The 288,358-nt window shown below is 40.3% G+C and overlaps 12 protein-coding genes, 1 long non-coding RNA gene and 1 other non-coding gene across 31 annotated transcripts in view; 7 read left to right on the top strand and 7 right to left on the bottom strand.

Annotated features, from left to right (window-relative positions):
• limk1a (LIM domain kinase 1a) overlaps positions 1–46,406 on the bottom strand; it is a 52,602-nt gene extending 6,196 nt beyond the window's left edge. Inside the window, exons 1-10 of one of the 2 annotated variants that reach the window (XM_074679677.1) lie at positions 46,127–46,406; positions 43,334–43,433; positions 21,355–21,493; positions 5,307–5,416; positions 3,999–4,214; positions 3,597–3,702; positions 3,233–3,444; positions 2,714–2,900; positions 2,377–2,463; positions 1–97 (exon numbers count right to left, since the gene is read on the bottom strand). The exon at positions 1–97 is cut by the window's left edge and continues 35 nt beyond it. In XM_074679677.1, coding sequence (XP_074535778.1) covers positions 1–97; positions 2,377–2,463; positions 2,714–2,900; positions 3,233–3,444; positions 3,597–3,702; positions 3,999–4,214; positions 5,307–5,416; positions 21,355–21,493; positions 43,334–43,433; positions 46,127–46,184 — 1,312 coding nt within the window. In that variant the 5' untranslated portion in view covers positions 46,185–46,406. Of the gene's footprint in view, positions 98–2,376; positions 2,464–2,713; positions 2,901–3,232; positions 3,445–3,596; positions 3,703–3,998; positions 4,215–5,306; positions 5,417–11,472; positions 11,662–21,354; positions 21,494–43,333; positions 43,434–46,126 lie in introns of those variants that run through there. The other variant, XM_074679678.1, reaches the window with a different exon arrangement.
• A 1,956-nt stretch (positions 46,407–48,362) lies between these two features.
• On the bottom strand, positions 48,363–96,628 carry elna (elastin a). Of its 11 annotated transcripts, none has more exons than XM_074680240.1 (51): positions 96,336–96,628; positions 85,586–85,654; positions 84,779–84,826; positions 83,562–83,675; positions 83,366–83,392; positions 70,583–70,663; positions 70,288–70,356; positions 69,313–69,336; positions 68,193–68,267; positions 67,970–68,044; positions 67,360–67,407; positions 67,183–67,245; positions 66,739–66,771; positions 66,563–66,637; positions 65,990–66,031; positions 65,813–65,899; positions 65,675–65,734; positions 65,363–65,560; positions 65,060–65,095; positions 64,653–64,916; positions 64,395–64,547; positions 64,102–64,290; positions 63,491–63,655; positions 63,076–63,168; positions 62,974–63,045; positions 62,790–62,864; positions 62,663–62,686; positions 62,387–62,470; positions 62,252–62,284; positions 60,950–61,135; positions 60,603–60,749; positions 60,310–60,441; positions 60,065–60,118; positions 59,679–59,780; positions 59,549–59,584; positions 59,088–59,140; positions 57,951–57,978; positions 57,842–57,856; positions 56,934–56,960; positions 56,781–56,795; positions 56,602–56,628; positions 56,400–56,447; positions 54,759–54,800; positions 54,527–54,652; positions 54,330–54,398; positions 53,749–53,808; positions 53,297–53,335; positions 52,754–52,816; positions 50,715–50,750; positions 49,925–50,005; positions 48,363–49,836 (listed from the first exon to the last, which is right to left on the bottom strand). In XM_074680240.1, the coding sequence occupies exons 1-51, from the start codon at positions 96,409–96,411 to the stop codon at positions 49,790–49,792; spliced, it is 3,885 nt and encodes a 1,294-aa protein (XP_074536341.1). In that variant the 5' UTR covers positions 96,412–96,628; the 3' UTR covers positions 48,363–49,789. The 11 variants fall into 11 exon arrangements, 7 of the variants coding, with proteins under 7 accessions (XP_074536341.1, XP_074536342.1, XP_074536339.1 ...); XM_074680241.1 differs by having other exon boundaries at positions 62,974–63,168; positions 64,653–64,823; positions 64,860–64,916; XM_074680238.1 differs by having other exon boundaries at positions 62,974–63,168.
• Positions 96,629–138,417: 41,789 nt separating this feature from the next.
• Positions 138,418–146,998, top strand: nipsnap2 (nipsnap homolog 2). Its single transcript, XM_074680246.1, has 10 exons — positions 138,418–138,570; positions 139,237–139,376; positions 139,467–139,512; positions 139,897–139,991; positions 140,394–140,464; positions 140,591–140,731; positions 143,632–143,663; positions 144,947–145,041; positions 145,850–145,933; positions 146,121–146,998. The coding sequence occupies exons 1-10, from the start codon at positions 138,479–138,481 to the stop codon at positions 146,183–146,185; spliced, it is 861 nt and encodes a 286-aa protein (XP_074536347.1). The 5' UTR covers positions 138,418–138,478; the 3' UTR covers positions 146,186–146,998.
• Positions 146,999–147,131: 133 nt separating this feature from the next.
• psph (phosphoserine phosphatase) lies at positions 147,132–149,876 on the bottom strand. 2 transcript variants are annotated; one of them, XM_074680247.1, is made up of 6 exons: positions 149,766–149,876; positions 148,824–148,967; positions 148,540–148,674; positions 148,081–148,226; positions 147,825–147,973; positions 147,132–147,689 (listed from the first exon to the last, which is right to left on the bottom strand). In XM_074680247.1, exons 1-6 carry the CDS (start codon positions 149,807–149,809, stop codon positions 147,579–147,581), a joined length of 729 nt encoding a protein of 242 aa, XP_074536348.1. In that variant the 5' UTR covers positions 149,810–149,876; the 3' UTR covers positions 147,132–147,578. The 2 variants fall into 2 exon arrangements, with proteins under 2 accessions (XP_074536348.1, XP_074536349.1); XM_074680248.1 differs by lacking the exon at positions 149,766–149,876 and adding an exon at positions 149,616–149,759.
• A 1,756-nt stretch (positions 149,877–151,632) lies between these two features.
• LOC141798272 (uncharacterized) lies at positions 151,633–153,326 on the top strand. Its single transcript, XR_012599137.1, has 3 exons — positions 151,633–151,985; positions 152,703–152,770; positions 153,044–153,326. It is a non-coding gene; the product is annotated as an uncharacterized LOC141798272 (long non-coding RNA).
• On the top strand, positions 152,828–152,964 carry LOC141798509 (small nucleolar RNA SNORA15). The gene has a single exon (XR_012599179.1). It is a non-coding gene; the product is annotated as a small nucleolar RNA SNORA15 (small nucleolar RNA).
• A 116-nt stretch (positions 153,327–153,442) lies between the features above and the next one.
• Positions 153,443–163,964, bottom strand: phkg1a (phosphorylase kinase, gamma 1a (muscle)). Its single transcript, XM_074680137.1, has 10 exons — positions 163,764–163,964; positions 162,331–162,491; positions 160,299–160,477; positions 160,133–160,187; positions 159,971–160,036; positions 159,715–159,878; positions 155,830–155,920; positions 155,553–155,706; positions 154,777–154,902; positions 153,443–154,396 (listed from the first exon to the last, which is right to left on the bottom strand). Exons 2-10 carry the CDS (start codon positions 162,411–162,413, stop codon positions 154,130–154,132), a joined length of 1,185 nt encoding a protein of 394 aa, XP_074536238.1. The 5' UTR covers positions 162,414–162,491; positions 163,764–163,964; the 3' UTR covers positions 153,443–154,129.
• Positions 163,965–164,261: 297 nt separating this feature from the next.
• chchd2 (coiled-coil-helix-coiled-coil-helix domain containing 2) lies at positions 164,262–167,016 on the bottom strand. The gene is made up of 4 exons (XM_074680138.1): positions 166,820–167,016; positions 165,758–166,016; positions 165,027–165,201; positions 164,262–164,626 (listed from the first exon to the last, which is right to left on the bottom strand). Exons 1-4 carry the CDS (start codon positions 166,867–166,869, stop codon positions 164,616–164,618), a joined length of 495 nt encoding a protein of 164 aa, XP_074536239.1. The 5' UTR covers positions 166,870–167,016; the 3' UTR covers positions 164,262–164,615.
• Positions 167,017–169,295: 2,279 nt separating this feature from the next.
• On the bottom strand, positions 169,296–172,992 carry LOC141797950 (protein FAM98B). 2 transcript variants are annotated; one of them, XM_074679662.1, is made up of 8 exons: positions 172,796–172,992; positions 172,451–172,557; positions 171,810–171,935; positions 171,453–171,712; positions 171,261–171,341; positions 171,056–171,172; positions 169,799–169,945; positions 169,296–169,700 (listed from the first exon to the last, which is right to left on the bottom strand). In XM_074679662.1, exons 1-8 carry the CDS (start codon positions 172,837–172,839, stop codon positions 169,533–169,535), a joined length of 1,050 nt encoding a protein of 349 aa, XP_074535763.1. In that variant the 5' UTR covers positions 172,840–172,992; the 3' UTR covers positions 169,296–169,532. The 2 variants fall into 2 exon arrangements, with proteins under 2 accessions (XP_074535763.1, XP_074535764.1); XM_074679663.1 differs by having other exon boundaries at positions 169,799–169,942.
• Positions 172,993–178,271: 5,279 nt separating this feature from the next.
• Positions 178,272–196,672, top strand: LOC141798004 (BICD family-like cargo adapter 1). Its single transcript, XM_074679760.1, has 10 exons — positions 178,272–178,719; positions 180,418–180,633; positions 187,965–188,084; positions 188,738–188,884; positions 189,483–189,665; positions 192,879–193,043; positions 193,791–193,868; positions 194,319–194,431; positions 194,652–194,772; positions 195,967–196,672. Exons 1-10 carry the CDS (start codon positions 178,474–178,476, stop codon positions 196,204–196,206), a joined length of 1,629 nt encoding a protein of 542 aa, XP_074535861.1. The 5' UTR covers positions 178,272–178,473; the 3' UTR covers positions 196,207–196,672.
• A 1,337-nt stretch (positions 196,673–198,009) lies between these two features.
• ube4a (ubiquitination factor E4A (UFD2 homolog, yeast)) lies at positions 198,010–210,764 on the top strand. The gene is made up of 20 exons (XM_074679955.1): positions 198,010–198,123; positions 199,077–199,243; positions 199,448–199,624; positions 202,439–202,551; positions 202,634–202,786; positions 202,934–203,093; positions 203,243–203,445; positions 203,646–203,837; positions 203,951–204,284; positions 204,393–204,519; positions 204,652–204,959; positions 205,596–205,728; positions 206,385–206,575; positions 206,664–206,764; positions 207,384–207,497; positions 207,737–207,911; positions 207,997–208,177; positions 208,281–208,428; positions 208,542–208,699; positions 208,816–210,764. The coding sequence occupies exons 2-20, from the start codon at positions 199,117–199,119 to the stop codon at positions 208,949–208,951; spliced, it is 3,231 nt and encodes a 1,076-aa protein (XP_074536056.1). The 5' UTR covers positions 198,010–198,123; positions 199,077–199,116; the 3' UTR covers positions 208,952–210,764.
• A 1,569-nt stretch (positions 210,765–212,333) lies between these two features.
• On the top strand, positions 212,334–254,926 carry kmt2a (lysine (K)-specific methyltransferase 2A). Of its 5 annotated transcripts, none has more exons than XM_074680422.1 (34): positions 212,334–212,611; positions 226,234–226,306; positions 226,430–229,791; positions 230,550–230,727; positions 231,381–231,609; positions 231,716–232,419; positions 232,764–232,837; positions 232,951–233,187; positions 233,277–233,423; positions 234,271–234,369; positions 236,033–236,153; positions 236,243–236,356; positions 236,605–236,789; positions 236,928–237,104; positions 237,550–237,660; positions 238,068–238,141; positions 239,957–240,171; positions 240,259–240,353; positions 240,436–240,573; positions 240,661–240,819; positions 240,914–241,025; positions 241,128–241,206; positions 241,369–241,526; positions 241,654–241,800; positions 241,908–244,545; positions 244,632–247,265; positions 247,656–247,724; positions 247,807–248,033; positions 248,899–248,973; positions 249,132–249,306; positions 249,432–249,539; positions 249,620–249,700; positions 249,818–249,947; positions 250,232–254,926. In XM_074680422.1, exons 1-34 carry the CDS (start codon positions 212,366–212,368, stop codon positions 250,505–250,507), a joined length of 13,647 nt encoding a protein of 4,548 aa, XP_074536523.1. In that variant the 5' UTR covers positions 212,334–212,365; the 3' UTR covers positions 250,508–254,926. The 5 variants fall into 5 exon arrangements, with proteins under 5 accessions (XP_074536523.1, XP_074536522.1, XP_074536521.1 ...); XM_074680421.1 differs by having other exon boundaries at positions 247,653–247,724; XM_074680420.1 differs by having other exon boundaries at positions 226,424–229,791; positions 234,274–234,369; positions 247,653–247,724.
• Positions 254,927–258,240: 3,314 nt separating this feature from the next.
• Positions 258,241–263,524, top strand: c1qtnf5 (C1q and TNF related 5). Its single transcript, XM_074679893.1, has 3 exons — positions 258,241–258,445; positions 262,327–262,571; positions 262,650–263,524. Exons 2-3 carry the CDS (start codon positions 262,340–262,342, stop codon positions 263,168–263,170), a joined length of 753 nt encoding a protein of 250 aa, XP_074535994.1. The 5' UTR covers positions 258,241–258,445; positions 262,327–262,339; the 3' UTR covers positions 263,171–263,524.
• An 8,838-nt stretch (positions 263,525–272,362) lies between these two features.
• On the bottom strand, positions 272,363–275,844 carry rnf26 (ring finger protein 26). Its single transcript, XM_074678652.1, has one exon. It carries the CDS (start codon positions 275,347–275,349, stop codon positions 274,000–274,002), a length of 1,350 nt encoding a protein of 449 aa, XP_074534753.1. The 5' UTR covers positions 275,350–275,844; the 3' UTR covers positions 272,363–273,999.
• Between the last annotated feature and the right edge of the window lie 12,514 nt (positions 275,845–288,358).

Raw genomic sequence — 288,358 nt, 5'->3', positions numbered from 1 at the left:
TAATGTACTCTGCGATAAAGTTGAGTCTCTTGTCCTTGTAGAGGACGCCGATGAACTTGAGCACGTTGGGATGATCAAGACAGCGCATAACCTTTACCTGTGGATGTGATAAAAGTTACATTTAATAGCTGCTGTGAGTCCAAGCTGCTTTTCGCACTTGTCGTCTATCCATCATTGGAGAGATGCATTTCTATTCTCATTTCATTGTTAGCCAATATTATTTGACCGGCAGTTGTTTTATTTTGATTTATTTTACAAATGCCACCAGAGTGTAGTTCAGCCTTTGGATAGAGGTTGTTTATTTATTCAAGACTCAAAGTTTCTTTGTTAGCACACAAGAAGGTAAACTGGTTGTGCAGTCAGGGTATTAGCATCCCATAAGTTCAAACTATAAGAAACATTGATAAAAGGCAGGGGTGGCCAACTAGTCATATACCAAGAGCCACTAAAATTGCAGTGGTACAACAAAGAGCCACATCACACACGTAGTCTTACAAACGCACTTCCTCTCATACATAAATGAAATGACATAAAATGAAAATCAAGACATTTCCAATTTGAAAAGCAAGATTTAGTGGGTTTGTAATGGTGTTTAAATTTGTACTTGGAGCCTTGTCAAAGACAAATTTCTTTTTTTAACTGCAGAAGAGACAAAGTAGAGATCTATAGGTCTATCTACCTACCTATCTATCTATCTATCTATCTATCTATCTATCTATCTATCTATCTATCTATCTATCTATCTATCTATCTATCTATCTATCTATCAGCGATTGAGAGAACCACATGCAGAGAAGAGAAACTGAAACTTAAGTGACCTGCACACCACTACCCATTACAATATATTTATATATATCTTTATGAATGGATCGAAGAGCCGCACACCAGAAGGCAAAGAGCCACATGCGGCTCACGAGCTGCAAGTTGGCCACCCCTGATATAAGGCAAAGCATTTGTGTTGGTTCACTAAAATAGGCCATGTTGCATGCAGTTCTGAGACATTCCAGGGGGTGGCAGTAGAGGGCAACTTGACATGCATCCATTTTTCAGGTTAAGTTTTAGCAGATTTATAAGTATTTCCTAAATTTACAAATAAACTGCTACATGTATTTGTTTGGTATTGACAGGAGTTTTATACAAATTAGCTTTTATTCTATACACAGACACAGTCTTTAAAGCTTAAGTTGAGCCTGCTGGCTGCATACAGTAGGTTTGAATAAACAGACAGAAAGAGAGGGGTCCCAATCTTAACATCAAGTTAAAAACCTAAAAACAACAAGCTAATGTATGATGAAAGTTTTCTTCTGTTAAGAGCCCTGTTAGCTTCAGTTTACTGGTTTTGTTTCCATTATGTTGAGACAAAGCAAACTAGAGAAAGTGGTTCAAGAGGTTACAAGTAGCTCTTCCACCGTAAGACACCTTATGAAATACTTCCCCCTCAAGATCCAGCTGTACAGGAGGAGGAGACTGCTCCCTGTTACGCACACATAAATCTGAAGTATTACCCCTCAAATGAAATATGTGTGAAACATTTTTTTCCAAGCTTCACTGGAGAGGCTGCGAGCTTTCAAATGAGCTCACACGAGAGTCAGTAATGTTAGACTCGAGCTGCCGACAAACAAACAAACAGCAGGCAGCAATATTCAGACTCATTGTGGCTCGGAGGGAAGGAGGTGGTTTTAGAAGCTCCTTCTTCTCCATACTGGTCCATACTTTAATTACAAAGCAAAGACTCTGTGTGCTGTTGTAACCTCATATACACCCAACACTGATTAGCTTGGCAGAGCAGGAACAGTTTTCCAGGATTTTAAACATACCAGTTAAAAAAGACGATTGAGTCAAACTCAGGTCAATGTAATGGCAACAATTACGCTGCTCTACACCAAAACTTGTCTGTATTCATCTGGTTCCCAGATTAAGGTAAGAGGGAGAGGAAGACTTGTGTACGTTGGTGAGGTCAAACAAAGCCATCCATCATTTTTTTTAAAGAAAAACTTTTTGAACTTCCTCTTTTGGCTTCATTCAGCGCTTTTTAGCATTTTCTCATTCAGACCAGAGAACTCATCCTTTTTATTCAGTCACCATGCCCTACATAACAAACAAGAGGGATCTAATTATAACTCTGAGCAAAAAGAAACATTTACTTTCACTTCCTCTGCACATATTTCTTCAACGGTTTCTCAGTGCTCTCTTTTTTGTGCAGACATTTCTGCTAGCAAAAGATCTTTAGTAATGTCTAAAAATGTATGGATGTATTCAAGGAAATCATTTAAGAGTTATTTTTATTTATAGTGTGAGGCGAGTTCTGAAAACAACAATCAGTGAATCTTTAACTCCTAAATAATGAAATGTCCATAATTGTTTTTCTGAACCCACCTCTTTCAGGAATGTTCTTTGAGTCTCATCATCAAAGCGAATCAACTCTTTCATCACCATCACCTCCCCCGTCTCCCTGTGGGTGACCTGGAACAAAACACACAAGTTTGTGAAGCTTTCATCCCACAGTCTGTGTGTCAGTATAAGAAACACATTTCAAAACTCCAGTAGGAGTAATAACTATAAATATTTCATCTTTTGTCTCTCCACAGATCCTCTACTTGACTCAGCACTGCCACCTTCAGGGCAGTTTCAGTATGACTATGTATGGATCAATGTACTGCACACACACACGTAATAACTATGCTGGTATCAACACATGCAGAATGTGTCTGACCTTGATGGCCTGCCCGAAGCAGCCCTTCCCCAGCACCTCCCCGTGGATGAGGTCAGAGGGCCGGAAGATGCGGTGCGTCCGGTTGGAGACGACTCGGAGCGACTCTGATCGATTGATGTCCTTCCTCTGGGAGACGGGGGATGCTGCAGTGCTGGAGCCTGGTGACTTATCGATGCTGTAGCTCCGCCTGGAAGAAGACAGGAAGAGAAAGCAGAGGAGGAAAAGGGAAAGGAAAAACGGGATGAGGAGGACACAGTGAGGGAAGGGATTAATATTTAAACACTGTTTGCTCCAACATGAAAAAAATCATTGATGTTCATCAAAGGCCTAAAGACCTTATACACAAAACTGAGTTATTCTGGTTCTACCTGGGTTAAAAAATGAAATAAAAAGGCTGCAATGTTCAGCATAAAATTTTTAATGTAAGCATTTATGAGAAAACAGAGTATTGAAGAGCCTCTTTTTGGTGCATTTCTACACTTAGATATTCTGTCATGCATGAACATGTTATTGTCTTACGTGATGATTCGGGATTTCAGGTTGCTGATGTCAGGAATGGGAGGCTGGGTGATTGGGAGGATGGGGCTGGGACCTTCAGACAGAGGAGTGGACAGAGGGCCGTCCACCTGCTCTTCTGTGGATGAGGAGCCTCCCTCCTGCCCCTGACTGTGAGGGTCATGCTCAATGGTGAGCTGCAGCAGCCGGCTGGTCTCCTGGATCAGCAGGTCAATCTTGACAAGTACAAAGAGATGCGTATTGTTGGCAGTTTGATACTGAAGCTTTATGACACAACTTCTTTCTCCCTCTGAGAACTCTGTCAGTGAGATTTTCTTTTTCAGTGAAGTCAAATATTTCAGCTGCAGTGTGAGGGCGTGGTGGATACCTCATCCAGAGGGACATTGTGAATGGGCGTCCCGTTGATCTCAAGGATCCTGTCTCCAACATGAATAGAGTTTTTCACATCTGGACTAATGCAGTCTGCATCCACCCTGAGTACAATAGAAGAATAAGCAAATGCATTGATGAAGAAAACCTTTGTGCACACAATGAAACATTTTTCATTTGGACACAGACTTTAGATCTGATATGGTTTCTGCTCATTTTAATAGCAGTGACTCAGATTCCTGCTCATTTCCTTTTCCTTCCTCTCTATTGTAGGTTTTAAATGGATCTCATCCATCAAACTCTCCATTTTTAATCCACTCTCCTCCATCCTTTGTCCTCCATCATGTTGACCTCTTTAGACTCAGTGTTCTTGCTACCTTAAACAACAACAAAGACTCACTGTGAGACTCTGACGGTGCGTCCATGTTCAGGACTGAAGCCGTTGGTTGGGCTCAGAGGTTGGTCGATGGCCACAGAGAAACCTCGCCCCCTGCGCCCGTTGTTTCCCTCGGCGGTGGCCGGGATGGACACGAGTGTAACAGTGTGAGGGATCCGTGAGCATGGCGAGTCAGGCAGGGACACAGGGGTGACGATAGTCTGGTAGTAACAGTGACCGCTGCAGCCAGAAAAAAAGAAAAAAATGAATGGAAGAAGAAGGGCAGTTGTTAAAAAAGTGAGGCGAGTGAATCAGATATTTTAGGCTCTTAAACTGTCCAAACTATCACAAGGGAGACATCAAGCTCTGATTGCAACAGCATCACATGTTGTTGATGAGCTTGGTTTGAGGAAACACTGAACTGTCATTGTTTAGCGAACACGAGGCTGCTTCCTAAGTTTAAGACAATTTTTCCAAAAACATGAATACTGTGAACATGAGGAAAACTCTCTAAAGAAATAACTTAAAACAAACACATCAGGCTTTAAACATTCCCAAACAACTTCTAGTTTACAGTGCACACTTTCAACTGAAGCAAACCAATCTGGTAAACCTAACTTACTTTAATGATGTGAGACAATTTCCATATCAGCTTCAGCTTCCACTCAGAGGAAAGGACAAAGACTGATCTGTCTCTACGCTTTGTTTCACGTTCACTAATGTTTGAAGCCTGAGGCTTGTGATGGTCACACTCATGACCCTGGAGCCACACAAGTCAGGAACAACCTGAACATGACCCCTAGGCCATTAAAACATTAATTCCCAACAGTTTTCTCTGTTAACCTCTAAAAACAACCTCACACTGGATAATGTCTTTATCTGCTGGACAATTAACTTTTCAAGGCACCAAAGTGTTACAAAGTGTTTTAAACACTGGGTCTGCGCACGAGGAGTAAACTCTTGTTTCTGTGTTTTAACAGGGATGTTTTAGGCAACGCCACAGTTTGTCATAACGTCGACAACAAGTCCTTTGAAGCTTAAAGTAAGAGGCATAATTTTCATACTTTGTCAGTCATCTGCAGCATTAGCCTCTTTTCCTTTTTTGTAGCTCTGGTTAAACTTCAAAGAGGTTTCAGCTGGATTAGCTCTCTGCAGGAGAGGGGATTAAGAAAACTAACCAAAAGAATAAAAGTTTGGTAAATTAGAAGGGAATGTAGCACACTACAGGCTGCACAGGCTTTGATGTTCCAGTATTAACACATTAGAGTGGTTTCTGACTGACTATGACATTTGGGTGTCAAACTTCTCTTAAAGTGTTACACTTAAACTCACCAGTACAGTTTGGATCTCTCCACCAGAGCGTATGTGTCTCCATCACCAATGAACGCCCTGCAGTTCAGACAGGTGAAGCATTCTGGGTGATATTTCTGCTCTCCTGCGACCTGTCAGAGAAAAAAAAAGGACAGATTTGAAATGACATTCTGCTTCTTTCATGTGAAAACTCAATGTACTACAATGTCAAAGAGGGTGATCCACACTGACTCCAGGCTACAACAGCGTGTTTGATGTGACTGGGACAACAGGCAACATGATGCTGTGCTGACTGGTCACAAAAGTAGGGCGAGGTCTGGCAACTGAGGGTGAAAATAAAACTGGTAGATTGAATTTGCTGCAGCCAGATGCTCCTGCAGAGCTCAGGGTGGTTTACAAACAAGAGAGGGGAATTGAATTAAGGCCAAAAAGACAGAGCGGGTAACAAACAGATTCATCATCAGGCAGATCTGAGGATGATACAGCAAGAGGAGGTTTACAGCTATGGGCGTTCTTCAGACCAAACACAGTGAAAGTGGTCAAATAAATCACTTCTACTGTTGTTTTTTTAACATCCCACATAAAAACCTCGCTTCACAAGACCCTGATCGACTGACAAATCAATAAAGAAGCCTGCACTTTCACATATCAACATCGACCCCTTTTAACTCCTTCAGGTAAATCTGCACCCTTCCATGTTAATGACCCACCCACTCTCACACCTAATGACCTTCAGTGCTTAACATGGAAACTCATGTTTAATCATAGGAGCCCAGTCCACCAGCGCTTTCAGCTCTCCAGAGGCCTGAGGTGCTTGTGGTTTTGTTTTGTGCTGTGAGTGGCAGAATTTTTTTGTGGGAGTGGGCCCCCTGTCAGCTCCCCGCAACTGCAGTGATCTGCAATGCTAATGAAGTCTAACAGGAGTTGAAGAGGCATGCATTGATATATGCTGAACAAAGAAAAATCAATTTAAGGCCAACACAAAAGAGGGAATTTGAGGAATTTATATTGAGCAGTCTGGTTACTTAAAGAGAAAAAAGACATTTGCACCACTTGTTTTAAAACAGGCACGTAAGAACAATGATGCATTATTCAGACAACACTTTTGCATCGTTTAAGTGTAATTTGTTTTTATCTGCAAAACCGGTTTATGTACTCCAAATTACAGAGGGGCAGACTGTGAGCTCATGAACACAGCGTTTAAAGTAACAGAAAAATGAAAGCAGAAATTAAAATCACCCAAAGGAGAAGGAGCTCCCTCTAATCGTGCATTAACTGAAACAAAACCCAGAAATCTGAGACTAAAAGGAAGAAAACCTGAGGATCAAAGAATCAATAAAATCATTATGTGCGGCCATATGTCTGCAGCCCCACCCTTCTGGGAGAACAGCAGTGAAACCACAAACACACAAACAGATAAACACAGGCTGTGAGCCCCCCAGGCCACCGTACAAGAGTATTAATTAACTTCTTTTAAATGTATTAATCTAAGCAGATCCTTTAAGCCTGATCGAAAAACACACCATCACTTGGCTTTGATTCAGGGTGTGCCAGGACATCCTGACTTGATTTTATCATTCTAGTTTCTTGTGTTTTTGGAGCTTTAAAAGCACATAAGTGGCCTGGAAAAGACTCAGCTGCAAATAAATGATTTTTCTCCTCCTCCTTTCTCTTTCTCACTGTTTTTGTAGTTATGTGTTATGTAGACAACACTCAAGAGGCAGAAAGAGACAGAGAGAGGAGAAAACACAGATGTAATAATGGCCTTGGTAATGGACAAGAGAGCAGGCAGCCGTAGGCCTTATTGACCAGCTTAATGTCTTTATTTCTCCTCCATGCAGACTCATAAAGAAGGCATAAACAACACTGTAGCACATCCCTGGTGAGTGTAAACAACACATAAGAAAAAACTAAAGTATAACAAACAGTGGATGAGTGAAAGGAATCTGAGGACTTACAGTAAGACGACTGTGGGACGAAGAGATAACGCTGAAATGATTTGCAGTGATTTTATTATAGTTACTAGATTTGAAGAGAGCCGTGTGTTTGTCTCTTTGATGGTGTGTGACTGCGTATGTGTGTCAATTAGGTGCCATTCCACAAATGGGAAGGACAGGAAGAAAGGACAGCTGGACATGAAAAGAGTGTGTGACTGCATGCCCCGACACTTTGAATGCCATTTGCTTGCCATGGAGGCATGATGCACACACACACACACACACACACACACACACACACACACACACACACACACACACACACACACCCTCTCTTAAACCACATTTGCCAGGCAGCAGCTGCTATCCCCACATTAAGTTCATACTTCCTCTCCAAAATTCTCGGTACAAAGACAGTTTCAGAGCAACTGAAAAATCAAAATAAGAGCTGGCTCTCTCACAGAGACTTGTGACTGCTTAACCAACATTGATCAAAAGGCAGATTCAAGAAACATCACATGAACAGACACACACACTCACACACACCAGCAGTTCCACTTTATACCCTCACTAATCAGAGATCAGTGTGTGCCTCAAGACTCTGAGGGTGTATTTCATTATTTGTGAATTAGCTCATCCTGCTCACGAGTGCGTGACTACAAGTTAGCCGCTCATGTAGCCTCGTGGCATCAACAAGGGACAACAAAACAAACCCTGGCACATGTCTGCCTTTAGATAGGCTGCAGGAGAAACCAGGTCAATAGGCAGCACAAAGCTCATGGTTTCCTTAAATGTCAGGAACAGTGTGATGCGACCCCCCACAACAGGGTATTGTAAAGAAATCTAGACATACTGGAGAGAACTGTTAGGTTTCTGTTGCTCACTATTTATTTAAAATAACAGAAAGAGACATCTTTGTTAGTCGGGAAAAGTGTCACTAAGGAAAAGGAGAACTGTATCATTAACTATGCTATAGAGCAGCATGGGTTATTTGAAGTTAATCCCTTGGTTTATGTGTCAAATTGGTTGTAAATTGAATTTATTTTAACCTTCTTTACCAAATGTCTCAGCTAATCAAGACTTGGTTAATTAGTAAATTTATGGTAACAGAATCACTGTCGCATCAAAACATGTTTTAATATCTGCCAAAGAGTACCGTACTTACAGCCAGCAGTATGTGACCTGTGTTAAACTGACTGTTAGCACTTAACACTGGCACATATGTCATTTTAATGTAACTGCATGTAGTAGTTACCGAGCTAGCATACACACTGTTTGTGATGACAGGGAAAGTAAGCTAACGTTAGCGGGTTGTCTTTCTGTTGTATTACAGGCAAAGCATTTTATCATCTGTGGGGTTCATTTTCCTTGTTTTAACATAAGTCTCACACCCAATATATGTAAATCAGAATTCTATACCTGTAACTATTTTTATTCGTCCCCTTTAATGCGCGTCTGCAAGCCAACATTCATTTCGTTTAAGTTAGCTGCTTAGCAACTGGCAGTCGGAAAGTGGTGTTATTACATTTAAACTCTACACACTGAAAAGTCTTAAATGTTTGACCCGTTTTCATTTAGTGATTAGAATAAACACTTACAAGAGGCAATCCAATTTTATCCAAGCAAATTTTAATCAAAGGCTTATAAATCTGTAATTATGTTCTTTAATCATCTGTGGGTGTAAGGTTATAAGAGTAACGCCTGGATGCTACATATTGTCATTCCCCATCTTAACAAGCTTAAAGGATTTGACCCACTGGGCCTGGGGTGTCAGCTCCCTTCAGCTTTATTTGCTTTTAATGATTTATATGTGCCACATTAGGTTGGCTGTGGAATGTGAACGGAGTCTTTTTGGCTGTTTGGAGGAATTTACAACGCTCTACTGCTCTCTAAACAACTAAAAGGCATGTTGGTAGTAAGTCACGCACGTTTGACGACTCTTTAGGGCCAAACTGTGGGTTAGCCCCACTTGTTGACACTTACTAAGATGAAGTCTGGTAAAACACCTCCTGGGGTATCCCAACTAGTTTGCAGAGTTTGCATGTTAAAGAGTGAAACTTAAAATGACTGGACGAGGAAACTAAAGATATGAGTAATAAAACAGTCAGCCGTTTTGTTTAAAAAAAGAATATACAGAACTTCTCTTGCTTCTTTTTCATTTCTCCTGTTTTAACCAGTCACTTGGTCTCTTGTTTTCACCCATAACATTTGGTATCAACACATTTCAGATTTTCTCCACAAAACACTTTTTTTTTTCTCTACTATTTATTGTGTCATTTACCTTCCCGCTGTTTTAAATTATTCTTATTAACGTTTTTTTAATTGATTGTGTTTTTATTGATCTTGATTTCATGCCTGTACAGCACTTTGGCCAACTGCAGTTGTTTTAAAATGTGCTATAGAAATAAAGTTTGACTTGACTTGACTTTCCAAACTGCTAAGTTGGAATGAGTGTGAATTTGTGAAAGATAAAGAGCATAAGGAGTGAGAATTTTCATAAAATCATGACTTGTGAGTGTTAAAATCTCTTTCCAGACTGATGCATGAGTGTATCTGTGTGCTCTTTTGTGTCCAGTACAGCCATGTCAAAGCTTAAAAACCAAACATTATCATGAGTGATGTTAAATGATTAAAAGTTTAAATAAGAGAAAGGGAAATATGAGTTTAAAGGAAAGTGAAGTTTATATTTGATAATGATCTGAACCTAGGGCGTGCATTAGTTTGAGTTTAAGGTTTATGTAGAGCTCCACAATGAACCACATTTTCTTCTTTTGGTAGGATGTGCATCCACAAAAAATGCCTAATTGTTTAAATGATTTTTGACACACATTCAATGCATTAAACACTCAAACATTTGCTTGATGAGTTGGAGTTTTCCATCAAACCACTTGGCCAACACTTTTCAAATAACACAGGAAACTCGTGCTTCTGGTTAGACACTGTTCTGAGAAAAGCTGATACTTCTGCTAGTTGAAAGAATGTATTTATAGGATTACATATTGAGAATTTTCTTACTGTGCAGGTCTAGTCTGTCTACACCACATAAACACAGCAGGACCTGATCAGAAACCTTTGCATGCCCTCTGGTCTCATTACATCTACGAGCTCCACAGAATCCCACTTCAGAGCCGCTGACTTCACTCGTCTCTGGCTAAATGAGGAACCATGATCTCATCACAACACTGCTCAAGGTGCTTTTGAAAGACCTCAACAAATTATTGCAGATCTGGCTCTGCTTAGCCTCACGTTTGAGGTAATGAACTTCACCCCCTTCATTATCTGAACTCAAAAACACAGACCACATGTGACCTCGCTCCAAGAATCAACAGTGGGACGAGGTTTTAAGAATGACCTCATGAGGCTATTTGGAAGAAAAAGCAAAAACAGCACGTGCATTAGGTACCTGATACTCTCCCTTAGAGAAAACTACAACTGGGTCAGCTCACAAATATGTGTCAAAGGGAATTCCTCAATATCAAAGGCATGATAAAACACAATATGGTTTCAATGTCTCCTGATGCTGCAATCAAGGCTGCATGAGAAATAAATCCAAAGGACGACATGATACTGATTTTCTGCAGACCTCCTACTGTAGACATCATTCAGGCAAACACAATTAGCCAGAAAGCCTGAGAGAGAAAACAGTGAGCCACATTGATGCTCTTTGAATGGAAACCCCCTTTAGCTCTAACCAGTACAGTACCACAGTATGTACACAGGCGTCAGCTTTAGAAATGAACTGAATGTATTCATCTTCTTCCTTCCTCTTTGCTCATCTGTGCTGTGACTTGCATGAAGGTGGTAAATAAAAATAACACAGTTGCACTGACACAGTTATTGGGCTTGACAACTGTTGTCCATCTCTGAATGTGCGCACTCACACAGTTTCAAACACGACTTTTATCCCAGAGAATAATGGTCTCTATAAATAGGACACGTGCCATGGCTCATCAGTTTTTCATGACATGAAAAAAAAGAAAAACTGGAGCGCCGCGAGGAGAAAGAGGAACAGATTGGCCCGGCAAGCTCTGACCCAGTTTGAAATGACACACAAAATATGGCAGATTTCTGAATCATCGCTCAGACTCAGATTTCAAAATTAAGACATGAAAACAGAAAGTGTTCCTGCAGAGACGTACAGCAAACCATCTTCCTATGACACTGTCTGCTCCCCTGGCCCCTTGCAGCTCTTACTCTACTGTACATCACCCCTCAGAGTCCCAGTAACCTCCCATCATCAGCAGCCTCACCTTCTTCTCCTTCTTCCACAGCCTGAGACAGCAGAAGCTCCAGAAAAACAGGTCTCCCACCATGTCAGCGAGAGCCAGCGTCTCTCCTCGCTCTTCTAGTGCATTCTACCGAGGCAGCCAATTCCTCTGCTGTCACAACAAAACACTGGCAGCGGCCAAGCCGGCCGGAGAAACAGAGCCACAGGAGGAGGAGGAGGGAGGAGAGAGAGCAGCCCACGCCTCTGCAGCTGAGCTCATCTCTGAATCAGTGTCACTCCCCCCGGCTCTCCCTCCCTCCTCCCTCCCTGCCTTCCTCCTCCTCTCTCTTGCTTTTGCTATGACCTCATCGTTTCCTGTTTGGCCCTGCCTACTCTTGCACACGCGCCATCCAGCAGCTTTAACTACACGCACTCACGCCTCCCCACCCCCACCCCGTGTCTTCAGTAAATTCCACACACCTCCTCCTTTGCTCCCATGCTGCTTCTATTCCTGCAAATCACATTTCGAAACCAGTGAAAGAGACTTATGGGACATTACAAACACAACCAGTGTTCCTAGACTGATTAGTTTCTTTTCCTGAATGTCATCCAGTTGTTGTTTTGAAGCAACACAAAGCTCTGATGACAATGTTTCAAGCTAAAAAAAAGTTAAAGCTTAATTTCAAGTTAAAAGTGCAACTTATTCATTATCACCGTTATATTAAACCTACTAATCAACTATGAAGTTAATGAAATGTCTGAAAAGGAGATTCCCTGTAGTGCCTTCAAATTTCACATTTCAATCACGTACCAATTCAAAACCAACTCAAAACATCAAACTGGTGCGAAGCAGTGAAAATCTGATGTGACATTTATTGACGGTTGTAAACATAAAGGAATTTCACTGTCTTATTGTAACTTCTCCTTTTGTAAACCCCATGGGTACTTCCCTTATTTATTTCAGCCCCTGAAAATAAACAGAAAGCTTGAATTTCCATTCTTAACAGAGCGACAGAGTCTGCAGAAAAGGTTCAAGGCTGGGCGTTGAATAAATCTTTGCTTGTGTATCCTCTGACACTGTTATGCATCAACTTTTCTCACCTTGTCCTTCCTCTCCACACTCTCTCCTCTCAGGTTTATCTTTGCTGTTGCGTCATCCACTCTCCCTCCGGCCTTGACTGTGTCCTGTCCTTCTTATCTCACTGCTACCTAAAGTATGTTCAGCATGCCAAGTGTGGACCCCTCCCACACTGCGTGCCAGTGCTGGAGGGCCGTCTGACTGGGCTGATATTAATAGATGGTTAGATAGAGTGAGACGTCTGGTGGAGAAAACCTGATTAAGTTTCTGTGGGAGTGACGCTGCAGCAGGAAAAAACTCTTATCCAGCAGCATCCAGGGCAAAGGTCAATGAGCAAAAACAAAGCTTGAATAACCACATTGTGTACTTCACTTAAAGCTTCAGTAATAATCAGATAATCTACATCCTTACTTATTGGCATGTGTATACGGTTTAAGCTTTGATTCAATTATTGAGAAATGCTATTCGCAGGTTTCCCAACAACTGACCTCTGATACCAGGACAAAAAGTCTCAAAAAACATTTTTTCCTTCTGTTTCTTTTGTGTTCATTGTTATCTGCATCAGGAACATGAAGTGCTTCCATTATTTCTGAGAAAGCTTTTGTGAGGTCTAACACGGCAGCCACCTCCACTGCAGTTCACCCAGTGTCCACTTGAAGCTGGCCCCCAAAAACATGGAATCTCCCTTTAAGCCCAGCTGGTGGCACACTGTCTTCTCTGAAACAAAGCTTGAATGCCCTTTGAATCAAAGAGCCACATGCCAATCACAGAGAGGACGAATTGCTGGATGCCTTCCATAGTTGCTCTTGTTTACTGTTTTGCGTTTTTCTTCTTCGCTGGATTTATTAGCGGGGTACACTGTGTCGCGCTGCTATGGCGTCACACTACATGTGGCTGTCGGCATCCAGCTTATACGCTGCCTACCCAGAGGGGGCACGGCTGGCTGTGGAAACGCAAACAAGACCAAGCTTAACCGAGACAAGCCGTACCAAACCGTACTGATCTGAACCGGACTGCTTGGTTGAAACAGGGCTTTAGTATGCTTGAAGTAAAAAAATAAATGGAGATCAGATTTTCTTTGTAACACCACTGGGTTGAAACGCGCATTACTACACACAGCTTAGCACATGTTTTAGCCTTTAGCTCGTGCTCTATCAGTCTTCCATTCAGCTTTCTTCTGCTTTTCTGTTCTTTTTCTGTCTGACAGTTGGGCTCTACTGTCCACTTTTACAGCAAAATTAATCACAGAAATTCTTTTCAGAAGAGAAAAACACAGATCTCACAGCTAAACGGTGTGGTGTTGTTATAGAGACTTTTACGTGCCGTACCTCAATCCAGTCTTGTCTAACTTGATCAGGAAGCTAAGATAATAATCTATTTTAGTGCTGATAATCTCATTTCAAATTGTGGATTATGATCCGGCATATATCTAGTCAGGGGGCACCAATTACAATTTTCTGGCTGATCACCGATCTTTAAAAAGCCTGACCTGCCAATACTGATTTGGGACGATACTGATTTTTATTTTTCATTTTTTATAACTGACAGCACATACCTTCACTCCTTTATTGAAAATCATTGAACACTACCTGTGAAACAATAAAATCTTTTTGTTTTAACTTAAACAACCAATAAAGAGTTCTGAGTTTTAGGTCTCCAAGAGCAAAAAGCAACAATGGTTGGCTGTCAGACCTTCCCAGAGGTATATAAGATCAGTTTTATATGTAAGGATGGGCTGATCACCAATCCCCAAAAATTAAGAAAATCGGCACCGATCGATCGGCTGGCAGGTGAGACTTCTTCAAGGTTACTTAGAAACTCCTCACAGCCCTTTAATGTAATTTCGCATGATTGGGGATGCTGCAAATCTGAATGACGACGTTTATGTGTGTAACTGTTGGCCAGGTTGTTGGGCGACTCCACCCCTTTATCTGCTTTTTTGGAAATTAGTCACATTTTCAACATGATTACCACCATCCTCAGGTTTTTGGTGATGTGACCAGAATAACGTCTACATTTTGCACAGTGCATGGCTTAACCATAGCTCATGGGTTAAGAATAGAGACAGTAATCAGGAAAATGAGAATAATCTGTACTTGGGTCTTAAGCTGGGACTCATTTAGCCTCTCTCATTGTGTTATTAATGATGACTGCTTAAAATAGAGTCCAGAAATACATTTTTGTAGAGCAAGAATTTTTCCTACAGCAGTTGATACCTCTGCAGAAAGAGCACTGCCTCTGTTTCAGCCAAAATTAGACTGCTAAGAGGAAATAAGAGTGTATGAAGAGCTAAGATGAGAATCATAACAAAAACAAACATCTCTAAAATGCTCTGCAGACTTGGATGATGATTATACAGAATACAGCTGCTTTATTGTACCATAGTTGTCAGTTGTGTTTAGAGTGACCCCATATGGACTAACCTTTAAGCTTCAAACTATGTTTCAGTAGAAGTGGTGAAAGTGTATTTTTGATAAAGTGTGATTAAGTCTTGTTAAACCTGCTTGCAGTCAGACTGAAAGTGAAACCTAGCAACCCACAGTGGTGTTACTGGGGGGATTTTAGCCCACAGAGGCTGCTGCTTTCGTCACAGTGCCCGCAGTGGAAAGAGGAAACGTCTGCCAAGAGTTTATAACATTTAATTGTAGCTTTAATTTTTTAGTGTTGATATTGACTGCAGTACTGATTGAGCAAATAATCACAAGCAGGAGCAGTTCATCTCAAGGTGACATGATCAAGACAGTGAGTCTGACCTCAGGAGGTATTTCAACAAATAATTACAAGCAACTCTTTTCTCCTAAATATTACACAAAACAAGTTTCCACAAAGTGACACAGAGCTGTAGCAAGACCAGACTGACCGCTGTGTACAGCGTCGCCAGTGAGATCACCAGCAGATAATCCTGTTGCTAAGAAAACAACACCACAACTTGAACAGCAACACCATCTTAACAAAAACTATTTCCCAACATTTCTTTCAAACTTCTGTCTTCACTTAGAGGGGAAACTGCCCCCTCAACCACAGAATGACCTCGAACCAGAGGGGGGGATAAAGTTTACAGTGAATCTGGGACTTTCCACTGCTTCTAAAGATCAATCTCAAAAGATGGTGTATGTTAGTCATAGAATGTGTGATTTTTGTTCCTTAATGTCAAGGAACACGACCCTTCACAATTACCATAACAGAAATAGATGGCTGGTGAAAAATGGTATGGAGGCAGAAGTACAGCACATAACGTAATACTCAGATAGTGTGATCTAAGTTTCATAATTTTCCAAACATGAGATTAGAAAAAGTCCCACTGAGTCTTAAAGGAGCTTGTGATTTCAGGGAAATGGCCTGAATTTCACCTTCAAGTTCTCCTTCCCTGAAATACTGAAAAGAAATAAGAAACAAAGAAACTTCCCCAGTCTTAAGTGCCACACAGTAAAAAACGAATATAACAGATTCAAGATTCAGACACTGAGTGAAACCATTAAAAAATAAAGTCACTAATGTACCATCAGAAGTTTAGGGCTGTAAGGAAAAAAAACAGGAAATAAACATCTAAAAAGTAACAATAATAATTTTTCTGTAACCTCAAAACAACCTAAAACCTTTGGCCTCACTTCTAACATGTGCCCAGTGCTCAGGCTGACTATAAGGTGGTGTCCATCTATGACTAACATAATAAACATAAACATAATCTTTCTCAATCCACACAAGCTTCTGATTTCCACCAGTTTACTCAGACTCTTATAAATGTGAAAGTTCGTGAAACAGTAAGTACTTGAAACCCTCTTCTCAGCACTTTTTTCCCTTTACATGTCAAATTTTAGCATTTTGAGATGTTTGTCCTGCATCTTGCTCCCTCATACTGTGATTTGGCTTCTCCACCTCATCACAGATGAGGGCAGAAACTTGACTCGCCAAGCTCAAGAGATCTATTTGTGAGCCCTCATTATGAAAATTTCACAGATAAACAAATGCCAAAAGTTAGAAAGGTAGTTGGAGTCAGTATTTCCAAATTGACAATAGACTTAATAACACCTCTTCAGACCCCAGTTGGAGGTTGTCACCAAAACTACATCCATGTTAACACTGTCTGTGGAGCCAAGGTTGCTCTGAAAGATAAAACAATATAAGTGAGGAACTGAGAAACTAGAAGCGTCTCCCAAACTCTGCACATTTAACAGGCCCAGGTCGATGTCTGGCCACGCTCCCATCAGCTGGCTCTCTGCCCTGAGCTGTTTGCAGAAAGGACGACTGACTCAGAAGTGCATGTGAAGATTACTGCACATTCATCTGTGCTGGACGGACAGAGTGAAGGAGAGGTGGTCCAGGGGAAATTCAATTGCTTCACTTAACTCGGTATTCAGCACATAAATCTGCCAGAGTCAGGTGGTAAATAACTGTCTGACGTCCTCTGGCTGAATTATTACCTGCTTATTCAAGGCTGAAGCTGCTGACCAGAGCCTAAACTACAGATGCACCAACACACACCACCAGCATGCTTATACTGTACAACATCACATAGTTGTCAAAGACCTTACATGTACTAAGAACAATGCCCCCACCTACAGGGTGGTTGTGGTTATTAACAAATGATGAATGAGATTAATAATCACATTTTACAAACTGCAACATGAGAGGGTAGATAAATACAGTGGGTGTAAGAGATGTTCACAGGCTGATTATTGGCTGTGACATCAATGAAAACTTTAGGAGACTTTTGACCAGATGTTCTTGGATCTCTGTCATCAAAGGCCAGATGACGGTAGAAATCAACCAGAGTTTCTCACAAAGAGCGACCCTGTTGGTTGTTGACTTTCATCGGGATGCATCTTTTGCAAAAGGCTTCAGGCTGTTATCAAATATTTGAAAATATTTTGATATGTATGAATGAGGAACTAAACTTGGAGGCATGTCTGAGAAATTTGTATCTCAACAGCTGTTGTCTCGATATCCAGCAACACGCTTGGCCTACGGTCACCACCTCATGGCCTGCTTGCAAGAGTGTAGCCACTGTCTGCATAATGCTGGTAGATGGTTTTATCTGGACTACAAACTGAAACCAGAATACTACAGATAAAATCTGGTTCTCCTCTGAAACCCTCTCTATTTTTAGGGAGAGGTTAAAAAGAAACCAAAACTGAGAGATTATAAATTTATTCACTTGGGGGTTTAAAAAGAGCAGTGACTCTGCTGCTGATTTGATGTATGGCTCAACTTCTAATTGTTCTCCACAAACCTTGATGATCTGTTAAAACCCTCCTTGGTACCCTCAGTGAATATGCATAGGAGTTAAAGGTGACACTTGTGTAGGGTAACAGATGCTGGCTCCTCTTTAAGCTGCCTGTGCTGTATAAGGGGGTTTACTGCACTATTGGAGGATGGTGAAAGTATATAACACATGTTAAGCGTTGGACAATGGACACTGGATTTCAATGGCCGATGACAGTCAGGAAGCAGGTCTGTCAACATCTGCTAAAAAATATCGGCATCACATTTATTAGCCAGCAGTAAGTTTCAGATAGATTTTCATCAATTTGTGAAATGGCAAAGTACTTTAGGTTTTGCTATAGATTTCAAAACATGTCATCTAGTTACACCTGCAGCAATAAAAACTGTCTTATTCTGTCTATCATTACAGAGTTTATATTACCCACCACCCTGAAACTGTTCATGGCTTTCATTTAGGATGAAAAAAAAAAGTGTTGTAGAGATGATGGTGACAAATGAAATAAAGCAGGATGTAGAATATGGGGTGCAAAATAGATATTAGGGAAACAATTTACTCTGCCAAACAACAGCCGCATTGTCACTACTGGCTGCAGATATGAACTGTTCACTTTTTCAATCTGCTTTGTTAGTGCAGACATCAGCTGATGATTACAAAAACATTACATGGCACTACTTCAAATGTTAAGCATCTTGGTCCACTATTGACCAGCTTAAAGGTCCCATATTATGCAAAAATCACTTTATTAAATCTTTTAGTGAAATTTGTGGGTCTTTGGATTTCCTCCCAGCCCTCAAAATGTGGTGTTTAATGACAAAACCTGTATTTAGTAGTACTTGTAAATGTAAAATCCTGACTTAAAATGAGCTGTTCAGATTTTGGGGATTTGCCGACATCAGCAATTCCCTTTTTTGACCAAATAGGAGCAAGTCTGACCTGATTGGTCCACCGGAGCAGATACCCCGAACCCCCTCCCCGCAGATTTCTCTCCAGCAGTGGGGAGGAGAATGCTGAAGTTGAAGAGCCATCACTGCTCTGTTTTTGGCTGTAAACAGCCACATAATTCCATGCACAAGCTTCCCATCTGGAAAGAAGACAAGACTAAGTGGCTAGAGTTAATTTATCAGGGAAATGTGCCAGCTACACTCAGTAAAACTGTGCATGTGTGTGCTAGTCACTTCACGCCCGACTGCTTTTCCAACTTTGGACAGTACAACAGAGGGCTAGTGAACAGACTGGTCCTGAATCCAGGCGCATTACCAACCATCCGCAAACAAACCTGGGACCCTGGAAATGCGAGTATTTTAAATGCCGTGTGCTGTGGAGCAGATGTAAGAGCTTTTCCTCAGTGTTCCCCCTGTCTCTGTGTTAGCTCCAGGATGCTAACTTTAGCTGCGGTTAGCCTGTTTTTTTAGCCTGTAATGTTACGGTAAACGAGCTTAGCTGTTTTCTAAACATTGTGCACTCGGAGCTCTTGGTGCCTCTCTCAGTGACGTGGAAGAGCGGGGCGGTATCAGCGGTAGCTCATTTACATATGAAGGCCACACCCACTAAATCAGAGCGTTCTGAACAGAGGGGCTATGAGAGCCTGGAAACAATGCTGCTGTGCTTGATATATTGGCTTTTTGGACCAAAACATGTTACTACCATTTCATGAAGCCATCAATGATCCATATTAAACTGCAGAAAAGAAGCATAATATGGGACCTTTAACGCCCCAGGTTTCAGTACCTGCCCGTACCTGTCAAATCAAAGGAGCCGCTGATGAAAAACCTGGCTCCATAACAACTGAAAAACCTTAAACGCAAACCTCAAAGACTTGCTTGTTGCCAATATATTAAGCTTTTATTGGGTTTCCCTAGAGATCTATAAACTGTCAAACTAAGAGCTAATTAAAGTAAAAAATAGCCTTTTGGTGGGAGTAAAAGAAAGCTGGCTGTTATCTAAGAGCAAAAATCCCTTAAAATGCTCTCATAGCTTCTTCTTTGTGTCAGGCTGACCATAAGAACAACATTTCCAGCTGCAGGCTCTGACTCACATCTTTATCATGGAGTGTGGGGTGAATTTAGTGACTATTACAGCAGCTTTTCAGGGGAAATGCCATCAGTAATTTCAAAAATAGGTTGGTGATTTGCTGCTAATCCACACAAAGTGACTCTGACTTTGCAGTACTAAAGCTGCCGTCTCCTTCATTCTGGGCGCAGTATGGAGGGGGAGATGACCTTGGTTTTTCAGGGCTGCTAACTAGTACAAATGGACCAGCCATCCTTGCGATTAAAGCCATTTTGGCTGACTAGTCTCAAATTTGCTAAAGTGTACCTGCAAAGACAGTCAATCAGAGTTTCAGTGGCAGAGGAGTAATAAACCAGAGGAGGAGGAAGAAGAGGAGCGGCAGTGCAGCCATCTCTTCACCTAATTCACTTTACAGTCTCCTCCATGTTTCATTACTGAGATTGCACAGCAAAGGGCAAGCTGTCTGAAGGCTGTGTAAATGATAAAACACACACTCAAGCACACACACACACGCACACACACACTTAGAGATGCAGAGAAAGGCCAAGCCATGAATGATTTCTGTTCATCGCGGCCATGACACATGACCTGCCACAGGCTGATGCGTCCAGGAGGCAAATGTGTCAAAGAAGATTCTTTATGTGCAGCGATGAACTCAGCTTTTTATTTTGACCTGTTTTTCCCTGTTCGATGCTCACAAGCGGCCTGTGAATTATTGATTCAGTCTGGAGGTTTGGTTTTTTGGGTGGCTTTAGATGGACCCATCGCCTCAGCTATTCACAAGACATTTGGTACCAGCTTTTTTTTTTCGACGATTTTTAAACATTTTGTAATCTGCTGCTAATTGATCCTTCTAATGAATCAGTGTGTCCTGTGGATAAATTCCTCTAGCCCTCAGCCAAGGCAATGGCCTGAGATTCGTTTTTAAGCAGAATCCTGAAATTTGCACTTTTCTGCCTGATCAGCGCTAACACAGCCTCAGCTGCATCTTTTTAACCACCTCAGCAGAGTGGACTTCATTTGGAGCAGGGGGATTAACACGCAGGCGCAAAAAACAGACTACAGGCCTTCAACACTGCATCAAATCTCCATCTTTCTGAGCTACTGCTGGTCATGCACAACAGAGAAATGATGTCCTAAGACACATACAAACAACATGTTTCATTACAGTCATACAGTATTCATAAGTTTCTTCAAACCTTGAATGTGTGTGATTTAATCAGCATCCCACAAATAGAAACATAACTCTCTTTCGTAGCCTGTTTCATGTCTTCTGTATAATGCAGCAGCACTTATCAGCAGAGGCTCACTCTTTTGTGTCTCTGCTTTCACTGTCTTTGACCACATGAACCTGTCTGCACTCCTGTGTCAGGACAACAGCTCAAACTTTCACTGGTGGCATGTGAAACAATCAGACAGAGTCCTCAAGGTCAGTTACAGGTCTGGCACACGTCCTACATGCATTGTGTAGGTTGACACACCTACTGGTGAGGCTGTAATTGTATGTACTTGTGTGTGCATGCTGTGGGTGTCACATCCCCTCAATGCAACCTGAGCTTCATCAGCAAACAAAGACCTGGGGAGAGATGAGAGTCAGCGATGGATCCTCTTACCATGATGAGGCCTGTGGTGATCGGGTCGTTGCAGCCGTGGCACAGCTCCCCAAATTTGGCCCAGTAGTCCCTCTTACAGAAGAGCCGTCCATCTTTCTCATAATACCAGTTTGAAAGTGAGGCGCTGCACTCACAACACCTGACAGGAGAGAAAACACAAGAACCAGCTCCATTAACAATCATGTCACTTTACAACAACTTCTTTGTTTATCAAATTATTTATTTCTTACATTCAAATAGCAATGAACATGAAGTGGCACAGACATGTCCTGCTATGCTAACATGAAGTTAAAAACAATTCTCAACTGTTATCATTTGTAGTTCTTAGAGTAAATTTCTTTTATTTTGCTACTAGATAATAAAGTTACAGTTACGAGTGAGCAGAGCTTCGGGTACCATCAGTATGACATTAAATCAGCTGCTAAACAATCACCAGATCCTAAAAAATGCCCTTTAATTGAGGGTGTTATTGTATTGACAGAACATTATACTTTGTTATGATGTTCCACACTTTGTATACTGTACTTTAAACCTCCTAATTACACCCTTTTGGGCCCATAATTATAGTTTTTGCTTTAATGATACATCTTAAAGTAGAAACAACACTCAGCACACCAGCTGAGGTAAAAATAAACAGATGAGCTCACACAAAAACATGCAACTTAGACAAGCCTAAAAAAAACACACAGAAACATATAGACAAAGTAGCACTAACACAGCATACAGTACATTCTCGTTGATCTATGGATACTGTGTGAAAGAAATTCAACAACCAAAACCAGTTTGTCATTTAGTTGTAAATTCATGCAGACAGGTCTATTTGGTCAAAGAAATTCTGCATTTTTCAGAGAAAAATGGAGAATAAACAACGTGGAAAGCTGCACACCTTCTAAACAATCAAAGAAATTCATAACTGTTGGAGTACTGTTTGCAAAAAAGCAGTATTTATGTATCTCAACCAGTGGCTGCTGCTGGTCAGTCAAGGAGGGGAAGCTCATTTTACCCGGCCTACATCATAAATTTGTTTATTTATTTAAATGTAAATTCAACCCTCCGTTCCTTTTTAAGAAAATGATCTGTGACCCTGTCGTACCAACCAGGTGTTGCTCCAGTAGAGGGTTATACTTCAAGATCGCTGACTGGCTCATTTCACTGTCAATCAAAAAGGGATACGGTCTCAGACAGATCATCCAATCATCATGAAGAAGCCCAGCGTCCAGGCCAGCCCACTGCCTCATAGACCCCCAGAGACGCTGAGTGTCCGATGGGCGGGACAAAGCCCAGGGTTTATCCAATGATGGTCCAGTTTCCACATTGGAACAACCCACTCTACACTTCTCCACTGAAGTCAGAAGACGCTCAGCGTCCGACTGTGTTAAAGCGCTGAGACGCTGCTGGGATGAATGAGAAGGAGGTCGAGCCAGTTACCTGTGATATGTAGCTGATTCTTAACAAAAGAAGAAGGAATTCTAGCGCATATTTTGTCAATGAAATGTACACACAGCAGTCCATATCACCACTTTTTAGGGACATTTTAGAGGAAGCTGAGCTTCCCTTGCAGTCTTAGAGCAATCGCCACTGATCTCAAGTGCTAATCAGGACAGAACACTGACAATGATAGTAAGCTAAGCTAAATATCTTCCACTCACTGAGTCTGTAAGTTAGCCCAGCCTCACTTTTTTTCACTTTGTGCCTTTCTCAAAGTCAAACTGTGTTTTCAACATCTATTTTTTGTGTTTTACAATCACTTGTGTGTTTTTTTTTTTTTTTTTTTTTTACCTTTTTTTACCTTTTTTTAAACTGTTAATGCACTCTGATAGCTACTGAGCACTACATCAGACTGATTAGTCTGAGAAGAACTGTCTGGTCTGCCCATCTGTCACCAGTGTTCAATAGCAAAGCTGCTCTAAAAGTCCAGAGAGATGTCAGCCTGATAGACATCAGATCCTGGGAGCGTTAAAGAAGGATGACATATTCCCAGATGGACAGTGGGGGGGGGAGTGGTAAGATGATGATGTAGAGCTCATGAGGCAAAAGAAGGTGACAAACACACACACATCTTAAGCACCGTTACGAGCAAATAACTACATCAATTGACTCACAATCAGGAGTCGTAGTCAAAATAATAATAAAACATGGATGTAAATGTTGTTAAGTATCATGTAGCTCAGGTCCAATATGCTGAACACAACATGCAAAAAAATGCTTATCTCTGCATTTTTGTCATGATGTGTTTGCATGTCATGGTGGCTAAGTGGGCACATTTGCTCAGCATGTGGCCATAAACCAACATGTGTGCTAATCTCTGTGCTTATGTTAAAAGCATTTCTGTACGTGTGAGTTAGTGCTCTTGAGTTTGCGTGCTTACAGGCTCCGTTGTTTCTAATCTGTATAAATCTCTGTGTCTATGCCTAAGTGAGTGTCTCCAAACGGAGGCACTGTCCAGACAATCAGCAGTCTGGACTTGTCTATGATTAGAACAGCTTCAAACTAGGGCTGCTTACTTCAAACTGTATTTAATATTGTGTTTATCAAGGATAATCTGCTAATGGTTTGACTAACATTCACCATTTTTATTTCTTTCCTTGTAGTGACACCACCAAGTTTACAGTCGGCCTCTGATGTGAGAATTGTGGATCCCGTTGCATGCAACTGTTGTGCATAAATCCGTTTTAACAAACATATCTCTTGCTTTCCCTCAGCCAGATTCATACATACTTAGTCTGCACAGTTTTATGCTTTCCTTTACATTTGTCTTCACTTGGAAAGAGACAAATAGACACATCACTATTTAAAATGTTTGAGGCTGGTCAGTAAAGCACAGTAGTGAAGGACACGTTAATATATTCAACAGAAGAAACAACTCTCTATGACTTTGCCCAGGGGCTTGTACCTGCACATGCACACATGCAACCAAGTAGCACACACACATTCGCACAATTTATTTATCAGATGTACAGAGACACACACCCTCTTCCCCGGCATCTGCATGCAGAGCTTTGGTGCAGCTCAGCAGATTGTAGCAGAGCTGCTTCAGTATGCAGCACGTTTGGGGGAGACGGCGGGAGGTGGAGGGGGGAGACTTGGAAGTGGGTCAAGGCTTTCAGGAGACGTCCGCAGCGCTGAGCCAGGAGCGACTCAGCTGTCTTGGCTTCCTGATGCTCGATAACAGCCTTTCAGTGCACATGCACCCTGCAAACCCCCTACTGGGGCAAAGTCATACCCAGGGAGGGCACACACAGGTGCATATTCACACACGCAGAGGAAGGAGAGATCTTAACGCTCTAAGGTTCAGTTCCTTTAAAGTGAAAGCTCTCAGAGCAGGACAGGGAGTGGCAGCACAGAATTAAAGATATGGGTGAATACATTAGTGACTCCCTGATGGAAACATCAAATTTCTGCCTCCAGGATAAGAATTTATCTCAGAGGTGACAGAGACAGACGACAGAGCTCAGCTACAGCTCAATATTTTCCATGAATGTAAAAAAAGAAAAAGAAAACCTTTTGTAGCAATACAATTTGTATTTCCTTCTTCTGGTTGTATGTGCTGATGTGTGTTTGTGCTCACGCTTTGGCATTTTTGTGAGATGGTTTGTGTGTGCATCAGCATGGACTCTTAAGAGGATTATCGGTGTGAAAGACTCAGAGAGAGTCTTCGCTCCCTCTGCTATGATGCTCCAAAAATCTAGCTTAATGAAAAGCTTAGCAACCACCACCACATCAGTGTACAGTAACATAATGATGCTGACGAACTTATCGTTATTCCTGCTCTGGCAAAGCAACCAATAGCAATGTTTATGGTCAAAGCAAAGGAGTAAATCTGTGAGAGTTCAAACAATGTCACATGAGAAAAAAAGCTGTAAGGATTAACAATAGAGCAGCTAATACACAAATGGTTGTCATGGACGGGTTAGAGGGAGGAAGGCAGATTTGAGACGCCATGAAACCCATCTGGAAACCCTGGGGGTCAGGAAACAACCAATAACAGGGAAGATGAGAATGTGGGGTAGACTGGGGGTAAGTAAATCTGCAACTGTCTGTCCCCCCCATCCAGCTCAAATCCCTTATGGAAAACGCTAAAAGTGTCTGGGAGAGTAATAAATTCCTTTTCCAGGTCAAGAGGAGGCCGCCTTTTCCCCTACCTCTCACCTTCTGCTGTCTTTTAACGTTTGATTCCAGCAGGGTGCTGTCACAGTGATTTACTCTGTATGAGTTACCAGACAGGGTAGTTTCATACTCACTGAGGGGATGTTTAATCTTTTGGCTTATTTGGTCCAAACTGGGACCCTTTTAAGAGTCCAGAGAAATTGTAAATGTGAACAGTCTGAGATTTAAAAAAAAGGAGGAAAAGAGACAAAATTTTTACCAGTACACTCACAACTCTGAAAGGCTAGCAACATGGCTGTTTAACAGTGGAAGGGGAGGGTATTATACTTTTCCATATTTTAAACATGGCAGAAAAGTAACAATTCTGTATGTACTAAATAAAAAATGTAAGAAATGTTTCTGACTGCTAACAGAAATGCCTGAATTTGTCTGCAAACTGATTCTGAAAAATATTACAAATAGACATCTTCACAAGATCTTCACAAGCCCTGCTGGAATGATGAGGTTATCACATAAGGATCTCACATCTCCTGACACCTTCATCTCCCAACTTAGCAGCCATAAAACACCAAGATCTGCTAATGTTGAACCTCCAACAGACCTCCAGAGGAGGCGACAGGAGCTAAAATGAACTGGTTTTAGACGGGGGATGATGAAATAAGGGTGTCTAAAACACCAGTGTGACGACAACAACAGGTATTTTATTTAGCTGTAAATGATGATGACGAATCTATTTCAGGGGTACCAGAGAGACAATAGAAATCATTAAAAAGGCATTATACTCCTCTTTAATGTCTTTGCATACCTGTTAGCATGCTTATATTTGGCAATTCGTGTTTTATTTAAAAGTTGGTAGTGCTAACTAAAGATTGTACAAAAACTTTTGGCTGAGAATTATAACAGTCACAGTATTACAACTATGCATTCATGCAGCTTCACAGCTTGAAAGAGGGTTTTTTGAGATGTTTTGCTCTGGACCAAAGTAGTGGTCTATCCAACATCACTGTCCTTAGAGTCATGCCATGAGTGTGGCAAAAGACACAAACTTTCTTCCATTTCTCTGATCTAATTTGTTGGTCCTGTTGAACCATGTCAAAAACACTTAATAAAAAAAAATACTTTCATACATGTGAAATGTTACAAGGCATTAAAATGAAACATTCCTTTTCCACCAAGTTTGTTGTCAATCTTGAATTCTGAGTGTATGACTTTTGTGAATATATTGAACATAAAGGAAGAAAAAAAACATTTTAGTCAGATCGAGTATTTGACTTTTGGGGGCATAACCAAACATATATGTGCAAGTGTGTGTAGATGAAAAGATGTGTATTTAAACATGTATTTTAATATGCTGGAGTAATTGTCCATGTTGCTCTTTAGAACGTCTGTTATTAGTCATTTTCATTACTCTCAGGGAGTTCATTCATTGGACAGTTTTATGATGTAATATGTTGTTGAAAGACTAAGCTCACTAATCATCAGGCTGGCAGTCTGACCCAGGTCAATACCCAACATGATGAATCTGTCCCCTGCTGATATGAAAGAGCTGAAGCTGAATGAGAAAAACATCAGGTCTGACAGGATGAATGGAATTTCATCCTCATGGGATTGAACTTGGAAGAGGATGAAAATGTAAATATATTGAACTAGATATAATGAGTCACAGATGCTTAAACAAAGGGGAAAAGGATACAGTATCCACTGAGCACACAGAATAACAATAAGGAAAACATAATGCTGCATTATTTATTTCTATCTATCCATATATACGTGTGTGTGTGTGTGTGTGTGTGTGTGTGTGTGTGTGTTTGTGTGTGTGTGTGTGTGTGTGTGTGTGTGTGTGTGTGTGTGTGTGTGTGTAGTTTATGTTGTATGAATGCTAAAATTCAAAACATCTGATAAACTGAATAAGCTGCTGCTTTTTGTTAAATCAAATATCTTTGTGCTTTAGATTTTTGGTAAAATATTAAAGGGATTTTAATCTTGAGCCCCAGGCTACGGGTAAATGTGTTTTTATATATTTAAATATTTAATGCTTTTACACCTAAGGGATTATCATTTGAAAAAAAAAGTTATATCATTATGAGGAAAAAACAATATACTTGATACCAGCCAGCAATAGTTTACCTCCAAAATCAATAAGGCTGAGGTTGTGCTGGAACACACCCACACACACACACACACACACACACACACACACACACACACACACACACACACACACACACACACACACACACACACACACACACACACTGAGGGAAATGCTAGAATTGTTAATGGACAATTAATGATTAATGTGTGCTAAATGTTTCCATTAATTCAGCTGCTGATCTGACACACAAGGCTATGTGGTTTGACAACAGTGAGGTCTCAAATATGAGTCTGCCCTGCAGCTGTTCAGTAAAAATAAAAGCTAATGAATGTCAGTTTTGTTAAATTATTATGTTTGAATATTAATTTCATATTAAAAAAATTATTGAAAGCCAAATGGCCCCAACGTCAGGATTAAACTCAGTCTGATCACAGTTCCAGGGTGAACGACAGTTAACTGATAAATGCCAGTTTATGAAATTTATGTTTCTCATCAAAAATCTGGTACTGAGCAAGAAAAATTACTATGAATATGATTTTAGTTGTCTACTATAATGTTAAAATGAAATATGACATGATTTTAGACAAACTGACCCAAAAATAGGGAGAAAAAAAATGATATCTATGGCAAACTGACGTGCTCAGTACAACAAAATCCATATAATAAAGTTTAGAAATGAAATACTCTAAATATGCTTAGGGGTTATATTTAATAACAACTTTTCAATACCTGTCATGATATTGTGGTTACACCATTTGACAATTTAATGGGACTGTTTTTTCAATTGGTTAAAAATGGTAAAATGTCATATAAAATACTGTGACACCAACAGAAACACAAACTACACATTTAAACAAACATCTAACGTGTTGTACTAACAAGATTAAAGCTTGTTTTATACCAACATTTTATTAGTCACTGTCCTTCCAGCACAACTAATACATTAACTAGACAGAAAGAAGTAAATCCCCAAATTTTAAATCAACAAACTACAACTATTTATTTATAAAAGGAATCACCAAAAAAATGAATGAATCATCAATAATGATTATTATCTATACTTATTTATGCTCAGCTCCAGCAATTCTCTCAGACTACAGATTTGTTTTTTTAGACAGGACCTTGAATGCATCATGCTCAAAGAAAACAAACCCAGAAATTAATCAGACTCCCACTCAGACCTTGCTGACCACCCAACTCTTTGTGTGTGTGTGAGTGTGTGTGGGTGTGTGTTTGCAGACGTAGCCACAGGTCACCAAATGACGTGCAGGCTGACACAGCTACAGGAAGCAGGAGGAGACAAAAAGGAAGCTGCGTGTAAGTTTTGGTGGAGGTGTGAGCAGGTTCATGACCAGCTGACAGATGCAGAGCTAAAAGATTTACAAGGGGCCACACCTCTGAAACACATACACACAGACACACACACACAGGGACATGTGTGTGTGAATCTCCTTATTAATTATTAAATCTTCCATCATCTGCGTCAGGCTCTGACGGTCATCCATCTCCTTTCAATCTGCACCGACAGCAGAAAACGCTTATGAGTTCTTCTGATCGATAAACCAATACACGCTCTGCTCAGCCTGAAAGTGAAATCAGGACAAAAGAGACAATAAATGTCAGGAGTATTGAGCCTGAAACAAATGTGTCTACTGCAGGCCAAAAAAGTGCTCAGCTGGATCTGAATGGACTTGCAGGCTAAGCTAAAATCCTCACTGGCAAAAAGGAAAAAGCCTCTGGGAAAGAGAGCTGGGGGTTGTGGGTAAAAGGAATGTACAATCACACATACACAGACACACATGCGGGTGAAAGTCAAGCCAAGGAGATGGCAGACATGTCTGGGGGAGACCCCCTTTTTCCCCCTCAGAGGAGACACAAATAGAGGGAGATTCCTGGACTGGAGCCAAGATTTCCACTTCTAACATTTTCCAGAAACAAACAGGAATTCCCAAACGGAGTATCATACGTGTGTGACTAGAAAACAATCCGTCTATTAGTCTAATCTGACTGAAAGCATTAATCTGATCCGTTCAGTGCTCCCTCGTTGACACACTCTCACATTCAAGGACACATTTGTCCCATTCCCATGAGCCTCTTTTTTGTTTCCTCTCTTTTATCAACCCCCAACTTTCCCTCCCTCCTCCTTCTCCATGGCAACACAGGATGCCACAGCGATGATGTCATCCCCCCCCACACAGACACAGGGGCATTACCTCATCACCCTGTGTTAATCTTACTGATCTCTTTTTCTATCGGCTGGTTTCAACAGAAGCTCAGCAGCATTTACTCTGACATTAATTCTGTGAATAGATATTTTTTATACACTCTAACACAGCCGAGGAAAACAAGCTGCCCGTTTTAGACAGGGGCTGGAACAGCGCCCTCTGTAGCCTCAGCTGCAGAACAATTGAGTCGGACTGTGGGAGAGCGTCTCTTTATTTGTTGCCCGGTGGTCTTTTCAACGGGTAAACAGGGGCTCTGGCAGACTGTGAGTGAATGATGTGCAGCGCAGCAGTTTCCTTTGTGACTGTTAATCTGCTCTGAATGACTGACTGTCAGCTCAGTCAGTCTGGGGCCTTCTCACTTGTTCCACTGCTGAGAGGTGACAAAAAGGTTTCCAGCAAACTCTGGGAATCATGATGAGTGGTGTTCAGCAGGATTACAGGGGAGACCACAGACAATCATTTATCATCGGCACTCTTAACTAAACAGTTTAGAGTAAACTTTGTGAAAAGAGTTCAGACCGAAACAGAGTACACTGATGGACTATAACCACAACAGGAAGTAGTCCATGAGTCACTTCATGTCGTTGAGCTTCAGCCAAATTCAAGCCAAATAAAATTACATCACAAAAGGAATTCAGCAAACTGAGCATGAAGGTTTATACACATGCAGTAAACACCATTATTTTCACTATCAGAACAATCTAGACATAATGTTTGCGCTCCAGCATTTAGGGGTCAGACTGTTATACTCTTGATTTACTATGAGGGAGGCCTGTTAGAGCCTGAAATGTAACAACAACCCAAGATTTGATAAGAAAATGGAATAAAATACAAAATAAAATACATTCTGTGTAAAATGTAAGAACTAATTACAAGTTTTATTTTTCTATTTTTGATTTTTTTTTTAAATTTCATTTCAGGCTCAGCACTTGTGTTGCATTATCGACCGGTTATTACATTTCAGGCTTTACTACATTTTTACCTCTGCCAAGGAGGTTGTGTTTTTGGGAGAGTTTGTCTGTTTGCCTGTGAACAACATAACTCAAATATTAATGAACAGATCTTGGTGAAATTTTCAGAAAATGTTCAAAATGGGATAAGGAAGAAAGGATTCAATTTTGAAGGTGATCTGGATTGCCATCTGGATCCAGGACGTTTTTTAGGGATTCTTTATCATCGTAAGAGAAGGCCGTTTTCACCATATGTGCAAATAACTCCATGATAAATTGTCAGATTACTTTGCAAAACAATACAAGACAAGGTCACCATAATTTCTGACGGATGTAAAAGTACGATCCAGATCCTGGCAATACTCTAGATACTAAGATCTGGAATATGAAATATGTACTGGATCATCATCATTTTCAAAACTCTCTGGTAACAAATTATGGTACAAACCTGAAACTAACACCAAATTGTGGCAGACAGTCTGCTGAAAGGGAGTATAACATTAAAGTAGGACTAAAGTGTTGGTAACAATATGCTTGGTGGAGGTCTGCGCTCCCTGAGTCCTTTTCTTGTTTTTATTACATTTTGGGTTGTTGTTACATTTAGGGCTCTAATAAGGCCACCAATATTACTACAAACATTTGGATTTTATAAACACACACCCACAACAATGTTAAAACATGAAGCAACAGTCAGAATCCAGGAGGAAAGAAGATTATGAATGTGTGAATGTGTTTTAATAAAGGAGGTTAGGTCAGTGATGATCACAGGTCAGAGCTACTTCAGGGTTAACTGCCACTTCATACAAGAATCAAAATGTGGACGAACAATATACACATAGTTTTTGTGTGGATGAATTTGAACACAAGTTTGAATTATTTAAAATTTTCCTTCCATTAAGTGCAGACATGGCCTAGTGGTCTAGGCTACACTCCATGAGGTTCACCCTCTCTCAGGTGGCCTGGGTTCGAATCCAGCCTGTGGCTTTTTTACCTCATGTCTTGCCCTGTTTCTTACTCAAGTCACTGTCCTCCTGTTTTCAATTGAAGGCATAAAAAGCCCAAAACATAATTTAAAAAAAGTTTTCCTTCCATTAGTTATTCAGTATTTTAGCCGAAAGAAAGTACAGACAGTGTTAAAAGCACCTGGAAGCAAGCGCAGAGTGCATACGAATAAAGTTTAAGTGCAAATGTGACAGGACTCACAAAGAGAGGGTGTTAATCCCCCTTCACTTAATCACGTGCAGGGCTTAAGTCTTTCAGCTCCAAGATTCAATTTTCAAAGTGTGATTAAAGTGTTGTATGGAGAGCCAAAGGTTGGAGCCAGGAATAGGTGATTAATCAAAACACACTGACACACAGAACAGCTCCCTTTCCCCCTCTCTGCAAATGTTATCAGCAAGTTTGAACCTAGAGACGTGGCAGTGAGACAGAAAAGGAATTCCTGCAAGCCAGGAATTAAGAGTCCATGAAAAATCAGATATCAGATATTCAAGAGAATTTTGACACTAATTAATCAGAAAGTTTATGTGAGGGAGTGAAGGTGACTCTCTTTCTTACACAGTTTAACCTTTGTGTTGTCCTGGAGTCATTTTCACCCTAAATGAAATCCTCTGTCGTCAAGAAACAGGGTATTCCTGTTGGTAAACAAGATTTATTGATCCTAAATTTAAAAGAAGGGGAATAAAAAGGTAAGTACAAAAGATGTTAAGTCTGTATTTGTTTTACTTTTTTATGCACCCCTAGAGAATACATCCAGAGTTAAACTAAGTTCTGTGTTGTGTTTATGCATCTTAAATGGGTGGTGTTGCAGTTTGCAAAATGTGCAATGACTCCATCTGCAGTTCAATCTATGATAGAGAAAATGCTGTCTGTGATAATTTGATATGCACATTTCATTATGGATCAATATGTAAGCATGTGTAAAGCATAGAAATGTGTTTTCCTGAGATTAACAGGGGAAACTAATCAAACTTTGAGACAGACTTCTGGGTTTCCCCTCTGACAGCCTGGCTCTGCTTGATAACACGACTTTTTAGGTTTCACACACGCTATTACACTTTGAGTGATGCATACTATTCAAAACCACAATAAAATTTTGAAACAGTGGAAACATCTTTTTGGTGAAACCTAAAAATATCAACATCAGGACAGAGGTATAAATAGTCATAATAATGATAATGACGTACACGCCACTTAGCGTGCATCTCATGTAAGGAACCAGGACCTGACTCATTGTTCACAGCTCTGCTAAATTAGGGAAGTCCAACCAATCAGGAGACCTTTAGTCAGAAACACAGAAGTGTGACAGACACAGGACTGCTGTGTGGTGTGTTTTTAGGGAAATGAGACGACAGAATTCTCAGTGAATCCCCCAAAACACACACACAGAGTGACAGAGCTCAGAGTCGTTTAGATACTGTAGATTTGAATGAAGGCACCATGGGTAATATTTGTTTGAATGAACATGTAAACTGATATATCTGAGCAAACCAACAGACATGGAGAAGACATCTGTGCTCAAGGCAAAAAATTTTTATGCGTCTCATTTGATCGTTCAGCTAATATTTTATTAATGAATAAATAAATAAATAAATAAATAAATAAATAAATAAATAACAATGGGGGAAATTATTAAACTGTGATGTCCTCAATTAGCAAATTTGGACATTTCATAGAACAAACAGCTCATCAACTCAACAAGAAAATAGTTATAAAACTGATCTACTATTCAAGAGTTTGACTTTCTCATTATCACAACTTCAGTTCAGTTTGAGTGTATTGTATTAATACAGAGGCCTGGAAGAAAGTTTGGCTTGACAATTTTATAATTTTTAAAAGTTAAGTAGAATTAACAAAGAATAATAAATAAGTCTAAACTTCAGATAATGTTAATTATATTATAATAATAGAAAACACAATATGCAATAATGCACGACATTCTACGAGATTTTTCCTGGGCTCAAGCCCTAACACACATTTATAAAAACAAACCTCCATCTTCACAGGGTAAGAAGTTCTGTTTTAGTCTGAGAGTCCTGAGAAATTATCAGTTCAACAAATTTCCGTCCACCTAGTTTCACAGCTTCACTTACTTTCTGTGAGTCTTCCTGCAGAGTCGACTCTTTGCTGACATGTTTCTCTCGGGAGCTTCAGTCTTGTTTTGACAGTCAGGAGATAAACTCATGTCAGCAGCTCTGATGTTTGACTCTCACAGCTCCACCACAGTCTCTGTCACAATTATCAGAAACCCTCTCCCTCAGTGCTGTCTCTCCTTCCTCTATGGGTGCAGCTGCACACAGAGGGGTCACGCTTCCACATCAACTATTTCCTGCCACTGGCCCCACCTCCCTCGTGGCTCCTTAATTCTTTTTTTTTTTAACATCAGGAACACTCTGCCTGAAGCCTCTTTTGTAATATGAACTGAACTCTTCCTGCACCATCCAACGCATTCAAGATTCTGGTAACCCAAAATCAAATTATACTCTTATCCAATGGGTATGAGAGCACTCAGCACCTCTCAGCATATTTCATTTACATCTTCTTTACAGAGGCTCTGAGGGGCTTTGTTTTCTGACTGTGAGAGTGTAGAGCCATGCCGGTACCCTGCCAGAGTCAATACAGAATATATGAGAAAAGTTTAATATGAGCCTACGGCTAAAAAAATTACATACCAGTACTAACCAATTTAATACTTGAAAAAATATATTTACAAAAGTTAAAACTCTACAATTGGGTCAAATCTGTCTTTGGTGTTACCATCTCATCTAAACTTATAGATATTTCTCACTAGCCAGGTATACATGGACCCAAATATTCCACTTGCATTCAGTTTATTTGCTCAAATGGAAAGAATTTAACCATTGTATACTTCATTCCGAAAGAAAAGTGCCAATCTGAATGGACATTTTCACAGGGGTGGAATATTCCTTTCTCCAAACTGATTGAGGTATCATCCACTCAAACGGAAAGTTGTCAGGGTGCGTTCTTTCAGCGCATGCTCAGATATGACGTAAGATGCAACTAGAGATGTTCTTTGATAAGTCACATGATGTTAACGTTTTTCTGCACATGCCCCATTGACTATTCTGTTTCTGTTTGTTTGTTTTTATAGTGGCGCATGTAGACCAGAGATTGGAATATTCCTTTCCATGTATACTATTGTTTTTGGAAAAGTCATTAAGAAAGATTCCATTTGGAAAGACGAAAAACTCCTCATGTAACAGTGGCTAATGTCAGTCTTTTAATATGCAAATTTAAATTATCCACGTTTGTTCTGCCTGTAGCAACACCTGCTACCAGATGATTGATGGCTCTGATATTACAGATAAACCATTTTGTGAACTTTCTTTACACCTGTACGTGACATCTTTTAGAATTTACAACAGCTTTCATGAGGGGTGGGAGAAAAAAGCTGGTGTATCGTAGTATCAGGATTTTCTGTTCAAAAATCAAGACCATCATTTTTAGTCTTTGTTTATAAGCTGGATCATTCATTCATTATCCTGTTCAGAACTGCAGTTGGCTAGAACCTATCCCAGTTATCATTGGGCGATAGGCAGGGTACACCCTGGACTGGTCGCCAGTCAATCCCAGGGCTGACACATAGAGACAGGCAACCATTCACTCACACACTCCCACCTACGGACAATTTAGAGCTCTTAATTAACCTGGTGAGCATGTGTTAGACTGTGGGAGGAAGCTAGTGGACCAGGAGAGAACCCACGCATACACAGGGAGAACATGAAAACTCCACACAGAAAGGCCCATCGGCCAAGCTGGGAATCAAACCGGTGACCTTTTTGCTGTAAGGCTGCAGCACTAACCGCTGCGCCACCATGCAGCCCTTAAATTGGATCAGCACCCCAAAAATCGTACAAGAATTAAATCGGGAGAAAAGCATATCGTCCCAGCCCTAGCTTTCACATAATTCTGATACTTCCACAGGGAAGCGAAAGCCCTGAACAAAGCCACAAGCTGTAATGTTTACAAAATGAAATCCACCTGAACAAGCTAACACCAAAATACTGCTAAATGGCTAAATGGTGAAGTCGGAAGAATATGACATAAAATAATACTCCAGTGATATCACACAACAGAGCGATGTTGCACTGAATATTTGGAACGGCTGTAATTTGTTTAGTAGGTATGAGGCTGATCTCATACTGCTCTGAAGACGTGTCCTGTTCAGGATCAGTATCCCTTAAAGGACCCAGCCTAACCATTGTTACAAGTTTCACTTCTCATTGCTCTAATTAAGGAGTACATCGTCTCATTGAATTTGATCAAGAGTCATGTGCCGGCTGCTTTTACAGAAGTGGACGGCCTTTGAGATGCTGGTGTTATGTAGCACCTTTGTTATACTGGCAAATAATGTTGTGTTTTATGCAGTCATATTTTAGCAGCCTCTGTGGTTTTGAGGTGCCAGATTTATCAACAACACAAAAAAACAAATGTAGATTTCAGAGTGACATTACAGCAGCCAGGAAAGACTCACAGAGAAAAATCACAGCACTGTTTTACTCGATATCAGAACAAACTGTTTTATCTTTTCAATAGTCAATAAAGAATATTAAGCATAAATAGTGTTTTTTTCCACTTTGTTTAACTGGTTAGTTCTCTGTCCATCTCACAGCTACAACTCTTCTGAAAATCTCTCACCTACTTGTAAATAAAAAAACCCTCAGTTAGCATCAGTAGTAACTTCACTGTTTTCCTCCCTGTCTTATTCACTTCAGTGTCTAAGCTCCGCATTGAGATTTATTTTGTGACTCAGCTCAGTAAAGCATGAATCATCCGTCACGTCCTGTAGCTTCTGTCAGCCGGCAGAGTTCATCTGCAGGTAGAAACAGCTGAGTCACTGCAGCGCTGCACGGTGCCTGCTTTACTGCATCACAGTGACGAAGAGATACTCTGATTAATAAATGATCACCTCAAACATACGCACACGACTTTTAACCCTTCATGTTTTTGTACATTTTCTGGCACATTTATGAGAAACAGGTAGTGTTCCTGCAGACATGAGTGGGAGGGACAGCAGAGGGTCAGCCTGTCCTTGATACATTTCAGTCGTACATTAACAGTCTGAACTTGTATGATGTTTTGGTTGTAAGTATGAATGTGAATCACTGAATATATTTGTTAATTCACCAATAAACAAACACTGAAATGATTCAAAAGCTCATATTTCTCTCTGCAGGACAACAGTAAATGCCTTCTGGACGTAAGGAAAGAGGTTGTAGATGAAATGCTAACAAAGCACAAGTCTGTTTTCATCCTATGGGACGAATGCTGGGGCAGAGAGAGAGAAGCAGAAACAGTTTTTTCGGGGCAGGATGGTGCAGCACTGTGCTGCAGAGAGACTGCAGCACAGCAGGAGAAAAACAAATTCATGTTCATGGATGATTTTTTTTTTCATTCAGAGGATGTATCATTAAAAATGTAGTGACAGAACAGCTCATGCAAGCATAAATAAATTAATGTGCCACATCATCTAATGATTCAGGGTTCAATGGGAACATAATGACCAAAGATAACAGAACAAGAATGTAAAGGGTTAATTAAGTATACTCATAAATAACATACTAATGTTAATACAGGTGTTGAAGATCCTCTCTTCAGGATGCAATGAAAGGTCAAGACTGACTCCAGTCGTCTCATAATGCTGTTACACACCTTCTTACTTTGCCTGCTGTCTTTTCTCAAAAGTCAAGAGCTGCTTTAACTTAATCCCTCAAATCCACAGAGAAGGCACTGAAACCCACCAAAGAGCTCCCATATGAGAGCTCTCTCATTAAGAAGCTCCTCAAAAGTCTTCATACTGAGTCTGAGTATCGTTTTCTGAATCAGTGAAAAATAGGAAATCTAATAATGTTTTTTTTTAAGGTCCCATATTCTGCTCCTTGTCTGCAGTTCAATATGGATCATTAATGTCTTCATGAAATGGTAGTAACATGTTTTGGTCCAAATAGCCAATAAATCAAGCACAGCAGCATTGTTTCCAGGCTCTCATAGCCCCTCTGTTCAGAACGCTCTGATTTAGTGGGCGTGACCTTCATATGTAAATGAGCCACCGCTGATACCGCCCCACTCTCCTGCGTCACTAAGGGCTCCGAGTACAAGCTCCGAGTGCACAATGCTTAGAAAACAGAGAAGCTCGATTACTGTAACATTACAGGCTAAAACAACAGGCTAACCGCAGCTTAAGTTAGCATCCTGAAGCTAACACAGAGACAGGGGGGGACTGAGGAAAAGCTCCTACATCTGCTCCACAGCACACAGCATTTAAAAAAACTCACATTTCCAGGGTCCCAGGTTTGTTGGCGGATGGTTGGTAATGCGCCTGGATTCAGGACCAGTCTATTCACTAGCCCGTGAAGTGACTAGCACACACATGCACAGTTTTACTAAGTGTAGCTGGCACATTTCCCTGATAAATGAACTCTAGCCACTTAGTCTTGTCTTCTCCCGAGATGGGAGAGAATCTCTCCAGCAGCGGAGAGAGGAGTGGGCGGGGAGGGGGTTCGGGGGTATTTGCTCTGGTGGACCAATCAGGTCAGACTTGCTCTTGATTGGTCAAAAAAGGGAAACGCTGACATCGGCAAATCCCGGAAATTCCAAACAGCTCGTTTTAGGTCAGGATTTTACATTCACAAGCACTACTAAGTACAGGTTTTGTCATTAAATATCACATTTTGTGGGCTGGGAGGAAAGCCAAAGACCCACAAATTTCACTAAAAGATTGAATAAAGTGATTTTTGCATAATATGGGACCTCTAACACAAAAAACAGGTGTAAGTCCTTTGATGGAAATGGAAAGAAGAGAAGGAAAAATAAGGTTGGGGACATTTAATGAAAGATGTTACATGGATATAAAAACTTATGTTCCTTAAAAAAACAAAAGCCTTTGTTAACTATATCATTTATCAGTTATCTATACTCGACAAACACTGTCAACAGGGTGTAAATTTTAGTGTCTGTATTTGTTTTGTTGGGATCTTTAGTAGTTAAGCGTTGCAGATTGATCCTGTGATCTATGGGGTCACACATGTAAAAAGAAATGTTGGAACAGAAAACAATTACGTTCATTTTGTACAAACCAGGTGTTGGTCAATGATGGGTCTTAATCATGATGAAAGCTGCATTATTTAGCAACAACTTTTTTTTCTTCTACTAAGTGTTGCTTAGAACCACTGTGGTACATTTTACTTCTCTCCCCACTTTTAAGAAATTATCCTAGATGGCTACTTCAGGCCCTCATACTTATAAAAAGGTTCATAAGAAGTTCAAACAATTCACACAAATACTTGTGATGTGTGTTAAGGCAACGTAGCGCTGACTTTCATCTATACATACAAAGAAAATCAACACTCATTGATGAGTAAGAAAAGCATACTTCAAGAGTCTGCTCATAAAATTGCTCATTTAGCACTTGAAGGCTGAAATGATTCAGTAGCACAGCTGCCTTCTTCTTGTGATTTGCCGTACGTACAGTTGAACTTCTGAACAAAGAGTAGACTGAAAAGTAAAACTCTGTGAAAACAGAATTCAGGGAGAACACGGCTACATTTTCCCATGAAGGCCACAGTTTGTAGTTTCTATTTTGTGACCACCCGAGGGACCCTGTGCAGCCTTCAAATAACACTCGGGGCACTTTAATTCTACATTCCCCTCCTCTCTCTTATCATCCCCACTTCCTCTCCACTGCAGTAATACTCTGTCACAGCACAAAGGCCTGCAGCTGGGCATATTTTTGTTTGGATTATAAGCTCCAGACGCTCTAGTCAAATTTTCCACAAAAGTCTTGTCTTAAATCCTCCTCTTCTGTGACGATCCAGCTCTCCCTCAGGATTTGGATCTGGGTCAGAAAAAGATGCCCTCTCATTTTTAGTCACAGTGGAATATGCAGGGAAACATCAGGAGGATTTCTAAGAGGATGCAACGCTTTTTATGAGGCTTGTTTCAAAGCTTCATTCACTCACACAGTCTCAGTAGTCCTGTTAGTTCAATTTCTGTGATGTTTTTTGTGTTACTATGGTGGGGCCAAGAGCTGCAACTTATATCTGACACCATAAAGATGGATACAGCAATATTTACTGCACAGACACCATGCCTAATAAACTGTAAAACTGTAAAGTTCGCCATAAAATGCAAAGTGGTGCTTCCATTTTCAAAGTACACAAGGTTTAAACACACAGTTTGGCAATCTCTCTCTCACACACTCACAGAAGAGAAATGAAAAATACATAGACTTATTAAGAAAGACCCCCCACAGAGAAAATCCTTCATCTCCACTGAGGCAGCCACATGTAATTCCCTCGTCTCTGCACCCTGTCTTCACACACACCCACACACACCAACACACCACAATACTATTGTGGGCTTTACCCTGTGTCCAGATAGCCTCCTCGTGTTACCCGGACAGAGAAATCATTAATGACACACTGAGTGCTGAGTTTTTCCTCCACTCACCTACATCCACTCTGCAGAGCAGATCAGGTGAACAAAGTGAAAGTAGGAGTTACATGTATGATGTAGTTTGTCCAGTATTGCCTCACAAGAGTAATTTAAAAGGAAAGTGAATAGGAGAAAAAAATAAAACAAATCCATTTTAACTGTGGTAAAAATGTGGCATTGAATTTCTAAATCAAGTGGAAACCTCATGTGTTGAAAATAAAAGCCAAACTGGTCGTGCAGCTCTGCGGTTGTCTTACAAGAGCACTCATGTCAGTGCTACTTTCCTACAGTCGTGTTTTTATTCATCACACCTGTGAAGGGTTGACTTTGTTTTGACATCATCCTTTTTCATTTTGAAAAAGCCCAAGAGCTCTGTATAATCATGCATAGTCAGAGGTGTAGCTGGTTTAATTTACAGGTTGTTGTGTTGTAGGTTTTGCCCGGAGGCTTCATTCCACCTCTTTGTATTTTGCTAGTTAGCTTAGTTAGCTTATAAGTGGATCCAGCCATCTTTGACCACTGTAAAGTCTAAATCAACCCATGGTATTAACATTTAGACTAAATGTCATTTATGTGATTACCATGAAATCTGTAAAATGTAGCTTATTTGTCAGATTCAGCAGCTTCAACGCAAGAATTTTTGTTAAAGGAACTAAAGCTAGCTTACCAATTTATACCAATAGTATAAGTAGCTAGCATTTTTTGGCATTGTAACACCACCTCAAAAAACCTAAAGTTACAAAGACTTATGTTTTACCTGTGCCATTAATACCAAAGATAATGTTCGAACTGTTAGATGCTTTTAAAGTCGTCCCTGATTGAATTTCAAGCATCAACAGTAAATAGTACCAACACATACGTCCAATGTTGGCTGTGTTACACTCATAAATCAGCTCACATGATGTGGTCTAGGTCAGCTTTGGTCCAGTTTTGAAAACTAGTGATTAAAAATGAATCAATTAGGTTAAGTAAGTAGGAAGTAAATGAATCAGGCTCTGGAGCTTCATTCTCTAACTAACTAGCTAAGGCTGCATTAGCTGCTGTTAGCATACACATTCCAGAATCTTTAGCAGAACAGTCTGTACTCATGTTGCATTGTGGGTAATGTATGCAGTTTTTTCCCTTTACAAAAAAACAAGTGTAAAACAACTAAAACTAGGACATTACCATTTTATTTACATTTTTTCTGTTCAAGGTGAAAGGGAGCTACGCTAAAATGTAGGACAGATGTCAACCGCTAAAAAGGCAACATTGACAGACCAACGTCTCAGTCCCTGACAAGCAGCTGTTTGAGTCTCTGCTCGCCAGAAACAAGGTGAACTTGTGAGACACAGCAGGCGAAGGAGAAAGGAGAGCATGAGGAGGAGATATTACATAAGCTCATTCGAGCAAAAGCTGCAGCAACACCAACATTTGTGTGCTATTAATAACAAAGAGAACAACCTGGTAAAATCTGCCCTACTTTCAAAGTAAATAACTCATCCTGGCTCTTCTTAATGAGATCATCAGCCCTGATGAGAAATACCAGGTAATGTCTCAGCAGCAGTGTCATTGTGTTGTCTAAAAATAAACACTGAGAGGTACTAACACTGTAACACAACTTACGATGTTTATATGAAAACAGATTTAATTCACATGAAGTTAAGGAAGAGGTCATTGTGAAACCTATTTTATTTGATTCTGTGTCCATCTTAACTCTCTCTAAGAAATATTCTGAAAGAACTGACAGCATGGGACAAAAGCTGCAGCTGGAGGTCTCGGATTGCACTTTGGTGCTGAAAAATCGATGCCTATTAGTATTAAGTGCCAACCATCTGTGAGCATCTTAGTGAGCAGATATGTTTTGTGATAAGGCCTGAGGTGACTGTGTTGATCTGAAGTTCAAGTGAATGTTAATGACATCTCATTTTCCACCCAAAGAACAACAAGCAGCAGAAATCAGTGGATCAGTAAGAATATGATGAAAGCAATCTTGATAACATAGATTTAGATAAGCATTTTACAAGGCTTTGAAACAGAAATGGGATCATCTACACCTCTGTTAAGAAAGAATAATGCTTAGTGAGTTTTTTTGTCTACAAAAAATCAATCATGAAGGAAATAGACTAAAATATAAAAGGCTCTATAAATAATCACACAACACTTTTTCTTTTTTTCTATCTTGCAGATCTGCTGACAAGGTTTGTTTTTTTTTTAAATGATGTGAGAATCAAACTGAGATCTGATCAATTAAGAAGATTCATGCTCGATTCTCAGAATCACAATGCTGGTTGAAATTTTAAAAACCTGATTTCCTTCACACAGAGGACATGAGATCTCACTGCCCACACACAGCTTGCTGCAGCACAAAACACACAGAGTAAGAAAAGAGAAGGCCCTTTGTGCGCTGACTCTCAATATTCAAACATTCTGTAATGTTTTAGATCATACTGATTTAAACTTCTCAACATGTCAGCTCATGTAGCGGGAAACCTGCCTCTGACAGAAACACAGACCTGCCGACTGACTGCTGTGAAAATGTTGAGCGTGGTGTCAGCTGCAGGTTTGATACCAGAGCTGGAAACAACCAAGGCAACAGCTTACACTGGATATAAAGACAGAAAAGACTCTAAATACAGCTTCACTGAACTCTAGGGCAGTGTGGTGTTGAGTATTTGTATGTAGAAATCATCTTCAACATTATCCACACACATTTCCCTGGTTTCATGCCAGAGGGAAGCTTGTTTATGACATTTTAATGAGCGCCTGTTTCTGAGTGATGCACAGGTGGTCATAGCAACCAAAGAGTCAGGAAGCTGTCTGATAGTAATTGGAAGTTAAGTCTAACGTGAACAGGTGAAGATTTGTACTAATTCACTGCAATGCTTTAGCTGTCTCTGGCGCCAACACACAAACACACTCAATATTAGCCATGCTAGCAGGTAAGAAACTGGCCTAATATCACACAAGACAGAAACAGTGAAAGCAAAGCAGAAAATTTATAAAGAAAATAACTAAATCTGTAAATATTAAAATAGAGAATCATTATGTTAATTTGTGCTCGTGTATGACAACTGTGAAAAGTGGGAAAAGAGAATAAAAGCATGGTGCTATTTCTTTTACAGGCATAGATGTTTGAGTAACAACAATGAGCAGTAAGTTTGAGTTACCTGAAGCAGACGGTGTGCCAGTCTGTGTTGAGGGCCTGCAGGTACTGCTCATCATAGATCCTCTGTTTGCACCCTGCACAGATGGGCAAACTTCCTCCAGCTGCAAATAATACAACACACAAGGTCAAAGAAGGAACTGAGTACGAAACGTCAGTGTGCAGACAAATAATGTAATGAGACCATCACTCAGCAGGGCATTAATTGTTGCATTCATTCACAGACTATCTTTACTTTTAACAAGCATGACCCCCACTTAGAACTGTGAACTTTATTTAACTTTTATGCTTTACACTTAATTAATTGCATTTCAGCTCCAAACCAACACCACAAATATTAAAGTGACTGAATTCAAGGGTTATGCTTCTTACAGAAAACTTTTTCAAAGGGAAGTCGCTTCTTCAGCTTGAACTGTGCGATAAGAAAGTGTTTCTTGGAGATGATCCTTCCACTAATGAGGAAAATGTTCATTATTATGATTAGAGTTTTAGAAAGAAAAGCACATTTTCAGAGCTGGAGCAGCTAACCCTGAGATTTCCTGAGGCCAGAGCAGCAAACTGTGTTTGTGTTTCTGCCAATGGGAAACAGTTCCTTGGAAAGGATGAGGAGGCAGTCCATCATAGATGTCAAGCTACCTGAAGCATGTTTTTGTCAGTGCAGCTTATTTGGTTAAGAACATGTCAAACAGCCTTCATGTGAGAAGCAGCAGATGACAAGCCATGGATACAATGAGATGCAAAGTTAAAACAAATGTTCACATGGCTCCCCAGAAAACATGGTGATGCTTTGGCTGTTTGCAAATATGAGACTTAGAAAAGCAGGAATAAGGTGAATTGATTTGGTTGTACCTTTTATGTATGCTGATATTTTGATACAATGTGTAGTGTTATGAAAAAATAAGAAAAATAAGGCTGGACAACAATGAGCATGAGGGAAGAAAAAGTTGAAGACCGCTACAGCTTCTCCATTATCCTCTATAACCACCACTGCTGAAAAGAGATGGGTACCTTTCACATTTGAAATGATTTGGTACCAATACCCTGTACCTGGCGATCGGTATCAGTACTCAATAATACCAGTATTCGGTACTTGGTGTTTATGTGGTAATAAATTTCAAGTTTGTATAATAATAAAATCTCAAAGTTTTCCCAATTTAACAATTTTATTTTTTAATATATAAAATTGCAACGCTGTGCTCATGTCCAGAATGAACAGTTGTCCACTCCCCCACTCCCTCAAAGTCACAAGGATGTGTTTAGGTACGTAAACATGGTACCGTTAGATTTAATGTGAATTGGTACTCAGTACAACGGATGGAACTTTGGTCGGTACCTTTCACCAACTTTCACTTTTGGAATTTTAAAATATCCTTTAACGCCCCTGACTGCTTTAGATCCTGAATTTGTACTTCCCTTAAGGATGAGAGAACAGATCCATCTTTTAATCATTCAAACATCAATTTTGGCACACACGAGTAACAAAAAGTGTATGTTGCCATTTCCCTTTACTCAGATCAGTAGCAGAGCAGTGTAATCTGTTTTTCTTGGCTGATTCCTTCGAAGCATCTTTTTGAGTGTATCTCTACTTAAAAGCTTTGATGGGTTTAATGTGTGCTGAAACCACTCATTACTGTAATGCCCTGCTGGACTGTTGTAGTTTTATTGATCTGTTGGCAGGTTTGCTTTTAATGTTAATGTATAACTCTCTTCTCATTAACCTAAATATTTTAGTTTATCATTTTGCATTCATCTCTCTTACACATCTCTTTTTTTCTACCTCTGCAGTCTCACAGAAGGGCACACTGAGATGGGAAATACAAACAAACTGTGTGACTTGTACAGGTATCTCGGACCGGCTGCCCCACCCCTCTGAGCACATTTTCCAGGGAAATTTGCAGCTGCAGCTCTTCCTGTAGATTAGCTCAACTCACTGATATGCAAAGTGAGTCAGCAAACAGAAGGTCTATTGTCAAGTTCAGAGAGGCTGAGTGACAGCTTTGGTGTGCAGCATGGCTAAACACAAACACAGTATCTCACAACCTCCAAAAGAAACTGATTATTTCCTTGTTTTAAAGCCCAGAAATATTCCCTTTTTTAAACTCTTTTGCTATTTTCTAAGCTGAACTAACAAGATGAGAACTCCTTGTGAGTGGTTTGAGCTTATTACCATGCTTTGCATATTTGTTGACAATCTAAACTTTATAATCCAGTGCCCTGTAGGAGTCTCATGAGTGGTTTTCTATGAGAGCTCCTTCAATTAAGTAAGAATCAATAAAATTCACTAATTTTTCATTTACATCCAGCCTTGTTTTGACTACTTAAATACAACTTTGAAGTCCCTTCATCTTGGACCAGTTATAACTCTTAATTTGTACGAGTCACCTTTTCTTGTCCTCTTTCTATTTTATGTAAATAACAGTTTGATTTAATGGGAAATACATTTTGTTTTGGGGATTCTCTTGCAAATAAACACAGTGTATGACCTAAGGGCGCTCACCGCATCCATCAACATGACGGGTGTATCTTCCAGAGGAAACATGGCTTCAGTGGCAGCACAGTATGTTCATGCAGCTTGATGCTCGCTGTACACACACATGCTCCGATGCAACATTGATGTCTATCAGTGAGTGACATTTGCCGACGCCCAAAGAAGAAAAACTGACTAAATTAAAGTGTTTACGGGCAGTGTTAGGTGTGCATCCTCTGTTTTAGCTGCAGAGGACGCGCCGCTGTCCCTGCATCTCCCGCCCCTGAGCCGCATGCAGCCCGCGGCTCTTCCCCCCAGCAGCCCCTTTACCTTCCTCCTCTCCCATGCGTTCGTCCTTCCAGGTGCAGCAGAGCAGCATCAACCTCATTCACTCTCCGACACCGAGCTCCGGGACAGAGCCAGCCGCCTCTGGTCGATAGATAACCGGTGTGCGACCACCACCGCAGCCCGGCGGTCGTGTTGATGTGCGTCGGTCGCTCCCTGCGGCGGCACACGGAGCTGCTGCTTCCTCCTCCTGCTGCACGTTTCTGCGGCGCTTCATTCAAGACAGCCGCTGACCAATGGAGCTCCGGATCCGGGGAGAGGAAAACCCGGGCCGGCCAACCAGGAACACTCCCCCGTTAATAAATGCGTTTCTTCAGAAGCAGGGAGGAGGAGGAGGAGGGAAGAGAGTGCAGTAAAATCCAATTTGGGTTCAAGATAACAATCAAATATTTCAGCACTTGCTGTTTGACAGTTACTTTCCAGTTTTCCATTAAGATAGAAAATCGTTTGTTAGACTGCTAACTTACACCAATTAAGAGCTTTTGAGTAATATAAATGTGTGCGTTTTTTAATTGAACTGTGAGTTTGTTGATAACAAAGTTGGGTTAAAAAAAAAAAACTGTGGCAAGTGGAGGTGTCAGCCAAAGCACAGAGACTGAATATATCTCAAAGTGGAAGTCATAAAATAGTGGCACTGGAGTGTATTCACTAAATCAGATAGTACAGGAAGAATTCAATAAGCCTTAATTGATTAAAAAAAGAAGTTTATAGGCTACTTAAGAGGTTAAAAAATTAAAGTACTCTATCTGGAAGTGGATGAGCAAGAAAGAACAGATAGCAGCAGGGATATTTAAAAACACATTAAAGCAGGAAAGCTCAAAGCTACATAAAACCAGCTGGTGTAAATAAAAGATACAGACAAATACAACAATGTTTTTATGTAAAAAAAAAAAAAAAATGGATAAAAGCTGAAATCTGAAAAAAGAAGGCAAAATGTTGAATTCCAATTTCAAGACACATCCTGATTAGATTTCTGCTACCAGCAGATTTTTTTTGCTATTTTCTTTCAGGGGGATTGTTTGTGACGCCAGATTAAGTCATCATTAATATCTAAGAATTTGGTCCATTTAGTTTGAAGTTAAGAAACACTTAGAAAATAGATTTCATTTTACTAAACCCAGCTTAATATCTGAGGTGAAGCCTGCAGGTAAACAGAGTCAGATTGATGCCTTACAGGTTAAGTCCACATAACTACTGGTCATACATTGCTCCACTTTAGATCTTATAAGCCACTTTCTAGATCATAATTCAACCAAAATTATCTGTGTCTTTCATCTCAGTAGATAAGCCTTTTAGCATGATGACAGCAGCCATTTGTGACAGCCACAGCTAGGCGTGGGTTTTCTGACAGCCAAGAGAAGACAAATGACTGCCATCAATAAAACAATACGAGTGTCAGCCTGAGGGCGACAACATTTGATTGCACATCCCTAATAATAGTGGTTAAAATGTTGGTTGATTATGTGTTTTAAAAGGGATTAGCTATTCCAAGTGGGTGCGAGTATTAAAATGTTAACGTTAGATATGAAAGCTGTTGAAATGCCATTTCAGGAAAGGGATCAAAGCAAATACTGGTCAGAAGAAAACAGGAAAGAATGTCATTGTGTTTGTTGAAAACCTTTTTATGTGTTGCACCATTTTCTCAATAATCAGCATCAAGTTACTTCCTGGTAATGTGCAAGCTTATGTTCATTGCTTTGATGAAGATACTTGATCCAGCCAAAGTTTTAAGTTTATTTTTTTAGCTACATAGTGTTTATGACATGACATCATGGAGGTATTTATGAAATGAGGGGAAATTAATAAGACATAATGGAAGAAAAGTTTAAGCTATTTCTTCTTGATTGTGTCTCAGTAGATCTCTAGCACCATGAGCTCATTATTTCCAAATGGCACAGCCAGAATTAATAGTCACCAAAGGAAAAACGTCTGGCATTTTGCTGTCACCGCACTGCCAAATTCAACTCATAGTCTCTCAGATAGTAAAATCAATAAATCCTGGTTAAATTTGCTCAATGGGAGGCACAGTCAAGACTTGGCAGCTGTAGATCTAAGATCTGAGTCTGAGCCTGAGGTATTAATGTTCTGTGGTATGTGGCTTATAGGAAACTGATCTCTCAGGACACACAAGACCAGATGGTTTCCATCACCATGCAGGACGACCGGCAGCGGAGGAATGCACCTCACAGGATAAGATAAACAGAGAGAGGAGGACACACCATCTTTTAACACATTTTATTTTGTTATTTAAAGAAGAAAATAAAATGCCAGGATATCCGGGAACAAGTCACATCTGTGTCGTGGAAATATAAAAAGTGCAAAACCACACTGTTCCTCCTAACAACAGTTTTAAATAAAGATGAAGAGTATCCCACGGCACATAAGTTGAGCAAGGCTCAAACACAGTTCTTACACAGCACCGAGTGAAGAAACTGAGGCCAGCTTACATCAAATTAGTACAAAATACAGTACACATTACAGAAGTAAAGTTTGCAACAGCGCTCTTGAACCTTTGGTCAGTAAGCCTTTCTTAAAAGCAGCTCAAGTAAATAAAAACAGTTGGAGCTTATGCCTCATATATGCACACTCATTTAGAAAAAAGTCCTGTTTATAATGCAGATTTAAACAGATAATAATGCAGAAGCTTTTCTTTTTTGGTCACACATTCCTGATAACAGAGCTATGAGCCAAAGCTTGGTGCAAACAGGTACACAAGTTACATAGATGTAAATAACTACTACTGTAAAAAGAGCAAACAGAGGAAGCAGATGAAATCACTCCATCCTGGATGTCACAAAAGCAACACATAATCACACATTCATACCAACATAATATACATGCAAGAGTAGCATCTGAGTTATATTTTAATCCATGTGGGTCGAAATGGCAACATTGTCCTACTGGTGGTATTGAAAAATTATTTAACCCTTTGGTTGATTGTCTTCAGCATTGCTAAGCTCAGAGCACAAACTGCTCTTCATTCATCACAAGTTTGGAAACACTAGAAATGCTGAGGAAAGTGTAATGCATAGCAATGAGAACCAGCAAAGTTACAGAGAGCAGATGGGCTGGCCCGAGCCCCGCTTCCTGCTGCTTTGTACCCAGCAGGTCTAAAAATAGCAACAGAGAAGACAGGAAGCCAGAAATGAAGCTGGGATTGGCCACATTTTATCATTTTTTGGGCGAGCCTCGACCAACCCGAACCCCTCTGACAAGGTGAGACAGTGTGGTCTCTGACACCAGGGTGGGTCACACTGCTGCAGGATTCAAATCAGGAGGGGGTCATTCACTGGTCACATTGGCAGCTGATGGTTCAGACAGTCTTTAAACACAGCACAACTTCACACAGACATACGCACACACTCACACTGATGCACAGAAATAGCAAAACACACACACATATTCTTTGTTTTGTAAATCAACTGGTGCAGGAAAAGCTTCAGGTCTGAAGGCACTATTAATAACATACGTCACATTAGAACGTGTACAAAATTCTGGGTCGGTGGGTTTGGTAGAAAAACTTAAAATCAAGTAAGTAAAACAGCTTTACATGATTTCTAATGGGGTTTGTTGCATATAAAATGTACATTCTCAATCATGCAGTAGCACCATGGTTTCTTGAGGTCACTCTGGATCTCAAGAGATCCTCTACTTTCTCCTCCCACAGTATTTACCCAGGCACCCTGGAACGCCACCTGCAGAAATGTTTACAGTTCTGTTTTTGTCTTTTTTTTACACTGTGTAGAATTTCACACAAATGTCATTTCATGCACAGAATATCACCTCTGTAGGCCCCTCCACCACCTCCTCCTCCTCCCGCACCACCAAGGAAACCTTGCAGTGGACCGTACTTGGCTGCTTTGGCTGCAGAATAACAAAGAAAGCAAACAATATGATCTGTTGTTCCTTCCTCAGTACAGCTCTCTGTTGTAAAGCATGTAACGACTTGAGCTGCTCCAGTGGAGTTTTAGAGTAGACGTGGTGTTTGATAACTGCATCCTCCTAGCACGAGTACTGCACCGACAATCTCCAAGAGAAGCTGCTACACATTAAAAACTGAAGATTACTACAGTGCAATGGGGCGCACAGGTGCTGAAGATTACATGGATGAAACGGGTAGCTGGTAAGGAAAGCATCAGTCTATGCAAGAACACAGCTGCTAAAATAATCTGTGATATAAACTGGATTGAGAACAAGCTCAACCAACTGTACTTTCTTTTTTCTACATTTAGCGTATAGATACTAACCCTGAGAGTTTAAACCAGAACAATGTGACTATCTAAGAAACCACACGTGCCTTCCTTATGATAATCCAACCAGCAGTAATCTCTGATGTTCAGGAAAATGCAGATTATTGTATTCATGCTAGTTGCGCCCTGCCATCTGCACCAACAGGCACACGCAGTACCTACCCACGCACTGTTTTCAATCTCATTTGAGTAATCTGACATATTTGGATTATTTTGCGACCAGCACAGACACACATTTGAACACAGACTTTTGTGTAAAGCACAGAGTGAAACTGTCAGGATTACTTCTAAGAGAGGTACTTATCGAGTGATGTGTGTGCTACCTTGCTGAGGAGTTAATGGGGCTGGCACGTATCCACCTGAACAACATTAAGAGAAAGACAAAAGGAGAGATGAGATCATGATATGAGACAAAGAAAAGATTAGACTCTCTGGGTCTGTCACGCTGGACAGTCAGTGTGTCCTGGTCTGGATGGAATAAGGAATAGGTGCTCATGACAGAGTAGATCACACGGGGGGGCGCTGTGCTCTGGTGCTGAGTTGTGTGATCCTCAGAGCCCCAATCTTTTCCAGAAGCCAGACTTCAACACATAAATTTTTTTCATTTCTGGTAGGTTGGTAGCCTCAAAGGGTGAGTGTGTATTTTTAGTCATGTAAGCTGATGATATTTGAGTCAGGTGAGCTCACACACACACTGCACAATTCAAATTCATTCAAAGGTATTTTGCAAATGGGAGGAACAGCATTAAACAAATACCCTCCCACACTAACCAAATCAATTTCTCTGTAATTGGGTGCTGCTATGAATAGCACCTCATTATCATCATCCTCATCATTCACACAAACTCTGCTTCCCGTGTGAGCTAACAAGTAGGTTTTTTCAAAAGAAGAAGTCTCGTTATTTGATGTTAAATTTGAAAAGCCACAGATTGAACTTTGCATCGTGGGGCATCAAAATGTTCCCTTTCCCCAGTCAGCGAATAATCAGAATAGTTTTTGTATTTCTGAACTCATTTGATCACACTATAGGATATCCTGACTTTTCAAGTTTAAACGGAGATGCACAATTTGGAGTTAGAATGAACTTTTTTCATTATAAAGTTAACACAGAAACTCTCAAAGAGGAGGTAAGTGAAGCTGGTGTAGAATTGGGTTTAGATGATAGTGTCTGGCAATGAGGAAAGGAGAGAGGACGGACAGATGAGCAATTAAGCCTAAAATAAAACCATACTGATATGTGGTCTACTTGATTGGATGTGAAGTATATTATTTAGTAACTTAAGAAAGGTTGATGTTTCCTGCAGGTGTCCTCCCTCTTTCTGTATGCACTCAGCTTCAAAGAAGAAAGCAATACATCCTGTCCTTCAACTGCTCCAGTTACCTGTGTGTATGCAGCTGTGCATTAATCCGCCTCCTGATCCAGAAACAAGGATGAAAAGTTACAGAACTGTATGTGCCTCAAATCTTAGTTTAAGGAGGCTGCTTTACCTTGATTTGGGTTGTTATTGGAGTTATAGTCACAGAAAAAAACAGAAATAACGCAAAAATATGTTGAGCATCTTATTTTAAACTGTGACACATTACTGAGGCCAGTAGGGATGCACAGATCATTAATAAACCCAGTTATGGTAATAATAATAATAATAATAATAATAATAATAATAATAATAATAATAATAATAATAATAATAATAATAATAATAATAACCATTATGATATTAATGATAATAATAAAAATAAAAGATAATAAAAGTTATAATAACAATCTTAATCATAATAATTATTTCATATATATATATATATATATATATATATATATATATATATATATATATATATATATATATATATATATATATATATTTATATATATATAGATATATATAGATATATATAGATATATATAGATATATATAGATATAGATATATATATAGATATATATATAGATATAGATATATCTTTTTTAAATTATTATTATTATTATTAGTATTTACATTTATATACAGATTTATATGGCACTCAAATAATTAGACCTATGGCATTATAGCGTACACACACACACACACACACACACACACACACACACACACACACACACACACAAATCTACTCTTGGCTTCTCATGCCTCCATGTGCTTTAGATAAATGGCTCAATTCTCTTTCCCACCATCCTCTTCACTGACTCCCTTAGGGTCACAGTACAGACTACTGTTTTCCACGAACACGTGTTCTATTTGTGAATCGCATGTTCATCAATTTGTTTCTCAGTAATCAGATGGAAATATTTGACATAACTTTTCCAAAAGTTTTTTTTGTGTTAACTTTTTTTACACATAAACAGAAATGTTAAGGATGCAGTACCTTGACCTGGAAACACCTGTTGGGGGTAACCTCCTCCATAACCAGGTACCACTGAACCCACACCTGTAGAAAAACAAAAGCAGGCTTATCAAAAAAACAAAAAAACATGACAACTAAAATAAAACAACTTCATCAAAAAGCAACATTTTGGGCATTGCATACAGCATGTACAGTGAGCAGGACAACTTGACCTAGTTTCAAGGAGCCAATAATTATTCTCAGTTTTGTTGTAAAATCTGCACTCACTATTGAAGAGATTTGTTGGACCATCTGTGGAAGCATTTCACACAGACAATAATATCTCTGTACCCAATGGGAGAAGGATTAGAGCCGTGAGTTTTACTGGCTGGCCTGAGCGCTATCGGAGGGGCAGAGAGAGGAGGCTGCTCTGTCAGCTGTTATTGTGTGATTACACTCATCCCTCACAGACGGGCAGAGGAAGAACAAGGAAGACAACGTACACAATCAAAAACTACACAGCACAGAGGGATGGGACATGTGCCTCTGATAGAAAATATTGAACACACATTGAGAGGTCCTCACCTGGCTGATATACGCCACCACCTCCAAGATTGCCATAACCTGATGGAGTGAGAAGCAAACATCACAATAATGCACGTGTTGTTGCAATATTGTGTGATTCAATCATAGCTGTTTATGATCAGTGTTGTTTGTCTCTAGTGTGACATGCAGCCAGGAGGCCACAGTAACAACTCCCCCAGACGTCCTCTGGCAGAGTTTCTTCGTTTCAGGGCAGGACACTCTCTGGGGGTTTGTGTTATCTTCACACAGTCACACTTTGATGTTGTGCAAATAATTACAAACAGAAATCAGACATCATCTGGGAAATGTTGTGCTGCTGTCTTGCTTCATTTAGAAGCCCCATCGGGGTTATTGAATTCTGGAGGAACAGGGGTTTGTGTAATTCTTCTTGGCTTAGACAGACTGTCCTGTACTGTGTAACTTCACCAGTGCTTGTTCTCCCTTTGTTTTACCTGGCTTAGGTGGTTTGGCCCCACCACCTCCCAGTCCACCTGCAGAGGGATACAGCCCACCTGTCAGAGGAGACAAAGCACCGGCTAAGAAGTGGTAATGAAAAGTATTTTTACGATACATATATCTGTCGTGCACAGGATAACGACAGTGTAAATACAGACAAGACAACACCAGTTAATTTCATCACCCAAGTGTCCAACTGATGCCTCATTCCTGACCAACGACTCACTGATACTTATCAGCATGTCAGCAAACTTCCTTTACAGGAAGTGCAAAGTAATCGCATCTCCGCTAACTGTCACATTTAGCACTAGGCAGAACATTTAGGGAGTTTTCTAAGGCCACAGGAGCATTGTTTTCCCTTTTTTCTGTTAGTGCTGAACGCCTCTTCTCCTCATATACACAGTCTCATACCAATAAACATGAAGATATGTGTTATAGAACGGGACCAAGACAACTTACAGTTCGTGTCAGGGCTTTAAACGCTTTTTATCTTAGAAGAGGAACTAGACAGCCCTGATTTTGTTCTTGTGTCTCTATGCTAACACCAATGTCAAAGCTCTGAATGTTGAATTCTGACCCAGATAACCTCCTGCTGACAGTGGGATTCCAGCTCTTCCCACTCCTCCAGCTCCTCCAGCTCCTGGCACTGTGAAAAAAATTAACAAATGACAACTTAATAGAAAACTTGAAACAAAATGAATGACTGAAGAATGAGGACCACACCAAGGGTAACCTTGGATGTGGTTTGTTAAAGCAGTGCCTGGAATCTCGAACCTGGTGGTTTCAAAGGCTTCGCTGCAGGCGGAATTCCAACTCCAGGTCCAACTCCAGTTCCAACACCCCGACCAACACCTGGACCAACACCTGGACCAACACCAACTCCAGTGCCACCATAAGGAGCTACAGCACAGAAAACGACAGGATTAATAGTCCTCTCAGTTCAAGCCAAGTCTTCAAAGGTTTAAAAGTAAATGACTGTTGGATCTAATGTAACTAAATGTCCTACCATAGGGATATCCAGCTCCACCTGGGCCACCCACTCCAGTACCTGTGGAGAAAAAGACTGAAGCTGGGGCATCATGCTATAACAATGTGATATCCCTTTACAATCATCCCTCAGTCATTCTTTGATATCAGTATCACTTTTTAAGACCTAACTTCATATCTTAGCTTTTATCTAAAATTCATTGTTGTCGAATAGTCACTGTGTTTATTTTTTTTTGTGACTTTTTCACGAGTTGCTTCATACAAATTGACCTTAGAGGCATCAATCCACTCATTTGATTTAAAATACGTTAACCAAAAAATCTAAAAAAATCAAACTGAAAGACTATAAATAATTGATGAGTAGTTTCAAGGAAAAAAAAAAGATTTTTTTCTTTTTATTAGCTAATAGTTGTTTTACCTGGATCATAGGATTTTTTTTTTTTTAAAAAGTACCTTGTTATTTGATTATTATTATTATTTGATAAATGTTTTGTCAGCTTCCTACAGAGTTTATGATCCATAGTCACTCCTGGAAATTACATTTCAGCACCATTTAATTCAGAATGATCCCTGTTCCCACTAAAAACAATGTATTTAGTATTATCTTTGTGAAATACTGAAATACTACAAACATCAAAACATTTTTTTAACCCTATAAGCCCAGCATCAAATGTTTTCAATAGTTACTTCTAGTTCCCCTGAAAACAAAAACATTTTACATTAGCTGCAAACAGAACAAATACCAACTTATCTTAAACTCAACAAACATCATCTAACTATAAGATAAAGAGCTTGGGCCCCTAAATAACCTTTGTTGTACAACACAAATTGCTTTTCTATGACTTGGTTCAGTTTTCACAGCTGGCTTACCTTTATTTACCACTTATGAAATCCAATACGGAAATCCAATTACAGTGTCTGCCTTTCTTCCTCTGTAGCTATGTATATTTACATACTGGACTTACTGAATTAATAACACAAACAATCACAATGTGTTTAACATTTTATGTTTCTGTGTTACGGTTTCTTATGGTTACTTTTACTAACACCCAAATAAAATCTGTTTTCCCATAAAATTCAGAATCTTTCTGTTTTGTCTCATGTGGGTTTTCCTGTAACCAAACAAAATCCCCCTAAGGAACAAAAGGGTTTGTATTGATCGCTGACTGTATGCTTTAGACTTCATGAAATGCAATTAAATTCACCTTGGACTTGATTTGATATCTTTCCGAGGTAAGTTAGCGCAAAATGGCAAAACCTTGTACTGCTCATCTGTGATCAGTTGATGAAGGGTATTAATGGGGAGAAAAGGCCTGGTGCAGTTTTTTTTTTCATATTAATTGCATCTATGCATATTAACGGGTATTCACTGATTCTTTAACTGCCAGGACAGAAAGTGCACTGTGGAATGAAATCTGCCCTAAGTGTGAACATGTAGTCAGTAAGAAAAATATTGATATCATAAGATGTTAGAGGTAAGCATCATGTACCACTAACTACCACAACCACAGGGTTTTATAGTGCACCTCAGGAGTCTTTTAAAGCTCAAATTAGCAACATCATTTATGGATGTAAAGAATGCCATGATTTAGAGTGACATAGTTTTGCTGAATGTACCAAACGTCCTTGCCTTAAGACGTCAAAACTTTTTAATGTTTACCTGGTAAGAATGGTTTTGGTGCTTTCCCTCCTGTGCCAACACCAACACCTGAAACCAGAATTCTTTGGAATTAAACACACTTTAACTCCTTTATATTTATCTTTGTCTCCATCATGTGGCCAGATGTCTGTATTACACTGATTACAGTTCAAATAGTAAATGTAAACAATATCAATCTGTAAAAGTACGGCTGATGGTGTACCTCCTGGTTGTTGAACTCCTGTTGCAACTAAAAGAGAGAAGAAAGAATTAACTGACGATCTGAACTTTTTTATTGTGAGTTCTTTTATTAAAGGAGTAATTTGATTTCTGCATGTATACTGAGCAAATGGTGCTGACAGACATTTTTGTTTCCATTGACACAAAGGTTGTTGCACTTACCTGGCTGACCTTGTCCTATTGTACCAACAAAATACAGAGAGAGGTTACATTAAATCTGAGCACAACTTCTGTTAAATGAACATGAGACACTACACACAGTACAGCTAGTATAAATAATATGCACCAAAATATTTATGTGAAGACTGCTCTTACCAGTTGAAGGTACAACACCTGCTCCACCTGTGACAAAAACCCACAATGGACTTAAAGATTTGTTATAAGAATGAAACTAGTGTACTGATGCATGCTGTGTAAAATGGTTGAGTATTCTGTTTTGAATCCTTATATGAGTGGTTTAATGTATCTGTAAAGGTCATGGTACTTCCAAGCTTGATATGGTAAGGACAACTGGACTTGGTAGACCTCTTGATGTCTCACTTTTCATCAGAAACGTCTCTTGGGTCCTCAGCAGACCGGTGGACACAGATAGAAAATATAAGCCCCTGCGATGCAGATAAGTAGAGCTACAGACCTTCACGTCTGTTAAGTGAGGTTGTTAAAGTTTAACATGGATGACTTCCTTGCTGAGTCCTGGCCCGAGGAGCTGGCTCCTCCATGTTGGGCCATGTGTCTGTGGAGCAGATGCTTAGTTGTGCCAGTATTCAGTTCCCTGCAGTTTTTGTTGAACTGCTAATAAATACATTACTCTGTTTGTGCTGTGGTCTGACCTTAAGGGAAACTAGTTTTGGTTTCTTTATGTTGTAGGGCTCAAAGGCACAAAGTCAGGCTCAACAAGAAGAAAACAGCATCACATCAGGACCACACTTAAAACCTGCGGCTACCCTAACTGGACCTTGATGAAGACCTGAAAAAACCACAGCTCCAGCAGAGAGGAGAACAGCAAGAGACACAGTCTGATTATCCTGTGTTTATTAGATTATCTGAAAAATTCTCCTGATTTTTTCAGGTATTTTAGTAAAGGGTGATATTTTCTCGCTGTGTCCACCAGTTTGTTCAGAACTGAAGGGGCCTTTTGGAGGAGAGCAGAGATGTCTTGACCAACTCCACCAAGTCGTTACCCTTATCAGATCAAGCTTGGTGAGGATTTTCAACATACTTACCAACGCTGGTGCCAGCTGTGAAAAAAAGAAAATGTATCATCACTTTGAACTTTTTACATTATGAATTAAAACAGAAAAATGTTTGGATAATAAAATTTCTTTTTTTTACCACTCGGCTGAATGATCCCACCAGCAACTGTTGAAAAAGTCCAAAAATGGCTTCATAACAGGTTCAAACATACTTTAGAATTTTTTTTTATGTAATGGAAAAAAATGGCAAATATTTGACTCACCACCTGTTTCCACGGATTCACCACAAGAAGGTGCAAAGTTGCAAAAGAGAAGAAGAAGAAGAGAGGAATTAGTGAAACTGTCTCTTTAAATGTTGATTCATATTTTAGATCATTTTGATGAGGTTGATCAATGAATGTGATTTTCTTAATGAAATATAAGAAAAAGTAAAGAGGGTAAAGTCATGTTAGATACATGTCAAGAATAATGAGACTATTCAAGATGAATTTATCAAAAAATACTGACGGACATATTCTCCAGTAGTGGCTTTGTGTGCACTTTATTTACATATATAACCATTTCAGTCTACAAATCTAACACCATATAATCACCCTTTTTTCGATGCAAAAATATGAAATCAAATATTTAACTCTTTCTGTGTTATGAAAGATCCATGCTGTAGAACTAAAACTGTGGGATGTTTAAGGAAAGAGATGACGTTAAAGCATTTGTTTACAAAATCTACAAAAACAACAAACCATCAGTACCCCAGAGCAATGAAACGTTACCAGTGAGACGGTGATCCACAAGCATTTACCTGATTTTATCCAACAACCTTTTTTTTCTCCTACTATTTTGTGCATGAAAGTAATCCTTCAAGCTGAGTGGGCTGTTAGTAAAAAGGAAAAGGGTAAACAAGACAAGCAGAGCAGTGCAGAGACAGAGACAATCTACAACCACGGTCTGACAGGACGCTGTCAGACTGGGTGTTACGGGGACCAGGGTCTGGGTGGGGGAAATATTCAAATGTTTTTGTATCATTAATTCATTCATATGAACATCCATTCATCCATTCGTGCATGCAGAGTATCACCTAGTCAAATTACTAAACTGTGTTATTTTTTCATAGAGATATCCATTTTTAAAAAGAAAAATAAACAACCAAATATTGAGTTGATAGGCCAGTTTCTCCCTGGAGTAACGAGCTCATTTTCTTTTAACCACCTTTTTCTATATTATATAAAACCCTGAAATTCACTCAGTGCTGAAATGTTTCAAGCAAACAGCAAGTCTTACTGGGCTGTGGAACCTCGGGGGCCTTGCCTGTTGCAGAAATAGACGTGGGCGCTGGCAAAGACAACAGATTTCAGTTTCATCCATTGTACTTTAAACAGGCATTGAGTGGACAGAGTCAAAAGGTTGAAGCTGTTGATGTATACCTTGTTATAGCTGGGAGGCTGTAAGCTAGAGATGGTCAATAGCCAGGAGCACTCACAATACAAACAACACATGAGCTTTTTGGCCAGAAAACGGATCAAGAAAATGTGAAGGGCATAAAAGAAGACACAGTTTGGAGCAGTTATCCTTAGCTGGGCAGCGGTCTGTATAAGCGATCTGAATAAGAGTGGAAGCTCTGTTTCTACCTCTTCCTCCATCATGTTGTAAACAGCTGTTGTGTAAAGAGTGTGTTTTCTAAGAGCGTGTAATGTATAAATAAAATGTCCTGTAAAAATAAATTGTGGTGCATCACTGTACCTGGTCGGGCAGTTGCAGCAAAATCTGCACCTGCATCTGTAAAAGAAATAACATTTTAATAGCAACTCTCATACATGTCACAGAAAATTAAGCATTTTTCAAAGATTTTAGTGAGTAATGTAAGTTTCACCTGGCTTCACGGGAACACCTGTTCCCCCTGGTACAGCAGAACCATCTGGGGCACCACCTGGAGTGGCTCCTGGCACAGCAAGTGCTCCTCCAGTAACACCTCCTACCATAACACACAGAAACAATAAGGTCAGTAAATGAACTAATGCTACGGTTACAGCATGACACAATGAATATTGTGAAGGTCGCATTTTCTGCTGGAGGTCACAGAGGGTCATTCAGCAGATACAGGGATGCAGGTTACAGGAAAAAATGCAGGAGGATCTGACCCTACTTATTGTTTGACAGTGGACGTCACATTGATTCTAAAATTTAAAGCAGGATTGGAGCGAGGAAGTAAGTTTCGGTATTTGCACGTCTATCTTCATACTGATGCACATGCGGTACCTTGAGGTCCAACCCCTCCAGTTCCTGGTCCTACTCCGGCCCCACCTGTAACACCTGGAAATACATGAGCACAGTTGTAACATTACAAAAACTAAAAATAAAATATGAAAAGAAAAATTAGATGAATAAAAAAGTGCACTCATTGAAAGTACCTACTCAAAATGCACATCTCTTTTTATCAGTACTCTATAATAAATTATGCCCTGTTGTTGGCTGTGTGATATTTGTGTTCTTATTCTTCTCACCATATTTTGCAGCTTTCGCAGCAGCTTTTGCAGCAGCAGAGTACTGTCCACCTCCAGGGCCTACACCAGGATATACTCCTCCTCCTCCTAGTCCTCCACCTCCTAACCCAACTCCAGCTCCTCCTGAAACTCCTTTGAAGAGAAAAGAGCAGTTTGCGTTATTCCTGTGCCATCAATAAAATCCCAAAACCCAGACAAGGCAAAGTCAAAGACAAAAAAACACACAGTTTCTTCTCTGACATATGGCTGCCTATAAATGTTTGTTGTATTTGTATGCATAGTATGAGTTATACCATATTTGGCAGCTTTCGCAGCAGCTTTTGCAGCAGCAGAGTACTGTCCACCTCCCGTGCCTACACCAGGATATACTCCTCCACCTCCTAGTCCTCCACCTCCTATTCTTCCACCTCCTAACCCAACTCCAGCTCCTCCTGAAACTCCTAAGAATGACAACAGAGAAGGCTGCATTGTCAGCTCAAAGTAAATTTTACAGGATGAAAAGAAAGTACAGAAAACAAAGCCATGTGGGGATCGTTGGGACTACAAAAGTAAAAAAAAATATTTTGTCAAAACCGGGTGATGTAAAATGTAACAGCTATATGTGCTCTACATATGTTGTCTGAATACTGATTTATTTTACCATATTTAGCAGCTTTTGCAGCAGCAGAGTATTGTCCACCTCCAAGGCCTCCTGCTCCCCCCAGTCCTCCTGCTCCTCCAAGTCCTCCTGCTCCTCCAAGTCCTCCTGCTCCCCCAAGTCCTCCTGCTCCCCCAAGTCCTCCTGCTCCTCCCAGTCCTCCAGTTCCTAAACCTGCTCCAGCTCCTCCTAATCAAAAAAGAGTTTGTGCTTTTAGACACATTTTACTTACAATGTTCTAAAATTGTTTTATATTTTTTATTTTAAAATGCCTCCCTTTATGTGTTAGATATTTGTGATCCCATGCTTTGATTAACAAGGTAGACCCTCTTTATCAACCGAGAGCTTCTGTCCAGCAGTTAGCACTGTAATACCTTTAACAGAAACTTAATTACGAGTACACTGTTTCCTGTTTAAGCAGTCTCTACTACTTTCTATCATTTTGGAAACACTCTTAAGTCTATGAAAGTGCTTCAGATGACTGAAAATTTCAATTTAGAAAATAAAAACAAAATAAAATCAGAAAAACACTTTGAAGGTATAGTCTGCAGAATATTCCTAAAAAATAAAATGTCAACTTTTACATTTCACTTCTGGGCCCCTAAACATGTGTGTCAGTGTCTGTGTCTGCCTTGAACCCTCTCCGCTGCCTGTATGTTGATGTTTTGGTTGTATCGGGACATTTCTGGGTGTAGAGTAGGCGTGGTTACACCAGCCAATCACAGCGCACCCAGTGCTGAAGCAGCTTTGCATGTTGATTAGAGAGTGCAAAAGGCTGTTCTGAGCAGCTGCGGAAGTGGACGTAGTATGGACACAACCAAAGTGAAACGAAATGCCAAACAGATAAAACTTTATCCTCAGTGATGGTGAAGCTTGGCTCAACTTTCATTCACTTTGGACACTTGAAGAGCAGCACGGGACAAAGAGAGATTTGAGTTGAATTTCTGCTAACCAGGTATGTGCCAAATAACCACAGACTGTATGAAACATGGACGTAGTCTCTGCGAAACACCCGTCTGTTCCTGACACCGTGAAATGAACCCAATTTGTGGACACAGCCATATTTGGATGTTGCCCCTTGCAAATAACCTTGTAACCTGTTGCCAAGTCCAGTGCACAGCTCTTGAGTCTCTCCCATGTAGATGCTATGCTACAGGTGGTTGCTGGTCTAATGAGTGTGTTCACAGGCTGTGGGTGTGCGCTGCCTCTGGCACTGAGCCAAGGAGGAGGAGCCCAGTTTGAATGTTGTGTTTACTAATAAGTAACAAAATTCTTGCAGACCCTACCTTTTAGCAAATGTCTTACCATATTTAGGAGGTTTGCCACCAGCACCATAACCTGTCGGTAAGCATCATGTTTGTGAATGAGAATTTGATCAAGTTTAAATGAAGAAAAAAGGTGGTTACATAAAAAGTTTACATGTTTCAGTGAAACACCTACCACCAAAGCCACCAACACCTCCAGGAAGAACCTGCCCTGTTCCCAGTGGGACTCCAGCTCCTCCTAGGCCTGTTCCTGGTACTCCTTTTGAGAAGAGCAAACCATCACTTACTTTTCCACTGCCACAAATGAAATATTAGGACTGTCAAGTACTGTCGACTGATTTAACACTTAGATGTATGCTGTGCATAGATAAACATCAGTAATGTACAGAAGAAGATTTGTTTATGACATAATAACTGTTACTCTTCATTTAACAGAAAAGATCAGACTCACCTGGTTTAGCGCCAGCTGCCAAAGCTGTGATGTAACGTTCAAAGAAAAGGTTTGATTAAAAATAGGGGAAGAATATGACACTTCCTCTTTCGTTACAAATTGAAAAAAAATCTGGAGGTATATTTACATCCATATCCTGGTAATGATGGGACTCCAGGATATCCTCCTCCACCTCCTGGGACTACCCCGGCACCACCTGGACCTTTAGTTCATAAATCAGTCCAAAAATCAAGCATTTAAACACTGGTACTAATACAATGACATAGATTGATCTGTCATAGATTTTCTGTCAGAGTATTAATCCCGCTCACCGTATTTGGCGGCTTTAGCAGCAGCAGAGTATCCTCCACCCCCAAGTCCTCCTGTGCCTCCAAGTCCTGTGCCTCCAAGTCCTGTGCCTCCAAATCCTGTGCCTCCAAATCCTGTGCCTCCAAGTCCTGTCCCTCCAAGTCCTGTCCCTCCAAGTCCTGTCCCCCCAAGTCCAGTGCCTCCTGGTCTAGCTAATCCTGAATACACATTTCCACATGAAGACATTGGTTTATTACAAGTATCTTATTTTGGTTATACGAGTCTGAGTTTAAGTATGAGTAACAGTAGACTGCTATCACTTTTATCCTGAGCAGGTCTTAAAAGTGCTGTATTTTGTGTTATTAATCCCCATGGCTCCCACAGTAAACCTTTCGTTTACCCATTCACATCACAGATCATGTTTAGTTTCCGCTTCCTCCTAATTCTTTGGAAACTGCTCGTGAAAAGTGTTCACACAGCAAGTGAAATGAAGATCACAGGAAAGAACTCACAAATTGTAACAACATTAATTGTATTTACCATACTTGGCAGCTTTAGCAGCAGCAGAGTATCCTGCCCCTCCCAGTCCTCCTGCGCCTCCAAGTCCACCCACACCGCCAAGTCCCCCTACACCTCCTAGTCCCCCTGCGCCTCCTAATCCTCCAGCGCCCCCCAGTCCTCCAGCGCCTCCTAATCCCCCAACTCCTGCGAAAAAAAAATTGAGTGAAACAACACAAATCACATTGAGCTTTCCATTTTGCACCAAAATGTCTATAGTTTTTTCCTCTAAATAATAAATTCAGTGCACATTGTTGCTAAAAGAAGATGATTTTCCAATGTATATTTTGTTAACACAAAAAAACAAGCAAAATTAAGTGTGCAGAGATAGTTTTAAATTTGGTTAATTTGATAAAAAAAGTGGCCTCATAAAAACGAATCAGCACACCAGAATGTGGGGCATGTAAGATGTTAGAAAATGTTCTTGTACAGTGTCCTACTTTATGCTGATGTATTCATGTTTGATCATGTTTGCCAAAAAAAATCTAAGTGAGATTTTTACATGAGAGATTTATTTTAAGCAATGATTGAGTTTTAAAGTATTTTTTCGAGTTTTCAAGTCTGGATTAATCCTAACAAAAGTAATCTGATACCATATTTAGCAGCTTTGGCAGCAGCAGAATAACCCCCTCCTACACCTCCAGCTCCTAGTTGTCCTCCTGTGCCCCCCAGTCCTCCAGCTCCTAACGGTCCCCCCACGCCTCCCAGTCCTCCAGCTCCTAGTTGTCCTCCTGCGCCTCCCAGTCCTCCAGCTCCTAGTTGTCCTCCTGCGCCTCCTAGTCCTGCAGGACATACATCCAAGCGACAAACAGACAAAGCTTAATCATAGCCAATCATTTTTTAAAATTCAGATTGACCTTGACAAGCAAATTAATAGTTCCCATACCATATTTAGCAGCTTTAGCGGCAGCAGAGTAACCTCCTCCCACACCTCCAGCTCCTAACTGTCCTCCTGCACCTCCTAGTCCTCCAGCTCCTAGTTGGCCTCCTGCACCTCCTAGTCCTCCAGCGCCTAGTTGTCCTCCTGCACCGCCTAGTCCTGGAGGACATGTATACAAATGATGGAAAGACAGAACTTATTTATAGCCAGTAAGTTACCCCACAGCATTTTAATTATAAGGGCATGAAACTACAGACAACGTACCATATTTAGCAGCTTTTGCGGCTGGTAGACCACCACCAACCCTTTGAAATCCTGGTTGTGTTCCAGGTACCACACCTGGTACTACGCCTGGTACTACTCCTGGTATCACACCTGGTATCACGCCTGGTACTACTCCTGGTATCACACCTGGTACTACTCCTGGTACCACACCTGGTACTACTCCTGGTACTACTCCTGGTACCACACCTGGTACTACTCCTGGTACCACACCTGGTACTACTCCTGGTGCAACACCTGGTACTCCTGTAAAGAGGGCAGCAAATAGAACAATTTGAGAAAAAATAAGGAGGTACTGATGATTTTTTAAAAGTATTCATACAGATTAATGATTCATGTAAAATGTGATAAATGTGATGCATTAACAAAATTCAGCAACAAGTTCTAACCATATTTAGCTGCTTTTGACCCAGCTCCATATCCTGCTGTAAAATAATTGAAGAACAGGAATCAGAGGTTATTTTAGACATTAACATTTTAAAGACAAAACAGAGAGAAAGGTACTGTGAGGTATCTCTATCTCAAAGCGTGCCAATGAGGATGGGAGAATACAAATGACTTTGATTTTTAGCAACGTACTTAAATGACAGCGCATGGCATTTCCTTCTGTTTGCCGTCTCTTTTGTGAAATATTATACCTCCTGCCACCTGCCCTGGATACAGTCCACCAGTACCAGCAACACCACCATTACCTCCAACACCTCCAACACCTCCAACACCTCCAACGCCACCATTACCTCCAACACCTCCAACACCTCCAACACCTCCAACGCCACCAATGCCTCCAACGCCTCCAACGCCACCAACGCCTCCAACACCACCAACACCACCAACACCACCAACACCACCAACGCCTCCTTGGCCAAGAACACCTCCAGCTCCACCCAAACCTAGAGGAGAGCACAGGCTTTAAAAACAAATGCATTCTGTACACATGTTACACATCTTAACTCACGTTATTTTAAGTAGAAATCATTTCAATGGTCATTTCTGTGGTGTGATACCATATTTAGCAGCTTTAGCTTGAGCAGCCTGAGCCGGGGAGAGGCCCCCAGGTCCCACCCCTGTAGACAAAACAAAAAACATCAGTAACTGCATGTTCGATTCTATATCATTGAGTAGCCCAATTGTGAAAAACAAACCTGTTCCGATTGGATATCCAGGTTTTGACCCAGGACCACCTTGTCCTCCTGGAAGTCCAGCACCATAATTACCAAAGCCACCATAACCTGAATCATAATGAGACAAGTCATTAATGACCATTTGGCTTACACCAGCACTACAATAACACAAAAAATTTGAAAGCTGAAATTTGGTACCAAAAGGTAGTTTTCCACCACCAGGTTTTGCTCCATAGCCACCTAAAGGGAAAAGGAAAGATCAGATGATGTGAAAAACTCTGCATGTACTTAATCATTGTCAATTTTGTCATAACTTCAAAAACCTATTAGCAAGCCATAAACAAATAAAACACTTTACTCACACAAAATCCACACCAAATGTGATTGCTACAGCAAAACATGATGCTTTAGGTAAAGCTGAACGTGGTTGTCAAAACGCCATGCACTGAATTTAAACCAACAAACAAAAAGTAAATGCCTAATAGTTTCCATTAATATACATTTCCCTTCCATTTCAGTGATGTGGAGCTAAGATTTATAAGAATAATAATAAGAATAGGGGTCAATTTTGACAAAGTTTCGTGTCCACAGAGAGATCTCCCTTAAAATCCTGAAGGTTAAAGTCTTCGATAACTTAAGCAAGTGGAAAAAGTCTGTAAATACAAGAGATTTAAAAAAAACTAACACCAGCAAAGTGCAAAAATTTAAAATGAATATGACACATAAAAGTTTTTTTCTGCCTAAGATTGTGTCTGTAGATCCAGGTCAAACCTTGCACTTTGGGGGATGTGAGTGGGTATCCATGAAACACTCCTGGCTGCATGGGTCCACCAAAGCCCCGTCCACCTGCAAAAAAGAAAATAAAACTAAACCAGCTTATATCAGTTATATTAAAAAGTGCTGATGTTTTTGATTGTAACTCTAAAAAACATCATAAAGAATGTTACCTGGTCCTTGACCACCAGCTCCTCCCCCTCCAACTGCGAAGGAAATGGACACTTTAAATCCATCAGACACATCAGTGAAAAATCTACTACCCTAACCTAAACAGAAGACTCTGCTTGTGAATATCAAATAGTTTTAACAAAATCTGCATTACTTATTCATTAAAGATCCTCTTCCTACCTTTATCAAGCAGGTTAAAGGTGCATTCAAACTACTGGATTTATACCATTTTTCATTGGAAGCATGCAGTTTATCTGATGTGGTTTTTACTGTTTTATGTACTTACTTACTTATATGACATTGTATTTTTTGAGGTTTTCACGGTTCAGTTATATAAAAAAAAGAAGTCGATAGTAAATTAAAACAAGTTTGATTGAATGAGTCCAAGTGACATTTGATGAAGAAAAAAGAAACATCCAACACTTAAAAGTTTAAGTAACTCTCACTTGATTTGGGATTCAGGCCGCTGCCAGTGGCCACTCCAGGCAGGACACCACGTCCACCAAAACCTGCAGTAGGTACGGGCCATACAGAAACAAAATGTGTTATGGTAAGTCCACTTCAAATTCTTTTAAATATGACATGAATAAAAAAAATGCAGAATAATCTATGAAAGAGATAACCTTGTCCAGGGACCAGTCCACCTTGGTAGAGTCCAGGCACACCCACACCTGCCACAGCCAGGGAGAGATATCACTTTGTTTCTGCATCCACAGTCAAAACCCAGCAAGCATGCACGAGAAGGAATAATCTGCTCGTAAATCATCTTCGAAAAGGTTGACCAGAACAATATATATGTTTGCCTATCACATATCATTAAGACCGAAACCAACCACAAACAGAAAGACAGGATGCAGCAGTGTCAGGTGGGTGTCTGCTGGCGTGTTTGAAATTTTGCTGACTCATACTTTTATATCAGTGCATAGAGTGTACTTCATCAGTTATTCCAAGATAACAAAACGTGTTTATTTTAGTTGTTTTACTGTAAGCAGGATTTGTTTGTGTGTCTAAGGACACAAATCTCATAAGATTTATAATCCTACATGAGGAGTGCCAACATAAAAAACCTGGGCTTAAAGTTTCTTAAATATTAGGGTTTCGCCAATACTTAGCAGAGTGTTTAAAAGATTTCCAATTACTGAACCCACGCCACATGCAATGGAAAATGAATGTCTGGTGATCTGCATCCACTCTGCGTTCAGCCATGGGAATTGATTGTTGAGTCTACAAAACCTGGCACTTTGGCTGCTTTCTTTCCTGCTCCAGCACCAGCCCCTCCTGGAAGACCAGTCTGAGGAATAACAGGAGCTGAAAAAAAAAAACACTTAGCGTGACTGGACTCATCAGACAAATATACAGTGTGAAAACAGAAGCATCCTTCATTTCCAAATATCTGATCCAGGTAACTGCTAAATTAAAAAAGAATAATAAGAAGAAAGAAAAACATCTGCCTTGCCTCCTGCAGGTAGTACAGCTCCAGTTCCTGTTCCTCCAGGAACTCCACCAGCACCAAGCACAGTTCCTCCAGTCCCTGGATGTGAACACAGTGCACAGACATTTAGTTATAACAGAGGAAACATATAATAAGAAACAATCAGTTTCTGGTTTGATTTTACAGTTAAGTTCAAATTCAGAGCAACATGAGCAGCCAATGATTTAACGTCAGATTAACAAATACCTTGCAAAACAACTACTCTCCAGCTGTACACACTATGACCACTAGAGGGCTCTGTGATACTAACTATGCAGTCATGTGGCTGGTGCCAGACTTTACTCCATCTGCAGGGAGTGAGATTCCAGGACTGCCCATTGGTACTGAGGGTAAGTAATCCTGCCCTAACAATCTGTCATCACTCCATGATCTACAGTGATGCAGTCAACTTTTAATCTAATCAGGAGAGGCAGTCGGCATGCACAACATTTGCCTTGCCTCATCCAGTGCCTCATTTCTTTGGCCATCCCCTCGTGCAGGAAATGAGCTGTCAGGTTCACTTGTAAAGGGGCTTGGCAGCAGTATAAAACACATCGGTTTATTTGGTTAAACTCAACATACTTTAATCTTAAATCCCTCATTTTTTTGAGCAGACAGACGTTGCGCACTGCCCATAAGTATGTGGCCTGAGAGATTTGGTGAGGGAAAGTTTGGCAGGGATGTTTCGTTTTATCCGTACTGTTTAAAAGGAAGTAATTCTTTTTCTGAGTGTCATGAAAAGAATACAGGCAGATTCTGGGGACAGCAGTTCTGTTATTGCCAACCAATACTTAAGAGTAGGCTCTTTGCCACTGTAAAGTTCTCGCAATGACTGGCCCTTCTAAGTCTATGCTTAATTAGCCAGACACATTTAAAGCAAATCATGTGCGCATGAACAGAGCAGACTTTCAGATTATGTTGGAGCACAAACTTTCCAAAGTCTCTAGATACGGTGAAAAATGAATGTGTTTTTCTAACAGTCTCCAGAAATATAACACATTCATTTTATCTGACACATGAAAATCAAAGTTATGAAACGTGTCATGCCTGTATCATAGTTCATTGTCTATAGCAGTGTGCCACCGGGAAAAAAAGATAAGCTTACCTGGCAGCAGAGGACCTCCTGCACCTGTGGTTAGAACAACCATTACTTCATTTGAATCAGTTATAAAACAGATTGGTGTAAAACATATAACAGATTAAGACTTGAGGGACATACTGAGAATGACTGCAGAAACTTTTTATGACCCACTTAAATAGAGCATGAAGTCCTCTGAACATTAGCAAATGACTGAGTAAATAAAAGCCAACTGTTACAGTTCATTTGGATGACAATATTTTGTTTTGTTTATGCTTAAAATGATAATTTGCAGGTGCTAGATTCTTTTAGAACCGACTCAGCAGGATCATTTGACAAAAACAAGTGCCATGTTCCTCTAAATGGAAAATTATTGCCATTTCATTTCCAGGGACCTTTAACCACAGGGTTCTAGAGAGACAGACCTTACTTCCTGTAGTTTCAATACAAAACACATGAGAAAACCAAATCATTCCCCAAAAAAAAAGAAACTCAAAAAAAGCGAGTGGAACATGTTGATACTCTACCATTAAGTTTTATAAGTCCGCTTTCAATTACTATCATTGAGCCAGGTTTGACTTTATTATAGAGGAATGCTGGGTTTATTTTTGTTTTATGCAAGTACAAAGTGCTCAGCTGCACGTGATGGATTAATTAATCGTACATTTTCTTCAACAAAAAACGAAGAAATAATTCTGACATTTTTTACCATATTCTAATGTTATTCATGCCCACTAATTTTGTCCTCTTTTTGATACTCTATTCTTATTCCTCTTTACTACAATATCAGAGATCATCTGCAAACAAAAAAACTGCTACAAAGAGAGGGTTTTAACTTTGAGTGCAGTACTGCAAGAAAGATACATCACATTCAAAACAAAAATCTGCATATCAGATAAAACCAATCATTTAGTTTATGATCATTTCCTTTCAATAATAATGGCAATAAAAAAAAATCATATTATATTGCGATTGTGAGGCATTTTCTGAAATCTGCTGTACCTCTTTTTGCAGCTTTTTGTCCAACACCACCTGGGAAGAAGCCCCCTGCACCTCCTCCTCCATAACCACCTGAGGGAAATGAAGGTACACAGATGAGTGTGTGTGTTGGATTGTGTTATGCTAACATACTTAAACTGTTTTTGCTAGATATAAGACTATAAGAACAGTTTAAAAAATATGTTTTGGCCAGGTTTGAATGAAGGAATGAATAATTTTAGCGCATTTTCAGGTAAAATTTACTTTATCTGTATGTTTACAGAAACCACCAACTCCAGATCCATTTCAAGGTACTCACCTCCTCCGTAGCCACCTCCTCCGTAGCCACCTCCCCCATAACCACCTCTTCCAAGACCTCCAGCTCCTAGACTGCCATAGCCTTAATGTGGAAAAACAAACAGTCAGCCGTGTTGGGAGAGAGGTAAAAGTTGACCCTACAGTGAGTAAGAAACATGATCGATGACTTTCCTGTTATGTTGTATTCTTAACACTTGGGGGAGCCATCTATTCTTTGTGAAACCAAACCAATTCTTTGAGCTATAAAAGCTTTTGGCTTGAAATGATGCATGAATAAAGTCATAACCCAGCTTGGGTTCCTACTTGCTGACAGGAACAAAAACTTGTTGGGAGATGATAGGGAAAAGGAAAAACTATAGAAGGAGGGAAAGACATGGGAAAAAATGATCAGCAGCTGCTCATGAAACGAAAGGAACTAAAAGATTATTAAAATTTGAAGCGCTTAAAGGAAAGCAAAGCCCTAGTAACAGTAGGTGAAATAAAGTAACAAGTGCCAGAAGCACCCCAAAACTTGAAGATGAGACATTAAATCTAGGAACCACAAGTTGAACACAAGTATCTCTAGATAACTGCCAAAATGATTCATTCCAGTTTTTTGGGCGAACCTTTTGTTATACTAAAAGCAGAGTGCATGACTCTCAGGGTTTTATTTCTCAAAGTTGCATTAAAAGAAGCTATGAGCTCAGCATGCTCCCCATCAGACACAAACATGCAGGAGTAATGACTGTTTTTGGTACAAGGAGAAATCGGGTTCATTCCAGCGAGCCAGTCAGCTGAGGAGCTTGTTTTCATCAATACTTAGAAGCCAAAAAGTCTGGGGTGAGAGCAACTAAGCATGGGAAACAGGCTGAACATGGGGTGAGAGGGAGGCAGACAGATCATAGCAGGGGTGAAAGCTTGGGGGGCAGCAATCTGCGGGGTGCAGGTAATGATACTGACAAAGAGGAGGAGGAGGCGGAGGAATGTGCTGGGAGATACAGAGAGAAATATGGAAGTGTGGAGTTTCATGATCTAGTCAAAACAAATGTGGGCACTGGCCTTGCCAAGAGCTTGGCAAACAGAGCATGCAGTGCAAGCTTAGACGCTAGGCTAAGCACCCTTGTGATAATCCATCTTCTTCAAAGCTTTCAGCCCGATTGCTCAACCTTCCCAAGGCACACCTCGAAGTAATAACAACCGTAATCAATTCTTATATAAATCAGAGTGAACTGAGGTTTTCCCCTTCCCCAGCGTCACTTGCGCTGACACCCCTCATTTATCTCGTTTTTATAAGTGAGCTCCACATACCATAACAGTGTTAAGGAATTGACAGTAATGCAAGATAGCTAATGGACATTTGGAACCCTGTTGATTCGTAAAGCCCTGAAGATTTCTGGGTCTGGCGTGACATGTTTCTTAAAAACAGAACAGTCTGGTCCAGCCTCCTGATTACAGAATGCCTTTCTGACAGTGTTGGGTGTTTTGGTCTGTCAGAGTGAGTGTTGAAAGTACACAGCACAGATTAGGTCACTTGAAGGAATACATGAAGAGAACTAAGAAGAGTAACTGGGCTGTGGAGACGTTTATCTTGCTCATCCATCATCTGGCCCACCTGTGCTCACACATGCATGACTGAGTCTCACTTTTGGCAGTAGAGCTCAGGGCCGACCTGCACCTGCCACGTTGAGTTTAACAAGTGAGAAGATCCGAAGACAGGATGCAGACATACAGCTGTCAGTCTGAGAAGCTGCAGGGCCGTGTTTGACAAGAACTGCAGCAAGCAGCAGACACTAAGTTTGGACAAAGTGTGAAGGAAACGCATCCTTGCTCATTGAAATTCTGACATCACTGGACAGAGGAGAAGTAATAAGCCCTAAAGTAAAAGATACTACCCTTGAGGTTGTGTAAGTTCAGGGTCAAAGTTAGTCGGCATGTTAACAAAATCTGGATCTCTTTTCCGTTTTGGCATCCCACCACTGATTGTAGATTTTTGTGAGCAAAGATTTCAGTTCAACAGTTCTCTGTTTGTCCATATTTACTTAGTGTTGTCAGCTCACACAAGCAAGCTTTTGTTGGACTACCATTTTTACAAGACGTCAGCTATCACAAGTGGACCTGCCTAAGCTCACACATTATTGGAAGTCCACACCAATGTTGTTTGCTGTCACAAACCGCACACATGGAGAGCCTGAACCGTGACCCTGACATCAAATCACAGCTAGTCTTGGGTGCTGCTCCCAGTATTTAGCTGATTGTTGACAAGCCGGGGGATTTCTGTGCACTAATGTAGCAGCTCATTTCTTGCTGACCCTCAAGGCATAATGGGGAGCCCATGAGACCACTTGAGACCAACTGCCTCTGGAGCTTGGACAAATCAACTCCACAAAAGGTCAACGCTCTGAATTGCAGATGGAAGGGACAGAAACCCAATACTACACAGGAGGGAGGGCTGGAGGCCAGAGAAATTGGAAGGTAAGTGATACAGGCATGCAATGCATCAGAATTTCCTCCGTTTAAATTAACAAAAAAAAGTGTGAGGGGAACATGGTTTACTCGCCAGTTTCCATTAGGACTGACCTCCAGCTTTCACAGCTGTGCAGCGCAAGTGCAGCAGCAGGTAGTCTGGGTAAAATTTGTGATGGTGTGACACTGCATGATAGAGCATTACGACTGCAAGAGGAAACATAACTCAGATCTAGCCCTTCTGTGTCAAAGCAGTCTTGTTTTTACTGGGATGGAAATGCAATGCCTAACAGGTATGTTTCGGCCTCCTGCTGTACCCTGTCACGGCACATCATCCTGTTCCTTCTGGAGGCTGATGCTGGAGTGAAACTGGCCAGACAGCATGGCTAGTTTTTTCAGTCACCAGTCATGTTCTCAAACTTGGGTCAAGTTCAAGTGATGAATTGAAGCCAGTGGGAAAGAAATATCTGTTTTCAATCTCAAAGCTGAATCGTCTTGCTCATGCTCCATTGGGGTTAGGTAAGGTAATCCTCTATTTCGAGACCAGGGACATTAATCAAAACATTGTCTTCTGATCACAGTCTCTTTCTCTTACTGTTTCTCCCTGGTCCCGTGTCTTTTTCCCTTTCCTCTCCAAAAGGTGTCTAAGAGGTTGAGCTGACCAGACATGAGGTGTTAATAGCAGCAACCGGAGGAAGCCAAACGTGAGCAATGAAAGATGGATTTTCTCGCTCCTTTCCATCTCCCTTTTCCTCCTCCTTCACTCCTCTCCCTACTTTGTGATCCAGCTGGGCCCGCTGAAGGGTTTAATTTAAGAGAGCAAAGAATTCCATGGCAGAGATCCACAGCAACTGTCGGCAGACGCGCAGAGAGTAGACTTTGGAGCTGGAGCTTTGGAATGTCCAGGAATGTCTTGGGACTTGTTCCTCGCTGTTTTCTTTGTTTTTTAGGTAATTTTTAATCAAGCCTGTAATCTAAGAACAAATGTTTGTTTATTGAAAAGTGAGGAGGGTTGTTGACAAGTAATATTTCTTTCTAATGCAGCTGGAAACCGAGCCAGTGAGGAAAAATGTCAAGAGATCCGATTACACAAAATCAAAGAAAAAATACACACAGAGTAAAGATTAGTTTTAAGAATCAAAGAGGTGTGCCATGGCAACAAAAATATTGTAATTTTCTCAAATGTCATGGAAAATTTTCATAATAACTTCATCTTCAAAGCTCTTCAGAGGTCCTCAGAGAGTTAGCATTTTGTCTGATTGACAGGCAGAGTCTTTTCTTCGGCTGTGGTCCCATAAAAAATGTTCACCCTGAAAGCTAAGCTCATCATTATGTCCTTCATTGTCATGACACCAGATTTTATCAGTATCAAATTATCACACCGTTCCACTTCCAAGTTAGTGGATTGATTGCATTTTTACGAGGTGACGCAGGACATGGATGAAAGCACGAGGATGCACGGTGCTGTCATGATTCCAGATCGTGTGAGATAAGTGGACGCACTGAAGCCCCCCTCGCTGCTTCTCCTGTGACCTCCCCTGCTCCTTGTCACTTCCAGGTTGTCTTTGCTGTCAGTCAGGGGCACCGAACTGTGAAAGGCAGAACTGGTCCCATGTTGGACTAATTAAGCATTTACACAGTCACAGCACAAAACACAAACGTTTGTGTCTCTGGCTGGTGTGAACGAGCCAACTTTGGCGTCAAGCCTTTTATTGTTTTCGGTTTCCTTTTCCATGGAGTCATTGACACTATCAACGAGAGGTCCCAAAAGCCTCAGTCTAGATCTCTGCCAGATGACCCCAAGTGCACTTCTGCCAAGGCTCCTTCAGACAAACAGGGACAGGGACAGGGTCTACGGTTGCTTAACTCTCGAAAATCCTTTCTTTTTGGGCTGTACCCTGTTCAGAATCTGTGTAATACAACTGGACTTCTAAACTGTTGCGTGAGTGTAGTGAGACAATGTTGGTAGGGGTGGTCACTTCTGAATTTTATGGGGGACATTCGCATCATGCTGAAGAAGAGAACGTGTGCTGTTTTATTGTGCGGTCAGCCCTTGCACTGATGAAGCAACTTTGGCAAACTCCTGCTAACCCACGCACTTGGGCAGTGGAACACACATCATGAGACTTTAAGCAATTCTTACAAACCGTTCCAAATTAACTGTAACTGTAAAAGTCACCATTACATGTCATGTGGATTACAGGTAATGCCACTGTGCCAAACCGGGCTGCTCTGCCAAGTGACGTCTGTGACTGCCTGACCACACCAGCCAGAGTATTCTTTGGCCTCTCACCTACACACACACACACACACACTCACGCCTTACATCAAACACATCTGTGCCAAGACCAGTACTGTTGTCCCTTATTTCAAACTGTGCTAATTGGTACATCATGCCTTAAACCATGACCACTGAGTTTTTTGATGTCATTGTTTATGCTTCAGGCCTTACAGAGCAGAACATGCTATGCTATAAACTTACAAGTCAGGCAAACAGTTCTGTCTTTTCTCCAGTGCCTATGAGAGCTGAGAGCCTGTGCTATTCTACACTTTATCCACCTCTAGAGAAATATCACTGTTTCTCTGCCAGCACTGAGCCCCTGAATTTGTTCAAAGAGAGTCTCTAACCCAGGGCTCATACCGTAGCCTGTTTTAGCTTGGCACACAAAATCAAAGCATGCATTCTGGAGGTATGCAGACAACATAGAAACAAGCTGCTTGTACTAAAGTATGCTGTGATACACTGCGCACAAGTGCACTCACAGAGTCCCACTTTTAAAAGCTGATGGTAAGTAATAAGTACATTATGTGTCTAGATAAGCTAAGTAATGGAAATGATGCATAGGGCAAGAAAATTAGTCCACAAACACAGCTGGTGGCCATGGTATGTAAAGTTGGCCAAGTGTGTTTCCTTTCCCAGATGGTCCACATATGCATCTGCCATTCCACTGAATACTTTTCTGACAAGTCAGGGTTGAGAAAAAAGAGACTCATGTTCCTAAGGCCTGCTCGACCCAAAACATGCACGTTGGAACACTGACGTTAGACTCGCTGAGGTTCCAAGTTCCTCTGTCATTACAAAGGCTACGATCACTGAGCAGCCATGTGAAGCATTTCACCATGACATACATATGGGATGCTCTACAAAGGAAACAAGGGAGACAGATTAACTGCATCACTGACACAGGACAGCTGTTTACTAAATTGTACATTACATGTATGTGGAAGTATTGCTACACATCGGGATACCTATAAGTCCTTAAGCGCCAAAGCTGAAGTCATTTCAAAGCCATTCATCTTCGCAAGTCATTTAGTCCAGCACTGAGTCTGAATAAGTGTTGAGAAATCCAAAATCAAAAACATTTCACAGAGGTGAGATAATGCCAGTGACTAAAACCTTCGTGGGAATACAAGATTTACTGGAAAAAGAACATAAGAAGAATTTATTTGCTGAAACACATACACTTCTTCATGGACAATTGAAAATCAGTGTATTTTTCAAATTATTGATTAAACTTTGAGGCTCAAAGCAACAAAAAATTAAACTTTACTTGTCCTGCTTGAACTTAAGTCATAATTTCTGTGTAATAATATGAACCCTGTTTTAACTTCACAATACATGCACATGTTAGGACTGAACCTAAGCTGTAGGGACCAGCAGTGGGCACATACAACAGTTGCAGGTACTGAAATGTGACTGTCGTAAGCTAAACCTTTTCCCCTCTGCTCAAGTACAAAAATGGCATTGTCTTTGCTTACTGAGCCACACAGCCACAGAGTAGGCCCTCTAATCTAACGCTCCACTCCTACCAGTGATTGCAACAAGGTGGTTTAACTGGTGATCTATCTTTGTGGACTCTTGGAGAAATAAGAGCAAGAAAATTCTCCATTTCTACATAAACAGACTAGCCTGCCAGATGGACAAGTATGGTGGTCCATGCTCCAGAGCTTCTGGCAAACTAAACTTGGGAGAGGTTGGGAGAACATGGAATGGCTCATCAACGAACACTGCGAACAGGGGAAACAATTACACTAGTGGTAACTAGAGAAAACCCATGAAAACACAACACAAAACAAGCTGGTTTAAGGCCAGGAGGCTGGAAACTTCTCACCAGTCCTAAGTTTGACTGATTAGAAACAAATAGAGAGTAACTAACTGGCTGATCTTATCATTGTCCTGTAAAAATCAGTCTCATTTACGAGATGACTGTCACATTACAGTGAGTTGGGGTGAATTCCAATTCCTCCCTTAACCCTCATTCTCAACCCTCAATCTCAGTGACGCTGAAAACCAAGTGTTGAAGGCTATTTTGTGACTTACAAATGGGACACCCCTTAAATGCAGCTATGTCTTCAGACTGGGGGGGGGGCAGCACTCTGCCCAAGCTGCATTCAGTCTGCCAATTTAAAAAAATAGAGAAGAAGAAGAAGCTTCTTGTAGTCCCTGAAATGACATAGGGACAACATTGTTTATTATTTTTCATATTAGCAACGTTAACCCTGCTAGTTTCATCATGAGCCAGAAACAGCAATCACCGACGGGTCTGCGGGTTTTTTGTAGCTGACAGAGAGAAAAGACTGCTCGGTTTATCTCAGTAACATTAGCTAAATACAGTAGAATATACGTCAGTCCTCCATTGCTATACAGTGTGCAGGGCCCATTCATATTCTACGTGTATTCGTCCGTCGGCCCGTAATCCTTAGATGTGCTGTATTTTCATGCAAAATACAGACGAAATGTTTCATCCATCTCCACTACTGTAACTTGAGGTTATAAATGAAGCTGTGCACTGAAACCAGGACCACCAGTCCGGCTGGCAAACATTGTCAAATAAAATGAATGTCATGCAACAATGAGGTCAATAATCCGTGAAGAGGGCTTAAATAAGATGATTAAATGGTTTTCGTAATATATTTCTATTTCATATAGATGAAAATACTTAATTTGTAGCTCGTTCTTTTCGCTGCTTTGGACACCATGTTGGTTGTGGTGAAGCTGGTGAAAATACACAATGCATTCTGGGTAGCCCTTACTCCCAAGGGTGGTGCTAGAAAATCTCAATTTGAGGAGCCGTACAGCCCTCAAACTTGTCCCTTAACTTAACATTCTGAGAATCGGGACAGCACTGGCACTTTGCGGGATCACGCATTTTTGAGACTGAGGGTCAAGATTGAGGGTTCAGGGAGGAATTGGAATTCACCCTTGGTGACACCCTTCAAGAGAAATCGTGTGAAGCAGCAGGCCTCTCCGACGTAAAGGTATCATCAGTGTTGGTTGTGAGTACATCAGGTGGGCTGAGTTAACCAAGAGCAACGCTATGGCTCTGATATTAAAAGTCTCCTTGGCAAACATTTAAGGTTACAAAATATTGAAAGCTTGACACTGAGAGACCTGGTGTAAAAAAGGCAGAGGAGAGGATGAGAAAACATCAGTGAGCAATAAAAGAGGAAATTGCCACAGTTCGCATAGTCTAAACAAGTGTATTGTTCGTGAAGGACACAAGTTCAGTATTTTTGTGTCTGAGTGCTTTTCTCCAACTCATAATCACACACATATGAAGACTATGAACGTATTTACATACACTCTTTGGTCATGCACATTCACATGCAGATGCGTTTGCTCTCTGACAGCTCCGTGGACAGGTCTGAGCTCTTAATGAAAAGCATATGTTGTCCAGGAGACGAAATCTCCTCCAAACTCATCTTCTCTTGGCCAAACACTTTCATCCTCACCTCAATCTATCAGTCTCCTTTCTTTCAGCGAACTCTCCAAGCATGTGTTTTGCACGAAATGAATGTGCACAGAAAGGGATGTGTGTCTTAGGTGAATGCCTGTGATATGAACAGCATACAGAATGTTCAAGATGTATCTGTGCTTTCTGTTTGTGCTTTACTGTCTCTTCTGTCCACTTTATCCACTCATGCTTTTCATTTCATGTCCCTGAGTTATGAAGCAGACAAATACACCAGCTACTTCTCCAAATGATGACCCTGACGTGAACCGTCCTGATTTTAATATGAACCAGACAGGCTTGACGATGGACCAGGAGATAAGCTGTATGGATGGGCAGTGCGGTATTAGTTGCAGACAGATCCATGTGATATTAAGCTGGACTTTCAAATAACTCGGTGGGTGGTGAATTAATAATCTTCTTGGTAACTAGATATGAGCAATATTTCTAGAAACAGCCCCAAAGTGAGTCCAGCTCCAAATTAGAATTAAGTGTTAGCCACACCTCTGCTCTACTACATGTTGGCCTGCTGTCACAGAAGTCATTTGATCTGAGATGTCAGAACTGTGTCGTAACAAATCCCAGAGACATGTTGCTGCATTGACTGGTGTAATGGATCATTTTAAAATATATTTGTACTGAAGCTCCTCCAAGCACAGTTTTATCTTTAACATAATTGTTTGAACTACACACCCTATTTTTCATAACTTTTTGTAATCATTGTATTTATTAGGTGGCAGTGAAAACACCAAATTAAGATTCAATAAGAAGTGATGACATTATACAGACTGTTGCCAGTATATTAAATATTCTTAATGTGTGCAGTCTAACACAACAGCTCTGCAATCAATCAAACCTTAACAAGGGAGTGTTGTTGAGTTGTATTGCATCAGAGTGTAGGGCTGAGTGGGATATTATCACGCGTTTCACTCTTTACTTTGGCTGGATGGCGGTGGGTGGAATTCCATCACCAGCCAGTGATAGCAAGTGTATGAGTGGTCATGCACAGCAACATTATTGGTCAACTTGTTGAGTTGATCTTGGACTGAGAGCCTACCCAGTCGGCCTCTTTTTGAGAACTGACCTTTCTCAAATTCGGCTTGGTTTTAACACCAAACAAAGAAACCACTTGAAGATAGTAAGAAGTCTGACTATTTGTGAACAGCAGCTGTCGCTTAAATGAGCTGCTAATGCTAATTTCATGGAAGCCCCAGACAAGCAACTTAGTTACTTACTTTCACACACATCTCCAACACACTCAGTCACTACATTTACATACACACCACCACATTCTGGTTGAGGCAATATTCCAAAAAGTGCTTCTCAGAGTGCTAAGCTAGTGGAATATTCCTATTTACATGTTAATAAGGGTACTCTAAATAAACCGTAGTAGTAGTAGTAGTAGTAGTAGTAGTATGGCCATGACAAAACATTCATCCCCGCAGCGTCTCGGCACTTTAACACAGTCGGACGCTGAGCGTCTTCTGGCTTCAGCGGGGAAGCGTTGAGTGGGTTGTTCCACCGTGGAAACTGGACGGTCATTGGGGTCTATGAGGCAATGGGTTGGCCTGGACGCTCGGTTTCTGCATGATGATTGGATGATCTGTCTGAGGCCGAATCCCTTTTTGATTGACAGTGAAATGAGCCAGTCAGCGATCTTGAAGTATAACATCTTCTCAGTTGTTCTGGACTGATCCAGAGGCTTTATCGATCCCCAGCGAGTTTACCTTTTTTAAAAACGATGAGCGTTGAGAGAACACTGGTAAAATCCCTGGAAAAAACACCTGGTTGGTGCGACAGGGTCACAGATCATTTTCTTGAAAGGGAATGGAGGGTTGAATTTATGTTTAAATAAATAAACAAATTAATGATGTAGGCCGGAAAAAATAAGCTTCCTCTCCCAGACTGACCGGCAGCTGCCACTGCATCTAACGCATACTTTTTCAAGCACTATATTGAGATTTCCACCAAATAGTCCAAGATGCCTGCTTTTGCACTATACTGTGTATATATTCCTATCCCTTCTTCATCAAAGTAAGACTAGAACTCTCTTGTTCTCATTCATCTCCCCAACTGCAGCTTGTTGAACACTCTTGTAAAAAATACCACTGTTGCGGTGCTTTCACCCATCCATGTAATCTATAATATCTAACTCTTTAATTCTTTTTGAATGATTTTGTCTCCTTCTTGCCCCAAAACTGTAGGATCTTTTGCTTTCTCGCCAGGTTGAACATGAACAAAAGTAAAAAAAAAATCCTTGAAGTCCCTCACTTGGGAACATTTTCCAGCCAACACGTTCACATGATCCAATATTCGAGTTGATATAGGCAAATGCTAAGAGTCTTATTCTAGCAAAACTTGTTTTTCTTACAAATCGGGAAATGAGCTTAATTGGGTTACGTCAATTAGAATACGGAGTTTACATGCCTCCTACACTATCAGATTATTGTCATTACTCTGATCAATACAGGAATATGACGCACATGTAAATGTAATCAATGGCTAGTAACTGTCATTAACATACTCTGAACTGGTTCTTACATCATTTCTTATCATCAGCACAGGAAGATGACCTGCACACAACACATACTCCACATACCACCAGGACACATCTTTTCTCAACCCAAAAAAGCCCTTCAGTAATATTTCCAAACCACACCTAGCGTAAAAGCAGTTCTTGTTTACAGCCTTCACACTCTGTAAGAGTGGCGAGGCTGGCCTGCAAAAGCCAACTCTGGAATCACTCCACAAGGATTAAATCTGTCTTTGCTTGGGGCAACACGAGAAAGAAACCTTTTCCTACAGATGTTCATGAAGAGAAAGTTCCACCTTCGAGCTTTCAGTGTTTTGTCAAAGCTGGATGCTGACAGACTTCACAATTAGTGTAACATTTACAAGGTCTTGCATGAGCTACGCTGCAATTCACTGCAGTCACGCTACTCACAGAGCCAGCTGCTGTTCTCCATTACTGGCCAGACAAGGTGCATATCTGAGGAATGCAATGTCACTGCTTGGTTTCCATAAAGAATGAATGCTAGCTCTCCGAGTCAGTAAGCAAGAATCAACTTCATGTTCAACTTTAATGATGAGGGTTGTTTTTGTGCTTATGCTGGCGTTATAAATGGGTTCTGGTATATCTTGTGATAGCCTTGCGTGCTTTTGTACTTCAGATGTCAATTTCTATTATATTGAAAACTTAAGGTACGTTAAGGTTTCTTATCCAAATATTGATAGTTTCAGGCAATAATTTCTGATGGAATGTAAATTGCTAAAAGACGCCACTGTTGGACAGCAGCATTCAGAGATTACTCAATATAATTACAACCATGAAGCGGAACAAATTACAACCCCTCTGTGAATTAAAGTCGCTTCTTTCATTTCAAAAATTTGTAGAACCTCAGCTGACCCCTGGCTGTTTTCTCTCTTCAGAGTTGTACTTTTCCATCCTACAGAGACTAGCATGGCCTGGGATGGGGACATCCTTGACCCAAATTACTCTCATTTCAAAAACACAGGGAGCTGTTTTTAACATCATTTTCTTTCCTTTTTGTCAGTAATGGTTTATTTGTCATGTCCAACCAGTGAGGTACAAGGACAACCCGATTGCATGCAAAAGCTGGGGCCACAGTTCCCTGCTGATCCCAGCCAAAGTCAACTTCCATCAAATACTTGATATTAGGTCATTTTCACATAATGGCTCTCCTGCAACTCTTGTTTTGGAGGGTGGGGCTGTGGCGCTCCACAGGGACCCCTCTGTAACCTGCTCCATGTGTTATCAGGACTATAAGACGAGTGCTTGTTTCCTTATCTTTCTTAACACATAGAGGTAGGCTGAGATTTTATCAGCACTGCTTACAGAAATGAAATGATGGCTAAACATTGCTAAGTACCAACACAGCACAGCCTGTCATACAGCAAAAGAAAATATTTACTGTACAGTATCTGGGAGTAGGGCTGTGGTAAGTTCCAACACAGAGGTTTCCAGATATTGTAAGGCTCTAACATTACAATAACATTAATCAGTGCTCTGGCACCGTTGTCTGGCAGGCGTTGATGGCCGTTTTCACTCTGCCAATCATCACTCCTTCATACAGGAGAGGTGTAGGAGAGGTTGAATCTCTATAAGGTCCCACCCATCCAGAATGTCCCAGATACCAGCAGAGCCAGTGTAAACTAAAGCTGACGAAAACACAAGGCTGATAAGAAAAACTTTGTGACAGCCAATCAGAAGCCTGTTTCTCTCAAGCCATGGCTGTGATCCAGGTCAGGTCTCCCCTTCCTATAGGTTTATGTAATGCAGTCCATACGTTAATCTACTTTATCCTTCCAGGAACGCTGTATATTTCCTTCCATTCAGGCCAGATAGCATATGCTAATCAGAGAAATTTTCCATGTTGTAATCAAAGGAATTTTGTTTCCTTTTTGCTACAGTATTTGCAGCTGTAAATACGTATATACAAAGGTGAATAACATTAAGTATAACACTTTGATGTATTTTTCAAGTGGAGTTTAATATATTTTATATCCTATTGTAAAATATTCAATAAAACATCTCAATTTTACAAAATGGACCCAACCTTTCACAAAACTCTCCACACGATCGAACTTACCTGGTTTAGGAGGCTTTCCACCTTGTCCTGTTTGGTAAAAAGGCAAAAAATAAAACAAATTAGAAAGAATTTATTTAAGTGACTCAACAGTCCGTGTCATTTTGTCTTAATTGCAGAATCGAGAGCTAGTTTTTTTTTGTAAACGAGTCCTGTTTATTATTTATAATGAGATGAGAAAGTGTCTACAATTTCATACCTCCTCCTAGTCCACCTGGTCCCAATCCACCTGGTCCCAGTCCACCAATGCCCAAACCACCTGGTCCAACACCTCCTGGCAGCAAACCACGGCCACCCCCTCCATAGCCTCCCACTTTCAGAGTGAAACAGAGACCAAGTGTTACTGTGATCAAGAGTGTCATTAGCATTACTGTTGTCAACTTAAACATGTGCTTACAATGTTCACATCATGTCGTCATGTCTTTGTCATCACTGCCATTGTTAGGATCACTTCAATGTGGCCTGACAGCTGAGCTGAGAGAAATGAGTAATAGGCCACAAGTTTTCAGAGGTCAACCCTTGTAATGTTTTCCTACAAACTGATTCAACCACAGTGGTTGGCCAGCTTTCACATTGTTTATTGCCACAGCAATATCCCTAGGATATAATTATTCTTAGCTTGTAGTGGTTTGACAGGGAAGTCTGGCCATGTGTTTCCTTCAGATCTGACCAAACCAACACTGAGTGTTGACAAGGAATTAGTCTTGAGAGGAGCAATCTGTTTCTTTTTAATTTCGTTCAAATAAAGGCCACACTGCAAGATGCTACAAGCAAAACCTCAACACAGCACTCAGGTAGTGTACAACACACAACCAGCAGCATAAAACTTGCAGAGTTAAATCACAACTTAAAAACAGCTTCACGGTAAACTCTCCTTCTTTAATGGCTTCCCTTCTCCAGGCTAAAATAAAGGGTCAAACTTGTTTAGCAAATGGGAGTTGAAGCCATGCCAGGGTGCTGCCAGTGCTCTGTGATCAGCTTTTTAAGTAGACACTGTGTGTAACTGTTATAGACGTGTGAAATGACGCACACATGAGAAAACTTCTGTGGCTGTGTATTACACCAAGGAGATGCAGAAGGCACAAGATGAGACAATAAAAACCCTGAGAAAATAAATCTGCCTTCCTGATTCAAAGGTTGCATTTGGCCAGATATTCAACAAATATAAAAACATGGTGCTCTGCAGATTGTAAAAAAGCCAACAAAAGATTTGGATCAATATCAATCCATTATATTAAACTTAAAGTCATGTGTTGGGAAATTATGAAGCCAAACTTTTTTTAAAAAAAGTTACAAAGTTTTCTATACACAAGCTACTAAACAGTGCAGACCCAAACCAGGAAAAAACAGATGTGATTCTTGAATTAAATTTATATATGGTCAAAAAAACATGAACCTAGAGTCCATTGGACTTACCTGCAGCTTTAGCTGGTTTGTAGCCCGGGAGGACTCCTCCAGTAGACCCTGGTTAACCAATAAACATGCAGAGTTTAAGGTTAGGTTAACCCTACCCTAAGTCATGTATGGATAAGACATTTAAAACAAACTTAATCTAATTTTGATCTAAATTTTGCACAAGACAATATTAGATCACACATTGGCAACTGCTCCATTGGATGTTTTTGTGGTTCAAGCTAAAACACAAACAACTCAGATTATGTTTCTTAAAATTCTAGAGTAACAACTTCTACAAGACTTCAGCAGTCCTCTTGTGTTATTTTTTTGCTAATACAATGCAAAGATGATGTTGAACAGTGGTATATTTAAAGCACATAAGTTAACATGAATCTGTGCTTAGATAACAAATTGGAGTGCTTTGGGAAACAAATATTTTCAGTAATTGTAAAAAATTATTTCCAGTCACACATGCAACATGTAGGTTAATCTTAGACAATAAAATATTCAGCACTGGCATTCCATTAATGTTTCTGAGATTGTCATACTGAACAGTGGGCCTTATCATGTTATGTGAATGTGAGTGTGAAACAGAGGCTTCAATTCACCAAATGTAAAAGAAATCTGTGAGGACTTTTTACATCGATAGAAGCAGCAATGCTGTGTAAGCTGAAAGTAAACATCAGTTGAACATTTCAGAAGAAATTAGCTTTTTTTTACTTTTTCCTCCAAACAGTTTTTAGAAATTTCTTCCTGCTTTTAATTTGTGTGTTTGGGCCTTGTTCCGTTTCATGTCTAAACTTTTCGGAAGTCATTGTAGGATGTTACCTGGAAAGAATCCAGTCCCCGGTCCAGTTCCTCCTGGTCCAGTTGCAGCACCCGGCGGTACATACACACCTAGGTTACGAAACACAGATAAGACAAGTTAGTGTCAATGTGAGTTAATGAGTCTGTCAATCATTTGTTATTTTCATAGTACCATAGCACCACCTGATCAAACACTTGGTTTTGTTTTCTACAAAGTCAAATTAATCCACTGTGAACAAAGCACTTTGCACCAACACTCGACATCAGCTTAGAGTGGTCAAACATTTCTAAACCATCAATTCTTTGTTTTATTGCTATGCTAATAAAAGCATTTCTAAACAATGACCCCATTTATTAGATAAACATTCTCCTACACTTTCATCATCTGTGACCCAGACAGCAACACTGAAATCTGTCCTTGGCAAACAAATCCACCCAAGACCAAAGCAGTGATTGGTGCACAATGAAACGTGAACACAGCCACCCCAACAAGGGCCAGGGTGAGAGAAGGGAACTTCATGGGCTTGATTAGGAGAAAATTCCTTTTTATTTTTTTTTTAGTCCGATGAGGTAGTGCGGTCACAGGCCTTCCTCAGAAAGCTGCTGCAGCACTGTGGACATCCCTCAACCCCCACCTACATCCCCAAGCCTCATTTCTTGCTTGATTTCTGGCCTACACCCAGAGAAACTCCTGTGATGGTTGTTCTGAATCCCAGACATGGTGGCCTCATGTATGCAAGGAACAGCCACAGCAATAAAAGAAAGGGAGTATTAAAAAAAAATGCCTGCAGTTGTTTGGGGACGGCTAACAGCTGAATCCAACGGGACCACTGAGCTACAGCCCAAATTACAAAGTAATATTTTTGAGGGAAAAACCTGGTTTATATCGCTATAAACAGAGCACAGTGGAGAGAGTGGTGCTGCAGGATCACAATGATTATGTTTAATGGTTCTTACATGTTTTGTGAAGCCAATTTATTTAAACCACATGTCAAAGGCGTTCATGTGTTTATTAGGGAAAAGTGTGTGAACACTGTGCTTTCAGTTCCGTCGGCTAAGTGTGAGCATTAGGGGAAGAACGTTACGAGGTATTACTGTCTGATGTAGTTGAATCATTCTGACATCACTTCAGCTCATGCCAGAAAGTAAAACATATATGCCTTTTATTAAGTTCGCCAGCATATTGCTGTTTTACACTCACAAAGGTTTTGGCTTTTCAGCAACACGATACTATCAGGAGACACGTATTCACTGCCAATCAATAGAGGGAAGCATGGAAGCATAAAATTCAGAAAACCAGCTGTTGGTCGGGTTGTGAAGATATTTAGCAGACTTTTACAGGAAACCAGGCACAATCAATCATGGGATGACTGCCTTCTAAAGAACACCGGTAAAAGTGTAGGCCTTCCTCTCCTGTGGCAGGTCATAAACTATAAAAGTCAATATGGCTGATTCTGAAACTATTGGTGTAGTAGTGAGCAACATTGTCATTTTCTTAAAATGTGGTTGGGTGGAGTTTAGTCTTTGTCTGTTTTAAAGATTTCTCGTCAAAGACTGTTTCAACAGGGGTTTACAGAGTATGGTCATTTGAAATGTTCGTCATCTTCCCATAGTTTAGGCTCATTTTTCAGCAGCAATGTAAATGAAAACAGATACTGTGACAGCTATGCTTGGGCCAAATAAGGCCTCAGTGGGATTAATAAAATGGGAAAGGTTTTTTTGATCCCAGATGAGAAGGAGAAACCTTCACTGTAAAAATTAAAACTTTAAGTTGTTGGTCTAAAAATGATTTTTAGTGAAGAAAAACAAAATGTTGTGTTGTGTTGCAAACTACTTCAGAATCGTTATCTCGACTATCTATAATGAGTTTGAAGTGTAAAGTTGGTCTCATTTCTTAAGTTAAGTTGGCAGAACTTCAAGTTTTTAGTTTGAGGCCAGAACTAAATTCTTTGAGTATGCTCCAACAAAGAACGGGGACTCCAACTCAAATCTACAGGGGTCTTCATGTACATTTTTAATTTCCCACATGTTCCACCATCTCCCCTGCTCTCGTGAATAAAATGAATGAGGATAAAATGAATTCACTATAAAAGTGAATATTTCAATTTGTAATGAAACTCTGGCTTTACAGTTGATCGATTGATCATGACTTTAATTGGTTTGTGGTTTGTAACTCAGTAGGGTGGCTTTGGCTCAGTAAAAGTAATTGTTTCATGATCGGGAGGTCAGGGTTTGAATTATGCTCCTCCAGTATTTTTCTTAACAAAGGAAAAAAAAATCAAACAGTGTATAAAATTCAAAATTTAAGTAATATATTAAATGTAAATAATAAGTCATTTAAAAAAATATGTATCAGTTGGGTCAAATGCAAGATTTTTAGTTGGCTTCAAAACTCCAAAAAACGAAGAATAGTTGTTTACTGAAAACTAAAAAGAATTATTGATAATATCATGATAGGAAATTTTGGCCTGTGTTCTGTGGTTGATTATCAGTCAAAGCAATACCATGAGTAACATTTTGTCTTTTAGTGTGCTCCATCTTTTGCCCTAGTAACAGAAACCTTAAGTTCAAGCACCACACGTCGAGGTTAGAGTAATTGTTCTCGATTCTGCCCCTTCATTTCACAATCAAAAGGAGGATTTCCTGTCTCGGCACTGCATGTGAGGCAAGAGGGAGTGTGTGTCTGCTCCAGTTTTCCTCTTTCTTAGAATCTCATCAAGTTGCTGTACTACTTCCTCTAGAGTGCAACAGGTTCACTGAGACCATACACCCAAATAAGGCACACACTGACCTCTGCTGAATGACATGACCTGCCTCATTCAATTTGAACATTTCTGCATGATCGTATTAATTATCCTCCTCATCATCCTGTACTTATGTTTCTTGCAAAATCAGCCAGGTCATGGGAATGAGCTGGAATGTGTGTGAAGGACAAGATGTCTTGAAGAGCAGAGGGGATTAGATTACAGAGTTATCGTTGGTCAAAAAAGTGCCCCGAGCTTTTATAATATGACTGAGGTTCATAGCTAAAAACAAAAAAACCTGGGAAAGATGTTTTATAAACTGCATTACCATATAAGCAGTCTGATTTTTATACAACTAAATGACTCATATTGAATATGAGGATAAATGATGCAAATTCTATATGGTTGCAATCCAAGTTTAAAGGCAGTGGAATAGTTGAACTCTATTATTTAAAATTATGTCTAGCTTTGATCAGGTGTATCCAGCTTGAATGTAAGAGGCAAGAAAACAAAAACAAATGAATAACCGTGTATTACAAGCTTGAGCAGGTAATAAGCCTCCCTCATTAGGAACAATTAGAGTTTAACTTTACAGGCCTTTTTTACGATTGTGGTTTAGAAACCGGGGCTGCTCTGAGTGCATTAAGAGGGTGATGATGTGCATGCACTCACAGGAATCCTGACAGTGATTTGAATTTATCTTCACTCCCCCTAAGACTTGAATGTAGTCCAACTTTCAGACTCACAGTGGAAGGAGTGTCGGTGAGCCAGGAATGCAGCCAGTCATCAGCAAGAGGGAAATAAGTCAAGAGGATGTCTAAGGTAGAGTGTCCAGGAGTAGCATACTGATACTTCCTGTAATGTTTCAGTGTTAATCACAGTTTGTATCTACCTGGTGTTGAAACTATAGCATAAATTATTACCATCAAGATGTCTTAGTGGGTCTCACACGTATGTCTGGAATTTATGTAGGTGCTTTAAAATGTTGGTCAAAATGTAATACCTATCTGTTACCAGCTGGGATAAACTGGTATCAAATGGGCCGGTCAGGAATTTTGAGTGACTTCACTTTTTTTTTCCAACCCACCAGTGGTGTTGCTGGAGTTACAAATGAGACATAGTCCATAGGGCAGAATGATGCCCTTAGTCAAGGGAAGTTCAGATTTTAAGACTTCACTTGAGGGGAAAACACGGGCATGTGTAAAATAACTGAAGATAAATGAAATGACAAAACAGATCACACAGTTTGAGGTGAATTTGGGGATGACCACTGAAATGTGTATCTCATGTAGGCATATCTTGCGCCTACCAACACTGAGCTGGAGAAAGATGTAGAGGACTATTCGGAAAACAAACAGCCAAATGTCATAACTGCTCAAGTTTTAAAGATGTCAACCAGTGGAGGTTTCTGTAAAAATGCAGAAGTCTAGAGGATTTTTTTTCTTTCAAGCATGGAAAATCAAATATTGTCCTTGCATGACTCCATGACATTGAAAAATATAACAAGGCAGCACAAGTGCTGATAATTTCCTTGTCATTAGTCTTTTCAAAGCGAATTAAGTTTGATATAATGGAAACGTGATGAGCTGAACAATGTGTGATGGGCTCAAATGGGATTTTCTTTGTGTGTTGAAAGATGATTTGACTTGATATGAGATTTATTTTACCTCAAAATCCATCCTGCAACACCCAGTGAAATTTTGACAGGTTATGACCTCTTTATTTTATTGGGAGGTTTACAGGACCCCAAAATAATGACAAGTAGGAGTTTGGAAATATTGAGCCACAACTTGTTTTGTTATTGAATAAAACTTCAGCCAATGACTGTTTTTCCACAGCACTTCACATATTAATGACAGGTTTTACGATTGCTCTTGGTGACTTTTAAAAGTTTAGCTTCACTTCATTTACAACTAGCTGCTGAGTCATGTGACATTTCCACTACCCTTTGCAGAGGTACTTTTGAAAAATGGTCTTTTATAGAAAATAATTCAATGTCTTAAAGTTGGTAGGACACTGTTTGCAGCAAGTTGCTCAAAACAAACATGCACGTCCATAAATAGGACTCGCATGGGCAGCCTCTCAAAATGACTTATGAATAAGCAATCCTTACAGAAGACTAATAGGACCATTACCAAGTATGATCAAAACCCTGTGAGCCACATAGATTTAAATTCTGAGGACATGTGCTCACACTATTTTAACAACCTGCAGTTACACAATTTTACACCACTATTTCAATCACTTTCAATTAAATAAAAAGGCTTTTGGCAAATTATCAACTGTTGTCTTCTGACGTATCCAAAACCATTATCCCATAGGAGGAGGTTTGGTTCTCACTTTTTGGAAAGCTGTCCCCCTGAGCAACAGTGCAGTAAAGCAAACACTGTGGTTCCTGGCACTCTTACATCTCACATTATCAGACATGTGACAGCTGGCCTACTATCAGTCACCTCTTGCACCAGTTATTTTCCTCTGCAAGTCAGAGGGTGGAGGAAAGTGCGAGGATCAACAAAGAAGTTCAAATTTTGATGGGAGATCAATCTTACTCTGACTCCAACACTCACCCCAACCTGACTCCAACTCTCTTCTTCCCTCAGAAACAGGACATCAGTTTGGGGTTTGCCCCAGTAAACAAACTTTACTTAATTGTGGTTCCTCGAACTCACTCTGTCTTTGGTCAAAGAGCTTTTAGTGTTTTTGCTCCTTCATCTTGGTCTGAGCTACGAGGCCATCTGAAACTGTAAAATCATGTTAGCTAGGACTATTTAAAAACAAGGATCAAGGATCATCTGATGAGCCCGTGCACTTTTTTTTACTCCCAAATGCTGTTAATTTGTAAACTTGTTGTATTGTTGATTTATTGCTGTCTATTGTCTCTGTCTTGTCATCTGTGTGAAACTTTCTTATGCTGCTGTCTTGGCCAGGACTTCCTTGTAAAAGACAGTTTGCATCTCAATGGGATTATTCCTGGTAAATAAAGGTTAAATAAATAAAAAAATATATGATGAACCCCTTCTGATCTTGTCATCGTTCAATTTCTCCCTTTTGGTGTTAGGGTAAAGCCTTCTTTCTAAGGTCTGACAAGACATGATTACTGGAGTGTGAAAGTTTAAAGCCTTCAAAGTAACAATCATAGACTGTATAAAGAGTGGACAGTATGGCTCTGCCATTTATCATTGTCAGTTTTGAAGCCAAAATACCCCCGTCACAGGCGCAGCCATTAAGCCGTCGTGCAGCCAGAGTCTGCGCAGTAGAGACGATGAGGGATTCTGGGAGAATCTGAGTGGAGCTGGCTGACAAACATAATAATCATTTTTTTTCTGTCGAGAGTCTAATCACGTCTTGACTCTACCTCCCGACATGTTTTACAATCCCCCCCAAAAAATCACGAGAACGGCAGCTGTCAATCATCGTTAAACGTTACGTAAAACCTTGTCTTTTATCTTGTATAACTGCTGAGAACGAAACATTTCAGAAAAAAAGAGGACCTGAATACAAGACAGCCAAATGATATCTTCAAATCACCACAGCAATCGGATGTGAGAAACATTTCTACGAGGTGTATTAATGTTTTTAAAGATTGACCACAGCCCATCTGGAATGGCTGGAAAGCCGGAGTTTTTAACATATACTGCAGCCACCCACCAGGGGGAGAAGTTTTTGTGGAGACCTCATGAACCAAGCAAGCTGACGTCCATTTTTTTTTACAGTCTATGGTAACAAAAACAACAACAACAACAATAATAATACTTTTAAAGAATTTTGGAAAAGCTGTATCTCAATGTTTCTGACCTAAACATGATGAAAGATGAAGATTACCATTGACCACAGGAAATCACAAAAGCTGATAAAGTTCATATCCTGACTCGAGCCCAGCATTTGATTTATGTGCTAATCTCATATAATTTAACTGACACATTTACAGGTCCAAACCCTGTTAAGGGCTACTTGGACTGTTTTTTGCTTGCATAATCTGCTCAATATGATTGCATTTATGACAATTAATAAAAAAATGAGCTGGCTAATAAAAAGTTGACTGATTTGTTGTACAAGCTAAAATACGTATCCAAAGAGTAATTTCTGGCAGTCACAGTATGCACCCCATGTACAGAGTCTGCAGTCCTAGTCTCGTCAACTGTGAGTTCAACTCCCAGCCTCAAACCTTTGCTGCCTGACTCCTCCCTGCATTTCCTGTCTCCCTTCAGCTATCCCATCCATAAAGATAAAAAAAACACCAATAAGTAAATTAAAAGAAAATACTGTGTTTGCAAATCTGTAAACTTGTAACTCCATTATCCCTCAGAAATATTACAAATCATAAAATACAGAGCATGGCTGAGAGAAGAGACAGTAATGAATAGGATTAAGACATTTATCCAGGCAAGGATAAAAACAGTTCACACAGCCCAACAGGGAGAGCTTAAAATGTACGATGTAATGGGTGTGAGACATGTTCTCCAGTAGTTGTATTTCTACAACCAAATGAAAAACTTCTGCACAAATGCAGTTTTGTTTTGTTCAGACCCACAGACTGATGCCAAAGGCCTAAAGGTGCTGTATTACCCCCACTCTGTCTTACAAAGAAAGCACCCTGCATCCCAGTAAACAAAGAACAGACTACGATGTTTTCATTTCAGAGTAGTCTGATTACATAGACGTCATGTGTTTTCATCAGAATTTCACTCTGTTCGATTTCCTTCTATTTTTATTAAAACAATATTTTTATGCTTATGTTGTAATGTTGTTTGTAGACCAAAGGGAGCTTGGACATGAGCAGGCAGAAGGCAGTGGGATAAGATGAAAACATTCCTCACAGGAGCCATTTGAGATTGCTGGCCCAGTGAGAGCGCTCGGAGCAGACCTCACAGCCTGGTGAGGGCTGTTTGCAGAGTGGCTTGAATGAATCATCTGAGTTAATGTGCTCCTTTGTTGAATACTTGGCATAGGTTCCCTGCAGAAGAAACATCCCTGTGGGAGATGTTGGGACTGATATTCATCCACAAAAAGGATAAAAGCTTCACATTTTATCAACAGATGTTTTTTCTAGCATAGTTGAAGAGTCACTACATCATCAGGTTTACAAAAGGTAGACTGTATGAGATGTAACTCTCACATTTGGAGTGCAGTCTGTTGCAATGTGTGTCTATTAGCGGTCTATCCCACACGTCTGGTCTGAGTAGAGCTTTAATGCAGTGTGTGACCTCCTAGCCATGCAACATGCTTTGATGTAAATCTGCAAGCAGTGGATCTAATAAGCCATTCTCCTAACACTTTCCCAGGACATGTGCCAGAAAAAGACACAAATACATGACAAAAAAACAAAAAACAGGTCTTTCACAACAGCAACCTAAGTCAGCCGCTTGCAACCAAAGGACTTCTTCCCACATGAGTGCTGAATGAGGTCACTTTGCTGCAAATTACCCCAAACTTCTCTACATCAACAAATCAAAATGCTTTTGTAAGTCCGGCTTTAAAGAACTAGAAGTAACTGAACTAAACCGCACTGACTAAAGCCTTTGAGTTTACACAAGCCTCACTTTAAATGGGCTATTCCTTCGATTGCAGTGTAAGCCTGCTGAAGACTGGGGTGTTTCTGTGTCACATTAAACCAGTTTGCTGTGGTTGGCACTCAAGCTTTCCAGAGGACCGATCAGAGCCAGAGGTGTACACAACACATGCAAGCACTGAAGCCCAGAGCACCACTCGCTCAGGGGATTAAGACAATCAGTTTGGGTATCTACCAGCAATGCTGGGGTAATGCTGCAATTCATCACTTGTGTTTGTGACAGCCGTGCCATCCATTATACATCAGTTAATCCACAGACAACCAATTGTGGCTGGTTAATTCATTAAATCCTCTGAAGTCTCAGAGCTGAACCTGACTGGTGCCAAATTAGGCTAACTGGCTTCCTGGGGTGCCAATCAAAACATCACACGACTTCTTGAATTCTTTGGAGAGATTGAAGGAACATGGCAGCTACTTTTCCCTCTACATGTCCTGCTGCCTGCTCAGAAATGTGCTGTTAAGTCTGTCAGCTATAAATGCCTAACTTAGGCAAAACACAGCAGTTATTATTTAAAGGAAAGGATTAAATGAACCAAATAAGTGATTTGGGCATTTACAATGTATTATAAATAAGAGAAAGCAACCTTACAAGCCTACTTTTATGAGGGCAATAAGAGAACAAGCTTGATTAAATTCCTGGGTTTAGGAATCTGGTCAGAGAATTTTATCAATTTCTCAGTCTGGTTTTGATTAACTGATCAAGTGTAGCAATAAAAAACAGAGGCCTCTGAGCCCAGGATGCCTCCACTCAACTTCCAAACCTTCAACTCACTGTGACATATGTTGCTTGTTTGCAGAATGCGAAGAAAGTTAGCCTCCTTCACAAGAGGAGACACAATAAACACACCACAGTACCTACACAGGGTCATAAGTAGCACAACAGGAGGCTGATTTATTGGCTAACTCCCTCCCAGATGTTCCCTCTATCACTGTAACTCATTTACACGTGTCATTGCAAATCAGTTTTTGTACTCAAGGAGTGACATTTTCAAGTATGTGGAGGGAGGGTTTCAGTGCAAAGGGATTAATCACAGGTTTGGGTACTCATGTTACTCATAGATAACTGATCCTTCAACCCAGTTCAGGACTTTTTTTTCAAGCTGGAGAGCTTAGACACAGACGGAACCAGTTTGTGCACCACAGAGATGTTTGATATGGATGGATTCAACGTTCGCTTGAGATCAAAGTTGTGCAGCTAAGCCGATATTTGTTGGCTCCTTCACCTGCTATATATCTCTGCTTGAATGCACCCTTAAAAACCCCCAACTGAAGAGTGGCTGGCATGGGGAAGAAATGAGAACATGTGTTAAGAAACAGAAAAGAAGGGAAAATAAATTTTTACATGATACAACCGTGGACCTGCATAAACAAACTGGGTATACTTTGTTATTGTGATCAAACAGGAGTGGGCAAAAGGAGAATAAAACAGATGGGGGAAATTGGTCTTTATAAGGACAAAATATTTCTTTTTGGAAACCTACAACCCAAACACAATGCATCTGAAAAGACATTTGGAAAGTGGAAGATAAGAAACATAAACAGCTGTGACTTAAAGTAAATAATTACAACATGAAATCGACTTGACTCCAGCGTATCCAGCCCAAGATATTTAACATGTTTTCCAGGTGAGAGCGAAATTACTCAAAAGAATCTCGGCCAAAACACGGACAGAGATCAAATCACTGCAATGCAGGAAAGGCCAGTGCTGAATGAGAGTAAGAAGAAAGGCATGCACATGACCTCTCTGTCTTACTCTCTCTGTCTGAAACACATTCTTCTTGATTTCAAGGTGCACATGATGCTAACCCCTCTAATCAGTGTGTTGCTGCTCTGTCGAGTCAGTGCACTACAGTCCTCTTACTTCTGTACAGGATCCTATCATAGCTGTTAGAGGTCTAACACAAACTGCCTGTCCAAATGGAAGTTAATCAAAGGGGAATTTAAACAATATTGTTTTGATTTGTTGAAAGTTAGGCCAGCTGGGACCTTCTCTTCCTGACATGTTAGAGGAGGAAACTCTAGCCATTAAGACATGTGAAATGCATGAGCAGGTGTGGATGTGGTGGATGTGCAGATGCAGAGGATCAGCCAGACTAAACAGTCACTGAGTTCAGAGTGAGGAACTTTCATTATGAGTTTATATAAATCACCACAACAGTCTGCAACAGTTTAAAGAAATCGCTATTTGAGGGTTATATTTGCCATAGAAGACTATTTAAAGCATTAAAGATACCACTTTTAGTTTATCTAAGTCAACACTTGTGCAAATTCAAATAAACATATGGCTTACATATAATGGAAAAGACTGTCACCATAAATCAATGATGCTTTATTCTTAACAGGCATTAAAACAACTTGCAAGGTATTCGGTCTGAACTCTCCCAGGTATGCACCTGCTCAAAGGCTGCGGCTGATGCAGCAAAGCTCATGGCTCAGTTCACCTACAGCAAACACTTACCTCCTTGAAGAGAGGGCTGAATCAGTGCAAGAAGGAAGAGTCCCAAGAAGAGCAACAGAATGTTTCTGTTAGCCATCTCGCTCCAAAATGCACCACCCCTCTCCCGATCAGCTGGTTTTATTCTCTTCTAAATAATTACCCCGAGCAAGAAATCTTAAGTATGAAAGAAATGAGGAGAGGAAGGGAAAGGACAGGGACTATGAGTAATTAAGAGAGAGAAAGGACTCTGGTTCAATGGATCACTGTGCTTTTTTCCTCCTCTATGTCTGGTGTTGCTGTTTTTATTCTGGTCACTCCTGCCAACAGCACAGACGCTGCTTGCCAGCGAGGAAAAAGAGAGAGAGGGGAAGAGACACACACATGGAGTAAGTGAGAGAGAAGGAGAGAAAGGAGAGACAACCCTCCCTCCCTCTCATCCAGGAGGAATTGAGCTGTCTGCCAAGCATTTGCATGGATACTGAGTGGACTTATCTATACCAGTCAAAAGAGAGACTGAAGCACAATCCCAGATAATTACTTGTTCTTCATAGCTCTAATTTTCTGCTGGTTTGTTTTCAACACATACGTTTTTTTTTCTGGATCTTGTTCCAAAAAATCTTTGAGGGAGAGGGAAAATAACAGCACTATCAGCATGTGTCCACACTGTATCAGAGCAGGACGTTACAGAGTCACTGGCAGTATGAGGGAACTGGAAACAGCAGTGCACTGTGTCGGCTGGAAGGAGCCAGTCCAGTGATTCAGGAACAATACTTTTATTAAACTGAGGCCAAACTACATCTTTGTCGTTCATACATTCACGAGGACACCTGAACTAAAGCAAATGTTTGTGTCAGAAAAGTTCACTTTCATCCTCATTTCCCAAACATTGTAGAGAAAAATCACATTACAGCCTATTCTTTAACTTCTGACCGCTCAAAGACCCTCTGTCAGTTTGCACTCGAGTTCCATCAGGACACATCCTTAAAACACACCTCACCACTGACAGATCTACTGCTGTCCATCTGTTTGTTCTACCCTGGGACACATTTTTGGGATTTCAAGTAAAGAAGTTCAGCGGACTTATAACTGGCAAGAGCTGCAGCCAAAGTCATTACTCCCTCAGACACAAACCTGACAGACTGGGCTGTTGCATTCATGCTAATGGGGTCTGCTTTCCAAGACACACAGTATCCTTCATAGTAATGACGTTTACCATTAGTGTTATATTCCCTCAAGCTGATTTCCTTATAGTTGAGTCAGGCAACTCAACAAAAAAGGTGTCATAAGGAAAACATGTTTCTGCCTGAACTGTAAAGTAGAGTCATACAATTATAGATAATCCTGTAAACTTCACAATTTCTCATTCTTTATAGAAAAGAAAAGGACAGAACTTAAGGGTCATTGTAACAAGTACAACGAAATTGAAGTCACAGCAGCAATCAAGAAAACAAAAGTAAGAAAGTGTATAGAAAGTTCAAAAAGGACTGAGCTTCTTCTGTCATGCTTCATCTCTGTCTCCTGTATCCTGTCTGCTCACAGCAGGTGAAGCTCTTCCAATGTGGCGTTGGTGTCTGATGTTAGCTCATTTAGCCATGTCTGTGAATAACACGATGCTACTCTGCCTTCTGGTATTCCCTCTGTTGCTGGGTTAGCACAGCTAGCTTGTCCATCTTATTGGAGATAGATCTTATGTTCCCAATAACGATGGATGAAAGGACACACCTCACCTCCTTCTCCTCACCTTGTGGGAAGACATCAGGCCTTACACCAGTTAGCATTGACATGCTACAGGCTGCTAACAGCTGAGTTCACATGTAAACAATGCAGCCATGGTTACATGTAGGATCTCCAGACAAACACAGGAGAAAAAGTAGTAAAAATATCACTGAAGCCACAAAAAGTTTGGTGTCCGTGACCAACAAATGAGCCATACAAAGTAATGATCCACTCCAAATACAAAGATTATGAAAAAGAGACGAAAAAATTACAAGAAACAGACAAAGAAGAGAGAGCTGCTGCAAAGGGCAGCCATAGCCAACAGGGCGGCACCTAGCCTTGTAATGTAGAACAAATCTGCTCCTGTAGAAAATTACATTTGTCAGTTAATATTGAGAATCAAACATTTTACTTCGGGTACATCAAAATATGTCATTGACTCACTAAAGCGGGAAATCACTTTTTTTCTGCCACATTCTGAGGGACTACAGTAAATATAAAGGCAATCCTTATTACTGGACTGAATCTGAGGAGTTTCAAACTCAAGGGCCAAATCAATTGGACTGTGACCTGATTGTTTCAAACAAGCTTGGAAAAATGTCCATTGGTTTTTAGTAGAAATTGGTGGCAGGAACATGAGGTCACGCACATCACATCGCTGCATGTACAAAAATGAAGGGGTCCAGGAAGTCAAAACATGCGTAAGCCCCGTTTCCATTAAGCAGTCCGGTTTAGATCAGTGCAGTTTGGTGTGGGTTGACTCAGGCCCCGTTTACACGACGCCGAAAACGGTTGATTCCGCAAACATTTCGTTGCGTTTTGGCCTTCCGTTTAGACGAGACCACGTTGCGTTTTCAGTGAAAACGCAAACTTTTGAAAACGCTCCCCAGAGTGGAAAGATCTGAATCCACTCCTCCATCCAGCTTCGTGTAAACACAGAGCGGAGCGTCTCTGGGTGAAACGCTGACGTCACCGCATGCGCACTCGCAGTTTTAGGTGAAGGCTCCGCGCTCAGCCACATTTCCAGTTGAGCCAGTAGTTGGCGGTAATGCGCGTTATGGTTGGATTGCCGACCGTCTCACACAACAAAACGGCAGAAAAAGAAAGAACAGAAGAGGAGACTTCTCCTCCTGGAGTCGTATGAACCCGGATCGTTTTCACGCCGTCCTCATGTAAATGCGGGTGGCTTTTGAAAACGCAAAGGAAGAATCGTTGCGGGAGTCTCCGTGTAAACGGGGCCTCAGTTAAGCCTGGTCCAGTTTGCATTTTCCATGGCCAACTGTGCCCCCTCTTGGTAGGCAGCGTGTAAGCCAATAAGCAAAGAGCAACAAAGGAAGACATCCAGCAATTCACCAACTTAGGGATTTTCATGTGGCTCTTTGTTACAACGCGCAATCAAGTTGTGTTTCAGAGAAGGCTATGAGCAATACAGAAAAGAAATACAACTGCTATCACACAGTAAATGACGATTCTTTTGACCAATTAACGGTCTGTAGCTCCACCTTCTGGGATCAGATTGGTTTAGTCTGGCACCCCAACAGAAGGGTCCCAAAAAGTGGGATGGCTCGTCTTGGTTGTTTGGGAATCTGTCCCTGGACAAATCAGTGGAAACGCCACAAAATGAGTGCCGTACTAAAACGAACAAAACTGAACAACTTAGTGAAAACTGAGCTTTAAAGATGTTCAGATCCTAACCTCTTGCCGTAAGAATCATGCAAGGAAAAGCCTCAAAAATGTGTTTCTTATTCTAATACCAATAAAAATTTATCCACACAATTCAACATAAGAAAATAAATGTGGAGCATCCCACATTTAAGTATCATCATGTGGAACTTTCTAGAAATAAGCATTTATAAGATGGAACCCATAAAACTCCCAAGTGGCCAACTTGGATCTCTTCTCACACTGTTGGAACTGTTGTGATTTGATGACACTAATAAACTCAGCTCTTCTTTTTCCCAGGACATACCTGACATAGATAAATGGCCGGTGTAATCTAGCATGCAACTCAGCTTATAACTTCTTGAAGTATTCCTACATCATAAATGCTTGAATGATGATTCCAACCAGAAAAACATCTGTTCTTTCAACTCATCCGATGAAAAAAAGACACAATAAATGATTCCAAAATAATCTGTAATTGTCAATAACAAGGAAGCATTGAAGTGTTCTCAGAGCTGCTTGTAATTCCAGTAAATCATTAGTTTCATCCAGACATCAGAGGGACACTGACCTATTACATATCCTGCATGATACTTTTTTCCCCCCCGTGTTTGATTTAAGACCAAAAACCCCAGCTGAGGGGTCTGTTTGGGAAGCAGAAGTGTACTCTGGATGAGAGTCTTGTTTTCCTCCATGTATTTGCGAGTCTAAATTTCTATTTTAGCTCATGTCTGGTATTTCTGTGCTGGGCAGCACCTCATGCTGTTTTTGCCAAAAAGAAAAGAAAGCATTTTGTTGGTTCACCATGATGACTTAAGTCACAAGTTTAAAAAAACAAAACAAAACAAAACATGTTTAACGTTATTCATTTTTACCTAAGTGTGGTGTAATTAGTCCAACACCAACACAAAGGTGAACAGTTTTCAGCTGCAATGTTTGTTTTAGAATTCGGCCAGTAGATCAATGTAACAGACGTTTAACTGTGTATCAAGCAGCAAGTGGTCAGGCACTCACAACACAAAGGTTAACCTGTTGACTAGTCCAGTAACCGGCAACTTGTATCCACTGATTCTAAGTCAAAGTTCAAACAAGACAAATTTGGGGGCAGGCCTTGTCCTGGGTGGCTTTTGAAACCAGCAACAGCATGCAAGCATCCTATGTTCTCTCCTGGGGATAACTATGGATTACAAAAGACCCTCGCTTAATTGCACAACATCTGCAGGCACAGCTGGCAGGGCATCACAGTATAGTAAGCCACTTTAACCTTCAAAGTCCTTTTGGCTTTTGGAAGAGGGGAAATTAAGTCTGTCATGACAGCGTCTGAGGTCATCACCAGACACCATATCAAGTCACTAAAGCAGTACAAGCATATTAAATTCCAATGCACTGCAGGCTTTACCTCCCAACAGATATACTGGTATTCCTCAGCTCCAGAGCTTACCAATGCAGTTTTCCAAATTTCAGTTTATCTTTGATCAGCTTCGCATCTAAAGCCAGATTCAATATTTTAACCTTAATAAATCTGATTCAATGGGATGAATCTGCCTGGTGATTGTGCCTTTATGTGATTTAATATGCAGTGTTCAGGACACAGTTATGACTAAACCCACTCTGACTGATCTACTGGTTTGATTTCAAAATAATGGTATACATACTGTAAAGTAGTGATATATTCCTTTAAAGGTCCCATATAAAGCAATAATCATTTTAATAAATATTTTAGTGAAATTTGTGGGGCTTTCCTCCCAGCCCACAAAATGTGATATTTGATGACAAAACCTGTACTTAGTAGTGCTTGTAAATGTAAAATCCTGACCTAAACCAAGCTGTTTGGATTTTGGGGATTTGCCGACGTCAGCGATTCCCTTTTTTTTGACCAATCAGGAGCAAGTCTGACCTGATTGGTCCACCGGAGCAGATACCCCCGAACCCCCTCCCCGCCCACACCCAACCAAAAAATACCAAAATTGAAAACACCAAAGTTGAAGAGCCATCACTGCTTTGTTTTTGGCTGTAAACAGCCACATAGTTCCATGCTCAAGCTTCCAATCTGGAAAGAAGAGAAGACTAAGTGGCTAGAGTTCATTTATCAAGGAAATGTGCCAGCTACACTCAGTAAAACTGTGCATGTGTGAGCAAGTCACTTCAAGGCCGACTGCTTTTCCAACTTTGGACAGTACAACAGAGGGCTAGCTAATAGACTGGTCCTGAATCCAGGCACATTACCAACCATCTGCCAACAAACCTTGGACCCTGGAAATGTGAGTATTTTAAATGCTGTGTGCTGTGGAGCAGATGTAAGAGCTTTTCCTCAGTGTCCCCCTGTCTCTGTGTTAGCTTCAGGATGCTAACTTTAGCAGCGGTTAGCCTGTTTTTTTAGCCTGTAATGTTACGGTAAACAAGCTTAGCTGTTTTCTAAACATTGTGCACTCTGAGCTCGTGGCGCCACTCTCAGTGACCCTGAAGAGCGGGGCGGTATCAGCGGTGGCTCATTTACATATGAAGGTCACGCCCACTAAATCAGAGCGTTCTGAACAGAGGGGCTATGAGAACAATGCTACTGTGCTTGATTTATTGGCTTTTTGGACCAAAACATGTTACTACCATTTCATGGAGACATCAATGATCCATAGTAAACTGCAGAAAAGGAGCATAACATGGGACCTTTAAAATGTGAATTATTTACAAAATGAGTATGAATTAGCTCAGAAAGTATACTCTGTCACCCTGTGTTCAGCACACAACATTATTCATTATTGCCAACATCAAGAATGTGATCGACATGTAACTGATGATACTTTGTGGCGGTGGACTCTGTGTCAAAAGGGTTAATAAAATTATCCATTTGTCTTCAGCATTCAACTCCATTGACTTATATGTAAACAGGAATGGCTACAGATGACTTCTTCAATAAGTATGTGATGTGACAAATATGAAATTCAACACATGCTCCAAAAGCAGACAAATATTACTTTTCTTACATACAGTCAATAAAGCTGACTATCCGTGATGTTCTCGGCTTTAAATGGCTTGTATGTTGACATGTTGTTTTCACATACAGATAGAATTACTGTTTAACACTCTACACATGGACTACCGCTGGTACAATGAACCTTTGTTTGGTGGGTAAGTGTTTACATCTTGCTGTGGGGTGCTGTACTGGCTCAGCTCTTAGATTGTTATCATGCAATAATCAGAGCGAAGTTTGCCAGCTGTGATGGGGATCCTGAATCTTCTTTTGATCTAAATTTGACACTGTGCAGAAAGGTTTTGGATCCATACAGTCTTTATTTGTTTTAAGCTTCCAAAAGAAAATATAAAACACGAAGAGTCCACCACCATGGTTAGACTTCAGATAGAGGCGTTCTGTCGAGGTTCACTGTCATCTTCTTGATCAGCAGGGCCAATGCAAAGTGAGACCATCACAGATGGGTGTAAAAACTATCCTTTTAATCCACTGCGGTGTCACCAATACACACACTCCCACACACACATACACACAAACTGAGCTGGCCTACCTCCAAAGTGTGAGACACACATCCAGACCACACTCCAGATGTGGTTTCTTTGCAGTGAACATTGCTCGGTATATGAAGCAGGTTCCAGTGAAGATCACATTTAAGCCCAGGCACCAAGGGAAAACTGATGAGTTCTGGTTAGGGTCAGAGCAGGCAGCTGGGTGACTCATATTTGGCATTAAAACCTACAGAGCTTCAACTTTAAGAGAGCTTTGCATGCACTCAAGTAACACATCCAAGTCCCTAGGTATCCATTCGCCTTCAATCTCTGTAGAAATCATTTAATTGGCTTCATGAGTTTCAGTCAAATATATGGCAAAGCCAGGCTGAGAGTTTGGTTACATCTTGTTTAATTCAGATTAGAAAAGTGAGCTCGTTAGTGCGACTTTAACAATTAAGTTTACCCATCTGGAGATTCTCAGCGAAAAATAAACAAATTTAAAAATAAAAGTTTGGGTCAAACAAAATACATTTCTTTGTCTTTTTTCTTTTCTTTTTTTTATTCTAAATGTGTGAAAGTGTCATGAATAGTCATCAGTTTGGGCTCTGACCCACTTTGAGGTGGCTCCTTTGAATAACAGAGAGGATGTTGTTGGATTTGATCTGTAATAGGAAGGTCAATGTCGATATGTTCGCTAAAAACTACATTAGTGATATAAAACATTACAGAAACTCCATATGACAACAGAATTTTTCAGATGTGGTTGTTTAAGACTAAAAGCTTTGGTGTGCTTATGTGTACGGACTACTTAAACAACTGTGAGTAAGGACTGAAATAAACATGCTAAGATAATATTTTCCTTGCTACAAGCAGTGATGGGAAAGATTTGGTGACAACTCCATGACAGAATTCACTTGGGAAAAATTGTACTTAAATTCTTGTAGAATGTTTCATTTTTTGGCTTATCAGAGGTTACCCGAGTTCTCAGGCTTTCTCTTGGACTCAGGGGCAGGAAAGTCCGGCAAAGTGCCACTAAAGAGTGAGAGAGTGTAGGCAGCAGCATTCATGAGCAATAAAAAAATGCAGATGAAACGACTTTTCATCGTGTCACTGGTGTCCAGCCAGAGCCATGCCTTAGATACCACAACCATTAGATGAGATGTTAACATAATCCTGATGAGGCTGTACCTAAGACGTGGGAAAACAGATAAACTGGGGCCCAAATTATCAGCCTTCCCATGCATTTTGCCAACTTTGCACAACCTAAAAAGTTGACCCTGAGTTCATCAAGAAACAACATAACTGAAATTTCCTGTTTCTACAGATCAAAGTTACATATACACGAATACCTCTAAGTTAGATCCATTTACCGTTAGTTTAACCCCGTTTCTCAGGGCTCAATTAAGTGCAGTGATACTCATTTCCGACAGGCACAGTAACACACTTCCTTGACATTGTTATAACTTCCTAATGTCACCCACAGCGGAACTCTTTGGGGCCGGCTCTGTGGCCAGCAGAAGGGAGTTCACCACATGAGATAAGTCTTAAGAACATTAGTTTACTTAATGTGTGCTCCTAGTGTGTGAACATGAATACCCGCGGAAGAAAGACTGAGACAAACTGAGCCAATCCAAAGATAAGCCAGCAAAGTTCTCACACCAAGTCAAAGCTGTTCACTCTAAAAAGAGAAACTTTCCAAAAAATTTGCTCTTAAAAAAATCAAAAGAGGCAAAAACATCCACCCAGAACCTTCTGTGACCCCAATGGTTCAGGAGAATTATTTTTGTAAGAAAACTCAGCCCTCTGCCTACTCCTCCACTGAATTTATGTCAAGTCTGATGTTGAGAAAAGCTACGGTTACCGAGGCGAATGAAAATGGCATTTGTTTGAAATCCACTAACAAGGAGGAAATAAAATCCAAAACAAAGCCTCTCTCTTGTGTCTAATGCCTGAACTTATTACTTAACAGCATATTGAAGAAGGGAGAAACTTTGTCAACTACCTGAGAAAGGCATGAAAGTATTGGATTTTCCACTGTAGATGAATGTAAAAGTTTTATGAAGTTCATAGACATGCTGGAAAAGTTAATGTAAATACAGCTTCTGCTCATGCAAGCTTATGAGAGTGGTATTTCCACTGCACCAAGACATGTGTGACCATCTAACTAAAACAAGGAGCTGAAATAATCTACAAGCTACGGAGATATCCATGATTAAATTCAATTCTTTTCAATTGAACTTGAAATGCACTGTCAGTGCATGTTAAAACTATTGCTTGCCGCCATAATAAATCATTGTCTTAGTACAATACAATACCAACCAGATAAAACATCTCAGACTTAATGACACTTAATGGGAGATAACAGTCAATGGTAACTACAAAAGAATCCAGAATCAACACAGCAAACAATGACCATAAACTATGAACTATCAAAAGTGAATCTAAAAATAATATTTTAAAGGGAGAAGAACAATATTATCCCCATCTATGGTATATGGGGATAGCAAAGGCTCATCATCATCATTCACTGTTAATGTTTCATGTATTTTGAAACCATTTCATTCTATACCATGGGGATTTCAGGGTGTTTTTATGCCAATCAAACAAATAAGGTATGACAGATAAGATAAATTATCAATGCCAGGATTTTGCCAGTTGGCTTTAGTTCTTCATAAATGCCTTAAAAATTATTTAATTAATTGGTTAAAGAGGGAGAATCATTAGCTGACTTACTGGCTCATTAGTAGTCAAAGCTATTAATCTTCCCATCAAATTTTGAGCTCACCCTGAAAATATTTGCTATGTTTTGTATTAGTAAAACATCCCTCCCACTCCATCCATTACCTTAACAACTTCTTATTTTTCAGGGTTCAGGGGGCTCTATCCCAGCTGTCATGAGCGAGAGGCTGGGTACATCCTAGATAGCCCACCAGACTATCGCAGGTCTACACACACACACACAAACACACACACAGAGGTAGTTTAGAATAACAGAACGACCGGGTAAGCATGTACCCAGAAACCCATGTACACAAACTTCACAAACCACCTCTCCATTGTCCAGCCCATTGAAAAAACATCTTTAATGAAACCTAACAATAATGAATGACATCTTAAACGGGCTGTGAGGAGTTCCTAAATGATCTTTAAAAAAATTCCCCTTCTAGATATATGCCTGATCGTAATCCACACTTTAAAATGAGATTATCATCACCAATATAGGTTATTTCAAAATTCTACTTCTCTTAGCTTCCCGGTCAGGACCAAATTGATTTATGATAACACCACGCCAGCTGACAAAGTTTAGAAGTGAGACGAGTGATCTGCATTTTTCTGTGCTGGAAACGATTTCTGTGATTAATTTCATAGGTATGGTGGACACAGGAGCCTAACTGTCTGAAGAGCAGAAGAAAGCTAAACAGGAGAGTGATACAGCCTGAGCTAAAGGCTAAAACACAGGCCTAACTGTTTATGATAATGCTCGTTCCAGCCCACAGTCAGCAGTTATTCTGCAGTGGTCTGTTCAAACTTGAGAGTCTATCAATAAAATAAAGAGTGAGGTTACGTTAGCTCTGCTTGGTAGATGACTGGCAGGACATAACCATGATTCACTAACGTTACACATTACGGACATGTGTCAGAGCACCCGGCTGCCAGTAGTGCAAAATATAGCCAGCTACTTACCTACGGTACAAACTTACAAAGTTTGCTTGTTGTCACTATGTAACTGTTGATCACTACCTTACTTTAGCACATTGTATCTGGTAAAAAGCTGACTTGAACAAACAGTATTTGGTCAAAAGTCATGTCTTTACAACAATGTCAGCGAGACTCAGGGCCAGGAGGTGGTGAGGCAGTCCATTTAAGACAGATCCTCCTCATGGCATCTTTAAAAACTGCATTTAGAGAAGGAAAGTCATGACGCAAAAACAGATCTTTATTGGTAGATATCTTATTGTATCAACAAAGAATTGGGCCACATCAGGGCATAACTCTTTGTATGTATTTAGCTGAACAATAAGCCAGTGTCTGTTTGTTCAACACAAAGTGAGTCCGCTGCAGGAAAGAGCACACAAGAGGTCCGGGGTAGAGCATTTCAAATAAGGCAGCAAAGCAAAATGAATAACAGCAGGAGCAGTTCTGATTAGCATGTTCTGACCACACAGGTAGACAAACAAAGCTAGCTCTTCAGGCAATCAAAAAGCTGAGGAGGAGGAGGAGGATATGCAAATAAAAGGATTTATGTGTCCAGGACTAAGCAATAGATCTTATCTTTCTTTCTTTCTTTGTTAATCAAAATAATGTGTTTCTGTGATCTTGTTTCAAGAGAAGCAACCAATGTAGTCCCACACAAATACAGCGGAGTGGTGATCAATGCATAGTTCCCTCAAAAAACTCAGTTCAATTTAACATCTTTGTTTCACTGTTAGGCTGGCTTCTTCATGGAAGGTTTCAGTTAACTTAAAAGGTTTCACCCCGACTTCATCACACAGTTTTTACGAGAGAAAACTGTCCATATAAGACAGATCATAAAAATATTTAGGCCTGTTCTGCAGGCAGTGTATATTCTGTTGAAAAGTCATTACATTCCCTGTGCAGCTGCTAAAAACTGCATGCCAGGTCGGATGTTTACCTAGCATGAGATCACATCAGATAAAATCCCAACACTCCCAACATCACAGTGTGAAATAGCACCACAACAGTAAAGGCGTATAATGTCCAACTGCAGCAAAATGCCAATGTTAACACAGACAGCAGACAGAAAGATTTGATGAGAACTCCACCAAGTCCCCGACTGATCACTTTCCTCTCTTTTCCCTTTCTTTTCAATATTTCTTCTCCAAAAGCAATACTCATTACAGTCATGAGAGATTTGGGGATAAAACAGCCATTTCATCTCTTCTTGGGTTCAGTATAAACTACACTTCGGTCAGTATTTGGTTTACTGAAACAGTATAAAGAGACAAATAGAAATAAAAATAAATCATGTCAAAAGTTATTGATTATTGATTAATAATTGACAAAAAAATGAACACAACTTTTTTTGCTCATAATTTTCATGAGCTCAACTCAAAGATCTCAGACTTTCTGTGTACACACAAGGTGTTTTCTCTTTAAAAAATTGTAGATGTAAAGAATTGATTGCAGATTAGACAGCATGATTATTGCACGGGTGTGCAAATTTTAGTGTGGCTTTTTATTGTGGCCAGCCTCGTCCAACATGAGATGTTTGTTATATTTCTTATCTTTGGTGTCTCTACTGGCTCCTCCAGACTGACTCTGAGGAATTTGGAGCTTATTGTTGCCAAAAGTAAAACCACCATTATTTCAAACCAGATGAACCAAAAATTAGCTAGGCTTTTTTTTGGTTGTGGCTTTGTTTCTCAATTTTTGGCATAACAGGATCTTCCTTAAAGTCAGTACTGATGGGAGGCTTTATTCAGTAAACAATTTACTATCTCAGACTAAAACCTGTATAGAAGGACGATATTAACACTTAAAGTTAAAATAAAATCTGAACATTTCCTTTAGCATGGTCCAGCTGGGTAAAACAAACCTTTGGTAAAGAACAAGTGGTTACATCTCCAAAGCAATCTGATATGTAAAGATGCCACTGCTTTATACATCATGCTCTTTCATAACCACAGCCCTACAACAAAGTCAATAGCAAATAGTAACTTAACACCATGTACACAATGATGCTCTTGAGAGATAGGTACTAATGGTCAAGTCAGGAAAGCTCATCCACCATAATCCACAAAGGCGCCAAATATTTCTTTCCAGCCTTCCAGTCCTGTTATAATCCCAATTTGCACAGCTTCACGTTGCGAAACATGTAGCCCAAAACAAGTTCTGCAGCCCTGTTGTTAATTATGACCCCTGTTCCCAAACTTCCCCAGGAGATTCTGTGCATAATTTAAACCATGTTCAAGGAGAGTGTGCTGTGCATCATCTAGCGTGCTGAGTGTCTGAGAAAGAATAGACTCCAAATACACCCAGCAATTTCTCTGATAGAACATTTGTTAGACAGGGCGCCCATTGCTTTCCATCTTTACAAAAACAGTCTGCTTTTTTTTTTTTTTTTTTTAAACAAATGGTTTCATTTAAAAAGAATTTATTTCACTCCTTCCCCTGTTCATCTTTCATAAAAGAGATGAACTAGATAATGAAGAGAGTACATTTAATGGAACCACTGCGTAATACTGTGCTTCAATACCAGAAGCATATTAAAATGCAGGGGGCCGTGCTCATCCTTAAACTCTATTCTGTCAGATGACCCTGATTTTTTTGTTTTTGAAAGGTCTGTATCAAGTTCAATTTTTTTAGGCAGGGTTTTCAATGTAGTAAGTACCCTGAAGTTCCTTGCAGTCCATTGGAAATTAAATGTGTTTTTGTTTTTTTGTGTTTTTTTTAATTTTGCTGCTTACACGGCTAAAGTAGAATCTTTCTTGCAACACAATGTGGCACCTAAGCAGCAACCTCTGGTCTAAGAATATGAGAGTTAAAATGAGTGCTAAAATCTGCTGTTTCTCGAGTGTTTGCTTTAGGCTGGCTCTGGAAGTACCTGAAGTCACATTCACACCAAGCCAAAAAAAGCTGTTTTCACAGCAGAAATAAACCTATTTACAGCCTGGTATAAAAGACAGCTATCGTCTGAATCGCTAATTTCACTATCAGCACACTGTACGGGAGTTAATTATTTTGTAACTCAGCAGTTTAGAAGATATTAAGATCGCAAGTTTGCCCATTCAGAGGCACAGCATAGCTGGTGACTGACGGGGGCCCTATAGCTGTTGATGTGGAGACTTGAAGCCTGTGCTATGTCCAACATGGCAGCAGTGGCCAATCTGCTTCAAAAATTGGTCTCAGAAACAGACAGGTGAAATCGAGGAGACTACGTATATTAACTATGGTGGCACCAGGGGAAGATTGTAACATTTTAAAACATCATAGTAACAGGGTATGGTTAGAGAAGAGAAAAGACACAAGCTTTTGCTGGGAATGTAAAGCTTGCGATTGCAAACGTCAGCACAAGCTATAACCTCGCTACAATGTTTTTTCTTAGCCAGTCAGGTTTTTATTCTTAGCCACTTAAATGGTCTAATATCAGATTGACCTAAGTGACAGTGCTACAAGTAAAGTGAGGAATTCTAAAGTGTTTTGGTTGTATATTATGATATGATAATATTAGATTTTAGATTCATTCCTTGATACAAACCACATTCCATTAATATCTATCACAGGAACAGCCAAACAATAAAACAGCAAAGCCACTGTTCTTGATCAGACCATGCCTGTGTTGCTAGAATGAGACTTAATCCTTAACTAGAAATGACTACCTGACTGAAAAAAAAAAAATCACAGCACTTAAAACAGTGGACTGGTGCAGCACCCTGACTCTGGCCTTCTGTCCTGTACACCACACTGCACATGTTGACAACTATTGTAAATTTGATAGGATGTTAGATGTTGCTGCATTACAAGCTTTATCCATATTTAAGTAAGTGTACTGCATCCTTTTTGATTTTAAGGCATGTGAAATGCAATATCACTGTTCAAACACTGTGGCTCAAGCAGCAACAAAGTTAAGTTCACTGCATCTATTTTGTTTGACTGTGATAAGAATAAACAGAGACACCATATTCACTTCTGTTCCCTCGCATTTAAAATCAGATTATATCCATTTGACACCAACCAGTGCCATGATTTTTTGTTACTTTTAACAAATCTTTATCATGATACCATTTCAGTAAACTTAAGACCTGTACATTTTAAGTTAATTCTGAGAAATCGGGGTCCTCTTTCGGTTTATGTCAATGAAGTAAGCAGGAGTGAAGCCGCTGTGTTGAGACCTACCAGTACTTGAAACAGGTGCCCAGGGGATGTAACAAAGAAGTTACAGTGTTTGCATTGCAGATATAGACCACAAAGGAGGTCTTGGCAGGAAACTGTATTCATAAGTGTTGGCTACACTACAGATATTAAACACTTTGCATCCCTCTCCAGAGGCATACGTATCCCCTCTTGTCGATAATGACCATGGGTTCTGAGATTAATGGGAATGTAATTCAATGGCTTTGTTTGACAAGTCTGAAAGAGTTGAGAACAAACTAGATGTGTTAGTGTGTATAACGTGTGAACAGAGCTCTGCCTCGAGAAGTGTAAGGTTGAAGTCCTATGTTTCATTTTCTGTCCCTGCTGAAGATTTAAGAAGAGTTGCTGAAAACTATGAGTGTGCCATTTTTTACATGAGAACAACAGAGTTGACCAAGCTGTGAAAAAAAATTGCCAAGTCTGCACTGCTCTCATTTTGTTGTTCTTTTTTTCTCCTTTTTTTCTTATGTTTTTAGTTATCACCGCATTTGGAGGACAATGTTACTTTTTATGTCCCATTTGTTGTCCATTGACACCAAACCAGCTGTGTTTGCAGTGGTGTGCTTACTCTTTTGTTCCTGTGTGTGTCTGGAGATCCTACATGAACGTAACCATGGCTGCATTGTTTACACTGATTTCAACTGTTAGCAGCCTGTAGCATGTTGATGCTAATCGGTGCTTGATCCAGAGATCGTGCCGGTACTGTGGTGTGCTAAGAAGCGTCATCATCAACCTGTCCTTCCATCTATTGTTGTGGGGGACGTCTATCTCCAAAAAGATGGAGCTAGTGGTGCTAACCCTGCACAAGAGGACAGAGCTAACACCGGACACAAACGCCACATTGGAAGGATTTCACCTGCTGTTGGCTGACAGGATACAAGAGAGCTACACCAAACAAACTGTCAGAGAAGGCCAGCTCAGTCCTGAACCCTGTGGAGGTGGAGGCTGACTAGAGAGTCATGGCTGAGCTGCTGTCAAAGCTAAGTGACTCTTTTTCTAGTTTAAACTTATTTTATTATCCTATTTATATATTATTGGAATTTGTGAACTATACACTTTCTTTGCTGCTGTGACTGAATTTCTCTTTGGGGATAGTAAATTACATTCAGTAACATTCAATTAAATTTTACTCTTTTCTATTAAATACAATTATTGAGGGTTTTAAAAATGCATAAGTCTCTGATAAATTGCTCAAAGTGAAAATAAAAAATAAAAAGTCACATTTTCTACCAATTTAACAGACTTTTATGCCTGTTAAATGATTTGATGGTTCCGAGTTTTTATAATAAATGGTTCAACTACCACACAATATCCTCATACCATGTTTGCTCAATTTTCTTCCTTGGACTTCTTTTGTTTCATCCAGTCACACTCTTCAGCCAACACTGGCACTGCATTTCCAACAGACATGTATTTTGTTCACTCGGAGTGGCAGTGACAGAAAGGGCTTAAGAGTGAACGTTTCCTCATGAAACAGATGCGCTATTCAACAGTTGAGGCCTTTCCTGACAATCCCTCTGGCACATTTTAGCAGTTGTCCCACATTTGTTTAATTGTAAGCTGGCCTGTTAATTTCTGGATGTGGTTTTTGGCATGAAAACTTGGATGATTAATGGGACAAAATCCCTCGGTAATGTCTGTAATATGTCCACTGAATGCTCAGGAAGAGTTTGGCATTATTGTTCTGTATGCAGGGTAATTTAGTGAGAATGCCAACTTGGTCACCCCTCCAAACACACACACTCAGACACACTCTCACATTCATACCCCCTTGCATTCTGTTACTCCAGTTCTCCTGAAGAACCCCTTGTTCTCTTGTTATGCAGCAGATGTGTTTGCCTGGGAGGGAATGACGATAGGAAAATGTGAACTAAGATGTGCCCAGGATGGGCCAATTTTTTTTTTCTTTTGAAGTAAATAATGTCTTTTGTCAACATTTTTCATATGTCAAAGCATTTCTGTTTGGAGCGCTTCTTCAGGCTTGCAGCATTCAGCAATTACTGTTTTACTGATGTCGAGGGGGCAGTTTTGTTAAGACACTGAAAAAATCAGTGTCTAACTTTGTTTCAAAGTGCAGGAAATTAAAAATCCCAGAAGTTTTATTTGCACTACAAATCATTTTATGCCTGAGGTTTGGTTGATTTAAGAGGTGTCAGGAAATACAAAAATAAACAACAGCTCTTTTGTTTTATCAGAAAGCATCACTCTATTCCAGGGGTGGCCAACCTGTGGCTCGCGAGCCTCACGTGGCTTTTTGCCTTTCGGTGTGTGGCTCTTTGATCGATTCATAAAAAAAAATAATAATAATAATAGTTATGAGCAGTGGTGTATCAATCAATATAAAATATTGATATTTCGCTACCATCATTGGGATCAGTATTGATCAGTACTGGGTGATGAGATTAATACTTAAGTTTCAGTTTCTCTTCTCTACATGTGCTCCTCTTAATGGCTCATGAGCACCCACGCCAACCCCCCCTCCTCTTCTGCTTCAGCGTGATGTAAAGCCTTGTATTTAACCTAATAACTAATGAAAAATAAACTTTTCAGGTAAAGAAGACCCAAATACAAGGCAGAAAAATAATATCTTCAATTTGCCACAACAATTCAATCTAAGAAAAAATTCTACGAGGTGTATTAATTTTTTAACGTTTGACGACAGCCCATGTGGAATGGCTGGGGAGATCGATCTATCTATCTGTCTATATAATTTGTCTTTGACACGGCTCCAAACACAAGTTTAAAGACACATACAAACACTGTAAATCTCTTTTTGAAAATTGTAAATGTTTTGCTTTTTATTATATGTCATTTCGTTTTTGTGAGACAGGAAGTGTGTTTGTGAGACCACGTGTGTGATGTGGCTCTTTGTAGGGCCATGGTAATTTTTGTGGCTCTTGGTTTCTGACTGGTTGGCCATCCCTGCTCTATTCTATCTAATTCTATCTAGATGTTTTATTTGAAATATTTTCATTTTTTTTCTATATGAAATGAGCGTAATCTTTACTGTACAGTGAAAGTTTTACCTCCAACAACTTTCAACAACTGAAAGAACCTTGTGACCTTAAAATAATGATTCACAGACTCCAAATGATTCATTAGTTTTGAGATATGTCATTAAGAACATAAAATTAAAATCTCTTGGTTTATAATTCTTCCAGCTGAAATACATACAGATGCTGACATAAATCCATCTATGCAAATCACAGTCAAACGGAACCAAAGATAATGACCAGGAAACAAGGCTCTGCTAAATGATGGGAGTGAGGTAGATGAGGTACAAATGTGTCATCACACAGGATCACTGCTGCATATGCTGTAGGATGATCACGCAAACTTAAGTCATTTCTAAACTCATGCCCAGAAATGCAGATAAAGACTGTACAGTGAGGATGGGATTTTTCTTGTCATCGCTGTCTCCTTACAGCTGGGTGCTATTTTTGACAACTAGAAACAGCCCTGTTTAACATCGTTTCACCTAAGCTGATCGAAAGCAAGGCTGGGGAGGTAGCAGGAATGAAACATTCATAAACACCAGCTTATCAATCATCATTGTCAGTGGGACCAAGGCTTGAACACAATTATCTGCACTTCTTAGGTTTGAGCCAGACTAGTACGGTACCTCCGCTGTGGTTGTTGCTTCACTTCTGTTCAACTTATCTTCACAGTGCTGGGTGGCCTGGAGCATTTCTGGGCTTTAGTCAAAGTCTGGCTAATCTCAGCATGCAAAGGGTCTCTTTGAGGAAAGTGAGGGCATCCCCCAAAGTGCTGAAAACGTATGAGAAACTATAACCCCCATTTTTAAAAAAAAAATCTTTCTCTTCCTAACCAAATATAACAACAACATTAAAGGGGACATATCATGCTTGTTTCTCCTTTTCACTATGCCAGACTAGGATGCCTGTAAAGCATTTGCCCTCAGTACAAGTCATTTAGTTCCTTCATTGCCCCACAATAGCGTTCTCAATATCCTCATTTTAGTCCATTCTGAAGATCTCGTTGAAACGCTCCGTTTCGAGAATGACCTTCAGTAACCTCGCAACGTCATAGCCCTTTGTGCTCTGATTGGTCAGTTCTATCAGAGGGGTGGAGGGGGTAGAGCCAGGGGGCGGTTTTTGCAGCATGGCAGTATTTACAAAATCGCCACATTGAATGGAGCAGACCGAGCAAGTTTGCTGTTTGCCAAAACTTCACCGTAAGGCATTGATAGCACTAATAAAATGGCAGAGTGTAGGATACGTCCTTTTGTATTGGACCCCGAGTCAGACCCGGACGGTTCTGCAGCTCAGGAGGAAGAAAATCCACCTTGACACAGATCATCTCAAGACACTTCAGTGTGGTGAGTTAAACCAGTACTGTAACATGTATAGGTGATATGTGGAAATATAGGCAGACTTCACCAATAAACTCTTTCTATAACAGGGCTCCATCCTGCTCCTTCACTTTTCTCTGTTTTATCCATCATGCTGAAAGTGTAGTCTAAAGATCGCCTCTACTGCCGTCACTATGTAATTACCGCAGCATTATTGTGGTCCAGGTTCACAGGCATGTCAGAACAAGCATGCAAATATCACAGTCTCACAAGTATTACGACGTCTGCTAAAACAACAGTGGTTTAACTGCTAATTCACCATGTAAAGCTGAGCTGCTCAGCAGAGCAGAGTCCCTGCATCCAGCACTCAGTCAGTCGGCTCTTGGTGGGTGTATCCCTTGGTGGCGGTTGTGTGACTAACTGACATCACAGAGGAGGAGCTGCTTTATCAGATTACTCTAATAAAAAGAAAGGATCCTCGTGTCGTCATTGAGGTCGAAATCTCGCGGCCAAATGGCAATGACCTATTTTCAGAGGCATCAAATCTCGTTCTAGGATATCAGAAAAAATACAATATCTAATTTTTTGCAAATTCAGGGGGTGAAAGGTCTTGTTTTCAACTTAATTATTTTATTTGTAAGTATTAAATCAGGGATCAGCATATGTCCCCTTTAAGAAACATATCAGTGGCACTAATATAGGATATATCTGTTAGCTTCGTTTTACTTTTTTACATGTGAGAATGCAAATTCCCTGAGCAGAGTCAAGCCTGTTTTTATCAGAATCAATGGTGCCTTCCCAGATGTGCAAACTATCCATGCCATGAGCCGTTTTAACAGGGACGCTGGCTTTTGAATTGTGCAAAGATAAAGAGCTGGGAGGAAGAGTCCATGATTTCTCAAATGGTGTCAAACTTCGATTTTATAGACCACAGAACAGCTGTCCACATTGACTCCGTCCTTAATAGGCTTGGGCCTATTTGAAGTCACCAGTATTTCAGCATTATGTTACAATACGGTTTCTTCTGCAGCTTTAAACTACTTCAGCAACAAACTTTGTTGTTGTTGTAAATAAAGTTCATCCGGAGGTGGAGTTCTCTGGGAACCTTCATTTTACTCAAGTTATCTGAACAGTGTCATATTTTGGGAGAAGGACATAGGGATTTTATGTCAACTTAATGTCTAACAGAGGGTCAGCAAATCACTTAATAGTCTGTCTGAGGCTCACTGGTGGAACACAACTGACTCATTTCCTGGCCATGCCTCTCTCAACAAACACTGTCTGACAGGCATATTATGGATAAAATAAAATCTTCCCTGGCATGTTGTGAAATAAACCTTGAAGAGAACTCACAAGACTCTCATTGCATGCTACAAAAGAATGCAATTGGATAAGTGCTCAGGAAAACAATTATCAGTGAAGGAAGAAACAATCCCTAACAAGGAGAATGCATGTTTTGTACCCTGAAAGATGACGACAGCTAAAAGGGTTTGTATGTTTTGGTAAGGATGACCACCAACCTGAACTGCACAAAAATTAAATCTGTTTCACAATCAAATGATACCCATTTTTGTGAAACCAAACTGCTCCAATTCCACTTCAAACTTTCATGGTCCAAACAGAGCAAAGACAGAGAGAGTTAGACACCCAACAATACCTTTGGGCGATCACAAATCTCTGTCTGTCTGTCTGATTTTATATCCTTGGACAACGGCAGGAAACAAGAGCACCTGGAACTTCCCTTGTAAATAAATTCAACTTTACAAGCTATTCTGAGACTTTACCTCTTCATTCCAAGAGCAACCTCGCCAAGAAACACGGAATTGTGAATGCCAAAATAACTTGTTATTTGGACAAAGCAAGGAACAAATAAATGAACTGGGAGTATTTAAGTCCATCATGTGAGTGTGTTAGATTTGGACCTGCAGTCTCATTTTATTAACATACAGTCCCTGTTATATTGATTTAAAAGTACGCCATCACTGCTAAATTATGTACTCATGAAATGCAAACAGGAATAGCACAGACATAAAAGATAAACCCACAACATTAGAAAACAAATACCCCAAACTGTAAGAGATAAACTGACTTATAAGCAAACAATGACTCTAGAAAAAGACTTCTGTAGGTATAATGTTCGACATGTGTGCTTCTTGACAAGAAAATGCTGACAGGCCAGGGGTACGTGTAACAGTTCCCTCATGTAGAAACTCTGGTTTAAATGAGGGGTTTGTGTGGTTCATTACTGTATACAACCACAGGGTACTTCAATGATATAATGCTTTATCAAAGCCTGGCACTCAAGAAAAGAATCCCTTGTCTGAATGACAAAAGCACACATCTTTAGTCATGCAGAGATAAAAAGCTTAGGAAAAAACTTGAAACATAGGTCGCTGTGCACTGTCATGATCCACTTTGTCAGCTCCACTTAGTGCTGCTTCTGCCGTACTCTTTCCCATACTCACAGTGCTATCAGTGCTGCTGCTGCTGCTCTTGGTCTGTTCTCATCAGTGCCCCTCGGCCTCTGCAGCGTGATCTGTCAAGACTGCTCGCTCTGAAACGCAGTTGAGGCTTGACACAGAGTGAAAGATTGTTGGCTGACAGATGACTGCACATGGTGCATTAACTGTGCAAAGCCCTAAAACTGCCAGTATTTATAGCTAAAGAAAACACAAGCAGCCTCACAATCACTGCTTGTGTTTTCTCCCTAATTAGATCATAAGTTATCAATAAAAACGCCATGGATGTAGAACAGATCTCAGAGTTTCATGATAAACTGCGAGCATAATTTGTTAAAAGCAGTAAGTTCTAATTACTCATGGTGGTGGTGGTATTGTGAACAAGCCTAAAAATATAAAACATAAATGGAAAATTCCAAGTCACTCTACATCATGTCTGCCACAGGCTGGCTTCACTTAGGACCCATTAATCACACAGTAAGCCACACTCTGGCTGCCCATTATAACCTCAGAGATGCAATATCAAATGTCACTGTAGTATCACATCAAAGTGTGAGAACACATTCTGTCAGAATTGAGACATATAAAAAAATTAAATAATTTGTCAAGATTTTTGAACTGTTGCTTCATACAACATCCAAAAAGAAAGACTTGTGCTGTCAAGAGTTTTGACAGGAAAGACAGAGGTACTGAAAGAAGGCAGAAAAAAGTCCAGCACAGACATTTTCCACAGACTTTGCCAGGAAAATATCACAAAAAATGCTTCTGGTGGAACTACGACATAGTACATACCTCATACATCCTTTGTTAGATCAAACTGTGAGAGGGGAGGTAAGAAGGTTTGATGAGATATGACATTGCTAAGAGTCTTTTAATACAGCCACAGAGTCTGATTACATTCATAAGAATACTGCAGTATTTCATAAATGCATATATGGCTGGTTCTGCATGGCAGATGGTGTATTATTTTTAACACACACACACAAAAAAAGTTTGATTTTGGAACACATTTTGATTTACAAATATAACTTAATGAGCTTTGGATGACTGTCCCAAAGTTATTGCTTCAACATATGGTTTAGTTTAAAGCGTGAAAATATTCAGAATGTTGAAACAGCAACAGAAAGAAGGAGGGTGTCGACCCTGAGTTATTCAATCAAAATATACAGCTTTAGTTATGTGTCTTAAGATGGTGAAAGTGGGGTAAAGGCCAAAATACTTCTTGTTTTATTCACCAGAGAGCTAAAAAAAAACAAAAAACAGCTCAGTTTAATGTTTAGAGAAAACAGGACTAGGGGTGGGTACCTTTCACATTTAAAACAATACGGTACTGATGCCTGGTACCTGGCATTCAGTGTCGGTACTTTTGTGTGTTAATGTGGTAATAAATATCAATTTGTGTAACATTAAAAAAGCAAAGTTTCTTTTTTTTAATTTAACAAATTTGTTTCTCCTTATATGAACTTGCAATGCTGTTTCATGTCCATCGCTTACTCGCCACTCCCTCACAGTTGGATGTGTTTAGATACTGTAACATGGTGCCATTTGATTTTACATGAATCTGTACTCAGTACTAAAGACAGAATTTGGTCAGAATCTATAAAAATCGGTATCCTTCCCTATACAGGACTATTACTGACTCAGTACCCAAGAAATAATAAGAGAATTTCCATTTTTCTCTGTTTTTTATTGAGTTTTTTTTTGCATTCTGCAGATTTTAGTTTGTTATTTTGTTCTCCATTATTTTTCTCTTTTGTGTAAAAAGAACTGTGTCCGCTATCCAACATCTAAAATGAATTTAAAGTTTTAAAAACGGTATAACACCTTCCGACTGACAAGCTGCTGTAAATTCATTTCTCACACCCTGGCTCTGGACCTCATTATTGGAACTGTACCTGCATAAGTGAAAACTCTTTCAAATTGACCATGACACACAGTTAAGTGTAGCGGTAAAATATGGTTTCAAGGTGTTCAAATTGCTTTCAAGCAGAAACCCTGGCCTTTGAGAAATATCCTAAGATTTCTCTGTGAACTTGTCCTCTTTGTTAGTATATCTGTGATTTAAAGTATGTCCATGTTCATGCTTCATAATGGCCAAGAACTGGCTCCAACTTCAGCAGCTGCTACTTGTCTTTTATAAGGAAAAAATCTGTTGTATATGACAACCTGAAGGAAGGACAGCTTCGTCAAAAAGATTAAACACTAATTGAAAATTGAAGCTAACATAGGGGTGCTGGTTTGGCCTGGAGGCTAAGTTGCACACCTGCATGTGCTGTGGCTTTGGTCCTGGTGGACGGCCTTGGTTTGATTCCCTCTTGAAGCCCGAAACGTAACAGCAACCCAAAATGTAATAACTGACCCAAAATGTTGTAAAATAAATGTAATAAAGCCTGAAATGTAAGTGGTCAGTAATGTAACAGAAGTACATTAAAATGTAATCAAATTGTAATAAAATCCAAAATGTATTAACCGACCCCAAATGTAATGAGTAGTTAAGTTATTAAGTTTCGGGCTCTGACAGGCCCCTGCATATCAATCTCCACCTGCTCCCTGTTTCCTGGCCAAGTCATGATCCTATCCTCTCTCAATAAAGGCATAAAGAGCCCCTTCAAAAAAGGCAAACAAAGAGGACACTACAGAGACCTTAAAGAAGTGGTATTATGCTTCCTTTTAACCTAAAAATAAAGAAACAGTGTTCTTCATAACAGATCTTCATAAGTCTTGATGGAATGGTGAGGTCCTAACGAACAGGTTGTAGGGGTGGGCCTCAAACACCAAGGTCTGCCAATAACTCTGCTGTTGACAGGCCTCCAGAGGTTTGGTCAGTCAAAGGGATGGGCATTATCTGCCATTTATGAAACTATCTCTGTATTACACTCACAGCTGTACAAATTTTCTGTACAAAGGTAAAAAAAAAAATCCACATCATTGACTTTTGCAGCAATGTGGCACTATTTATGAATAATAAGCGATGATCAGCAGCGTTGAGCATTTCATAAAAACTTTTCCTACTTAACAGTTTGTGTTGCTTTATACAAAAAGCAAATAAAATAAATAAAACAAATGTCAGAGCCCCAGCTGCTTACAAAAACCAGATCAACATTTCAGTGTTGCTGTATATTGGCTCCTTTAAATGGTCTATCTAAATATTTAACAGGAGTCCAGGCTCAAAAGAAAACATATGAAACCGCTTATTTTATTGGAATATTAAGATGGCTTTCCAGCCTGCAAATGTTTAGTGGTTGGCTTTATTTAAATGTAAGTAAGGAATAAGGTTCCAACATTAGATTAATATAAGACTTTTTTAAGACATTTTAATATCAAAATGTCATATCAGGAGTCACACACAGATCAGAGCCAAAGTCTAAAAAGAGCAATAAATGTGTCGACTCGATTCCTTCCAACTCCTTACAATAACTATTGAGTGGCAATAAATAAATATACAGTTAAAAAGAAAAAAGCCAGATAAATGTAATAAAATAACTCAACATGAGACACAGCCAGAAGGCATGGACACGTCTAACAGGGGATGACCAAATCTGCCAAAAATTTGTCAGACCAACACAAGCAGACCAAGAATCAAAGGCAATGTTGACATACTGCTAACAATGAGCATGAGACGGTCACAGAGGCAACGTTTTATGTTTTTACTGTCATGCTTTCATAGCAACGGCCAGACTTTGGCTTCAAAGGGTGATTAGCTTTGGCAAATCAAATGTCTTTGTGTGTTAACAAGCTGTATGCAGCGGTTAATGTAGCACTTGAAGAACTTTTTGATCCATGTTCCAAAATGTCTTTCCAACAGCCAAGACAACCGCATCAAAAAAAAAATAAAGGAAGCCACTCAGCTTACTAAATTGACTTAAAAAATGAAATATCAAACACCACAGGATTTTCTGAGATCAAAATCTAAGATCACCTCTGTTACACTTTGAGGAAGAATAAGAGAAGAAGACTCTAACCCACAACAGCATGTGGTGTTCATCTAGTAAATTACACTGAACAAAGGATGAAGTCTGACGTTAACCCAAAGCATTATTATTTCTTTAAGCATAAGGCTTATTGTTAGAGAAATGTATTTTCTAACACTGATCCACTGTCAAAAGAGTGGAAAATATTCTTTCTGGGGAAAAAACAGTCCCAACAACAGGCTGAAGAGAACCAGTGGTTACAATAACAAAAGTTACTTCACATGACCTCTGGTGACAGAGACTGAGACAGTCAATGTATCACTCTCAACAGAAAAGAGACACGCTGGGAAACTAAAAACAGAAAAATACAGATAAATAAACAGATGGTTAGTATTTAGTTGTGCAGCAGAATGTAAAGTGTCACCATGCTGGCACAGTGGGTGGTGGTGGGGGGTAAAGTAATGTTTACTCATGTGCGTTACAGCACCCATTATAGTGACTGACCATACTTCTCTCTGGGAGTCTCTGAGTTTGTCTTGTTGGTCCCTACAACGCCAAACTAAGGACTGTGTGTGTGTGTGTGTTTGTGTGTGTGTGTGTGTGTGTGTATGTGTGTGTGTGTGTGTGTGTGTGTGTGTGTGTGTGTGTGTGTGTGTGTGTGGGAGAGTGTGTGTGTGTGTGTGTGTGTGTCTTAAATTTCTCTTCCTCCAATCTCTCTTTCCTCTATCTCTCTCTCTAACCCCAACCATAACCCTCACCCTAACCACCCCACCCCCCAGCCTCCCCAGATGTCTTAAGTCTGGTTCTGTCTGAGGTTTCTGCCTGTTAAAGGGAAGTTTTTCCTTGTCATTGTAGTTTGCTAAATACTGCAAGTACTGTACTCATGGTGGGCTAAGACAAGATGAGACTCATGTCTTATCTTGTCTTGATGTTGGGTTTCTGCCATAGGCTGTGTGGAGTGGACAGCGTGGCTCTGCCATTTATCATTGTACGGTTTTGAAGCCAAAAAACCCCCATCACAGGCACAGCCTGAGTGGAGCCGGGTGACAAAAATAATAATGTTTTTTTTCTTTCAAGAGTCTAATCACTTTTTGGCTCAACCTACCGACATATTTTACAATACTCTAAAAGAAAGACATAAGAATGGCAGCTGTCAATTATCGTTAAACATGACGTAAAGCCTTGTTTTTAACCTCGTGTAACTAATGAAAATGAAACTTTTCAGAAAAAAGAGGACTTAAATACAAGGTAGCCAAATGATATCTTCAAATCACCACAACAATCGAACATGAGAAACATTTCTATGTGGTGTAAAAAAAAATTTAAAGTTTGACCACAGCCCATCTGGAATGACCAGAGGGACAGATTTTTTGGCCTATACTGCAGCCAGCCACCAGGGGGAGCAGTTTTTGTGGTAACCTCATTTCATGATGAGCAAGATGTTCTCCTTTTTTATTTACAGTCCATGGTTTCTGCAAATAAAATACCAACATAAACAGATCTAGACCTGTTAATGTTTTTGAAAAGTGTCTTGAGATAATACTTTTTATATTTGGTGCTATATAAAGATTGATTGATTGATTGATTGATTGATTGATTGATTGATTGATTGATTGTTGTATTAGTGTGCATTTCAGAAAATATAGGGTAAACAAGGCGGTTAACATCCAAACACTCTGGATATAATACCCTAAAACCAAAATCTTCATGTCAAGCCACCCCTTTCACCACCACTGAGTGGTGAGACAATAATTTAAATGTCTTAAGACCAGACAGGAGGAAGAAATCTACTCAAACAAGCAAGAAGTCAATATGTCTGCTACACAGGCCTGGAAAAAGCACTTAATCTCTGAGCAAAAGTCAAACAACTACCAAATGTGAGAACACAAAATGAATGTCAACTTGTTTCTTTTTTTCTGTCCACTGTAATTGGAAAAGAATGATTTCAAAGGGTTAGAGTTTCTCCACGGATAATCTGATGTAGATGCACACGCACACAGTTAAGTAAGGGCACCCTGACATCTTCAGTCATATCAAATGGACTGTGAGAGGCAGACAATCAGTGAGGAAACAAACCGTTAAGCTGCTTTTAATTCCTGTCACCACTATGACCGCTGAAGTGTCCCAAATTTATGTGAAGTGTTTCAAAGTATATGTGCTGATATTTCCTTGGCTCAGTGTTACTCTGAGTTGTGTGTTAGAGAGGACTCGATTTTTATTCAGGAGATACAGCTGAAATGCACAGGGCAGGATCAAAAACTGACAAGACACTGCACCTCGTCCACAGAGGCCACCACACTGTAAACAAAATTCCTCAAAGATGCTATAATTTTAACTTTTTTTTACATCAAAACAAATCATTTGCAGCTTTCTCCATACTTTGAATGCAGTTAGATGAGGCAATCAAGGCACCAAATTTGTTTATTCATTTGGGTGTTAATGTTTTTTTGTTTTTTTTTAATTCTGCACACAAAAACACTTATCCAGAGACAAGTCCAAAGGTGCTCATAGTTTCTGTTAGTAGATGGTATTTCTGACACATGAAAGCTGTAAACAGCTTAACTATTCTATCTGAAAACAACATCACTGCTGGAGAGTAAATCAATGGTTGCTGTGTTAACTTCTGTCAATTTGATGCCAGGCTCTGGATGCGAGGCTCTGTGAAACCTCTGTCAACACTATGAACAAAGTGGGAAATAACAGTGAGAGTGGAAAGCTTTTGGTCTAATTTGTGCCACCTGTTTTCTTTCTTGACATCATCAGATGGAAACCTCTCAGGTTCTTGTTCATGCTCCGACTCTTTAGTCACCATTAAAACATCAGAAAGCAGGTACTGGCAAGACTGGAGGCAAACAACACATGGCCTACTGTTTGCAATGTTTAAAAAGATGTCAGGGAATATGACTCAAAATAAATACAAACATGGATGATTACTTTGGGCAAGAACAGATCGTTATTTATGTTATGCCTCAGTGGTAATTATACGAAAAAGATAAATGCAACTTCTAATTGGTATATCTGTGTTCCAATGAAAAGAAAGAAGAAATTAACTTGCAGTTAATGTTTTTGCCAGTTTTAAGATAAAATGATTAAAAGTGCCAATTGTTTTTAACTTGAATTTAAAATAATGAGGTGACATCATACAATTTTTGAAGAGTTGAGCTATACAAAAGAGCCTGTACTTGTTAAATGACAAAATGTACTTCAATGGGAGCACTTGTTTACTGAAAGGTCTCTGCATCATACACAGAGGTTACAGCCCTTGCTGTAGTGATTGCTGGTTTGACTCTTCGCCACAGCCCTTTGCTGCATGTCTTCTCCCACTGTTTACTCCCCCACATTTCCTGCTCTTCTTTTTAGTGGTCTCTCCTGAGCATCATTTTAAGGGAAAAAACACCAACAGTCAAACTTACTTCTTGAATGAGTAGGGGTGAGTATTGGCAAGAACCTCACAATATTTGGGTTGTGATATGATAGTATCACTATGTATCACAATATCACAATATTCTGATATATTGGGGTATTCTGCACAGTTATCTGAGAAAATACAGAGATGATGTTTATGTAAATCACATACTATTACTCAAACTTTAAAGGACAAATCAAATCAAAAATATCTGACTGAAAAAAACTTTTTCTATTTTTTTTTGTTTGTTTTTTTAAATACTGAAAGTCAAATGCAGCATTACATACACACACCAAACCTGAAAACATAATGCATCAAGTTTGTCACTTAAATTAATGTGACTATGAACTAATTTTGCAAAGAAAGTGTTGGATGAATGAAGAGGCCATTTGGTGAATATCAGTTGCTGTGCCCAATGCTTCTCATGAAAATCAGCTATTGTATAAAAAGGTTACTATGATAATGATTTTATCAGCCTAATACTCTGTAAAAATGGAATTCAAAATGATTTTAAACCAAGTGGCGCAAAAAAAGGGGAGAAAACATTGAAGTCTACGGGATCCAACCCATATCATCAAGTTTAGGACTAAAATATTTTTAAGTACTTTGAGATTTTATGTATTATACAGTCAATGGGACGCATACAGCGTAGTAGTTCTTTGGCGCCATCTACTGCAGTGGAGGTGTTAAATGGTGTTCCCAACTCGGCTAAGATATATATATATATTTTTGTACAAAAAATTAATATTAAAAGCTGAAATATCAATATTGTATTGGCGTTCAAAGTATTGTGATATGTTTCTGTATCTTTAGTTTTTTCATACCTCTTGATGAGAGTCCTTCAGAATTTGACGAACATTTTTCCACACTGCACCAATTTATAATTTAGTATCTATAATTTGAAAGCTCCTCTTTAATTTCACAAAATAAGAATTATTGAAGGACACTTACCGGGAACATAATTAAGGCTTTTGACGAATCAGGCTAGCCACAAATGAGTTTTAAATTAAATACACTTCCATTTTCATGGACAAGAACTCACAGTGGGACTTTAACAGTTCTACTTCTTTTATTCCTTTGCAATAAATTGCTCCTGTCATAACAAAAGAAAGTACAGAAGGTAATCACTTGAGAAACTTGATGTGCCATTTACTGACTGTATTTTCACTTTGCTTTGATTACACTTAAACTATGAGAAGAGTCTTAGGTAGATGTTAAAAAAATAAATAAACTCAAACAAATTACAAAATCATCTCTTTGTTTAAAGTACATTGATCAGGCGAATAAATATCAGCCTGTTTCCTGGACAAAGCTAGATGTGAGGTAAAATAAATGTTGAAACTGACACCAGCGCTTGATCTAACCTGAATGGAAGCCACCCACCCAAAAAAAGCATTAATCATGTTTATGACCAAACAGACAAACACACTTATGTCAAACAGAGTTTTTTAGTAAATACGAAAGGCAAAGGTTATACAAAAATTATTCACATCTGGGTAGCATCAAAATTCAATACTGAATCAATCCTCCCTGATTTCAGGGTCATGTTGGCCCAGAGTGCACCAAGCGATTACATCTGTTTGAGTGTTTGGCCTGAAAGATGCTCAAGCACTCATTGGAGACATCAAAGCTGAGTTGGCAGTCTAATGCCCAATACTCAGTCAAAATGACGTCCAGCAACAGTCATGCTAAATGAATGTTCTGTGTTGACAAACCAGACGTCAACATTGCATTTATGATTGCTTGAAGACTTGGTGGAGTTACAGATAGAAAGAATGAGGACACCACATCACAGATGCCCTGTTGGCTGTCTGGATGACTGCTACGTGATAACAGAACGGTTCAGCCTATGTTCCCCTGACTGGGGTCAGTTTTTTGACAACAACTCAGATTAGGTAAGAGGTTTTAGAAGAGTGAGGATCAAATGACTTAAATCTAGAAGAGGAGAAAATCCTCACATTTTGGGGTTTGAAGACTTTCAAAACGTCAAAAGTAAACATGTAGCCAGAAAATTCTGAGCCATGACGGGTCAAGGTGTCAGTTAAAGCGTTGAGTAGATTACTGTAAATGGAAATGTGGCTTGTTCAGCCAAACCCCATCACACTTTGGGAATACGAACAACCTATGAAGACAAAACATTGTGCTAACCTTTTGTAACAACCTTTTTTTCCAACAAATTTTAATTTTGGAAACAAATATTATAAATTACATGCAGCTTTCAGGACTAAGACCTTGAGGGATCATTTTACTAAATTCAGCCGTGGAGAGCTTAAATCCCACTTCACTGACCTTTTCCAAGTATTAGCTCTGGTGATTTATGACGTACGCCAAAAGGTGGAGCAATTTCACACATGCAGCATATCATTCCCAATGTTTCAGCTTCCCCGAAACACTCCACCATGAAAGACTTCTTTATTTTCAGAAAACAAACAAAAAACCCTCTGCTTTTAACGTAACCAGGGTTATTGTCTGCAATAAAGGGTAAATCTAAGACGTACGTTTAATAAACGATGTGAAAATCAGCTGGAACAGAGAATAACATGGGAGTTGTTGCACTCCTGTTGATGTGTGCCAGCTGTAATCTCTAGGCAAACGTTTTCAGGAAAACGGCTCTTGGACATCCATGCACACTAAATTTTATCCATTATTCTGCAGCAATAATGAGATAAAATGTAAGCACAGGCTGAGGCAGAGCCAAATAATATAAGAAATTCACGTGGCTGTTTTTGTTCTGTTTCTCATAATACTGATCCAACTAAATCAGTACGATCACAAAGATCTGACGGTCTGTCATAGATTTTTCAGTCTTACTCAGAATTAGAGTTAATAGTTTGACATATATATGCTGATTAAGCCTAAATAAAAGGATCATGCTTCATTTAGTTTTAAGGGTGTTTTCACTTTCTGATGATGTTGATTTTACATGTAAGGCAGAAAATCACTCTCATATGGAGGCAAAGTTTGCCACGTTCTGTCTGCGATACTGACAACATCATCTCTTTTTGGGGGAATTTTTCATAATCTTGAAAAACACCCTGCTTTTTAGAAATGCGTGTAGATGCATAATAAACAAGAACCACCATGAGAATGTTATCGAACAAGCAAAAGCCAGAACAAAATAAGCCCTTCAGGATTTCCCTTCAAGTAAAACCATCTGTTGTTATGTTCTTCAACGAAAGGACCCTCCAACAACATCCAACGAGTTACTGACATGTTTGGTTCTCTTGCGTCTTCACCAAATCCATTCGCTTTAATCAAGATTTCCTTTTAAATCTTTAAAGACAACATTGTGCCTGGTTGGTGTTTAATCAAGAGTTTATGTTTCAATAATGTGTTTATGACATCTCTGATATTAGTATTGTGTGAATCGGAGTTACCTAGAAAGCTGCCAATAAACACATTTACTTTGTTTTGGTTGAACTTAAACTTAATATGCTACACTTTCCTATACATCATTATAACATTTATGGAAACAGTTTTGCATGATAACAAAATTCAGATGTGCAATCTAGCTCCATGCTCTCAAACATCCTACTGCATGTGACCTAATCCTGCAAGCATTTGGCAAAGTGGGAAGGACACAGTGTAGTATAAAATGTTGGTAAATGTTAACACTGTTTACAACAAACTTAAATAATTATACGGCATCTGAAAGTCTCCTGACCTTTCCTTATTAACTGCTTAAAAAACAGGACATATTATTGGAACTCAACAGGAACACACACACATACACCAGATGTCTTCAGTTTATTACAGCTGGAGTTATTAAAGGGATCTGCTGATCAGATACCAACAAACACAAGTATTTAAGATTTATAGTGTTGTTGGTAAAGTTATTGTAAACTCATAAACTTAATGACTAACTTTGCTTTGAACTTTATGAAATGGCAGATTTTCTTGCTGCTTTCAGATATCAAGTGGATGCAAAGCTATAAATCAACTGCACATATGTTAAAACTGACTGAGATGAGGTCCAGCAAAAAAGAAAAAAGAAAAAAGATAAGGTTTCCTCCCTTCTTTTATGAAACTCCTTCAAGGAGCTACCTGTTATTGTCATTCATGACCACATATGGTTGGTACTCTCAAGAGATGCTGATGCAATGCTATTAGAGGAATGGAATCCACAAAACTATTCAGCTCTGGTGCAGCTGTTAAATTACACATTACTTGAATATTGACCTCATTTTCAGCCTTGTGCTCCCTTGTCTCAGACCTGAACAGTGAAGTTTAACAACAGAGGCTGCTGTGATTTTTAATAATATTACTCATACATTTTTTGTGCAATCTGCACAGCCTTCTGCCTCTATGAAGGACTTATATATTTATCTCATAGCTTTGATGTCAGTCTTCATGTTGTTACAACAAGCTGATTTAGATATACACCCTGCCTAACTTCAGTCTGTTGTAAACAATTCGTTACTCCTGGAAAATAGGGATAAACATCTGCATTCTGAGAAATAAGCGATTCTTCAGCAGATCTCTCACACTTGCTTTTTAACTTTATCCCTTCAATACTTTCCCCCGATGACAATACTCCCACAGCTGATATGTTCCATTACCAATACCCCCACTATCTCTTAACGATGAACAGAGCAGTTCAGTTATAGCAGGTATGAAGCTACACTGTCTCACATGTCTGGCATCCACGACCTCTCCGTGGTGTAACTGACTAATATAAGTTATTTATGCCAATACTTCCTTGGAGAAGAGTTTCCACTTTGTATTTTATATCTTTTAGTTGTGGATAAGGCACCTTGATATCACATTAATGACTCATCCTTTATTGAAAGCTGAAATAAAGACATGTTTTTTGCAGCTGGTTTAATTCTCAACACACCACAGAAGCATCTACATATACAGTCCTTATCTCAATTTTTTTAATCTAATGACAAGTGTAAAAAAACAATCGAAATAAGTTGTGCTTCGTGCATACCTTTTTCTCTGGCTTGCTCCTGCACTCCAGATCACTGCGCATGTTGGTTGGTTACTGGGTCTTTATTAAGGAAAACAGAAAAAGCAAATTTTTTTCAGAACAATCACAACATGCACCTGTGTTTTAATGCAAAGATAATTTTTTCCAATTACAGAAACCTTGTGTGTTGTGTCAGTTGTCTTTGCACATTACCAATGTTCCTTTAGACTGTAAAGAGAATAAAAACATTTAAAGAGGGGGTATTATGCTTTCACATGATTCTAGGGTATTTGCTGAAATCCTGAAGTTAAATTCAATACCTTTTTAAGACTTTTTTAAAAACCTTTCAAAAAGTCTTAAGACCTTATCGCAACTTTAAGCTGTTGTTAGCAACCGGTCTTTGTCAGTTGTAGTTTGCATTTTAACATAAATTAGGTGAACTGAGAAGGAATAAAGCTTGAGAAATAAATGAAACTAAAGGCGGGTTAATTGACATTCCCATTCCCACAACAAGTAACAAAAGTTGTTCAAGGCCAACTTGCAGAAAAAAAAACAATAATTTTATTTCATCATTGTCAAAATTTAGGACATGTGCTTGAGATTGTGTTATTTGCTTTCTATCAGCGTTACATACAGACAGCTACTAAATAGGGATACACGATATTGGATTTTTGCCGATATCCAATATGCCGATATATCAAAACTCCTTTTGGCCGATACCAATACCAATACCGATAATCACAAGTTTGTTTGTTTTTTTCACTGTAAAGAAAGCTAAGTCTATCCTGTACTGGAATTTATATGTTACTCTTAATGTGACGGTCTTATTTGTTTAAGAAACACACATAAAACAAGACAAAAAACAAACATTTGATTTTACCATAAATAAGAAATGTATTATTTTTTCAGACTCAAGACATTCAGTATTGAAATACAGAAAAATAATTTCTTTAGATCACATGAACTTTAAATGTACAATGCATTTTTAAACATAACCAAGTTGCATTTGATTATTTTAGAGCTACTGTAACAACCTGGTGACAGACACAGAGCTCTGCAGTGCAAATAAATGAAGTGCGAGATTTTATTTAAGGAGCTTATTTATCAGATGGTAAATAATAATAATCCTAACTGAATAGCACCTTATTGGCTGTGCAAATTGGCAGAAATTTTCATATCTGCCAATACCGATAAACGTGTTTTTAAGCTGTTATCAGCCGATACCGATATTGTCCCGATAATATCGTGCATCCCTACTACTAAACTACTGTACAAACTGAGTTTGTTGTCACATCAGCCTACGGATATGTTGGGCTGCTAGCGCTACGTATAGCACGCGCCTCACAAAATTTCAACTTTGCTTGTTGTCACGTTTCAAACAACAGCGCAACATAACTGTATTGATAAATACCCTATCTCATCGCGTTGTATCCGGTAAAAAGGTGATTTAAACAAAGAAAATTTGTTCCAAAACAACTGCGATCAGGGGAAGCTTGGGGAAGCTTTCTCTGAATCGTAAGAATCCAAGATCCCAGGTCATCAAAAGTTTGAGAAATTTTTCAGGAGGTTTAAGAAACTCCTATGATCTAGAGTGAAATATATTTGAGATGCTAAAGCTTTTTTTTAGATCCTCACGCTGGTCTGTGATGAGTGTGACAAGCAGAATGATCGTCCAAACAACAGGTGTGGTTATTTTTGATGGTTCAGATGGACTATTTCCATGGCGGATATATGGAACTGTCTGGCGTGTCAGGTTAGTTTGTAACAGTTGCAAGGAGGAAAATAAATATTCATGGATACTTTTGGAGTCAAAGCTTGAATACCAATAAAATTTAATGTCTCAGAACGTTATGATTAAAACTTTTTAATACTTTTTAAGGGCATTAATTTTCCCACAACTGATTTATCAATTTTTAATACTTTTTAAGACTCCATGGACACCCTGGATTTAAACATGGATGTACAGTAACAATGCTGGATGCTCATACTAAAAATGTGCAATTTTTCAGACCCCAACATAATCATATGCTATAGATATCCCTGAATCTGAAACTGCTCAAAACACACAGCTTTAAATAGCAGCACAAATCATCACAAGATCTGCAGAAATTATGAGGTCATCACATGTGGAGGGTTGACCAATCACAGGGAAAGGGGGTTTGTGGAGCGTGGCACCTTAAAGAGAGAGGCTGAAGTAAAAATTTTCTAAAATACCAGTGTAAGAAAATTGGGAGTTTTAAGCTATAAATTATCTAGAGCTACTACAGAGGTAATAAAGGGGCTTTATAAAACTCAAAGGCTTTTCACACCCCACTTTTTTTTTTTTAACCAGACAGAAAATATGTATTTTTTTCTCTTAGCAGTCAGAGTTTTGTCAATGAAACGCTGTAATTATTGGCAACATAGTCATCAGTTTTAAGCCGAGGTGAAAAATGGGGACAAAGTACACAGAGCCCTTACGTGAGAAGGAGCCATGAAGATACAAGAATTAATCGTTCAGGATCAAGCGAGGGCAAACAGAGGATGCTTGTGCATAAGGGCTATGTTTTTGTGCTACACCCCTGGATATAGTCCACTCATAATCAGTCATAAAAGGCCTTTGCATGCCTTTAGTGAGTGGGGAATCATTAAAATATGCCCAAGCAGACACTAGTTTGGTTGTTCCAACTGCAATGGGCCGGATGATATAATGATTGATTTAATTATGGCGAAATGTCTCCCTATACCGAAACAATCATGAGCAAACATGTGGTTGGAAATACCAGCATGTTTGATCAGGACAAAAAGGGAAATTATTCAGGCCTCCCATTCATCCATCAAATCTCCAGAGTCTGAGTCTTCATACATGCCAGCATCTGAGCCTTGGGAAGACAGCCTCTGCTTTTTTTTTGCCTCACAGAAAGGATGAAACAAATGGAGCAACATTTGGGCTTGTGATGAGAAAAAACACCACTGTAATCTGCAGATACTTCTCCGTGTGTCTAATGAGGTGATGTAAAGTCTAAATTGCTCCCAGACTAGCATTTCATAGGTGAAAGAAGACCTGGCTTGAAAAGAGCTGTTCCCACTCACTCAGAAATCTTATTTATGGCCTTGAGCAGTGATCACTTAATTTTTCATTCACACTCGTGTCTAGGTGTGCGATCGTGCCGCGGCAAAGACAGAAGGGATAGAATGAGTCCGACGTCACAGAATACCAAAGTTACGTACTCTACATTCCTTCATTTCCCAGGACCACACTCAGTCCATTTTCAAAGGCTGATAGAAGGATTATTTAAGGTGGAACACATCACAAAATCCAGATGTAATAATCAGGCTCAGACCATCCAGACAGGAGAGCTTTACAGCCAAATGCAAAGGTTAAGCCTCAGATGTCCCCTTTTTGAAAACCCAAGTTGAATTCATGGGTGATAAATCTTATTAAAAAATGGACTTGTTTAATTACCCAGCAGCACTGTAAACATTACTTTGTTCACATCACAAGATATAATTTAGTATAAAGTGGTAGCTTTCAACATCTTTAGCAATTCATCTAATTTTCCACCTCTTTACAGTTTCACACTGTGTTTTGTTGTGACAATATTTCACATTAGACTTGTCCCAGAGTGCTTGGTTCAGGATTTTATTTATGCACTCGCTCTACATTCGTGATTAATGGCTCATTTCCTCATTTATTAGGCTGCTGAACTGGAATTTCAGTCACTTGCATTGCTGAGAAAGAAAGCATGATCAAGTGTGAGAAGTAGCTTTGCTGTAGCACAACAGCTGGAGGGAATCTCCAAGAGGTTTTTTTTGTTAATTATGACACAAATATGGACATGGAGGACGTCAGGCATTTTTATGAAAATAACAAACTCGTCAGAAAAAATGCTATATTCTAAAAAATGAGGCACATTTAAAGATGTAAGAGCCCAACAGGTTTAAAAACAATATAAAAAAAGCTCTTTTAGTTAAGTTCAATGTTGTGTGACCTTGTCTTTCTGTATCTGTGTAAAGGCTGAGTTCTAGTGGTCTGTCAACAATCAGTTTGTCCCTCCAGGACATCCATAGCTCTTATCTGTATCAAAGTATTTAATTCCATACACAGACATATTCTGTGATATCAATAAGCTCACATCTGACATTATAAATGTTTCAATGCCACTGCGTGCATAGATGTTTGATTCAGTCACTGCAGTGCCCAGACAAAGATAAGAAGGGACGACTGTAAAAAAATATGTGTAAAGTATTTTCTCACAAGTCCAAAAACATTTCTTGGAGAGCTTCTAACAGCAGGCATGTCCGTCCTAAAGCCAAAGATAATACGATGAGGGAGAGAGAAAGTGCAAAGACAGCCGGTTTGATAATTTGGCTTAGAGATATTTAATTTGCCAAAGATCCACCCAAGACATCATGTATACAAGAGGCTGCTGTGGGGGATTTAGGCATGTGGGTTTAAGAGAGTTAAGCAAAGACCATTTTTTAATATTTCTCAACTCTCTGATAAATGGCATCCATGGTTTTCTGGTGCATTAGTGAGGGATTCATATCAGCTGTTTTCACAGCTGTTGCTCTTGAGGCCTTGGTTTAGAGGAACTCATTGTATCCAAAATAAAAAATCTGATTATATCATGATTATTATAGAGCTGCAGGGAAACACCAAACCAGTACCAGGATGATCTTGTTCCGTTGAAATGAAGACAAAATTAAACAATGTTTAGAAGCCACAGTCAAGAAACACACAATCTGGACACTAGAGACGTTTAGATGTTTATAAGATTATAAGACATTTGTAATCCTATGTGATTTTCAGCTTCCAGGCAGGATGTTCCTGAGTCAAAGGACTTGATCCAGACATAAATTTATCTTCATTATTGTCCAATAGTGAGAGGTATCTTAATCAAAAGCAGGAAAGGGATCATTTTGTGAAACATGAATATTAATTCTTATGCTGAGTCACATAAATCTTCTAAACCCAATGTCCACTTGTTTTTCAGAGCATTAAGCTGTATCACACAGCTTTAAGTTGATAACTTTGTAAACACCACATACTTTAAATCTGATGTGAAAGTGTTCTAAAATACACTGTTAAGAGTAAACATCCAACTTTATTTTTGAGACAAGCAGGCATGTCAATGGTCCTGCTATAAATCCTGTTTTCTTGAATGTTGTATATTCAGGTTTTTATGGGTTTTTTAATGAGGTGTTGAACCATAAATGTAGAATTTATTGCCTGCTAAAAGTAGTACGCTGCATACCTTTTTCACTGTGTGCAAAATAAATGACAACTAAGTGAGTGGCAGAAATTGGCAGTATCCTGTAACTGTGGTACAGTGTGTAAATGGGAATATTTTGTGATATTGAGCAGTCAGATTATGGATTGAAGTGCTCTCTTGCACATCCCTCCAACCAGGGAAATTCCTTAAGCGACAGTGGCCTTTGGGGACAAGAAGCTCGAGTTAAACTTAAAAACAGAACTGGTGCCTGATTAGACACTAGCTCAAAATGAGCCCTGAAACTGCGCTGGTTATGAGCCTTTCTACCGGTCTATCCCCTGCTTACTCTTCTGTTAGTAAATATACCAGAATATGACACATCCTATCAGAAATTAATTATTTTCTTAGAATACTTGCTGAAATAAATCAAATATTTCACATTGTCAACAAAGATTGGAGAAACTGTACAAAATGCATAAAGTTCACTGAAAGCTGTGATAAGACTTCTTGTGAATCAGAAATGAAGGTTTTACGGCTGATTTCAACTCTTTCATTTATCAAATTTCCCCAACATGAAAGTATTTTATTTAGACTTCCATGCAAGTTGCGTTCAAGACAGATCAGGCAGATTTAGATTAATACTAACTAAATCCAACCGTCAGAAGATAAATGCACTATTGAATTATCTAGCTGAGGTCAAACTTAAGCAAACGCTTCCGCCAAAACCTCAACCACGTAGACACTTTTCTTAGAACAAAAAGAGCAAACATTTAGAAGATTCAATCATAATTTAAATTCCCAGACATCTCTACATTTTTTCTTTTGTTGTTCAAAAATGTTTCACTGGGAAATCACTCCCTTATGATTCATGTTTCTGAACTTAAAACAAATCCCACCATCGTTTCTGAATTCCATTGGTGGTAAGTAGTCTTTCTCCCAAAGCCAAGCAGGTTTTAGCAATATGGTCCCCGTTAGCTTCATAGTCGCTCTGTCAGAGTATAAATCAATCACAACTGGTGCTGAATTCCTCCATGGCTGCAACCCCGTCAGCCTCTCCATCATCTCTGAGCAACTGGATCGTACAGTTCTGACATGTTGTTACCAAACAGGAACACACACACACACACACACACACACACACACACACACACACACACACACACACACACACACACACACACACACACACACACACACACACACACACTCAAAATATGTTTGTCAGTTGCAGAGTGGAAATATGGGACCCTTTTTCCATTTCACTTGACACTATTCATGACCATATGACAAACCTGAACAATTAAAAAACAGTAAATTTATGAAAACATGAACCTGTGAGAGCAGATTTTTATATTAAAAAATATATTTTTTAACACTCACAAAATGAATGTTATTCTGGTTTTTAGTATTTTAAAGTGCAGGTTACAAACAGACATACATTTTAGTATTTTTGAGTTCTATTCAGGTCTGCTGATGCCTATCGTGCAGTTTGATGGTGTCTATTCTCTTCATCCAAGTTAGACAGATGCTTTGGTAGTTGCATGGAATTACTATTGACAGCAATGGATTGAATTGTAGCGCCCTCACCTGTTTAATCAGTGAAGTATTTTTGGGGGAGAATTTGACAACCATCCAAAACCAAAATATCAGTTATAAGATTTTACAGAAAAGAAAAATGTGTATTTTCAGACTTTCATTGAAGCTGGTAAATTAACTTTTCTCTGGAAAAACCAGCAAATGGATGAATCTTTTGAGCCAAAGTTTTGTCATTTGATGTTGTTAAATTTTTAGTTATGATAATGGTTGATATATGGTACAAGTCATTAGGGAGTATATTGTGAGGCATGAGGAGGAGAATTAATTTTACCTGGCTTCACCTACAGGGCCCTAGACCAAGGGTCTACAACCTCTACTCTTCAAGGAGCCATTTTTCCACATCTCACCTGTATTCAAGTCATTCAGGAGCCATAAAATCTACTTTATCTTCACAAACAAAGATAATGTGGTGTATAAAATATGTTTTTTTATTTGCTAACCACATACCAAGCATGTATATTATTGTATGTATTGTATATTGTTGATTTAGTTTTCTTACCAGGGATGTGAAACTATAGTTTGGCCACAGGTGTAAGGAAAGTCAGTGGGTCTTTGATGATGTCAGAGGTGAAGTAGAGAGGTAGCAGGCTTTGTTGCGAGACATGATTTAAAATGTTAAACCATGATTTTATTTAGGGTTTATGTTAATCATCAATATCCTCTGCAAGAAAAATAAAAATTCTTTATTTCGAAATTTTCAGGGAGCCACTACAAAGGAGTCAAAGAACCGCAGGTTGCAGACCCCTGCCCTAAACCTTACAGATCCTTATTTGTTTTCTAGGGTTGCCTGCTGAGTATTGGTTTATTTGAATTCAAAGTAAAACAAAACTATATTTCGAGGACACACTCTGCAGGGTCAACCCCCGTATGGGCTTTTTCCTTCTATAAGAATCACCAGGGCCTCATACTCTTAAACTTGTCATAGCAGGAAAAGCGCAAATGTCATTTATAAACTTAAAAATGCCTTGTTGTTCTGGTGTTATGAATAATGGCTTATAGTAGGATTTCCATTACTGCATCTTTAAACACATTCTCATCATTATTTCTTACTATTGTACTCATCTTATTTTTAATGAACCAGGTCTAAATGCCTGGTGTAAAAAAACAAAAAAGCAAAGCAAAGATGAATGTTAGCCTGTACTGTTTCCTGAGAGAATTTCTTGCTATGAACCTTTGCCTCTCTGACACTTGGGACTCCAAACACTGAGCTGAGGTATGAAAGTACAGAAACTTTTTTGAGCTTTGCTCTGAAAGTATCCAGATAACTTTAACATGCAGTAATGGAGGAAAGCTTCAAAATTATTTTGTCAGAAAAATGTCAAATGTAAGAAAAACACGTGGACTGTTTACCTGCATAGCTGTCTGTTGTGAAAAAGGCCTGTTGGATGTATCCATGGCTTCCTCCTCTCTTTTTCTGATTCTTTGTGACTAGATCTTCATAATTATTTTCTTTCTCTTCCTATTTGCAGTTTAGAAGTGAATTCTGCATTATTTCTTCTTAACTGGAAATATTTCTAAAATAGAAAGACATGAAAAGACCCTTGCCTTCTCCTTCTCTGGTTCTCTGTAGGGAACCGTGCTTCGGCCTGTACTTGTGAGCGCTGCCACCTGCTGGTCAGATGTGGTAACAACAACCCGTGTTTGCATTAGCTCCGTTGAAGATGGCGACTGGAGTCCTTCACAGAGTCAGCGGTGGTCTGGGTCGAGCTAAAAGCAGGGCCCAGTCTGCCGGACAGCTCGTCTTGTGGAGCAGGTGGGAAAGACATCAGTGTTTATGCTCTGTAGTCATGTCTGTGGTGTTTGTAGTTTGTTGCTGTTTCATTTGTTTTGGTGTCTTTCCGAAGTGGCCATGATGAGCTGGGGCAAGCTAGCCCGTTCACTGCTAGCCCAGTCCTCATTGGCCTTTAGCATGAACTCACATTAAAGAAAACTAAACCCTAACATCCTTTATTACTGCATAGTTAAGACTCAAGCTTCGTGTGTTTACATGCGTAGAGGGAACAATAGTAGTTTGAGTCATCTTTCGTTACTCAGCATCTCAGATGCTCAAGGTCAATTTGATACATCACTGAGAAATCTGTGTTTGTTGTGCTCGGCAAATAAGATGTGATTCTGATAGATAAACATTTGCTACTTCTGTGTATTTCACAACATATTGCCACACCATTTATTTTAGAAATGTTGTGGGTACTGGCACATACTATATTTTGGCATCAGGGCTGTTAACCACTGAAGTAAAACCTTACTGTACCTGATATATTTTTAATGATGAAACATGTCTGCTTTTATGGCAATCATATGTGAAAGAGCAAATTTAAGGTTTCACAAAGGTGAAAAATAATGTAGCAAATAAGAAAAAAGAAAGAATTTTCCTTATTCATCCAGTTGTTTTTTTATAATGATGAATCTGTGCTTGCAGGGGATTTGCAACATCAAGCAGCAGAAACAGACAGGACAGCTGGTTCAAGTCACTGTTCGTCAGGAAAGTCGATCCTAGGAAAGATGCACACTCCAACCTACTGACCAAAAATGAGGAAAGCAACCTCTACAAAATTCAGTGTAAGTTGACTTCACATCCAAGAGCTCACCTAGCCTCTAGAAAACTGTTTAACTTAAAGACTTTAACATTAAATCTGCTCCTCTTCACAGTCCATAATGTCAAACCAGAGTGCCTGGAGGCTTACAACAAACTCAAGTGAGTGTTGTGTCAACAGTCACAGCTATATACTGTTGTTTGCTTGTGTTAAACAAAAATTGTGTCAGTGGTGCAGGCTACCCTCTTGTTGACTAAGAATAATTCAGTGTGGTCTATTTCTGTAAAGTGATTGACAAGCTGGCATGACTTGAGTCCTTCATGGAGGAACCCTGCTCATACCTAAGATGACTGCTGGTAGTGAGGGACTAATTTGGGACTTGAAACATTGCTGGGCAGACACATGACCAGGAAACGTGATTTTTATATAGATTTTGGCATTCAGCCCTCAATTTCATATGCAGGACACTTGATCGTGTGAAATGTACACATAGTTTTTCTTTCACTCACCATTTGTTCACTTTGGTGTTTCTTGTCCATTCACAGTGAAGATGTTTTGCCCTCTATCCATGCTGATAAGTTCTACCCCTGTGAGCTGGTTGGCACCTGGAATACCTGGTATGGGGAACAAGACCAGGCTGGTAGGATTGCTACTATCAACATACAAACACATCTGTGGTCTGTAAAGTTTGTAGATCAGCTGGCATGTCATATCCACATCCAGAGACCAAACTGATATCCTGTTCTGGTCGAATGTTTTTGTACTGCCTTGTGTCTTCAATTTTGTTTCTAAGGATCGTTATTTCTTATTCTTCTCGTTTCTTAGCTTTAAATTGTTTTACGTTTCTTGTTTTACATACTTGATTAGAAGCTTGTTAAAACGAGACCTTGCTTAAGATAACCAGTTATCAGAATGAACCATCTAAAACAAACACAGCACTTCACGAGTTGTGGGGCTAATACCTGCCAACACTCAAAAAACAAGTAGGGTCTTTACATACTTTGCTTTATCTAATTTAAATATATTTTCTTCAATTTTCAAGTCCATCTTTGGCGTTACAGAGGTGGATACCCTGCCCTAACTGAGGTGATGAGCAAACTCAAGAAGAACCAGGTACAGGCCATTTCATGCTCATCTTGTTTGTTTAACATTGATGTAAAGCTGTTGTAGTAGGTTTTTAACAGAGTAGAGCCATCCGTCTAAGCAAAGCCCATTGATTGGTGTCTGTCCTTTTGGCAGGATTTCACAGCATACAGGAAGGAGCGGGGCAAGATGCTGATGTCTCGCAGAAATCAGCTGCTGCTTGAGTTCAGCTTCTGGAACGAGCCTGTACCCCGAGAGGGGCCAAATATCTACGAGCTCAGGTCCTACCAGCTCAGGGTGAGTTAGAACACCACAGAGTTTAAGATGACTTGTTATTGGTGGTGATTTAAGTGTTTAAAAGTGTTAGCTCAGTTTAAAGCAGGGAAATACATCTGTTTATTTCAAACTTTGTTTGCACTTTCACCAACAGTACAAATATTTTTGCATAAGAAATATGTTAGAGTAGTGGTAGAGAAGTTTTTGACTCATATAGATATTTTATCACAGGGTCTAAAATCTTTGGTTGTTATAACTTTTGTGAGTGATAAGACCTTTTAAGGCCAAGTTTGTGCATTAATGCAGTCCAAAATCACTAGATAGAAACATCCTCTAAAAAAAACTTAAACTCTGTGCAGAAAGTAACACACCCAACCTTTATACCTGTAAAAACTTGCTGAGAGACAGAAGCTTTCCATTAAACTTTTTCCCAAAAATTAAAGTGATATCTCTGAAGTTTCAATAAAGAACAATTTTGCCTTGCCAGTGTTTCCATTACAACCAAAATTGTGCACAACCTGAGTAAAGTAAAACATAATGTCCGTATGGATGCTGCACTCATGATGATGCCGGTTCTTGAACATTCGTGTCTTTTAGAGCCCAACCGATATGGGATTTTTGGGGCCGATGCCGATAGTGGGGCAAAAACAAGCCGATATCCGATATATAGGCTGATATTTATAGTAATTTCATTGATATACACAGGATATATACTGTATATGAACACAAATTATTATAATACCCATATGATTCAAGACAGAGACAGAACACTATTAAATTAAAACAAGGAACTTTAATTATAAAACTGTCAACATAAGAACTGTAGTGTTAACTAATGATAAATAAGAACAAGCTGTAAACACAATAATAAATAAAGAAGTCAAACTGTAAACACAGTAAGTAGAAAAAAAAATTAAAGATGTAAACACACAATGAGCAACTAACACGACGTTAAAACGCTGTTCTATAGTCTTACATTAGATAATGGTGGACGGAGGGGGCGGGCACTCGGGCAGTGTGCAGCTCAACACACAGACACACAGGAGCAGGGGTGACAGAATCTCTGCAGAGCAAAATTTTTTATAATCGGCTACATTTTGGCGGATGTTGATTAATCGGTGACAGGCATTATCAGCCCGATTAATCGGTTGGGCTCTAGTGTTTTTATTCACTATTTAAACTGTTGGCCGTGATCACGTTAACTCAAAACAGGCACGAAAAAAACACTAAATGAAGATCATCATCTCCAGCTCACATACTCTCACTCATGCACACTGACCTCCACCCCTCCCTCCTGCTGCTCTCTGGCTCACTCACAGCTGTCCTGCCAGAGTCCGTATGTGTGGCAGTGGACACGTACGAGGAGGTGAGGGAGGTGCGTTGTTATGACAACATGACGTTTTGCGAAAAAGGTGTTTCCATTGCACTTTTGCGAGAAACTTAGATATCGAAACTTCTGAAAAAAAACACCTCATGAGAGCATAAAAACTTTTTATCAAAATTTGCGAGTTTTTTTCGAAAAAGTGGCCATTTTTTTATTGCAATTTTTACGCTTTGCGCAATTCTTGGTGTAATGGAAACACAGCTAGAGACAAAAGTGCAAACAGTGCCTGTGAGGGTAAAGCAAGAGTGAAGAAAGATTGTTAATACACAGGCCATGTTTCCTGGCATACTGTCAATTTGACTTCACCACTCCGATAACACAAGAGGAGATTATAAACACCACTTTTTTGCACTTAATGTTGCAACTCTAAAACATTGCGTTTAGCTTCTCTCCGGGGCTTAGCTTTAAAGCTCCAGTGAGGAACATGCAGATTGTGTCAATACTGGTGCCCCCTGCTAGTAAGGAAGGATTATTTATCTCTTTGCCTACTCCTGTCTATTACATGTGAAGTTAGTGTGTTCTGTTACAAATCACATAATTCTTATATTCAATTATTACAAGGAACAATAATTTCTTGGTGTTAGAAGTCTTCATGCAGCGAGCATTACTCCTCCCCTCTGTTACCTGGCAGGCCTAAAAATACCTCCAAAGAAGATACTAGTCTTCTGTGTCTGTGTGCTTGTGTGGGTCAGATAGAGGGATTGGTACCACTGCTCTGAGATACAGTCTCTCAACATCAACTTGTCTTCTTCTCAAGTTGCTGGGCTGCAGACAAAGACAACACACTGAGAAGAAAGTCATGGCCCAAATTTCTCTGCTGCTAACTGCTGGTCTCACTGGAGCTTCCCTGTAAAGCTGGCCGTCAGCCTTTAAGGCTGTGTCACCATCATATGATAGAAAATGGCTTCAACGATGTCCAAAATCCTCGCCAACCGCCCCACTGTGCCGTCTTCTATAAACTTTCCCAGCATCACGTTTAACCATTTAAACTCACAGTCACATGTTTTAAATCTTTAAATTAACAACACTCGCTGAGAGTCAGATGTGTAATGTGATTCAGTCCGGATGAGAGTAGTCACGTTTGGGCTATTTTTTCTAATGAGTGTACAAGCTATTAGTGTCTCCTTTAAGAGGAAATCTAGTTGTGCCTGATTCTAGCTGGTTTTAATGGTTAGATTGGAGCTCTTCGCTCATCTCTTAGAGATTTAGATTCTCCAATCTGACATTGAGAACTGTCTGTGCTTCCTGTGATGAATGCAAGCTATTCTTCTTCATCACAGACCAGGATTAAATCTCAGAGACAGCAGGACATTAGTTGTTTTAAGCTCTAGAGATTGATGGAGGAAGCCTTCAGATGCAGCTCATACCACAGATTATCTACTCAATGACAAAATGTCTGTGTTGCATCTTAACTGTGTATTTGTGTATTTGTGTGTTCACATTGTTGAGAAGTGAGGAGAGAGTGACATCAGTTTGTAGAATATAAAGTTACAGGTGCTGTGTCGTAATGGTATTGTTTTGTTTTTTCTCCTTCCAGCCCGGCACAATGATCGAGTGGGGTAATTACTGGTAAGGCAGCCTGTAATCATTTGATTCACTGAACTGTACTTAAAGAACTGTTGAACTACATGAAACCTTTCTCATCACGCCTTCATTAATAACTGCTATTCCTCAGAGAGGCTCAGATTCAGCTGTACTGTCATGCTCTCAAGCCAAGACTCAGATGGAATATTACTCTCACTACAAATGTGTGTGATTTTAATGCATTGGGGAAAGGAGTCTAGAAAGATCCAATACCCAGCCTTACAGAGCTAACAGGTCAGAGTTTATCAGTTTGTGTGATGCAGTTGAGTGCAGTTGAGTACAACTCGTTCTTCTACCCACTTATTCTACCCACTTTTTGGGGGGGATTTTTGTTTGTACACGTTTTTCCAGTTTAGCTGTATTGATTTGTTTTCTGGTTACTAAATCCACTGGATTACATTCCAGTTTGTCTTGAACCCTTGCCACTGCTGATCCCTGTCAGAGTGTCACTGGAATGTTTTCCCACTGTCACCTCTTTCTTTTCATGAGCACATAATCCGACCATTTGCAAGGTTGAACATGCTAATATGATTTTAACACATTCATACTTCGCTATCTTCTGATAAGGCAAACCGGACTGAATGATCATATGATGTAAAATGATCAAAAGTTCAGCCTTTAATAATATGACTTTTCCCGATAACTGTTCCTTATTTTTATGTTTGTATTAAGGCTAACTTTCAACAGACATTATTTGAACAAACCTCCACACACATGCAGATCATGCCAGCAGTGCAATTCAGGGCAATTTCAGTGCTATTTGTGTTGTTAAGGCCCAAGGCTCAAATGTCTGTCTTAAGTTACAAAAACATGAAGAGCTCAAACTTGATAGTTTTGTATTCACACAGCGATTATGCTTTGAATAAGTAAATGTTTTCTTTGTAGAAAGTATATATTTAAAGAATTACACTCGCCCAGCCCCAATCATTTCACATGGTTTTGGCCGGCGTTCAGATTCATCAAACGTGTATACAGTTCACTCATTGTATCATGTTCTATGGCTGAATGGGATGTCGCAATACAGAACCAAACTTTGAAACTTGAAAGGCTGTTGTTGTCTAGATTTCGTAACCAAGATAGACCCGATGTGTAAATTAAAAACAGTCCAGATCAAATAAAAAAATAAAAATTAAATCAAAGATAATGTTGAAATCCTTCTTTGAAGACACATCAAATATCTTGCGTGTGCAGGCCTCGTCTTGTTATGCCAGATGGAGCCTTGGTGTGTTTTGGCCTCTGTTGTGACTAAAGTTGTTCTTTTTCCACAGGGCCCGCGCCATCGGATACCGCCAGCACAACAGAGAAGCTGTGGGAGGATTTTTCTCACAGATCGGCAACCTCTACATGGTTCATCACCTTTGGGGTAGGCTCTCACCCCAGCTGTGTGCCTGAAAACATGCTGACACTGACGCTGTGTAGATAATAGGCTAGTGCTGAAATCAGTTGTTTGTGCTCAAAAGATCACTCAATGGCATGATGTGTTCAAGTCTTGGTAACTGACTGATTGTAAAAGCTGTTGCTGTGCTTTGTGATTTCAAAGCATCAGTTTCCAAATGTTCTTGTAGTTCTACAGCAGTTGGCTGAAGTGCAAAATTAACAAGCTGTTGGTATTGAAATAAAACTAACAAAGTCACTGAAGGGTGCTTTGGGCAGGGTGCCTGAACCCTGAACAATTATCACCCGACATAATCTCCTAAGCTCTCCAGAGCATTTTATCTTAAGACGTTAGTTTTGATTTTTGTCTGACACACCACTTTGTTTTGGTTCAGTCTCACTTCTTTATCTCCATTTTTAGCAGCAGATAAACAAACGGTCGCAACAAAAGTCAGATAAAACTGACCATCAACCCAGCAGCTGATAAAGGTAGCAGCTAGCCAGAAAACATGAGGGGTTGCTCAACTGAGACGTTTTACCTCAGAATCAGGATGACGCTAAGAGAAGCCGTGAAGGCTGACTGAGATTCATCAGTTGGACACAAACGGAGATTGTCCATATAAGGAAGATTTTACTACAATATTCCCTACAATACATCTGTGCAGTTGACAGAGCTGTCAACCACATACTGCACACCACAGCTGTAACTCAGAAACGCAGCTGCTGCCTCTGTTCATGAAAAAACACCACAATCTTTTTAGAGGAAGGAATGCTTGAATGTGTTTCATTTGTTGCAGCTTACAAAGACCTTCAGTCCAGAGAGGACACAAGGAACGGGGCCTGGCAGCAGGAGGGCTGGGATGAGGTGGTTTATTACACAGGTGAGCTTAAAATGAAAACATCAGTGGTAAATCTTGGAGCTTTGAAAATGTTACTTTTTGATCTTTGTTTTTTTACTTATCTTTTATTCATGAGTAACAGAAATATTAAAAGTTTTGAACTACACATCTTTAGGACTAAAAGTTGTGAGTGAAGCAGTTTCCAATAATTTCTCACATTTTCCTTCAGTTCCTCTCATTCAGCACATGGATTCCAGGATCATGATCCCAACAAAGGCTTCCCCGCTGCAGTAAACTGAGAAGTGGACTGACATTGAGTGGCATCCTTTTGAATGTTACGTAAAACCCAGAGCATCACTGTCACTTTTTCAACTGACTTCCTGTCAGTGCTGCCAATCATCCTTCTTTCTCTGCTTTTTTTTATTTTGTTACTTTAAGATGCCACTAGGATGGAGAAACTATGTCTACATTATACACGCATAATAGAAAAATGCTCCAAGCCTACTCCAAGGGACATAACTCCTTTTATTATCCTGGTTCTGCAGCAGGATGAGGTAATTTGGCCAAATGAAACCTCCTGATGGCCGTTATGCTTGACGTCTCGTGCCACATTAAAACTTGGCCATGCAGAGCTCATCTGAGTTCAGAACCAAAGTTACTTGAAAATACAAGCAGCTGTGAGGTGTGAGGAGATCTGCTGAGGCTCTCTGCACAGTGCAAGAGCTATTTATTTATTTAATGTAAATTTGGGATACATATGTTTGAAGTGTGCTGAGTAGTGGCAACTTAGATGATAGCCATGTCAATGCTGATTGAAGTGAAAGCAGGACTGTACATAAAAATTAACAGTTTGAAAAAGTGTGAAATACAAACCTCATCACTTTGTATTTGATGAAAAGAATACCTCTTTTTATTTCAAACTTCTCCTTTCAGTTGTTTTCGGGCTGTTTTTTTTGTTTCCTGTAACGGTAATATTGATGTGTCATGGTGCTGTGTTTGTATTTTTTTCTTGTGAAGACATGCCTGGTTTTAAAGAGTTTTTATCCAACATGTTTAAAGGAGTATTACTATCATAGAAGAGGAACTCTGGAAACATGTCATCCAAGAGTGGCAGACCGAACCAAGCACAGACTTGTGCTGCTGTATATTGAAAAAATAGAGTTGTCAAAGGAAGCATGTATAATCATTCATGGAGGACAGGATTGAGAGACAACATGATGGCCACAACTGAATAAAACAGTTCAAACCAAAAACTTACAGCATGTTTGTTTGTTTAATGCTGATGCGCTTTACACACTCGTTGACGTGTATAGTTACAGCTGTTAGCGTCGATACAGAGTTAAAACATCTCTATTGCACTTGCCAATATATGGAGGAATTGAATTAGCTTTGCTAATGACTTTGATGAAAATGGTGCAAAAAAATCTATGATAATTCTGTTAACCCACACACAGTGTTTGGTTATTGGTTTAGTTTGGTTATTGGTTTAGTATCTTCTGTGATGAAAATCAACAGGGTGACACCCCCATGAAGGTTAAATTGAACACTGGTGTAAACATTTTCATTCATTATAAAATTCTATTCAGAGTTAAGGGAAAAATGTGCACAGGATAAAACAATTGGATGCACACCCTTGGGTGCAATAATAAAAAGGTTAAAAATAAGAAACAGTTCTCTCCTAGGATCCTTAGATCTTTTCCAGTTCCTTTAACAGCTCCCCGAAACTTGTGACGTACCACGAAGACCTCTCTTTAACTTGTGGCCTGATGACGTTCCCTCCAAAGCCAATGAAAGCACTCTGTGGATTAAAGAAACGACACTGTCACTGAACTGTAGCATCCAATATGCTTGTGTGTGTTGCATTAATCCATGTCAATAATGAAACACATGAAGCATAATAGTGACTTGCACAACAGCCTGGATTCACACTCACCGCTGGAGGACAGGCCTCTAGATCAGTGGCTCCATCTCCAATCATCACCACTGTCTTGAAGCCGTACTGATCCTTCAGCATGCTGATCACCTTCCCTTTTCCACCACTCTCAGCTGTAGGCTGACTCTCATCAAAACCAGCATACTCTCCTGGAATTTAACACACAAATACAAGGGATTGTGAACACAAGAAATCGGAAATGTTAGATCATACTCAACTTTAAAAAAAAAAAACAGGAAAGACACAAAGTGCTCACCATTGAAGTAGAACTTGAGCCGGTTGGCGTATACGTGATGAAGAGGAATGTTTAACTGAGTTGCCACATGTTCAACAATGCAGCGAAAGCCGCCTGAGATGAGGAAAACCTTGATGTTGCGCTCGTGCAGGCTATCCACCAGCTCCCTGGATTACAAATGACAGCAGTATATTAAAAACAGACAAAATGACTGAATAGCTTACAACTTAATGTAAAAATGTAACTTCTATATAAGATGAAGAAAGCACCTATATGCAAGCAAAAGGAAGCAGTGAAAGCTTATGAAGAAGGAATGTGTGGGCCAGCATTAGTCATGTGACTGTCTTTTTAGCTTAGCTTTCAGCAAATCTCTGCCTCATCAGCAACATGATTAAAATAGCCTCTCGATTAACAAGAGTTTCTAGAATTTGCATGAACTTTTGCTGTATTAAGAAACTAGTTTCGGTGGCCATTACCTACCTGATACCTGGAGTCAGCTGAGGTGGGTGGTCTGTGATAAGTTTGTTAACTTGTTCTCTGGAGCACCGTATGATGGCCAGACGCTCTGTCAAGGCAGTTTTAAATGTCATGGAGCCACCCATGGCTTTGCGAGTCCTACAATATGAAAGTGAACAGCTTTGTCTTGATATTTTATTCACAGATTTACATCATTCAAAACACAATATTTTCTGCATACTGTCCAGATCATAGACTGTATAAAACAGATGCAAGTCCAAATGTACTGTATGTTTTTAGAAACTCACATTTCAGTGACTGCATCCCCAACGCCACAAAATTTGGCAAGTTCATCTATGCCTTCTTCTTTGATCACTGTGCTGTCCACATCGAAACAGACAGCATCTGCTCTCCTGAAGAGTTCCTTTGTCTGTGAAAGTGATGCCATTATGCTGGAAAATAAATGAATAAATAAATAAATAAATAAGAAATAAGTGTGAGAGAATTTACAAACAGCATCTAAAAAGTACATACATCTCTGAAGGTTATGTGTAACAAATGAATTTAGGAAGTAGTTTAGGGTAAATTAAAAGACACTAGCAGGATCCCGTGCTGTTGGCTATTTGATGGTTAAACATGAGATCTGTAATTCTGCTCAGCAGCTGCAGGATTTCATTGTGTTACTAAATCCTGTACTCAGTGGATGTCTTCTATCCAGCGAAGCAGAAAATACATCTACTAAATGAAATACCTATGTTCACACGTTTCTGCATCACTTGAGCTCAACTCAACTAAACTCGTGCTCAGGGTCAGTCGTAAGAGACAAAAGGGAGTTACATAAAGTCCGACTCCATAGAAATATAAAGGTCTGATGGACATCCTCCGCACATATTGCGTCACCCCGCACCATACAGTCTCTCAGGCACACTATGGAAAATCGAGGATGGAAGAAAGGATCAAACCAAAGGTGAATTGAGCAAAAATCCTGCAACAGAGCCTCTCTGTCCACTGGGGGTTACAAACTTCAGCGAACGATAGACACAACTGTGCCATGTACGTTACAAATAACAATAAACTCGGTCCGAGGGGATGTTATTTACCTGTTCGGTGCAGTCAATTTCGAATGACTTTAGCGTTACACTCACGCTCTGTTCTGCTGTCGACAGTGGGAAATAATACGAGCGGCAAGACAAGGCTGGTGTCTTCATAAAAAAACAACAAACAGGAACAAGTTAAGCTGTTATACTCACTGGTTTGAGCAGCGTTGATAAGGCACTGATAGCAGCTTCAGCATTAGCCGACACTCAATGGGTTCAGCGATGAGGAAAAGACGCTGTGGATGACCGACCAATCAGAGCAAAGCCGGTGAGGGACCGCCCACTACCCGCTGGCTCGGCTCCATGGCGACACAACTGCCAATTTATGCTAGCTACTAGCTACAGAGCATAGGATTGTAAGCAAGCATCCAAGCTTACCACTCCATCAGAGTGTTACTGGGAGACAAATGAAAAGTATAAAATAGAATTAGGATATTCCACTTAATTGGTTTCGGCTTTTTAAAGCTTAATGTATCCAGGTTTCTGCCAAAGAGCAAGGAAACACTTGTTAAATTTCCCTTTTTAGTCAATTGTTAACAGTCACTACTCATGAAATGTTTTATACAGTCTTTGAATGGGACAAATAGATACCAACAATAAAATTAGCTGAAAACTAGGTTTGGAAAGTAAACAGGATTAACAAAGCAAACAAAGGGAACTAAAATGACAATTTTATCTCCTAAGCCTCCTCTTAAGGCTACTTCATACTCACAAGATTAGGGAATTATGATTAAATAAAGCCTTTTCATCAAAAACCAGGCTATTGACTAAAACATAAAGTAATTGTGCAATGCAGATGTGTCTTTATCATAGGCTATAGGCCTATATGGTCTTAATCAGAACAGTAAGGCTAATTCATATGTTCCATAATTTTTTCAATTATGGAGTTGGATAGCCAAATTGAATCCCATGCAGAATCTTTTTTTTTTATTATTTCAAATGGATTCTGGGAAGTGATAATGTCACTCCTGATTATGAGTGGGTGAGGGGTGTGAATGCATGTTATAAAGTCAACAGTGAAAACAATCAGGGTTACGTTCTCCACCCGTGGGGGGTGGTTTTCTGTAGGCTATGGTGTCCTCCCAGGCCTCATATGCTAATGCAAGGTTGTTGTGTTTCAGCTTGTAAGTAGTGTCACTTTTGGCTCCTCTCCTTTGTCCTACCTCAGCATACTGGGGAAAGTTCTGAAAGTTATACATCTTCCTGATAGAGAATTTTGTAAGCAGTATATTATTACAATGGATATTAGTTTATTGAAATATGTAACTGAAACCCCCAGACACCTTGTCAGAATGCAGTAAACCCATGGAAATCCCATTATAAACCGGTTGAAAATCCTGCTTAAAAGCTGTCTGTTTGCTTTTCTCATATCTTTTGAGAACTCAACTCAGAATAATTAAGCTATGTTTGATTGAAAACAATGAGAACCTGTACCACCGTGACCAGGGAGTCCCAAAGCTGCATGGAGGCAAAGAAGTTAACGATATAAATCTTTTCCATTTTTCTTTCTCAGAAGACACTTAATCTGCTGTCAGTGGTTTGAAAGTTTGTGGCAAAGGTTTGCTCTTCTAAAGCCACCAGGAACAAGGAGCAGGAAGCGTGGGAGTTGGTGCTTTATGGCAGTTATTTGGCCTGCTGGCAAAAACAGGCCTAAGGTTGAATGTTAAAAAAAAAAAAGAAAAAAAAATGAAAAAGTGGGGGGGAAATCAGTTAGAAGCAAGTTTTTTTTTTTTTTTTGTAATCTTTGATGCCCGTAAGTATCAGGTACAGCATACTAAGTGTTTTTCCATATCCCATAGCTCCTCAGGATTTCACATTTTTCATTTAAATCCTGAAAAAAGATAGTTCCCCAAGAGAGAAATTCGACACAACTCTATGCCAAAAAAGGTCAGAGGAGTGTTTAAATTGCATGATTACATTCATTTGATGAAAAAAAAATAAAAAAAAGATTGATTTCTGACCAGTGCTGACCCAGTGTGGAGGTGGAATAGAAAAAAAATATGGACCTATTTTTGCCTTCACCAGCTGCTTTATTTGACACAGCATTGTTTTTTAGCAGTATTTTATTTTTTAATTTACTAAGAAATTCACTTTTTTAATCCAACTCGTCAAACAAAGCATCCTAAAACAGTTTTCATCTTAGTTCATAAGTGCTGTAACTTGCACTCCAAACCAAAAGATGGCGGTATAGTGGGTGAAGCTTTGCAGCGCCGACAAAGAAAAGACAAACGACAGCTTTGTTATAAATTAACAGGGCATTAGGTATGTCATCCTTTCTTTCTGCTGGGACCATTGGCGAAGGTTTCACATTCTTCGTGGGGGAGTCGCGCTTTCTGGTCCTTTCCTTACTGTAAAAACAGCTACTCGGAGCAGGTAATCCTCAGATTGAATAAGAATACCTTGTACATGTATTTGATGTGCATCAGCTTTGGTATGTGGACGGAATGCGAATCATGTCGTCGTGGCAGCTGTTGAAGGCAGAGTTATGTGCGGCAACTTCCGCACCGGGTGTATTTTGAAATACAGAGATTCTGCCAAGGGATGCTATAAGTATGGGCATTTTTTGTTGATTGATGCTCAGAGATACTGTGCAGTGAGTCTGAGTCCGTGTCTGACCCTTTGTAGGTCTGACCATCTCCATATGGACAGTATATACTGTAGCTGCTGGCGGTCGGCCTGCTCAACACGTGTATCTACATGATAGAGATGAGAGAACATACCTAATTTTAGTTTCTGTGCACTCATGAACTACATGCACGACATATATTTAAATAGTTTAAATTTCTGGCTCAAGTCTCAGATTTTATTTACGACATGAAATCCTCCCATCTGAGTGCATTAGCTCCACTGGAGTCTTTGGCCTCTGTAAAATAAAGTCACTTTGCTTAGTTTTTGACATTCTAGAGCATGAAAATATTAGCAAAATAACTTTCAGAATCCTGTAATACTCTGGAAATGGCAAAAACGTTAAAAAATATAGTAATTTCGAAACACTGAAACATCCATTTATTTATTACAAAGCTAATGCCAAGCCTCTCAATGCTACGCCTGTACACTAATGTAATTACCTCTTATGATAATTTATTTCAGCATTTCCTGAAAACCATCTGACTACAGAGACTGGTTGGAAGTGGAGTACAGGCAAAGGCCATAAGATGGTATGTATCTACAGACTGTAACACATTGACTTGGTTTGTTATTACTTGACGCAGTTGGCATGGCCGAATTCTGCTCCAGCTAGTCCATGTTGGATGCAGTCAGACACTATGCAAAAGCCTTTTCCCATTTCTGCTTTATATCTGGATGAATGTTTGCCTCAGTTTCATCCAACTGTTCAGAAATGGGTACAATTTTAGATATTATCACATATATGTTTACCCAGGATACCTTAGTTTTGTATTCATTTCTTTACCATTAAATTGTGTTCACAGGGCACAAGTTGACTGAGTGGACATGAAAAAGTACCTTAACTCACGGTAAGATAGTGATAATGAAGTCTAAATTGTGTTCACTAAAAGGACCTGCTTGGCAAAAATCTCACATGTATTGATACCTACATCTTGTATTTGAAAACAGCACCCTCTGTTCTACATTGTTTCTTATTGATTGTTGTTAAATGTTTCTTGCTCCCCTGTTATAATAAACTTGAATGAAACAAACAGTTTCTGTGAGTTTGTTTTTAAACATCAGGCTCCATTTTTGGAAAAAGGATGCTTCAAGGTGTTGATGTTATTTCAAGTTATGAACAAAACAAAGCAGCATCTTAACATGACAAGACTTTAATTTTAAATAAAAGGTTTCAATAAATAATACCATAGCAAGCATCTACAAGAGCTATAATTTGTTACTAGTTTTAAGCAGTTCAGTAAAGTACATCCTGTGCAGTGATCAAGAAGCCACGCTGGACATAAATGTAACTCAATATCATTCAAGTAGATAGGGTCAGTGTATCATACACCTTTTAGCAGTAAACCCTGGGCTGCAAAGCAAAGGCTGAGAGTTATGACAACTGTTTGTAAGATGTAAAGCAACATTCACTGTAACACCTGAATTTCTGCACCTCTCTCCAATGTACTTTAAAGTAACAATCAAATCAAGAAAAATAACTTCACATCCTTCACAGCCCCAGGTAGTTTAAACCTTATTAAGAATTTTATAGAGTGCATAGTGTCAGAGAAAACACATTTCTTTAGATTATTATGGGAAATTACTTTGAAATTAGTTTCAGAAATCACTTATGGTTGCTAAAATATAGTTAACTGTAACTAGATATTTACTCTGATGTGCTATATGACTGGTAATTTGAACATACATGAGAAAGACATCAAGTATTGTGTTTAACTATTGCTGATGTCTAGAAATTGGTGAAACTGTTCAACAAATTGACAGTAAAAACTTCCCTCTACATTCAAGACAAAGTGAGATATGTCTTACAGCAATAGGTTACCTTAAATGAGTTCATTCTTCTCACAATCCTCATTCACTTGCGAAGGATTTGTCCCGAGTATAAGTGCTTGTTACCAGACATGGTGCATGGGCTCATCAGCCTCAGCGGCCATCGACAGCAGGATGGCTTTGGGAGTGTTCTCGAAAAGTGCCGCTCTGTTCTGAGTCTGTCCCTTCTTGACCCAGTGGCCGTAGATCTTGAATGCACATGCATCAATGAGCTTGCGGATGGGCTTGACGGCATACGGGTCACTCTTAATCACTTCCTTGGTGACAGGTTTGGCTCGACGATAGTTACAGTAGATTCTCATTGTGGCAAGGACAGTCATACAGATGACCTATAGAGAGCAGAGATGAAGGGATTACTGAATGTAGGGTAGATTGTGCAGTAAAAATCATCACTATAAAATTTTTTGTCTTACTGATCTCATTTTTTTTGTCTTAATTCTTCTCAACTATTTTATCAACACTTTGAGGCATCTTTTTCTTTCCCTGCACATTTTTGTATTTAAATTAAAGTCTATTCATAAAGTTTTCCTGCAAAGTCAAAGCTTGGGTTCACTTAAATCTACTGGCACAATTGTTGGGATTTATGTCCCACATGCTACATGCATATTCATCATTCCCAGGCCTTTTTAGTTTTGTGATACATTCAATGAAATTTAGCAGAACTATAGAGGGAATTTAGTTTCTCAGAAAAGATTTTTTAACGTCCCACCTTGAAACGCCTGTATGGAGTGAACTGTCGCACTTCATCCACCACATACTGTGAGAAGAATGAATGGTTCAGAACGTCAGTGGCTGTGTATCTCTGCTTCGGGTCCACCACCAGCATCCTAGTAATCTAAGGAAAAGCACAGTTTGGTTACTTGAAATTATTTTAAGCTTCCATTTTTTCCAATTTCTTTTTGAAATCATGGTTCAAGAAAAGCTGCCTCTCATTCTTCTAATCTATCATTTTCAAACATTATTAGAATTAATCAAATGTTCAGGTGAGATAAATGGTAGGGATGAACCAATGTGAAAATTTTGGCCGCTACCGATATCTGGTTATCTCTATCATCCGAATCAATATTGCGGTTATAGCTGATAACCAATTTTTACCGATATCAATATTTTAAATTATATTAAAAACAATCTGACATGATGTGTCGAGGTAGTTCAGAGAGAAAGAGCAGAGTGATCATGAAAAAAGATGACCATAGAGACAATAAAAGAATGGAGTGCCCGAGTTGAGTGTGATCAAAAATGTGTTTTGTCTGTTTTTTGGATCAAAACAGGAAGAGAGACTTTAAAGAAGAGAGTCCACTCTTCTTAGGTAGTTTTGTTGTTTACATAGTCATAGAAAACAATATTATTTGGGTCTTGAAAGATCATTCAAAGATGCTCAGAAAATGTCTGGCAGCTTATGAGTAAGTATCGGCCCTCTTTTACACATCAGCCAATACCATTATTGATAATGATATATCGTGCATCCTTAATAAATAGATGTACCAAATCTTTCACGGTGTCAGAACGGTCCTCCCACTCTGGAGATGAGAAGTCGTATTTCCCTGCCAAGATCATCCGCAGCATCAGCATCTGTTTCCTGTGCCAGAAAGGTGGAGAGCCTGCAAGCAGCGTGTACATGATCACCCCTGCACTCCATCTGCAGACAGAATCAGAGGGAACAACAGCTCAGAAAAAAAAGTCACAAACTACCATTGGAAGCTTTGTAATGGATTTTTAAAACCACAAAAATATGAAAACACAATGTATATTGGCCACTCACATGTCAACAGCAGAGCCATATCCTTCATGTCCTCCATCCATGGAGCACTCGATGATCTCAGGAGCAAGATAACCAGGAGTTCCGCATACCTCTGCATTACGAACACAAGAACTTATAAACTCCCCATACAAAAATCAGGACAATGATTGTAAGATAAACATCTGTCCCATGAGTATGTATTGCTTTAGAATGTTCTGTAATTTTAGTAAAAGCAAAAGTATCTAAGCAGATTTAACATAACTCAAACAGGGGGACAGAATGCAGATCTGGGCTGCATTTGTAGGGGGAAAAGGGGTCTAACTTAAATCCCTATAACAAATCAGAGTGGTTGATTTTCTGTCAACTTCATAAAACAAAAAACAACTGCACTGGCGCATGTTATTTCTGGTGTGGTTAAGCATCTGCCCAAACTTGAAAAAAGACAAGTTTCACATGGAAGGACACTCAAGACCACTCAATCTTTTTTTCCCCCATTTATTGAAATTACCAGGTTCTTCATAAGTTCACTGGAATTTTGACAGAAGATTATCCAGACATAATTTGAACATGTATTCCTTTTTAATTTAACAGACAGCATTCTTATAATCTCAATTGGTAACTTAACAATTATCAAGGCAAACAGTTTCAAAGCAACACCTTTTCCACTTCAAAGTGACTTCAGCCAAAAATCTTTTATTACTAATCTAAGTCCATCTCACCAGCAGCATCTTTCAATATTTTCCTGATTGATTCTTCTTGCTTGTTCGCCTGAATGTTTGTTTAAGGCACTGAAAGGTCCATTCAGGTGTTATGAGTTCTCACTGATTGCATGCTGGTTCAAGTGAGAGCTGTTTGCTTCTCCAGCTCCTTGTTGCCAACTACTGGACTGGAGTTGGAACTGCAGCCCTTTAAATAACAGATTCTGAGGTAAACATTTCCTCACAGTCTTGAGTGGACAGACACCATGAGGTTCTCCTTTGGGGCAGAGGAAAAATGAGTCTTACTTCTTTTCCAGTCCATTTCTGCAGAGACAGGCATTTGGGGATACAGCCTGCGCTACGTGCCACCCTAAACACTTGCTCAAGCACTCATGCTCCAAGCTTCTTTACAGTATTTAACTTTCTCCTAGGTTTCAAAGCCTTGAATTGTTTGCAGAAGAGTAGTTTCTCTTTAAGCCTTTCATCACCACAGAAAACCACCATCTTTTCTTGTAAACCGTGTGGCAGAATATTTCTTTGCAAACTTCCTTTCAGATCTCTCTGGCTTTTAACTTAATCCAAAATGCTCCTGTTTTACCAGTATCTCCTCTTGGTTTTAGGAACTTGATGAGACTATGATTTTTGGTGTATCATTGTTACTGGGAACAACTGGGAAGTCAAACCAGTCATTCTTTACTGTGCCAGGTAACTTACTTGTTAACAATGTTTTATTTTGTTTTTGTTTTTAATGGCTGCCATTTCTCTAAGCTCTGCGAAGTCTTCCAGGACTTCGTCTACAGTCTGAATCAGATCAGTGATTCTTCTGGGAAGAGTTTCTCCAAATACTCAGTTATTTCCAAAGCAAGCACAGTTTAATTTCCATATCTGCTCTCCAGCTCACGGATCATGTCTTCTGCCGTGTTGTAAGCCAAGAGGTGACTCTGAAAGGTCCATGTAGGTGTTTTGAGTTCTCCCTGATGCAGTCTGGTTCCACTGAGGGCTGATTGCCTTCTTTTCCATGCAGCTTTTTTGATGAGTAACACCACTCCAGTTCCTTTCTGTCCACACTTGGACCAGGTTGGAACTGCAGCTCTTGAAAGGACTGATGTTGTGGTTTGACTTTTCTCACTCAGTTTTGGCTAAATAGACACCATGACCTCTCTAACTGAGACAATCAACCACTTACCCTACTTGACTTCTGGTGTACTTACAATTAAGTATGTCTAACCAGAGTATCAGTAGTTACATTAACCCAACAATCTGAGTGATCTATCTCATACATACTTGCTAATTCACCGAACAGTATTACGTAACATTGTACATTCTGGTTACACATTTGCCTTGCCAGTTCCCACTGCTAATGAGCTGATGCTTTCTTAGAAGTCTATTTGAAAGGTCAGTGTACCTTGAGGTGTCTGTGACTGCAACTAATAGATCTGGGTCTCCTGTTGCATCCTAACCTTACTAAGAGAGGAGAAAGCATGTTGTGCAACCAGAGCTAGACCCTCTGCTGCCTGCCAGCAGCTGCCCTGACTGCACTGCATGTTGTAAACATAGAAATGTTTTCAGGGCAGGGCACTTCATGCTTCGTATACATTCAGTTGTAATTGCCTGATTTTTATTCATTGCATATATGGGCTTCATGTAGATGTTTGTAAAACTTACCACAAAAAGTCATTCTCTGGTGTAACAATGCCCCTTAGCAATAAATCATTCCGGTGGAAAGCCCGTCTATTCCCAGGTTAAATGGCGTCACATTTGTAAGGAACACACATTTGAATGATTTAAGTCTGAGGAAACAAGACATAATTACAATTTCATAATTTATTCATTTAAAAGAAAAGAGCCTAAGTATTACATGGGAGAACCACAACAGCCTGGTACCTCTTCCTCATGCTGGTTACCAGCCTGGTCACACACTGTTGTGGGGCGGCATACCATTCTTCAATCAGCATTTGATGGTAGTAAGCCAATGGGATTGTGTTGGTCACCGTGGCATGCCCAAGCTGATCCCAGTAGTGTTCAATGGGACTGAGGTCAGGAGTGCTGGCAGGCCATCCATTCTCTCCACTCACAAATTGTGGTGGAAGTCTCTGAGAAACCCTGCTCTGTGGGGTCAAGCATTTTTATCTTTGAGGATAAAATTTAGTCCCAGACTGTGGAGACATGAGATTGCCACTGGTTGCAGAATCCCATTTCGATATATCCCTGTGATGCCACAGCTTGATGTTACCCTATACCATGAGCTCTATCCCTATTGGTCAAATGTGAAATGCTGAGTCATGGAGAAGACACATAGTAACCACTCATAACTGCTGCCATTCAGGCCCTTTGGGGGTACCAGACTGTTGAAACAAGAACCAATAGCAACAGCAGAATAAACTGGTATCAGCCGACGAGATTGGGCGTTTTTTTTCATGGGCCCCACAACTGACTGTATATAGAGTAGACAGCATGGCTTCTTCATTTAACATTGTACAGTTCTGAAGCCAAAATACCCCTGTCACAGGTGCCAACAATGGTAGCCATTGTACAGAGTCTGTGCAGTAGAGGCTATGAGGGACTTTGAGAGAATCTGAGTCAGGGGACAAAAATTATATACATATATTTTTTTTCCCCAAGATTCTAATCTCTTCTTGGCTCTCCCTCCCGACATATTTTACAATTTCCCGAAAAAATACACAAGAACGGCAGCTGTCAATCATTGTTAAATGTGACGCAAGGCTTGTTTTGAACCTCTTGTAACTATGACCTGGATACAGGCAGCCCAATATCTTCAAATCACCACAACAATCAAATATGAGAAACATTGCCATGAAGTAATTTTATTTTTTGAAGTTTGATCACAGCCTTTCTGGAATGACTGGGGAAATAGATTTTTTGACCTGTACTGCAGCCAGTCACCAAGGGGAGCAGTTTTTGTGGTGATCTCACTTCGAGCCAAGCAAGATGACATCCATTATTTTTTTTACAGTCTATGGGCGCAACCCACAAACTCAGCTCTGTTGCTGATCCCATAAATGCATGTTCCTAATGAATGTGACTCTATTTAAAGGGGGAATAACCTAGGTCTTTAACAGTATGAGGTTTATTGCCAAGAATGATTGTTACAACAAAGAAAAATGATCTACCAAACACAAATTTCCTGACTTTTTGTGCTAAGTTAAGACAAAAATTGATCTTTGATCTGTGTTTTGCTATCACATACCTTTGAGCTTTTGTTCTGGTGTGATTTGCACAGCAAAGCCAAAATCAGTCAGTCTGATGTTCATCTCATCGTCTAAGAGGATGTTTTCCGGCTTCAGGTCACGGTGGACGATGTTGTGGTTGTGGAGAAACTGGACCACCTCCAGCAGTGCTCGCATGATGTTCCTAATACCACAGATAAGTAGAAGAGGGGTGCATTGGCAAGTATTCATCACTATTGGTAAAATTGCTTCAGGCCAAATATTAGACTCACTGACCTTGTTTCCTTCTCACTCAGAGTTACTTTCTCTGTGAGGTAGTCGAAAAGTTCTCCCTTCTTCATCCTGGGTAAAAGTATTTCAGTGTATTTCAAGTGAAATGTTATTCTTCACCATAATTTGAAAAAAAATAGAGAAAGACAAGTAGGGTTTGGCACTTACAGATCAAACACAAGGAAGAAGAAAGCTTTGGTCTCAAAACAGTCTTTGAGCTGTACTAAACAAGAGACAGATAAAGAGATGAATATAAGTGTAAGTCATTGAATTAAATTTTCTGAATTACCAAGGTAAAGAGGACTGAGAGATGATAAATTTATGATATGCTTACTGATGTTGTTCTGTCCGTACACTTTCTTGAGGATGTCAATCTCCTTCACTGTCGCTTCTCTGATCTCTTCTATCGCCTGCGGACTCATCTTGTCTGAGGGGGTGATGTCGATGATCTTTACTGCGTATTCCTGAGATGTCCGCTTATGGACACAGCGACGCACAACACTGCTCACTCCCCTGAGGAGAAGCATACATCTGTTATCTACAGCTATGCCAGGTTACTTATTTCCTTGGTAGTCTGTGTTTACGTAGGTGGAGTCAGTGAAAACATGTTTGTGTGCGTCACTCAGCGATTCCTACGACAAAGTGAGCATACATGTGGTGACTTCACTGAAGAATGTTATAGAGAATAAGACATATAATTATCTGTTTTTGTTGTTCTTTTTTTATCATTTTCAGAGAACACTAAACCCACTCTTCCTGCCATGTTTGTGGGTACACAAAGCCATGTGCAGAGTACTACATCAGCTGAACACATTGTCCACATCCGGTGACCTCATGGCCTGCATGTGAGAAAGGGAGAGAAATTATGTAACAACAACAACGTTCTGTCCAATCCCGCGCAGCTCTCAACACTAAACTTTTGTCCAAAACAAGTTGGAGTTAATGAGTGTGCCCTGCACTGACACTTTATACTTACGTAACAGCTCCTCCATGTGACACACTGAGGGGAATGGCAATGAGAAGGGGAGTTTTATTTTTTCAGGGAGATCTAGGAAACTTCTGGGAAATCTGTTGACTTTTAGGTGTACTGCTCCCTTACTGACTGTTTTTCCCCAAACTGAAGCATCTATTAAAGGTATAAGAAAAAACGTAAAGCTGAATAATATGACTGTTCTGTGTACAGTAAAATTGTATCTCCCTGGGTCAACAGATTTAAAGTGTGTTTGTTAAGTGTCAATCTTACTTTCTGTAAAAACAAAACGAATCTTGCTAGCGACTCTTGTAAGGAATATTGTAGTTCCTTAGGGAGAGTTAGACTAGAAGAATATCTCTATTAACACACATGACCATAACAGACAGGGCTTTAGCTAGTTACTGGTTAGCTTAATGCAAGCACAGGGAAAAAAGGAAAATGGCCTGATTGGGGCTAAAATAAAACAAAGGTTTGTTAAAGAGCTCACAAGACTCAAAGCTAACTTCCGCCATAACAACAATGGAATCTTTTTCTTTTTTTCATCAAATGCTAACATTAATTGGTTTAAGCATTTCTTTTTAAACATTTGGTCAACAACACAGCCTAGCTTTTTCTAAATTTTAGCTATACTAACCACTTCTTGCCAGTAGCAGGAGTATACCAGACTTGTAAAAAATCTTTTTGTAAAGGTTTTCAGAGTAATGAATTGTATTGCTCAAAAATGTTGAAATTTTGCAGCCAGAAAAAAGGACTACTCTAGTGTTCAAGCCAAAAACCCTCTGATTTTTTTTTGTAGTCTGCATCTCTTTTGACAGTTTGTGTATAGACAGAGAAATCCTGTAAGTTCCTATAAGGATAAATCAATCAAGACACAAATGGTCAGTGCCTTTTGACAGGTGGTTATTGTAAATAAGATCTCTTTTAATGACTTAACCGGTGAAATATATGTTCAATAAAATGAAAAAAGGGGGGCTTGTACATCTCTTTAAAGTCTAGATTTCTTTGCACCTCGCCAAGAGTAACTTTCTTATAGTGTTGTGCTTATCAGAAATGTGTGAATGATGTCAAATTTATAACAAAACTTTCTGAAAAATAAGTGTTAATAGGAGTGCAGATGGCCTAGTAGTTTAGGTCTTGCCCTTGCACAGGGTTTGGATCCAGCCTGTGGCCTCTTTTCTTCATGTCACCCCCCACTCTTGCCCAGTTTTCTGCTATATCCACTGTCCTTTTTACTATCCAATTAAAAGCCCCCTTAAGATAACTTTAAAATAAGTGTATATAAATGTTTTGTTTCAAAGTTTTGCCACATTACAATATTTATCAATTGTTAAATATTCCTACCAATATTTCTGCCCTGCCTCCAGACCATTTTGAGAAGTGTGTACAAACATACCTTCCCAGTATCTCCTTGGGCTCATACTTGTCATAGAACTCCTGAGCCCCCACCCAGTCAGGGATCTCTTCCTCTTTGGTCATGATGACTGAGATGCTTCCTCACCACCCTGGCTGCACACGTCTTCTTCAGCTTCTCCTCTCAAGGCTGTCAACAGATAACTGGCACAAACAGTTGCTTATGAGTGATTACAGTCTTCTGTGCGACATCAATAAACTGCCACCACAGCATTATGTGAAAGGAGTGCCATAAAGCTAACAGGTTGACCCTTGAACTATTGACCTGATGTGATTGGATGATACATACAGTTATTGGATAGTAGATGAATCCTATCGCAAAGTCAAGCTTTTTCCAGCTAAACAACTGTCTAAGGCGAAGACTTATCTTTCTTTTAAAGACTATGAGACAGTTTTACATGCTTTTATCACAAATTGCCAAGACTGCTGCATTGCCCTTTAGTTTGTGTAAGCCAGGCCTCGCAGTCTCATCTACAGCTGGTCCAAGGTGCTGCTGCTTGCCTCCTAACAGGAACTTGTGAGCATGAGCACATCACTCCCTTCATTGGCGTCAGTTTTAGGATGTCAATCAGCCATATGTCCCATCCTGGTTACTTAGGTCTGCGGATCAGTCACTTTTAGTTGAACCTAATGTTAGGCTGAAGGACAGAGGAGACCAGGCCTCTGCTATTGTACCCCCTGAACTCTGGCACCAGCTGCCCCCACAGGTAAGGCTGGGCCCCATGCTGTATGCACTGACATTTCCAGGTCCTGTATAAGTTTGTTTTGCTTTGTGTGGCTGATTATTTTCTTCCTTTTCTCTCCATATGCCGCTCCCGTAAAGCACTTTGGTCAACTCTATTGTTTTTAAATGTGCTTTATAAATTGAGTTTTATTGGGTTAGATTCTTCAATTTGTAAACATTAAGTAGATCAGCTGGCGTGTGTATTGTGACAAAAATCAATTTAGGACGTGACTCACTTCTTAGTTTTCTCTTCTCGTACCTTTACCTGACCAAAACTTAATTTAACTGGGAGCCACAATAAGACTTAAAAGCTGTTTTTTGGTTTTGTTAAAATTTATAACTGAACACCAAAGGATCTAAGAGGACACCTAGAAGCAGACGCAGCCTTTTCATGCAAATTTTTTGTCTAATGGTGATCATGCAGTTTGACACCTTAGTCAGGATCTTCAACATTACAGTTCCCTGCAACCTTGAAAGTTTGAATAGTTTGATCATAGCACAGCAGATAACTGGATCCACTGATGAGTCGAATGTTATCGTGAATGTCTCACTATCAGACATGACACCGGGTGTAGACTATCACAGCACTAAGACACGGTTTGAGAATCTGGTCTCCCCATACTCGCGTCACTATTCGACCTTCGTGGGCTTCAGTACAGAAAAATGAAAGAAACGAGCGCGTGCTCACTCACCGTGTCCCGTGTTCGTCAGGGCCTCGTGCGAGCGGGATACATCTTTACGTTTCAGCCTGTGCACACCGTGGAAAGAGGACGAACAGAGGTCTAGCCTAACCCCGGCACTGTTGCGCTTGAGGGGGGCGCTGCCATTGCAAAGGGTGAGCCTTAATGTCAGATGCCAAAAATAAATTGTTGCTTCCACGGCAGCCGCACACTCCAAACGCGTGTCCACACACGAAAAAACAGATGCATGACATTACACCCTGCAGGACTATGAGACACTAACACTCAGACTTGGCTGTCCTACTTTACAAACATACGTGCTCATTTAACTCTTGACCATGCGAGTTTTCAATGAAGCTTGAGTGACAGGACAGGTGTTCATCCTCAGTGATATATTTGCTGTGTAGATGATAAACTGTACTTAATAAATCTGACGTTAAAAATAGAAATGTTTCTTGAAGAGTAGAGAACTCAAGCTGCTACTTTGGAAAAAAAAACATCAAACACATGTTTCTATTATTCTCGTGCTTTATTGTTTTAAAATGGGAATCATCCAGAAGGTTCCAACTGATGGTTCACGAGTACTTCTCTTTAACAAATGCAGTGCATATATGGGTGGGGCTTTAAATTAAAAGCACTAATGAAAAACAAATGGAATCTAATCAAAGCATGCACACCAAAATATATAAACATTATTTATAAGACAAGATTTACAAGCTCTGCTGCACTGTCCTGAGATATTACTACAAGGATGCTGTCTGATTGCAATCAGCAGTCAAGATAAAACATGGTAATCGATCTCTTGTTGTGTAGGTTGTCATGTAAGGTCTGTGCGTGCTTCTTGTTCTCTCAAGGTTTTCTTCCTCAGGACAGACCTGCAAAAAATAAATTCAATAATAGTCATTAATAATAGTCAAATTTAAGACTACCAGTTGTTTATTATTATTATTATTATTATTATTAATTATATATTTTTGACTTTTCCTTTTAAGTGAAGGGGAAAGACAAGGTTTTTTGACACAACAACTCCACCTTGTAGTCACATGAGGTACTACAACACCTTACTGCAGGCCCATTGGCATCTAGTGACATCTAGATGACTAATCTCTTATCTAAGAGTAGGACTGTACTTGCAATAGATAGAGAAATTTAATATGGTACAGGAGGAAACATGTATAGAGACTTACAAATAAAAAAGGAAAATATGAATGGCTAGTGTACTGCAACAAACACATGCTAAAGTCCCAGCATGTGGCTCATTCACATCACACTCACCATTGGCAAACTTGCACTGCTTGAGCACCTCACTGAAGCCCTCACAGAGCTTGAGGTCACTCTGATTTTGGGCACACTCGATGAACTGTTTGAGCTCATAGGAGCATGCCTGCTGGGGGGCCTCCTGCTGGTACATGGGCTGGCTCTGGTACATGGGCTGGGCCTGGTACGGTTCCTGGAATATAAAAGGCAGATGATGCCTAACCCTGGCACATATGATTTTTCAAATTGTACAACAATAGCAAGCTCACTCAGCTGTTGTTTATGTATAAAACAGATTATACGGGTTGTATTTGAGTTTATTACTTTTTCTAAAAGTTCTTTAAATGCTTTCTTGTCTATAACAAAGTAAAGCTTTTTGAAACTGCATCCTTTCACTTGTTTTCTTCAAAGGAAAATGTTTACACAAATAAAACGCTGAGTAAAACCAGCTTTAAAGCAAATAAAAACTTAATTAAGAAGAGTTACAGTGACGCATTTTAGCCGAGGGATAAGTGCCACTGCTTATATAATCAGCCTCAAGCTAATTTGGCTTTATCTTTTCATTCATTAGAGAAGACAAAGGATTTGCGATGATCTGTGAAGTAAAGCAAAGACTTTTCCCTGCAGACTTCCAAACTCCCACTTCAACTTCATTTGGTTATTGAGGTCCTCCCCACTAGCGTCAGACACACTAATCCTCCCCTGAAGCTATTCCAGTTTCATGACCGGCTGAACCACAATTTATTTACCTGATATGTGACGTCAGGCTTGGCAGGCTCAGAGTGTCCTCCACCGAAGCCTCCAGTCATGGCATGACCAATCGTGTGTCCAACTGCAGAGCCCACTGCTACACCAGCGGCTGTAGATGCCATCTGGGCGAACATACCCGGCTGCCTGGGTGCTGCGGCTGGAGCACCCACAGCCGATGGAGGAGCCTGCATTGGAGCAGGGGCGTAGGAGGGAGGTGGTGCAGCCCTAGCCATAGGTGGTGGTGATGGTGGTGCCCGGCTGTAATTTAAAGAGATAGATAAGATAACCATCCAATCAAAAACTGACAGCCACTGTATGTGCTGCTTTATTTACTATCATCTTAATAATCCAATAAATTTACTCGATGAGATTCAGAGAAATCCCTTGAAGTCCGTTATCCACAGAGACCAATATGTCGAACAAGTCACACAAGCTGTGTGTGGCACTGGGACATGGAGTCACCTCAGGTCACTTACATCAGCTCCTCTGCTCTGTTATTGAAACAGAGTTACCGGTAAAATAACGGTACAATATGTTGTGCTTTGTATAACAGTACAATCTGTTGTGCTATTTTACAGTAATGATGGCATGATACGCTGATCATTTGAGAAATACAGAGCACACATCTCCTGAACAAAGACAAAAAAGATAAAGCACAAATTTACAATGAATTGTGTTACTTCGGCCCTAATCTTTGAGTGACTTAAGAAAAAAGAGCCGTTAGTCTTCATGTTATGGAAACTAGGAACTAATCCTGGCTGATATTTCTCTGTGTTAATTTAATATTCTCGCGTTGTCAAACTACCATCAGGCTACGCTGTGAGAAAAATGACGCAGATGAGCCATTGTGACCTTCTTAACTTGTACGGAAAGATGGAACACATTTGCTTATAAAACAAAAAGATCTTCAGTAGAATAGAGTATTGAGACTAGTCCAAGCTTCAAACACAATGCGATATCTCTGAAGAATACAGCCAGCATATGCTACAACACATAACTGTACCGTCGGCTTCAGCCCTCAACGTGCTGAGTGTGGTCATAGCTTTGAATATTTGATTTACCTGGCTGGAGGGGGCATCCGCGATGTTCGGCTTCTGCTTCCTCTTGGCATTTTTAAATTAATGTACTTTTCGCTAAGTGATAAGTATACGCAGCTTCGCTCTCCACTAGCTATCTGTCGACCTTTAGCTGTCTAATCCGGAACTTTCCATATGTTACATCATTTGTCTTGCGGGTAACTTCCGGTGTGTTCTTCAGGTTGTTACATCATGAACAAATCAGTCTGGTAACAGTTTATTTTATACAGTCTGTGGTAATAGCTGGAAATATGTTCTTAAGCCAGTGTTATCGTAGTGAATTTACATTCCCATACTACCGAATAAAACTAAAATCTTTTGATAAAAATGTCGATTCACACGTTATTTTTTTTACAGAGCCCCCTTGTGGTGACTTTGAGTGACAGCGAGTTTGCAATCCCTTTCGATATTTTATGTTTCTGCAGTAATACTTCTTGTATTATCTTTAACCCCCCCCTAAAATAAATAAATAAATAAATAAATAAATAAATAAATAAATAAAATAAATAAATAAAAAACAAAACAAAAACAAAAACAAAAACAAAAACGTACCAGTCCAGCGTAGCTCCCGTAATTACACTTCTTAAACCAACTTAAAACCAATTTACACCTTCAACAAAAGTAGGGCAACCTCTAAATATAAGAAAAGTTACAAGACATGCATTGTTTCATCAAATATAAAAATTATAGTTAAATGAACAACATGATATTCATATTCTGTTGTTTTTTAAATGAAAATGGTGTTTACTGGTCTCAAGAATTAAAAAAAAAATGTTTTCTTGTATTTCCTTAAGTAAACAACTTAATATATAATTCAGCTATAAACCAAAGGATTCGTTTTTTTTTTGTATATTACATAGTATATTACATACCATGCAAAGTTGTAAATTTGACTTTTTTGACAGAAAGAAAGGTCTTGTGCTTGGCTGATGATTACACTCATAAACGAGAAACCAGTACCTCCCTGGAGCCAGACCCAGTTAGGAGCATGGTAGCTGGGCTTCTCTCCATGGGCCTGGTCAGGGCACACCACCCCCAGGAATAGGCACAAGGGTTTAATGCAGAGTATTGCTGGGCAAGACTAGTTGTGGGGATATGGAACATCACCTTACCTGCAGGGAAGGAACGGGAGTTGGTGGAGGAGGATAAGCAGTACTGGCTGGATAAAGTTTGGTTTACTTCCAGTTACTGCACTGTTTCGCTGTGGGGGAGATCCTGGGTGAATGTGGGGATACTCACAAGTCCCTTGGTTGAGCGACTTAGGGTTGGGGTTCGCCCCAGGGGATGAGAGGGTTGTCTCCTTGCAACTTCATATCATGGGGAGGACAGCTCTCTATGATGTTTGTGCACACACACTAGGCAGCAGATTAGAGTATTTAACCTTCTTGGAGTCTCTTTGTAGAGTTGTGGAAGGATTCAATCCTGGGGTACTTCAACACCCAAGTGGGCAATGATGGAGAAACCTGGAGGGGGTGATTGGGAAGAATGGCTTGATCTAAGCTCCAGTGGTGCTTTGTCATTGGACTTCTGTCCAGTCCATGGCATGAACATAATAAACACCATGTTTCAACATAGTGGCTTATCTGTGTACTTAGTCCTATAGGGCTTAGGTCAAGGAACAATGATGGGCTTTATAGTCCTATCATCTGATCTGTAGCTGTATGTTTTGGACAATCAAGTGAATAGAGTTGCAAATCTGTCAACTAATTGCCACCTGGTGGTGAGTTGGCTCAGATTGCGGAGAGCACTACCAGACTGATCTGGGGAATCCAAACAGGTAGGTTAACTAGCAATGTCTGGCAGAGGCCCCTTTCGTGAGCTCTTCAAGTCTCACCTCTGTTGAGACTTTTCACTCATTCCAGGGGAGGTTGGGAACATGGAATCTGAATGGGCCACGTTCAAAGCCTCCACCATGAAAGGAAAGCAGTGGCTACAAGTTGTGGCTTGAGGGCCGTCAGTGCTGGTTTTGGCATTGCAGTTAATCTTTTGTTTTTTTTGGCTTTAGTTTTGATTCTTAGTTTAGGAGGATGTCCCAGGGAACGATGGTCCCTTGCCTGGCTGGCTCAACACTTTTCCATCTTATGTGCATTTTTGGCTGGGGCCTCCTTTTTGTTTCCCTCACTTTGGTTTTCTTCTTTCTTGAATATTTTGGGATCTTTTTCTTGCAAGGAAGCTCTGGGTTGACAACGTATCAAATGTTGAAAGTGAAAAATAATATTATTCTAGGAAAATTATGTCTATCTAATATCTTTTGTCACTAATATATTTCTGAAAAGATATACCAATTCATTTGTGTGGAAGAATAATCGTTTGTCCTGTCCTAAGTGACAGCATATCAGATATGAAACAGTCACTGGCTAGTGTTCAGTATGAATTATTTCATGATGTAAATAATAATAATGTTAACTATTACTTCATACATAAATATCAGTGATGCACTGAAACCTATAGCATAACCCAATATATTTCTTTCTTTAATGAATAAAGCATTTTAATGACCATGTACAATCAATAAACAACACAATATCCGTATTATGTATCAGCCATCTGCCAACCTGCACACCATTTATTTGCATTGGCTGTTGAAAAAATTAGCATGTTGTTCAAAATATCCCAATCAGTGGCCATTCTTTATCTTGTACTTAAAGAGGAAAAAAAAAAATTATTTATTCTTAAATAATGTCAAGAAAAGGAAATGTCATTCTTTTTTCCCTTTCTTCTTTTTATCTGAAAATTTGCGTCGTTGGTGGTGTCCACCTCCTCGTCCTGATCTGTGTCCTTTAGATCTTCTATCTTCCCACGCAGGCATTGGTGGCTCAATTTCCCCTGGTCGTCCTCCTCTGTCTGGTACACTTCCCATCAGTGTCTAGAAAGACAGGGGTCAAATTAGACACATGCATTCTGAATAACACACACTTCCCAGTTTATTTACTTTAACAGGTTTCATTCACGTCAGCATTGTACCTTATAGACAGTGGTGCTTTTTCCAGCCTTGATTGGTTTAATGATTGACTGATCCTCTCTGGCAGCGATCAGAAGAGACAAAGAGACTCGAGGGGAGCCAGCAAGAGATGATAAAGAGGGAACTGATGCAAGAGCTTCACTGCGCTGCTGGAAAAAGAAGACTGATTGAACTGAGATGTTTGTTATTACAAACATGGGGAGCAATGCCTGTGGTTCCCGGATAACCTGACCTAAAATCGATCTTAACCAGAGAAGAAAAGAGTAGAAAGCTAGGCTGGAAGGTAAGCTGTGTGTCAGTTTATATCTGATAAAATGTCCAACCATGGATTGGAATTACTTCAACCAATTATATAAATGGAAATATTGCTATTAGAGTTGTTTTTCAAGACATTTATGATCTACAGTGGCAAAAATCTGACATGCACTGTCTTGCTTTTTATCAAGAAAATGTATGAGTTTGGTGTCTCATGTAGTAAACCACCATTATGGATGTCTTAATTCTAAATTTAATTATATTAAAATTAAAATTTACTTAAAATTAATTTCAAAAACTAGTATGATGTTTCACTGGTCAAATCTAAATGAAATACAACTTAATTCATAGATGATGTGTCTGAAGCTCATAGGGAGAAAAACTGTACTAAATGAGTTACCAGATTATTATGCAAATATTGTATGTGACAGAAAGCAGACAAAACATGGCATAATGCACTAAATTCTTACATTTTCTTAATAAAGTCCAACACCAACATTTTGTAATTACTGACGCAATATGTAAGAAGTCATTCCATAATGCAGCTAAGTTTATTACCTATTGCATTCAAGAATTTTATTCCAAATGTGACATTTTATTATTGAAAAATGTGGCTTTAATACGTAATGAATTAAAAATGTATTTCATTGTTACATAATGGTATGGTATTACATAATGTGGTGCTATTCATCCTTGCTTTAATCCGACACCTACCTCCTTGCAACAGTTTTAGGCATTACTGTTAACAGTCTTGTTTGCTTTTGAAGCTAAAAAAGAGCATAAGTTTCAATTTTAGTTATTTCATATCGATAAGAATCTTCCCATAGTTTCTTTAATTTTGAATTTTTAAGTTTTAATTATAATTTTGGGGGCTTGTAGGGTTATACTTGACATATTTGTCAGTTGGTCTCAAATGGCTAACGGACACAGAATAATCTTTCTCCATTGCTTTAAATTTTATTCATCCCTGTTCTTCAAGTCGTGCAGCGATTCATTCCTCTTACCTTTTGTTTTTCACCCCATGCAAATGACTCCAGTGTGACCTGAAAACGTTTGATCATCATCTGACGGCGACAATGATAATCCTCTGACAAAACTTTGTTGATTTTATTTACTTGTGCCTGCAAGACACAAACAAAAAAAAGCAAAAGGTCAAGTTATCTTAGAGTAACATCTAAAGTTTATTTGACTATCGTTATGGTAACTTACCCACTGCTCTGGGCTGAGGCTGTTCTTCAGAAGAGGGTTTGTCATGTCTCCACATGGAAGACTAGCAAGTCTTGACTCTACCTACATGTAGAGTCATATATGGACGTCAATTAGGATTTGAAATTGTATTTATGTTTTCTAACACATAGTAATAACCCTAATGTAGCAAAGACTAACTCATATCAAATGTACCTCTTTCAACACATCTGTGAATTGACAGGAGGCATCCATGTCAAGTGCACGCAGCAATAATACCCATTCTGCCTGCAGCTCAGCTTTCCTTTCATCAGATTCATCATCATTGGCATACTCTCGGCAAAGTTCATCAGATTTACAGCTGTGATCTTCAACTCTCTGCTCCTTTTCAGACTCCTCCTCTGTGATCTTCTCCTCACCATGGGACTCTTTATACTTCAGAATGTGAGCGGCTTGTAACTCTGAGACAAGGAACTCTAAAGGATTAAACAAGACTGTTAGATTGAGACCCCTTTCATTTAAAGGGCCAGGCTTGTAATGTACAAAACCGAGTACATGCAGATTAATTCTCACCAGTGATTTTGTTGAGGGCGGACGGCTCGAGTGCCTCTGATGAAACCACAGTGAGGGGGGTGAACATGCTTGATAGCAAATGTCTCAGCTCATCGACCAGTAAGACATCACATGTCCTGTCTGAGCCTAAAAATTGGAGGATAAACATATATCTAAATATATTACATCAACAGTGTTTTTTAGTTGAATAAATAATTTAACATTTCTCACGTTATTAATTTATTTATTTAAAAAAAAATGCTCATCCAAGCGTAAGTCTTTCACTTTAGGTAACTCAGTGCTCTTGTCCTTCAAGTAATAAATGACTGTTAAATGAAATGTAAAATTAATCATCTGCCCACTGCTGAGTCTCAAAGTCTCATTTTATGGTATACACTTTAGGGATCCTTATCAGAACAATGTTTAAAAATGAATACATGGTGGTACTCTTATAAAATCAATTTTAGATCACCAGTTAAAAAAAAACAAACAAACAAAAACAAAAACAAAAAAACAGTCAAAGCACGGTAAACATGTCCATAAAAAGAAAACGTTGGATTTGTAAAAATTATCCTTTTATGTCTTCATTTCTAGTTCATATGCAGCAACTATTACTGAGAACCCTCTATGCAGCACAACAGACACCTGTTCCTGTCACAAACCTTGTAAATCTGGACACAGGATTTTAAGCTCCGCTGTCAGCCAGGTGAGCAGGGGACACGGAAGTTCATCACACTGGCACCGTGTGAGGCAGGAACCACCTGGGTACCTGACCAAATAAAAATTAGATAAATAAAGAAGACAGGTGACAATTGCTCCCGCCCAATGGGAAGGGGTCGATATGAACTGTACAGCTTTACATAATAGGGCAGGAATGCAAGTGCTGAAAGCCAAAACTTGAATCAACGTGCTTGTCAATAACAGCTAAAGCCATACTTTATTGCCTCCAAAACAAATTACATGAAATGACGACGGAGTAAATATAAAAGTAGTTACACGTTACTTACCCCAGCGTCTTGAGTGCCCTAACTGTCCCTAAACTCCTCTCCATTGTCACTCAATCTCAATGTTTACAAATTTTGAATCTACGTGTGATTTACTGTAACCTTACTCAGCTGACTTGAGTTCAGTTGATTTGTATTTGTGCTTCCTCCTTCTTATACACTTGTTTTTGTGCTAATGTCGTCGCCTGCTGGCCGGAGTGTGCGTCTCTCCTTTTCTTCTTTTTTCCTGGCTACGGCAGGCTAGACGCGTCAAAGGTGTGATACTGCCCTCTTCTGGTCACCTCTGAAACTGCAAGCTCAATGCATGGTGTGTCTGAGTTGAGCCTGGCAAACTGAGACTTTAATCCACCTCATAAAATATAAAAGGAAAAAACAAGCTTTTGATTTGCATATCCATGTCATTCCATAACGCTGTTGACTGAAGGTTACTTATTATTTGGGTGCTTGCACCAAGGAAGAGGACACCTTCTAGCTTGCTCATTTTCCTGTGATTTTATATCCCGAGCTAATACTTTGTTAAATAACCTTTTGCTGCAAATACAGCTGCAAGTCTTTTGGGATATGTCCCTCCCAGCCACACTGGGTTTTATTTAGGGGTATCAGAGTAAAGGGGGCTAAATATGCATGCCACACTTTTTAGAATTCTACTTGTAAAAAAAAAAAGTTGAACCTGACTTGTAGTCATAATTTTGTAATACCTTGTGTTATTCTATCACCTAGATTCAAAATATTTGGCACCAATAATGCAGAATATTTGGAGAAACATGCTGCCATCAATAAAATGTCTTTTTCCAGTTAAGACTTTGCATATTTCAGTTATACAATGGCATACCACACCACATTTGATACAACAGCAGGACTCTGTAGGAGAAGAGCTTCTGAGCTTGTGTCCATTACACACGTTTAGAGTATATAAAAAAGTAGTTAAGAAACAGACAAGAATGAGACAACATATTACTTTTAAAATTCCAGAAACTGATAGGCAATCATTTTTCATTTTCATTAAACGTAACATTTCTTCAGTTTTAATATGTGACAAGATGTGTTTGCATATTTTCATTGCAATGTTAAGATTATTCGTTAAATACCAGTCTCTGTTTGATCAACATTTTATGAAGTTGTTGCTTGGTAAGGCTTAAAAACTTTTGGCTGTACAAGACAAGTATGGAAACAGGAAGTCAGTTTTTGTGTAGTCCAGAAAACTGGCACTTCCGTACTTATGCATGAGGTGATAGAGGATTGAATTAACACTTTGTCATGATAATAATCCTGGAGATTGATGAGCATTTTTATTCACCTGTCTGTAAAATTGTACCTTGTTGAAACTTGATAAAGGTACTGAATAGTTTAAAAAATAAAATCAAAGTGATTCATACAAATTGTAAAGATGTATTTTTGAATTATTCACGTCTTTAACAGTATACAAAGTTATTTCTTAGTGTATCGTTATCTTGCTCGGAAAGTGTGGAACAAAGCTTTAGTGGCCAGCATCTGAATCTCTATGTGTGCATTTTTATTAATAGAAAAATTTGTTAAAAATACATATTTGAAATGTGTCACATTTTCTTTATTCAATACTTGCTCAGAGAACATAACAGCCCTGAATCAATTCAAACCATGTGCTTTACATCTCTGTCCACCAGGAGGCACCAGAGAGCTTTGTGATGATCAGAGCAAATTTAACTTCAATGTTGAGGTTTGTCTGTTCAGCAAATTGACTCAAGAGCCACAACAAAGTACTTAGTCAAAATACAGGAAAGTTAATTGAATACTTCCACTTTATGCAAATAATAGCTGTACTTCTCAGCATACCAGAGGCAGATATTGTTCTTTATTACTCACACTTTGGGGAGACAAAACGATTCTGAAATTAAACAAAGTACTTGGAATCCCCCTTGGATTTGTTTAACACATAAGATTAGGATTAAGAGAAAGGAAATCCAGGAAAAACATGTCACAATCAGCACAATTGTTTATCATGGCAATCATTTTGCTGATCATACATTATTTATTTGAGGCTGAGGCTGTCAGGCAGTCGTTTCACAGTGAAGAGCTACTAGAGAGTTACTTTGTTTAAGTAGCTGACTATGACACTGAAAGTAGAGAATCTTGATATGAAGTTTCATGCATCCTGTTTTTGGTTCTGTAGCAATATTCATTTTTTTCTTTTTCTTTTTCTTTTCTTTCTTTCTTTCTTTTTTTGTGTGCTAATTTATAAGAAATGAAAAAATAAGAAATCGTATCAACACAAGTATTCACAGCATTTGCTCAATACTTTGTTCATGCACCTTTGACAGTGATTATAGCCTCAAGTCTTTTTGAATATGATGCCACAAGCTTGGCACACCTATCTTTGGGTAGTATGACCAATTCCTCTTTTCTCTGCCAGTGCAGAGTCATTTTCAGATCTCTCTAAAGGTGACAGATAGGACTCAAGTCTGAGTACTGGCTAGGTCGGTCAAGGACATTTCAATTTGTCCTGAAGTCACTTCTTTGATGGCTTGGAATTCCTCTTTCTTTCAATCCTGACTAGTCTCCCAGTTGTTGCCGCTGAAAAACATCCCCACAGCATGAAGCTGCCACCACCATGCTTCATTGTGGCAATGTATTGGCCAGGTGATGAGTGGTGCCTGGTTTCCTCCAAACATGACACCTGGCATTCATGCCAAAGAGTTCAATCTTGGTCTCATCAGACCAGAAAACTTTCTTTCTAGTTTTCTGCCCCTCAGGTGCCTTTTGGCAAAAACCAGACATGCTGCCGTGTGCCTTTTAATGAAGAGTGGCCTCCATCTGGCCACTCTACCATACGGGTGGTGGTTCTGAGCTTCATCCATTTAAGGATAATAGGCCACTGTTCTCATTGAACCTTCAAAGCAGCAGAAAATTTTCTGGACCCTTCTCCAGATTTGTGCCCTCAGAAAATCTTTCCTCAGAGGTCTATTTACAGTTTCTTTGACTCCATGCTTGGTTTATGCTCCGACATGCTGACTGTCACCTGTGGGACCTTATAGAGACAAGTGTGTGCCTTTACAAATCACATCCTATCCACTGAATTTACAACAGATGGATTCCAACTTAGCTGTAGGAACATTTACAGGGTATTCAGTGAAAACAGGATGCACCTGAGCTCAAGTTTAGCTTTGTGGCAAAGGTTGTGAACATGTGATGTCTTAGATTTTCTTTCTTATTTTAAAATAAATGTGCAAAAAAGTAAAAAAAACAAAAACAAAAAACCAAACCAAACCAAACCAAACCAAACCAACAACAACAACAACAACAAAGCATTCACATGGTCATTATGGGGTGCTGTTTGTAGAGTTTGAGGAAAAAATGAAGTTATTCCATCATTTTAGAAGGAGACTGTACACTGTATATACCCTTTCCTCTGAGTGTTACTAAGTCCACTCAGCACTGTGAAGCTGGCAGTGCAGCTGATGCATGCTTCAGTGGAGCTGGAGTGTTTTGGACTGTAGCACTTGATTTAAAACACTGAACAGTCTTTCATAGTTCTGTTTGGACAGATTTGATTCAATTTCTTCATAAAGTCTCCAGAGGCTCTTACAGCAGGAAGTCTTGATCTCAAGTGGTGCCATCAAACATGGATAGTCAGCTGTGCTCTGAGTCATCAGGAGGATGTAATTTTTATTTGTTTGAGAGTGTCTCCTGAGGCTCAATAAGACTGTCTGTTACTCTAACACACTACTGTTTGCACCGACACGTGTGCTTCATTTTCTGTGTGTTAGTGCATTGTTTGGGGTGACATGTGTTGGCGATCATACTCCTGGCACAAGCCGCCCCATCAGAGGGTATAAACTGAGCAGGAACAATAAAGACGGTGGTTTTGTACATCTTTGTCTGCTTGAAGCCTATTGCCATATGTGTAGAAGCTGTGCCCCCACTCTGACAACAAAAGACTAACCACGCGTCGGGATGCTGCGTCTTTTATTCCCCTGACACTGCCCACTGCTTCCTGAAACCCTGGAGAGCCCTGACCCATGACCTCTGGCAAGCTGCCAGACAATGCACACTCTCCTCTCCTCTGCAGCCCTGGTCATGCATGCAGGCCTTGTTGAACTGGATGGATATATGACTAAAATTGTGATTTACTGTTGCCAAAAAAGAAAGTCACATACACCTTCATGAATTCCTGGCCATTTAAAACCTTTAAATGAGAATTGGAAACAGTAAACAGGAAATAATAAGCCTCATGTACAACTAAAGCCTGCCTATTTCTTCTTTCTTTTTTTTTAAATCACAAATAATTGTACAGAGAGTGCAGTTGAAACCAGAGTCAAATTCCTTGTGTTCTTGAAGATACCCTGGTGAATAAGGGCAAAGAAAAAAAAACACAATATGTAGAAAAAATACAGTTATTTTACAGCAAAATACTTTTTGTTGCCATGGCATTTTGTAACCTGGTCTGCGCCATGGAGCACAGGCAGCTGGTCCATGCCCTGGAGCACAGACATACTGTACCCCCTGTCAAAAAGGGTCTCATATCAACAGTGTTCCCTTCTCACTCATGGTTACAAGCGCTGTCACAACAAAAATGACTTTGCTGTAGGAAAAAGGAAATTTGGGACAAAAACTGATAGAGGACGAAGCAACCAGTGATGTATAAAAGGAATGTGTTTCCAGGAGAAAAGCAGTGTGTTCTGTTTTGAGGTTTTTGGGGCTTTAAAAATTTTTAATTTATCATAGAACAGTTCATTGTTAAAGTGTAACCATTATGACAACCATAAATGAGGAGGCAACTGGGTACAGCTGTATTGACCATAATCTCTTATAAAACAAGCTATAAATTTAGTTACAGATAATGTCATTTCACATCAATGTGAGTGTGATTTAAGAGAGCAGAAAAATAAAACAGGATTTTTTCTATTTAAAGATGAGAAATAAAGTTAATATGTCATTATTGGCACGATGTTTTAAAAAAACATCCAGGATGTTATTTTATGGATAATTTCTGTAATTTTACTTTTTTTTAATACTATTTTTGATAAACAGTAAAAAAAAAAACAAAAAAAAAAACAAAAAAAAAACTTAAAATATTTAGGGTTATTGACCTTTTTTTTTGCAGTGTGATTCTGATTCAGAATCTGACACTAGTTTGTTAAATAGTTTTATTTTATTTGTTGAGAAACAGTTAAAGGAATGTGTGTGCAGATACAAAAATGTTGTTACAGTGATACAACAAAAGTGAAAATATGGATGATAAAGAGATTTGAGAACATTTTTTAACACAGCAAATACACAGATTTTAACATTCAGTAAAACATTCTGGATATATATATATTTTTTATTGCATCTAGTCCCATCTTAAAGCTGTTTCTATGACGAATGGAAGTTTTCTGTGATAACACTGTGATCTAATGAAATCCAGGTGAGACAGGTGTGTGTGGTTGTTTACAGTGGGCTTGTAACTGTTGCTCAGGTGACTGGTGGACACTCCCCCTGCACACACAGAGACAGACATCTGTTGGTGACAGCCGGAGCAGCTCGTGCTCTCAGTGTGAAGCCAGACTTTAAGCCTCAGTCACAGAGGGAGCAGCCACGGTGCAGGTGTAATGGATGCACATGTTACCAAGACATTTACGGCGCTGCGGTTTGTGTCTTTACCTTGAACATTGTATTTATTCATTCACACATTTAGCGCTTTAATTTGGTTTAAACTCTCGGTTATGGATCGGCTGGATGAATGGAGCTTTAAGCCCAAGAGCCTGGAGCTGGAGGAGGATTTCTACTTCGACTACGGAGCGGAGGAAATAACAGATTATCAAGACCCCAACGAACTTCTGGCTGCTCTCAAACAAAAGGAGGAAGAGGTTATTTTGGCAGCCCAGCTGGGAAACGCATTGCTCCTGGAAAACCGTCAGTTGAAAGAGAAGGGCGAGAAACTTCATGAACAATACGCAGACAAGCTGGAGGTAAGACGAATCTGCTTCATTTCACCGAAGTCCTGAAATAGCGAGAAGTGGTTAAAAGACAGAGATGGAAAAAAATGGGGAATAAGAGAGCTTGAACGACGTAGCTGCTGATGAGAGGTGAAATCAACGACGTGAACATGAAAGTAGTCTTTTTACTCAAACCACCGACTGTAGTGGTTATCCACTCATTAAAACAAGACTCTAACGTCTAAATTATATCTGTAAAAGTTGGTTTTGGACTTCAAAGTTATGTTGGTAGCTAACTCAATCTACAGTAGAAAAAAAATACTGATTTAACTTTGACTTTGGTAGCCAGCTCGACCAAGAGCTGTCAGTGAAGGAGTGAAGTCAGCTACAGAAACTCATGGTCAGAGACAAACAGCACACTGAATCCTGTTTTATAATTGTTGTAAAATGTATTTTTTTTTATCAAATAATGTAAAGTATGATAAGTAAGATGAAGAAAACACCAGTAGCTGTAATTACTTTATGATAAAACTGTAGGTCTACGTCATTTAACACATGTCAAATTGTTTACCCGGTGTCCTTATGATAGGTTGCACATGTTCTTTGAATTTATGGGGATTTTGAAAAGTGTGTTTCAGGTCAAACTGTTGCTGATAAAACCTCTCTGAACTCATTGTTCTCTCTTCTTTCGACACTTGAAAAGAATGTCCAACTTAGAGAAACAGCTTAGATACTGACATGTTCCTCAAAAAATATGTTCACAGGATGAAAGACAAGCTGTTTTTCCCAAGTGGAGTAAACACTTCATTTTAACACTCAGGACACCATCAGCAGATATATAAATTACACATATGAAGGTTAGCACTTGGTCTACAAAATCACATGTAAATTCAAACGAGACACAACGAATGGATGTATAATCTGTGCTGTGACACAACTAAGTGGTCATGCCAAGCTTACATAAGGGGCAAAGTGTATTCTTCAGGATTAATGCTAATGTCTCCTTCAGATGTTCAACATTCAGTCTTATCAGGTTAAAATCACACAGTCAGGACAAACTTGAGCTCTGTTCTTTATGTGTCAGGGACTTTACAAAGTGCAATAAAGGTGTGTCGAGGACTTATCTGTCTGAAAACTGATAGAAAGTGCAAGACATACACACTGATAATACAATGAGATGATGCAACCATTGATCTTTTTTTTGTTAATGATTAATTTTCTCATCACCTGGATGATTTGGTCTTTAAAAGTCACATAGTGTAATGTTGTATTTCACAAAGCCCAAAATAAGGTTTCGGTTTTTGTTTTTTGTAAATAGGATCTTTTTTCATCAGCAAACAAACAAAAAGAAAAGATGCAACCAAAAATAAAAAAGCCTCCACTTTTACCAGAAACTATCTTTCATATACTGTACGATCAAAGTGTTTTGTTGGTCAAAATCTCATCTCTAATCATATTATTAAAACAGATTTGTCTCATATTTCTGTAAAGATCACCTAGAATTCTTAACACAACCTAAGATGCTTCAGTTTCATATTCAGATTCATTCAAACGTTTCCCATGATCCTCAGCATCTCTGAGTGAGGCATGCAGGTTCATTAAAACTCCTTTTCAACAAGGACTCATGACTTTTGAGTCATCCTCACTCTATCAGGATCCATTTCTCCGATATCATTTCCAACCTTTGCATACTTTTAATTACAGTCTTATACTTGTTATCTGTGTTTGTAGGAGCTGGAGCAGGGCAGGCATGAGCTGCGGCTGAAGCTGGAGGGCTGCCAGTCCCAGTGGGAGAGTCAGGTGGGGGAGCTGGAGCGGGATGTGAGGGAGCTGAGCGCACAGGTGGAGCAGCTCACCCAGGCCCTCAGTGAGGCCGAGAGAGACAAGAGTCGAGCCCTCCAGGAGCACAGGGAGGAGACGCTGCAGCTCCGGGAGCAGCTCCACACGGTGAGTGGAGTACCTTACATTGACATCTGCATCATACGATTCAAAGAAAACCTCCCCCCAAGGCTGTGACGACAACCGAGCCTCTGGGAAACACACACCTGAGCTGCTGTGGATTCTTTCACTGCACGACTCCTGACTAAAGCCAAATAAGGCTGCCTGAAACCCAATGCTCGCTTACACACTCAATGTTCTCTGCAAAGCTCTCTGTGTCTGTGTGACTCAGTGTAAAACGCTCTAGAGCAAGGCCAGGCTCCCAGGCTCTTTATAGACGCAGGGCAAGGCCGATTCAGAGAGCACCCTTGGTGGAAGAAAAGTAACTTTTCACCAGAACTGGAACAGCAAAAAGTGGACCTGGTGAGACAGAAAATGAAAAGTGAGTCCCGGTTGTTTTAACAGGCAAATGATCTGTGCCAGCAGCGAAATGGAAACAATATGTAAACAAGGTGAGGAGTGAAAGTGCCATGACCTGATTTAAGGGCCGGGACAGAGCGCTGAAACTCAGAGAGGTCAGGAAGACGCTGGTTTGGATTTATATTTGTTTCTGTCACTTTCTCAGCTGAAGTAGCTTCTATTTTTGATTCCAGGTTTTTCTGTTCCTGTCAAACTGTTGTAGACTTGATGTCCTTACATTGTCGAAACATGAAAACAGCCGCCTCTGTAGCCAAACGTCACACAAGTATAATTTACACCGTTTAATTAGTAACATGAGGTTAACTGTTAACAGAGTACGTAGCTTTTCGTATGACATCATGGGCAAACCTGGCAACAAACAACTGAGTCAAATCTTTATCAGGTCACATATTTATGATCCTCAGCGCTGATGCAGAGGAAACACTGTTCACTGGGAGGAGAATCAAACCAATGACATACTTTACAGCCCCTTATCTGTGAAGGAGCTGGTTGGATCACACAGCTGCACAACCTTGAGTGTTTTTCCAGTCTCAGACAGAGAGAGAGAGTTGTTTTGGTCAACACGGAAGAGTCTACTCATGAGTGTTGTGGAGCAACTCTCGGTGAGCAACAAACCTGAGCTGACAAAGTTAAAAATGAATCCAAACAAGCGGTATACTCCCTCCCATGAGTCAAGGTCCACAGAAGAAGGAACTGTGAGCACCTTCCCCCCCTCGTGTGGAGCTTTCCCCCTAAGTCCAGGAAAGCGTCAATTAAGATAAAAACTTGTGTCTTACTTAGGGCTGGTCAAGGAGAAGGAAGTGGAGGAAATGTATTATTTGGGTGCCAGGTAAAAGAGGTCAGTAGAAGTCAGAAAAGAAAGCAAATGTATGTGGAAAGAGGGGTTTAAAGGAGCTTCATGTGTGACGAGTTTTTACCCGATGTGGTGAAGTCTGCTGGTGACGCTGAGGTGAGTTTGATCTGAATGTCACTGATTTCTTTCATTGTGAGTTTCCCTGAGTTTGACTGGAGCTGGGTGCTTTGTTCTGTGTGTGCTCATAGAGCTCCTGGAAATCAACTCTTTGAAGAATTTTATGTTGACTGGATTGATTTTCTGCTTTTCAAAAACGCAGAAAATAGTTCATCAATCCTAAAGGGACAGGAGCACAAGAAGACCTCTTTAAATATCTTTTTTTTCAGCCGGCAGTGAGAAACCAAGAGGTATTTACTTTATGATCAAAGACTTAGAAAAGGAGTGAATACTTACTTTAGGGAACAGAGAGCAGTTATGGGATCAGTGTGTTTGCCAGTTTTATTCCCTTGTCTGTTGTTGATTTACAAAACCAAGTCTAAAATCAGCCTCACTGGGATTTCCGGCTGTAGTTTGATGCTGAGAAACACTCTCTAGTCTAATTTGTCTAATTGAGTCTTGATAAACATCTCTTGCAGCTTTCTCACATCTTTAAACTTTCATAGTGAGAGCGTAACCAGAGCCTGACAGGAATCTGGAGGAGGTTTGAAACCACCGAAACCTGAGAGAGGGAAAGAGTCCATCATGTTTACCAGCAACCAGTGAAGCTCCAGTGTGAGAGGAAAGATTTTCTGTGTCTGTCCATCCTGGTACATTTCAGGAAACGACGGTATAAAAACACTGTTGATGTGTGCCAGATGGTCACATGGTCTAACAGGGTGTTTGGACAGTCAGTGAGGGTAAAATATCGCGCAGTGATGAGTGATGCCCGGGTGTTTTTCTTCTGATTATGTCACTGTTTTTTTCATTCCTGTAACTGAGAGAGAGAGACTGTGAGAGAACTTAATGAGCTTTTCATGCATCTGATGCGTCTCATTGTTCTTTTATTAATCCACTCTGTGAAGTTCTAACAAAGAGATGTACTCAGTCAGTTTCTAAGAACTTTGGAGGTCATTATCTTATTCAGACTAAAGGTTGGAAAACATGAGATCAGGATATTTAGCTGGTTTTGATTTGACTTCTTGTGCAAGAAAATGTTCCACAGCTCAACATTATCAGTGAATTAAAATTCAGGATACAAACACGTCTGCTGGATAAGAAGCACCAGCCGAGAAAGGGAGTATGATAAGCTGGAAATGTTTGTTTTTTGGGCAGAGTCATTTACTCAACTGTTACTCAATCAAAACACATGTTATGCTCATATGTTTTGGACCTGCATCAAGTTAAACAAAGTCTGACTAAGACTCGTGGTCAGTTATACACAAGCTACTGCATCTACCACCGTCGATACTGAATCTGAATGACCCCTGCACCTCAGGAACAGAAAATGCTAACGCCAGTTAGCTCACTTGTAGAGCAGGCTTGGTCGTAGTTTTCACTGCACTGGCACTGATTGAGTTTGTGAATGCCAACCCACATTTCCCATCTCTGTCTGATTTTAGAGCACCAATCTAAAAAAAACCCCAACAACATGTAAATGGCTGTTAATTAAATCGTATTGTACTTGAACAGAAATTGCAGTCTGACACAAAAGCTCTGAAACCAGGCGATGGTTATTTTAGCAATCAGACTGTAATACTGCTGCATTAGCAGTGATCACTCTGTCAGCTCACTTTGACTAAGTTTAGATAGGGAAAATAAAGAAAAACAAAGTTATATAACTCTTTACATCATTATCATCATCATCATCATCGTCATCATCGTCATCACCGTCGTTATCATCATCATCATAACTTCTCATGAGAAAAAAATGCCACAAATTTTAAAAGTAGCGACCTGATAAATTTTAATCCCACTGAACATGAAAATAAACTGAATGTCAGTAGACAAAATAAATAGTTTTTCAATGTCATCTGAAAGTTATAGAAAAGTGTGCACTTTGTATCTTTTCCCAAAATAGACAGGAAATAGTGAAAACCACAAACTTATACCGATACTGACATATTAAGTAAGAGTTAAGCCTATAACTGACTGGACTCAGATATTATTATTTTTGGGGAGGGATGGGCGAGTACCTGTATCAGGTATCAGGCTGGTATCAGCTTTATTTCAAGGTACTTGCAATGGCAGCTAATACCAGCAGCTGATACACAAGGCAAAAAAAAAAAAATACATCCAGTAAGTCCTCCTCACCAGTGGGTGGTGCTACATTTCTGTAGTTTGACACCTCGGCTTATGTGCATCAGGTCCTTTTTAGACAAAATGAATGAACCAGGGAGAGTTAACAGTTAAACTGTTTTATTTTGTACTCACTTTATTTTCCAAAAAAACCCTGAAACTCTGACCATTGTTAGTTTTATTTTGCACTGAGAGAGGGTTGTTTGTGGTTTGTTGTGGACTTCATGGCAGAGGTTCTGTGCTGTCTCTGTACAAAATGGTCTGTCACTGTTAATTGAAATACTATGTAGCAAAAGTACTAGTGGTATCGGTGATTATTTGATTGGGAGAACTTGTACTGGTCTGGTATCAGTGTGAAAAAAGTGGTATCGCACATCCCCATTTGTGGCATGAACATCATAACTCTTAGTGTCTGTTTGTAGATGCTGTAATACTCCCACACTGCCCTCATTACTTTGTTCATCCACAGTTTGTCCAACAGGTTACTCCTTCGACCTGATACCAAGCTTTTTAATTGAATCAGCATTCAGTTATATAAGCCTCAACCTGATGCAAAACCACAGATAAACAATTACCTCTAAAGTCTCTGCATGGCAAATTGTTTGCCAACGGGGCGATGTCCATCAACAGGCACTACTTCAGCTTTATTGATGAAGCATGTTGTCTGTATGAGGCTAACAGGTGTGTCTTCATAGCATGTCCCACAATGCCCCCCCCCTGCTCTCCATACTGTGTAACAGGATCCCTGTCTACCCCGGCTGTGTATCAGGTTGTGTGTTTGGCTGTATCACACTGTTTTATTGGACGACTGTGACAAATCACTCACTGTAGATTTCCGTTGTGAAATGAGATGCCTGAATTGAGGTGAGCCTCCATGACCTCTGGCCCTTCTGCCAGCATCAGGCAGCTCACAGACAAAAGAAAAGACAATAAACATTTGGGAGTGATATAAATCTTTCATTTGTTCCTTTGATGTTTCCCATACATCCCATCATCCCTGGGGAAAGCGGTCTTTTCTGTGTGCTCCCTGAAGGCTCTGCTGTAGCGTGGGTAGTCAGCTGTTAGATACCTCATGTGTGGATGGGTGAGGGGGCCATGTGAGGGGATATCATCTTTGTGTCTCTACCAAATGGAGCGTCCTCCTTCCACTCCTGGTTTGGTGATTCTCAGTGGGTCGCTGCTTCTATTGTGGAGGAGGCCCATGTTGATGAGATGAGCGGCAGTAACGAAGACTCACAAATGTTCATCTTTAAGCCCCCCTCTACCTTTCTGCTCCTCTCAATGTGTCTGCATGCTACGTTTTGTTTTCTCCATCAGTGCCCGTTTAACTCTTGTCACACACATACACTTCCACTAATATCAGCCCTCACACCGGCCTCACTTCCTCCTGGAAACACTACCACACAAGCCGACGTCCCCTCCGCTTCACCTTTGTGAACTTCATGTTTACCCTCCACTCACATTGTTGTCTAATGTGGCATGATGATGTCACAGACCGAGCTGCTCCAAGATGCCCTCAGCTCCATCTGCCTCAGAGTGCGCTCTTTCATCTTGTATTATGTGGCTATGATGGGACGTGACAGGAGCCCGCCAAACTGCTGAGTAAGGGGAAACCAGGGTCCCAGCTGAAGATGGGAGGGGTCTGTGTGGAGGAAAGCGGGGAGTTTACACACTAACACTGCAGTGTTATCTCAGAGATCTCCAAGATTGAATCTTTAATGTTCAGAAGTCAAAAAAGGAGTTTGAAGAAAGTTGTTTCTGAAATAAGAATGATCATTCAACATTTGATATCCGTTTGGTTGAGCTTTTAAACACTTTTAGTTGATGTGTGAGCAACAGAATAAAGTTGCATTAGGTTTAGTTACACAGAGGTTCTAAGTCTGTTTTAAAGGGGATTTTTCCTTAGAAAAATCATTTAGTTTCCCACCAACATATGTGGAGTAAAAGTAAAAGAAGTTCAGTTTACAGTTGCAGTCATGGGTCATCTGGCATGCTTTGGCTGTAGTTTGCAGATGATGTTCAAAGCTGCTGTGCCTGAGATGTTATAGATATGGGGTTAACTAAAAAACTACAAAAACTAAAATAGAAATAACGATAAACTGTTTTAAATAGCGCTTTTTAAAAACAATATTACAAAGTGCTTTACATAATAAAAAAGCAATAGAAATAAAATAAAGAGAAGAAATGAAAGAGAGGTATGAGAGAAACATGAGGAGGAGCAGAAAAAAACAGCAATAGGCTATAAAAGACTAAAAACCACCACCAAATAAAGGAAAGGTAAACATCCGGCCATGTAGTTAAAGCAGTCCCTCAATGCAACAGTGTAAACACAAGTCTGAAATAATAATTTAGGAAAAATTAACTCCAAAACAAGATAACCACAAACCTTCAGTGTTGAAGAATGTAGCCAATGCTGAGTGTGAAAACCTGCAGTTCCTTCAGTGTCCACTCGAGGCTGACTCCAGAAGCCAAGAAATCCCCATTAATCCAATAGTGGTTGTTAACCAGGAGGCCAAATGCTGACGTAGCTCCTCCTTTCTGCCTGTTTAGGGACAGATCAAGAGCTTGGTTGAGTTCCCATTTCTGATATGGACAGATGGACATCCTTCAAGGATTCAAGGATATTTTATTATCATTTCACGCATATAAACATGAAGTGGAACAAAATTAGTTCCCCCGGTCCCGGTATAAGCCCAATCACCTAATAACATACTATATGAATATAAAACACACTAAAGTTATCCTAGAGTTTATACCTGAGCTGTAGTCAAGCATAGAGGTGTCCCAGTCCGATATTGATATCCGATATCGGTCCGATATCAGCAAAAAAACAAGTATCGATATCGTATCGGAATGCATCTAAAATCTCCGATATAAGCAGTTTCTGTTACACATTGGTTAATAATAAATGGGTCAGTTTTTCCTCATACCTACTGTTGCTGATTACTGTTCTTTGTTTGAATAATATCACTTAATCAAGTCTTTTTTAACATGACAGACATACTACAAAATAAGTAATAAAAGTATGTTTGTTTAATGCTGATATCGTATCAGATTAATATCGATATTGGCCAATACTCAACGTGCAGTATCGGTATTGTATCGGAAGTGAAAATGTATTAAAGGGACATCCTTAGTCAAGCATAACAGTTGTGTAAGCCATCTGTGTTTTTGACCTAATACTACTATAAAGACTATAAGAATAATAACACGTGACCTTCTGTCACATGTCTTTTTTTGTTTTATATGAGGAGTTTACCAAACGTAAAGATTTTTCCTTATCTAGATTACTCTGAAAAGCAACGATTTTAAGAAACCAGGTCTTACCATCTTACTCCTTTGCTAATCTTGTGCTCCCCAGAATTTTTCCCATGCTTCAGGACCAACTGAAATTTCCCATAAGCAGTAATGAAACCATCATTTTTTTCTCTTAAAGCAGCAGAACCCATACCAACCATATGTTCACTAGCAGTCAAATAATCCCTGCCTTTGAGGCAGATATCATGATGACCCCTACAGATCTGGCCTCAGATTATTTTACAGACTTTATCTCCTGCTATATTTTTTTGGGTTATTTTTAGACTGAAGATTGTGATCTTAAATCTTTTAAAGCTTATGCTTCAGGGGGGGTTCAAGATGACTCAAATAAATGTATGCTTTCACTTTTCTCAGTCTGACTCTGATATGTGGGTGAGTGGACTCTTATGGTCTTAAAGTTCTCCATCTTGACCCCTTTGTCCTAGAGAAAACACAATTCCCAAAATGGTTATCCTGCAATTTAAAAAGGCACCTGAGTCTGTTCTGCTGTCTTACTTTCTCATGTGTTTTTACTCTGGTACATATGTGTCTGCAGGCAATGGAGGTGGAGAGAGCCATGTCCAGTGAACTGCAGGCTTTAAAACAGGAGCTCCAACAGAAAGTCAGCCACAACAGGCCACAGGATGAGGAGCTGATCAGTGCCATGAGAGAGCAGGTAACCAGCATGAACAAGTAGTACTAGAAACCATATGTATGTGAAACCAAATCAAAGCTAACACTTCCTGCAGTGGCCAAAAAACTCAACCTGAACGTAGTCGGCCCGTCTGCAGATCATCATGTTCCTACTTGAATACCGTGATCAGAACAGACTGTCCCAACCATGTCTCTGAACCACTGCCTCAGCCCACTCAAACTCATATGTTTTGTTTGAGTGCTGTTTAATGATGGGAGAGATTTGACCAAAGTCTTTTTCATGTTTCAGTTTTTAAATTCACTCAAACCTTGATGCAGCACAAGACAAAATCACAACCGAAACATTTTTTCACTTTGCACACAGAGACAAAACTAGTTAACAAAAACCAAAACTGTGTTTCTGTGGGCAAAGTAAAATAAAAAGAGCATCCAAAATAACACTAAGATTGTTTGGAAAAGTTACGTCAAACATTAATTGATCTGTTTAATACATTTTTTTTAATCTATGAATAATACTTAAAATTCAAGGAGTGCTAATAATTTTGACTTTTACTTGGCTAAACCTCAATAATTTTGGCTGCCCCTGTAAAGCAGAAATTTTCAAGATTGATGAAAGGGAACCGTTGAACTGTTTAAACTTTTGGTTGTACATGTAAGATCTGTGTGTTTTTTCAGGTCCTGCGTCTCACACAGAAGGAGCAGGTGCTGGAGGAGCGTTTGGAGTCTGTGTGTCGAGAAAACACAGAGCTGAGGGCCAGTTTGGCCTCTTTACACGCACGCCTGGCTGTGCATGACCAGCTTAACCAGCAGCACAGCCAGCAGGTACACACACACACACACACACACACACACACACACACACACACACACACACACACACACACACACACACACACACACACACACACACACACACACATCTCATACTAGTTCTGAGAAAACACACTCATGCACACAAAGAGGCAGACTAACCAACACAAAACAGCTCAGTTGGTTGTATGAAAGAGAGAGGCTCAATAACAAAGGGATTTGTGCTCCCTGCCTGGCGGTCTGGGTTTCGGCGGGATTGTGGAAAGAATTTTTAAACAATCACCTCATCCCCGTCATTGTAACTTTGACCCGCAAATCTGGATTCCACTCTTGTTGTGTGGTTTGGTTTCACGTTAGGTCGGAGGTTGGAATCTGGTAGGTCAGGATTTCTCTGACATAACAACTTTTTAAAACTCAACAGTTAGTGCTTCATTGCTATCAAAGTTCCATCTTTCACCTCCTCTGTAATCTCAGGAGAAAGGATTCTGTTTTATTTTGTTACTTCTTGTTCATGTTTCTAAACTCAGATACACGTTTGTGTGTTCGTTTTTAGTTTCTTTGTTCGTGTTCTCCGTGGTCATGTTTGTGTCTGCACCTCCTCGTGTTTCAGTTAGCGGAGGCATGGCAGGAGGTGGAAGCATCGCGAGGTCGCTCACAGCAGCTACAGGCACAGGTGGAGGAGCTTCAGGAGGAGGTATCACTACGGGAAGCCAGGAGCCAGGGGAATGCCTCTTTACTGTCCGAGCTGGAGAGTAGCCTGGAGACAGAGGCTCTGGGGATCGGCAAAAAAGAGGTACTACATCAGCAGGACATCAGGAGGTTATCTCCCATTCAGATCACAGTGATTTACAGTTTTCTCCTTTGATACGTTACACTGGTCCCGAATTGAGCAGATGACTGTATGCATGTCAGATTACTCTCTCAGACCTCTGAGGTCTGCTCTCTTTCTCCTCTTAGGGATGGTGCATTAAGGCTCTATAGGCAGCTACAAACACAATATGTACAAATATCTGTCAGAACTGAGCATGAAGGACAAGTTTTTCACAGGGATGATAATGGTACAAAAACACTCTTGTTTTGTTGCCTCCATTAAACACTTAAAACATAACAGTGTTTAGGATTGCTCTTCCAAAGACATGCCATTATCACAAAAACCCCTCGTTATTAATTATACAACAGATAAGGATGAAAATTGGATTTTGGCTGGATGGAACATTAAATATACTCCTTTGCAGTCATACACATACACTGATTTTTAAATAGCTCTGAGAGAAGATGCACATCATAGATCTAGGGATGCACGATATTATCAGCACAATATCGGTATTGGCTGATAAAAGCTTAAAAACACGTTTATCGGTATCGGCAGATATGAAAATTTGTGCCGATAAGGTGGTATTCAGTTAGGATTATTATTATTTTCCATCTGAAAAATAAGCTCCTTAAATAAAATGTAGCACTTCATTTATTTGCACTGCAGAGCTCTGTGTCTGTCACCAGGTTGTTACAGTAGCTCTAAAATAATCAAATGCAACTTGGTTATGTTTAAAAATGCATTGTACATTTAAAGTTCATGTGATCTTAAGAAATTATTTTTCTGTATTTCAATACTGAATGTCTTTAGTTTGAAAAAATAATACATTTCTTATTTATGGTAAAATCAAATTTGTCTTGTTTTATGTGTGTTTCTTAAACAAATAAGACCGTCACAATAAGAGTAACATATAAATTCCAGTACAGGATAGACTTAGCTTTCTTTACAGTGAATAAAACAAACAAATTTGTGATTATCGGTATCGGTATCGGTATTGGTATCGGTATCAGTATCAGCCAAAAGGGGTTTTGATATGTCGGCATATCGGATATCGGCAAAAATCCAATATCGTGCATCCCTACGTAGATCACAATACAAATCCATACATAGGACTAGTATCACTCTTAGAAGTATCTTTCAAAAACTTTTAACACAAATTCTGCTGAATAATTACTCAAAATGCAGTGCTCAGGTGAAAGCAAATCCGAGGTTATCTGGACAGCATTTAAAAATCATTTTAAGGGACACTAATATCAGGAAAATTAAGTTTGAGGCCAGATGCACAGACTTAATCTCAGCAGCTCTCAGCACCGTGTTTGACTCAGGGTGGTTTTATTTATTTATTAGTCTTGCTCACAGTGTTTTTTTTGTGAGGACTGGAAAAAAGAATATCAGACTGTGAGTAATTCACAATGAGATGACACAGTAACTTCCACAGAACAAAATCAGGCGTGAGATCAATTTAAAGAAACCTTGTATTAACGTGGATGTCGTGAGAGGAGTGTGGTGTCTGAACATGCTGTGCAGGTTCTCAGTGACCGTGTGACTTGTGTTTGACGCAACAATACTCTCTGCAAAGGGGAAAGGTGTGAAGGTCGTGATTTCTAAAAGAGAGACACAACAAAGAAACAGGATATTAAATGTGGTGAAGAAGCCGTCCAGTGATGTCAAGAAAAGATGTGGTTTTGCCTCTTATTGTGTTGTTTATGTAGGAAAAATGTGATGTACAACTTCTCTTGTGAGTCATCGCTACATTTCCTGTTTGCCATCACCACATTGTTGAGTTTCCTGGTTTCACAGATTTGATGCATGTTTCCAGTAAAAAGCGTTTTATAAGTAATTAGGGCGGTCACTTTAACGCGTTGATAAGATTAATTAATTACACTGCCGATTAACATGTTATAAGAATTAATGCAAAATTAACTCACTGGCTGCCAGCCATTTCCAGAGCATCTTGAACGATCTTTCAAGACCCAAATAATATTGTTTTCTAAGACTTTGTAAACACTAAAACTGCCTAAGCAGACTGGACTCTTTTATGTCTCTCTTCCTGTTTTGATCCAAATAAACAGAAAAATTATGATTTTAAAAAAATGAAGTTTACTCCTCAGTTTGAGTGTGAGCTGCCTGATATTTTCTGACTTGCAGTGTTTCCCTATGTCTGCCAATACATCTTCTCCTCATATCCACGCTGATCTCTCATCTAAAGGGTACACTGCTGTCACCCTCAGTAGTTTACAAGCATAATTTTGATTGACAAGCTCCGCCAAAAACACAATTTACTTCTGTAGACACAGTAAACGGTTGCAATCGAATTGACTTCTATAGACGTCAGTGGCAGCTAACAGACATTTTGATATTGGCCAATTTTGAAAAATGTGGATTCACAAATCTTCTTTTGTTCATGTATTTATTTGAATCCTCAGAATTCAAATTCATTATTTGGGGACCTTAAGCAGATATGAGATTAAAACATGATTAATTATATTAACTAATTAAAGATCCCATAATTAAATAGCTTAATTTTTTCAATTGTCTGCTTTTCATCAGTGGCAGCTATGACACTATGGAGAACTTGAGTTTGAGGGGTGGGTGAAAGTGATCACAGAGGATCCTGTCGAGCTAGATGAGTCATTATGAAACTGGTATGATCATGTCATGTGACCGTCTTAAGGAAGTTACATTAAGAAATGAGGTAATGCTCTCACCTCCCAGAATGCAAATACTTAATATCAGTCATGAAGTGATGCATGTAAAAAGAACACAGGGTGTGCTAGGAGGAAGAAGAGAAAAGATATCACTTTTTTATGACCCTTTTCGTAAGCCGTAATTAGTCTTCTTTCAGTCTCTCTGTTTTTTGTAACTTTTATTGAGTGAGGGTATGACAGTGGCTGGAGCAGGAAACTCTGAGAGAGTGATGGGTCACATGTTGGAATTGAACCTGGGCCACTGCTTTAGGGCTTTAACCTCTGTACATGGGGTGTGCTGCTCAACCACTAGGCCACACTGATTAGTTCCTTTTCTTTTAACCATCTGAAACATTAGCCATTTCAAAGTAGGACGCATGTACAGTCGCAGCCTTTAAGCTATACCAATTGTGCTGCAAGAGTAACTCTGCACTACCAATCCCTCTTTCCATTTATTTAAACAGGCTTCACTAACAAAAACCATCTTCCTCCCTGTTCTTTTTAGATGAAGCAAGAAATGGGATCCATCCTTGAGTTACTGCTCCCACTGACCCAGCAGCTGAACAGCGCAGAGAGGTCACAGGACCAAGATGGTGAGGAGAACCTGCAGGCGATGCTGCTCCAGCTGAAGGGAGTGGCTCAAACTCTGGCTCAGGCATCCAGCGCTCAGGTGAGCCATCACACACAAGTTTAAAGAGAGGCAGGAGAGGGAATGCAAAACAAATGCTGACCTTTTAAACAAAATAAAGGAGGATGGATGTTTTACAGTGTTGCTTTAGATCCCAAATCCTTTTATTTTAAAACTTTTTAGAGTTTTGAATGCATGTTAAAAGTACATAATATTTTTGGTGCTGATAAAAAAAAGATTGTACTAACAAAATTGTATTTATTAAGCTCCAAATGAAAACAAAGTTACCCCTTAATACTTTATATGTGTAATGTAATAAATGCATACATTTATTCAATCCATTACCTGAAAAAGGTTTGTTTTTCATGCATTTTATTCAGATGGTGCAGAAGGAAAGAGAAGAGAAGAAAAGGAGATGTAGAAATTAAGACATCAATCAATGTATTCATTGTTAACCAATCCACCCCCTAGTGGTCGTGAAAGGCACCACACTGTGGAACTGTGTGTCTTTGTTCAGTAAATACCAATGTATTGTTGCACTTTATAGGTTACATACTCCCTTAAGCTGCTTGGGAGCAGCTACAATTGTCTATTTGTGTCTGACGGTGTTCATATCCCATCCAGACCAGTAACATACGTGTATCTCTGTAATTTGATATTCCTGCCCGCCTCTGTCCTTCCTTGGAGCGCGGTGCAAATAGGCCAATGCCACAGAAACTTCTTTCTGGTGTAAATCTCTGTGAAAAACACAGCTGACACCGGATCTCTCTGTTAACGTCTCTGTCCCAGGAGCTGAAATCGGCCTTTGTCAACGGGACGGATGATCAGTGTGGGAATCTAAGTGCAGCGCAGGAGCTGAGAGATCAGGTAACCCAGTGATGAACAGAAGAGTCTGTCAGGGAGGAGCAGCAGCACCTGCAGGCACCCTTTATTATAGGGTTTGACTGTCAGCTCTGATCTCACTGCTTTCACTACATACCGTCTCAGTGTCACTAATAGATACAGTGAGATTCTTTAAATGGCATCCTTAGAGATTACATAATGTAGCAAATGACGTAGACAAACCTCAACATTTGGTATAATACTTCAATAAAATCATAAAATGAATGAGCTGTCAAATTAATTCTGTATTTATTCTATATTGTAATTCTATATTTTGTAAAGCTTAAAATAATCAACAGGTTAAACCACCTGAAATATTGTTTCAGGTCCAACAACTTAACAATGGTGATGTTTGTTTTAAGGAAATGAACAAATAGATAAACTGTATGCAGCGCAAGTTTAACATGGTGATGTGTTGATTTCTTCTTCCTTTAGAACGCCATGCTGCAGCAGCAGAACACAGAGCTGAGGCAGAAGCTGCAGAGCATGCAGGAGAACAATGAAGCTGTCAAGCAGGCCATCAGAGACCGAGATGAAGCCATTGCCAAGTGAGAAAACATTCTTTTCAGAATATCTCCCTGCATTACATTACCACCACATGCCTTTGACAGTCGACTTTGGGTTTTGATATTGCTAGGAATACTCAATGAATTACTCAGCAGGAATAAAAGAGGCTTTGAGAGCCTCTCTTGCAGCCATAGTAACGTGTTCTGAAGTGAGAGTTCTTGATTGTGATATGGCTGAAACGGTTCGATCATATCTTTGCAGGAAAAACCTGATAGAGGCTGAGTTGGTAAGAAGTAAAAACGACATGATGTGCCTGAACAACCAGTTATTAGAGGCTATCCAGCGGAAACTGGAGCTGTCACAAGAGCTGGAGGCTTGGCAGGTGGGTCTCTTTTCCAGTCTTGTTCTGATTTTTGTCCAACTCATCAAGTCTGCATTTGAAGCAAACCAAATGCATTCTCTTGGTCATGCTCTCAAGCCGCAGACATTATACAAATCCTAAACTAACACCTTAATGTATACAACAAAAAAAGATACAGTCAAAGTATCCCCTTTTAATCAGGCAGTTTACCATTTTAGTGGTAATCAAACAAGACAAGATTAAAATATCTAATTTCCCCCACATTGGGAGATCAGAGACAGCTGCAGTAATTTCTCTCTCAGCTCTGACACTTTGGGGAAACATGAGAGGCAGGTGTCTCTCTCTGGCGATCCCTCTGCTGAGTCACTATGCCAAATTCAGCCATCTGCCGGAGGTTTGGAGGCTTGAATCTCTCCTGTTTAGACACAAATAATGCAGATAATATGTGGGTAAACACAGATTAAACTGATGAAATTGAGATCATTAACAGACTCTTTGGAATCCATCTCTCATGTGTTTCTGTGGCCCTGCATACAAACATCAGTTTACAGATGGCAGAAGCATTCGATTGATCTAGAAATAAAAACTGTTCAAAGTTCAGGAAAACTTGGTAACACTTCTACAGATGCATGTCAATCTTAGATGTAGGTAGCCTTAGTTTTGTCAGGCTGTCAGTCCGGAAACACACTTCCCTTCATTGCCCTTCATGGTTTTATATCAGTTGAATTACTCTGGTATTTTAATTTATCACCCAAAAGCAACCACTGACTCTGGCAGCTGAATGATTTACCAAATGAATCATTTAGTCCTTGCTCTTGACAAATGGCAATCAAATGATTCAAGCATTTCAGCATTTAGTCAGCTGCTGCACATTTCTGAACTCTGTGACTATTCCCTGAGATTATGTAATGTCATGTAAATCTGGAATTTAAGGGAATTAAAAAAAAAATCAGTTGCATCTTTTTTTCTTGATTTGGGAAAATGATTGATTCATACTCAGCAACAACTGCCTATGGTTTTACTAAGGAGGACTAATCTGGCAGAAGGATTTGGATAAGTCTACTTTTGGTTCTGGTCCTCTCATGACATTTTGTCAGACTGACGATAATACAAATACAATTAGAATGGTATAGGGAAAGTGTAGTTGTGTTGTTCTTCCCCAAAGAGACAGCAGACTGCTCCTCAGACCTATCACTTATTTCCTTTTTCCTCCAGGACGACATCCAGATTATCATCAACCAGCAGCTCAGGTCTCAGCAGCAGTCAGAGCTTCCTCAGAAGAAGTCCACCTCCAATGGCATGTCCTTCTTCCGCAGACCCAGCAGGACAACCTCCACCTGGACACGCCAACCTTCCACCTCCTCCACCTGGAGTTCAGACTCTGATCAGGACAAAACCCAATCCCCCTGGAGGGACTGGTTAAGACGGGGGAAAGGGGTCCAGTATGGCAAATAACGAACACTTAAAGCTCTTGGACATAAGAGGGAAGTTACAAATGCAGCTTCTTGTACATCAGTTATGATAAAAAAAAGCCATAGAGACACTTTAAATTCATTGATGAACAATGGAGCCACTGCAAACAAGGACTTAATAGTTATAACACTTATCTGAACACATTTCATTGAGGCTGAGCCTTTCTAAAACTGTGACGACACTAGAGCTATTTCATGAAGTTTTAGAAACTTTTGTGAGACTTGTAAATATTGTGCCTTAATTTACATTTTAAATGTATGTTTAGGACTCAGACTTTATATAAGGTTTACACAATAGGTGTAAAGAGTATGTGACCAGATTATTTAATGTCACTGATCAAAGTAAGTATGATCACAGATTTCAGGATCAAACTGTCAAGTTGTATTCATACATATCAAGTTGGAAAGGAGAATATTTCACTTTTGCTCAATATGTTAAATGCTGATTAAGAAACACTGTATGTCTTCACATACACTTGTTAAGCTATTTTTTTATAATTTAGTTTTTTTTAATGTTATGTTTTCTCTGGATGAAAACTTGGTATAGTATGTATTTGTTGTTTCTGCAACTGTGTGCTCAGTATTAAAGCTGCTTAGTACAAATTGTGTTGTGTTTACTGAGTTGTCTGAATACATTTGGAGTGATTCTCAGATAATTTCATCTATCATCTTTTCTGTTTATTATTTTTCTGGGGTTTTCTATTTATTTGTTTTTGGATTTGACTCCAGTTTCAATTTTATCCTAAACTGTAACTTTAGAAGTCATAGAAATACTACCACTTGAGACCTGAGTAGTCTTTTAAGGAGAGACAAAAGGAATCTGTGCTCAATAAGGAAGGAAGGAAGTTTGTTGTATGTGTGAGAAAAGTCAAGAATGACAGCAACACAGTTAAGAAAGGATCACACAACTGCAGAATGCAGAATGAACTTGAGTGAATGAGGTTACAAAGAATAGAAATCTAGGATCACTTAGTCCATAAATGTAAAGCTAAAACACAAAGCAAGGGAAACACGGAAATAAATCTGTAAAAAAGATCACACCAAAGTGTCACAGTAGCAATTTAATCAAGTTAAAAAAAAAAAAAAACCTCAAGATGAAATTGAATTCCCACCATTTTTACTGTTGTTGACCCCCATTAACTGCATCCCTTAAATAACTTAACTACAACTGCATTGATACTGGAAAGAGGAATGCTCTTTTTTTTCGTAGAGCCAGAGATGCAGTCTGCTGCTGCCCTCTGCTGACGATAAGCATACATCAAAAAAAAGTCACACTGTGGCTTGTAAAGTTATCTTGTTTGTGATACTGTATCATTCGCATCATCTTTGTATATTTTATCCACAAACTCCATGCATGTCTTGTATGATTTACAGCCCACTGAGACTGAAGAGAATGAGAAGGAGACAGGTGCGTTCATATGCTCACAATCCGCCTGGACATTATATTTGCCCAATTAGCTCCATTTTAATTTTCTACACACAGAGACTTTTGCATTAAAAAAAAATCTGTTTATGAAAAAAATATATATGTATGTCTTCCAGACAATAAAATAAAATAAAATTAAAAAAAAATCTTCTTCCAGTAGTAATTGGAAATCTAATTTGAGCATGTAAAGGTGGATTTTTCTCAGTCATTTTTAAATATATAAATAAATAAAATATCCCGCACTGTTGATTAATTTGCTTACGTTTGGCATCCATAATCATGTCACACGAGGTGCTGTTTTTCCTTTGAAATATTTTCTAAAAATTGTTTTCTTTTTTTGTAAAAGTTACTCAGCAAAGCAGAGCCCCGTCCCATTTTGATGACGTTTACAATTACAATTTACCGAGGAGCTGTTCCTGATTTCGTAGAAGCAATTTTTCAGATTAAAAACACACACTTCTTCCCGTCCACCAGGTACGACATCTGTCTCGATCGTTGTAATATTGCTTGTAGGGTAATAATACTCACCATTCGTGAAATACTTTACAAAAATCTGAGGAGAAATAGAGTCGTGGTGACCCCATAACAGCTTAGCCTGCTACCACTCAAGCTAGCTAACCAGCTAACTAGCCCTGTTTCCTGACGGTCACAGCTACTAGCCAAGTTAGCGAGTCAGCTCAGGGGTATCAAGTAGCTTCCGCTGCTGATTATTTTCCAGAGTGACAGGTGACATGTCACTTTGAGTAAATGTAATGGTGGCTAACAGTCATTTAGCTCTGAGGAGTGACACGAGTTAAGTATGTGGTGCTGAACTAAACTCAAGATATCAATCTGTATCGACACATGTAACGTTGAGCCCCAGATACAGTGGGCACTGACAGCCCATATGTTCACTGCTCAGTGTCAAAATGTTACCAGGAGTAGTCGTTTTATTGAAATTTCTCAATGTCATTCTCAAAAGTTTTGTACTACGTCAGAGGTGAGAGAAACTGAGGCTAACGTAGGTTTAGGAAAGAGGATGTAGTAAAATGGCAGTTGAATTTGCAGCATCCTGGAGCTGCGTAATGTCAACAGATTCGTTCACAATCTGGAAAATACTCAATTTACTGTCATAAGTTTGCAAAGAAATTAGCCACTACATGTAGAAAATTTGGGAAAGTATTCTCTGACCAGTTATCGAAATGTGATGAATGGTTGAATGAACAGAAAAAAATCTTTTTAAGAGGACATCGTCTGATTGAAAGTATACCAAATCCTGGATGTACGTTTCAAGAAGACAAGGGAAAGCATGATATAAATGCAATATTGCATATTTATTCTCATATTCGTTCTGCTTAGTCAAAATGATTATATTATCTATATTTGCTGTATCATAGACATTGTCAGTTTTGAGTCATTACATCACACTGAACTGTCTGTACTGGAAGGTGGGGATCTTGAATGGAGTGAGTGTTAAGCCCAAATGAGATGACTGACCAGGGCAACAACAACCAGAACATATCCTGCAACCCCTTTGCTGCCCTCTTCAGCTCACTGGCTGATGCCAAGCAGTTTGCATCAGGCCAGAAACCACAACAGTCTGCTGAACCACCATGTGAGTTTTAAGAGCTACTGCATCCTCCAATATGAAGCACATTATCGAACTATCACTCTGGGGATCATAGAGTCAAATGTGCAGTGCGCATTCCTTTACAAAACAAATCATAAACTGTAATAGAATTTCCCACCTTACTTCAGTGATAAAGACAACATTGTTTGTCTTTTTTGTAATTTTGTTCTAATTCTGTTTCCATCTCAGTGGAGGACTCGGGAGAGAGCCAGTCTGAGTCAGAAAACTCTGTATCAGACAGCGTAGATGAAAATGACGACTCTGTGGCAGAGATCAGCCGCTCGTTCCGGTCCCGTCAGGAGCTCTGTGAACAGCTCAATGTCAATCACATGATCCAGAGAATTTTCCTCATCACTCTGGACAACAGTAAGTAAAAAAAGTAACAATCTGACATTACTGTGTAATTTATTGTCTCTTTTTACTGCATGTTTGCCTACATCTTAGCTTTATTAAGATGCAACACAACTTCCTCATGGGGACAATAAACTAATACTAACACTACTTCTTAAACAGCATCTGTTAGCCTTAGCATCCAGTGTGCAATAAGTTCCATCACTTACTGGTAAACTACAATATTAGAGTAGTTCAGTTTCTTGTAGATAAAAGTTTAAATAGAGTAAAGGTGAAAGACAAATTGATACTGTCAGAAGTGTTTTTCTGTCACGCTTTGGACAATTTTTCTGAGTTATCACCTTTAACCAGTGGCGTGGCGTGGAGATTTTTTTTGAGGAAGCCAAGTGAGACAAAGCCTGTTATCTGGTTATCTGTATTTTTTTAGGGAGTGGGGTACATAAAAGGCTATGTTGCAGTTTGTATCGCTATTTCATGTAACGGACCTGTTAGAGTGCCCAGAGAGCGCTCGTTTTACTTACTTTGAACACCGACACACGCCCTTTAGCTCTCCCACCCTCACTCACTCATTCACACATGTACATTGTCCTCTTGACTTAGCTTAAACATCTTATTAATTCATTCAACCGCCCACTTAAACACACAAGCGGCCGCTTCACGCACACTGCTAATGTGCCAACCTCCCTGATTTCATTCAGTGGCTCGATGATGACGATACTGTGATTTGATTGGTTTGAGGCCAAAGACGGGGTGGCTTCCCTTGGCACAGTCTTGGTCAATCACAGATGAGCAGTGTCATGACCACGGCCTCATCTGATTGGTTAATCATTCTTTTTTTTTTCACCAAGGGATGCCAACTCAGCTAGGCTTCCTCGCGGACAACAGCGTGCAGTATCGTATTTTCACCACGCATTCGCCACAGAACATTTACGAGGGCGCTGTTTTACACATTGTAAAATGCTCAATAACTAGAGGAGAGAAATAAGGAAGAGATGATAGTGACAAAACACAGAAGAAGTATCGAAACTGTTAAAAAGGAATATTTTCATTAAATCACAGCTACAGTCTAAAAAAAGAGAGGAAGCATGGCTTCCCTTGGCCTCCGGGAGAAAACGCCACTGCCTTTAACCTGTAAGAAAACATTTTGATCCACCTGAGAGTGGCCTCTCTCGGATGACAGTGGCTCTGTCTATAGAGCACAGGATGTCGCTTGAATTTGATTAAGTGAGAAAACTACAATTTAACTCCAAGGCTTCTTTAATCAGAAGTTCTGATTTAGGTCTTGTACCTACAGGAGCCAAGTAGTCCTTTTTAGTTCTGAAGGTTCCTCACTGACCTCAGATATGTTTGTAATAGCTGGGGATTATAGCTTCTTTATTTCCCTCTTAAATAGAATATGCTAGTTTGCAAAAGGAGAGACTAAAAAGTGACCCATAATTCCTTGTAGTGACTATATTCAAAGTGATACACATAGGAGCACTGGTTTGGCCATTTTGGTGTCTTTGTCGGGATTTTTGTTGCCCCTTGCTTCCCCTGGAACAAATAAACTGAGTAGTAATGATGGGTGATTGGTGATCAGCCCATCCTTACATATGAAACTAATCTTATATACCTCCATTGTTGCTTTTTGCTGTCAGACCTAAAACTCAGGACACTTTATTGGTTGTTTAAGTGAAAACATAAAGATTTTATTGTTTCACAAGTATCTTACAATCATTTTCAATGAAATAAGGTTGGAATATTGAAGGTCTATTCTGTCAGTTATAAAAAATAAAAATCGGTATCAGCCCAAATCGGTATCGGCAGGTCAGGCTTTTTAGAGATCAGTGATCGGCCAGAAAATTGTGATCAGTGCACCCCTACTGAGTGGTGCTGTCGAATCATCATAGAGCAAAACTGCGACTTATCTCTGGATCAAAACAGCTCAGCAGTGTCACAAGGGGAGTGTAACTACAATTCCATTGCCTCAAAAAATGTTTTCGCCAAGACAAACAATTATTGCATCAACCGTATCACACAGTTAACTACAGTAGAGCTGGTTTATTGAGTATGTATGTCAGTACAGATAGAGTTTGTGCTGGAATCTGAAGATATATTGGGACTTTTTTCGGGGTCTGAGCCTGGAGTGGGGCAGGCAGGGGTTTTCCAACATGCATCTCTAAGGTCATAAAGTAATTCTAAGCTTGTAGTAGAAGTGTGGTTATGACATCAATTTCTGGAATAAGCTGCGCACTTAGGCCAGCATGGTAGCCTTAGGTTAAGATGGAGACTGCAAAGTCAGAATGCCCATTTTCCCTTTCACATTACCAGTAAACGGTTTCCCCTTTCTTTCTGTCTGAAGGGGCATCAAACTGACAGATTTCTCAAGTTATAGTTCGGTTTCAGTATAGATGCTTTGTTTTTCTTGGGGTGTTATGTGATGTTCATAGCTGTCTTAAATGTCAAGTTTCCAGTAAGTACTGCAACACATGACTCACCACTCTTAATGACAATAACAAGACCTTGCACATTGTGAATCTTCACTGTGGGATGGCTGCTCAAGTGTGAGTCATGGTGTGCACTGGAAATGTTGGCCAAAAGCCCCCCATATTTTTACATTAAGGCCATTCATGATTTCCCCTTCTGCCTCATTTAAAAAAAAAAAAGAAAGCTAAATCACATACTGCCTGTTAGATTATGTATTACCATATTTATTCCTGTGGTAACTTGAATAGTTCATGGTTTTACTACACTTACTCAATTGTAATGCTGATTTTCAAAGTGTCTTTTTTTTTGCTATATTAAAGGGAAAAAAATGTTTTTATGGAACCTGTATTGATTTCCCTGTAGGTGACCCCAGTCTGAGAGGAGGCAATGGGATCCCTCCTCGCTGTGTTTACCTGGAGGAGATGGCTGCAGACCTGGATGGACAGGATTGGTTGGACATGGACAACATAGAACAGGTCACTAGCAAGCTATGACTCATCAGATGCCAGGAATGTTAACATTAGTAGTTGTGAGTAATTGGGCCACTCTCTTCTCCAGGCTCTGTTTAACCGCCTGCTCCTGCTCGAGCCAGGAAACCACCTCATCTACATGACATCATGCAGCGCTGTTAACCTGTCCGCTGATCGTGATGCTGGGGAGAAGCGTGCTATCCCTTATCTATTTGCTTGCTACCAGAGAGCCAAAGAAGAGGTTGGTCTCCCCCAAAGAGCTGTAATTGTATCACTTTGCAGTGATAAATTGTCAACCGATTACACACTTTTCCCTTTGATTACCACATAAAACTGACTCATGTGCTTCCATGATTTGATGGCTTGCTTTGCTTTATCTACACACCAGGTGACAAAGGTACCAGAGAAGTTACTGTCGTTTGCTGTTCGCTGCAAGAACCTGACAGTCTCTAACACGAGAACAGTTCTGCTCACCCCAGAAATCTATGTCAACCAGAATATCTACGAGCAACTTCTTGACCTTCTACTGGAAAGCTTCAGTGGAGCACGTAGGTTCAGGATTGGGTCACTGTAGCCCTCACTGCTGTCTTCTTGGTGCATTTGTTTCATAGCTACTCCTCACTTTGTCTGGGTTAAATCTTTCCCCTGAGTTTTTTGGGTTTTCTCTTATCCATGTTTTTCACAATCTGTGTTTCAGAGCCAGAGGAGGTGATTGAGTTTGTGGAGGAGGCCATTGCTGGCCTCCTCTCTGACCAGGAGGTGCGCACCTTCGAGGAAGTGATAGTGCCAGTGTTTGATATCTTCCATGGACGCATCAAAGACCTGGACCTGTGTCAGCCTGTCCTCTACTCCTACCTGGATGTTCTGCTGTATTTCAGCCACCATAAAGATATTGCCAAGGTCAGAAGACACACAGAGATATGTACCACTATGTTAACCTGTCCACTCATTCAGTATTTACAAAAATATGCAGTAAGTCAATGATCAAACACACAGTAATGGCAAAATAACCCAAAGTATTACCACAATCCTTCTCATTTTTATTTCACTGCCTTCAACTTTCTGATTCCTCCAACATTTCTTTATGTTCTTGTTTAAAGGTATTGGTGGAGCACATTCAGCCAAAAGACCCAGCCAATGGTTTGCAGTACCAGAAGACTCTACTGGGAGCAGTGCTGAGTATCTCCTGTTTGTTAAAAACCCCGGGTGTGGTGGAGGGACATGGCTACTTCCTGAACCCCGCCCGCTCCAGTGCTCAGGAGACAAAAGTCCAGGAGGCCAACATCCACCAGGTAAAAAGAGTCCCAAAAGAATACATTCCCACCTATGTGTGAGAATGTTTCCTTTTTCAAAAGATGAAACTCAAAAATGACCAACATACAACGAATAACCCTTTGTGTTGCAGTTTATGGGCCAGTTTCATGATAAGCTGCACCAAATCTTGAAAAACCTGCTCCAGCGATCCGGGGAGACCCGCCACTTGCTGCTTTCGTGGTTGGGTAGTTGTCTGCATGCTAACGCTGGCAGGGCAAAGATCTGGGCCAATCAGATGCCAGAGATCTTCTTCCAGATGTACGCCTCAGATGCTTTCTTCTTGAACCTGGGTGCAGCACTTCTGAAACTGTGTCAGCCGTTCTGCAAACCTCGCTCGCCCAAACTGCTGACCTTCAACCCCACATACAGCGCCCTCAAAGAGCTGAGCGAAGAGGAGAGACGCAATCGAAATGTGCATGCAAGAGGTCAATACACAAGCCAATGAATGGCTATAAGCCTCTCTTCTACCGCTCTCAATGCTTTATCTTAGTATGTGAACACTTTTCATGACTCATGCTTATCTGTTCTACCAGGTCTTGACAAAGAGACCTGTCTGATCCCTGTGCCCCCTCAGCAGCCTGTGGAGTCTGCACAGTCTTACAGTCTGTTGACTGAAAATCTCATCCTCACACAACTCACCCTGCATCTTGGCTTCCACAGGTACACACTGTACCTTTAAACAGCACGAACACACAACGTGATGTATAGATGCAACAGAAATATACTTACATTGACATTAACCTGTGATGTCTTGTTGTCTTTGCACACATTGCTGTAACATGCCCTGTGCAGACTCCATGAGCAGATGGTGAAGATGAACCAGTCTCTCCACCGGCTCCAGGTGACGTGGCAAGAGGCCCAGCGTTCAGGAAGTCCCATGTCAGAGCAGCTCATGGAGCAGTTTGAGCGCCTGATGATTGTTTACCTGTCAACCAAAGCTGCAACCACGCAGCCGGCCATGCTGCAATGCTGCCTTAACCTCCAAGCCTCCACCGGCGCTCTGCTGGTGCAGCTTGGTGTGGGGAACCAGGGGCCTGAACATGTAGCACTCAGTTTTCCCCTGCCCTCCCTACAGAATACTATGCTGTGTTATGTACCAGGTAGGTCACGCCTTCCACTACCCTAAAAAGAAGCAGAGCAGAAAACCTTAATGGGTTCAAAATCACAAAAAAACTCTCTTACCCTATACATGGCAAACTCAGTAGCTAGCATTGTAAAATATATATAAAATATAGATAAATTATAAAATATAGATAAATAAAAAGATAAATACATGTAACACTGAGAGCTTGTATTCTTGGTCATAGCTTCTTCATGTATGTCGTACACTTAGACTATGGTCTCCTGCCTAACATCATCAGAGAATCTAACATCTAACACTGCTCACTGTTCTGAAAGTGTCACTAAAAGTGCCATTTTCTTTTATTATGAACAAGAACTGGTAACACAAACAGTATTACATCATACGGGGATGATCATGCTCCTCTTTTCTGTCTTCCTCTGCACTGCAGTGCATGATGGTATACCTGCATATTGCTCACTTGGTAAACATTGGCTGTACAATGCAAGGTTGTATAATGCTCCTTGCCTCTTAAAACTTAAACTTACATAAAGAACATATCAGATATTAAAACACTTAAGTCTACTTTTTGGATTTTATCTGGTAAAACACTTTATATTTTTGTACCCAACGTTCCTACACAAAGTAGTTATTATGTGTGTTTTCTCTTTGACAGAGTTTTTTGCTGATAACTTGGGAGATTTTTTCATCTTCCTACGTCGATTTGCAGACGACGTTTTGGAGACGTCTGCAGAAAGTCTGGAGCAGATTCTTAACTTCATTACTGTCTTCATGGGGAACGTAGAGAGGTACATGACTTTCTCTCTCAGTCAAAAGGTGTAAAATATATATGTTGCCTGTTCTCATTAAAGTGAACGATTTTGGGACGAGAACAAGCGTTTCTTTAGGAGGTGCCCTTAAAAAACTTTTTAAAACTTTTCACCTTCATCAAAAATCCACCAAGGGAATTGAGATTCTTTTTTACTTTATTTTCCATGTGTTTTATCCAGAATCCTCCCAGAGATTAGCTGAAAAAGGGATCTTTTTGATCTGCTTCTCTGACAACAAACACTTCATAATCTCAAGGTTTCACAAAGACTGAAATGGAACAAAAATTCAGTAAAAAGTAATCCAGATTCTTAGAAGAGTGAAGGATAAGGAGGGGAGAGACTCAATGTGGCTGTGTTGTGGAGGACAAATCAAAAACAAGCTTATGAGCTGATACCAGACAGAAGATGTGTGAAGGCAGGAACATCTGGCTGTCCTCACCAGGTACAGTGGTGGCAGTGGTGTTTTGCAAGGTAGAGCTGAAAGAGAAAGTGGCAGTATGCCAAGGTCTAGTTACTATACCAGATTAAACAAAAGCCTTAATACTTTTCCTCTGAGGCTGATACTCTCTGAAACTCTTTCTTAGAGTGTATCATAACAGCAATCCTCAATCCTACCTGCCTTATATGCACCACAGGATGAAGAACCCCCATTTACGAGCAAAGCTGGCAGAGGTCTTAGAGGCGGTGATGCCCCACATGGAGCCGCTGGCTCCTGGTGCTGTTCAACCAATCGTGTTCCAGCGTGAGCGGGTCTTCTGCTCTTACAGACATGCATCCCAGCTGGCTGAGGCCCTCATCACTGTGTTTGTAGACATTGAATTTACAGGTGAGGAGGGTTTTTATTGTAGAAACAATGACCTGCTAGTGTTGGTCGTGGATGGAAATGTAGTTAAAATTTCTTTCCTCCGTTTTAGGTGATCCTCATCAGTTTGAACAGAAATTCAACTACAGAAGACCCATGTACCCCATCCTCAAGTACATGTGGGGCAAAGAGAACTATAGAGAGAGCATTAAGGTAAGAAGATGACAGCATTGAGCATTCTTCGCAGATACTTCACATCTAGACCTGTCATAATTATTTTCTGTGTTGAATTACATTTCTTTGTCATATTCAGTCTGATAACACACTGAACTACTGCACAGCAATGCTGGTTTTATATACACATTGGCAGAATGAACGGCTGCTGAGGAAAAAATACAAACAAGGTGTTACTAATATGTGGTGGGTGTGCATTTAAACCTTAATAGACTATGAGACAAATTACAGAATCTATTATCAGGCAGTTATATTGATGGCAGACATTATTTGTGATGAGAAGCAAATCAAATCCCCTGAAGACTTCAGCCTTGTTTGCTCACCACACATTTCAAATTGTCTCTCGTCTGAGCCAAGATAAAAAAAAATCTCCAGTATTCTCTTGTACCTCTGTGATGGACAGGTAAACTGTTCAGGTTATTTCGCTTTGTCACTCAGTGCATGCTGGGATAGTTGTTGGTGCCTTGCAATCTTGACTATTTGCAAGTGTATTTTTTTGGCGTTACATTTTTATTTTCCTCCAGGTATGGGGATACAGAAGTTCATAATGCAGATTGATACCAGGATGTCATTCATTTGTTTTAATATCTTGTTTCAGCACTTGGCGCACTATGCATCTGAGAACCTGGAGGCCATGAACCCCCCTCTGTTCCTCAGGTTCCTCAACCTCTTAATGAATGATGCCATCTTCCTCCTGGACGAGGCCATCCAGGTAAACAACAATGTGTGACCCACTCAGCTTTGCCATTATATTCCTATTTCAGATCTTAGCTCAGCTTTGCCATTATATTCCTACTAAAGGACAATAGTCTCAACTTGCCTCAGTGTTATGTCAGTGAAACTTTTCTGATGAGTTAGTTGTTTATTTTTTTGCAGTTACAGTTTCTTTTCAGGAAATGTGTTTTTCTAATTATAAGAATGAGGCCGATACTCTTTCTACTTGTTTGTTAGTACCTGAGTAAAATCAAGATCCTGCAGCTTGAGCGGGATCGAGGAGAATGGGAAGGCCTGGCCCCTGATGCCCGGAGAGAGAAGGAGTCCAGCCTGCAGATGTTTGGACAGCTGGGACGCTTCCACAACATCATGTCTAATGAGACCATTGGCACCCTGGCCTTCCTCACCTCAGGTCAGGCTGAAAAAAAATGACTCTTCATATTGATGCATTCTTCAAAAGTTAGTCTTCAGCATCCCTACTTTTTCCTCATTTCCAGAGATCAAGGGGATCTTTGTGCACCCCTTCCTGGCTGAGAGGATCATCTCCATGCTGAACTATTTCCTGCAGCATCTGGTGGGTCCTAAGATGGGAGCCCTTAAAGTCAAGGACTTCAGTGAGTTTGACTTCAAGCCCCAGCAGCTTGTGTCTGACATCTGTACCATCTACCTGAACCTGGGGTATGTTGTGGACCCTGCTCTTTGTTAAATCTAGTATCATTCCTTCATGAATAATTTCTTAAACCTCATCCTTTTTCCCATTCTTGGTTCTTGGTGATGGCAGAGATGAGGAAAATTTCTGTGCCACTGTCCCAAAGGATGGACGATCGTACTCGCCGACTCTCTTCTCCCAAACAGTGCGTGTACTGAAGAAGATAAACAAGCCTGGTGACATGATCGTGGCTTTTGGACTCCTTGCTGATAAAATAAAGGTGTCATTTATTTTCAAAGCTGTTTACCATAGATGAAAAGGGCGTGTGTTTTTTGAATCTTTACAGTGGGTACAGTTTGAAGGTCTATCATCATTTCTCGTTTTTTTTTTCAGTCACATGCAGACCGACAGCAGCAGGAAGAGGAGACATATTCAGATGCCCCAGACGAGTTCTTGGATCCCATCATGTCTACTCTAATGCTTGATCCTGTGCTTCTCCCTTCCTCCAATGTCACAGTCGACCGCTCAACAATAGCAAGGCATCTCCTCAGGTTGGTTATTGCAAAGCATTGAAACTCTCTCAAGGTCATATCCATTTGATTTGATATTTCTGTGACCAAGTGTTGTAGACAAGTAGGTAAAAAAAAAATCTCATGTCCTTTTGCAGTGACCAGACAGACCCTTTCAATCGCAGCCCTCTAACTATGGACCAGATCAGGCCAAATAAGGAACTCAAACAGCAGATCTTACAGTGGCTGGATAAGCATAAGCAGGAGCGGCTGCAGATGGGGCCCAGCGGCTAGCTTCCAATCTGACTGTAACAGACAATGATTGCAACTTAGCTCCTTTTTTCCGGCTCTTATCTCGCGTGCTTCTCTGCCTCTTGGCTAATCCACGAGGTGCTTGCCTCGGTGGGTGATGTCCTAGGACTCAGCTGGTCCCCCTTACATCGCATCTGCTTTTTCACGCAGCCTTTGCGCTTAGTGGATTCTCTGCAAAGGCAAACAGCAGCACTTCAGGATCCATGCACAGTAGCTATTTGACTCCGCTGACACCCTGTGGTAACATTAGTGGGGTGACAAACCCTCTCTGGTTCCTCTCTCCCTGAATACTGTGTATTAGCTAGTTATGACTACAACCAGACTTACAACTGTGGCCAGAGGTATGACTTTCAACAGGACTTGTTGAATGTACTCTTTGAACTCCTGACCAGATTTTATACAGCAAGGTAAGTATTTTTGTGACCTCTTCTGGCGGATCATTGAGAAGAACGTTAATGATTTCACCTCGAGTTTTCACACATTATGCACTGCCATTCAAAGTGTTTGAACGCCCCATATTAGAGCACGTTGGTCAAATTTTAATTAATATTGTAAATAAAAAAAATGACATGACTGAATCAAGTTTTTGTGTCGATGTTATTAAATTGTAAAAAAAAAATATTAAGTGCGATAAATCACTTGAAGCACAAAACACTGTGATCCATGTATTTAAATAACTAAGTTGTGAGCAAGCCTTAATATGCATCTGTCTTTAACCAAGCATTTAGTATAGACAACACAAGAATGTGAGCGCTTGCTTGAACCACACTGACAAATGTTGTACTAACACACGCAAAAACAATTGATCAAATCTACCAGAAAGTGCTAGAATGCAGACTGTATTTAACTATTAAACTTGGTAGTTACTGATTTGATAGTTTAATCTTAATTGGATTCAGAGTTATTACTTTGACAGGGATGTGACAACGATCGAGCTCCACAACAGTCCAAATTAAAGAGTGACATCAAATTGGGAAATCCTAATTCCTTCCTCTAGAGCAAAAAAACTGAGTCTACTTTCTTATTGGTTCTCATCCTGTACACATCCTTGTGTAAAATCTGTTGAACAGCCCTTTAAGACACTGAGCAGTCCTTTTATAAGATGTAACTCAGCACTTATAAATGTGTCCAAAATTACATATCTTTATCAAATGCTAATCTAAACAACAGCCACCCCCCCCATACTTTTACCAAAAATTGGAATCATGCTATTTTCAATGAATGATACCCTATTCTGAATATTTTTCTTGAGATTAAACCAGAAAAAGTCAAAATGTTGGGTGTTCAAACATTTTTAATCGGCAGTTTTTATTTCTGTCATCACAATCCTTTAACATTGACCATATTAACTCATATTTCATGTTCTAACATTAAGAACATTTTAGAGTGTGCAAGCGTAATTTATTAACACATGGGCAAACAAATGATCAATAGAATCTGTGCCTAAAACCAAGAGCCTTGCAGTAAATTTCTGCAAAAGAGGATCTGACTTGTCTATTACTCTAAGGAGACAAATTTATTGGTTTGTCTTTTGGGGGACAGAGAGGGAGCTTTGTGAAGAAAATAAAAAGAAGAAAATCAGAAATCATGTTTTTTTTATGATTATCTCTGAAATATTTTAATTTAAGTCAAGTGATGTTGTATAAAATGGTAAAATGCGAGAGAAGGATAAACTTTATGTTGGTCTCATATCATGCCCTCATACTGTATGTTGAATATCTACCACCTGAATGATTACATGGGTTAAATTATAATGCAATATTTTTGTTTCAATTGTGACAATAAAATGTTTATTTTGGATGTACAGTATGATTAATAAATAAAACTAATGTGCATTATATGACACTGTGATGTAGTTTTTCCGAATATAAAAACACAAATTAAAATCAGTTCTTGAAGCAACTTTTAACTATATTAACCTGTTTGATCACATGTAAATTGCTTTAAATTTTGGGCTTGGAACACTGTTAAGAGATTTGGAGCAGGGACAACTTAACACTGAAAAGTGTTTGCAATGGTGCAGGGATGTTTCTTTGACCTCTTAAGACCCTGCGTCCACATATGTGAACATAGCATTTCTGCCTCTCAGACCCATGATACTATATTTTTTATATCTTTGACCTATTAGCCATATTTAGGGACACTGTCCATACCATCTTTCGGTAAAATCCCATTACACTCATTTTAATGAAAAAAAAAAACAAAAAAACAAAAAAACATTCTGCTGTACAATTACACTACTAACAAACAACTAATCGAGAACTCATAGCACAAATAATCAAACTTCCTGTACGAAGGCAAAGTTTAGTTATTATACTTATTAGGTCTTACTTATCCCAAATAGCACACCAGACAAAAGCTTGGGTCTCAAGAGGTTAAAGTAACATCCCTGCACCAATTGTATCGATTTGCATCAGGTTAGTATCAGGATAAAGGGCTAAGTCTTTCAAAAGTAAAAAGTGAAAGGGGTTCACTGGGCAAATAGTCCAACAACTTCAACAGTAAAAAATAAAAATAAAAAATAGGGTTTTCATCATCCACAGCACATAATATAGACAAAAGTTTATACATGAGAAATGTTTGCACAACAGACTTTGTGGAATAAAGAACTAAACATCATTACTCTAACCAAACTGGAACAAAGATAATTCTTATACACAACTGCAGGTCAACCATGCAAAAAGGAAACTATGCTATGATCCCAAAACAACCGGCGACTTCAGTACAAGAAGGACTGAGGCAAAGTGGAAAGCAATCTTGTAACATAAATCTGAATTTGACTTTTTTGTTGTTGTTTGACACTGCATCATCCACTCTGAAGAGAGCGAGCACCAGCTGAAAAACCAGCATCTGTGATGGTGTGGGGATGAACAGGTGTCCATGACACAAGTTGTTTGCACACCTAGACAGGCACCATAAGACCTGTACGATATGTGTCCATCAGGTTTTCAAGGAGTAAATCCTGCCATCCAGACACTGCCTTCTCTTGAGCTGTAAAATTCGCATCAACTTAAATTTGATTCAAACACTTGCGACAGGCTGTCTTGACTTTTCAGTCATACCTTGTCTTTAAGTTTGTTAAAAACTTCTCATACTCGTTTTTAGGAATAACGCTGAGAGGTAACGGTCTGTCCTGCCCTGTGATTCAAGTGCAAGGCTCCTTTCCCGGGCAAAGCCCCTGAACCTGATTTGGATTCAGCCATGCACAGTCTGAATAGAGCCGCTGAGAAAATGCATTGTCGGGGTTTCTTCAGTTCCGCCCCGCAACATGCATAACGATGTGTCGGCCAGTGAGAGCGCAGCGCTGTGGTGGAGGTTGTTTATGTGGAGTGCTGGGTTAGGGTTCCGCCCACCGAGGTATCTCTGATCGCAGGGCAGACAGGCAGAGAGTGTAAAATGGCGCACAGCTGTCGGTGGCGGTTCCCCGCTCGGCCCGGAGGGAGCAGCAACTCCGGTACCGGGAGGAGAGCGGGCCGAATCAGGGTTACTGCCTCTCTGCAGAATGTCTCCGGAGCCCACCCTAACGCAGCTGGGCTCGGACCCGGGTTTGATGCTGCACTACAGGTCTCCTCGGTTATCGGGAGCAACCTGCAGAAATTTCGGGATGTTTTGGGGGAATCGAGTGACTCGAGCAGCGGGGAGGTAAGCACAGGACAGGAGCATCAGTGGGACAGTTGCAGGGTGTATTCGGGTAGCCGTTTATCATGTTACTGATGAAGAGCTAACGGTTACCCTGAGCCTATAGGTTCACCATGTTTTCCTTCTAACGTTAAGTGAGCAAACTTGTCATTTCAAGGATGCTCAGTTAACTTTGAGTTTGCTGTGTGGCCTGAAACTCTCCTGCAACGTGTTATAACGTAAGGTAGAAACACCATAAACACCAAATGGTCGTCAGAATTATGCTCTCAGTGGTTCTACTGGAAACAAAGTTTTCTTCACCCCAGTGGTGTGAGAGGAGATGTTAACGTTAAATCCATGATTTGGATGAAATAGTGCTAACGTGAGTTTGCTAATAGGACCAAAACATAGCATGATAAATCTTGCTATTATCATGCGTATTGCTGTAAATTAAACACCGAACACATAGCACATGTGCTGCCACTAACATACATTGTGTAACTAACCCATTACTACTGGTTTACTATTTAGCTACTTGACATTAGCTTGAAGTGATGCTTTCAATGCTGTACATTTGCCTTTAGATTTATGCACAATACATTAAAAGTTATAGTGCGATTTTAACAATCACCTTAAGTGCGACTGTTAAGAAGTGTTCGAACATATGTGTTTATCGTTTGAACGTTTCCTTGCTGTATGATAGCATGGGACCTCCGAGGTAGCGTGTTATTTCTGAAAACAAGACATGTTAACTTGAGGGAGGTGAGAGCACATAATTTTGGTTTGTAAGTGGCTATCGTGATCTTAACGTCTCTCTACTAAACAGCAACGTTCCCAGTCTTTTTACGTGTTTCCAGATTTATAGGAGATATTTATTGATGGCTAATTAGCTTAGTATTTACAGCATGAGTGTTTCCAGTGAGGTGTCAAGCTTCTAGCGAGGCTTGGCTAACGTAGCTGATTTGTTAGCTCGCAGGCTAACCAATCTAGCTGTCTACATATCACTGCTAAAACTACACCATAATGCCCCTGTCGTAAATGATGTTAAAGTTGAATGTTTTAAGTAGAGCTGGTTGTTTTGCCCACCGACAGCTCATACTAACTTAACGGTATACAGCAGAGCGGTTGAAGTTGGCGAAGCTTGTGCACAAAACTAAATAATTTCCATTGCTGTTTACTGTTGGGCTAGGACAGCTACTATGCTACGCACTACGCCACGCTAGCCATCGAGGCTATTGCTGATGCATAGGAAAATGGGAGGTGGACATGTTTTCCCCTTCTCACAGCCAGTACGTAGCTAGTACCAAAATAATAGCGGGTTAATAATGCTCGAAGATGACGTCTGATGCACAGTCACACTCTTAAAATCACCATCTTCTGTGTGGAAAGTGCCGATAAAAGTATTTCGGTCGGGTTTGGTGTTTGTAGCGCCTCGGTTTGTCAGAGAAACGAGACTTGCGAGTGACAGTGCGCATGTAGGGCTGGCTATAATAACAACGAGCCCCTTCTTGACGGACCGTGTGATGTGGGGGTGTGTTCGCCTTAGCGAACTACCATCTTCCTCCTTCATGATGAGCAGCATGCGTTCATTGCAGTGGGAGTACACGGTGTGGGATGTTTACCACCAGTTCCAGTGATCTTATTCTTAGAAAAGACAGACTGCTTATTTGGTTAGAGCACAGTAGTATTTATATAATGATGAAATTGGAATGTGCTTGGAATTATATACAAATTAGCAAAAATGCTAATAATAGTTCATACTATGCAAAAGAGGTCAACCTTCTATGAATTATGAAAATATTTGGTGATACACAAGAGTTTTATCAGAAATTAAATTTTAGTCAATTTTTAAAGAAAACTTTGTAATAGAGTTGGAAACAACAAAAATAATCATGAAGTGTCTATGGTTTTGAATGGCTTCAGTGTCTGTTTCACCTATTCACTAAGAGACAAGAGTAAAACACTGCTTGGACTGTTTTTCCTTTTACAAACTTATGTACCAAAACTTTGCAGATATGGCTATTAGTATTTGCATTATTTTGTGTGATTCCCCCTGAAAAATAAACCCCATTAAATTAGATGTAGAGTTTTATGGGAAACATTCTCACAGACAGATGGCTTTCTGAATGAGTAGGAGTCCCATCCTTTCAGTGAATGAGCAGTATTTGGGATGTGTTCAGGCGAACTCAACCCTTAAAATCCCCATGGAACCTGAATCCTATGGAAGTTGCGGACACAGCATGGTGGTTTCATTGAGAAGTAGCGTAGTGCCTGTCTGGCCAGAGCAGGGCAGGATTGTTCAGGCTGACTGCAGCCTGCTGAGCTCACGGGGCGACCCAGAACAGAGTGCCAGCCGGACACTTGGCCACCCCTCCTTCCTCCTTCAGGGCAGAAAGACCCAAATCCACTTCAGACACACACAACCCTGTCTGAGGCTGAGCAACTTTTCTTCTGACAGCTGCCACTTTGGAATGGATTACTAAGCCTATTGGGATGGCTCAAAAGGGTGCTTGTTGGCCGTTGCTAGCCAAATGAAGGCATTTGTTACCTTTTGTGTGTGTGTGCAGAATTAATTTTCTTGATCTGACCAAATTGCCGTGGCTTGTTTTTGGGCCGGGTGCAGTCCATGTTGACTTATTGTAAATGTGTGACCTCATCACTCCCCATCTCACTGTTGGTCACTGCTTAAACTGACAGCTGAATTTTGTATTTTTGTTCTTAGTCCATTATCTCCTATCTCCTGTCATCTCCCTCTGCATCCTTTTCACTCTTATATTATTACCAGTGTCTTACTAATCTTACAAAAGTGCAGCTGAATAGATGTATCAACCCAAATGTCCCTTTGCTTCACTGGTTTGAGAGAAATAGTGTGTTTAAGCGGAAGGGGCTCTAGTCCAGCAGGTGTTTGGCCTATTTAAATGGAAGACACCCCCCGCCCCCCATCTACCCGCTTACCCATCCCCGAGACAGCGTGTGGATTGGAGCAGGAAGCTTTGTGTCTGCTTTTATTCTAGCTCTCACAAAGTGCGGACGGCTGAAAGAGCACAGGCAGGGATATCAAAGGGTGCGGGGTGATCCCCCTCCCCTTCCTCCCAACGGGACAACGCTGGGAGGAGAATTAGTCACAGACCCTCCCATCCATGGCTTTATTCTGCTACAGCAGAATGCTCTTAGAGTTGCTTGACTGGGAGAAAGGCGGCAATTGTGTTGTCTTTCTTACTCTTTGTGCGTGTGTGTGTGTGTGTGTGTGTGTGTGTGTGTGTGTGTGTGTGTGTGTGTGTGTGTGTGTGGTGGTAGCACTAGGGGTGTCCCCTCAGACTTTATGTCCCATATTGCTCTCAGGAGTAGGCGTGTCTTCTTTGTCTTTATTTTGATTAGAACTTCAATTTAGGCTGTTTGCTGGGTATGGTAGGAGGGGGTGTGTTTCTGTTGGTTCCTGCCAGCGTGTTTGTGTGCACGAGTTGGTGTGTGTGTGTTTAAGAGAGCAAGAGAGACACCTCACGCATGTGCCAATCACTGTGTTTGTCTTTGTCCATTGACTGTCCTCCTCTCCTTAAGCCAAGGTGTAGGAAGAGGAGGCTCCTCACCCCACAGTGTTTGTTTAGGTCTCTGTGTTGTTGAACAAATGTTGAACAGTTGCATTTAGTGCTGGAACACTTGGAAAAACAAACGTCCACCTTTTGCTGGGGCTGACAGGGTCACAGAGCAGAGTGACTGTGACTCACTCTTGTGTTCTCCATATTAGTCTTTTATGTTGCTTTGTACATATGATTGTGTTTGTTGGAATTGCTCCTTGGCTTCTTTTAACAGATGTGTCATCAGATAGGGCATATGGGAGTATGAGCTCATCACTAATTTACATTCCAGGAAGGGATGAGGCACGAGTGTCTGTACAGTAAATCCAAGACTACGGCGTCATGAAATGTGGCAGAAAAAGCTGTTTTTAGATGAATAGAGAAATTCCTTCTTAAAAAGTGTCCCCACTCATCAAACTTGATCACCTAGGATTTTTTATTGATGTTTTGCCTCAATCTAAGCCAAATGCTTGTGTATCCCTCACCACCCTCTATTACTTGTTGTGAGGTTTTCTCACTCAAAATAGGTTTATCTTTGACTGTTACTCTATTATAACTTACTCCCAAATGAGTCAAGCAGGAATTTTAATCCCAAATAACTGACTGTTATCATCAGTCAGACTGTTTTATGAATCAGATGAATGAACATGACTAGTCTAGGAGAGTCTGTGAGTAAACAATTCCACATGGGTCTGCTAAGAGTTGCTACAGCTAGCAGAGCTAGCACCATCAGCCCTCAATTCTACCATATGGTTGACAGCCACATGCCTGCGCTAGTAGGGTGGCTGTAACAGGATTCCAGCAAATCCTTAAAAAGTCTTACAAGGCATTGAATTCAGGAATCAAAAAACAAGGCCTTAGATGGCCTTAGAATGTCTGAAATTAATCTTTAAAAGTCTTTAAAAAAGTTAACATTAGGGCTGCAGCTATCGAATATTTTAGTATTCAAGTATTCTACTGAAAATCCCATCGATTAATCGAGTAATTGGATGAAATACATTTTTGTTTGGTTAAAGAGCAGTTATTTTTCAAATGAAATTATTTCTCTTTTAGAAATAGAAATTTCTGATACAGCATGTCAATAAGAGCACTTGCTTTGGTAGCTCTAAAATTTGTAAACACACTTTGACACATTTTTTGTGCCTTGTACATCTCATCAAATGTTGTGGACTCAAATGGCACCGTTTTGTACAATGACCCATTAGTCTCCAAACTCCAGAAAAGAAGCTAGATTTGTTGCTAGTTGCTATTTTGTATAAGAGGTAGCTTGAGGGGTCTGAAAACTCTCTTACTATGGCCTCAGCTCTATTTAAAATACCACTCTTTGATCTTTTTTAAAATTAAACGATTCCTCGAGGCGGAGAAAATTACTTGAATAATTTTTGTAATCGAGTACCTCGAATCATTTGAGGAATCGCTTCAGCTCTCGTTAACATGCGTTAGCATGAATGAAAATAGTCCCAAATCAAAAAATTAATGCTAACATTTATCTATTTTTTAAAGTTACCGAGTGATTCCCGTGACAACATCACGCTATCACGATAGCAGAACCAACAAACCTTGATGTGGTTGCTGCTGGGACTCTATTAATTGTCCCTAACTCTAAATGACTGATGTGGTGTTTTTTCCATTTGTGTTTATTGTGAATTTTGTCTTGGATTTAATATCAAATGACATTAAAAGTCTTGAATTTAACTTGCCTTAAGCTGTAAGAACCCTGTGTAAGTCAATTTAACCAAACATAACCTACTTTACTTCCATTTTCTAGCTCAAAATAATAAAACATTGAATGTTCTAGAAAAAAACCACCACTAACCCAAAGTCTTGCATTTACAGAGGCATTGTCTCTGTCTCTGCCTCTTACCAACTAATGAATACACAAGTTAAATCTAATCTACTTTACATATCTCTTTGGTTTGGCTATATAAACAGCTCACTTCTTCTTTAAGGCAAGAGTTGTTCTTGATCAGTCTCAAACCCTGTCTTGAAAGACATCACACCACTTATTTTCTTGTTTAAGGTGCAAAAGTGCAGTCAAACTGATTAAGAGACATGCACCACAAACCAAATTCATATCCGTTCCACAACTCACAGGGACAGTCCCTTGCAACCCATGAAAACACTAATGCAGCTTCTGAAATGAATCAGCTCAGCATCTCACTTCTTGTCAGTTGATGTTCCTTGTTGAGCGGTACTTGTATTGATCAGTGTAAAAAGATGTGACTGACCAGCAAAGAATAAAGCAGCTCATGTTTTTACACCGAGAGTGACAGTTAAAGCCAGAAAAGAGGAAGAACAAAACAGGTGTGTTCAAAAACAGTTTTGCACTCCCCTCAGTCAAAGAGGAGAAAGCGAAAGGAGTAGCAGGAACCTTTTTATACCCTGCATGTTGAGATGAACCTTACCTTTCTCGTCTACTCCACTGTTTGTTTACCTCTTGAAGTTACCTCCCTGTGCCTGCCCTACTACTGAGCTCATGGCAAGCCTTGTGTTTCACACGCTGCTCTGTGCTCTGCAGCCAGTGGGCGGGAAGCGAGTGAGAGAGCAATGAGTGAGTGAATATGTGTTTGGGAGCATGGCACTGAACAGGAATACAGGGGAGAAAAAGGGGGAGCCTTGTTGTATGTGGGAGGCCTATTTAGATTGGGATTGTGCAAGCTTCTGCACAAGCATGTTGAAAACCAAAAAGCCTTTTCATCCTCAGTAAGTCCCTGGAGACGACAGCGCTCCCTCTGTTGTTGATGGTGCATGTGGTCAAGATGCTGTTTTTTTTCTCTCCTCTTCACCCTCCTCCCACAGCCCTCCTCCTTTCCTCACCCTTGTTTGCTTGGCTCCCCTCCCCCGCATCCTCACTCCTATGTTCTAGTTGTTTACATCTTGCTGTACAGTACACGAGAAGGGGGTGTGTTGTTTTGTTTATCTCTAAACGGGCATGTATAGTGTGTGTATGCACATGTACAAGTGCGCGTGAGCATGAACCTGTGCAGTCCCCAGCATGCACTTGCCTTCAGAAAAGCATGTAGTGATGTCACTGACTATTACTCACACTACGACAGCGAGTCAGAGCCGTCCGTTAGTACTCCGCCCCCCTTAGCTCTGCAACAACACCAACCAGGAGCAGCAGCTTGCTCAGAGTGGAGAGGATGCTGGGATCACTGAGAGGAGAGAGTGAAGTGGAGGGAGAAGTGTATGGGGTGTAAGGGGATGAGGACTGAAGGATGCTGGGATTTATATTGCCTGCCAGGATAAATATCAGTACAGACTGTTATTGTTGTTTGTTTATATGTAGAACAGATGAAAGAGTCAAATTTGTTACTCACATTAGGTGTTTTATATTTCTTTACACGATCGCACTGTCTATTTTCAACACAGATTTTTCACATTGTAATTTGTTACAGCCAAATATTTCCCAGCTTATTTTGCATAATCATTCTAAAATATTTATGATAAGTCATTTTTTCTCTCACTGATTTTGGCTCTGAAATACTACAGCAACACCTTTTGTGAACCCACTACTTATAATGCATGATGGGTATATTTATAGAGGCTCAGAGCTGTGTAACTAAGGACTTAAAACAGTTCTTATGAATCATCACATGCAGTCATCGTAACAACTTCAAGTGATTTCTGTGAAGTTTTAGAAGAGAATAGAATAGAATAAAACTTCATTATTATTGTAACAAGTACAACGAAATTGAAGTCACAGCAACAATCAAGAAAACAAAAGTAAGAAAGTGTATAGAAAGTGCAAAAAGGTCCATAAGCTCCATCTTTGTCTCCTGTATGCTGTCTGCTCACAGCAGGTGAAACTCTGATGTTAGCGCCGTTAGCCATGTCTGTGAATAGCATGATGCTACTCTGCCCTCTGTTATTCCCTCTGTTGCTGGGTTAGCACAGCTAGCTCGTCCATCTTATTGGAGATAGATCTTACGTTCCCAATAACGATGGATGGAAGGACAGGTCCATGTCGTCACTTCTTAGCTCACACCTGAGAACCAGCACGTTGTCCTCACCTCCTTCTCCTCACCTTGTGGGAAGACATCAGGCCTTACACCAGTTAGCATTGACATGCTACAGGCTGCTAACAGCTGAGTTCACATGTAAACAATGCAGCCATGGTTACATGTAGGATCTCCAGACAAACACAGGAGAAAAAGTAGTGAAAATATCACTGAAGCCACAAAAAGTTTGGTGTCCATGACCAACAAATGAGCCATACAAAGTAATGATCCACTCCCTATACAAAGATTACGAAAAAGAGACGAAAAAAATTACAAGAAACGGATAAAAAAGATAAAAAGCTGCTGCAAAAGGCAGCCATAGCCAACAGGGTGGCGCCTAGCCAAACATAGGCAGTGAACATAATGAAGGCATGATCTATAATGCATTGGTAGAATCTTTTCCTCTTGTTGGAGGGTAAAGGATTTCCCCTTGCACCTGTGGTCATGTACCAAAGTGTCCCGGTGCACTGAACTCCATATTGCTTCTGCTGTTGGTTAGTAGCGACCAACCAGTGAATGTGCTTGAATGAAATAAGCTGATGATTCCTTACTGTAGCAGTCTCTGCTTTTTGTAATCTAGTGTGAATGGGTGAATGTGACTACATGTGAGTGTGTAAAAGAACTTTATATAGTCAGATGGATGAGATAAGAGCTATATTAGTACCAGCCCGTTTACCACTTATTGAAAGGCTAATGTAAGTGTCGGCTGGGTCGTGTAACACTTTTAACTCACATAACTTTATTTAGTTAAAAAGGTTTATAGAGAACTCATACATGTAATGAGTTCTCTTCATGAACAGTAATATAAGTTGTTATGGATGATAAATTGGCTGAGTCTATACGGCGCTTCCTCTCATCGTCTGACCACTCAGAGCACTTTCACATTACAAGTCACATTCATGCCACATTCATACACTCTTGGCAGAGGAGCCCATCAGTATTAAGTGATCTCAGTCACTCTCTCGGGGCAGTTTGAGGTACAGCTTCTTGCCTGGGGTCATTTTGCTGACAGTGGAGCTTGGGATCGAACTCCAAACCTTCAGATTGCAAGTCCATTGACTTGACCACTAAGCCACAGTCATTTTCAATCACTTATACATTTTATGAGGCTTTATAATTGGTGTCATAAGTCTCTAACAGTATTAACAGTTAATAAAGTGTATCTGTGAACACCCTGTGCCTGATCAGAAATGAAAAAATGGTCTTTTTACTTTGTGGCGTAATGCATTTTTGTAACACTTTAACAGGAAATGTGATCCCTTTATCTACCACATAACTTGCATAACTGTGCACACCTTTACCTCTGGTTGTTTTAACAAACCACAGAACAGCTGTGCCAACAGAAATCATCAGATAAAGAATTTCATTGTATAGAGACTGGGGGTTCAGGCTGATATTGTCATCTTATGTGGTTGGACAGACTGTCTTGTAGCACAGAAGTAAAGAATTTTGAACGTAAAAGATGAGGTGCTAATCAGGCTTGGCTTTTTTTTTTTAAGGAATCCCAAATGTAAGAATATATTTGCTGGGCTACTATGGGAAGATTATGACAGTTTTAGTGCCTAATTTTGAGCACATATCATTGAACTTAAAGATACTGTGAGGAGGATCTGTTTTAATTAGACTGCATTGGCCCGGAGTCTCACGCACACTGTCGTGAAGATGTGACTCTTAATAAGGCATGTGTTTGTTTTGGAAATGAAAGGAGATCAGTAGTGCTGGGTATGGCCAAGAACCACACCATTTTATTCAATTTCAATTCTTTAGGTCACCATTCAATTCGATACTGATTCGATTTGGTATTGATTTAAACGCTTCGATTATTGATTTTCATGCCCCATGTGAACTTAGGTGGTATGTCACCTCACATTTCGGAGCAACAAAACAACCCAAACTTCATACTTTAAAGCCGAAGAATCTGGCTTTATGCTGCTGCTGCTTTGGCTGCCATTACTTTGTTGTTTGGTCTCTGGCGGCCCTCAATGCATTGATTCATCAATATTTTTACCCACCCCTTGAGATCAGGTCTTGTTTTTAAAACAACTCTTCTTTATTCAAGACAACTTTTTTTCTGATACAACACGCTGAGATAAGGCATTTATCAACAGTTACATTGTGCTGTTTGAAACGTGACAACAAGCAAACGTTGTCAGTTTGTACCATAGTTTAGTAACTATCTATTTAGTGCCACTGGAAGACAGGTGTTATGAGACGTGTCTGTAATGTATATTGTTAATGAATGATCCTGGCCCTGTCCTGCCAGTCATCTACCAAGCAGAGCTAACATAACCCCACTCTTCATTTTATTGATAGATTAATAGATATTGTTTTAGCCTTTAGCCTATCACTTTAGCACTATCATTCTCCTGTTTCACTTTCTTCTGCTCTCCTGTCCTTTTTACATCTGACATTTAGGCTCCAGTGTCCCCCATCACTACTATGATATACATACACTACTGTGATATGTTTCTGTGACGAAAGTTGAAATTCTATTCTGAAGCTAAAGTTATACTGATGTATGCTAACTGCTAGCATATCAATGCAGTTTCTCATATACGTTAGCATAGTGTTGTCACAATACCAAAATTATGATTCGATACGATACTTGCCTAAAAAATTTCGATATCGATACTTAAACGATACCATGGCAAACTTAAAATATAAGAAAATGAATAAAATAAACAGCTTGAAGAGATTGCTGCCTCAAGCGAGTTTTTTGACATCTGTTTGCGTGTCTGTGGGGCTAAGGGAGATTTATAAATTGTGCTAATATTTCAGAAAACAAACACACAAAGTTTTATAGATTACATGCAGAATCAATTCCTGGAGTGACCTGAACTCATTTATTATTCTCAAGAATAATTTAACTAAACAGAAAACCAGAAAATATTAATTGTTGTACAGAAATGAGCAGGTAAAATAACCCTGCCAGACTTTAACAGCCATCTAATGTTTTCATGCTCAGCACACTGTAGTTTAGTTCACACTGTGTGTTGATCAACAAACACTGTGTATGGATACACTGAAAAGTACCCTTTTAACACGAATACTCTAAAAAAAAAAGTGTACCCGTGTTATTTAAGCTTTTTCACAGATTCAACACTTTAGTGTCTCCTATAGGCTTTTATCATTGTTAAATTTAGAAAACTACTTGTCACTGATTTAAAGTGTGTCAACACCACAGCTCTGATTCAGGGCTGAGCCTGCTCCATGCAGCTCATCTGTTTATGATGCTGACTAATCGTCGTACAAAGCGTAGTGAACTAGTTTTCTTGTCACAAAGTAATTGACACTCGTTTGACTTTTGTGTTTGGACACGTCGTTTGAATCTGTCACTCTTGCTCTTTAAGGAGGTGAGGATGCTGAACAGTGAGGTGCTTCATCGTGTTCGTAGTGTTTCCTTCGTGTGTGTCGGTAGTAAGCTTTACAGACGGCCTTAGATACATGTATTAGCTCACGAAGCCGCCCCGACCGTCGGCTTCGTGAGCAGAGTAATGACAAATTTCGCTCCGTGCACCGGCTTTTTGGATAAGCTGCGGCGGTTCACAGGAGCGCTGTAACTTGAACCCATGTCTGTAACTCTGTCTGTACTTTTACATGCAGCTTAAGAAATCAAACTGTGAGTTTGTCAGCGCGAGATCGGATAATTAAGATGCACGTTAACAACTTAGTCGGACTGAAAACGGCCAAGCATCGACACGTGAAGCTAATACAGGCTCACTGGCTAACTTCACAACAACACACACACTTTGGAAAGAGAGCAAGTCTCCGCCCACTCCTCAGAGAGGAGTGAGGACCCAGCTCGGTGGCTGCAGACTCACAGGGTGCCTGAATCAAAATGTCTCTGATTCAGACGAAAAATTGACTTGGAGTATCGATACTTAAAACACGTGGTATTGTTTACTTTTCGAAAACAGGGGGTATCGATACTTTCCAAGTATCGGTATATCGTGCAACCCTACGTTAGCATCAAGCTTGCGCTATTTTGTTATTTTGGTAAATAAGGCGATTTATACCATTTCAAATGTACTGAATATTAATCTCCTGAGAGAGAGTAATGTACATTTCTTTATGAAGTCAGTTCTTCAGTAAAACTTCAAGCTGAAAATCCTGAGTCATAGTTTTTTTGGGAAACGTTATCTAACTGCTAAGCTAAGATAGCTGCAGCAGACTAGTCGACGTGGCTCTGGCACAATGTAGAGAATTGATAAGGGAATCGTTAAGCACAAAGGCTAACGATATCGGCAGATTGAAACATTAATTATCGATTCTCAACAGGAACCAGTTTTCGATTCCCATCCCTATTGTTTAGCACCCAAGACTAAGTTTGGTTAAACTAGATTCTCCTGGTCTAAATTTTTGTTCGGGTTTAATGAGTACATTCTGTTCTATTCTATTCTATTCTGTTCTATTCTATTCTATTCTATTCTATTCTATTCTATTCTATTCTAACAGTTTACCTTTGTGACTCAACATCCAACATCATGCAAGCGTTGCGACATTACCATGCAGACATTTGAGAAAGTTATTTGGGTCCTCCATTACTCCTCAGTTGTATGTATTAGATGTAGGGATGTGCACACAATTGCATGGAATACACTTGGATAGCAGCTGCTCTACAAACTGGGCCAATGAGACCTCAACTGCATCCGCACATGCTGCTATAAATAAACATGGTGAAATGACATACTCACCTCCACTCTTAAACACACACACTGATTGGAGTAGTGGTTTTAAAAAGATACTGATGATGTTAATCATCCTCTCATGATTTCTCTCTTTCACATCTCAAGACTTCACTCAGGCATTTATGGTTACGTACCACCACCATTTGAAATAAAGTAAAAAAAAAAAATAAACCAACTCACTGATGTGAGGTAAGTGTAACATCCAAATGTGCCAGCTTAGCTTTGACAGGTATTGGTATTCATCAAGAATTCATTGTTAGTTCCCTTAGTTAGGTGGGGGACTGCTGATGCTGACATTGACTTATCCTGTTTTTCGAAGCTTTGCTTAATTTTATTTGTTATGCAAAGAAAGTTTTTCTCCCCCAGCTTTAGAATCAGCCACCTTCACAGAAAAGGGACTTTTTACCATCAACAATATCTTTATCTTTTGTTACCCAGACTTTCCTTTTACTGTTGTTTTCTTGACCCTCAGTTCCACTCTTTTTTGTCTCTCTTGCAGAAAATAAATAACTTTATTCTTTTCAGCTTAAACAATGCTTTGTGGGGGTGTAGCCAAACATACGTTTCACCCACAAGGTGAATGCTACAGACTTACAGGGTGTTGTTGTTTTTCTGCTGTGTGACAAGCTGTATGATGTATTTCTCCCTATTAGCTTAGTGTATAAGATGAAACTGGAATAAGCTTTTAGTGTGTGTGTGTAAAGGATTTCTGGTGGGCTTTAACTTAATACAGTCAGCGAGCCATTTTTATTTCTTTATATCTTAGTCTACTGATGAAGAGTGACCTTCCGTCCTCTGCTTTGTTAAAGATAAATCTCAGCATTAGCTAATGTTAGCTGAGTGTATGTACGTCTCAATTTGTCATTTTGTTCAAGTAAAGCTACGACTGATAAAACCATTAGCTGATGTACAAGAGAATAAAAGCTCTTTTCTTTTATGTTTCTTTGCCTTGACTATCTCTATCCAGTGTATGACCAACCACCTTAGCATTCTCTGTTCCTTCTGGGAGCAGAGAGCCTGTGGGATGCGTTAGTCACCAAGTATGATTTAGTTGTCTGCAATACAAATTGTCTGTTGTGGTTTCAGTCTTCTCCAGCTCCTGGCATGTTACACCAAAACCAAAGAAAGTACCCCGGCAGGGGAAAGTGAGATTGGAGACATCATTATAGCCTCAAACTCTGGTCTTCTTCTGACTTATACTTTATAAATGACTCAAATGTTGCACATCTAGGCCAACTGACAATCACGTCCCATGATGGATGCTGTAAATTTGACCTTTTGACCAGCCAGTTCACCGTCTCTGTATTTAGCATTACCCCTGTAATGTATTTTGCAATTTTGTGGTCACACATGATTTATAAGTGCTTCTTTATTTTTTGTAGGAAGAAGCATTTGGAGGATTTGGAACAGTTACTGAGCAGAAAAGAATACAGAGTCCTTCGACCATCTCTTCAGGTAAAGACCTCCTGCAAAACCACCTGAAACTTTACTGTTGCCAACTTGCCTGTCCTTGTGTCCATACCCTTCAAATATTACCTTTACTAAATGTGCTCTTTTTTTCTTTTGCTTTAGCAGCAGGCCCACCCCAACAGGAGAAGAAGCCCAGAGGCCGTCCCCCAAGGGCCCTCACTGCCCAGAAAGCTGCTGCAAGTCTACCTTCCCTTTCCTCCCACCCCTCTCCCACACAGGCCAAACCTGAGGGCCCTGAAAGGCCAGCTGATAAGGTGAAAAGACTGCCTGGAAGGCCACCTGGCACTGGGGAAAAGAGAAGAGGCCGACCTCCATCTTCGAGTAGCAAGAAAGCTTGGACTACGGGTGGTCATGCAGCAGGGGAGGACATTAGGCCAGCTGGGTCTGAGCTAGGCATGGACACAGAGGAGGACAATGACAGAAAGGGTGTCAAGAGGACACCCCTGGGCTCTGCTCAGGCACAGGACACTGAGGCAAAGCTTCCCAAAGGTGGGCGGGGTGAATCCAAAGTTACCAACCTTAAAAGGCTGAGAGCAACGAAACTTGCACCTCTCAAGTCACGGCTCAAGACATTGCCTGGTGTACCCCGACGCAGACGTGGGCGACCGCCGTCAGCTGAGCGTCTCAAAGCTGAGGCAGCAGCAGCAGCAGCTGCACAGCTTTCTACCTCCATGGAATTTGGGGATGGGAAACAGAAAGGCTTCAGGGCCAGAGGGGGCGATAGGGGGACAGAACCACAAAGTTCCCAGCTGATGCTGAGGAATGTGGATAATGCTGAGGACCAAGACTCTTCCAATCCCCCTGCTTCCCCATCCCCCTCTACACCTGGCAGGACAGTGGGCCTCAGAAAAAGTCCTCGCCACAGGAAGCCTGTCAGAATTGTCCCGTCATGTAAACGCACTGATGCAACTATCGCCAAACAGCTGCTGCAGCGTGCTAAAAAAGGAGCGCAGAAACGACTAGAGAAGGAAGCCAGCGGGGGGAATGGGGCAGGGACCATCGAGGCTGGCATCAGGAAGACCCAACTCAAGAACATCAGGCAGTTCATCATGCCTGTCGTCAGCACTGTCTCTCTTCGTATCATCAAAACCCCAAAGCGCTTCATTGAAGATGAGGGCAGCTTTGGAACCCCTCCGCCTCATATGAAGATGGCACGATTGGAAGCAGTCCCCTCATCTGTCCCCACACCTGCTCAACCCACATCCACCACCACCACCTCCTCCCCTGCCCCTGTGCCGGCCTCCTCTACACCTGCCGTAACCAGTCCTGGCACCACGGCCCCAGTGGACTCCCTCCCCCCTCCACCTCCTCCTGCTCCCACCCCTGCTGCAGCGACAACGGCTGCTAATCTGCTAAACAGCAATACCAACAACACCAACGCCAATGGACGCTTTAGCAGCAGCGCAGCATCTTGTGGCTCGAGCGCTGTGTCCCAGCACTCTTCCCAGCTCTCCTCTGCAGAGTCTTCCAGGTCCAGCAGCCCCAGCTTGGATGACTCATCATGTGACTCCCAGGCTTCTGAGGCCACACAGGCTTTGTCAGAGCCAGACGATCACTCTCCGTCCTCACAGGGAGAAAGGGAGACCAATCTGTTGCACAGCTCACGGCCCCCCTCTCCTCCTTCTGAGCTGGAGCCTGAGCAGGTGTTGGCAGAGTTGAGCCGGCGAGGCCGTAGAGGACAGGGTGTAGGCCAAGGCAGTCAGAGGGTTAGAGAAGCAGTTGTGGCTAAGAAGCCAATTATAAGCCCACCTACAGGAGTGCTGTTGTCCTCTTCGACACTTATAAACTCCCAGCAAGCTTCATCCACAGCCTCCTCCTCTTCTTCACCTCCACCTCCTCCTCTCCTCACTCCCCCACAGCCTCCACAGTCGGCTTCCTCCAATGCGGCCGCTATCAGTGAACATCACTCTCAGTCACCCTGGATGTCTCACCCCATCCCCCCGTTCCTGCCTGGACCGTCAGTTCTGTCCAGCTTGTCAGACAAACGGAGCCGCTCAATTCTAAGAGAGCCCACCTTCCGCTGGACATCCCTGTCCCACCCTGGACATCAGTATTTCTCCTCAGCAAAGTACGCCAAGGAAGGCCTCATCCGCAAGCCCATATTTGACAACTTTCGTCCTCCCCCTCTCACGCCAGAGGATGTAGGGCTGTTACCACAAGGTGTAAGTGGAACAGGGGGAGCTTCTCCTGTTTCCTTCCCTGCACCAGGCAGCGGGGCAGGAGCAGGAACTCGTCTTTTTGCCCCTCTTCACACACACACCCACCACCAACATCCCTCTTCATCCCGCTTTGATGCACCACTCCAGAAGCGCAGCCCCTTGCTCAGAGCTCCACGCTTCACACCTAGCGAGGCCCACTCCCGGATATTTGAGTCTGTTACTCTGCAGTCATCTGGAAGCAGCCCTGGCTCACTCTCCCCACACCAGACATCCTCCAGCTCAAGCAGGGCCTCGCGACGCAGGAGGCGACTGGTCTCTGCAACAGTCCGGGGCAATCCACGGTCTCCCTCCCACTCAATGACCCGACGCAGCAGCCAAATAGGAGGACAGATATCTGTGGGGAAAGTGCCCTCAGAGATGTCTGTGCTGACGGGCTCTGCCTCCAATAGTAACTCCAGCTCTTTGCCAGGGGTTTCTGCAAGTCCACTAGCCACTAGTGCCTTAACTTCTGCTTCTTTCAGCACCTTCTCCACCGTTTCCCTCGGTCTGGCTTCACAAGGGACACCTGATGGCAGGAGGGGGGCTGCAGGGAACCCGCCTTCTTTGTCATCTTCAGCATCCTCTTCTTCCCCACTTTTCCCCCTCTTTCCCTCTAGTGCACAGGACACGGGGCGGGGATCCGGGAAAGGAGGTAAAGAAAAAAGCTTGTCAGCTGCCCAGGAATCTGCACCCAAGGAAAAAGAAAGGGATTCTGAGAAAAACAGAGAAAAGGAGAAGGAGAATAAGAGGGAGGGGAGGAAGGAGTTGGAAAAAAGAAGTAAAGTTTCTACACCAGATGGCTCCCCAAATGCACCTTCCAGCTTGTTTACTGTAGATGGGAGGGACTCAGAAGATCCTCTTTTAACTCTCGCTCCAAAAAAGACTCCAGGAAGAAAAAAATCCACATCAGTTGACATGGTGTCTGACACTGCGTCCTCAGAGTTGCGTGGCATCCATGCCGCGGTTCCAGTTTCCATCGCTAAAGGACGTTTATCTAAGAAAGGTAGGCCGTCAGAGAAAGGAGCAGAGACAGAGGATGGAGAGAAGGATAAAGAGAAACAGAGTGTTCCCAGCCAGCAGACAGCAAGCCTTCCAGGGCAGCCGGGCAGACAGCAGCTCCCTGTCTCCTCTCTTGGACCAGTGTTGGAACATGCAGCGGAGAAACAACCTGTGACAGACAAGCGGGTTGTTGGGCTGTTGAAGAAGGCCAAAGCACAGCTCTTTGAGATCAAGAAGAGTAAGCTAAAGCCTGCAGACCAGACCAAGGTCCAGGTCAGTCTCCAGCTCAGGTCTTGTCCTGACCACGCTACTGAATACTTATATTTTTCTCTTGTTCTTGTCATGTAACACTGATTTAGGTATTTAAAGTAGAATAATACTGCAGGAAGGTACCAGGTTCAGTGTCAACACAGGCTTAGTGCAAGCTCCATCCTGCCTGCTTCAGCTTTTTCTCATGTATTGAGGTTGTAAATTTTGGTATCATGACAACCATGAGAGCCACTGATAGGTGACTTTGACATGATCTTGTGCATATTTGCTAAATCTATGAGTGTACTCAGTGTGAAACTTTAAAATGGGAAAGTCCCATACAGGGTGTTGCTCAAGGGGAATTCTGTTAGCCTCATACATTATGCAGAAAGTAGTGCAGCTTATGCTTTTGAAAGTGTTGTCCTTTGAACAGATGAGCTCCTCTGTTCCTCCTTTAATCTAAAGATTAGATGGTTAAAGGGAGTCATTGAACAGTTTTAGAAAAAAAGCCCCAGTCTCAGTTGAACTCATCTTCACATTTGCCCAACCTGCAGTATTGACTGTCCTGTCTGTCCTTCTCCACCTCCTCATCCTGTTTGTCCTCCACGTACTTATTTGTCCAAGAATAAGAGTTTATCAAACCCTGAAAACAGCATTAAGATTATTTGACATTTGTAAAAGTGTTTGGTTGTTGTTAAATAATATGAATAAGCACTTCAACTCTTTGCTCCTCAACTTTTACAATCCTCTGTCTCTCTTTTGGCATGTTTTCTTCGGGGCAGGGTCAAGAAAGTGACTCATCAGAGACCTCAGTCCGTGGTCCACGCATCAAGCACGTATGTCGTCGTGCAGCTGTGGCTCTTGGCCGTAACCGGGCAGTGTTCCCCGACGATATGCCCACACTTAGTGCCTTGCCCTGGGAGGAGAGGGAGAAGATCCTATCTTCCATGGGGAATGATGGTGAGAACTTCTTACTGTCTTTGTGGGTCCAGAAAAAGTCTTTATGCAGTGATGTCAGATTAATCACACAAGCAAAGAAGTCCAGACAGCACAGAGCATAAGTTCACAGTGCAGGGATGATTCACAGAGCAGAGTCCAGCACCCCTGTGCCTGTTGTGTTGACTGCTTTTGTTCATGTTAGGACCTGTGAATTCACTGTGAGGCTCAAGCAATCGATGACAGTGACATACAGTAGTGCTGCACGATTTGGCAAAATTGTGCAAATACCATTACGATTATTTTGGACAATATTGCAATTTGTGATTACAGTTATAATTACTAGTAATGAGTCCACATGCTTTGCTATAAGTGATAAGATATTATAAAAAGAGATAAGATATAAAGAGAAGCATTATTTCAGGCAGACCACAGCGCATCAGATGCTCCTGCTCCTATCAGCTGACAGCTCTAAGAGCAGGGGTGTGCTCTCACCCAGGGCTGTGGCATCCCATGTAAACATGCTGAATGACCGGGACCTCTGAGGACAGAGCCATATCGCCATATTTAACCTATTGCATTTCAACAATTATTTTGACAGGAATGGTCCTGAATGAAATGGTGTTACACTCTATGTATTTAGAATAGTATAAATTTATGCACATCTCTTCTTCCAGACAAGTCATCAGTAGCAGGCTCAGAGGAGGCAGAGCCTCAGTCCCCTCCCTTAAAGCCACGTGAGACACGGCAAAAGGCTGTTCAAGAAGCTCCTCCTAAGAAGGGGCGTCGGTCTCGACGCTGTGGCCAGTGCTCAGGCTGCCAGGTTCCAGAAGATTGTGGTGTTTGTACCAACTGTCTTGACAAGCCAAAATTCGGAGGGAGAAACATTAAAAAGCAATGCTGCAAGTGAGTATTAGTGGATGAGCTTGATGTTTGAACAGGTTATTTTTATTATTTCCCACAACATTAACTGGAGAATTAGCTTTTAATTGAGGAGATGTTTTTCTTCCAGGATGAGGAAGTGTCAGAATTTGCAATGGATGCCCTCAAAGATGTTCCTTCAGAAGCAAGGCAAAGGCAAGAAAGACAAGAAAAAGAACAAGTTATCAGAGAAGAAGGAGGGTCTAAATCAGGTGAAAGGACCAAATTCAGAATCTGGTACTAAAGCCTCCCCTGCACCTGCAAAGGAGGATCCGCCCCGCAAAAAGTGTGAAACTCCACCTCTCAAGTTGTCGGAGGATAAGTCGAGACAGCAGCAGCCATCATCAAAGCAGTCATCTCCAGCCCTCACATCCTCCCCTGCCCCAGTGGATCCCCCTCAGACCCCCAGCTCAGTCCCAGCCCTGACTCCATCTCCAGCACCGGCACCAGACACAAAACAGCCCTCCATCACAAGCAGCGTCACCGGCAAGAAGGGACACAAACTACAGCAGTCTGTACCAACATCCTCCTCATCCTCCTCTTCTTCCTCCTCCTCGTCCACATCATCATCGTCATCATCCTCGTCCTCCTCTTCCCCCTCGTCTTCAGCACAGAATTCCCCTTCCCAGTCGACGCAGTCCCATCAACCATCACAACAGCAGCAGCAACGGCCTCTTACGAGTCAAGCACCTTCAAAAAAGGATGCTTCACCCAAGATTCCTCTGAGTGAGCCTAAGAAGAAGCCCCAGCAGCACTCATTGCAACAGCAAAGCTTAACTCCAACTTCAGATACAGGTGAAAAACAAGCGCTGACTGACTTGTTGTGACTTCTTACTTGTCAGAAGTTTACTTTAACAGCTGCATTATTTTTAATTTTAATGATCTATATTATTTCCTAATTCAGATAAAGTAAGATTGTCCCTTTTCTTATTATTTCTTTAATAAAATTGAGAAATGTCAAGTCATCCAAAGGTTTTAAACAGAAACATTTTTTGAAAGAATAGAAATTGTCAGGCAAAGAGCAGATATAAGAGAATTGATGCTACAATGACTATTTGTCCAAGAGGGGCCATTTAAGAAGAGGACATAATATATTCAACACCTAAATCTCTTGCTTACAACCCTTCTCTTTGTCTCAGTTGATTCAAAACAGTTGAAGAAGCCAACTTCCCGCTCTGTTCCTCCATCTCCCAAACATAGAGCAAAAGATAAGGTAAGAGGAAATCATATAAGTCTCGTCATCAGAACTTTGATCAGTGTTTGGACATCATTAACTTTCTTCATTTCTCCTCCCCTGTCACTCTCATCTCTTCCAAAATCAACCAGCCGCTGACCACTAAACCTCCCAGCAGCAGTACTTTAAACTGGCTGAGCACTCCCTCGACTAGGGGCCAGACCAAGTCCAGAGCGCCCTGCGACGGAGTGCATCGTATCAGAGTGGATTTCAAGAGGGACCATGATGTAGAGAAGGTGTGGGAGGCTGGCGGCCTCAGCCTGCTCACGTCTGTGCCTGTCACGCCCAGGGTGCTCTGTTTCTTGTGTGCAAGCAGTGGAAATGTTGAGGTAAAAATGATAGTCATGATCAAAATATTTGCCTTTGAATGACATTTTAACAATCTGACAGCTTCTCCTCTCTCTTTCCCCACTTTCAGTTTGTCTTCTGCCAGGTGTGCTGTGAACCCTTTCATCTCTTTTGCCTGGGGGAGTCGGAGCGCCCTCTCCGGGAACAGTTTGAGAACTGGTGTTGTAGAAGATGCAGATTCTGCCAGGCCTGTGGACACCAGCATCAGAAAACTAAAGTAAGCCATTCAGTCAAGCTCTGTTCATTTAAAAGCTGTCCACAAAAGAAGCTTAGTGTAGAGTGACAGTGTGTAAAGGCTGGAGAATCTCCCTTTGAAAGATGCTTGCTAGCTTTGCCAGAAGACAGCACTTAATCAGCTTCCTGGCTTCCTGCCATGGTTTTATTATTTTAAGTCTTGTTTAAAATTTGCATGCTGTGAGGCTTGAATAGTTGTCAGTTTAGAGTTATGCATAAACATGTTTTGTGTTTGAAACAATTAAAATGCCTGTTGGGATGTTTTGTTTTGTTGGCACCTTATTACGCCTCATGTATTGGTTATTGGTCTGTAAAAAAATGAAAAACTTAAAACAAATCTCTATCCAGAGACCACAGAGTTATTGATAACATTGTATGGCTGTGAGCTCTGACTAGAATCAACAGCAGTAGATCTTTATTTCTCCCTTGATTAGTTTTGAGTCTTTTAAATCTTCAAATAGAAGCTTCTAGTGAGGCCAACAAACTTTCAGGCTGCAGCTGATGCATCTTATGCCACTCAGTCAGAAAGGCTTCTTCAACTCACTCGCATAAACCAACAAGGAGAGTATATTTGTCTCAAGAGTTTTCATTGCATTTCTTCTGTACTATTTAAGTGTGGTGCTTTGAGTTTTCAGTTTTAAAAAATAAGCCCTGTGTGACAGCTGTGCATGTTATAAAGCTAATTTTTTTTAATGAAAGCCATTGTAGAAATAAAAGTAGTCACAATCAAAGTTCCTCTCTGTAAACCCTACCAGGCCCTATACCTGGACAACTCGAAATGTCTCTGTATCATTCTGATTTTTATTCTGATGTTCACCCCGCTACTGTAGCAGCAGCTGCTAGAGTGCGATAAGTGCCGAAACAGCTATCACCCGGAGTGCCTGGGTCCCAACCACCCTACCAGACCCACAAAGAAGAAAAGAGTCTGGGTAAGGATACACTCCACTAGACATGATACATTTCTTTAACCTCTCATCTTAATGTTTGATTAGAGAGTCTCAGGTGTCCTACCAAACTGTGGCTTTACAAACAAGAGATTGACCGATATGGATTTTTTAGGGCCGATACTGATACCAATTATTAGTAGGCAAGGAGGCCAATAACCGATATTTGAAGCCGATATTCATTTGCTGCCAAAGTGAAATTATTGGCATAAAAACTTTGAACATTACAAACTCCAACACTTACTTGCATTTAAATGCCGAGCATATGTTTATTAAACAGCTCCAGAGCTCGGTAGCATGTTTTATAGAGTTAAATGAAAATGTAAAAAAATAAATAGCTCAAGTTTTCTACAGTAAAAAAAGTTTTCCAAAATTTCTACGTGACTGCAATAAAACTGGACAGAATTGAGTTTGTGCTGCTTTTTACAGGCATGTAATGCAGTTGAATTAGTTTTCTGTTCAGTTTCTACATGACTGATTTTAAATGTTTTGACCATCTAGGGCTTCTGTAGTGTAGACAGGGAGAAACTGTGCAGAGAAGCATCAACAAGCAGCTCATGAATGTCTGTAGTGTAAAACATTTCTTAGCATTTTTTTAAGAGGCAGACAAACATAAACTTGTGGGTATTGATAAGAGGAATTATTTTTGTGTCGTGAAAGTTAAAATAAGCTCATAGACAGTAAGATAGTCATGATGCTAGCCCATCAGTGGGATTTTCTGACACTAGCATTAAGCTAGCCGACTTTCGCTAATCGAAGCTAGTTGGTTAAGAATCACTTTCCTTTGCTTAGTTAGGCTGCATATCTATCTGTTTTATCATGCTTTTGTGTGTTGAGTCTACATAAATGACCAAATCAACAACTGTCTCTCATTTCACTACGAACTGTTCAGCAATCTGCCGAGCTGAGGACTTACGTTCAGGGAGGGGAGAATGGAGTACATTAGGTTTCTACTCTCTCACACACATACTTCTATGACTATTTACATATCAATATTATCAGCGACCTTAATTCATGTGATCAACGGATGCGTCTGGAGGAACTGTCAGTGAGCAGAGCTGCCGCTTATGTTTACATAACATTATTGGGCTTACAGTAACATTAGTTGTGAGTTACAGAGGACTGGGAAGTTTATTACAATTCAAGAGAGTCTGCTGCCCTAACTTACCTTCAAAACATATATTTGCTATCCAGAGTTTCTCCTGTTGTCAAAACATTTTTTTTATATCTTTGTTGTGTGTGTGAGAGAGACAGCGCTGAATGCACACAGCTTTCACTGCTGATTGGCTGTTACCTGAGTCATGGCTCTGCTTGTAACCAATCAGATGATACTGTGGGTGGAACAGTGCTGGGGACTGAGAAGTGACTGCAGACAGCGGCGCGGCTGCATCAGAGCCACAGCAACGCAGTTTTGATTTGATTTCTTATCGGCTGTAGGATTAAAAAAAAGGCTGATGCCAATATGCCCCAAAATGCCAAATATCGGCCCTGATAATCGGTCTATCTCCATTACAAACACCTGTCTCCCAGATCACATTTTCTGCTTTTCACCTTTTGAAGCTTGTGTTAGTAGGCCCTTTTATTCAAACATAGCACTCTTCCTTACACAACTCTGACTTTTTCTTCCTTTCTCTTTTCTTTTTTTAAGGTTTGCACCAAGTGTGTGCGCTGTAAGAGTTGTGGGGCCACTAAGCCTGGGAAATCCTGGGATGCCCAGTGGTCACATGACTTCTCCATGTGTCATGACTGTGCCAAACTCTTTGCAAAAGGTAAACGAGAAGCTTTTTGAGATGATATGCTTTAAGGCAGCTTTGACTCCATGCAGCATTCCTGATACCTTTTTCATTTCCTTGGTCAGGAAACTTCTGCCCACTGTGTGACAAGTGCTATGATGATGATGACTATGAGAGCAAGATGATGGAGTGTGGCCGTTGCAACCACTGGGTTCATGCGAAGTGCGAGAATCTGACAGGTGAGTTGGCTCTGAAAAGAGAAGTAGGAAGAGGATCATTTCAAACACAAGTGAACTATTTGTCCTTCAAAAGCAGAGCTTGATATGTAGAGCCATCAGCACTTGATGGACTCTATTTGTCTTTTCAGTTGTCAGTGTGTGTGCTGCTAAGTGACAGTCTCTCCTGTACTCACTGTCATGTTGATGAGAGGCAGAAAACCCTAATAATGGGAGCAGTGATGACCTGTCATGTTTCGCTTGTCATTCAGATGAAATGTATGAGCTGCTATCAAAGCTGCCGGAGAGCGTGGCCTACATGTGTACAAAATGTACCGACCGCCATCCAGCTGAGTGGAGGACAGCACTGGAGAGAGAGCTTCAGGGCTGTGTTCGCCACATACTTACTGCACTGCTCAACTCACGCACATCCTCACACCTGCTGCGCTACAGACAGGTTGGATTCATATGCTGTTGCTCTTTTTCCATTAATTAAACCAATAATGATAATGGATGCTCAGACATGTCTAATTATAAGCAGCTATAACCCCAATTACATCCAATCTTTGTGTAACATAAACTGGTTCTGATGCAGACGGTGAAGCCTCCAGAGCTGAACCCAGAGACAGAGGAGAGTCTTCCATCACGTCGTTCTCCCGAGGGCCCAGATCCTCCAGTCCTGACAGAAGTCACCGCCTCACCTCCCAGTGACTCCCCTCCAGACCTGGAGTCAGTTCAGAAGAAGATGGATCAAGGCCGTTACAATTCAGTGGTAAGTGTGTTAGATTTAGAAAAGCATCCCTGCCTTAAAAAAAAAAAACGACGTATCTAGTAAAGTGCTGCGATCATTGTCTAATCCTTTTTTATCAAAAACAGTTTTTTGTTCACTGTGCATTCAGTGCAGCACCTGTCTATGTATGCTCAACAAGGGTCAACTTTATATTTATGTGTAAAAGTGTTTTTGCTTAAAAATTTGTTTCATTAGATGATGAGGGTGGATTCAGATGACATCAAAAGCGGTCTTTACTAAAGAACACATGTAAAGCTTCTCTGTCATGCTAGATTTTAGTTTTCTGTGATGTATTCACATGAGTCTGCAGTTATGTCTGTATGATATAATGATGGGTAAAAAAAAGCTTCTTTGAGGAATAACATTCATTGTATATAATGTCAGCACTTTTCATGTGTGTGTCTAATATCATTACTCTGTTTCTTAGCTGGAGTTTAGCGATGACATCGTGCGGATCATTCAGATGGCCATCAACAGTGATGGCGGCCAGCCTGAGAGCAGGAAAGCAAATAGCATGGTCAAGTCTTTCTTCATTCGGGTGAGAACCTCGACACCATTTATGAGAAATCAGTACTTAAACCTCCTCTCCCACATGTTACTCCCAACCTGTTTCCTCCTTCTTCAACTGTTCTGTCTTTTCCAAAATAAAGTTATGGCATGTTTTTTAAAAAAATCACTGGGTCACTTTCTGGAAACCCAAATTTGTTACTACATAATTAACACCGTATAGTGTACATTTTTTTTGTTAACAATGTACTCAAGTGTCATGGATGACAAAAGTTAACCCTGATGCCACTCAATTCTTCTCAGTTCCCCCCTTTTTTCACACCCCTTCCTTTAATAGCTGCCAAAGAGGAAGTCTGCTGAGCTGTGTCATATACCAACCCTAGATCCTGGTTTGTGCATTGTAGTAGCATTTTTGCTAACATCATTTTTCTGTTACAGCAAATGGATCGAATCTTCCCATGGTTCAAAGTGAAGGAGTCCAGGTTCTGGGAAAAGCAAAATGTCTCAGCCAAGTAAGTGTCTATCATGACGAGGTAACTACTCTGTAGACATGTCCCCAAGCATTTATCAGCAGCTGAAGTAACTTCAATTAATTCTGTAATTATTTAACTGCTGTTTCTCTTTAAAACATTTGAATTCAAATATCACAAATTACATAAGTTTCTGAACATCTTCTAGTAGGCTCAAAACATATTTATTGGTCTATTTGGTTCAACAGTCATAATTTCAGACTTAAAAATGTCTAAGAATTTATTATGACTAAGTACAAGAGAAAATCAAGACTCAATACGCTTCTCAGAAAGCAGTGTTCTCAAGCTTACTCCAAGCGTGTAATGTGCTTTTATTTTTTAAACTTGCAGTGCGAGTTATGTCTGTAATTACAGAGAAGAAAATTAGAATTTAATACCCCTGTAACATGAACCTGACCAAAGATCAGGGAGAAGTCATGCAGTTTTTGGAGGAACATAAAGTCTGTAATTATTGAAAAGACGAGTAAGATGTGGTTTATTCTGAAGACGTTACCATCATCTGAGGAAAAGAGAAAGCAGTGAACTAATATTTATAAAATGTGTGGGCTGTCTGTCATACAGCATCTGAGTAAAAATAGAGGCAATAACAGCCAAAAGCAAGATCAGCACATCTTCTTGAAACACTTCATGTTTTTCGGGGGGTTTACATGTTGGAAACTCAGATTAAGCAACATGGCCCGACTGATTTCTTCCCAATGAAATGATGAGAAATGAAATGAAAGGAAATTTGTTTTAGCTCTTTGTTTTGAGTGTATTTATTTTTGTTATTACATTTTCCTGACTTACTTTAATGACCTTTGCATGTCCTGATCGTAATTAAGGTTAAAATAGAGTGATGCAGTTTCTATAGTTTCTCTGATAGAATTTGGCACTTCCATTGAAAAGAAGTAAATAAAGACTGGAAGAGTGAACACTCAGACTGTAAATGTGTCTACTTTTAAAGCATTATGTAAAACTCACAGCAGATAATGTCCAGTGCTTAGGGTTTTGCATCAGTGACTTGTTAATGGGTCATTTATTCTATTTAGTGGAAACAAAAGACTTAACATTACACGTTATGAGAAGAACTTGCTCAGGGTTGATTCTGTGCCAAACGTCTACTCTTGTACCAAACAGTATGGTGTTACTTTTCTGCACGTTGGATTCTCTCAAACTCTCGCTTTCTTATATTTAGCTCCGAGCTTTCCCACACCGCTTCGTCTGCCTAGTCTCTGGGCATTGTGGGAGGCAAACTGTAACAGTGTCACATTTCACTTGAAGTCCCTCTGATTCGCATTTGTGGTCTAATTGTGGTTTACTTGTCAGTTTGGTCTGTTGCGTTATGTATCAGTGCGCCTGTCCAGGAAACCAATGATCCATTCAGTTGATCCCGTGGCCATTATCGGTTGGATGCCTGCTAAGATGTCTCTGATGGCTTATTAAGGATGAGACTTCACATCAAACAAATTATGTAGCTCAGGCATCTCTTGGCAAAACTTATGCTGGCACAGCTCCTGGATTTGATGGTTCAGCACTGCTGTCCCTGTTTACTTATTAAACATACTGTATATGTTTTTGGCTTAAACAAAACAGACCTTATAACCCCTAATCAATATAATCTGTATAACAGTGTTGTGTAAGTTAACACCTATAGATTGAGTGTTAATGCTTTTTTTCTTAAACTGTCTGTTTGGGTTGTAACATGTTCAGTGCCACTGAGGGTTACATTGATTTGACAAAGATCATCTCCAAGCAGAAACAACTTAGTTTGATATCAAACCATTTTCCTCATCGTTTTGCCTCTCTGTGTTTCTGCAGCAGTGGTCTCCTCCCAAATGCTGTGCTGCCTCCATCCCTCGATCACAACTACGCCCAGTGGCAGGAGAGACAGGAGCTCTCCCGTGCCGAACACCCCCACCCAATGAAAAAGATCATCCCAGCACCCCGACCCAAAATCCCTGGTGAACCAGATTCTCCAGCCTCTTCTCCACCTCTCCCACCATCTCTGCCCCCTCCACCTCCACTCCTACCTGGTAAGGCAGTTGTGTGCATAATTGCAGCGTTTTTACAGCTTTTCCCCTCTGATCAATCTTAAATTGTTCTCATTGCTTTTTCTCCAGACCGTGATGACAGCCCAGAGCTCCCTCCTCCGCCAGGCATCAGTGATAACAGGCAATGTGTTCTGTGTCTGAAGTATGGAGATGAGAACACAAATGTGAGTCAAAATCTTCTTTTTCTCCCTGGGTACACTCACAAGAAAGCCTGTGTGTGTAAAGTAACATGGATGTTCATTTCAGGAGGGAGGCAGGCTGCTGTACATCAGTCAAAATGAGTGGACACATGTGAACTGTGCGCTGTGGTCCGCCGAGGTGTTTGAGGACGACGACGGTTCTCTGAAAAATGTTCACATGGCTGTTCTCAGAGGGAAGCAGCTGGTAAGACGATTTGTCCTTCACAAGCTCCCAGTCTCATCTTAATGTTTATCTTACGGACGTTAACAACCATCTGTACTCTCTAAACAGTGCTGTGAGAAGTGTCAGAAACCAGGGGCAACAGTTGGCTGCTGCTTCACCTCTTGCACCAGCAACTACCACTTCATGTGTGCCCGCCAGTGCCACTGTGTCTTCCTAGAGGACAAGAAAGTCTACTGCCCAAAGCATCGGGACCTCATCAAGGGAGAAGTGAGAGGATTTCATGAGTAACTTAAACTCTGTAGAGATGAACGTTGCTTGGGACTTGTGTGTTTTATTTCCTGCTTCTTTTCCTTTTCTTTAGGAGGTGTCGGGATTTGAGGTGACCCGTAGAATCCTGGTGGATCTGGAGGGAATAAGTCTCAGGAGGAAGTGGCTGGCAGGACTGGAGCCTGAAAATGTCCACATGATGATAGGTGGGTTGATTATTGGTAAATCCTCTTTCATAAACATCAATTTCTTCGACTTCCTTTGAAGTATCTATTGAGTTTTGAAAAAAAAAAAAAAAATCCTTTCAGGCTCCATGACCATCGATTGCTTGGGGATACTGACTGAGCTCTCAGACTGCAAACGCAAACTCTTCCCTGTAGGATACCAGTAAGTTTTATTTTTACCTTCCTAATCCATCTGAAAGTCTTCACTAGCTATTTTAAGTGCCTATGTCTCTATTCTCTAGTCAATTTGAGACGATCCAACTGCTGGAGGAAATTAAAAATGTCAATTTAATTAAGTCAAACTAAATGAATTCTCTCCTCTCAGGTGTTCAAGGATGTATTGGAGTACTCTGGATGCTCGAAAGCGCTGTGTGTATACCTGTAGGATCCTGGTTTGCCACCCTCCAGTGTTAGAGTCTGACCTAAAAGATATGATGGCCTCTGAGGAGAATCGCACAATAGCACACAGTCCTCCCATAACAGGTAACCTACAGAGTACAGTGATTTTATAAAGTTAGGCTGACACTGTGAATGTCTTCGTAACACTTGTTGGTCTATGATGTGTTAAATTAAATGATTTCTCTTAATTACTGTCTATTTGGTATTTTAGACTTCCCTGATCCATTTGAATCCCCAAGGCGCTCTGACACCCTTTCACCCTCCAACACCCCCAAGCTCAGGGTTTACACCAGAAACAGACACCCAAGCTATCCCCCCTGTCAGCGTTTGCTGAGCCCCAGGCCCATGCCCTCTCCAGGTAAGAACATTTTTTTCTTCTTTTTAAATTTTCTTGAACACATTTTTTTTGTAGTCCCAACCTCCCACAGATTAGGTTCAGCATTCACCTCTGTTCTGTCTTTATAGGGACCTCTCAGACCCAAAGCCATGAAGTCGTGACTGTAGGAGATTCCCTGTTGAACTCCAGCATGCGAAACATTGACTCGCGACGCCACAGCTCCCCTTCTCTCTCCCCGCCTCCTCACCAGCTGAACAGGCTGAGAGGAATGACCTCCCCACTGCAGATTTCCTCACGTCCCCTCACGTCACCCCCACCTCTCATCCCCTCTCCTGCCAGAGACCCTGAAAGGTCCAAACATTTCACTAAAGACTCAGCTAAGAATCCAGTCATAAGAGATGAGGAAAGAGGCCGACTGTTCTCCTCAGACAGAAACAGATCACAACCATCCAGGGACCAGGGATCCAGAGATGTAGACAAGGGAAGAGTTATGAGTCAAGACTACACCTCTAAAGATTCAGACAAGTACAGATCTTCCAGAGAATATTTGCAGAAAGACTCTGACAAAGACACAATACCAGCCAAAGAGCCAGAGAAGAAGAGGATGTCAAGTAAAGACTCAGGTCTGAAAGAATATGAGAGAGGGAGAGCTTCCAGTAGAGATCACTCAAGAGATTCAGAAAAGGGGAGACAAGCGAACAGAGACTCTGAGAAGGGGAGACAGGCAAGCAGAGAGTCAAGCAGTAGAGACATGGATAAGAACAAATCATTGTCTAAGGACTTGGAAAAATCTCGGCCACTCAATAGAGATATAGGTCTGAGGGAGTCTGAGAAGCATAGACAACACAGCAGGGAATCAGGAAAAGACTCAGGTCAAAGTAAAGAGAGATTGTCCAGCAGAGACTCTGAAAAGAGTAGACCTTCCTCTAGAGATTCCAGTTATAGAAGCACAGAGAAAAACAAAGACTCTGGCTCAGGGAAGGACGGTAATCCTGGCAGTCAGTCCAAACAGACTGGAGGTGAGAGTAAGAACCTGAGACTGGCACCTGCAGGCTCAGGTCAGTCCTCCCCTCCTGTGGGCACCGCTGTTCTCACAGCTCAGCAGAGAAGCAGCAGCAGCTCCACCAAGCAAGCAGACAAGCAGGGGAAACATGGAGGCAAAGACCAGGATGTGCCGCAGTCTCGGCACAGGTCCACCCCCACCTCCAACATGATCCAGTCTAAGGACAAGCCCAGCTCAGGGAAGGAGGGTAGTAGTGGCACTGGAAATGTAACACCAGTTTCACTCCATAAGGACTCTGTGGGGGGTAAATCTGGTTCCCCACAGGCATCATTTCAGAAGTCAAATGCACGCAAATCAAATGATTACTCATCAGGTCCAGCCACAGCAGCAGCTATGAAGCCTCTGTGGCCGTCAAGGACACCAGCAGAAGAAGATGTTGTTAAGAGAGGCTCCACACACCTTCCCTCCCAAGCTGCAGCCTCAGCCCCCAAAGAAAAACACCCCAAGGTGAAGACGGCAGGCAGCAGAGAGGTGTCCAAAGACCGCGAACGAGAGAAGAGTCTCCAAAACAGCAACAGCACCAACAAAATCCCTCTTCTCAACAATAACACGAAAGCTATGGGCAGCTCCAACACCCATGCAGCAAACCCCAGCTCCCACAACAGCAGCAATAGCAAAGCTCCAGTGCTTGGAAACAGCACTAAAGTCCTGGGAAAGGCTCAGGGGGAGAAGCAGGAGAACCAGGGAGGAGACAGGTTGTCATCAAAGAGCAGAGAAAACTACTCCTGTCTTGAGCGGAAGAACAGCTCGAGTCTGGACAACCTACAGCCGCTGCAGCAGGGTGGCGTAGCTTCAGAGAAAGTAGTCAAGACCTCTTCCCAGTCTCATACCAAACCAACGAGTAACCAGCTCTCTAGAGAGAAAAAGAGATTAGGTAAACCCCTCACTGTAAATCCATTAAAGACGGATATAAAGACCGACCCTAACGGAACGAGCACTGTTGGTATTTCTTCCTCCTGCCCTACCACCACCCCAACCTCCACTATCACCCCTGCCAGTCAGGGAACCCGTCGCTCAGCCCGCTCCGCTCTCTTCTCCTCACCCTCAGCCAGCAGCAGTGACAGCTCTGAATCAGACACCCAGACTCAAACAGAGGAAGATGATCTGCAGAAAGAGCGGTCATGTGCTGAGCTCAGGGATCGCCACAGCCTTCTAGCCCAAGGCAGAGAGGACAAGGACGACGGCCCGGAAGACGAACACGATAGAGGAATGGACGACAAACATCATGAGGATGACAGCGATGGATCAGGGTCGGCCAAGAGGCGTTACCCCCGTCGCAGTGCACGTGCTCGCTCCAACATGTTTTTCGGTCTCACGCCTTTCTATGCTGTTCGCTCATATGGGGAGGAGGATCTCCCCTTCTACAGCAGCGGGGATGCAGCAGGAGCCGTGGTTAAGAGAAGGACTGGTGGTCGCAGGAAATCTGCTGAAGGGCAGGTAGATGGGGCCGATGATATGAGCACCTCCTCTTCGTCAGGGGACAGTGGAGAGGAGGAAGACAGTGGAATGAAACAAAGGGGTAAAGATCCATACTACTACAACTTCACCAGAACAATAATCAACCCAGGCGAGGGTCTGCCATCCATAGAAGGGATAGATCAGTGTTTGGGCCGGGGCTCCCAGCTTCAACGCTTCCTTAAAGATGAGGAGCAGCAGCAACAAAGAGCTCAAGGAAAAACGGAAGAGGACATGCTGAGTGCTTTGTAAGTAAACACAATTCTTAAGCAAATCTAATGATTTGGACTAGTTCTTGTGTCCACTAACATTTTGTTTTTGATTTGTTCACCAGGACTCTGGGGAAGCCACATATTGGCCAGCTGGATGGTGTTGACGATGGCTCTGAGAGTGACACCAGTATCTGCACCACCAGCACCACAACTACCACAGCCACCTCTTCTTCCACGCCACACAAGAGCACGTCAAGGAGAAGGGGCAGAGAAAGGCACACAGAGAAACCTGACTCCCACGACACAAGCAAAGAGGCTGACAACAGCAGCGGAGCGGTGAGCGGGAACACGAGAGAGGGCAGGAAGAACCAAAAAGAAAACTGTCTTCCTCTAGGAGGTGGGGTAAAGTCCCAGCCGCAGACTCAGGGTCAGGATCCTCTGGAGGCCCAGCTGTCCCTCAGCACAGACCTTCTGAAGTCAGACTCTGACAACAACAACAGTGATGACTGCGGGAACATTTTGCCATCAGACATCATGGAGTTTGTCCTCAACACACCCTCTATGTCAATGCAGGCTCTGGGTCAGCAGTCTGAGCCGACGTCCTCTGAGCTGCTGCTGGATGAAGGCTACGTTGGAGTGGATGTGAACCGACCTAAAGACATCCTTTTTGATGACTTTTCACAGCCACTGCCCAGCACAGAGAGCGGGGGTGTAGTGGAGAGTAATGTGAACAGCTCCATCTCTGTAGAGGAGCCATATCTTCCTCTGGAGCTGCCCTCAGACCTGTCTGTGCTGACCACACGCAGCCCAACTGTCAGCACCAGCCAGAACCACACTGCTGCTGGGAGCCTTATCTCAGACACTGCGGATCGCACTATGCTCGGTTTGACCTCTGACCCCGACTCAATCAGTGGAGAGAAGAGTGGGGACAAGAAAAGAGCAGGGCCGGGTGTATCACCATCTGAGAATCAGCATGATACAACAGCTTTAGGGAACAGGGATGCTCAGGTTACAGAAGGTCACATGACTCCAGAGCAGTTCATTCCAAGCCCTGCTATTGGTCAGGTGGTGGAACCTCCAGGTAACCAGGACGTTCCCAAAAGTTCTAGTACCCCTGGTTTGCCCAGTTCTCCCTCCTTGCCCCTTCAGGGTCAGAAGTATCTCCCAGCATCTGCTGCTGCTGCAGGCAGCCCCAGTCCAATTCCTGGTCCAGGGCCATCCCAGGCCCAGGTTTCCAGTCCAGCAGTCATCAAACCAGGCCCCGATAAGCTCATCGTGGTCAATCAGCAGTTCCAGCCTCTTTATGTTCTCCAGACAGTCCCAAATGGCGTCACACAAAAAATTGGTGCAGCAGGAGTGATGGATGCTGGCTCTTCTGCAGTCCTGAGTCCCATGACACTCACCACAGGGTTAAACACAGCTTTATCCACTGCACAGCCAATATTCCCTGCTGGTGGTAAAGTCCTGGGCACCATGTCACACCACTCCCAGATTCACACCTTCACAGGAGCCACACAGGCCGGCTTTCAGACAGGAATCCCAAGCACCACCTCAGGACTTCTCATCGGTCTGCCCTCCCAGCCTCATGACCAGCCCCAGATCCTGGTCTCAGAAGCTAGTCGGCCACATGAGCTGTGTTCTAGTGTTGCCATAGTGTCTAGTCCCTCTTCCCTAACGCCCGCCCCTGCAGTACTTGCTTCTGCTCATGGTAAGAAGAGGCCCATTTCGCGTCTTCCTAGAAAAAGCAAAAAGTTAGCACGCTCCCGTAGCCAGCCTACTCTGGCTCCATCTGAAGTTGCTCCCCCCAACATGACCCTCATCAACCTGTCTTCCCCTCAAATTACTGCAAGCATCCCTGGCCAACCTGGCAGCCTGGTAGAGTTAGGCACCCTCTCCACTTCCCAGCGCAAGGTTCCCAATATCATCAAAAGACCCAAATCAGGTGGGGTCATGTACCTTGAGCCAACTGCTCTTCTCCAGCAGAGGATACCAGGTACCACCCAGACTGGTATCCTAGGTCATGATTCTTCCACTCACCTCTTACCCTGCACCGTCTCTGGTCTCAACCCCAGCCAGTCTGTGTTGAATGTGGTGTCTGTGCCCCCTAGTGGTGCTGCGGGCCTTATTGCACCGGGCTCTGTGTCCCTGACCACCCCTGTCCTCAGCTCAGCAGAGATCACAGGGTCTATCAGCAACCTCCTGTTTAAAGCCAGTCCACATAGCCTGGGCCTGTCTGATCAGCCGATGGTTCTCACGTCAGCCGGGGGAGCCCCTCTGATGTCACAGCTCAGCTCCACCGTGCAGACATCCATAGCTAGCAGCATCTGTGTCCTGCCCTCCCAGCAGACCATCAGCATGGCTGTCAACCAGCACGGGGAAACAGAAGGCAGCCACTTACAGCATCAATCTCAGCCTGTGAACAGAGCCCAGGCTGTGGACTCAAATCCAAACACCACTGTTTCTTTGGTCCCCCACCCTGCCACCCCTCTGAGCCCAGCCAAAGGACGTGTCGTCGGAGTGTTTACACAAACCTCCTCAAAGTCACAGAGCAGCAGAACAACTCCAATTTCCAGATCATCAGAACACAGGCCGCCCAACTCTGCTACATCAGCTGCAGTTTCTAGATCAGAAAAAGGAAAACAGACAACAAAGAGGAGCAGGCAGACTTCAGACGCTACCAGCGGGAAGAAGCTCAAAGCCTCTCAGGCAGAGGAACATCACAGCAACCCTGCAGGACGACTCCACTCAAACCCAAGGTGAGCTGCCTCACATAGTTCTCTGTTATTTTTTCCTGTTTATTCCTGTATTATTATTATTATTTATTCAATGACCTGTAATAGCTGAAAATAGCAAAAACATTTTTAAATCGTTGTTTTTTTTCATCAAAACATTTCATCATGCCTCATTTCCTCCCATTCTTATCGATGAAGCTCACTTGTGTACAGATTGCTTCAAACAAAATCATTTCCTGCATATATTGATCAAATTATTTATAAAGGCAACGATAGAATTGTGGCTGTATTGTACAGTAACATGAGACCTACCAAGTTTGGTTTCAGTACATGCAGCATCTCACTTTTACTTAATCTATTTGTCCCACTGGTTTCATGATCTTATTTCTATTCCTCCCTGCTTTTTGCAAGCAGTTCCAAAGAGCTGAGCTCCCCTGAACCCATGGACACTGGCAAGCCAACTGACAAGCCAGCAAACAAGAGGTATGAAGTCATCTGTGTAAACTACCTGTTTTCATACAAATCATGTAGATGAGTTCCGGTGCTTATTTTCCATCTCTTCCAGTATACTTAGCAAAAAGAAGACATCTGAGAGTCCTGTTTTGTCTGGGAAAGTTGTTGGAAAAGACAAACCATCTGCAGCAGGGGGAGCTGGGTCTCTTCCTGTGACTTCACCACCTGACCAGGATGGAAACAGCAGGGATACGGTCCTGGATAGCAAACCCAAGAAGGGCATCATCTTTGAAATCTGCAGCGAGGACGGGTTTCACATCCGCTGTGAAAGTATTGAAGGTTAGTGGAAAAGACCAAATATTCTGTATTGATGTTTGTATGATTGGGTAAAGGACATAATATGGTATATTTTCATTACATAGTGCTGAATGCTTCGAAAAGAAGAGTCTTTGTTTGGTTACACATTTATACCATTTATAGAGAAATGATCAAGCTACATTTCTTGCGTTGTACATATCTATAGTAGGGATGCACGATATTGGATTTTTGCCGATATCCGATATGCCAATATATCGCAACCCTTTTTGGCCCATACCGATACCGATACTGATAATCACAAGTTTGTTTGTTTTTTTCACTGTAAAGAAAGCTAAGTCTATCCTGTACTGGAATTTATATGTTACTCTTATTGTGACGGTCTTTTTTGTTTAAGAAACACACATAAAACAAGACAAAAAAATCATTTGATTTTACCATAAATAAGAAATGTATTATTTTTTCAAACTCAAGACATTCAGTTTTGAAATACAGATAAATAATTTCTTTAGATCACATGAACTTTAAATGTACAATGCATTTTTAAACATAACCAAGTTGCATTTGATTATTTTAGAGCTACTGTAACAACCTGGTGACAGACACAGAGCTCTGCAGAGCAAATAAATGAAGTGCTACATTTTATTTAAGGAGCTTATTTTTCAGATGGAAAATAATAATAATCCTAACTGAATAGCACCTTATCGGCAGAAATTTTCATATCTGCCGATACCGATAAACGTGTTTTTAAGCTTTTATCAGCCGATACTGATATTGTGCCAATAATATCGTGCATCCCTAATCTATAGATATGTCAATAAGTTCTTTTGATATTTTAGTGTGACAGTAATGCAGCGCTGTCTCTTCCTAACTTTCTGTTACTTTACAGAGGCCTGGAAGTCTGTGACTGACAAGGTGCAGGAAGCTCGCTCCAACGCTCAACTCAAAGAGCTCTCTTTTGAAGGTGAGGTCTTTGGTCCCATTAAACAACACAGACTAATAGATATGTTATCACAAACCTGTAATGTGTCTAATAGTTCATAGTCACCTTAATGATATTTATTATGACATGATTTGGGAAATTAAAATTGCTAAACCACTGATGTGTCCTTTCTCCTCCAGGTGTGAATGGGTTGAGGATGCTTGGAGTTGTCCATGAGGCGGTGGTCTTCCTACTTGAGCAGCTGTACGGCTCCAGGCACTGCCGGAGTTATCGTTTCCGCTTCCACAAACCAGAAGAAACAGATGAACCTCCCGTCAACCCCCATGGATCGGCTCGTGCAGAGGTCAACCACAGGTTAGAAAGAGACACTGGCAAACTCAGACGCTGAATATCTTCAGAGGCTGTTCTTCCATTGCATTGACCCTGCTGGATCATATGCTTGTGTTTCTGACTGTTTATTCCATCTGTTTGCCTTTCAGGAGATCTGTATTTGACATGTTCAATTTTTTGGCCTCAAAACACCGCCAGCCTCCTGAGTACAGGCCGCAAGAAGAAGATGATGATGAAGGGCAGCTCAGGTCTGCTAGGTCAGTTACAGTGCCAGGAAACAATATACTTCATTTGCAGAAAACCCATCACTGTACATTTCTCTATTCTGTTGATGCAGGCGTGCCTCCATTGAGCTTCCTCTGACTGACAGATTCAAACAGCTTAAGACCACTTCGAAAGAAACCGTTGGAGTCTTCAGGTGCAAACAGACGTGCTTACACTGTTCATTTTTTGTGGTGTTGTCAATCAGATAATTTGCTTTGAGTCATTCATAACTCTGAGAACTATTTAACAGTTGTGTTTGCAACTTTTGCAGGTCACCTATTCATGGCCGAGGTCTGTTCTGCAAGAAAACCATTGATGCCGGGGAGATGGTAATCGAATACTCTGGAAACGTCATTCGGTCTGTGCTCACTGACAAAAGAGAGAAATATTATGATGGAAAGGTGAGAACTTTGAAATAATCTTTGGCATTATTTAGACCGCCAGCCTGATTGCTTTTCAAACCGTGTCCAGAGGGATGATTTCTCATGCTCATGTGGAAATCTGCATCAAAAATGTACATAGTGCAGTTACAGGTGTGTGAATAGAAACCAAAGCAACCCATGCAGTTAGACTGGTGATGTTTGGGCACACACATCTGATGTCGTTTTGAATTAAAGTGTGATTTATTTTAACATATTATTGGGGCAAACATCAGACATGTAATCTATCTTTTCTTTCCTCAAAGGGGATTGGCTGTTACATGTTTCGCATTGATGACTACGAGGTGGTAGATGCCACAGTGCACGGCAATGCTGCCCGCTTTATCAACCACTCCTGTGAGCCCAACTGCTACTCTCGGGTCATCACCGTGGACAGCCAGAAGCATATCGTCATCTTCGCCTCTCGCCGCATCTTCTGTGGAGAAGAGCTCACCTATGACTACAAGTTCCCCATCGAGGATGCCAGCAACAAGCTGCCCTGCAACTGTGGAGCGAAGAAATGTCGCAAGTTCCTCAACTGAGACATTTTTTTTCCCAGATGTTTATGAGAGGACTGCAGGTCTGTTGAGCAGCAGTGCCACATTTACCGGACAAGACACCATACAGGGGTTAACTGTGGCTTTATACTGGTTTTCTGGGCCCAGTCCACAGAGAACCACACTTTTTACAGGGCCTGAACTCTGTCAGTGTTGCTGCTGCTCGTGCAGCAGGACACAGCAGAGGCAGCCGTCGCACTGTAAATACAGGATACGCCATTTTGGAGGAGGGGCCATTTGTAAAAATTCTAACATATTGTGCCTCCTTTAGTCTCATTTACATGTGGCATGGAAAGTTCCACCTCTGGAGGTGTGTAATGAAACGGTCTGAGCCTTCACAACATTGCAATATATAAAACTCTAATTTACATTCGGGTTATTCGGTTACTTTTTCATGATGTTTTTACATTGGCCCATCCTCCTTCATTATCTCAAATATTTTGCGATCCACTATTGCTGAGATGTGAACAAAAAAAAAAATCAAAGAACCTGGTTCGATTTTACACCAAAGTGCAATTTGTTGAAGGGATTTGGAAGAGTAATATCACAAGAAAGAAAAATTAAAACTTTGATAATCCTTTTTTTTGGTTCAGTGTCAGCTGTTGATGATGCACATCTCCTTGTCTGAATGTGCCCTGATGCCTTCAGAGCCGTTGCGATTTGGTGGACCCTTCCCCTAACCTGTTTTTTTTTTCTTTCTTTCTCTCTCTTTTTTTTTTTCCCATAAAAGCTGGGGACACTGTAAACAGGAGCTGCTTCAGCTGGCTGATAAGAGCTGTTCAGATGGGAACACTAGGGGGAGCAGTGGCCACAGAGACAAGAGAGAGAAAAGAGACAAGAGGGGGTGGAAATGAAGATTTATTTGTGGTAATAAAAAACAAGAGGTTAGGTTATTAAGGTTGATACCAACCAATGTAATGAAAGTGACTTGTAGTTAGACCATTTGAAAGCTATGTTGACATGTTATCGTTGGGATTAAGCCTCTGGCCTGAGAGAGCGAGGCAGCTAGAGACTCTGGTGGACTGACAGCAGAGGGACCGCAGAACCCTACTGATGTGCTTTAGTAGACTTATTTGTTATTAATTTTTTTGGAGCTGTGATGCTTTAACAGCCATGAATCTGCCAGAAACACTCGTGTCTGTGCATGCTGTTGTTGTTATCCAACTTGTGATTGGTGATGGTGTAAGCTTCGACTTCTGAGTCACGTTCCAAATCACAGCAGCAAAGAGAACCAAACATCTCGCCCTTGAATTGAATTTCACAAAGCTTGATTTCTTCTTAGCCTGTTTTGATAACCATTACTATGGAAAATGTTTATTTTCTTTTTGTATTGAGTCTTTTAAAAATCTGTTATCTGTCTTTTTATTATGGACAGGGAAATATCATGCTTGCTTTTAAAAACAAATGTAAATAATGTATATTTTTCTACAAGAAGACTTAAAAAGCACTCACTAGTGAATAGCACTTAATGATGGTATTTATATTTTTGAAAAATCGTATTTATTTTGTTGCCATTTTTGTAGGAAATAGAGGTTTACAAACACTAATGCTTCGTCTCTATGTTTTGTATTCCGCTGCCTTTTAAAAGTTTTTGTTTTCTTTCTTTTTTTTTCCTCATTTTTAATTTTATTAATTTGTAGCCTGAATGTTTTCTTTGATTCCAAAGACTGACACTGGTCTGTGGCTTGGTCCCCTTTTCGTTCAGTCCACCAGTAGCTCTTTTATCTATCCCAGGCCATTGGGTCAAAGCTGACAGGTTCTTTATGTTGTTCCAGTTCCAGCTGGCAGTTTGGCGGTTCATGTGAACTATTATTATGCACTTGAGAGAGTTCAGATTGTTGATCCAGAGCAGATATCTCCTCTCTCCAGCCTTATTGTCTACACACCACATCAAGCCAAGAATCAAGTCCACTTATAGACAGTGAAGTCAAAACGATCAGGTTTTTCTTGTCAGATCATCTTGAACAGGTAAACAGCCAACTGGCACATGTTAAATGAAAGAAGAGTCTCTTCAGTTTTAATTTTTTGTTTCATTTCTCTGAAGACTTGGTTAATAATAAAGAGGTGCCTTTATTTTAATCTTAACATCATCCATTATACCTTTATTGAGCCAGCCTGTTTATTTGGAAAAATATACTTAATCCTGGAAATCACTTTTTTTCCCCATTTGTCCCCTCTTGGTTTGCCTTAGTTGTAAATGACTCCTCTTTATAACAAGCCTTCATGTCCTGGATAGACTGTTTGGACTGACTGGTTCCACTATGTGGCTAAATTAATCTGCTATAGTCCTTTTGTGTCTTTTAAATTAATTTATTGTTGTCCACTGTTCATACCGGTATGATCTAAAGGCCGTTAGCAGTCACTTCCACACTGCACCTTGTCGTTGTGAACTGAAACCATTCGTGGTTTGCACTTTTGCTGTGACACAGGCACTGAATAGACATAGGAAAAACTCTGCTCTTTCTGCAGGCAGATGCAACTTCAACGCCAAACCCACAAGCACACAAAGTCACAGAGAAAGTTTGTGCAGGAGTTTCTGATATTAAAACATATGAGCTCAGCCCGGATTGGTTTTGAATAATCCTGAAAGAAGCGAATGAGGCTCTCGCAAAGTGCACTTGACTTTCTTTTTCTGCTACAAAGTAAAGGCAGGGACCACACCAGCAGTCCATCCCTTCCTGAAGGTGCAGTGTGTACAAACCTGTGCTGTGCTTTGCCATTTAGGGCCCCAGACCAGGTCTCGAGGGCCCCTCTAGTTAACTGACAGGACAGCTGCTTGGTTGTACAGCTGCACCTGCATTGGGCTTGCTAGGTTCTGCTGCTAAGGTCAAAAATGAATGTATATTCCTCCTCCACATCGTCAGACATGTGATGATGTCGATTCTTTGTCAGCCACATTTTGTTTTCAGTTCTCGTGTCTGTTTGTAGAGATGACCTTGAAATGGGCGGCAGCGGCAGTTTAAGCACTGAGAGTAACATAAGTGTGAGCAACGGTGGCGTTTCTGTCTGTAGGACATCCAGTCAAGCTAGCATTGGTAACAACACTTGAGGTGATGCAAAGGGCTCTACAACTCACTTCTTGAGATCCACTTCTGATGAGGGTCAGAGGGCTCAGTGATCAATAACTCAATAATTTCTCTGATACATACAATAAGGGAATGGTCTCTGTTGTTTCTTTGGACTTCATTTTACCACGCCACACCAGTGGCCCTTCTCCGTCATTCTCTGTAATTATAGTATAAATACATGACAATATTATACGGAAACATGCATAGCAATTTCTTGTACTTTAGTATCTATACAATATATGGAATGGACAGACAAACTTAGTTACAGTAGCAAAACAGCAGATTTATAATGGTTAATAGCAATGTTTCAATGTACTCTATAATGGTTTTGTGTTGCAGTACTATCAGATGAAACTAACGTGCATCATTCTTTTGTATATTGATATCCAGTTCCAATTTTGCCGTGCCTGTTAGCACTCCGCCAGCAAGGAGCGCTGCAGTTTTTCTTTTTCATTTCTCTCTGGAAAGGAACGGTTTTATGTGATAAGAAATGTAACTGTATTAATGTGCTTGTGAACTTTCTTGGGGTCAGCCATTTTGTTTTTTGTTTTATTTTTCCCTCTGGTTGTTGTAGTGAATGTTTTTCTGTTGTTTTTTTTTGTATGTTTAACAGGGATTTTTTAGACGGCTTACTTGATGTGCTACAAATTAAGAGTTTGCTTTGTGGAGACTGAACAGAAAGATCCCACCAAAATGACATTTCACATTTTGGAAAAAACCTCTCATGTCTCCCAGACTGCCTCTCTCCTCCGAAGCTTTTGTTGTACTTATCATGTACTGTTTTTATAGAAAGTCATAATGCTGAGATAATGCTGATGTTGAAAACGTTTAATTTATTTATTTTGTGCAACATCCACCCTGAATTGTTCTTTTACAAGTCAAGGTTTGGGAAAAGTTGGACGAGTACGTAACCTGTTTGTAATTTTCTAATTGTTTCTTGTGTACAGAAGTTATCAGCCTAGGTCGGAAAGTTGTGTCACAGAGGGAGCGGACGGTAGGAAAACAAAAAAAGAGGGATCATGGATCATGGACAAGCTTGTTTTTTATGCCTTGAAATATACCTTTGTCTTATCAATATTCCTCCTGCTCTCTGTAATAACAGTATCCGTGAGTTTAACAGTCATATTTTCTCCCGTTTAAACAGTATTCTTTCAGTACACATAACAAAATGAAGGAAAACCACAACAGTGAAAATGAACCACAAACTACTTGGTTGAATGTATAATTAGGAAACAAAGTTGTACATAAGTGTAAAAAGAAAAGTTTCTTATCATGTTTATTTTCTATGCACTTTTTTATTTAAGTGATAGTTTAAATAATAAACATGTCTCCTTTACTCTTTTCTGTCCCTCACCTTTTTTTAACAATATCCAAAAGTTCCAGGAAGTTTTAGTCAGATCATGTAAACTTCACCAAATATAGTTCGGAAGAATTTTACAAGTGTCTGAGGAAAGACTTGAACAAGTTTCAAGTTCCTCTCAAGAAGTTTCACCACTTAGCAAAACAAGCTGCTGCATTAACTACATTTAAAATTCTAGTAGCACTACCAGTGATATGAAAAAATGTAATAAGGTCGCAACTAGCCCTGTTTAAATGTTGTTATTATTAAAGTATTGATGTCCTATCCTACAATACTTAACCAGTGACTTCTAATATCGACACCAATTGTGGATTTTGTTTAGAAATGTGTGTATAGTCAGTTTTCTGGACACAGAAACATAAAGAGCTGACAAGCCCTGCTCTTTTCTCTTCCCTACCACCACTCCTCAGAAATTACATCAGATTGTTAGTTTGCCAAAGGATCTAAATCGACCACAATCCTCCCTCAGCAGTTCATGGTGTCTTACAGGAAATTGGGGCTGTTGACACAAATGTGCTGATTCTGTTACTGCTAATTAAAAACACTGCCTAACTCTGCTCGCCTCACTTAAGCTACAGCTCTCACTGTGCCTCAGCAGGAAGCCAATGAAAAAGCTTCCCACACCAGCTGGATGACTCAAATTCAAAGGAAAGTTCGCTCTAGTTCCCCTCATCCTCATTCCCATAAACCTGATGTTTTACAGTTAAACTCTAAACAGAACCATGTGTTCAGTCAGAACAGTTTCACTCTTTGTTTGAAGTCTGACCGTATATGTTGACGGAAAATGACCAAACATAAAACTGTAGGGCGTAGGTCTACTTCATGATGAATTATGTAATTAAATCTTCATTCATATGGGAGCATAACTCATAAAGATTTGGTGAATTTTGATGAATGACTTGCCCTGAAATAAAAACAAATATTTTTCACCATGGTGGGTTGCAAATTGTGAGGAAAATGCTGCCCTCGGGAAAACGTTGGTCCCTTAAGCTCAAGCTTAAGTATTTATTTACTGCAGTTTTTAGAGTTAACAATTTTTTTTTAAAATCTGTGCCAAAAAGTGACTTGCTGTAAACACAAGGCTTTATCAAAACATGTGAATTGTTGCTTTTCGGAGTTCTTGGACAGCACATGACGTTAAAATCCACTCCCAACTGATATTGAAAAGAAATAAGGCACATCTTACAACTGATGGTCCGTATGTACCCGCACAGATTTGTTTCTAAAACACCACATTTTAACTTTCTGGCTAAGATTGTATACTTTTTCTTCACTTCAGTGTAACTGAAACAGGCCTTTATTTTCATATCCGCATAAGACCAAATATTTGACAGCATATATTATTCTTTTGAAATGAGGAGAAACTTGGGCCAGTTCCAGACGCAGCAATGAAAAAAAATGAGGGAGGAAAATTAAAAACAAAAGACAAAAAACAGTGGATAATCAAAAGAAACTTGTTCCATGTTTCATTTGATAATAAGGTTAGGGTTGGGTCACAGATGGCGTAGTGGTCTATGTTGAACCCCATGATGTTTTCCCTTGAGCGGGTGGCCTGTTTCCAGTCTTGTATAAAGTACTTGAAAGCATAAACCATACAACTACTTTGGTAAAAGTTAAAGTCACCTTTTAGAATATAACCTACTTGTGTAAAAGTCTTGAAGTAGGCCTACCTAATATTTATTGTACTTAAGTATCTCAAGCAATTTCCTTATATAAAATCTACTTAGTATTAGAAGTATAAGTAAAACTTTTTTTTTTTAAAGTAAGACGTTAGCATTTTGATTTTGAAATTTATTGTTGCTTTCTTACAGTAACAGGACAATATCCAGGCACGGGAGAAAGAGGCTTGAACTTCTTCAACGAAAGCTTGCACGCTGCTGTTTCAGTGACTCTGGGCATTTCATCTGGTAGGAAGAACAGACACAGCAGCATTGTTTCCAGGCTCTCATAGCCCCTCTGTTCAGAACAGTCTGATTTAGTGGGCGTGGCCTTCATATATAAATGCGCCACCACTGATACCGCCCCGCTCTTCCACGTCACTGAGAGCGGCGCCACAAGCTCTGAGTGCACAATGTTTAGAAAACAGCGAAGCTGGTGTACCGTAACATTACAGGCAAAAAAACAGGCTAACTGCAGCTAAAGTTAGCATCCTGAAGCTAACACAGAGACAGGGGGGACACTGAGCAAAAGCTCTTACATCTGCTACGCAGCACACAGCATTTAAAATACTCACATTTCCAGGGTCCAAGGTTTGTTGGTGGATGGTTGGTAATGCGCCTGGATTCAGGACCAGTCTATTTGCTAGCCCTCTGTTGTACTGTCCAAAGTTGGAAAAGCAGTCGGCCGTGAAGTGACTAGCACACACATGCACAGTTTTACTGTACCCAAAATCCAAACAGCTCGTTTTAGGTCAGGATTTTACGTTCACAAGTACTACTAAATACAGATTTTGTCATGAAATATCACATTTTTTGGGCTGGGAGTAAAGCCAAAGACCCACAAATTTCACCAAAAGACTTGATAAAATGATTTTTGCATAATATGGGACCTTTAAGACTTCATCCTGTTTATTTTCTTGTGTCTCCCACAGACTCTATGGTTCATGGTCTCACAGTCCTCCATCAGCTCAAGTTTTTGGCACATATCTGGTCCTTTTGGGGTCAGTACCACACAAAACCAGCATCAACATGTTTTCATTGGCTTAAATCCAAAGGATCTGGGGAATATCAAAGCCCAAGTTAGGTTTTCTTGCCAAAAAGATATTAAGACCTCGTGCTTTATAAACTTCCACTGAAGGATTAGAGGAAAGAGAGGATGACTGTCACAGAGTTGTACATGGAGAGAAAACTGACATCAGTAAGGTGTTATTTGGATGGAGAAAGTTGCCTGAGCTTGTCTGTGGATGATGGAAATCACAGAGTGAGGAAAAGAAAACATAAAGTAGAGTTTCTTTTATTTGTGTCTTTAAGTCAATATTAAGCTTTATTCTAAGTTTCTAAGCATTTGGTTTTTTTCATGAAATAAAGCGAGGAGGACGGCTCATCCAGCTGCAGTTGTTGTGGTAACTTTTGTCTTTTTTTCTGACCACAGCCCTCTGAACTCTCTGTGGTTTTTGTCTTGGAGATTTCCCCAAACAGTTATGCAACCTCCCAAACATTCCTCCATTTATCATCCTCAAGTTAACTTCTCTAGTCTTCCACAATTCCTCTTCGTATATTGATTTTGTCGCAGATGTATTTCATAGTTGGACATTTCCAATTTGTTTATACTGGATAAACATCAAATACTTTCCTTTGTATCCACCCTGTTCTCTCTCCTCCACCCTCAGTTGGTCCTCTCCCACCCACCCCAGTTTCTAATTGGTCTTCATTACCGTTTCCTCTCAGTTTTTTTTCTCAGACAGAGTTTCTGACTCGGAGGATCTGCATCCACTGGAGTCTCTTTGTCACTCGCAGACAGCAGCTCGTGAAAACATCATCATTACATCACCATCAGGTAAGTTATGGTTTGTTTTTTTTCTGCTGTGTCAGTGAAAAATGCTCGCCTGAGGAGATCTGCACAAGGCATGGAGCAGGGCTCAGGGAGTAGCTTTAGACCACTGGAGTGCAGCACTGTGAATCTGGTAGACTGTTTACTTCAATGGTAAAAACATAATGAATATAAAGATTATCATTAGTTATGAAATCAAGTGCCGGCATGATTTAAAGACCAAGGCATGTCTTTAAAAAACTGTGAAATGAGAAAAAAATCAGTCCCACAAGATGATGCATCTAATCTGTACGTCAGCTCCATTCAGGTAAAGGTATAATTTGACAAAATTGTGTTTAAAACAGATCACACTCATCTTGCCTGATACTGACTTACAGTAAACATGGATATTATTGCACTCCAGCTGGCCTTAAGGCAGAATGCCAGAAGTTTTTCAATCGTCTGCTCCAGCTCACTGATTTCTGTCTCAAAGAAATCAGACATTTGGACCATAATCCCTCTGCTGGTACAAAGTCCAGACAATGAAACCAAATCGACCGGACAAACTGAAATCAGAGCTGTCGTCCAGTGATGGGCTGAAGTTTTATTTTGGAGTTCTTTCACGGCATAAGATCTATTAGAGTAATCTTCAAAAAGGAAGTGAAAGAATGTCCCAAAAATCTGACCTAACAGCAGACTATGAGCTCTTATGAAAGCAAGAAATTCGTACAGTAAACACAGAACTTCACACGTTAGAGGTCTATCAGTTGGGAATTACATGGTTATTGAAAACATTCATGTTTGACGTCCTCTGAGGGCTACTGAGGAGTGGTGGCTGACAGCTGCTCAGACTCTCAGTCCTCTTGTCTGCTCTCCTCCTCTGCCAAAAATGCTGACATGGGGTTTTGTCTCCCTCGTCTTTTTTTCCTTTACTCATTCTTTCTCTCTTTTTCTTGACCTGCTCCCACTTTGTCTCTTTCTTTTCTGTAAACTTCCACTAACAACTTAAAAAGCCCCTGGAAGATTAAAAACTCCAGTTTACTTTTCTCACAGTCAGAGCAGAAAGTTTAAAAATAAACCCAGTCGACCAGAAGCTGATTCTGTTAAACAGCCGGGAGCCCTCCTGCTTCGCTCATCAGTTCAGTTTACAGCTCTCAGCAGCCAGTGTGGTAGAGACAAGCTGTTGGCTCATTTCATAAAGGTTATATAGTATAAACGTGCAGTTCCATATCTTTCATTTTGTTGCTGCAGGGTCAACCAAGGATGAGAGATTTGTAAAAACAGGAAACAGAAAAAGAGAGAAACTGACATGAAATCGTGTGAGCGGTGTCTGAGCAGGCTGTCTGGTATTCAGGGTAGCATCTAGCTGTGATCAGAAACACCTGTTCAGTAACAAAGAGTGCCATGTTTGCTTTGAGGATATGATTCAACATTAGGTCGGGAATTTGAATCATGTTTCTTCTCAGAGATTATATAAACATCCAGGTTTGTAATGGCCACTTGAACCTCGTAGGAATACACATTTGTTGACATGAGTCTTAAAACTTTGCAAACCAAAGTTTAACCAATAATAAATATGTAACAGTTGGATCTAAAAAGGGAGTTTTTTTATCGGAGGTCTTTTCTGTATGTGCTGTAGGTTGTTAGAATTAGGTTCTTGTACAGTAATTCTTGTCATTTCTTGTAATTTTCCACCGATCACTTTCCACCACATGCCTTCCTTGAAATTGAGTATTCTGGCATCAGTCCTCTGAACCTGTTATTTAAGAAAACTGAATCACAGGCTGGATCCAAAAGCTGCTCCTGTGTTAATAAACAAAAGCTCCACATGGGCGTTGTTATAGTCAAACCTCTCTATAAACTCCATTTGTCCGAGCTTGTCTTTATAAGTTGGAAGTTATAGATTGTCTAAAGAAAAGATATTGGAAACAAACACAAAAGGGCATCTGTTTTAAACTACTGCTCTCTTTCATCACTGTTTTGGCATAGGTGTGACGTCTAATAAAAAGTGAGAACTCAGAGATGTAGTGCAATTACTAAAATTTGTGTTTACTCTTCAAACCAAGAAAGGGATTTTTAACGATGTCATATAAGATATGATATGAAAAATATGAACCAGTCGATTGTTTTTTGTTGAGGAATTGAGACACTTGATACAGAGCTGTCTAAGACTCAGTGTCTAACAGTCAGCTTGCTTGGTCTTCAACTGGCACTGCAGTTCAAAAAGATACCAGTTGTTCAGAAGCCATAGTCCTCTAAGTGGGTGGCCCAGAATCCAAGAGGACTGCTGCATGCCATACCCAACTTTATCCCCAGTGACCTACTCTACCCCTATTTTATCCTCTCAGTAAAGAAATTATTTTAACCTCTTAAAGGTCCCATACTATGCTTCATTTCTGCAGTTTAATATGGATCATTGATGTCTTCATGAAATGGTAGTAACAGGTTTTGGTCCAAAAAGCCAATAAATCAAGCACAGCAGCATTGTTTCCAGGCTCTCATAGCCCCTCTGTTCAGAACGGTCTGATTTAGTGGGAGTGACCTTCATATGTAAATGAGCCACCACTGATACCGACCTGCTCTTCCACTTCACTGAGAGTGGCGCCACTAGCTCTAAGTGCACAATGTTTAGAAAACAGCGAAGCTGGTGTACCGTAACATTACAGGCTAAAAAAAAACAGGCTAACTGCAGCTAAAGTTAGCATCCTGAAGCTAACACAGAGACGGGGGGGACACTGAGGAAAAGCTCTTACATCTGCTCCACAGCACACAGCATTTAAAATACTCACATTTCCAGGGTCCGTGCTTCGTTGGTGGATGGTTGGAAATGCGGCTCGATTCAGGACCAGCAGTCTACCTCCACTGCTGGAGAGTGGGGAGAGGAGTGGGCAAGGAGGGGGTTTGGGGGTATCTGCTGCGGTGGACCAATCAGGTCAGACTTGCTCCTGATTGGTCTAAAAAGGGAATCGCTGACATCAGTAAATCCCCAAAATCCAAACAGCTCGTTTTAGGTCAGGATTTTACATTCACAAGCACTACTAAGTACAGGTTTTGTCATTAAATATCACATTTTGTGGGCTGGGAGGAAAGCCAAAGACCCACAAATTTCACTAAAAGACTTAAGAAAGTGATTTTTGCATAATATGAGACCTTTACATTACATAAACATTCCATTCCTGCCTCTCAGATCCATGATACTTCATTTTTTTTAAACTTTGACCTATTAGCCACAGTTAGGGACATGCCCACATCATCTTTCAGGTGAAATCACAACATTACACCCATTTAAGTGAAATGTATTTAAGTACACTAACACTTCTAACAAACAACTAATTGAGAACTCATAACACAAATGATCAAACTCCCCAAAGACCAAGTTCAGTTATTATATGTTTTAAGTGTCACTTATTCAAAATAGCAAAGTGAATAAAAAAAATACACACCAGACAAAAGCTCGGGTCTTAAGAGGTTAAAAAACAATCAAATCAAAAAATAGCCCCACTCTTCAGCCAATCATGGTTAAACATTATAACTAGAATGCTTCAGAGAAAAGTAGTCCTTGGACTCATTTTGTAGCTTCCCTTTAACAGCAACCCAGTTATGAAAAATGCTGCACAGTGACACATCACATTTGATTGCTTACACTATAATTCCTTTTATCATGTCTTCAAACACAAATCTGAATGTTTATGTGTGTTGTAAAGTCCATTGTTGTGTGCTCTCCCTTCTTCTGTGATATGATACTCTGTCATTTGAATTGTTTACAGAGGCAGTGGTAGTGCTCTTTTGTTTGATCACATCCCCATTACCCCATCATACGCAGTCAAATTTGAGCTTAAACTATGATGTTTCCCCTCATACTTTTCTTAATTCCTGCGAGTTTAACCCCTTTCTTTTTTCTTCCTCAGCCGTCACACAGCAATGACCTCACTCAGGTTGGTGCCTGTGTTGCACTCCCTCCTCATCCTCCAAGTCCATCTCTCCAACCAGCTAGAAGACAACAAGATCCCTCCCAGTCTGTGCACTGGTCTCCCTGGTATCCCCGGATCTCCTGGAGGTCATGGCAGTCCCGGTCAGCCGGGCAGAGACGGGAGGGATGGGAGAGATGCTGTGCCAGGAGAGAAAGGAGAGAAGGGAGACAGAGGCAGCCCAGGTGCTCTGATTTAAAAAATGTATGTTGGGTGGTTAATCTGCAGGGGGATTCTCATGTTTGTCCTCATTTCTTCTTCAGGTGAGACAGGAATGCGAGGTTTGACGGGGGACAGTGGTGACCCAGGACAAAAAGGGGAGAGAGGCCAGCCAGGAGAGTGCGCTGTTGCTCCCAAATCTGCTTTTAGTGCCAAACTATCAGAGGGCCAGAATTTACCTCTTACTGTTGCTGAAGCAGTCCGCTTCAACAAGATCATGATCAATGAACAGGGCGACTACAACTCAGAGACAGGACGCTTCACCTGCAAAGTACCAGGGGTTTACTACTTTGCTGTCCATGCCACCGTCTACAGAGCCAGCCTGCAGTTTGATCTGATGAAAAATGGGCACACAGTAGCATCTTATTTCCAGTTCTTTGGTAACTGGTCCAAACCGGCATCTCTGTCAGGCGGCTCCTTGCTCCACCTCGTCCCTGGTGACCAGGTGTGGGTCCAGATGGCTCTGTCAGAGTACAATGGGTTTTACTCCAGCACAAAGACAGACAGTACCTTCACCGGCTTCCTGGTGTACTCAGACTGGAAAAACTCTGCAGTGTTTGCATGAGAAGTGAACAAAAGCGAGTCATTTTCTAACTTTGGGAAACAAACCACCACCTAATTTTGCCTTTTTATGACTAAGAAGTTCTGGATAGAGACACGTTTATAAGATTTGACAATGTGCATCTGTATTTGGGTAAGAAGTAAAAAATCACTCCAGACAATGTTACTTTAAATGGCACATACTGTACTGGTGCGCTGTAGTGTTCACATATGGGCAGTAATGTTTCTTCATCTGCAGCCTCAACTGCTGTAACACCTCATTATCATAACAGATGATGTGACAATGGCCTTCAGCCAACTCCAGGCCACAACTTCTTTTTTATACTTTTACTGCACTTTGTTTCCTGAAGATTTCTGCACAGCCAACATGTAAAATAATAAATAGCTGTAGTTTTGAAAATACACAACTGACATGTTTCTTTTTTGCAATAAGTCAGTTCTACATTTTGTGCCTTTCATTCAGCTCTGAATGGACCCTTTGAGCGACGTTTTATGAAATATGACATAAGTGAAGCGTTACGGTTCATGTATGTGTTATAGCTTGTCCAAGAAGAGGTACCACTTTATTCAGCTTTCCTTTTCTACATTTTCTTTGTACTTTGAGCCTCAACATGTTCATGAAATGAAGTCACCCTGATGGAGCTGTGAACAGCTCAAAGACATCTGAGAAATGAAAATAGGCTTAAATCACAGAAAAGTTTTAGTGAGGTACCTTTTTTTTTTTTTTTTTTTTAGTTTTTCCCTAAACATGCATCACTGATGAATAACTTATGTGTGTAATCATTAAGTTTTGAAATACAATAAAACACATTACACTTATGGTTATAACAGGCTTGTAACAAAAAGAAAAGACATACGACATATCACAGACAATCAGAACAGACACAAACAAAGCACATCAAAGCAGCCCATGCATTAAAGACAAGACTGAGGCGACGAATAAGACATAACCTGGAGGCAGTCAGCAGCAGCAATAACTCTGTCACAGCACAGAGTTTCCATCTGACAGTGATTAGTGTGTGCACTTGTAGCTGTCTGCAAGCCATAATCTAAGATGAGAAATAATAGTGGAGTATTTATGTATGTCTTTGATGGTTTTGGGCAGCGAATTTCAATTTTGTATTGTTCAAACAGAAAAATGAAAATGAAATGAAAAAGTGATTTTTCTAAATGGAATTAGAAAATGTAATGTCACCACTTGAGGTGCTTCTGTGGTCTGACTGCTTTTATGTTGGATTGTAAGTGAGATTAAAGAAGGAAGAGCAGGTAGATGTTTTTGTATTTAAAAACATCTTTCCAGCTCAGTAATTGACAGTTCTTTAATATAATACAATGATGTGAACTATTGGGCTTCTGGTCCAGCACTTGAACGGTTTTCCTGTAGAGAGTGGCTTTAATGACAAGCTGCTGTTTGACCTCAGCTTGTTAAGCACTATGTTACATGTGACATAATCATGGCATCTATAAACAATTTGGCAGCATTAAAAGTAGAAGCAAGAAGTGTGTCCACACTATTTTTGGCCGGGGTGGCCCATCTGATTGTCAATTAACTTGTGCAGAGGTGGCATGACACACACGTGTGCACCAATTCGTCCTTAGGGATGGGAATCGAAAACCGGTTCCTGTTGAGAATCGATAAGAAATGTTTCAATCCATCGATATCGTTAGCCTTTGTGCTTAACGAGTCCCTTATCAATTCTTTACATTGTGCTGGAGCCGCCGGGCTTTATGTCGACTAGTCTGCTGCAGCTATCTTAGCTTAGCAGTTAGATAACGTTTCCCAAGAAAACTCTGATTCAGGATTTTCAGCTTTAAATTTGACTGAAGAACTGACTTCATAAAGAAATGTACATTACTCTTTCTCAGGGGATTCATATTCAGTACATTCAAAATGGTATAAATCACCTTATTTACCAATATGACAAATTAACGCAAGCTTGATGCTAAGGTATATGGGAAACTGCGTTGATATGCTAGCAGTTAGCATACATCAGTATTACTTCAGCTTCAGAAGAGAATTTCAACTTTCATCACAGAAACATATCACATCAACTCTTTGTAAAAAATACTGAGAGTTTCAAATGTCAAAAGCTAACAGGCTAATGAAAGGCTGACGGCTGACTTCATAACTACGGAAAGCTTCCAAACAACTTAAACCATTGCTATAACCACTTTGAGACACTAGATGGCCTACATGAATTTTTAATATATTACAACACAGTACATCAACGTCACATTGCGTGCAATTTGTGCCTGTTTCTGTATAATTATGCCCAGAAATATCCAGACTCAGGGACCAATTACAATTCATTCACTGACAGTATAAACTCAATTAACTGTTGTTGACACAGAAAACCAGTAAAGCTACTTTTTGTACCAAGAAAATTCACAACAACAATTGATAAGGGAATCGATAAAGAATCAGATCGAAAAGCAGAATCGACAAGGGCATCGGTATTGCCAAATCTTATCAGTTCCCATCCCTATTCATCCTTCCATCCATGTATTATCTTTACCGCACGCCCTGCACAAGGTCTTGGAGAACCTGCAGATTGCACATGAAAAGATACTTGCTCACCTGGGGATTCAGATTATGTAGTAAACTTCTGCACAATATCAAGAGGGGCCTTTTCCACTCCTGGCCACTTATCTGGATATGTCCCTGGCTATAGCGACAGTAAAACAAGGACCAGATTTCTTAAACAGGATAAAATCTTAGTGCTCCACAAACCTCCAAAGTACAGTAAAAGTATTTGATTACTTTCCACCACAGTCTGAATGGTCATTTTGCACATTTATCATAAATATTCAACACCTTACTCTCTGGTTTTCATCCCCAAAGGCAGAGCACTGCCACAGTAAATACCAAAAATGAAAAAGACTGGAAAATATTCATTTTCCACTGGATTTATTCTGTTTACCTCTCGCTTAATGATTTCACCAAACGCTTAAAGTACCCTGACAGACTGCAGCTCCATTTCAACACCATGAGCTGGTAAATGCCAGTCATCTCCCTCTTCCTGTCACTAATGATGCGTTGTAGTCTTAAAAAAATTACATGGGCTATTCTACTGAGTTGCTCTTCTCATCCCTTGACATTTTTCTAGGGCTATGTCTTTTCCTCAGGAGGGTAAACACAGACCAAACCAGAACATGGAGAAGTCTTTGTAAGCCTGTCAAGAGCAATACCTCACACATGAGGAAATGTTATTTTCCCTTCACTCCCTGAGACTCCCTACACGTAATTAAGCTTTAAATCTCTCCTCGTAAGTTTCCCCTTTAGGGCAGAATGAGAGAAGCAGGGAGTTGATCAATCTTGCCATGGCATCAATAAGTTATTTCCATTAGTTCACAGCCTGTAAATTGCTGTCTAACTGCCTGAAGCCGATGGCTGATCAGACCGTGACATCACACCGGCTCTCATTGGTGGACAGATGTCTGTTTGGGTAAAATGAGGACAAAAGTTTGACATCTGGATAAACTGTCAAAGCACATGTAATCTGTTTCAGATAGCATGACGGTATGATGAGTAAGAATGTGTGCAGTGAAGAAGGCTGAGCCAGAAGTAAAGAAAACACTCACATCAGAATCCACAGGCTGCCCCTCGTAACAACAGATATGTGGAAAAAGAATTAAAAGAATTAAATGAATCACTCTAATCTGTCTCTGGTTCAACCATATTTTTCCTATAATCTGGCCAATCTCATTTCTTGTGTCAGAATCCCCCAAAAAGGCAAAGAGTGCTGCTTAATCAGAGGCACAACAGCCCAGATAACAATATCACCATTAGAGGATTTTTAATTCTGCCTCAAGTTTTTATCCACACTGCGAAAAGAGTCAATGACGTTTTTAATTAGTTTAATGGAGGGAGGGATCTTCTGCTGCCAGTTTTTTCTTCTTACTTTTTTAAATTGCAGCTAAGAAAATCTTCAGATGATATGTATCTCTCTTCCTGAGGCCTTTTGGTATTTTCCCCAAGATATATATATTAAAAGATGAAAGAAAATTCAAATTGTATTCCTAAAATCTCCACATTTCCACACTCCCTCCAGCAAAAAAAAAAAGTAACTTGCTTAATCTGGATTACTGATGATTAAAAACAAACTATTAAAAACAGGGTTGCACGGTGGCTCAACAGTTAGTGCTGCAGCCTCACAGCCAGAAGGTCACTGGTCCCAGCTTGGCCGGTGGGCCTTTCATTGTGGAGTTTGCTTGTTCTCTTGTGCATGTGTGGGTTATCTCAAGGTCCTCTGGCTTCCTCTCACAGTCCAAAAACATGTTTAGCAATTGAGCACTCTAAATTGTCAGTAGGTGTTAGTGTGTGCGTGAATGGTTGTCTGTCTCTGTGTCAGCCCTGTGATTGACTGGTGTCCAGTCCAGGGTGTACCCCGCCTCTTGCCCAATGACAGCTGGGATAGGCTCCTGTCACCCGCAACCCTGAACAGGATAAGCGGTTCAGAAAATGAATGAATGAAACAAAAAAAAAACCCTGAATGATATTCTTCCAACAGAAACAGGAAAAAATTAAATAAGATAAAGAAATAAAAAATGTTGATGAATATTGAGTTTGCTGTATTTTAAGCCACATTTCAACAGATGTATCAATGTGTGCCTCTTTTTCCCAGCACAGTCTTAAATAAGTTGTTGTATTCTCATTCATAAGTTTAAATTCTTTGTACAGGTTACTACGTATGCCTCTGACAGGTTTGGATTAAAGGCATCAACTCAACTCAACTTTATTTATACCCAAGGGTAGATTTGTCTTGCAGATAGAGCGATCACATTTACGACACAAACTAACGCATCAAACCTTGGTCAGAGTGGCAAGACATAAAGTGCACAGTGTTTCATTATGTCTATATATATATAGCAGCATGGGTCAGTAAAATAAATATAAATAGATAAATAAAACAGATAAATAAAACAACACACAGTAAAACACAATAAAAACATCAAAAGATAACTATATAAACATAAAAAAAATAAAAGTCATGATAAAAGATAGAGCAAATAAATAGAGTAAAAACTGAGATAATTAGATAAAGTACTATGTTACTGTATCCTATTGAGCTCAGTGATGGTGATAGGAACAAAGCTGTTTTTATAACACTGTGCCTTGGGACTAAAAACCTCCGTCCAAAGGAAAGGAGCCGGAATTCACCACGTAGAGGATGGGAATCATTATTTAGGATTGCCACAGCCATCCTCTGTACCTGTTTAGTATACAGGAAGGTGGGGCAAGACTGGGGTTCACCTATTAGGCGTCAATGAATAGTTTTGTTACTTTTGATGGTTCTCGAATTCAGAAGCTCTCATCTCTTAATGAAAGAAGTGGCAGATCTGTAAGAACCTGTAAAAAAACCTCTTTCCCCAGCTTGTATTTCATGTTCTGTTCTTCAAGCAATATTTATCCTTATTCTCTGGTTAGCTTTTACTGAAGTACAAAAATTTGAAATGAGAACAGTTTTCTGCAGCATTTTAAGAAAAAGTAGAAAAAAAATGTCAGACAACAAAAACAAACACAAACGAAGCCACCAATCAAATCTTTGTCTCATCCATGTCTTACTTCAGAACACACACTACTCCGAATCTCAGTATAATCTCCTGAATACCTGAAACAAAGATCTAAAACTACTTCAGACGGTTTATGTTTTATGGAGGTAACGCTTTATCCAGCAGGGGGCAGTGTTGTTTCAAAATTCAGCCTCTCAAGGATGTTTCTGCCTGAATATCTGCATCCAACTTAGGAGTTTACCCCACCCCACCTCTCCTCTGTGTCACATTATAAGCGTGCTACATTTTAAGAGCAAATCAACACATTACATGTAAACTGACAGATGTGTGCAACTGTGGCTGTACACAAGGTTTTTCATGATTTTATCCTTTGGAAATTAAGTGAAAAAACCCTACAGCAGAGGAAAACATCCAAGAAATATATTCATCTGATAAATTAGCAGGCCTAATTGATCCCCCTGTGCACATTCTGTTTATCATAAATAAACATAAACTGATCCATCATCAAAAATCTCTGAATACTAAATGGGATTTTAATCTTTCAGCACATCAGCTTGTAAAATAAATGACTACATGCAGCTAATGTGAACTAGACGGTTTAAATCTCCACTTATAACAACCAGGATCAAGCGTTTTGTATGCTCTAAAATGAGATATGCCTCTCCATTTATCTGGGTTTACAGTGTATTAATCAAGAACACTGAATCACAAATTAATCTCTCTTAAACCCCAGAAGCTAATCTGACAAATGGACTCTCGGTATTTTGCGCAGGAACAGTGGGACCTTTCAGTCTAAAGGTGAAAGTTCAAGCACAGTGGAGAGATTTCCCTTCGAGTCCTCTGACCTGATGGTTATCATCCAGCTTCCTTCACTTGCTCTAGTCTCTGCTGAGCTCATACATCAAAATCTATATTTATCCAAGGTTATCAGGATTATCTGGATTAATTACAGCAAACCTTTTCATCACAGAAGAGTCAGGTTTGGGTGGAGGCCAGTGGAGCCAAATGAGCTCATCTCATCACATGACAGTAAAATAGTTTTTTACACTTTAAATTCAGTAGTCCTCAGTTAGAGAAACCTTATCCACCTATACCTCACGTTAGAGGTAATTTTTTTTTATTGTTAATGTGCCTTTATAGAAAGGTCAGAGGTCACAGTCAATGTATAATCTTTCATCATTGTTGACAATTCATCAGCATGGATGATGCCTTTAATCCAAGAGGTTTCCCCCTGATTAGGATGCTAACATTTGACAAAGTTTCCTCTATAGATCATGTAAAAATTCAAAGTCAGACAGTGGTTATAAACATTAAGATAGAGTCTGAGTAAAGGGGGTGATACTTGGGGCTGACATTTTCCCACGCTTCCCTCTGACCAGAACCAGGGGGCTCAAAATAAGAGGTCAAATCCCCCGAGTATGACGTCCTTCTTCTACTCCTCCCTGCTCTTCCCCTGACACTAAACTTCCTCTTCTCTCTTTGCACCATCCTCATTTACTGCAGACGCATGAATAATGCTGCTGAGGCAGGGCTGACAGGTCACAGGGTTCAGAGTGCACTTTTATATCATCCAGCTCATAGTAAAAACTGATCTCGACAACATCTTTAGCAAAGTTTCCACTGCTATCTTAAATCCATTAAAACCAAGATACGGTACAGATTAATAACACCATGGGTTCTTTAAATGTTGAAACACTGGGAACGGGAATGACGCTGAAAACCACAACACTCTGGTGAATTGTTGTACATTACTGTAATTGGTCCCATTTGAGCAAAAGGGGCCCTTTTTTGACCCAGAACAACCCCTTTGTCTTCTCACATATAAGAAATATAAACATTGAACTTTCTCTGGACTCATGGTGACACGCTCTGACTCAGGGCCTGACATATAAAAAATAATCTGTGATCTCATATTTCAAACCATCAGGGAAGCATTTCCTACTGTATTTTGGTTAAAAATAAAATCTCTACATATGAGAGCCCAGGGGGAAGCTGCAGGCTGTGTGAACGTCATGGACAGACATTAAAATCATCTGAACCAAATATGGTAAAAAGACAGAGTTTTAAGTGAACTTTCTGAATGATAGGAATGTGAGATGGAAACCTGGTTCTGTAGATTGCTCTTAGCCCCCTGAAAAGAAATCTTTTTCACAGAAGACATTTTGGTTTTTCGTAGCAGGTGAAGCACAGGTGTGGTTGAACACATTACTGAAAGCTTTATTCTGTTGATGTGTCCTGTTGAGAGAACACAGGATGAATAATATCAAAACTCTGGATCTGCAGCAGCCCAAATGGCACTCAGCTATCATACATTTTAATATTTACACCTGAGCTTCAATCCGCTGTTAAAACAGCCAGCTTGTGACACCATTTTTTTCTGAGCTGTACCTGAAGCAGGAGCCCTGTACCTAAGTTAAATGCTAGTTATTTTTAATCCCTGGTGGTGTCCTTGACAATCAGCTATAGTGGAAAAGCAACAGCGTCAGGGATTGTGTACTTCCAAGAACTGTGGTGTATGTGTTTGATGTTTTTCTTTTTTTTGTAAAGCAGAGGGTCCCTATAACCTCTAACCTTGGTGTTTAAGATATTTTTCTTTTACTATTGGATATATTAAAGTTATAGTTCAGCAATTCAAGCTTCTGCTGGGAACAACACAAGGTGTATATTGACACTTTAAATGAAGCTATGTGAATTGATATTGATTTCTGCATATTTATAAACCTTTATTTAGTCCTGAATGCTGTAAGTGTTCAGGTTTAACAGACAGCCTTTGCGTTTGTCAGGGTATTACCAATATATGCGGCATATAATTAGCCAAACTTTTTGTGGCTTCAGTGATATTTTTACAACTTTTTCTCCTGTGTTTGTCTGGAGATCCTACATGTAACCATGGCTGCATTGTTTACATGTGAACTCAGCTGTTAGCAGCCTGTAGCATGTCAATGCTAACTGGTGTAAGGCCTGATGTCTTCCCACAAGGTGAGGAGAAGGAGGTGAGGACGACATGCTGGTTCTCAGGTGTGAGCTAAGAAGTGACGACGTGGACCTGTTCTTCCATCCATCGTTATTGGGGAAGTAAGATCTATCTCCAAATAAGATGGACGCGCTAGCTGTGCTAACCCAGCAACAGAGGGAATACCAGAGGGCAGAGTAGCATCATGCTATTCACAGGCATGGCTAACAGAGCTAACATCAGAAACCAACGCCACATTGGAAGAGCTTCACCTGCTGTGAGCAGACAGGATCTAGGAGACAGAGACTGAACTGACTGCTGAAGAAGCTCAGTCCTGGACCCTGTGGAGGTGGAGGCTGGCTGAACTGGAGAATGATGGACAAGCTGTCATCATCTATTTTCTTATGGACCTTTTTCCACTTTCTACATACTTTCTTACTTTTGTTTTCTTGATTGCTGCTGTGACTTTAATTTTGTTGTACTTGTTACAATGACAATAAAGTTCTATTCTATTCTGTTTTATATGTAGGAGCAGTGCAATGTTAAGAAAAATCTCAAGACTTCAAGACTAAAAACAAACCTCTGGAATTATCTTCATCTCTGTTTGAACTACATATGAATCTTCAAAAAAATCACTTTCTACAGAATTTAAGTTTCACATTAGAGTTGTATCCATATGTTGTCTTTGTTTTTAGCAGCCAGACTGTGATGACACAACATTTACCGTCATTATTGTTTTATTATAAACAAAAACACTTACAAAGTATATGGCAGTCAAAGCATTTAAAAAATGTACATTCATGTCTTCAAATCACATTGTCTAACACTTGGTCAAACCAACAGCAGACACAAACAGATGATGGTCAAGTGAGCTGTTTGCATTCGAGTGCAATCTCAGGATTATTCATAAGGAGGTCCGGTCACAAGGAATCATTTACGGGTTCATAAAATTTCAAACTCAGACCCCTTCCAGATATTTGTGGTGTTGTACGTACACACACACACACACACACACACACACACACACACACACACACACACAAAAAAAACATACATTTACATTCCCCACACCAATGTTAACAGATAAAAAGCTTCAATTGCATCACAATAATGTCCTGCAAACAGTAAACAACGGTCAATTTTAGCTCGAACTGAAAAAAGGAAATACAATTGTGAGACCTTATTGGTTTATGGTCCTTTTACGCAGCAGACTTCTGTTTTATAACAATGACAAAGGAAAGAGAAAACCTTTTATAGATCACGATGGCAGAAATAAGTCTCTGCTGGAAGACTGGAATAAGCCCTATCAATAGAAACATATATATCACACCAAAATGAAAATGTCTGAAAATTTATCAAACCTCTGTTAACTCTTAACAAGTTCTCTGCAAAAAGTGGTTACCCTGTACAGTATATTCAGAAATAAAATCCTGTGCAACAGAACAAAAGGTTGCGGCATTCATACAAACAGCATGTGTAGATGCATCGTCATGCATTAAAGCACTGTGTTGGCTTCATTACTTCACAGCTTGGCTTCGTGACAACACAACATTTTAAGACGTGAGCGGTGGTAAACATTTTAGAGTCAGGGAGGGCACTGACGGGTGACCATGGCTACAAGACCTGAGACTCAAGAGCACAATACTGAAATATTTGAACATTTTAGCTCCAAAACAGCGACTGCATCTGGCTGTGACCTTCAACTTTGAAAAGACTCAACAAGAACCCATAAATTCTGTTTTTTAAGAGTTACAGTTATGTATTTCTTAACAACATTAAAAATATTATATTTTCTGATTCATAGTGGTATTTTAATGCTGCAGTTTGATTTGCCCGTGCAACTTTAACTTCCTCTGAGCTAAAACAGATATATGCGTTGATGTCTCATGAACTCAGTTACCAAACTAAACATAGACAAACATAAACCAGTATTACAAGCTGAAACAGTATAAAGTTGGGGCAGAAACAGGACTTTTTTAGATCATCTGATACCCTCTTTTTTCTTAATGATCAATAAACCCAAATAAATCAGGAACCAACGATAAAATCACCTCGCTTGCTAAACACAGTCTTTGTAGTAGAACCAAGTGCCACCTGTTTGGAAACTTTTATTTCTTATGTAAGAAACTGATGTAACTGCAAAGCCGGCTACAGAGCTGCTTGTAAGCATTTTTCAGTGGATATAAAGAGGCTTGAGTCTCAGCCAGCACAGTATTTACAGAGACTAAGGCATTGCTTTTGGTCTTTCAAGAAAAGAATTCCAAAATATTCTTTAAAACATTCAGGTAAAAACTTGGGCCATACAACATCACATCAACACAGGGTTTTGCATGTGGCCATACCCCAGGTTCTCTTTTGTCTGTCTTTCACAGATACACGTCCATGGTGTTCAGGATCATGCGTCGACAGAGTGGGCAGTTCTGCTGGTACATGGGCTGCCTCAAAAGGATACCTGTGCAATCTCTGCATAAACATAGGTGCCTGCATGGCAGCAGCACCACTGTCTTGGTACAGTCCTGACAGATCACACACTTCTTTCTGTCTTCCTGCTCCTTCAGCAGAGTCAGAAGATCTTCAGCAGGCAAAGTTTTAGTCTCTTTTCCTTTAGACAACTGCTTCTTTAATGGTCTGTCTGTACTTGAGGAGGGTAACACTAAATCCAGGGGCTCCTGGTTGACTCCATCTCCTGCTCTTCCATCCGGTGGGTCACGTCTCTCCTCTGCAGGGTCACCGTCACCACGTTCTCTGTTATTGTTGTCCCTTTGAAAGTGTGTCCTCAGGTTCAGACTAAGCTGGCTGCTGAGTCTGGACAACTGCTGCCAAAGTCCTCTCTCTAGCATATGCAGGTGATGGAGCATCCTTGATAGGCGCTGCATGGCACTTTGTGCAAACTGAGGGGCGCTCTGCAAAGCAATAGCCAGGCGTTGGAGAGCCAGAAAAAGTCTCTGCATGGCAGGAAAAGAGTTTATATAATCCACAATCTGTGCAGCAATTTGCCGTGTCAGCTCTGGGTTTAGGTAGATCGTGGTAGCCAGGGCAATAGTCACAGTCAGCAGGAGGCCATAGATGTTCACTATGAAGATGCTGATAAACATGTGAACCAGGGAAACCAAGAAGTCCAACACTAACTTACAAGGTGTCCACAGGAATGCTGAAGTCCCAACCAGGGTACTGTACAGGAAGGTGAAGGAGGTCAGAGTGAGCTCCAGCACCTTCTGCAGCGGGCTGGACACAGTTTGCCAAACACTCACCACTGCCAGATAAATATTCTGGGCTGTAATGAGCACGAAGTTGATCACAGTGTTGGCAAAATAGACCACAAGGCTGAGAACAATACTACAGCCCTCCAACACTGAGAGCAGCCCTCGATACAAATGCTCTTTCCCACGAAGCAGCACGTGCATAGACAGGTAACCCACCATCTTTAGGCTCTCTAACAGTCCCTCCACAGCCAGCACCAAGCTCCCAAGAACTGTAACAGTCCCGTGGGCTAGGTTTGATGTTGTCTCTGCTGTGGACATCAAGAAAAACAAGGTGAGGTTTCCTAACTCCAGGATTGAGTTGATGAGGAGGGTGGGCAGGTTGTTTATAAAGGTGACAACCGCCAGGACAGTCCGCACCACACTGTGGACAATGAAAAAATTCAAGTCCAGCAGCAAACATACTGCATCCAGGCATTTCCCTATCGTGGAGATGACGAAATTCAGCAACCCCATTGTGATAAATATCCAACTTTTCGACCTTTAACGTTGCATCTTCGCGCCCTCAAGTTGTCTCCAAGGCATAGTCCATGTTTTCATCACGTTGTGAACTTAGGAACGAGAACTACATCTTCTTCGGGTTGCTGTTTTGGTTAAGTAAAAGTAGAAAAACGGTGTCACCATACCTTACATCGGTAAACTTATCACACACGTTTTCTGTATTATTGCTCGGTGGGGACGTCGAGCTAATGTCGTAAACACGCTTCACAAAGGCGGATGTTTAGGTTCAAACGAAAGCCTGGCACTTCCGCTTGTTTTCCGGGTTTCGTTTCGTCTCCGTCCAGATTTGCTCCCGAATGGACCCGGCTGTCACTCTTCATGTTTTATTTGCGAATACAAACACGACTGGGATTCAACAAAGCCCCCAAAAGCACAGGTCTGGACATGTTTGCATCGCAGAGCGTCATTTGGGCCGCCATAGTTGTTTTGGTCTCGCAAACTGAAGCCTATTTTTTCCGGTTACGTCACAAAATTGTCGCGTGCACACCATGGTGCACGCTCTTCTCGTATAGAACCTACACCTTTTTAGCATAACATTTTAAATCTTTGGTAGAAAATCCATGTCAATACTTAAATCTTATTCAGGATGTTTCGTCTTTCTTTCTTTCTTTCTTTCTTTCTTTCTTTCTTTCTTTCTTTCTTTCTTTCTTTCTTTCTTTCTTCTTTTATTTATAGTTATTTGTGATACAACTTTCTTGTGCCTGCTATGTCTGACCATAAAGTTAGGATAAAATACCCACCTGTTTATTGTATTTTCTTTTAAGAAAAGCAGTCAAATGTGAGATTGCATACATTTTAAGACAAAGACCATATGACCCAATCACGTGCAATGCTATTAGAAGTTACAAAATCCACATAAGTGTACATTTTTCGGATCACAGAAAATACAACAGCATATCGTTGTAAGTATTTCACTTTCTTGTACCTTCATATTATTGTTTTATGTATGTTCAAAGACTTTCCCTTACCTTTTTTTCTCAATATCTATATTTTACTATAACATTAAAGAGACATATACCACAAATAACTCCTTATGATGTAATGACAATAATCTCTCAACAACCCCCGTGTGTGTGTGTGTGTGTGTGTGTGTGTGTGTGTGTGTGTGTGTGTGTGTGTGTGTGTGTGTGTATGTGTGTGTGTATGTGTGTGTGTGTGTGTGTGTGTGTGTGTGTGTGTGTATGTGTGTGTGTGTGTGTGTGTGTGTGTGTGTGTGTGTGTGTGGGGCGGGGCGGGGCGGGGCGGGGGGTTATGGCACAGATAATAACAAAAGAAACATAACTAAAGAAAAATCTTTCAAGTTTACGGTAATTTTTTCATTGTTTCAATCTTTAATGCATCCCTGGGTTTTCCCATTTCCTGAACTCATTCCACTTACATTAACACAGTCTTGCTTGTTGAGCCATACTCTCCCATTACCTCAGCTGCATTATTGAAACACAAAGGCTTTGCAATCCTGAACAATATCAGGAGTATTTCCTTCCTTGCCTGGTCCTCATCCTCTCCATCTGAGCTTCTTGACACTGATTTTTTTTCACAAAGGAAAACTGTGTCTGATACGATCATGGGAAATCCTGCTCTGAACCTCTGGACACTGGACAACAGCATTTGTTTAAGCATTTAATGACACAACAGGGGTGCACTGCAAAAAGCTATAAAAGGTCTTGTGCATTAGTGTGTCTCAGGCAGACAGCTTCTGGACCTGTTCCTTTTATGGTAGCTAGCCATTCCTCTGGTCCTTTAGTAGGCCAGTAGCCAGCTCCCTTTGTTAGTTTTTTGGTCAACTGAATCCTTCCTCTTTAAATGATAAGAGGTAACAACAAGGCCAGTTTCATCTGGAACCTTTTGCAGCCTTACTTTGAGTCACCTAAAGGGCGCCAATTATGGATCTGCTTTCACTAATTCATTTGTTGGGGTCTATTTTTTGGGCCATGCCCTCAAACAAATATAACAGACCATATTGAACAAAAATAAACTTGTGTAATTCAGTCTTTGATGCAATTGTTATCTGTCTTCACAGCTTTGAGATAAGTCCCCGCAGTCAGCAGACTCAACAGCCTGAGAGCATCATCCCAGCAGAGACAAAGACTGATTTCAACATCTGCCATTTGTCGGTTTTAATAATCCCAATAACCCATCTGAAACTCAGACCACGAAACCGAGTGTCAAGTCAGGCAAACCAAAGTAGACATACAAATTTCCAAAATAAATAAAAAGTATTTAAGTTGGTGCCCCAACATTAGAAACAAGTGAGGCTTTCCCAGGAAGTAACATAGACAAAAGGACAAACAAACCCCTTGACGCATTTCCTACCAGGACCTGAGGGGCTACGGATGACCAGTTTTGCAACCCTTGAATCTCTCGCCCGCTGGGTCATTTCCACCCTTAAAAGCAATGTGAGCATCCGACCCACCCTTCCACCCCTTTGTGTGCTAATCCACTCCCAGAGACAACTTGTTTTTGCTCTGTGTCAATGTGAAGAGTTGCTAAAATTAAGTCAGCAGAGTGCAGTTACTTTAGCTACTTTTCAGCTACTTTCCTGTGTTTCTTTTGCAGATTGTCATGTGACCCATGTAGTTATTTGATCCCTGCTTTTACGGGATCATAACAGTAAAAATGTCCATGGCTTAAGATACAGTTACATGGTGCTTTTTAAAGCTGTGATAAAATTGGAAAAGCTTTATAGGTGATGATAGACAGACTATGGCAAATTTCAAGTTTTTTCAAATGTTTTTTAGATAGAAAGCTGGTTGCACAAACTATTGCAAAATAGATGTTTTTCTTACACTTTGTAGGTTTCCTTTGGCTCCTTTTATTTCCCTAAAAAAGCAAGTGGGCAAACAAACAAAAAATAGAAAAACAAAATGTGGATTTAGAGTGTAAAATTATTAGCTTTGGGGGTGCTGTGGGACAGATATTCTTACTTTGGGAGGGGCCGAGCATTGGTACATGTTTACTGTTAGTGTGTTTTGCAGGTTGTATTCAAACATTTATCTTGGATAAGGTTTTAGTTCAATCTCCTTAATGGCTTGAGTTCCAGGCAGCTAGTGACTGAAATGATTGTGCAGACACATTAATGAGATAAAATGATAAAAAAGATAAAATAAGACGAGATGAGGTGAGGTGAGATAAGATAAGACAAGATAAAATGGGAGTAGTTAAGATAGGATAAGAGGAGAAAGTAGTAGGTAGGATAAGATGAAAAGGGATATGAAAAAAGAACAGTGAGGGATGAAACGAAATAGTATGAGATTACACAAAATGAAATAAACTAAGACAACGTGAAATTAAGATAAAATGAGACTAAAAAAGGTGAGATAAAATGAAATAAGAAAAAATAAGGGGAGATGAGATGAAATAAGAAAGAATGATGTAAGACAAGATGGGATGAGACAAAATGAGATGATGAGCTGAGAAGAGATGAGCTGAGATGAGATGAGATGAGATGAGATGAAATGAAATGCAGTCAAAAAAACAAGAAGAGATTGGGTAAATAGGATGAAAAAGATGAAAGGGATGGAATGATACAAGATGAGTGAGATGAAATAAGATAAGACAAGGTGGCATGAGATAAGATAAAATGAGATGAGCTGAGATGATGAGATAACATTTGAAAAGATGATGAGATGATAAAAAAAACAGATTAGACTGGCAAAATTTGTCTACAAGTCAAATAAAATACAAAGCAGAAACATTTAAAAAACAAGAAAGATTATTTTTTATTTTGCAGTGTTGTCTTTTTAACCTAAAACATATTAGTTTTGCTTTTTGTGTTTTCTAGAATACAATGGGTTATCTCTAAACAGCAAACAGAATATTACATATTATGCGTCTTGTTCACAGTGACCGGTCCCTCCACAGTCAAGAAAAACTGTTGTCAGGACCATGACCTTAACTTTCGTGTCACGTTCCCAGATTTGGCGGTTTATTTGGGGACTTCAGATCAACTAATTCAGCGATGGCTTTGGCTGCCATCCAGTACACATACACAAACATTTACACTCCGAATAAATCAGCGTGTGTATGTGTGTTTTAGAAAGAGGACAAGGGGTAAGCAGCAGACCAGAAGCTTCTCTGGGAAAACACAAACTCCAAACAGTAGAAATCATTGGAGTGCAGACTGGTCAAGACCTGGAGCAGGACCCTGCATTCCACAAAACCCTCTGCCTTGGCAGAGGGCGTGACGAAAATAAATGAGAACAAAAGTAGGGAAATGAGGAGCAGGACAAAGACTCATTGCAGACAAAGTGATGATTTTCCTGATGTGTTTCAGGGAGATGTTGAATGGGATGACTCCGACGCAGAGGTCCCACAGTGGGACATTCCTGCTCTTCTCAGGACCTCATCTCTGCATCTGCAGGATGTTGGTGAGTCTGAAGGCAGAAGTAGCTGCTTCCTGCGCCATGACTCATAATTTGCATCTGCTCTGGCCAAAACAGTAGAGTGTGGTCCTTTCCTAATTTTTTTTTCTTTGTCAAAGGTTAAAGTGATGTCTAATTTTTTTCATCTCTTAGCCAACAGAGGTCAAAAACATCACTTCTGAGGAGACTTTTGTTTCCATGAACAGTAGATCATACTTTCCCCTTGATCACTGATGAGTCAATTTCAAATCCAACCCCAGGCCCTTTGCTAGCTTTTCCTCTTTTCACCTCTTTGCGGTCTTGCTCTTGAAATAAAAGCTTGAAAAAGCCAAAATGGCATGTCTTACTGATGAGGTCCAAAAATATTTTGGAGACTAAAAATAATCTTTACATCATTGAGCATCAAAAAGCTAAAAAATGGCATTTTAATGTTAAAAAACATTTGCGTAAAATAAAAAAAAACAACGCAGAATTCTCTGTTCTTTCCAACTTTTGGCTCTTGAACATTGACCCCTTAATAACTCAAGCTATCATGTGTTCATGAAGCAATTATTCAGATTAAAAAAGAGATAAAAGCCAGTCAGTTTCCCATGGTTGGAAAAAAACTTTTTATAATTTAATTGTGAATTAGCTCAGATGATCTCTGGCAAATATTTGATCAGTTCAAAAACACTTTATTTCAGGATCCAGTTTTGGTCAGGATGACTTGTTAGAGTGGGGATCCCTTGCTGTGGTTCTGAATTTTTAATCATCATTTCCTGCCTGTTACAATTGTTCAGAGCAAATACAACAAGTTGAGTTTCTTAAGTAGCTGTAAACCTTCTTTATTCATCACATTTTTGTCTTCTTCTTGACCAGAAATCCTCTCAGGCTGAGACACTACAGAAACATGTCAGTGGGTGGATTTATTATGATAAATGTCCCCTCTTACATATAATCACCATGGAGAAGCGATGTCCAGTTCTTGGTCCATGTAGTTATCAAAGTGTCTCTTTGTCACAATCCCTGCTGTTGTGACGTCGTTTAGCAGCAATTCAAATTTCTCTCCCACTCTTTCCCCGAGCCCCCTTGCCATACCATCGCATGCTCAAAAGCCCCCCTGCTCAGACAATAGCTGCCTCTCATGCCCAGTAGGCTGCCCCCCAAAACAACTTGCTCTCGGGTCTGGCCTCAGTGGCTTGGAAAGAATGACTTATTTTCCTCTGTTTCCTTCCTTCAGGCTTTCCTTAGCCCATGAGCAGTGCTCTGTGAGCCTTGGTGAGATAAACAGAAGCTGTGTGTAGTCATCAATCACAAAAGAAAGGCGCGTACGTGGGGGTGCATGATAAGGACACTCAAATCTGTGCATCAGGAGTGGAAAATTCAAAGGGTCAAAGCTCAAAACTTTAACTGAGGTTGAACAATTCCACTTGAGATAAAGGTGTTTATTTGAACAGGCAGTGGCTTAAACTGAAGTTTGAAATGTGTTTATAACTTACAGACTTTATGTAATACAACGTCAAATAATGACAGAGTTCTAACCAGCTGCTGGTTAGTTTATCTTAGCATAAAAGTTGTCTGCAGAGTTTAAAAAAGAAGCCTGGTTTTGTCCAAAAGTGAGCTCAAATCAATAAGCAGTCTTAAAACTGTTTACTTAAACCATGGAGTTGTTTCTTTCTGGAATTTACACACTTTTTGTTTGAAATCCCATAATACAGTTTTGTCACATTTATAGCCCTGTCACACAAAGCCCTAACAACAATAAAAATGTCTGAAATGTCTAAATCTTATGGCCACCAAAGTAGTATTGGAACCCTACTCACTTGAGTAGATTTTCAATGGAGAACAGTCGACTATTGTTTTGTTTTGGCCACTCATTTATTAGGAAACCATCTTTTCATGCATTTGATAAGGCACTCTTCTGGAAAAGGGTTACAGAAAAAGACATCTGACAATGTAACCTCAGCTGTCACCGTGTGAAGAGACGTACGTGGATCTTCTGGAAATAGCAACGTCACAAGCCCCATCCACACAAGAACTGTGTTCCCAGTCAAACAGCCATCCCTGAGTAGAGGAACAATAACAATGTCAGACCTCTGAACAGTGCTTGTTCTGCTAACTCTGTTGACTTTATTCACATTAGACAAGGTAAACAGTTTGTTTGCTGTAGTCTTCTTGTTTGTTGGTCCTCACCACTCAATTGAAAAATGGCTCTTGTAAGTGGGTTGTATAATATATAGACATAGTGTCACTGACATTAACTGTTTGTTTCTGATACAGAGTTTTGAAGGCTAATGTGAAAGGGGCCATATTATGCTGAACTCCAGAAAGTTTGAGTTTGGATGAGGCAAAGAGGTGGGCCTTTAGCCTTTTCACAGCATTCATAATTAACAAAAATTCACCCCTCATGTAGTGTGCGCTGATGGAGAGATAAACATTTATATTTGCTGTAAAAATCCACTTCTTTAAAAAAATCTTGAGGCTGTAGTTTCCTGTGTTTCTGCGGTTGCTACAGTTTTTTGCACTTGTACATACAGAGCTCACTGAATAGCTTGCTCGCGTCACTAAGGAAAATAAACACATGAAACATTTAATTATGATCTACGAAATGCTGCCTATACATTTCAGCTGCTAAAAGACAATGAAGGTTACGCTACATCACCAAGCTTTTGAACTGACTCCTATGTCAAGTTTAGGACTTTGTAGTCCCTGGGAACTCTGTGGGGGAGGGGACCAAACTTTTCCTGCTTCTGTTTTCTTTTTTCACTCCTATTCCCAAAACCATTGCCCCCTGATATTCCCAAATGCCCTGTCCAGGATGTATCATATTAAATAAAGGGTGCAAAGGGGACATTCTTTCAATTTGTCCACTAGGAATGTTTAGAGGGCCCTTAAAAAAAGCTCCTTTTTATGAAGCTTGTATATGTTTGGCACTAGACTCATAGCTGCGCCTCATAGGGCAGCCTTGAAGATATGGACAGGATTAACTGACCTTGAGTGGCCGAACAATGCAGTCGTTTTGGAAACGGACAGACTGTATGTAGCTGCAAAGGAAATGAACACATCAACAAAGCAGTTTATATCCGAACATAAACTCAGATCCAATCTTTGAAGGAAAAAACAGTGATAAGCTTCTCTGTGGACAATATTTTTATTCTCCAACACACATTATTATCTGAACATAGTCTGATAATGCTCACAACACAGGAACGTCATTGAAACACATCAAAACGATGTTTTTAACATCGTTTTGATGTGTTTCATCATTGTGAGGGGTCAAACAATTGCAGTTGAGACTCTCTCAGTAGCAGTGATACAGTGCAGTGGTTCAGGATGTTATGTTGATTTTTCTTAAACACAAAAGCTCGTTAACACAACATTACACTTTGGAGGGAGAATTGTCATGGTGTGTTGTCAGCACTGACCTCACTAATCAAAACAGAGCGACACAGCTCCTATCTCTGTTGACATATCACCTCTGATGGCTTCAGGATGGAAGGAAAAATCAACATAACAAGGATTTCAGGACACCAGAGGATGTTTGGAAGGCCGGCACACTTTCTTCCTGCATGTCTGTTTTCTTTCTAAAGTGTGTTCGCTTTGAAGATTGTGGAAAAGGAATGCCCAAAACTCAGCAAAAAGACAATCTGTGAGTAAAGTTTTTTTTTTTTTTTTTTTTTTTTGTGAAGGACTTGTTCACATTTGAAAGACTGACTTTTTTAAAATTTAATTTTCTTACTTGCCAAGAGCTGGGAAGAGGACTGTCTTGACTTTTTTTGTGCTAATTTGCTGACAGTAAACACAAGGCAACCTTGTGTCACCTTGCCCATCCACTGGCATGGAGTAGCTGTGTATTTGTGTTTTCGAGCCTCAACTTACTTGCTTGTTTTTTGTTTTTTGTTTTTTTAACAGATGCAAGTTTTTTTTTTTTTAACTTTGCTTTATTTGACTATCTGGAGCCAAAGCAGTCTTTTATCTTTTTGCAAAATGTTTTCTCATTTGCAGTGTGTTTTGCACCTCTGTTTTTGCTTTGGACTTTTTCATGCGTTTAAAAAAGATGCATCAGCAGCTTGTGTTTACCATAGATTGTACATAGAGTGGACAGCTGGGCTCTGCCATTTACCATTGTACGGTTTTTGGAGCCAAAATTCCTCCATCACAGGCGCAGCCATCAAAGCAGTTGTGCAGCCAGAGTCTGTGCAGTAGAGACTGTGGGGGATTCTGAGAGAATCTGAGTTTAGCCACATGACAATAATACAAATTTTCATTTTTTCTTTCGAGAGTCTAATCACTTCTTGACTCTAACTCCTGACATATTTTACAATTCCCCCCCAAAATACTCAAGAATGGCAGCTGTCAATCATTGTTAAACATGATGGTAAACCTTATTTTTAACCTTGTATAACAAATGAAAACAAAACTTTTCAGAAAAAGAGGACTCCAGTACAAGGCAGCCAAATAATGTCTTCAAATCACCACACCAATTGGACGTGAGAAACATGTCTACCAGGTGTATTCATTTTTTTAAGTTTGTCATTTGGAGTGACTGGAGAACTGGATTTTTTTTTTACCTATACTGCAGCCAGCCACATGGGGGAGCAGTTTTTGAGGTGACCTCACTTTGAGCTGATGAAGATGATGTCCGTCTTTTTACTAGGGATGTCCTGATTTTACGTTTTCTCTTCCGATTCAATATTGATACTGCAGCATTGAGTATTGGCTGATATCGATATTAATTCAATACGATATCAGCATTAAACATGCATACTTTTATTACTTATTTTGTAGTATGTCTGTCATGTTAGAAAAGGCTTGATCAAGTGATATTATTCAACAAAGAACAGTAGTCAGTAACAGTAGGTATGAGGAAAAACTGACCCATTTATCATTAACCAATGGGTAACAGAAATTTTAACATTAAGCATAAAAATATACTAGTAATTGAATTAAATAAAGAATAAATTAGAAGACCCAGAAAATAACCTAAATAAATCAAATAAAAACAGCAGGAGCGGAGTCTGGAATGGACTGCTTATATTGGAGTGCTTATATCGGAGATTTTAGATGCATCCCGATACGACACGATACCTTTTTTTGGGCTGATATCGGACCAATATCCGATATTAATATCAGACTGGGACACCTCTACTTTTTACTGTCTATGGTCTTCACTAATGAACATTATTCAGACATTGTTGACCCCTATTTTTTCTGGCCAATCAGTTTCAAACTGAGAGCCAGGACCAATATCTTTTTAATAGCTACATAATGAACTAAAACTTGTAAAAAAAAAAAACCCCAACAAATCTGAACAAGCATGAGGTAACTACGATTAACTAAAAGTCCGCTGCTGTCAGTGGAGAGATTGGCCCTCAGTAGAAGCCTAACATATGAACTAAAGTCAAGTGACTTTAACAAATGATGCACCTGTCAGCCTCAGAATTAACTCCATCACATTTGTACTGAGCTTACAATCCACTTTTGGATGTTAAGTGTAGTTGCAACTCTAGACACCAGGGGCATTTGCAAATGTGTACAGATAGAATAGAATAGAATAGAATAGAAAATACTTTATTTATCCCCGAGGGGAAATTCAGGAGTCACCGCAGCATTTAAGAAAACAAAAGTAAGAAAGAGTATAGAAAGTGCAAAAAAAGTCCATAAGAAATTAGATGACGACTTCCCATCCACCACTCGTCCACCACTCTCTAGCCCAGCCAGTCTCCACCTCCACAGGGTCCAGGACTGAGCCTCCCCAGCAGTCTGTTCAGTCTCTGTCTCCTGGATCCTGTCTGCTCACAGCAGGTGAAGCTCCTCCAATGTGGGGCCGGCGTCCGATGTCAGCTCCGTCAGCCACGTCCGTGAACAGCACGATGCCGCTGGGTTAGCACGGCTATCTCGTCCATCCCCTGGAGATAGATCCCACGTTCCCAACAACGATGAATGGAAGGACAGGTCCACGTCGTCACCTCCCAGCTCACATCCGAGAACCAGCACGTCGTCCTCACGTCCTCCTCCTCAGCTCGAGGGAAATCATCAAGCCCTACACTAGTTAGCATTGACATGCTACAGGCTGCTAACAGCTAATTTTGCATGTAAACAATGCAGCCATGGTTACATGTAGGATCTCCAGACAAACACAGGAGAAAAGTAGTAAAAAATACAGCCGAAGCCACAAAAAGTTTGGTGTCCGTGACCAATAATGAGCCATACAAAGTGATGATCCACTCCAAATACAAAGAGGACGAAAAAGAGACGAAAAAATTACAAGAAACGGACAAAGACGAGAGAGCTGCTGCAACAGGCAGCTACTTGGGTAGCGCCTAGCAACATTGATACTCAAACATGTTCACTTCTCTCTTGTCAGGCTTCTCGGCTCACCTAACAGAGCTGCTGCTTGGATCAGAAACATTTTGCATCAAAACATTACAAGTTACATTAGATAGTGGCATGGTACTGCAGTGGTTAGTGCGGTCAGAGCTGGATCCCCAGCCAAGCAGGAGCTCTTCTGTGTTGCCATCCAACAGTCCAAAGCCAGGTGTGGGTGTGAGTGTGTGTGTATGAACTGTAATATGTCTCAATGTTAGCTGATGACCCAACCCTGGCATACCCACCTCTTTCTCTATGACTATTTCCTATTTCCTAAGTAGAGTTTAATTATTTCTGGAAAATAAACTTAACTAATATCCTTACAAAATGATAAACCCCCTACAAAATGTCCTTATCCCAGTTTAATTCAATAAAGCAGATCAATCAAAGTACACTCAGTTCTGCCCAGTGCCCCTGCCTCCTTTGGGACTCCCCTGCTAAAGTGAATTTAGTACCATCTCCTGCTCCTTTCTATGTGACTCACACACTCATTGGTGATCTACTTGGCACACACAGACAGCAGACAGAGTTTTCCAGCATCCGAGATCTGTGCTGACACATACCACCACTCTTTGATCTGCTTCCAGCTGCACGGACAGCAGATGGTTCACACGGGATCAAATAATACCAAGATTAAAAGATCGTTGTGGCTATTCAGACAGTTTGGGATTCACCAATGTGGAAGCAAAGTTTGGCAAAGTGTGTTAAACTCATGGTTCCTCTAGGCAGTGGCAAAAGTTCTGTCAGAGGACTGTGCTTATAACTCTTCACCTTTTAAAGCTGTCCTTATGTCTGTTTGTTTGGCAGTTGTTGTCAGTGGGTGTATGTGTGTTGACCTCAGCAGCCCAATTTTATGTGTGTTCACCACAGTTTAACTCTCTGGTTAGCGGTCACTGCAGTGAGCAGCTATTTTGAAGTCATGTTCTCCTAAATGTAATGGTCTCAGTGGTGGAACTGCATATCAAGTGCTCTCTGCTGCTCCCCTCATTTGAGGTTCATTCAGTGGTCAGTCGATGGGACCTCAAGTAAATTTTCTCTGATTCCAAGATGACCGCCAGACAGCCACACTTGTGAACCCCTGCTGGTATTTCCTGTCAATCCTATACCAACAGAGCCTTAGAGGTAAAAAATATATATGATGATAAACAGTAACATGTAAGTTATAATCTTACAATTTACAATTTTTGAAAATTTGGTTTAATATAAGTTGTAAATTACAATTAACGTGTTCACTGAAGTGGAAGACACCAAGTGTGCATTTCCAACACAAGGTTAAAATGTGGGAAATATGACCATGAACACAATTTAGTTCATTTTTATATTATGTGTTGAGGTGTATGAGTCTGCTGATGAACACGTTTGTTAAAAACTAAATATTTGAGCATGGTAATACCTGCTCTGCATCTTTGAAGAACTATGGAGACTCACAATGATCTCTTCTTACTGTTGGAGATGTTTTGAAATACAGACTTGGCTAAGGTCGAAGCTTCACAGTTGTGTGTTTATTTTTCTCATTTAGGCCTGAACAACAGGCTTATACAAAGTTAAAATGTGTGTATAACATCTTCAAATGTTTTGCAAAGCATAAAAAGAAACATTTTTTTGTGAAATTGCAAAACAGACAAACAAAATAAATAATAAAAAAACAAAACAAAACAAAACCCCCCAAACAAATGAACAAGCCCACCCCAAAAAAATAAAACAAAACAAAAAATAAACAAAAAGCAAAGCAAACCAAACCAAACAAAAACAAAGAAAAAACAACAAAAAACAACAACAAAACCAAAAACCAAAGACAAAAACAACCCACAATTTGGATCAGTTTTATTCTGATATCTAATGTTTTATTTTGACTGCTTTATGGACATGTCTGCAACTTTCTGATAAAAAAATCTAATATTAAAATAAAATCCTGGCACTGGCTTTCATAATTCACTTATTGGACAGTTAAAGTGAGCAGTTTCTTACAGTTTGGTTTGACAGTTATCAGGAGCCTGATAGTAAAAGTGCATGCATACAGTTTAACTGCTTTAGCTATCATGGTTTGCAGTTCTGGGGGCAGGAGGACAGCATAATATTAAAGATACAAATTCCTCCTGCAGGCAGACCGTTTTACATGTTTAGGGAGTCAGATTAAACAAACTGACTCCCATTTCACATAGAGCACTAAGGAGTCATTGTTTTTATGAGGACTGGGTGCAGATAAGATTGTAACTCTCACTGACAGAACACAAAATCCAATTCTTGTTTGTTAG

This window comes from Halichoeres trimaculatus, unplaced genomic scaffold, assembly GCF_033239565.1.
Source record: "Halichoeres trimaculatus isolate MK-OKI-2021-1 unplaced genomic scaffold, fHalTri1.1 fHalTri1_scaffold_9, whole genome shotgun sequence".
NCBI classification, from domain to species: domain Eukaryota; kingdom Metazoa; phylum Chordata; class Actinopteri; order Labriformes; family Labridae; genus Halichoeres; species Halichoeres trimaculatus.
This window is presented reverse-complemented; position numbering and strand designations above follow the sequence as displayed.

Coding starts and splice junctions, on each gene's coding strand:
- kmt2a (XM_074680419.1), top strand. CDS start 212,366: ATGGCGCACAGCTGTCGGTGGCGGTTCCCCGCTCGGCCCGGAGGGAGC. Junction 233,188..233,276: donor CAAGCAGTGGAAATGTTGAG/GTAAAAATGATA, acceptor CCCCACTTTCAG/TTTGTCTTCTGCCAGGTGTG. Junction 241,801..241,907: donor CAGGCCCATGCCCTCTCCAG/GTAAGAACATTT, acceptor CTGTCTTTATAG/GGACCTCTCAGACCCAAAGC.
- chchd2 (XM_074680138.1), bottom strand. CDS start 166,869: ATGCCAAGAGGAAGCAGAAGCCGAACATCGCGGATGCCCCCTCCAGCC. Junction 166,017..166,819: donor CGGATGCCCCCTCCAGCCAG/GTAAATCAAATA, acceptor TTTAAATTACAG/CCGGGCACCACCATCACCAC. Junction 165,202..165,757: donor AGCCTGACGTCACATATCAG/GTAAATAAATTG, acceptor TTTATATTCCAG/GAACCGTACCAGGCCCAGCC.
- elna (XM_074680238.1), bottom strand. CDS start 96,411: ATGGCTAACAGAAACATTCTGTTGCTCTTCTTGGGACTCTTCCTTCTT. Junction 67,246..67,359: donor TGGACTGGTCCCTGGACAAG/GTTATCTCTTTC, acceptor TACCTACTGCAG/GTTTTGGTGGACGTGGTGTC. Junction 62,285..62,386: donor AGGTGTTGGTGGCTTTGGTG/GTAGGTGTTTCA, acceptor GCTTACCGACAG/GTTATGGTGCTGGTGGCAAA.
- phkg1a (XM_074680137.1), bottom strand. CDS start 162,413: ATGACCAAAGAGGAAGAGATCCCTGACTGGGTGGGGGCTCAGGAGTTC. Junction 159,879..159,970: donor CTGAGTGAGAAGGAAACAAG/GTCAGTGAGTCT, acceptor CTGTGGTATTAG/GAACATCATGCGAGCACTGC. Junction 155,707..155,829: donor TATGGCTCTGCTGTTGACAT/GTGAGTGGCCAA, acceptor TTCTGTCTGCAG/ATGGAGTGCAGGGGTGATCA.
- LOC141798004 (XM_074679760.1), top strand. CDS start 178,474: ATGGATCGGCTGGATGAATGGAGCTTTAAGCCCAAGAGCCTGGAGCTG. Junction 178,720..180,417: donor AATACGCAGACAAGCTGGAG/GTAAGACGAATC, acceptor CTGTGTTTGTAG/GAGCTGGAGCAGGGCAGGCA. Junction 188,885..189,482: donor ACCAGCAGCACAGCCAGCAG/GTACACACACAC, acceptor CTCGTGTTTCAG/TTAGCGGAGGCATGGCAGGA.
- rnf26 (XM_074678652.1), bottom strand. CDS start 275,349: ATGGGGTTGCTGAATTTCGTCATCTCCACGATAGGGAAATGCCTGGAT.
- ube4a (XM_074679955.1), top strand. CDS start 199,117: ATGACTGACCAGGGCAACAACAACCAGAACATATCCTGCAACCCCTTT. Junction 204,285..204,392: donor TCGAAATGTGCATGCAAGAG/GTCAATACACAA, acceptor CTGTTCTACCAG/GTCTTGACAAAGAGACCTGT. Junction 204,960..205,595: donor TATGCTGTGTTATGTACCAG/GTAGGTCACGCC, acceptor TCTCTTTGACAG/AGTTTTTTGCTGATAACTTG.
- psph (XM_074680247.1), bottom strand. CDS start 149,809: ATGCTGAAGCTGCTATCAGTGCCTTATCAACGCTGCTCAAACCA. Junction 148,227..148,539: donor CAGCTGACTCCAGGTATCAG/GTAGGTAATGGC, acceptor TTTGTAATCCAG/GGAGCTGGTGGATAGCCTGC. Junction 147,974..148,080: donor GCTCAAGTTCTACTTCAATG/GTGAGCACTTTG, acceptor GTTAAATTCCAG/GAGAGTATGCTGGTTTTGAT.
- LOC141797950 (XM_074679662.1), bottom strand. CDS start 172,839: ATGGAGAGGAGTTTAGGGACAGTTAGGGCACTCAAGACGCTGGG. Junction 172,558..172,795: donor AGGGCACTCAAGACGCTGGG/GTAAGTAACGTG, acceptor TTATTTGGTCAG/GTACCCAGGTGGTTCCTGCC. Junction 171,173..171,260: donor GCCTCAGCCCAGAGCAGTGG/GTAAGTTACCAT, acceptor TGTGTCTTGCAG/GCACAAGTAAATAAAATCAA.
- c1qtnf5 (XM_074679893.1), top strand. CDS start 262,340: ATGACCTCACTCAGGTTGGTGCCTGTGTTGCACTCCCTCCTCATCCTC. Junction 262,572..262,649: donor GGGAGACAGAGGCAGCCCAG/GTGCTCTGATTT, acceptor TTTCTTCTTCAG/GTGAGACAGGAATGCGAGGT.
- nipsnap2 (XM_074680246.1), top strand. CDS start 138,479: ATGGCGACTGGAGTCCTTCACAGAGTCAGCGGTGGTCTGGGTCGAGCT. Junction 138,571..139,236: donor CAGCTCGTCTTGTGGAGCAG/GTGGGAAAGACA, acceptor CTGTGCTTGCAG/GGGATTTGCAACATCAAGCA. Junction 139,513..139,896: donor GAGGCTTACAACAAACTCAA/GTGAGTGTTGTG, acceptor GTCCATTCACAG/TGAAGATGTTTTGCCCTCTA.